This window comes from Dryobates pubescens, chromosome 8 (assembly GCF_014839835.1).
Source record: "Dryobates pubescens isolate bDryPub1 chromosome 8, bDryPub1.pri, whole genome shotgun sequence".
Taxonomy (NCBI): domain Eukaryota; kingdom Metazoa; phylum Chordata; class Aves; order Piciformes; family Picidae; genus Dryobates; species Dryobates pubescens.
The window spans coordinates 16,778,049-17,021,841 of record NC_071619.1 but is presented as its reverse complement, the minus strand read 5'-3'; the positions used below and the strand labels follow the sequence as shown (position 1 = coordinate 17,021,841).

The window sequence follows — 243,793 nt, the reverse complement described above, 5'->3', positions numbered from 1 at the left end:
GTTTTATTAATATTCCCTTCTGCACCTCTGTTCTTGTGCCATTCATCTCATATCTGTGGTTTTGGCTGGATTGCAGCTGCAAAAGTATTGGCTAGTATGTGAATAGCTTAAGTTAGAAAAGTAGTGGATATGTTGGCCCAAACTTTTCCAGGCTGAATGAGTTTGTTTGATCTGTGCTCAGAGCTGCCCAGAGGCTACGCAGCCATGTCAATGTGGCACTGATTTCAGCCAGACCTGTGCTTGTCTCAGTGGAGCTCCCTTGAGTGGCCAAATGTGACATTCACTGGAGCTGACCTGGGTGTGGGTAGCATAGTGTGAATGTGCATCTGCCTGGAAAACACCCTGTAGATTACATTTAGTTTAGCTCATACTTTCCAAAACTCAGTCTTAAGGCTGCTGTATGTACAGACTGGATTAGGGTATATTTCTATCTAAGGTATGTTTCTGTTTGCAGCAAAGCTACAAAGCTGCTTAATTCCTAGGAAAATATGTAAAGGGAAGAGCAAAGCCCCTGACTGCTGTTACCTTTATTGTTGATCTTTCTTTCAATAAATACATTTCCATGGTAAGAGATGAGTCTAATCCTCTGGGACTGTTCTATGACAGAAATATCACAGCATTGAGAGAGGTCCCTGCAGTGCATAGGCAGTCATGGTCCTGTTCTGTTACTTAACCCTACAAAACATTGAAAACTATCACCTCAAAATTTGGTGTTTCTAAATTTGGAAATATCAGGAGTCGTTATCCCAGCTACTGTCCTAGCTTAGCTGGAAGAGAAAGTTAGATTTCCTCCTGAATAATTTTTCAAACATCTGAGTGAAGTGATGTTAACAGAAAAAAAGATGATTTTAACCATTGAGGCTAAAACCCCCTCAGGTTTCAGTCACTGCAAAGCTACGATGGCACTGATTCTCAAGGTCACCATAAAATCCTCAGGGAAAAGCACTTGTATTTCCTGCATAAAAATATTTAAACTCCACCTCCCCTTAAATACCAATTATAAATCCCTTCAGATGTGTTATTAGCAACAAAAACACAAACCAGCCAAACAAACAAAAAAAAACCCCATCTAGACAACTAAGTAGTCTCCCCACCCTGTAGCCTAGATTATTAGACTGCTTTATATTGGCAGTGAGTTTACAGGGCTTGTCTGCATCTTGACCTGAGTAGCTGCCTTGACCATTTTAGTAGAGGCCAAAGTCTTAACATCCACTTCAGCATTCAAATGTATTTATTTTAAGGATACTGCATTTGAGGAAAGACTGCAACTGTTGTCTGTCCTTTGGGTACAGGCTGCACAGAGAGAGTGAGTTTTGTGGTGCTGTATTCCTGTAGTTGCTAGGTAAGCCTTAAATTAAAACAAAAAAAACCCACCCCAAACCAACCAAACAGGGAAGAAAAAAACCCCATACCCATTCTTGCTCTCTCTTTGTGAATATGGTATGGGCAAAGTTTTTGGTTGCTCTTTATCCAAGGAGAACCACACAATGCCTGGCAAGTTTGTGTGTAAACTGAACTGTTATAAGTTGTTTTGGGAGTGTGGCGGATTCTGAGCATGTGGTTCGCTTGCTCTTCACTTCTGCTTTCTTCAGGAAGTGAGTGCAGCAGCTAATCAGGTGGTTCACAGGGAAAAGTTTAAAGAGCTGATGCGTACACCGAGATGTCTACATGGACAGAAGCACTAATACTCATTTCTCTGGCTGTGGTTATTGACTGCAACAGGAGCTGCTGAATCTAGGAGTCCAGGTATGTCAAGAGATTTCCTGTGAAAGCAAAAGGGACAGACAGATACTTGCCATTAAAAAAGTAGACAAAATTCTGACATTTGTTCTGAGATTCAATTGCATTTTGGTCAACCATCTTGCCATGAGACCCTTTTGTGATAACAAATTCTTTTAAATATATAAGCAAAGTTCCTGATCTTGGTGCAAATTGGGATTTTGTAGCACGGGATCATTCTTTGAACTGCTGGTGGAGATAATCTCAGATAAATATAATTGAAAAGTCATTTAAAAATGATGCTTGTTGAACCAGGAAGCTTTTGGTACGAGCATTCTGCCTGTTATTCTGCTAGCTTCATTCAGGCTTTCTTCCCTTTTGTTGTATCAGTATGAAATGGCAGAGCCATACTGCAGGGTGATTTCACATTAGCTTAATTTAGAACAAAAGGGAAAATCCATGATTAAGTTCCACTTCCTCTCTGTTACCTGACACTAATTTCTGAACAACAGTGTGTCAGGTTTATTTGATATCATTTCACTTTATTTTAAAACTTTTATTATTTAGCCTTTGGCTTTTATATCATTTCGACATTTGTAACTTATAACTGAGAATAAGCTGTTAAGTTATGCTGAGGATCAGGACAAATTCCATGATGCAGAAGACAGCCAACATATGAGACCTTTAAAAACTATATATGCTATCCTTAATACAAAAGATATTTCATTGCTGTACCCTGTGATGTAATAATAATTATCTGTCTAGAAGAAGAATTATCTTCCAAGAGGAATAGAAAATTTAAGGTCCAAATGAATCTGTAGATGTGAAAGAAAGCCATTAGGAGAAGGAATATTTAAAGCAGATAGTGCAAATGGAGAAAACAGACTAATACTAGAGGACTGATATTAAGTCTAATATTCTTCCAATAGTCTAGACATCTGGAGTAAATAAGGAAGTAAATGATAATCTTTGTTTAGCTTTCATACACTTCTGGAGAATAAAGATTTCCATGTACACTGAAATGTTTTACCTAGTCTGTTACAATTAGGTCCTCATTAAGGATGTTGTCTGTGTATATCTAGTTTTAATAGTTTCTGTGGAGAGGGGAAGAATTATTTCATTACATAGATTGATAGAGTAAGAACTTTTTGAGTGATCAGCTAAGTTTGCCTTAGCTGTATCACCAGAAAGAAAGGCCTGTTAATTATGAATAGAAAGAGAGAAAATGGGTGAACACATTTGCAAGGCCATTCAGTGAAGTACAGTTCAAACAGTGCTGTTGATGGCTCAGTTACTGACTTTCTGAGGCCAGTGTAAGCTTTTAATTTTATTTTCTCCTCTCCATGCCTCAGTTTCCCCAACTATTTAATGCCTCTGTAAAGGATTTTGGGCTTCTCTGTACAATGACCAAGCTGAGTGCATTGGTTTAGGCTCAATTTCACAGAAAGAGAGATTGGCCGTTGGAATGGGCTGCCCAGGGAGGTGGTGGAGTCACCATCACTGGAAGTGTTTAGGAAGAGACTGGATGGGGCGCTTGCTGCCATGGTTTAGTTGACAAGATAGTGTTGGATGATTGGTTGGACTTAAAGATCTCAAAGGTCTTTTCCAACCTGGTTAATTCTATTCTAATTCTATTCTATATTCAACAGAGTAGCTTCCAAGGGGAGAGATTCCCCTTAGGAAGAGAGTGGTCCCCTTGGAAAAATAGCTCTGAACTATGCTCACTGAAGCTGCTAGAACTATACCCAGACTTTCTTAGCTTCACAGTCACTGCACGGCTTCACAGTGACTCAAGTGGGCTGAAATCCCATACCAGGATTAAGTATAGCATATGACAAATGTAACTCCCACACAGTCATGAGAACAGAGCCTTCCTGTTTACTTTGTGCATAGAGTCATAACACTTTTGCTGCCCAGAGGACTGTCTTGTCTTAATACAGATAATTAAGGAAAACAAACAAAAAAACCCCACAAAATGTTGATGTAGGAAGTTTCAGATTGACATCCTTGGAGACATCAAAATTTCATAGCCCTGCATCTCCCAGTGAAAGATGGAATATGGGCTGTGATAGCATAAGCTGTCCTCTGCTGTGGTGTAAAGGATCAACATTTACATTCAAGCACAGTCTTCTGGGACTATCAGCTTGCTGCAGGTGACATGGTGCACAGTGACAAGATAATTTCACCCTCTTCATCTCTACATTAGGGAGCTGCTGTGTGAGTGTGGAAGTGAAAATGTTTCATCTGGATTGGGATGGGGAGGATTCAAGCAGTAAGCAAGCTGCATAACTGATGGAAGGCAAAGGAAAAGAATCCCAGATTCTAGTATTAGTGTTATCTCATAACTTTTAAACCAGGCTCATAATAGTCTTAAAAAATAAAAGCATATTAAAAAGAATAAAGATTGAAGGTATGTATGTATTGGTAGTGCAGATTTGACTCTGTTTTTTAGTTACATTTGCTTTTTGACATTTTTTTTTACAAGACAGGACAGCAGCAAAAAGGTAGTTTACAGAAGGAACTTTTTTTGTCCTAGAAGTGGAATTACTTTGATGCTTTTCTTTGAGGGGGCTGTATGGCCACACTGTTAATTTATGTTATGCTCTAAGCAGTCAGATGATCTTGTAGACACAAATAAGCTTATGCCTGAATTTGATGGGAACAGGAGAAGCCTGGTTTCCTTTGATGTAAGCATTGTCACTGTGTAAGCTGTGGTAACAGGGTGAGATCACAGAAGGCTATGACAAAGGATGAGAGTTGCTGTGAACTCAAGGCTGTGTCAGTGACCTTCCAGAAGACTATCAATGAAAGTAAGGCTGTAAAGTACATGAGAAGACTTGGGGTTGAGATGACAGTGTCAGGAGAATTCCTCTACCTGTAGCACAAAATTGACCCATTGTAAGTTCAGTTTGATGGAAATGGGGCTGCTAGAAGCCCCTTGCTACTTCATTGAGGCACATACATTTCAGCTTACAGGATCAAACAGGTCATGCTGTAGGGGAAATATCTATCTCTTGTACAGAGCTGTACATCTGCAGTATAGAATGTTGCTGCCTTCTTTGGCCAACACACGTGTGGGGGAACCTCAGGTTTTTTTTCCACACAGCTCCTATTCCAGCCAGTGCTTCAGCCCCAGACTAGGTGGAGAATGCTTATTTCAACTCAATGAAACCTGGCTCTTGGATCATCCTCTTCTGTTGCAGATATGATGATGGTAATAATGACCTGGTTTACAATAGTTGTGGCTGAAGCAGAGTTCCAGCTTAAGGGGCAAAGCTTGGTCTAGAATCCAGATTTCCTTTATGGTTTACTAGTTTATCCTGCCAAAGCCCAGCTGAGTTGTGTAGCACATGCATACATGTTTCCTGGGAGAGTTTGTTCATGTGATTGCAGAGTGCTTTGCCATCATAACTGGAAGAGAGTCAGTGGCTGCCAGCACTTCCATACTGCTAAACTCTCCAGCTCCAAGAGATAAAACTTTCAGTGCCTAGTTTCATGGAACAGTTGACTGGTAAGAGATGATTCAAACTGTAAATGACAGAGTATCTTTAACTTCAAGTCTCGTTTCAGAATGGACAGAGCACCTGACCTCACGGGGCAGCTGGAGGATTCACCTGGCAAAGCAACACAGCAAGAGCAAAGCCCTGATGACAGACACAAAGCAGAAGTGCTGGAACAGCCTGCACACAGCAAGGACAATCTACCCCTGAGCCATAACCTCCAATGGGATACCCTAAGCAGACAGTTTGTAGAGTATGAGCAGATGGCTCCATTTCTCATCCCAGAGGAGCAACAGAGAAAGCTGTTGGACTTTCTTCCCCTCTTCTTAAAGGTTTGCTCTTGCTGTTGACTTTGGTGTAGATGCCATAGATGTAAATTTGGGTTTCTGTTGCTCTATTCACCATATAATGAACATGAAGTAAGCAAGACTTGGTGAGATGAGGTTATACAGAACAATTTTAGATTTGCTGGTCATTAACTAATATGAATAGCAAGAATGCTTTCCATGTGAAGGTCATTTTTTTTTTGGAGTGAGAAAATGAGGGAACTTTTAGAGTGAACTGTCAAAGTGAAGAAGTTGTTGTTACTGAACAAAGGTGATGAAAGCTATAAAATCTAGGCACCTTAGAAATTAAAATTTGGTCAGAAAAGCAGGAAATAGCTTGTTTATCAGGTCACATGAGAAATAAACATAAGTACCAGGGGGTCAAAGTACCAGGAGGCAAGCTGAATATTACTAAGGTATTGGCAATGTTGTGCATATACTTACACATCATGTTTTTCCCTTTTCTGAGCTTCACATGCTTTAGGGCTGACAAAAATTATTTCCTGAATTTCAGTAATGCTTGCAAAGAGGGGCTTCAAATTCCTAAAGGCTATTTTGGCTACAGAATGTATTTGAAATAAGGATGTGATTTTCTCATTAGTTTGACACATCATTTTGTGCTCTAAGTGAGAGATTCTTCACCTTCAATTTTCTTAGATGTATCAGTGGAGCTTTGCAGAGCTTTGCAAAGCTTTGTAGGTGTTTAAACTCTGATGAGTGGCTAGATCACTTTGTCCTTGCATCATTGATTTAGGAGTACACTGTGAAGGATTTGGCCCTTCAACTTTGAGTCATCATGCCCTTCCCCATATGACTTTTATTTCCTTCATGCACCAGCCTTCTGCTTTATGTGAAGGCCATGGGTTGGCTTGGTGAAATCTGTCTCAATTTGAGTTGTATGTGTTATGAAGTTCTTACAGAAACTATCTCACTTCCTCCTGTTTAACAGAGGACTCTGCATAACTCCTTTCCCTTCTTGCAGAATTTTAATCTCTTGTTCTTCCTTTCCTTGTTTGATCCTGTAAATGCCAGTGTATCTCTGTCTTTCTGTCATAGACTGTTTTATCTCTTACTCAGGTGGCTGGAGAGAGAGAGGGCACTAACCAGGAGCTGCCTGGGGTGTGGGGGCTCATTACTCACTGATACTCCTTGATGTAGAAGGAAAAGGTGTAGGAGGAAAATGTTAGCCATCTGCTTGTGATTCAGGCCTAGTCTGGAGTAATTTTAATGTGCCCTCTGTATATTCCCTCTTGGTGCCTCAGAAAGTATCAGAATGTTCTATTACAGGGCTGACTTTTGAGCTAGCATGAAATACAAGGGACAGATGGTTACAGCAGACATAAGGAATTTGTGGTAAATGGAATGTGTGGTAAAATTGAGCATGTAGAAACAGACTTAAGAGGAAGGAAAAAAATCAGATTACATTGATTCCAAATAATCTGAGTTTCTTCTGAAGTCAGATATCCTGGATTAGATGTTTTTCCAGACACAGGTCTTCTGTAGGCTAAAGATTAATACGGTACCAATTAGGTCTGTTCTTAAAGGAGAGCATATTGTAGAAGTTGATGTCTGACCCACAAGAAGATCACCGATAAAAATCAAATCAGAACATTAATGACCTGGTCTGTAATGAGATGGATGAGCTAATTATTTACACAACAGTAGCATAGCTATGAACCTTTGATTGCTGCACTATGCTGATTTTATGAGTCATGTTTTTCTGCCAAAATTGACTAGCATTGAAAGTCAAAAACTTTGTTAATGTATTAAAACCAAGAAAATCTGAACAACCCCAAACAACAAAAAACATGAATACTTGAAGCATCTTTCTTGTTTGCTCATTCTGTGATTTTTGTATATTTATTGACTTGAAAGTAGTTCAATTTCAGGTAAATCCTAGCCAGTATTCAGCTACCTGGGAGCAGTAGTCTTGTATTACCATGGTTTCTTTTTGACAGGTTTGATGCAAATTCTCCATGAGAGCAGCACTTCCAGCCCCATTTCAGTCTAAGTAGCTGAGACTACAATGACTTGCTGAACTGAGAAAATACAATTTTTATTTTTAATTTTTATCCATTTAAAAACTCTTATTTTGTTTATGATTAACTTTGCTTTAGGGGAGACTGTTTTTTGGAGAAGGATATGCATTCAATGTAGAAAATAATGTAAATGAGCTCTAGTAGGTGCATCACATGATTCAAAAGGTAGTTCCAGATTGGCATCTCTATCTGTGGTGTCAGGCTCCTGCCTGTCTGGCAAATACTGTTACAGTGACTGGGGAGGGATTTTTTGCAGGGATATGTTAGCTTTATTTATGTTTATTTTTATGTATTGGTACTTCTCAATCTGCCAAAGACATTCTGCATCAGAAAAACTAAATGGACACTCTTGGATTTCAGACCTGGGAACAGTCTCCTGGAGTAATTGTATTCCCCAACCTTCAGCTGTTAGCCAGTGAGCTTTCCAAGCTTCTGACAAAAGAAATTAAGAGGAACCTCAATGGTAAACCTGCAGGTAATGATCTCATACCATGTCCACTGCATCCACTTCCTCTAGGAATATGCTGTCTTCATCAGTCCTCTGCTTACCGTGAGGGAAATAAAGGGGGACCAAGAAAATGCTAGGTGTAGCAAGCCAGATCTTTTAGTAGGTGTAAGCTAGTGCTGATTTTGGATGACTGCACTGAAGATGTGGCCTTGTATGCTTTGACAATCTTGGTTTTGGAATTTTGATAGTTGGAAATGTAGAATACTGTACCTATGCAGTAAAACAGTAGGCTATACATTATTTTGAGGAGCTTTCCTTAATGATAAACTTCCTGCTAGCCACGCATGGCTTTCCTGGTGGCTGTTGTACATTCTTCACCCTGGTCAGCTGGCAGACTTCATGAGCTGAGTTTGTATTCCAGTGAAGCTTGTCAGTTTCAAACTGCCCAATGTTGAATCATAATCCTTTTATGGGTGTGTTTTTTTTTTCTTTTATTGCCTTCAGTGGACTTCTGTGACTGTAGTTGTGTTAAATTTGTGAGATTTGTTTAAAAAGAATAGAAGCAGCATTTGCATCTTTTATTAAGGAATTAAAGTTTCATGGTTTTGTGTAACAGAGGAAGCTCGCCTGGCTTTGGAGCAACTGCTGCAACAGAAAGGGGAAGCAGAAGATGGCCATTTGCTCCTTAAATCAGTGTATCTGCTTTCACAGACTGACTTGGTAAGAAAATTTGTTGTTTCTTTTGTTTGGTTGGTTTTTTCCTTTTTATTTTGGGGAAGCAAGGTAACCACCCCACCAGTGTGTTATAAATGTAACACCCAAGTCTCACAATTTTTGCATTAGCCCCAATATTTTGTGCTTCAGCATTCCCAGGATATACAGTCAGATAGAGGACACTCCACCAGGAGGGAAGTAAACCCTGTGCTTTCAGATACTCTTTCTGTTTCGATCATCAGGCAGCTGTTTTTCTACTGTTCTGATTTATATTTTCCCATTGTGTGTCACTGCTTTTCAGCCTTTCTTTGTCACTCCAACTTACATATCAAAAAGCTGACTAGTAAGGATCTGCCTGTGAGGTAATGCAGTGATTGTATTTTCCATCCTGATAGCCTCTCACTGAAGCATTTCAAAGCATTGCATAAACTCTACTTGTACAGTCATCCTCAATGAAGACTGGCATCAGCAGTACAGCCTACTGATGAGCATCAGGGATGTGCTTATCCTGGACATTGAGCAGTGAAGTTTGTCTTGTCTTTGTTCAGATACATGAAAATAAAATCTTACTGTCAGTTTCTAGTGGACACAATGTGTGTTATAACGAGCTCTATAGAATTACATATAGTTAGTCTCAGCATGAAGTTCCTTGTGGGGTGTGTGATTTTCACAGATTAAAGACCTTGTTATTTTTTGTAGCACACACACACACAAAATCATATTACAAGTCTTGCTCTTCTGTTTAATTTGTTGCTGATTTTTGCTGTGATGATTATGTGTTCAAGCAGGCACACTGGGACTTCTCTGTAAGTTGTACCTAGCTGCAGGTCAGCTGGAGTGGGAAGTCCTGGCAACATACCCTCAGTATGTTTACTTCTTCCAAGAGGATTTGTACAGCCATGCTATATGATTGTCACACTTGTATGCCCTAGAACACTTGTAATGACAAAGCTTGCTCAAGCAGCTCTTTCATCTGCCATGACTACACTCAGTGTGCAAAAAAAATCAAGGAAACTGTGGTCAGTTTCTGGAGGTGATGATTTCTATTTTCCTTACTCAGAGAACTATATGGAACATCATTGCATCTGGCCTTCCAGCTGCTCTGATGCAGTGCCTCTACCTTTTCTTTACTTTTCCTCTGAATAAAACCAGTGATGATGAAAAGACAAGTGAGGATGACTACCAGACACGGGAAATGCTTGTAAAGGTGAGATGTGCCCTTGACAGTTCATTTGCTCCGAGCATCTGATGTTCACTTAGGCTTTTAGCTGGTTATTGATTCAAACTGCCAACAAAAAGGAGTAAACCTGGACTGACAAGCATCAGGAGCATCATCTGAGGTGATTCTGCTATAGCTCTTATTTTTATGTTATACAAAATGACCTGGCTTTATAAGCGGAAACAAATCAATTAAATATCTTGCTAGTTTTAGTTGTTCATTTCACTGCATGCTTTCTCCTGGCATTGGTATCAAACTATAATCCTCCCCCCTCAATGGATTTTTTCTTCCTCTACCAGATATTTGTAGAGGTGTTTATTGAAGCTGATGTTTGTTTGCTTTTCAGATAATGCTCAATATGTACAGAGAGGAACAAGGTATAGAGGAACTTCTGGCCTCTGATAAGCTTCATGCATTAATTATAGCAACTGCTTCCCTCTGGGACCAGTGTAGCCACTCTTGGAAAGTACCTGCAGGCTGTGTGCTGAGAACAATTTCAAAGGCTCAGACCAAAAACAGCATTGTGTACTTACAAGGTTTGTTGTAGTAATTTGGCTTTTCCGTTCCCCATAGCTGTAGTGACAATGAATTCTCCAGAAGAGTCTCCCTGGGACAGATTTTAATCTCTACACAAACTCATAGCCAGTCAACTGCAAAGCATGAGCTCTAGGCTTTCTAGACAGGAACTTGATTTGGTACTTGATAGCTGTCTGGAAACTGAAGGGTCTTTTCTATGCAAAAATTAAGCCACACTTTACTGTCAATCTTTCTTGCCATGGAGTCACTCTGTATAGGTATTTTCATTTTTTTTTAAATAAAAATTTGGCTTCCTGGGTGACATTGAAAGACTAGTAGTAGGAATAGTAGTTCTAAGAATACTGAACTGTTCAGACACAGCTGTTCTGAAACAGCTGGCCCTCAGATTAGACAAGACACCTAGGCTTCATTGCTCAGAGCAAGGTGTCTGTACCCCACTGCATATGCCTCATTGAGCAAATATGTATGACTGACTTTGTACAAGTAAGTATGTCGGCTTCTGCTAACCTTGAACTCAGACCACTGGATTCACTGCCTATGAATTTTGTTGAGTTGGTGGGTTGGAATGTTATGCTTCTGAGACTGAATCACCTTGTAAGGCTTAAGTGAAGAAATGCATATGCACTTTAAAACCAGAAATGTTCTTCATGTAGCCCCTGAAATGAGTGTGATGTTCATATATTCTCCTGTCTTTTTCTCTCTAGGGGAAGAGTTAACTGACATATATTTTACTGGGAAATAACCCTTTAAACTAGTTGTTCCATTTTTGTTACTAGCTCTGAACTTGTTTGACTGTCAGTTTTAAAATACTTGCCCTTTATTTTCTTTTTCTCCCCTCCCCCCACCCCCCCACCCTTTTATTCCCTACAGCTGTGGACTGCATTAAAATAGCTATTCAGAATCTCTTTAGACTGGCTGATACCCTACCTGCTTGTGATGTGTGTGAAGCTGCTAGTATTGTCTTATGCTTTGTGAAGGATTCTTATCCCATATCATCAGCTTTATTAACAGAGTTTGAAAATAATGATGGCTACCAATTATTGCTAAAAATTTTACTCAGGTAAGTAGGGAGGTTTTTAGGTGGGCTACTACGGGATGGTATAATAGACTGGGGAGGAGTGGGGAGGAAAATGGGTAGCTCCTGTGTGTTCAGTAACCGGTAGTATATGCAAAACGTTTGTGTTGCTAAGGCATGAACATACAACTGACCAAAGTTTTGTTCCTAGATGTGAGGGATTGCAGAAAACTGAAGGAGACCCCTATGTGGATGAGATCTTGGACATGCTGACTTGCCTCACAACCTGTGGAAAAACTGAACTGAAAGTTTCTGGCAATATTGTACACCCACAATTATCACATTTTGATTTTGAATGGAAACAGTCTTCTGGTAGAGTATATATTTGTTTATATAGATCAGTCATGGCAAAATAAAGCTCTGTTCATTATGTACCTTAAGATGGAGAAAGGAGTAGGAGATGGCATCTTCTGATCTGTGTGCTCAATGCTACAGATGCCTGAATGCTACCTACATCAAACTGAACTGATTATGTCAGCTGTAGGGTCTGATACAAGGTGGACAATATAACTCACAGTCACATCCTGCATGTCTGTGAATCCTATTTCCACTCTCAGACACAATTTACCAGTATAGTTATCACAGTATAACTAAGGTTGGAAGAGACCCCAAGGATCATCGAGTCCAACCTGTCTCCACAGACCTCATGACTAGACCACGGCACCAAGTACCAAGTTATGGTACTTGCAGTCTTAAACAGCATAGATGTAAAAATGATCTTACTTGGTTTTATCTCACAGGATTGACAGTGAAAAACCTCCAGGCTTTTCAGGTGCTGCAGACCATTTTCCAGAAGAGTAATGATCAGCACCTGTGTGGAAGAATCTTGGCAGCAATTGGTACCATATGGGCCTGGAACACAGTGAACTTCTTTCTTCTGGAATGGACGCTACAACCTATCAGCCAGTTTACTGACATAATCCATTTCAAACCACACCCAGTTCAAGTCCAGTTCTTCAGACTGGTGGAGTCCATAGTGCTGGACCTGTCCTATGTCCCTCATGAAATTTTGAAGAAAGTTCAGTGTTTGATAAAGGAAAACATAGTGCCATTCTGCACCTTAGCAGCGCTCCAGTGCCTTCTCAGCATGACCCAGAAGGACGTGTTATTCAGTGACATATTCCGTGACTCTGGGCTCTTAGGGCTACTGATGACAATGTTGAGGAAGCAAGCCAAGATCCTGAGGAAGTCAGGTACAGCTTAATGTCAGTGGCAGTAACTGTTGAAGTTAGGAAATGAATGAATCTCTACAGTCAATTTATAAATTTTATAACCTGCATAGTTTCTGCCTGCAAGCCAACTGGCTGAAGTTTATGCTAAGCTGAGTCCTCCCTGAAATCTTAGCTGCTTATCATTCTATTAGCTAGCCTAAACAGTTTTGGGTATTTTTCACCAGTGTGTGATGGATTATTATTCAGTCCACACTTTTAAACAAGGTCTTAATTCAGGGTTCTCTAGAATGCTAGCTTGAGAGTACAGAAAGTTTTGCACAGTATTTAGATCCTCTGTAAAATAACACCGAGTCCTGAGGATTGATGATGGAAATTGGTTGCTTGAATTTTGGCCATATATTACCCACAATTACTACCAACAATTGCCATCTGATATAACTATCGCCTGTTATGAAAACAGGAAGACAATAGTCCTGGTGTAGGAACTGTGGGATAGAGTTGACTTGGGGGACAGACTCACGTATTTAAAAGTTTATAACTGCTATTTCAAAGGAACAAAAATGCATGATCACATTTCCTGTGCTGTATGAATTTGAAAATGCTTTTAAATTTCAGTGCAATTGTTGTTTAGTAAAGGAGGAGTGACTCAAAGTACAAGATATAACTTCTGGACAATTGAATTATTTATACATACATATTCCAAGCAACAGAAGGAATATGAACTGCAAGGACACTTAGATTTGCAGTATTGATGCCAGAGAACTGGAGTTTTGTCCAAGAGTACTTAAATAAAGATTGTCAAGTTAAATACTAAGGTTCTTAAAACTTATCTTCTGGTTATGACCTGGTGCTTAGGGGATTTCTTCAGTCTTTGCATTAATTACACTGTTTTAGATAATTTTTTAATATAAATTTTATAGAATAAGTGATTGGCTATGGAATTTGTAAATTTAAGCATGCAGATGAAGTGGGACAGGTGGGAAGATACTGTGTGAAGTGATCATTACATCCCTCTCTTGGTTTCCATAAATTTAACCAGCAAACTTCAAGACACTTAGGTCTAAAAATAATCTACCTTACACTGTCTGTTCCTGTAAATGTTTTCCTTTGAAAATGCAGGGAGTTTCTGATCTTCAATTTTAGTTTAGGCATTTACATCCTGCATGCTCCTATACTATTTTACTATTTTATTTTTATAGCTCATATTCTGTAATGTTCTTTTATTTGTGTGTCTTCCTACCAAGTATCACTAAACAGGTAACTCTACATCAGATAAGTGGAAACTAGTGTTTCCTATAGTTATGCAGTAGGTCTGGGCTGTAGAGCATAGAACCAGACCTGTGTTTCCCAGTCTCAGACTAGACCCTGATCACTAGACAATGCCATGACTCTACTTTGTTACTCATTTTAATGTTCAAGTAGTCTTTAAGAGAAAGAAAACTATAATTTGCTAAAGAACTGGTTTTCCTTTTTTCTTTTTCTTTCTTCCCCCCCCCACCCTCTTTCTTTTCTTTTTTAATGTATTTTATCTATCTTGTGTAAGTTGCACTGTGTTTTTTGATATATTAACAGCTGGATGCCAGCTGCCTGTCTTGGAAGAAGTCACTGAGAAGGAATTAAATGCTGTGATGTTGAAGATGGTAGCTGCCCTTACAGTGAAGTCTGTAAGGAACACTGGTAAGAACTGACCTGTGACTGCCATTACCTTTGTGATATTTGGTAGTAAGTGCCCAAGATATATCCTAAGGAGTAGTGACAAATTTCCTCACTTTTCTGCTTCTATGAGAAATGGAGGACAAAATTTAGAAATATATGGGTAACAGTGTCAGAGTAGGAAGAAAGGTGGCAAAGATATTCTTAACTTGCATAATGAGCCTTATTCCCATAATCACCCTGCTTACCTCATCCATGTCTATGCTTTTGAAGTGTTTGTATAGAAAACACTAACTTATCTTCTGGAAAACAAGACAGTATTTGTTCATCCATCTTCCATGGTATCTATTAATTGAAGTCTTGATGGGATCAGACACATACTAAGTAACGCTCATACATTTAGTATTGACATGCTTAAGAAGTTTATAATCTTAGGGAATCTTATGGAACACAGTATTACTGAAGGAAAAGCTTCTGAAGACTGAAATTCACTCAGTTCTTGATGATTAAGAGACTGCAGCATCTGTCTTATGAGGAAAGACTGAGTGATCAGGGACTGTTTAGTCTGGAGGAGAGAATGCTGGGAGGGAATCTTACAAATTTCTACAAATAACTGAAGGGTGGCTGTCAGGAGAATGGACCCAGTCTCTTTTCAGTGATACCCAGTCATAGGATGAGGGGTGATGAATGTAAACTCAATCACAGGAAACTCTGTCTCAACATGAGAAAAAACTTTTTACTGTGAGGGTGACAGAGCACTGGAACAGGCTGCCCAGAGAGGTTGTGGAGGCCCCTTCTCTGGAGATGTTCAAAACCCCCTTGGATGTGTTCCTGTGTTACCTGCCCTAAGTGCTCCTGCTTTGCAGGGGGGTAGGACTGGATGATCTCTGCAGGTCCCTTCCAACCCCTAGCATTCTGTGATTCTGAGATACTGTCATAAATTATTAAATAGCCCCCTCATAAACTAAAGAAATGTTGAAGATGAAAACTAATAAGCTGTCTTATTTTTTTTGTTTATTATTGTGATGGGAAGCTGTCATCTCTGATGATTGGAAACTCTGGTTATCCACTCTTGTGCCACTCAGTTTGTGCTACCTTTAGCCTAGCCACCTCTTCTTCTTCCCTTTCCTGCAGTATTTGTAGAAATGTGGCAATTCACATCAACACTAAAAATCCACCTGTGAAAACTACAAATAAAGGGTAGTTTAAGTAACAAACAATAGCCATTTTTGTCCACAGTTGTTCTAAAGGACTATGGAATGGTGCCATATATCAAGATATTCTTGGATGATGAGTGCTACAGAAGTGCAACGCTCAGCATCTTGGAGCAGCTATCAGTCATCAACTATGAAGAATACATGAGCATTATTATTGGGGCTCTCTGTTCTTCTACTCAAGGGGAACTACATCTAAAAATAGATCTGCTGAAGGTAATTTATGTGGAGCCCTACTTGGCTGTTGTTTACTTTGAGAGTGGTTTATGAGAAATTACTCTTGATCTCACCCCTAGCACCGTGGTTTTTCCAAGATGCTAAGTGCAGAAGAAAAAAAAAGCCACAAACTAGTTTTTTATTCTAGTAAATTGGACTCTGATTTTTAGCAATGTGTGCATAGTAAACACCTTCACTTAGTACCAGATTGTGAAGTGTATTGAAGACTTAAATAATAATGCAGGGTACAGTTGTATGAGTGGTTCTGTGTAACATTACAGAGAAAGGAGAAACAAATGTAAACAAAAATGGAGGATATGCAGAAGGAGGATGCATGAAAAGGTGAAGGGGTAAGATTGGAAGAGGCAGGGTAGGCATGAGATGAACAGCTCAGTTCTGGTAAGTTTCCAAGGTTGTCATTTCTTGAATGCACCAGTGTTGTGGAAAAAGAGATGTGACATGATGGAAAAAGGAAGAATCAGGAACATTTAGAGGAAAAATTAGAGCTGTTCTTGACCTCTATTGTGTTTGTAGAGGATCTGATGCAAAATTAATGGAACAGAATCAGTATGCTTCATTTTGATTTAAATCATAGGTAGCAAATTAAGAAGCAGACGTGGTCTAAGCACTGATTTAGTTTCATTCTACTTTCTCCAAGAACTGTGAACCAAATTCACATTTCATCACAATATTGCAGCTGCTTCTGTGATAAAAGAATCATGTTACTTTAAAGAAACCTAAATGTGACAAAATTTATTACTTTGATTTGAAACAGTAAACTTTAACAATATTTGTGGGAAAGTTGAGTCTGATGTCCAAACTCATATGAAAATAAATGCAGCTTCAATGTCTAATTTTGACAAATGATAACTGTATTAAAGCATAATGTAAGCAGATGAATTTATTATCCTACATCCATTGGGACTGTGATTATGTTACATACAAATTCAGATTGATTTGCTAATATATATTTAGCTGTTAAAGCCTAAGCCCAAATGTAATTAGCACTGCTGTATTCCAGCATGGCACACAGACAATTATGAGGAATAACAAATGATGGAATGTGAAATAAATTCTGTTAATGTTAATTGAGTTAGGGGGTTTCCAGCAGACAGCAGTTTTACAGATTCAAGGCAGAGGACTACTAACTCATAGGCGATTAAATTCTAACTGAGTTAGAGCTGGAGAAAATGTTGTTACTGTTGACCTTCTCTGAAATCTGTTAATGCCATCCTGATAACTTCAACTCTATGTTATTAAACTTGCTCCCTGCTCGTGAGACTCTGCCTGGTTTGATATATTATCATGCAAAATTGAATGACAGTAATAGAGTTCCCCCTCACCCTTCTGTTCTGACAACCCTTTATCACAGTCCTAGATCCTATTACAGGGAGATATATTTCCACTGGAAAGCGTTCTTCTTCAGCAGGTTGTGAAATGAAACTCTTTCATTGGCTCTCTGTTGGGAAACATTATAAGTAAAATTAGGCCTTTCCACTGCTAAAAGGCACAACCTTAAATTTGAAAAGTCCCTGGTGCCTGAAAAAGCATCATATTTACAACGTTAATTGTGAAACATCCCCAAAACCTGGGACGGATTACATTCAATTGCAGTAGAATATTTCCTTGCAAGCTTTATTTTTTGTCCCAAATTTTACTTCCGCCACCATGCTCTTTAAATTATTATAACTTTTTTTGTGTAAATGAATGTGTGATATTGTCATGTGACATTCACTTATAACCTGCTTTAAGCCACTTGAAATTAGAGACAACCTAATGACATCATTGCCTTGCAATACCTTTATGACCTCTTTCCTCCAAAGTGTTGTCCAAACTCCAAAAATACCTCTGCTGATAAATGAAATGATTACTACCTTTCTTCATGAGAAGAGCCTGCTGCTTGCAGTGTTCTTTGGGGCATCCTGTGTCATTGTTTTTATAGAAAGTTTCTGCTCAGTCACATGAACAAAAGTCTAGTGTCACTCCTCATGCGTATTCAGAGCTGTCAGAAAACTTGCCTATAGAGACCTGTGTTTTCTTCTCATTTTCTGTATGAAGTTATTTGCAATTGAATCTCTGCTTTCATTCATTTTAGGTGGTGTTGTAAGTTAAGGGAAATCAAGAGTTAATTGGTATAACTACAAAGAAAAGTCCTCCAGAGGCTAGAGAGTCCCAGGGGAATGGGCAGTTCATCCCAGGATATTGTAGTCTGTACTGTATTTCCCTATTTAAGGGAGTGTACAGCCAAATCTCTCTTCTCTCCATCTTGGGACATGCTCCCGCTGTTATCTTTTGTGAGGGAGATGGCCTTCTTCTGGCCTTGGCTGGCACTGAACTTCCAGCTATGCCACTGGGCCAGCTGAAGCCTGCAGTAGACCTGGGTCTTGGGGGGTGGGGTGTGGGGGGTGTGCAGTTTGCCATGCTCTTGGGCCTGCTGAGGCTGAATGGGCTGGGTGATTTTGGAAGGCTCTGGAAGGTTTTGGCCTGGTAAGTCCAAGTGAAGAACTGAGCCTGATTTGTGAATGTATTCCTTTTACATTAATACCTTTTGTATATATTTGTACATTGAATTTCCATTTAAACTTCCAATCCAGTGTGGAGCTTTTTTTTTTTTTCACTCCTTGGGAAGGGACAAAATATCTTTTCTGTCTTTTTACCCTGGGCAGCTTATGGGTTGACACTAGGACACAATGACAGAGTGTGAGAAGACTGATGAAAGTATAGCCAAAGGTCTCAAACTACCTCTGGGCAAACTGACTAGGATATGTAATGATGAAAATCTCATTTCTTTGCTTATTCCCATGATCACCATATCTTGTCTGCCATGGAGTCAGGCTGACACCATGGACAGCTCCATGTTTGACAAATTGGGTGTATGGGGGAAGGGAGGAGAAGTTGCACAGTGGTGACCTTTACTTTGACCAAACATTTTTTTTTTCTTCAAAGACTGAAATTTCAGAAAGAATTTTGGGACAAACTTGGAGTTTTAAAATATTATGAAGTTTCTTTGTCCCTTTGTTAAGTGCTTCTTTTGTCTCCTTTCTTCATAATGTTTCTAGTCACTCTTGAGGATATTGGAGAGCCCCAAGAGCCATTCAGCTTTCAGAACCTGCAGTGGATTTAATGGACTTCTGTCCCTTATCTCAGACATGGAAGGTGCGTTGCAGGACCCTCCTGCTGGGCTGTGGATAGCAGTTGGACAGAACTCCATACTGGAGCTTATTTTCTACACACTTCAGGGTATAACGGCAGCCCTGCACCTGGACCCTGTCAACAGCAATTTCTTCCAGAGAAATGGTCTGTTTGAAAAGATGGCAGAGGATCTTGGGTTACTTGGATGCTTCTGGACACACGGGGAATGGCAAACTCCTGTGAGCCTTGAGAAGACAAGGACATTTGCAGAATTCTTGGATGCAGCTCTCTGCTCTTCAGAACCTTTCCCAATGTGGTTAAAGAACTGCATATGGATTTTGAATTTTCTTGATCGCATGATCAAAGGAACCCTCCATCTGGACAGCTACTTCAAGGAGACAAAGTCAGAGATGGGAGAGGCATCAACAGATGATCAAGAGGGATCCCAAACTCAAGAAGAGAATCTTGTTGCTTTCAAAAGACCAGATAACAAGTTATCTGTCTCTGCCTATAGGCTAAGTGGAAACCCTGAAGAGAAGTAAGTCTTTTACTACAGGAAATATAACAATAAGACTTCTGTCTGTATTTATATTGTAATAAACTGAGGTAATCTGCCTACAACAAACAAGTCCACAACAAACAAGGCCACAGTCCCAATTCCCAGACCTCCAGACAGCAAAAATCACCACTTTTTGAAAGGTTGATGTAAACATTGTGGCATGTATAAAACAGTTTATTGATGGTGGTGATTGTGTGAAGTCCATAGCCTGCAACTCAACTATGTGCATAACAGAGGCTCAGGGAAGCTAAAGGAGAAAGAGCAGATCAGTGGCAATGCTAGGAAAGATATGGCTTTGTGTTCTGCTTCGTCTTTCTCAAGTTACTAGATCTGAAACATAAAGCAAGGCGTCTTAGCTCCTTGTATTGTTTTGCCTTTGAGCTATGAGGCTGTGTGTGTGAATATCAATAGGGGAAAAAGGAGTCACATAATCTGAGATCCGTTCAATTCACAGGGTCTGATTTGGAACAGTTTGACTTTGGTTCTGGGGTGACTTTTGTAAAGACTGAAAAAGGAAGCTAGATTAACTAGGGATAGCTGTAGAGTGCATGCAAGCACAATAGAGGAACATATACAGGCAAGTTGTCAATATTGAGGTCATGTGGCCTTTATCCTTTTCTGGCAGTAAATTTTATGAAAATAAACATAAACTGTCAAGTTCCCAGAGTTTCTGCAAGCCTGATGCAGCTTCCTCTAAGCTGTACTTCATGCTCACACTTCTTCCTGAAGAAGGCTTCAGGAAGTCAGAGGCAATGCACTTGAAGGAGGAACTTGAGTGTAGTCAGTGTAGGTGTCCTGCGATGCTCCTGTGGGAGCCTGTGACTGAGGCACAGGAAGATCATCATTGTAACTGGATAATATTCTAGTACCATATGCTGTCCTGTGGTCAATGATGCTGCAAGCTGCTGAGCCACAGGGGAATGGACCCTTTCATTCTCATCTGAAAAGCATCCATCTGTGTTCCTCACTGTATAGTAATGTTTGAAACACCTTCTGTGAAAGATGAGGTTTCTGTTTTTCCTTTTGCTCCTGGTGATTAGAGTCAGTTTGCTGCAAATTGTGAATCTTTCTTTAGGAAAGAAGCCCATCTTAGTGCCCACCATAGCAGAATGGCTGCTGCAGTTGCTGCTGTTACCACAGACTCACTGTGCTAATGGCTTTTTGGGTTCTTTGCAGTATCTCATTTTGCCCCCAGATCCTCTTATTAGTCTCAATTTTAAGTAGTAGCCTTTCTAGAGTAGATTTGATATTCACTTCATGGTATTGGTGGAGGTAGATGGAATGGAATCGTGGGGCTGACTGGATAGCTGTGTGGCAGGAGTGTGAGAGCTGGGATATTTGCAGGAGTGAGGAGCTGGTACATGGAGGCAACTTTTGTACTAACAAAAGCCAGAGACCCTCTTGGAAAACCACAGAAAAGGCTGGAGATCAGGCTTATTTAATACTCTTAAAGGGGAGTGTGTGTGCAGCACTGTCAGGAAAGCCAAAATGTAGTTCCTTCTGTTATTCCTTCTCAAGAGCCCTGGGGGGGTGTTAAACCCACCAGGCAGCACTCAAAAATAACAAAACACCTCCTTTAAGTGTGGTTTGATGGTGGGTGGAGGGGGGAACACAGGGGAGATGGGAGGAGAGTCTATTTTCAGTATGTGCTTTTTTTCTTGCTTGACATTTCAAAATTCACCGACATTCATGTCAAGTATGGGCAGATGTGTCTAAACGGGAGCCACCACTGCCCTAAGTCTCTGTACCAGATCTGATTTTGATTTGTTACATAGAAATTATTCTTAATAAGCAACTTCTTTGACATTCCTGAATGTGCAGTAAGAATTGTTTGTCACTGTGTGGCACTGTGTCACACATAACTAGCTGCTCTGATATATAAGGTGAGCTTTCGTGGAAGTGTCTAACATGTTCATTACAAACTTTTCACCTTCCTTTAGATACCTTGAAGAACCTTTATACTAGTGCTCACTTCTACCTATACCTTTGGTTTCATACATTCTGTAAAGTATATTGTGGGTTTGTCTGTTGCTTTTTGTTTGTTTTATTCTGGGTTTTCCTTTGTTTTGGTTTTTTTTGGTGGGTTTTGTTTGGTTGGTTGGGGTTTTTTTCAGCCTAATTAGGACTGTTTGGTGTCTGCTTTTCTCACAAGTTATGTTTGGGACAAATGTTTCTGATAGTGCACATCATAACTGTGGTTCAAATGTACACTCAGAAGTGCTCATGATGAGCCTGCAGTGCCTACTTTAGAATTAGGCTTCAGTTTTGAGATGTATCTGACCACTATTAGGCAACATAGAATTATAAGGGTTGAAAGGGGCCTTTGGAGATCATCCAGTCCAACCTCTTTGCTAATATTGTCATGCATGATGACATATGCAGGTCTCTGTGGTACCTATGATGCCTCAGGTCCTTCCCGTGCCTGAATGTACAAAGGTGATACGTGGCACAAGCAAAAAATTGTGGGGAAGCACAGACACTTAAACTTCTTTTATCAGTTTAGGGAACTTCTAGCGTTGGAAGGGAAGGCAGGCATGCTGATTTCATCAAGACTATCTCATCTTTGCTTATTGCTATTATGGTTTGAAAGTTCTGAAGCTATTATCTGACCATAGTTTCAAACAACTTGAAAATTAAAAATTTAACACTAGTTCTGGGCCAATGCATCAGAGAGATTCCTTCAAATTGTCTGTTCTCTGTAGTGCAAGTACCTTCAGAGGCAAAGTTTGTTTGAAGAGGTAGCTGCACATCTCTGAATATGCAAATCCCTGAGATGCAAGCTCATGAGCAGGCTATGTCCTGTCTTCATTATTCTAAAGAGGCTTCCACTTGTTCTAGGTCCTCTTGTTTGTCTAGTTTCAAATGCTGACTCTGGTAACTGCTTGGATGATTTAATGCTTTACTCTGCTGGAACATTGTTGAGCCTCTTTGATTTTCATGATAATTATAGTGATAAGTATTATGTGTCTTTCTCCTGCAGGTGGGAAATGGGAGAGTGTGCCATTGTACATCCAGGTGCTGTCTGTGTTATGGTGAGATTGCTGCCAAAGCTGTACAAAGAGGGACACTGTCAGGTCAGTCTGAACATATCATAGTGTCATCTAAACTGCCACTTTTCTGAGCTTCATTCCCCAAAATTGCTTACTATTTATAGGTGTGCAAGTACTAAAATTTACCTAGAACCCCAGTAGAAGGACCAGCACACATTTTATTGAGTCAACAGACTCAAACTGAAAAAAGCTCTTGGCTATCAGTTTGACTTTAATGTTTCTGTGCCTGTCTGATACAAAGCATGGGACAATCATGGAAGTCCCTTGCAAATAGTTTAAAATATGGACCTAGCAACCAGAACAGTCTGCTTCTTTAGGCCTAATGGTCAATAAATTTTCAATGCATCTTAGAATCAACTTTGCTTTGCCAAACTTTCCATACACATGTCCACTCTGAACTAGTGTATTGTCTCTAGTCTGAAATTCTTGGATACAGTTAATGTACATGCAGAGGACTGGCATAAAGCCAGACTTCATCCAGAGCTACAGAAGGTGAGAGTGCAACTAATTTCTGGCATGTCCCAACTCTGTATAGTGGAATTAAGTAGAAGGGTTAATTGCCTGAGAGACTGTATCAAAAAAACTACCAGTTGTTACTAGGGCTGAGCTCTATGAGAAAGCAAGCTTCTGAGACCCTCAGTAGATGGCAGTGTTCTTAAAAGTATGAAGGACTAGAGCAAAAATTCCAGCAATTTATTTTTTATATGTAAGTGTGTTCATCTTTTTTCCTTTCTCCCTTTTTTTTTTTTTCATTAGTTAAGAAGATATTATTAATGGCAGTGTTTGGTTAGTATTGCTGGTGTGAATAGAATTGCCTCAAGTAAAAAGGGAGCTGTTATGGGGGGTCTTGAGTCAGACTGCCTAAGAGTTAACACACATCCTAAAGAGTTTTTCATCAAATGACCTACAAAAAGGCTAGAGGAAAACCAGAATGTTTCTGACTAATCCTGTTTAAAAGTGCATGAGAGAATGAATGGAACATCCTATCTTGTATCTTGAGCAGCTCACTGATGCTGCCAGATTTTGATACAAAAAAAGGCTGGGCTTTAGTACCTTTAATCATAACAAGTGCCACTGCATGGACCCTTATGCAATGAGATGCTACTTGGAACACAGGAGTAAGGTGAAAGGGGAACCTCAGTGGCTAATGAAGGAGAACTGTTTAGCAGAAGGAACTGATCTTTGAACAGATATATGTGTTCCAAACAGGAACAGTGCAACAGTGTCTGACAGTTGCATGAAGGATGAAAAAAATATTGTGGATGAAGCTGTATTTGCTGCATACTTTCATTCAAAAATGTGAAGAGTCTTCTTGCCTCGAGCTTAAGATTATGTAAATAGTAATTTTTATTTATTTATTTATTTATTTTAAGCAAAGGTGAAGAACAGACAGTAACACATCTCATTCTGCTTGTATTATTGCTGTGATAGGTCTTTTCCTCCCTGACTTTCAGGAGTAATCTGGAAAAATCTTTGGAATCATTTCAGGTCATAAGCAAGATCCTTTGCTTTCACAGAAATGGCAATGAGAAAGCACTGCTTTTATAGAAACGTTAATGGAACTCAATAAAATGAATGTACTTTGCTTCTGACCCTCAGAGATAATATCTATTTCCTGCCAAATTTGCAGCTTCTCAGTGACCTTTGTCAGACATCAGCTGTGATGGGCTGAAGCAATGTTGAGCTTGTCAGCACAGAAAAATAGTAGCAGACAGGAAAAGAGGTGGTGTTGTGCTTCAGCCATTTCTTCTGACTGTCTAGAAGGACAATTAAAAGCTAAGGAGAACAGATTTGTGGGTGTATATTACTGACATTCCTACACACGATCAAATTTAATTTGAATGTCATATGGGCATGAAAATTTGCCTGAAAACCTTAATGCCCTCCCCAATAGACAATCTTTGAGTCACTGAACTGTATGTAGAGGCTATTTCTCATGTTCATGCCTAGTGCGTGCCATTTCCCACCAGACTGCATGTGTTTTGACCAAATACAAATTGAGTTTTTCTTTTGTTGATATGCTGCCTGTTCAATGCTGAAAGATAGCACTTGTCGTGTTTCAAAAACTGAGGCAGGTTAGCATCTAATTAGATATGTGGCTCAGGATGTTCACAGGGGGTTTTCTACCCTAAAAAGAAAGAAGTTTACCCTCGTAAGTAGCTCGTCCTTGCCTGGCATTATGGACCTGTGGCTTTTAAGATTCCAGAGTGTCACACTAGATGTTTCCTATTTTTTATGTCAGATACAGAAATCTCCTAAGTCTGGCAAGTCTGGGTAAAGGAAAGAAAATAACTTCTGAGAAGAGAATCAAAGCATGATTCTGCCCTGTGTCATCATTCTGGCAGGTTTCTTGTGAGCATAGATGACACAAAGCTCTCACATGATTAATTCTTTAAACTATCTGTTTATTTCTTTACTAATATTGGTACTTCCACAGATGGATTTGTCCTTTTTATTTTTATCCATGTCTCTCCTGTGAAACTGCTGTCATATTCACTGTTATAAAATTAAAACATGGTGCATTTATAAGGACTTACCACCTTTTAAAAAGATCTTTATTCAGGTTTTAAGTTTAGTTTAAACTAGTTGTTCTCACTGTAGATGTTAACAGCATAACACTTTCCAAGTATTTGTACTTCTTAAAAGTGTAAATTCTTTCTAAACTGAAAAGGTCATTGAGCTTCAGATATTGATATCAATCATTAGATATGGCCCACAGAAGGTTGTGTGATACTTAATGTTTGCATGCTTTCAGGTTTATATTACTGATATCAGTACTAATGTAACTACTCATATCACAGTGAATTCCTAAATTGCTGCACTGTATTACCTGCAGAAGGAAATTCTTCAGGTATTTGTCTAGAGCTTCATTCCTCTTTGGGCTGGGCAGCCAAGTCTTTTTGGAGAAGGGAAAGGACTCTGGTAGGAAGCAGGACACTAGAAATACCCTGGCAGTGGGTCCTTCATACTGGAGCTGTAACTGATGGTCAACTTTTTCCCCTCAGCGCTTTCCTGCAAGCTTTGCTCCAGCATTATCTCCTGGGAAATTTTTCTTTACTAAGCCTGATTACAGCACTGAATTATTGCTGTATCATTCTTAAAACTAAGGAAATTATGTAATTTTGAAGTTAATCCTACTGCTAAAGGTTCAAAGTTCTTGCTCATCTTCAACATAGCATAATTTTTTTGAAGACAAATAACAATTAACTAAATTCAGCTTTGAAAGTGAATTTAGTTTTGAAACTGGGCTCTTAGGAGCAAAGGATATGGGAACTACTTAAGTAGATTAGGCAAACTGTTAAGTGACATTTTGCCCTTATGACTCTAACTTGAGGCAGAGCTGTGAGCCAAACTACATTCTAACTGCACTTTCAATATCATGATTCATGGTGCAAGTAATACATGTTAGGAAAATCAATCCATGCCTATAGAAACACACAGCCTGGTTCCCTGGTCACCATTAATATTTGCACTAAAATCTCATTTTACTGGAACAAAGATCCATGAAAACAGCACATTTCATTCAAAACAAGGCAATACTGGTATTGACAAAGCTGCTAAGATAATTAAAACAATCAATTTTTTTTTTTTGTATGCCATTATACTTTCATTGGATTTATTTTGGAGTAAACCAGTAGTTTCACTTAGTCAAGACCTATGTCCTCTGTTTTCGTGTGGCTTTATTCATCTAGATACTTTCCTGCATCCAGTCAAAATGGGGTAAAATAGTAATTACAAGATCAGAAAAGTTTTCAGTGAGGTTTTGATACGCTGTAGCAAGAAGTGGCTCACTGAAAAACAGTGTCATTTGGTCTGGTGGGTGATTTCTATTTGTAATGAGACGCACAGTGAAATTTGTGTCACTAGAAATGATAAGTCATTCAGGGAGAAGAAAATATTATCTAAAGAACTTGCCCTTCAGGTAGCAAAAGTAATAGTTGGGTTTACAGAAACACTGTTACATTGGACGTGCTGGTACTGTTGTTGCAAGCAGGGCTTTTGGTTGTTGAACACTTCGAAAACAAATTGCTTGTTGGCATTGGAGTTCTCCTGTATTGGTTGGTTTTGGTTTGGATACAAAAGAATAGAATTCCTCTTTACACATAACAAGCTAGTTTATTCTGAATACAGGGAAATTGCTTCACATTCATGTTATAAAATCAAATACCAGTGTCCTAATCTGCATATCTGCCACCATTGTTGTCCTTTTATTTAAAAGTCTGCATAGGTATTTCCTAAAAGGTCACATGAGAAGGCCAAAGAACTCTTGAAGGCAGGGAACACTTAATTTTTTATACGACTTGTGTTCAAACGTATGATGCACAGTTATTTTTTGTGTGAAATCTACTTAGGTCACTGGGGTAAGCTCCATTCCTACCTGGGAGAAAATTACTCTAAAGAACATTTAAGAGAAATTAAATCCTTCTTTAAGATGATTAATGTGACCGTTTGACGCTGTGCCTTTAAGAAAGGGGCACACTGGCTAAATGTTTGTAAAATATTTTGGTATTCTAAACGAATTTCATTGGTAGGATTGTGGGAGGAGAGATTGGACCCAGGGGAGTTGGGAACTTTCTCTCAGTCTTCCTTCCTTCACTGTCCCTCTCGGCTGGATCTGCTTCTGGGCTTCTTGCCAAAAGATAAGAACTAATTCCCTGTGCATAGGCCTCCGCTTCCTGTACTAACTCCCTTTTCGTCTCTTCTTCTACCTCTTTTGGGGGAGAAGGGAGGTAGGGGGGTGAAGGGGGCACAGGGGGAAGCCCCCTCTGTGGGGGGTCTGGTTTCTGGTTGAGTTCATTTGCTGTATATTCCTGTATATACTGTAAAATACCTGTATTTGTTGTGTTGCATCTAATCTGTTTCCTTGTAAAATATAATCTCATTTCTCCGACTGGGTTTAGCCGTGGTCTCTTTCTCAGTGGGGGAGGGAAAGCAGAGCCTTTCCTTTCAAACCACCACACTCTTTTTATTGGCGCCCAACGTGGGGCGCCAAAAATGTAATGGGTTGGGGCAGATCCCCTCCCCACCACAGGCAGAAATAACGACTCAGACAAACGGATTGCAAAAGTGATGAAAGTTTAAATAGAAAGCAGTGAATGTTACAGAAAACCCAAAGTGCAGTGACAAAGAAAGATCCCATCCCCACCTGAGGGTGCATCCAAAACCCCCAGGGCTCTTTCCTTCCCTCTCTGAGACTTGGTAACTGGGGGAGAGATCTCCCGGCCATGGGCCTGATTGGGCCCAAGGCCACAGGGGGATGGGCAGTCTCAGGCCTGGCCAGCTGAGACTAGCCCAGCAGAGGGAGGGGGAAGAAGGAGCCCTGGGGGTTTTGGATGCACCCTCAGGTGGGGATGGGATCTTTCTTTGTCACTGCGCTTTGGGTTTTCTGTAACATTCACTGCTTTCTATTTAAACTTTCATCACTTTTGCAATCCATTTGCCTGAGTCGTTATTTCTGCCTGTGGTGGGGAGGGGATCTGCCCCAACCCATTACAATTAAGAAGTACAATAATGGTAAAGCTTCATTTGAGGAAAACATGTAGAGAGATATTTAAAATTAAGTAAGTGTTTCATGGTATTGCTAGGTACAGTTTTATTGAATGATGCTTTTAGAATCAAGATTATGCTAATATGACTTTCCATGCTCTTAATGTTAAATATATTCTGAGTTACTGCATGGAGCTCATGACGAATAACCTGCCCTTGGTGGTGGTCCCTTCTTTTGAATGACAAATGATTGCGTTCTTCCTTCACTACCGGAGTGTTGTGTCAGGAAAGCTCAGTTGTGGATGACTGATCATGGATATATGCACAATTTTCAAGTGCATACATTTTTAGAATATCCATACAGTTGCACTTTAGCCTCACACCTGAGAGGCTTCTTTTCTGGACCAGATTTTTCCACCCAGAGATTTAACAAGTGAAAGAAAAACCAAAACCAATCCCCCCACCCCCCGCAAACCAATCAACCAAAAAAACCCACAGAAAAACCAAGCAAACAAACCCCATGATCCATTACCATATACTGTTTTAGTTCCAGCCCACTGACTTCAGTTTTGTATCCATTTCAGCTTTCACAGGAAATCCAGTGTGCTGTGGTTGGCCATATCCAGTCCCTGGTGAAGTCAGAGAAGAGTCGCCAGGTGATGTGTGGAGCTGGCTTGCTGAGCACCATCATAACCTCCTGTCAGGATGCCTTCCTCAATGAGAACCATCCACTGCATCTGCCCCTCACTAGAGTTTTTGAAAAGCTTGCATCACAGGCTATTGAGCCAGATGTATTAAGGTATCAGATTGTATCTAATGGAACAAATTTGGGGTAGTGGTTCAATTATTATTTATTTTTTTCAAGGTTTGTGTAATAATTAGGTACTTCCTGTAGTGCTTTAATTCAGCAAGACGCCTAGCCTTTTGTTTCGAGTCTCAGGTAATACTACTTGCATATTGATCACAGGATATACACTTAAATGATTAACTGAACGTATTTTGAGTAGTCTGCTGCATCATCTCTGCAAGGGTTGTAAAGACATTTATGAATTGTTATTAATTAAATAATGGCAAATCAGCTAAGTTTATTCTCTCCTAGCATTAGTATGGAGAAACTGTTCCCTGAAGAGTAGAACTGGCTTCTTCTTAGCTTGGATCTATGTCAATGATAGATGCAGAAATAGAGTGTTGTCTTGTTTCTCACTCTCTGTTGTTTCTTTGAGGATATTTTCAGGATGTGTTTGCTTCCTTAATGGTAAAAAATGCTCGGCATGAGAGCATATAGTAGAGGTGAGAATGCAGATGAAGTTGGATATGCAGTGGAAGGTTGGCCTTTTTTTACTCAAGAATGGAACATGTTTTCTAAAATAAATAAAAAAGCAGCAACAATTTCAGCAACTTTTTTTTTAAGTAACTTTCAAAAGTGTTGCTGAAGAAAGTAAACCTCTTTTTTTCTTTTTTTGTCTCCATAGGGAGACATTGAAAGGGGAAGTATAAAGTAAAATAAATATTTGTGATAATACAACAGAAAATATCCTTTCTATTTTATTTGGGATGTCTTTAAAATTGGTATCCAGTAAGAATGTGGGTGTCCAGAAGCCTGATCTGTATTTGTATGGTTGCTATGACTCCAAAGTGTCTGGCTTGATTGTTTATCCTTTTCTTGGTTGCCTTTTTTTCCTTTTTTTTTTTTTTTTTTCCCATATTAGGCAGTTTCTTTGGCTGGGAGGTTCTCCACTACTATCTCCCAGGCCTAGAATGAAGAATATTGAGGCTATTTCATGTCAGGGAAGTGATTCAGCTAATGCAGATTGGAATGCAGGTAAGCACACAATGAACACACTGTTGCTATACAGTGCTTGGCTTGTAGACATCTCTGTAATGACAGGAAACTCATATTGGAATAAGTTGCTCCAAGACAGCTACAGTGAAGGTCAACTGTGCTTGTATGTTTTAGACTGGGTATTGCTCAGGTTGGATGGTACTTCACCACCACTGAGAGCTGACCTGACAACCAGCAGAAATCAAATTCTAATATGTGCTCAAGCCAGCTGCTCATATAGGCTAAGACTTTGATGGTTCAGACATGGAAGCAATGTATAAAAATGCTAGTCATACTCCACAAAACAAGAGCCATGTCTGCTGGGTTTGCAGCATGTTTTCCAAGTGATTTATAGCTAGAAATAGGATAAAATGTGACTAAAGATCATAACCATGTACTATGCCTTGCTGATATAGGCCATTTTCCATCCAAGTCCTTTCTTTCTTCTAATATATTGTGCAGGTGGAAGGCCATAATAGTAGTATTTAGTGCTTAAACTGTTCTCGTGCCTATGAGACACTTGATAAAGCATGGCACAAATTTGGGTCTTATGTTTTTGTAGTCATTCTTAGATCTTCTGCCTCACGTTGGTTGTAACTATTCCATTATGTCAGAGATGAATGGTCTTTGTGTCGGAAAAATAGAACCACCAGGTCAGGAACCTGTTCTACTAGAAGTGAAGTTTGGAGTTGCCTGAAGATACGTGGGGTGAAAATACATTGTTATTTCTGCTCACCTTTCCCACCAGTCTCCCATTTTGAAATTCCATCAGTGAAGTATGTCTGTGTATTGTGAGGATTTTTATGGGCTGCTGAGGATGTGTTGTTTTTAGAGCTTGCAGCACTGTTCTTGGCAGTGATTAACTGAATGCAGGCAAAGCCTGTGATTGAAAAAAAAGAATCGCAAACACTGACCTGGTTAAGCACTATGATCTTGTAGGTGCAGAAGAGGACATGGTGGACAATAACACTGATCCTCAAACAGTTGTGCCTGTCAGCAACTCTCCTTGGATGTCTAAAGGATCTGCGTTGGCACTCCAAACTGCAATGAGTCTCATCTCCATGACATCACCTCGAAACTTCCAGCTCTGCAACACTTCCTTGGCTCCATCATTTGTGGAGTTTGACATGTCCATAGAAGGATATGGGTATTGCTGCTGTTGCTTTTCTCTTTAGCCACTCTGCAAATTTCAAGCCCTTATTCTGAACACAGCAGTTGATCTCTCTCTATCTTGGTTAATCCTTGTGCCCTGTTGTTGCCTTCCTAGCAGCAATGTTGCTGATTAGCATAGGCTCTGCCTTGCTACCATGATTCTGCAGTATTAAGTCACTGGTGACCTTCAGGGATGATTTTACATTTCTGCTGAATGGGTGCTTGCTTGCTTGCCTTTTAGGTGTGTATACCTCCCTACCTTGGCCACTGTCATGGGACCCAGTGCAGAGCAATCTGTCTCAGGAGGAATTGGCATGGGTAAGCACTTTGACTCACCTGCAGCTTCCTAAAAGCTCTGACTTTTCATCAGTACTGAAAGCATTCAGCATTTGTAAGAAATGGTAGCATATGAGCTCTGTATTTTAATATACTCCTGTCTCTGTGTCCCCATCCAACTCTGAGCTGTGTAACTCAGGTTGCTCTCAAAAAGCAGTATCTGATACAGCTTAATAGTGTGGTGCATTAGCATTAACATTAGCAACGCAAATTTTAAACAGGCTGCTAAGAAAACGGTTTGAACAAGTAAGAACCACCAGATTTCAGAGTAATCTTCCACAGAATGAATGGAAACTGTCACTTAAAGTGAAATGGGATTCTCCTATAGATCAAAATCTCCGTTGGGTGAACTGAAAAATGACTGTACCTTTTGCTTCCTGAATTTTGTGAACTTTGACAAAACTTGTTTCTGGTTCAGTGTTTCCCAGTTGATGAGCTCCATGGCATGGAGATTTAGTAGTCATTACTCATCAGTCAATTTTAGGTCACTAATAGACATGCACACACTTTATGGTATCGAAGATACAAGGTGAAATCTAGTAGAACTGAAAAGAAATTAAACCTGTTATTCTAAGGATGGTTTTTATGTTTGGGCTACAAATTAAACACCAGTTTGCTAATGTCTGCACAGGGAAACCAACTTCCTTACTGGCTTTGTTTTGTTTTGTCCTGTTTTGTTTTGTTTTGTTTTGTTTTGTTTTCTGCCTACAGGCAACAGAATGTTCCCGCCCTCCAGTGGCCTGACATTTTCCTGCTGGTTTCTGGTTAGCAAGTTTGGTTCAGTGCACAACAGTCACCCACTCCATTTTCTCACAGTTGTGAGGCACATGTCAAGAACAGAGCAAGAATTTGTTTGTTTTTCAGTGAGCTTCTCTCCGCAGGACCATTCTTTGGTTATTTCCACAGAAGAAGTGGAATTCCAGCCACTTGGTAAGGCTCTTCTCAGTGAAGCTGCATTGTTGTGTCCTCTGAGTATCTGGAATCTTTTATTAACAATCTTCCTCTTCTTATAAGTACCCAGGACATCAATAGAGACTTTTTGTATTCAGATTTCTTCTGGCATCCTGTTGATACTGTAATTCTTGGTTGTATTCCTGTTTTAAATTTGCTATAGGCATTGAGAATTATTTTGTATGCCAGTTACACAATTGCATTCTGTTCTGCAGACTGGACGTGAACCAGCTATTTTCTGCCTGTTCTGTGAAGCAGCAGGCATGTTTGGGTATTAGGAGTGTGGATTTTGAGAGTGATCTAGCTTCCTAATCAAAGAGCTAATTTCCTCTCCTCACTTTAGAATGTTTTCCATCATGCCAGTCAATCAAACTTAGTTTGTTATTGACATTTATCCCTTTGTCCTTATTGAGTACAGTAGGTACTTCAAATGTGAATGTCACTGTACATTGTAGAGGGGGCTGGGAAAGGAGTGGGAATAGTACCTGGGATGTTTTCATGCACAATTGATACTGTGTGAATGCTCCAATTCCCTTAGATGATGATAAATATCCCAGCTTGCCTCTTTTCTAAAACCAACAAGTTAATGTACAGAATTTGTCATGAGTCTGCTAGGAATATTTTCTGCGTTAGCTAACTGACTATCCTGAGTTGTCCTCTTAGAGAATATGTTGACATTGCCCTAGGTGCATCTAATTGGTGTTTTATGGGAGTATGGAATCTTGTATAACAGAGGGATCTTGACAGTTGTGCAAGTCTCAGGACCTTCACAGAAGCTTTAAAGATGTTGAACAGAGTAACATCAAAGCACTGCATACGCACGGAGTGCTACATTCTTTGTGTCGTATTTGATAGTAGTATTTCAGAGGCAGGGGAAAGTGAGAGAAACTTTCTGTTGACTGCCCCTGTTTTTGCTGTTACAGATATCATGGAACCTGAGGGAGAGGTCATAAATCCGTCCCCATTTCCAGGGCAAGTCCAATTTGTCTGTGGCAAGCTGCTCCTAACTGGCCAATGGCATCATCTCGCAGTGATAGTTGCTAAGGAAGCAAAGAAGAACTGCATTGTGTCAGCTTATATAAATGGTCAGATGCTTGGCTCTGCAAAGGTAAAGGCTCTTTTTATAGGTCTTGTGCTTTATATTTGCCTTTCATTGCTTTTGGTTTTCATCTTCCTATAGATGTACCATGACTTCTTGATAATAACCTGAGAGACTCAAAGCATGGTGAATTGCATGTATTAGACATGCCACTCTGTGCTGTGCATGACTGGAGTCACGAATCCATACAATCTAGAGTGTATTTGGGCTGCTTTTCAGTAATATGTTAGCAGCTTATACTGATGTTTTCACTGATGTCTCCCTCTCAGCATGCAGGTAACCAGGACAATTTTGAGTGGTGACATGCATCTCTGAGTTAGGGTTGCCTGGTTTGCAGAGTTATGGTGGTGAAAGGAAATTGTACCCTTAGACCAAAATGTTCTACATTGAATAGTGATTTTGAGTAGCTCTGTTTACACCCAGGATTTTCAGAATATGTCACTTAGAAGTACATCACCCTAAGGTACGACCAGAGAATCCTAAACCAAAGGTGATTTGCATTTAGGTTAAGACCTACAAAGATGATGAGTTATGTAGAGACCCACTAGTAATGAAGGAAGACTTGGAAAAGCAGAAAGGTCACAGAGAAATAAGCTTCCATGACTCGACAGCTCTTTTCAGGAATCCCAAGATGGATGGAATTTCCTCAAGTACCTTACATGGACATGTTTCAAGCTGTCCTTTTCATGTTATGCTCATTATTCCACTGGCACACTAAGCATGCAGGAATAGATATATGTTCCTCCAGGTTAGTTCAGTGGGAGATAGCTCTTGAATTAAAATAACACTCTTTTTTCTTATTTAATAGAAATGAAAGAAATATTTCCATTAGAAGAAATTTGTGAATTTCAATGATATCAACTAATAAGTTCATTGCAAATGTTGATGTAGCTAGTAGCTGCCCTAGCATGTCATATTTTGTGATCTGCTTTTTGCATAGGAGTCCTGAAATGGTGAATCCGTCAGGTTGCATGAGATGCCATGAGGAAAAATTTCAAATGCACCTGAAGGGTTCCTAAAATCTACAGGACAAATGAGAATACCCTCCTCCTCCCCCTCATACTCCTGGTTTTGAGTCTAATCTCAAAGTATTTTTGAGAATTGATTTTTGGATTTTGAATGCTACTGGTTGGCAATATTGAAAATGCAGTCTGCTTATGTTGCAGCTCTGGTTGGTAGGTTGTTTTGGTTGTGGGTATTTTGGTTTTTTCTGTTTGGTTTTGTTTGTTTGTTTTAGTTTTGGTTGTTGATTTTTTTTGTTTGTTTGTTTTTGTGTTTGTTTTGGTTTTTTTTTAATAGAATCCTTTTATTATTTGAACTGTGTAACTTTGATCTCTTCCTTCTTGTTCCCATATTTCAAATCAATTTCAACACATGCAATCTCACTTGTGTATTTATACTTACTTTGTAAAAGCAACCTGTTTAATTCCAAATATTCTCTTTCTCATATTTGAGAAAAATGATCTGTCTTGTAAACATCTTTTGGGACCTATATCCATTTCAAGAATGAAGATTTAATTTCATTTGCCTTCCTTCAGATGAGACTGAAAGTCATCAATAAAACTAGGACTTATCATTGCAATTGATTAAAGAATTCACAGCAAATGTGTTTAACATACGGTGAAACAGCTTATAATAAATGAAACAAGCCCTCAGTTGTCCCAGAGCTGGGGTCTCTTACATGATGCAAGACTTTGTCTTTATGTGCACAGTGAAGAAAAGACTGTGTAAGAAATTAGAATTGTGAAGGTTGTTGACAATACCAAGTTATTTTTGGGTGGTGGAGCTGGAGAGCAGGGAGGATGTTGTTGTATTTCATCACACCTAATATTTGTACACTCTAGTACCAACTCCTGCTTCCTATTCTTGACCAGCCTTGTCTTCTACATCTCAGTAGACAGAGATCAGCAAATACTAGGAGCCTCTCATCCTAACAGTAAATTGTTAAAGGCAGGTCTAAGCCCTGAACCACCAAAAATATTCCAACTACTTCTTATGAGAGCTGCCAACATTTAAACAAAACAATAGATTCAATTTAGGAGACTGAATACTTATTTTAATACCAAAATAAATAGTATCATTTCTTAAACTATGCTGATTTCACTGAAGCTAACTGGCGTGCTTAGCACTCTGCAGTCTTCAAAAACTCTTTATTCTCTAGGTGCCTAGTACAAGGTATGTTCTGTGACATGGCTTTCTGTAATGAAAGTCACAGTCTGAGCTATGAAGTTTAGAACAGCAAAAGGAAGTCTTTGCTAACACTTGAAATTATTTTTGCTGTGTTTTTTGATCAAAAAGTAGGCTTGAACTTTCAAAAATGCTCAAGTTTATAATACTTCTGAAAGTCAGGTTTCTAAACAGTGCTTGATAATTGTATTGCACAGCTGACTGAGACTCCATTAAGGGAAAAGGTGGCAGGTAGTACATCACAATGACAAGATATTCAGGTGCCATGAGTATGTTTCATACCTTCAGTGGATTCTTCCTCTGTTCCAGATGCAGTATATCCAGCCCTTACCAGGTAGCTGTATTTCCATGGAACCCTCTTCCTTTATTGATGTCTATGGCTACATAGCTACTCCTCGAGTCTGGAAACAGAAGTCCTCCTTGACCTGGCGCCTTGGACCTACATACTTCTTTGAAGAAGCCATCTCTGTGAAAACTATAGAAATGATTAATAACCTTGGCCCACAGTATTGTAGCAATTTCCAAGCAGTACAGCTTCAAGGTATGTGATAATTCTCATATCCACCACTGTGTGTTTGTCAGGGCAATTCTCTTTTTATTCTTATAATCTACCATTAGTATTCCAGCTGTGCCTAGAGCTACCTCTGAAAGCTGGGAACTCCTCATTACCGAGTAAGATAGCATGAGGATCTTCTAACCTCCTGTAAATTGGGGTGAAGAAGGGTAGTAATCAAGCAGCAGAGAGAGATTGAGCATAAAGAGGAATAATATATCCTTGAGATATGCAAGATTGTAATTTCTGTTGGACACTTATTAAAGCAACATCTTGAGCTGAGACATAATGCATTTGTTATGCACAGAAAAAAACATGGCAGAAAAAGAAGCATAGTCTTTAACTGCAAATACCTGCAGACTTGGAGAGAGAGATAGGGGAGTAAGTTACATTCCATTTAATGAAGAGGCTTTTTAACTAAAGTCTACTGTTAGCTTCAATTATTAACAGGCACACAAAACATTTTAGTTATTGATTACTGTTTTTTCAACAAATAGTGCATTCACCTCTGTGCTGGAGCAGGACATGAAATCATCTCCCATTTCAAATATGCAGAATAATCTCACCATGCTCCAGCCTCAAGCAAAGTGAAAAGCCTGAAAATGCTCCTTTAGAATGCTATCTAGACAAACTAATAATAATAACATATAAAAAAATTCTACAAGTCAAGTATGGGAAGGGATTGGTGAAAGAGAAATTATATCAAAATACAGCTTCAAAATAAAAATATTACTAATAGAAGTCAGGAGAATTTCATGGTTTTGAAGAGCTGAGTCTCTGAGGTGCTTGGTCTTTGCACACTGCTCTTCCCAGCTGGACTTTAATGTTGATCATGTATCATGACCATCTGACTCCACTGATGCTCTGATACAGGGAAATAGTAAAAGTCAGATTCCCATCTAAACTTTGGTTTCCTCGAGTTATTTTTCATCTGCCTCTCCTTTCTTACATGCTGAGAATGCTGAATTCCACCAGAGTTTTACAGACTCTCTCATTTTAGGTGAGGACCAGTACAGTACTACACCTCTGGTGGCAGAAGAGATGATTTCTTTTGGAATCAATGCCATGAGCTCATCTATCACTACAGTTCAAGATATAAAGAGCACCTACAATGAAGTAGATGGCCGGCTGATTGCCAAAGAGGTCACAAATTTCCCTCATTTGTCTTAAACACATATTTCTATAGGTTTCCCAGAACAAGCTTCATGATTTTTTTTCTTAGTGCGTACCTTCAGTGACTTCTCTCCCTACCCCCCTCCCAGTTTCTTTTCCCACTCTTTATTCTACTCATGGCTTTATTTTCAACTCTGGAGAGGAATAGATTGGACAGTGTGAACACAGTGCTAAATTCCTGTCATGAAACAGCAATAGAAGTCATAGTTTTCAGTCTCAGTCTGTGATTTTTTATACCTTCACAATGACCTTTCACATGCTGTTCTAGTATGACAGGCCTACTGCCTTGCCAAAGTAAAGGGGATGCACAGTATTTTAGATGGGTGAATGTTCTAACAATCAAATTTGAAGAAAAAAAAATAATTGTTTTCATAGTCTAAAAGTAATAAAGCAACCCAAAATACTTCCATGTTTTTCCTTAGGATGTGTTTTCTCTGTTTTAGATTGGGATTAACTCTCGGGACAGTTCAACTCCAGTATTCCTAGCTAAGAATATTGCTGGACACCTCTCAGGTTCCTTGCGGACAATTGGGTCAGTTGCTGTGGGACAATATGGTAAATACACTAGGCCTTAACATTTCATATTTTTTAAGTATTGGGCCCCTCTCTGTCCAATAACAGATTTTGTCCATGTAACTTTCTGGTAGAGTAACACTGCAATTTCCTAGGGGTGAGAGTGTTCCAGTCCTCTCCAGCAGCTACCAGCCTGAACTTCATTGGAGGCCCTGCCATTCTCCTGGGTCTCATTGCTATGGCCTGTGATGACCACACCATGTATGCAGCTGTCAAAGTCCTGAACTGCATCCTGAACAGCAGCCCAATGAGTGAAAAATTAATGAGGCACATGAATGGATACCAGGTAGATACTTCTTTTGTTCTTTCCTACTGGTAATAGTCTTTCCCCTGGAGAGCCTTACTCCAAAACCAATGGCAACAAAACAAACACATCCTGGATGTTAATATTTATGTTTGGATCATCTTAAGTTATGACACCTTCAAGAAGAAGATATATAGGATAGTGCTCTAAATCCTGTGGTAACAATTTCTGGTAACCTCTATAATGGTATATCTGCTGATGGGAATGTGAGGGCAGAAGCTGGTGTAGCAGATTTGTTACTGACTCACCTTTTACAAACACACTTGATCCCTCCCACAAGTGATCACTTCTTAGGCAGGTCTGCTTCCTCCCCTTGGCTTGTCTAGTCCAAGATTTCTCTTTATAGATTGCTCAGTGTAGTGCTGGGAATGAATTCCTATGGCTGGATCTTCATTTTATTAGGAATTGTGCATAACTAAGTTCTGTCTGGATTTTGTTGATTAAGTCTGTCTTAAATTCAACTTTCAAACCTTAAAGCTGCACAGACTCTAGAGTTTAGTTGTATTTATGTACTATATATGTTATACTGGGTGAGTTAAGGCTCAAGTGTGAAGTTTCAGTTCAGTGTCCTTCACTTTATGCTGCATTGAGTAAACAGAGTCCTATGGAACAAAGACTCTTCAACAGAGATGATTCCAAATAAGACTTTTAACCTTAGGGCTTCATCAATGATCTATTACAAAGTTTCTGTTTCCCCAGTTTGTGAATTGTTTATAAACTGATCATGATTCATATGAATCAGGAGAAGTGTGACCAGCAGGACAAGGGAGGTGATTCTGTCCTTCTACTATATTCTCATGAGACCCCACCTAGAATACTGCATCCAATTCTGGTGACCCCAGCATAAGAGGGACATGGAACTGCTGGAGCAGGTCCAGAGGAGGGCCACAAAGATGATCAGAGGGCTGGAGCACCTCCCCTGTGTGGACAGGCTGGGAGTGTTGGGGCTGTTCAGGCTGGAGAAAAGAAGGCTACGAGGAGAACTTACAGCAGCCTTCCAATACCTGAAGGGGACCTACAAGAAAGCCATGAAGGAACTTTTTACAAGGGCTTGCAATGACAAGATGAGAGGGAACAGGTTTAAGCTTGACAAGGGTAGATTTAGACTAAATATTAGGGAGAAATTCTTTGCAGTGAGGGTGGTGAGACACTGGAACAGCTTGTCCAGGGACGTCAGGGGTGCCTCCTTCCCTGGAAGTTTTCGAGACCAGGTTGGATGAAGCCTTGTGTCTACTTGTGATAGGGGGTTTGGAATCAGATGATCTTCAAGGTCCCTTCCAATCTAAATCACTCTACGAATCTGTTAATATATTAATCATACTAAGATGTTGCTTGCCCAACCTTCTTGTAGGTGAACACCAGCTTTTACACTGTATATGAGCTGTTCCTTTCAACTTTGTGCTAACTAGTGCTCTCTCCATGTGACTGATCATCATGCTGCAATGTTTTGCTCTTTGCTTGTATGTCTGAACCTTTATTTTGTTTCTTAACAAACTAATAAAAAGGTTTCTTAATGTCTATTTTTGAATGAATGTCTATTCCTCTCAACCTATTAAAAGTGTACTGGCTTTCTGGACATTTTTCTTGCCATATCAGGCATTCATTGAGTAATTATAAACAAACTTACCTGAGAAATTGACAGTGTTTCACACAAACATCTTTGTTTTGGAGAGGTCAATATCAACATTTCTATTAGAACTAACACCATTTCCAAGCAACTAATATTTGATGACTCCACAGAGTAGTCAAACTGCTTTATTTTTTTTTCCCCAGTTGCTAGCCTATCTATTGAAGAAGAAGACACAGCTGTTAAACAACAGGATTTTACAGCTAATATTCTCTCTAGTTGGCACAGCTGAGCTTGGCTTTGAATCTTCAGTGATCAAGAATTATAATGCATTCCAATATATTCTCTGCAACTTTGAGGTAAAACTGTCGATGTTACTTTGTGAGTTTGGCTGCATTAAAGATGGCTTTACAGGTATAAGGTTTGATTTGTTCATAGCACCTCCTGCATCCAATATTTGGGATGGGCTGGAGTGTGATGATTTTCTGCACTGTGGCTCACATGGGGAAGTTACAGCTTCTGAAATGGCAGACTGTCTGTCACCAAGGCTCTCCATTATGCCCTGTTGCAGATTCTGGAGTCTTCCTGCAGACCCTGCAGGGCAAGCTTCTCAGGCTAATTAAGGAGCAGCTCTTCCTCACACTGGCAGCAATTGGCAGCAATTTCTCGGTTCCTGTGAGCTGTCATTGTAGAAACAATTGAGAGTTTATGATGTTATACTTCCTGAACTATACATAAGTCTTTCTCTGCCACAGGTTACTGAACTTTCAGCAAAGCAGTAAAACCTCTGCTCTCCTTTATCTTTCAGCTTTGGAGGAAAGCACCAGAAAATCTTGACCTTGCTCTTTTTTCACATCTTGTGGAGATCTTGCAGTCCTCCAGGTATAGTAACTAGTGTGGGACAAGCTCATTTCTAATATGGAGCTGCAGTTGTGAGGTTGATAAAAGGTCTAATCCTAGTGGAATCAGTGGGCTCTGGGAATGAATGATTCCTATATTGGTTTTTCAAGGCTGGAGTTCGTGATTTGGTCACCTCCTGAGATAACTGTGGGGCCAAAATGAGAAAAACTATCTGGTGACCTGGTTTAGAATAGAATAGAATTAACCAGGTTGGAAAAGACCTTTGAGATCATCAAGTCATGGAACCACTGCTGCACAAATCTAAATGATTGCACTGAGTATGAAATAATAATAATTAGATAATTGAAGTTCTGTTTAAAACCAAAATACAGCAGAGAAAGGTGTTTTATAATGGTCTTAATCAGCTGTACTAGTATTTATTGTATCTGAAGACACACAACATGGTGGAGGAGATGGGTAGAGCAGGATGCTCGGTTCCTCCTTTTTGGTACCAGAAAGCTCTGTGCAGAACTATATGGTGTCCTTTGTTGAGTTTTACAAGAATAACACTTATTACCACCAAATAACTACTAGAAAATTTGATAATGTTGGCATTAACTCATTGCATCAGTTTCTAAAGGAGAGGGAAGATGGGCAGGGTAGAGAACACACAAATAAGTCTTCAGATCTCCATTGTTGACATATATTCAATTTGTCTGATGGCATTTGAGATGTTTCCAGGCAACATTAGAAGCCAAAGGTGCAAATTATTAATGCAAGCTCAGAATCCTTTTAGCTGGAACCCAGCAAATTTGGTTCTTTCCAGTAAAAGCTTTTAATAGCCCCTGTGCTTTTTTACAGAGATGGCTGTCAGAATGCTGTAGTTGCCTACCAGGTGCAAATGGTGCCCAAGCTCATTTTCCTCTTCAATGATCCTGAAATCAGTAATTCCAGGATCATTGTGGCCTGCAAAATTCTCTCCCATCTGTTGCAAGGATACTTTAACAGAAGAGATATTCTCAGGTAACTTTCCAGTCTAAAGCTTTGTCTCAGTTTGCAGATGAGCAAACTGCTAGTACTGAAAAGAACTCTATAGTAGAATTTCCCTCACCTCATCTTTGGTAAGAGCCCCCAGATTTTTGGCAGCTGCAGGGTCTTCAGCAATGAAAACTTTTTCATGCTTTCAAAACAGAATTCAGCCCAATCATTTTTTTCTGTGAAGATGGATTGAGTGGTGACCCTTACAATGATGGCACGAACAGTTCTGCTGGTATGACTGAGACTACTCAAAGTCTGTACTTAATATTTGGTTTCATTAAAGCCTGACCCTAAACTATTGCAATTGCCATAGTATTGCAACTTTGCTTCAGACAACTATGTACCTAATCCTTAGAAACTATTCATTTTGTTCTTGAATTTCAATCAGTTATGTTAGTCAGGAGTTCATGAAGCAAACAGTTTAAATCCTTGTTTGCTTTCCATAGAATGTAAGCATCAGTCCATTTTATAGTCCCAGTTTATATGCCTGTGGCTCCGAACTGAGGAAGGCCCATACAGTGCTGTCTATAACCACCTTATTCCAGGAAAATGCACTGCACAGATGAAAGCTCTGTTTTTAAAGCCCTTTGTCAAAATGTAGAAACAGACTTGCATGTCAAACCTGTGTCCTTTGCAGTCAGCTTTTAGGTCTGTTGAAGAGTATGAGCACCTCAAGTAGTTACCAGGTGTGTGTAGTGGATTTAGTATATAAAATTTGCCATGTGATAGAGGGTGTGAGTGTTTCTTAAACTATTGTGATTTGTTATTCTATGGTAGTTTAGTTGTCAGGCTCATAAGTGCTGAGTAGGGGGATAACAACAGTCCCTGTCCTAGCTCCAGGAGAGCAGAGAGTCTAGCAGACTCTCAGCAGCACTGAGAGCTGATGTGGGTTTCTTTTGGTCCTAGACTTTTGACACATCTAATAGAAATTCCTCTGTGGACCATTCTTGCAGAACAAGTGGTGTTCTGTCCCCTAAGAAAAGCCCTTCTTCTTGCCAGGAGGAGGTTATGCACTTTCACTAAGTGAGTCACGTTAAGCTATCCTTAGAATCAGGTAATGTGTTAAAGGAAACTACAAAGGAAAAAGAGATTGACATTCCTCCTCCCTGAGTTTTCTCTGCTGAGGTTTCTCTTCTTTCCTCTGTGTGCTTAGAAACCAAGTGGTGATAACAGGGGTATCTGAATGCCACAGGCAGTTCAGAATCTTTTGTATGAACAGAGTCCTTAACTCATATTGCTTTCCTCATTGGTGAAAGACTTTTAAAATCAAAAGATAAGAAGAAAAATGTTACCATGATAGAATAGATGTTATTTATATTTGTAGATAGATACTGATTTATTTTGTTCCTAGTTCATGAACTTTTGCATTCCTGTTTCTGCAGTGATTTGAATTTCCAATGGTTGTCACTAACTGCCATTGTTAATGAGCTCTGAGATTTGTATGTAATCTCATAGTAATTAAATTAACACCCATTTTTCTGTTGATCAAAACTGCTTTCTGCTGACCCACACTGCTTTCCTCTTCCTCTGTAAGGATTGCATTATTCCTTGTTTACACTTTGAAACCTTCTTCTGTGGATGAAAATCAGATTTGCCTGGATGCTATGGCTGAGACACCCAATGAAGGTAAGGAGCTACCTTTGGTGTGTATGTTCTTGCAGATAACTAAAGTACTTCCCCAGGGCATGATGTGCTGTAAGCGCAACATACTGCTTCTGCCTCCAGTGGCAGGAAGAGACACAATTCAAATGGCTTCATCTGGAACAGACAGGCTGCACTGAGGTGACTTGAGATTGTGTGGAAGATTTATAGTGCTACGAAGGCCCTATGTGAAGAACATAAAAATGACAGTTCCTGTGTATGCATCCAAGAAGACTCTAACCTATCACAAGGTCCTGCTTCTGCCTGGGCAGTTCCTCTTGTGTCCTCTCATTCTAGCAGTAATTTGGTTACATTGTCTAGAATCTACACAATGTTGAATTTCACAGATATACACAGAGGTGAAGGCCATTAAAATTGAAATTGCCCCAAAACCTAACATAGTCAGCTGTTATGAGGAATAAAATTTCACTTGGCATCCTGGATTTTCTGTGAACACTTTGCCATTCTTACAGTTGTAGCAAATAGTAACATGGAGCTCTACATCTCTTAAAGTATCTGAGTATTCACATTAGCCTTTTGTGTGGGAACTTGCAGTCAGCTGGCTCTTTCAATATCATCTTTCAGTTGAGACTATATTGGTTATTGCATGTTTGAACAATATGTTATATTAAGGAGACATTGACAAGCTCTAGTTTATATAGAGAGAGACATCACAGCTAGGCAGTAAAAGTTAGATTGCCTGTTTACATTTCCCTCTCTAGTTAACTTGAGCTTGCTTCCATTAAATTATTATGCAGTGTGTATTCTGACTGAGGTTTAAGTAACTCTAAAAGAAAGGACTTTGACAGTGTAAGCACTGGTCATTTCTGATGCCAGCAGGAATTCGTGTGTCTAAAATCTGATGTCTGCATCTTTTTAATTTACAAAAGACAGACACAAATACTTCCACTGGGCTAATCTGGTGCAAACAAGGTTGCTCATCAAAGCAATGGAACATGTGTTTTGTCTTTTCATTACTCTTTATTACTTTCTTATATTTGTAGCCTTAAGCCAAACATCTGGAAAGACAATCTGGCTTCGAAACCAATTACTAAAGATGCTGTTAGATGTAATGCACTCAGACAAACTTCATCTGTCCTCTGAGTAAGTAGAAACAATTTAGGAAGGTGTAGGCAAGTGTCTCTGTCTTCTAGATTTCGTCTTTACTGGTGCTTGGCAAGGACTAGATGCACTGACAATGTTTGAGCCTCAATAAAATAGTATGTAAGAGCAGGCTTGGTTCAGAGTTATTCTTTGTCAGTGATTTATCTGGCATTCACTCAGATGTGTGATCAGGTCCCACACCTGACATCCATTTCGAAAAAAGATTAATGTTTTCAGAAAACGTCTCAAATAAGGAACTTGGATATTGCTGTTCCTCCTGCATTGCAAGAATTGAAGAAATCCCAGACAACTGTCTTTGAAAATCAATTCAATCTGCACTCTTTCAACCTGCACTCTTTTATCCTAACTGTGAGCATGCAGTTTCTGTAGTCCTACCTTGTATAACTGAAAGGCGAAGTTCATTGTGTTGGGTGCTGTAACTGTGCATTTTCATTAGTTAACACATTTTGGACTTCAAAATTTCAACCAGAATTCTGAATGTCACAGGTTGAAAGATCTAGTCGGTGATGTAGTTTACCTAACTTATTGATGCACGCTCCCTTAAGGAGCTTCATGTTAATGGATTGTTTTTATCTGAAAGTAACAGAAGGTTGGATTTAGTGGGAAGTAAATGGCTTGGACTGTGTGGATGTCTGTTTTTAAATCTTTTGTAATTTTGTGTTGCAGTAGGCCTTTAATCAGATTTTTTCTAGAGACTCTTGAGCTTCTAAATGACAGAGATCATTTTAAATAAAATATCTTTTCTGTCTTCTGCCATGTCTCCTTTCACATGTTTTCATGTCTTTGTCCTAGTGAACAAGAAGAGATATTTTTGGCGCTGGGACCAGACTGGTTTCTACTGTTCACACAGAGCCATCTGCACTCTAGCACAGTTGTCCTAGGAATCAAGCTACTTCTGTACTTCCTCCACAATCGTTTGCTGTTGAATAAATTCAAGGAGGGGACAGTGGCTGGGCACTGGCTGGAAAATAGCTCCACAGGGTTGAATATTCTAATGGGTATGTGTTGATTTAATGCTGCAAAACAATCCCCTGATCCAACTCAGTGACAAGAGATCACTGAAGTAGGTAAGAGGAGAATGCTCACTGATCTCAGTAGACAAATTGATACTAATTCTAGGGCAAGCTTGCCTTAGTACTTCAATTTTTCTGTGCTGAAGAGTGGAAAGCATTGCTTCTCCCTTGAACAATAGTTGGCATTTCTGACTAGTGTCGCAGGCAGATGGCCCTTATTGTCCTGTGTAAAATCAAAGTAGGTGATAAGCCTGTGAGGGGTTCAGAAGCCTTCCATTTCTCTAAGATTTGTTTGGCTTGCTTTCTGATAACTAGACCAGTAGTTCTGAGAAAGGAATGACAAAAGAATAAGAAATCAGGAAGAATCTTCTGCATAAAAGTTATAGTGGGATAATATGTTAGTCAGAGGAAGTTTTGTAAAATGTTGAAATTGAAGCCTAGCAGAGTACTTACAAATGAGTTGGATAAAGTTCCTTTGATATTAGGCAATTACTCTGAACACTTGCCTTTTCCTTTAAAGATAATTTGAAAACTAATCCTCCAGTGCCTGACAATGGCTCCTTCTTGATTTTTGGATTTTCCGTGCTGCGGAAAAGTCTCACTGATCATGTCCACATCCCTGAGATCTACTTGCTCGTGGCAGAACTCTTTTTAGCAACTCCACAATGTGAACCACCCGAAGAGGCTAAGGTATGTGTAAAATGGTGGAAAAGAAAGAAGTTTCTATTGCTGTACTGCTTTGCTATTTTATGACCTTTCCTGTGAGAAGATCTCAGGCAAGTTAACCTTTCTTGGGTTTTGTGACAGTTAAAATTAGTCATTCCTACTTTAGAAATCAAGCAAGTTGACTTTGGTTTAAGGAAATTTACATTTAGAACAAACTTGTCCATGCAGGTGTTAAATGTTATTTAACTACTGTACTTTAGTAGGTAACTCAGATTAGCCACCCTGTTTGTTTTTATATTGTCAAGATTCATTTTTTTAAATCTCAGAATTAGTGGATTTTGGTACTTTCCTTCAGTGTCCTAAGAAGCCATAAGGCATTTTTGCTCTAGTGGTGTCAAAGATGTTTTTCAGATATTGAAAATATATTTCAGATGAGGACAATCTGTTAGTGTTGTCCTGGGGAAAGACATTCAATAGGAGAGGGAGGAGCTACTGGAGGTGAAGATGTTGTGGGGGTTTTCTGATGTAGAAAGAGCAGGCATTGTTCTTGATGTATCATATATCATCTCTGTCTCTTCTTGAAATCTCTTTCCTCCTGTTGTAGAAAGATCTTGAGTCTATGTTGCAGTGGATCTTACAGCACCACATTACAGAGAATGTCCTCAAAATTGGGTTGTGTACGGAGGCAGCTGCTTTACTGCTAGAGATGGTTAGAGTTACTGTGGACAAGGTAAGTGCTCTGTTGCAAGGACAGTGCAGTGTCAACGGCAGAATAAACTGCCCAAGTGTGAGATGTGAGTGGAAGCCTTTAGCTGTAACCCTTTGGTTTCCTTTGCTGTACCTGACTTCTTTGTGGCTCTGTTGCTTAGGACTATCTGGAGAAAATCAAAGAGGAATGCTGCCTTAACTAGAAGCACATTTGTCTGTGTTCAGCCTATTGCAGATGCAGATGCCTCCTGGAAGATTGCCTATCCAGGGAATGTTATCCAGTTTCTGTGTTTGATCTATCACAGTTATACTCAGGACTCCGTGTGGCACTGCCCTGATTTCTTGAAAACTTTGGCTATAGTTGCTTTCCATTCTGGACCACCCAAGGTATTTATATCTGAGCTAGCACAAGTCCTTCAGATCAGAGATGGGTTGCTAAGAGGGAAAATAATTGAGTTCAAATGCATTGCTGTCTGCTTCCACAGGGAGGCTCTGAAGGCCTTTTGACTCCTGATGGTCCAGCTGTTGCTGAAGGGAAAGGCTGTAGTGATTCTCTCCCACTCCTACCACACCCTGCCAAGAAACAAGCATGGGATTTTGTGCGAATCCTCCTGATGGATAGTCTTCTCAACATCCCAGCAAACAAACAAGGACATCCTTTTGAGCTGCTTCTTGAGGTTTCTCTACTAGTCATCAGGCTTGGCTGCTATTCCTTTAACTGGGAGTGGAAAGACATGGGGTATCCTGATAGTGCCCTAGCCAAAAAAAGAAATACTAATAACAAAGAGGTGTATTCAGGCAGTATTTCCAACAGTCCAGGATAAGGCTGGGATCACAGCTCTTAGAGAGCATCCACTACATCCTGGCAGATCTGGGCAGACTGCTTATTAGAACAGAATTCCTACCTTTTCCCCAAGGAAGAGTTTTTCCTGCCTGCTTTGCATTCCCATGAACTAAGAAAATGCTGTCCCTAGACAATAACAAAGGCATTTTGGGGACAAAATTGAATATTTAAGCTAGACATGAAAAAATTTCTCTTTTCCTTCATAATACCTGCTTGTCATTCGAGCAGCCCTTGAGTTGGAGAACAGAAGATTTTACAATGAGACAATAATTTCTTTTCAGTGCTCAAATAACCCAAGAAAGAACAGTCTCCACTTAGTACAGATTAATACAAGATGTAGCAGCTGAGTCTGGTTGATGAATTTTAACCACTTGAAGCACAGGAAAGAGTCAGAATAGTCTGAAGAAAAGGAAAATGTAAAATTTAGGTTTCATCTCCAAATTGCCAATAGTCTAGGTATCTCATATGTAAGTTCTGGTGCAGAGATAGCTTAGTAATACAAACAACAATGAACAAAAGCTTGACTGCAACTGTTGTGAGTTAAATCACCTTGCAGAGCAGCAGTTCCCTAAAGATTTATATAATGACATCCCAGGGCATGTTACAGTTTGAAATAGAAGGTGGTTCTTCTGAGTATCTGAATCCTGAGCCTGAAAAATGGGCCTGAAATTGCCTGAGGGACAGTTCTTCACCTGTGACAGTATGTTCTGGCACTGTGCAAAACCTTGTGTTCAGTGTGCAGGTAACTGTTGCAGGCTATCAGCTGTGAACTGCATATGTATGTAGGGCTTCCTGTTTTCCCAGTTGGAGTATAAGGTTCTGTTTTCTCATCTGCCATCCAGTAACGGTCCACATACTCGCTCTTAGTGGGGTTTGTATGAGAGGTGCATGTTGCCTTTGCATAAAGTACTCTGCATTTGTATGTTACTTCTCAGTTTACAGCATCTGTTTCATGTGTCCACACCAGAGCCTAAATTGTGCAACAGAGGGGAACAGTTGTCCTTGCTTTTTTGGTGCTGTTCCCCCCCTCCTTTCCTAACACATTTCCTAGGTGTTTAAGGGAAATGTTGGGTATTTTGAATTACCTCAGATAGTACTGAGCATCTCTTGACATTTCTACTTACTTCTTTGAGCTAAATTTTTACTAAATCTGAGTCTTTAACAGGCACAATCTGCAAAGATCCAATGAGATCAAAAGGCTTTGAATAAACACTGAAAGTGAATTGTAGTCTGATTTCCTAGGTGATTTCCTGTTGTTCTAATATATATTATGACCACTATATAGGCTTCTCCAGCAGATGCCACCAGTGAGGATAAAAGACATTTTCAAACAAAAGTTTTGCTGTCTGCTATGGATGTCTTCCATGTTACCAGCCAAAGTGATGGGAAAACAAGACCAAGAGGTGAGTGGTAAGAATCAGATTATTACCTAGTTTGTATATAGCATGTAGATGTAATTGCTAGAAAGATTTGGTAACAGTAGGTAGAAGGACAGTCCAGCTCAGTAGGCTGGACTGTCCATTTACTCCCTCTGTTGGCCAGTTTGCATAAACTGCTGTATTTTTACCATTTTTTTCTACAGAGCCTCCTCACTTTTTTATCTCTTTTGAGAACTGTTTCTGAACCTTCAACAGGGAATACTTAGAAAGAAACCCAAGTTTATCCATGAGTGCTTCTGGAAACAATCCTGTTAAACTTAGTTGTTGCTGCTCTCAATTCTGAGTCATTAGTTGGCCCAGTCCTTTATTATAGTATTTTTTTTAATTGATTCTGTGCCTAGAATGGAGCTGTCATTTCCAGTCTAAGCATTTCTGCTAGACCTAGGGTTTTCTTAAGTAAGTCCCAACTCTGAGACATTATGGCATGAGCCTGTTATTTCATAGCTCTGATAATCTCTTAACTCACATAAATATTAATTAATTTATTTATTGCATTTCAGCTTGTTTTAGAATAATCAATCCTCTTGTGTCTTCTCCAGGCATAAGTGCTCCTCATGGCACTTCAGAATCAACTGCACCTTTATCCATAATGAATATTGCTTATTTTGCTCAGAAGCTGGTTGAGAAGATGAATAGCCAAATGTTTGCTGCTGACCCTAAGCAAATCCTGATCTTCACTGCAAAACAAATTATAGTGGTGAGTCAGTATGTTGCAATGTCCTGCCTCACACTAAGGTTGTGATGCTGTAATTCTCTAGAAGATGGCTGTAATCTATTTGATGATAGTGATTATTCCTGTTCTCTTGCCTAAGCACATAATAGCTCTAAATGACAATCAGAGCCAGGTGGTGTGCCATAAAGAAAGGATAGTTAGATCTTTTGTGCCACTGTCCATTGGTTACGTATGTGTTGCTGAACAGGTATAAATTACTCTCTTCCACAGTTCTGGGGACTTCAGCAGATTTACAGAAAAACTGAATTTTGAATCTAACAGGTAGTTCAGGGAAATTTTGCTGAAATAAGTTTGCAACAGCTTAAACAAAGTGACAGGACTGGATCCCTGGGGAGAGAGTTCTTTGAGCAAGTCAAAATTTCTGATGTTTTTTGTTCTCACAGGTCTTAGAAAGCTCCATTTCTCAAAAGGAAGTTCTCCTCAGTGCCCTGTACAGCTGTCTTAACAGAGCCATCCTCTACTGTCTATCCAGACCACAGCAATTGCTTCCTGAACAGTTTAATGTCCTGAACACTCTCAAAGTCCTGCAGGAAGAGTGGGACGTTATTTTTGCAACTTACAACTCAAATACTAACTTCATCGTCTGCCTAATGTACTGCCTTTGCCAACTGAATTCAGGCAGGTACGACTGGTGGTCTCGTTGTAATGATTGTTTGCATCTCTGTGCTGTTATTTGTTGGACTGGGTGCAGAGGGAGAGTTTTCACAAAACTTTAACTGCTTTTGAGAATTACTAAAAGCTGTGACTGAGCTGGGTTCAGCTAGACAAAGGACTTTGGATGTAATGTATACACTGTATTTCAGCAAGCATTTGCCCCATTGGGCTCAGTGTTCTGGGGTTTTAAAGCACCATTCTGCTTTTAAAAAGGGCAAACCTTCCACTCTGCGTGTTCATTGAACTCACAGAGTAGAGCTACTTAGGGAAAGATGGTTGTTTTCCTGATACACCTAAAATGAAAAACAGCAACAGAAATGTTTTCATGTAATTTTTTATTATTTAATTTGGAGGACAAAAAAGTTACTAATGTGCTTCTTATTCTGAAGATAATGGATTATAGAATAGAATAGAATAGACCAGACCAGGTTGGAAGAGACCTTCAAGATCATTGCGTCCAACCCATCAACCAATCCAACCCACCTAAACAACTAACCCATGGCACCAAGCACCCCATCAAGTCTCTTCCTGAACATCTCCAATGATGATGACTCCACCACCTCCCTGGGCAGCCCATTCCAATGGGCAATCACTCTCTCTGTATAGAACTTCTTCCTAACATCCAGCCTAAACCTCCCCTGGTGCAGCCTGAGACTGTGTCCTCTTGTTCTGGTACTGGCTGCCTGGGAGAAGAGACCAACATCTGCCTGTCTACAACCTCCCTTCAGGTAGTTGTAGAGAGCAATAAAGTCACCCCTGAGTCTCCTCTTCTCCAGGCTAAGCAACCCCAGCTCCCTTTCAGCAAGAAAGTGAAAAGGATAAACTGTTCTTCAGTCAGAAGGCTAGTTTTTTTCTTGAAATACTGTTGAGGAGAGAATTTCCTACCACCTCTGTTGCTCAGAGGCAGGTTAGTATGAGTGTTTGTGGGTGCAACAAGCAAGGCACAGCGGATGGTAATAATGTGGCAATTCATTTTTTATTTTTTTTTAATTTTGAAAAGTCTATTTCATTTCAGAGACACCTAGACAAGCTTGCATGCTGTGTAAGCAGAACCATTACATTTGCACACAGGTTTGATTGCTACTCTTTATTAACCAAAACATCTGTAGGGTATCTGTTTTACTCATCCAGCATTTCCAGCAGACTACTTGCTTTGGCGTAAATGCAGTTAACAAACTCGAGCTGATTTCAGGGAAGCTGGCTCACAAGTCCATCAGTACAATGAGAATCTGGAAATCTTCCTGGGATGTAGGCTAGAATCACATCACAAGCATGCTGGAGGCCATTCTGCAAGACAAGTGCATGGGCTAATTTAGGGAAATACTTATTCTGATGCAGCAGTTATTCTTGCGTGGGTGCATTTAAAATATATAGAAAGCTGTGCATGGATCTTGTGAATCTTTCTGTCATTTTTACTTGGGTCTAAGCTGCAAAGTCCTGGTTGTACTGAAGCTGAGAGTTTTGGCATTGGCTCAGATAGGGTTTGAACATCCATACCCACTCCGTTTATTATTCTTAAAGGTGGTGTATCAGAGTTACTCTTGCTAGTGTAAGCTGGGGAGTTTTGGAAACTCTGTTTTGTGAAAAGAAACAAATTGTCTAGTGCTTTATTCACTATAATGATGCTTATTGTTTCAATTAAAACCTTCTGTGCTGCTTAGATGATCTGAACTGAATCCCTTAATATAGCATCACATCAGAAATTAGTTGCAGTTCCTGAAGCCTTTTCTTGATTGTTTTTTGTCCAGTCAAATAATAACTTCCAGGCCCAAACTGTTGAGATGAGGAAAGGATTGGTTGTATGTATCAAGAACAGAAACATATGAAAAAAAAAAAAATTAAAAAATTACAGAAGTGTTGGTGTTATCCAAAAGCCAAACATAGCAAATTCAGGGAATCAGAATTGTGGTATTTAAAAGAAAATCAGAAATAAAAACTTCACCTATGCATATCCAAGAGATTTGACTTCCCCAGGTAGTAGTACCTATTTACAATGGACAGAACTTAGTAGATAACACTTCTGTGACCTAGTCCAAGTTGCTGGATGTCTTAGCTAAACCTGTTGCTTTATTGTAAGTATTACTGCTGTGCTGAAATTCCTGGTGTCTTTTATCTGCTGACTGGTAAATTATTAGACACACACCCCCCATGCAGTGTTAACTCTTTTTGGCTGTGGTGGTGCTCTCAATAATAATCACATCTACATTTTACTAATATCATGGTGCTAATGTTTCCTGTTCTTTTTGTGTGTGTGTGTTCTGATTGCTTTATAGCCCAGTTAAATTAATTGGTGCAAAGATCTCAGACTAAGTAAGCAGCTCAGGTATAAAGTATGGCAAGACAGTGTTTCCCACATAATGGGAGAAATCTCTAGTAAAGAAATTCAGAGCAAAATGTTGGCAGACAAGAAACTGTGGGGAGGTGCAGTCTGGATGCATGAGTACAGCCCTGAATTCCCTCTAATTGAACTGAATGGTAGATACAAGTGCACTAAGTAGTGCAGGGATAATGCGTGTACAACAGAGTGATACATAGGATCATGATGGCTGGTCCTTGACTTTGAAAACCAGACTGACAGTGGTTTAGTCTCCACTGCCTGCAAATCCTGTAGTACCATGTGATTGGTGCAAGCCCTCAAGTCTAAGGGTATTGATGTACTAAATGAATTGAGTAGAAGTGGATATGTAACAATACTTGCAGCTTTTTCACTACTGGTTTCTTCATGTACCCTCTTTTTTTTTTTTTTTTTTTTTGGTAGTTATCCAGAAGGGTTTGGGGTGGATGCAAAACCAAAGCTGGCTTCGTATCACCAGATTTTCCTTGCACCCAGTGAGGAGGAAAAGGGCAGCATGCCTACTTCAAATGACGGTAATTTGTAGCATATACTGCCAATGGCTTACAGAGCAGAAAAGTGCCTGGCTTAAGCAGTTATCAGAGCAGCTTGTGTTACTTAATTGGTGTTAAAAATTATTTGTGTTTCCATTGTGTCTTTTTTATTCAAAATTCACTCTCCACATCCTCAGAAGTAATGGCTATCAGTCTAAAAACCTCTTTTCTGTGTTGTGGCCAGTATCAGCACCCATACAGAGCTTGTGTCTGTCTGTTGTACAAAGGAAGAAGCATTTTACTCTTTGTAGAGAAACATTGGTTGGATTCAGTGTGTGGACCCCAGACAAACCTTACAGAAGAGTGATACTTTTTTTTTTTTTTTTTCTCTTTTTTTCTATATTCACTTGGCTGTGATGAAACCAAATAAGTTTGATTTGTAGGGAAATACAGCAAAACAGCTCAGCATTTCACACAACAGCATCCTGTTGTGGTGTCAAATTGTTTCACAAGTTGGCTCTCTTCCCCTCATTATCTCCAATGGTGTTTGGCAACATGAAGGAATGTCCTTTATATGTTTCAGCATTCTATGTATGATAAAAAGATCACCAAAATCCTGATGATTTTCCAAGGCAAAAAACAGTTAGAATCACCTTTCACTCTTACTTGTTTCTTTCAAGGAATTAAAATAGATTAGAATGAATGTCTTGATGTTTTCTGTATTAGTCTGTCTGGCTTAGAACCTCTGGAGGCCATAGACAAAATAGAGCAACTTAAGTGACTCCAGCAGTTACTCTAGAGCAGATGTTCCAAATAAAATGTTTGCTTTATTTGCTGCTTTACTTGTTGCACAAAATATGATTCTTCATTCGTAGTTTCTTTTGTTTCCTAGTCCATCAGGAGATTCTGAGAACAGTAGAAGTCATCTGGAAGCAGCTCATTTCTCAGAGGCGTCAGGCTCTGGAGGACACTTACAAGATGGACCTTTCTGTAAAAGGAAGTGACAAAGAAAGGGACATGAAGATAACAGAGATCACCCCTTTATGGGAAGAAATTATGACAAAAGCCTGGCAGCACTTGATAGGTCTCTGTTCTGTTATGGAACATTCATAGCATTCATTGCAGTAAATGTAGTGCTTAATGGAAAGCCTGTGATTCCTTGCTTACACCCTTCCTCTGCATATCACCTTCTAGATGAAGCAGATTTTTTTCTTATGTAGGATTGTGACTGATTTCTGTGTCATGCCCCAGTTCTAGAATCTAGTGATGCTATAGGGCTATAGGTGTACAGCAAGAAAGAGAAATCTCCTTGGAAAATTGTATCCCACAGGAGAATTTAAAAGGGAAGATATTTAGGTGAAGAAGGGCATCCCAATATGTGTAGTGCTGCTGGGATTCAAAGTTCATGTCTGCACAAGGAAAGTGATCTATAGCAGACCTCTGTGAGGCTTTTAAATAAGGATTAGAGAAGTACCTGTTAATTCAGTGGTCCTCTTACAAACAGAAGGATAGTACAGATGGAGTGAGGCATGGACATGTTGTTATGACTTTTGTAAGCAGGATACAAACCCTCTACCTACCCACAGGCTCAGCTTTAAGTTTTACAAGTTCTTTTTGTCTGTTCTGGCCCACAGCATCTGAAAAGAAGCTTCTCCAGAATAAAGCAGGGTCAGGCCTGTCTCAGAGCAAGCACAATTCCTGGAGTGAAAACTTGTCTTCAGGTATTAGATTGATGTCTGGTCGAAACACAAAGGAAGTGACATGCAAATCTGAGGTAACTTTTACTCTTTGTCTTTTCTGGCTCTGTCACCAGTTTGCCTTTGATGAGCCTCTGAAAAGTTTATCTGGACTTGAGAGCTTCTGAGTACTTCTGTTGACATGTTCCACTGTAAACTAGAAACTGATTGCAGTTCTTTTTCATTGCTGCTAGAAAGAATCACTAAGGACTAGTTATTGATCTGAAGAATTTTGGTCAGCAGCCTTAACATATGATGTATTAATGCATACAACTGGGGTCTCTTTGTGCTTACAAGGCTCTGCTTGGGTTAGAGCAAGGTGAGGAGATGCTGGCTTTGCTGCGGCTTTTGGCTTAGATCATATGAATATAGGAATATGATCGGCTCAGTTGGTAGCACATAAGACCCTTAATGGGAAGATTGTGAGTTCAAGTCTGCAGTGGGCAGTAGTGTCCTCCCTACTCTAGTCATGAGGTCTGTGGTGAGAGGTTGGACTCGATGATCTTTGAGGTCTCTTCCAACCTTAGTGATACTGAATATTGAATATACGTAGACCTTGTTCTCCAGGAACTGAATTAATAGAAAAGATCAACTATTACCATAGTGCTACCCTTTAATTTTCTACTCATTATGAAGTATTAAGGACAAATGTTAGTTTAGCCTCAAGATATAAGGAGAGAAGTGCTTATATAAATCAGGGATAAGTTTGGAGGGTATATAGCATTCCTACTGCCAGCAGTGCAGCTGGGCTATCTTTTACATGTGTGAATGCTTTTGCTAACAGAGAGTGCCATTTCTGTGTTTTTGCTGGTCATTTGTTGAGAATACAAATAAAAAGCACTTTAGATCTTACTTGAAGTGTATTAGGGCTACTGTAACCAGCTATGGAGTAGGGCAGGAGTGCATTGCAGATTATTGAGAGCTTTGAAGTAAGCTTGTGCTATTGTACTGATGAACATATTAAGGTCTTTTACTCCTCATTCTGAGGAAACTGAGTCTGTTACAGCATCAGTTTGTGAAGCCTTAATCCTCAAGATGTAGCAGATTTCAGCTTTATTCCCAGTTATAACTGGTTCACTTCCAGGTATGCTGGTAAGGAAGGCTATGATACACAAGTAATCTGCCTGATTACTGAGCTGTAGGTTTTTTCCTCAGCATGCTACAGCATCCTTCTCATTCCTTAAAATCACTTTCCTGCTTACAGAATGAGCAAGTTCTTCCCAGGTACATATGTAGACTGTGATGTCATACTACAAGAGCATCAACTATTTGCCCTGGGGTCTGTTTAATTATTTTTTAAAAATTAATTTTGATTATTACAGTTGATTACACCTCAATGAGCAATGTAATTGATATTTGTAAATGTATCCCAAGGAACATTTTGTTCAACATGCTTTTTGCTGTTGAAGGTTAAAGACTCCGTTATTGGTTTTTCCCTAAATATGCCCACATCATTAGTTCCTCCAGTGAAAAGGTTGCCATCTGGAAAAGGCAGCACGGAGACATTATTCAGGCACAAGTGCATGAAATTGGTGTTTCTGCATCTTCTGTCTCTCTTCTGCGAGGAAGCGGCTTGTAATTAAAGGAGCTGGGTTTGGAGGAAACATTACTCATTTGGTGTTATTCCTTATCATGTCAAGGACTGACAGCTCCACAGCTCTGATAAATTATTCCTCTCAATGAGATACAAAGCTACAGTTCCAAATGTTCTCCTCCACTCTCCCTCTTTCTCCTTGCAGCCTGTCTCTGAATGGGTTGATGCCCTTTTTGAAGAGACAAAATCTAGGAGGAAGAAAAAGAATTCCTTTACTCCTCAACAGCCTTCTTTCTTCCATACACTTCACAAGCTAAGTATAAGGTGGAATTTTCAATACTAAAGGAAGTTAGCATCATAGTATCAGTCAGGGTTGGAAGGGACCACAAGGATCATCTAGTCCCAAGCCCCCTGCCATGGGCAGGGACACCCCACACTAGATCAGGCTGGCCAGAGCCTCGTCCAGCCTGGGCTTAAACACCTCCAAAGACGGTCAACCACCTCCCTGGACAACCCATTCCAGGGCTTCACCACTCTCATGGTGAAGAACTTCCTCCTCATGTCCAGCCTGAATCTCCCCACCTCCAGCTTCATTCCATTCCCCCTAGTCCTATCACTACCTGATATCCTGAGAAGTCCCTCCTCACCCTTCTTGTAGGCCCCCTTCAGACACTGGAAGGCCACAATTAGGTCACCTCAGAGCCTTCTCTTCTCCAGAATGAACAGCCCCAACTCGGTCAGTCTGTCCTCATAGGAGAGGTGTTCCAGCCCTCTGATCATCCTCATGGCCCTTCTCTGGACACGTTCCAGCACATAAAGTTGAGAGCATGTCCCATTAAAAGTAGATGGCATTTGTCCTTCTAACTCTGTATTTTTGACCTTATTTTGGTAGTCACTTTAAAAAGTGTGGCAATAATATTTTGCAGAATTTATAGTGTTTCAGATGCCTTCTGTATTCATCTGTGAAAAATCTTCAGATATTGGCCCCTGTCTTTGGTTCTGTTGGTTATTGACCTATGTCCTACAGCAGTAGGCACATGGTTGAAGCATTCAAATAAAAGGAATAGTAGCTGTATGAACTACATAGGGAGAAAAAAAGCCTTTACATTTCAGTAAAATAAAAAATCCTTACATTTACTGAGAGCTAAACATGGTTGCTCCTAATTGTGCAAAACTAATTACATTTGAGAAAAGTGGAGAAATTCAGACAGGATTTCAAAGCTGTGCCTGGTAGAAAGGAGAAATGCATTGATTATTGAGTTATAAATCTCATTCTTATACTGATTGAAAATAAAGAAGTTAAAGCAGTAGTAGCATTTGGTACTGATTTAAAAACAAAACAAAACAAAACCCCAACTATCACCCTCAAAACTGTCACCTTTTCCCCTGTTGCTATTTACAAGACAGCAAGAGTGCCTTTGAGATCCAATCCTTACTCTGGGAAAAACAGTAAAATTCAAACTATTCACTCCAGAAAAGAATCAGGTCCCATGCTTCTGCTGTACTTTCATTCAGAATCTCCAGCACTAACGAAGCAAATTTCCTACTGTTTAGTGGCAAATGTCAGAGTTAGTAAATACAGCTGTGTTCTCTATTTCTGAATCCACTTTGCTATCTTGTGTTCTGCTGTGGGCTTTGTCTGGAAGGCATGATAATTTGGAAAGGAGAGCATGATCACATTTCTGGTAGTAGAATGATGATGACCTTTTCTGGTCATTGCTATTTTGTGGTTTCTTAGTAGTCTGAATAGCCACGTGGGACCAAGAGCAGTGCTGTACAAAGTCAGATTTATTTATTTTTAATGCTTACAGGTGAAAGAGTTTGGTACTTTTGCCAGGAGGAGGGTTTGTAAGGCTCTGCCAAAGGTTTCTAAATCATTACTTCCCCTGTTTCAGAGTGGGCCTTTTTAAGTTTTGCTCTTCCTCATCCCTTCATCACCCAGTTCCTCTTCTGCCTTGTTTTCCCAGCATAATCTAGGATATGTATTTAATTTTTTAAGTTAGCTATGATCGATTGGTTTTGTCAGCTTCAACAAGTTGCAAGAGCAGCAAGAGACCACTATAACAATCGGTAAACTGTAAATCAGTCAACAGCAATGTCCTCAGGTTCTTCCTGAGGACTGTGTCTGGGAAAGTAGCATACTTCTAACTATAGTAAGACCCACTGCCTCAGGGTTGTTAATATACTTGTTATTCTTTATAAGAAATGCAGAAGCAACTGAGTTTTACAGCAGGCCTAATCATGCTTGTCCTCTCCTGCTTTGGTTCATTAATTACATTTCTCTGTGCCAGAGACCTGTATACCTTGAGATGATGAAATAGAAAAGGACTTTCTAATCCCAGTCTTTAGAATGGAGAGGTTAACAGAGACTTCCTAGCTTGTAATTGCAAAGCCAGAAACCTTAAGGTAGGATTTTGGACAGCAAGCACATCCTTGTGAAGACAACCATGGATCTTTAGCATCTGAATTCCTTCATGCTGGTGGTTTTGCCACTGTGTCCGTTGCAAGAAAATTCCTCCTAGATAAGTGATTGGAAAAAGCAGTCTTTAAACTCTAAGGACTTTTAAACAGTTTGATGAATAGCTTGCTTTCTGCTCCGCTATCCTTAGCATATGCAAGGTCACTGCACAGGTAATGCCAAAAAGAAATAAAAGGCATTTAATAGTGTAGCTCTAAAAACCAGAAAATTCAAGATGCTAGCTTTGGCTTGATTGGGACTGAATAATTCTTCTTTAGTTAACTTTGTAGTAAGAGTCTCTCTCTTGTGCTTTTGTAAGCAACAGGCAGATTGCTAAACCCACACCAAATATGAAAAGGATAACTACATCAATGATATTCCTGTACTCTTGTCAGGGCTCAGAAGACTCAGCCCTAGCACATAAAATCATTGTTAGCTCAAAATGCTGAGTGTCAGTGAACTTTGACTTCTGCAAGAAAGAAGCTTTATCTCCAGTTGATGAACATGAATTTACCGAGACTTGGCCATTATCAGCCAAGACATCAGTGGCAACACTAGCAGATGAACCCAGAGTTAAATAATGGACCAGTGCTTTCAATTACTAGCTACTTCTTTCCTGCATTAATATACCATCTTTCAACAGCTAACTGTAAAGGCTGATAGTGATTAGCCTAGGTTTTCAAACAATAGAGCCACTGCATGAGAGAGATTGTTGAAGAGAAGTGGGGAGGGAGGTATGCAAGGTAGTAAAACAGAGCACGGGGTTGAACAAAAAGAGAGCACTAACTTTAGGGTGAAAACTGACAAGCTCAATTTAGCAGCTCACAGTAGGTGAAACGAGGAAGATAGAAATATTTGAAACATAGTAACAATTGTTGCTTAAGTATTTTTGTACCAATCACTACGATGGCCTTTCATCAGCTTTTGAGGTTAAACCGTAGAACAAGCAAACATGCTTTGAGAAGTGCATCATTTGTGTAACATCTTTATCTTCATAATAGAAGGACAATTAACATCACTAATTATCTAATTAAGTTCATTAACTATCCACCAACAGTGCACCGTGAAGTTGACATTATGTTCTTCTGTCAACAAATGCTTTGATTTCTTAGGAAGTAATTAAAATGTAAATTAGCATGTCATTAAATGCACAAGGGAAGTTTGGAATCAAATATTCATTTCAAAACTGCTCATAGCACACTTTTTTTTTTACTTCAGTGAAAGCAGGCACTTTACTATTAATGATGTATATTAAACAAGTTCCATTATAATATTATTGTCTTGTTTAATAACCGGCTCAAAGCTAAATTAAAGTGTGCTGCAGTAAGCTGGAAAAAGTTTCTTTGAACAAAGAGATTTGTATGTCCTTTTAGCCAGATATCTGACACACCACTCATTCATCATTTTCAGATTGTTTACAAGATCATAATGAAATGATTCAACAGATCAATAAGTTAGATAAGAAATGCACGAAAGTGCAAATGCAGAGCTATCTAATTTTCTGTAATACAAATCACTGGATTTCCTGAAATGTGTGGGAATGATTTCCACATTCATTAAAGATAACTGTGTAACAGAAAAGTTGGAATATGAAGGTTGTATGCTGATGAGTAAAATTATTAGTCTGACTCAGACCCACAGGCCACTCACCCCACAGTCTGTCCCCTAAAATTCCAGGACCAGTTGCTACAGGAGATGTTGTGTGACAGCTCAACGAACAGCAGAAAATCTATCCTAGCAAAGTGGTTCCTTTCTTGATTTACAACAGTTTCATCTTAAAACCTGACATAGAGGAAATAATATCCTTTCTTAATATTTTTGTGGGTAGCTATTCAGTGGGAGTTTTCTATGTTTTTAAACAGAGTGGTATCTTGCAGCAGCGAAACACCTTCCCTTAATATATTTTCTTTTATGTTTCCTGCATATATTTTAAATACATTTTTGCCTTTCAAGTTGGAGATGGTGTCTGGTGCAGGTTAAAACTTGGTGATAAGATTTCAGTAAGTGGAGTTTTATGTTTAAGTCTATTGGCACTGAAATCTCATCTTTCAAGAGCTGCTGGTTGCAGAATTTTGCATTCACATAAAAGATTGTGCCAAATGAGTTGAATGATGTTAATGCGGATGAATGCAGCGTTTTATTTGGGTTTATAGAAAGCCTTGAAACAAGTGCTAGCCAATGAAACAGAAGTAGAAGAGAACAGGAAATCAGGAGAGGTCCTAGAAATCGCTGCAAGATGAACTCAGGTGTTTCTGATGAATGAAGGTTGACAGACCTCTGTTGAGGTCTGCAACCATTTCTTTCTTGTACTCGTCCTTGCTAGCCAAATCTGTATTTCATTCATGATTTCTGCTGCTGAGTAGCCTGTAGGGTTTGGACTGTTCTAAAGGCACTAAAAATCTCCAGAAATTATTTTTTCACATTGAAATATGTGTCATTTTAGGAAAAAATGGCAATTTTAGGGGTCAGGGAAGAGATGTTTCTCAGTATTCTGTACTCTAAGCATACATTGATGTTTATAGAATTCTGTCATCACCTAAAGGATTAGAAGTGCACATTTTTGAAAATAAAAGCCATGACTCAAATGAAGCAGGAAATATCAGTGCATAAGGCTTTCAGATACATGTGCTTTGTTACTATATAATAAATCCCTACATAAGAAAATCAAAATGGTAAGGAAGACCAAGTGAAGGCAAGAAGAAACCTCACTGCTATTCCCCACAATGCCAAAATCTGACCTTCACCTTTCACTAGAAGTTAAAACTAACATTTCTGAAGTATCAGGACAGAAATTGAGCTCTCAAGAGGTTGAGTGGTTGAGTCCAAAGCCACAGAAGTAAGTCTTGGAGACAGGATTAAGGAACAAATGTTTCTCACCTCCCATTGTGCTTTTTATGCTACTAGGAGAAAAGTTATTTATTCTCCCAGGAATTCATCTCTTCAGTGGTATTTGAAGGAGTATGTATGCATGCACACGAACATACATACAGTTGCTATAGAAGTAGAGCTGCATCTGTGCTGCTTGAGTTGACCTAATAAATACAGTGTCAAAGCCTCATCCCGTGTACACCGTACTTTGGGCTTATCCTCCTGAAATCTACCCTTGTCTGGGGTTACATTTATGATGCACTGAAATATGGAGGTTTTTCTCATTAAGTTTGCTATTCCCCAGCCAACTGGCGATGCCAGGAATCCATCCATGATCCTTAGGAGCAGTTGGCACAGTGCATTAGCCTCCTAGTGGGTTGAGGCACAAAGTTTCCATGCGACACTTAACTGCCAGAGCTACATTCTGTTGAAAAGTTTAATGAATTTTGGCAAGGCAACAGTAAAATCCAAACAGCAATAACAATTTTGTGATTCAAAGGAGCCTGTAAACAACACTCAGTGTAGACAGTGCATGCAAAGTACTAGGATAAACTGTTCTTTAATCTGCCAAGGAACAGGTTATCAGCCTTAGCTTAATGCTTGATACCTGTTGACTAATGAAACAGATTTTCCTCTCCTGGAAGGAACCTGCTTGCCTCCTAGTGCATAGCCAATTACTTGAAAGGCAGTCTAGTCACAAGATGAGGGCTCGTTGTTTGCACAGGGGAGAAATGTACCTAGTCTCTGATTCACCATGTTAGATTTAGCAGCAGCAGAAGACTGCTACAGACTTTGGCCATGTATCTGGATGCAATAGGGCATGCTAATTTGGCCCTGTGTCTGAATATAGAGGGCTGGTGAATTGCAGACTTCACCTAGCTCTAGTAATTGGATACTTTTCTGTAAAACTGCCATTTTAACTGTAATCCTGTCCTCTGCCTGTGACTCTGATGAACAAGGGATTGATTTATTCTCTGTGATTTAGCAGAAAAGGACCAGAAGTGTTGGGATTTACTCATGCATATCAGGAGGGGAAGTTCTGATTAGATGTGTGGAAAAAGAAGGAGCGTGAGAACTGAGTACAAGGAGATAGTTTTCACATCTCAAAAGAGTCTGGTTCTATAGGTATGTAAGTCAGGAATTTTTTATTAGAAAGATTATAAGCTTTAGATGATGACTGCAAAAATCAACTGCTTTTGTTAGAGCCTTCTGCCTGACTAAGTCACATCATCAGTGACAGGAGATCCACACCAGTTAGGGCATGTGGTCCAGAGGACAGAGCAGGGACATGGGGCCTGCTGAGAGGAGTAGTGCTGCAACACAGGTGGATGCTATTTAATGTTGAACTGCTGGGAAATACATGCTTAAGTAAAACTGAATTATTTGCTCTTTATAAAATGACCTTTCGTTAACTTTCTGGCTCATAAAAAAATGCAGCTTTCCAGTTTGATTTTAGATGGCAAGAGTTTATCACATGAGTATCACACCTTTTTTCTCATTCTAATGATACTGATTTCTCATTTCCCCCTTTTGCAAGCCATCCCCCACATTTGGGCAAGAGTGTTAAGTGATATACCTATCTATATCTATGTCTGTATATATGTCTGTATCTATCTATAATGAGAGAGAAAAAATCCCAGAACTTAGAAGTCACAATTCAATGTTTTTTTTATTATTTTTTTCACTCAACAGTTTTTAGGTTTTTTTGGGGGTGCAGGGGTTACTTGTTTGCTGTATTACAGTCTGTTCTTCAATTGATTTAGTTGAAAGAAATCATAAAAAATTCTGCTCTCAGAGGTTTTTTTTAATACTGATTTCTCTGTTTGCCAGTATTTTTCTCCTTGTTGGTGGACCATTTTTCCTCAGTGTTAATCATTTCCTTTCCTATTTGTGTGTGGTCTCATTGCAGCAAGAGGACAGAGATTTTGTATTCTTTGCTTTGTTTTATTAACAGGAAAATAGCTTGTAAATTCCATCACATTTCAAGCACTATATATTTGGCTGGGGAATCTGAGGCAGCAAAATGACCTCATTCCACTTAGAATGTGGTTGTGTAAACTTGAAAAAATATAGAAGTCTATTTAAAAAGGACTTAATACTCTGAATTTTAGGCCAGGATGGATCAATATGGCCTTTTTGTCTGCTGTTGCCTAGAGCACAGGTCATATTTCTTGCATTTACACCTGCTTTTCTGCATATGAAACACACGATGTTACACAATATTAACAATTATCAAAGCTGGCGTATTGGTTTTGTTCAAAAATAGATATTGCACTGTGGCACTGTTGTATTTAATCTACTGCATAAAGTATGGTCATTTTAAAGGGTGGTCACCTACAGTTTTTCATGGAAACTCTTTATTAGTCAGACACTTTCTTGCCCTACTGTTCATTCAGCATTACTATGTATTTGTTCTCACTGAGTGCTTAATTAATAACAGCCTGATATATATACTCTGTACTTATTGCATAATCTTGAGAGGTTTTATATTTGTTTGTTGGTTTCTTTCAGTTTGTTGTTTGTGGTTGGGTTTTTTTTCCAATCACAGTGATCTCTAATTTTGTTAACTGTTCATTTTACAACCAGATGGTTTTCCTGTGGGGATGATCATCAGGGACATGTTCGTCTGGTTGAAGATGACTAGCTATAGCTCATTTGGAAGGCAAAGTCATTAGTCTTTAGTTTTCCAGACTTGGCTAGCAAAATTTTTCTTTCTTCGGACACTTCATATATTTCAAAAGCTAGAAGATGGGTCAGAAAATTCAGCAATTATCCTAGCAAGGTGGGCTTTGACTGTAGGGGTCTGATCAGTGACCATGAGTTGAAAAACAGACTATGAGTAACTTGGAAATAAATGCCAGTAGAGTATTGACTAGACTTGAATAGCCTGTGGGTATCAGAAATGGTTGTTAGTACTTGGAGGAATTGCTTTTCTATTTTGAATGACTTTTACCCTATGTCCATATAGAGCTGAGATCTCAGCTCTTCTCCTGTACTAAGCCCAGCTCAACAGCACAGAGATGCTTTCTAGGTCAGCCTTTATGGGAGTTTTATATGAATTATAGAATAGTTTTGTGAGGCCACAACTGTAATTACAGGTTTAATGATGCTTTAAACAAACAAAAATGTAATGACTTTCATCAATGTAAAACAGGAGCTTCCTGCAGGGAAACACCAATAAATGTGACTTCACGGCAGGGGTACAGACCTGGCTGGCAGCCAGCAGTAATCGGCACACCACATAGACCTTGTGTGTTAACTTAATTATAGCACAGTGCAAGCAGCAGCTAGACAGTTTGCTATGAAGCATCACTGCCAACATGGCACAGAGTCCACGCATTTAAAAGTTATCCATCTGATCCATGGTTTAGGTAGTGAACGGCTGGGACTTTCACAGCAATTTAGCCTCATGCTGTGGCTCACAGCAATCTCACCTTTGTCAGGGGAGCTTGGGTGGGCATGAGGAAGTGTGAATGGCACTGAGGACACACTAACCTCTTCTGTATAATCTCCAAACAGCTCCTGCTTTCTCTGCCACCTCCAATCCTCACAAATTTGTCAAAGGAACAGATACTTCTGCTAATCTTTGTGATACAGCTAATGGTCTGCCACTTTCATGTCTTTTATTTCTTTCCCATTTCATGGCTTTGGTGTGAGTTCCAGGGAAGGGTAAGAAATCTTATTTAATCATGTTCAAGTTTGTATCCTTCCTACACATGTGGTTGACACATGGAATAGATATTTATGGTTTATTTGGATACTGGAATTTTTGGAATTCTGTTTCTTTCAGTATTGATTAGGAGCATCATCCTGAGTCAGGTGGCAGTGGACCTCAGGAAAAAAATTAGTTGCTCTTTCAGAAAGCTTTTGATCTGGGAAAATTTAAAGCTGTGTCCAGAAGATTAGACTTTGCATCTTGTAGTTGTAATATGATAGCTAGTATCTTTTCCCAGGAAATGCACTTTCAAACAGGAGAATTTTTACCTGTGACCCAAAGTAAGAAGGGTGTGATACTGAGCTTCTCCCAGGAGCTACTTGTCAGCAGTCACACAAAGAAATATTGACCTAGGGGAGAAATAGATGAAACAACTATCCTTGTGTTTATATAGAAAAGTAGGAGTTACAAGACTTTTAGAACAGTCCCTTGCATGTTGGACAGCTTGTTATATCAGAGTCCTTCCTGGTGCTTCAGGTGTCTTGATGGATAGCTAGGAGAAAGAGGGGGATAAACCTAGCATTTCCAAAGCTGGAAGGTTGGCTTTGAATAAAGCGTAACAGATCCATCTCAGGAATTGCTAGGATAGTGAATATCTTAAGCAGTGTTTTGTTGTAATTTGCTTGATGCTAGATTGGCACTTGAGGGTTTCCATTAAGTTTAATAATATTCCTGCTGATTTCTTTTGTTTTTCAAAAGAGATGCTCAAATAAAGAGCAGCATTTGAAATTCTCTGATCTATGTTATGTATAGGTCTTGGTTATGTGAACCTTCTGACCACAAAACCTGTGGGTTTTAGTGAAATAGGTAAGAAGACAATAGAAGTAATTTCATTTCCCTACTCCCTGAGTTTAAGGATCTCACCACACTGGCCTGTTGTTCATGATCTTAGTCTGTGTAACTCTGAGGTTAGTATAATAGTCTTTGTTTTGTGGTTGGAGAGGTAGGGCACTTGCACTTCTTGCTGAAGGTTGCATAATCTGCTTGCAGAGTGGGGTATGCAACTCAATCTTTTGTCAGCAGTTCATTGGTCTTACACTTGCACAGAAACCCTTAGGTTGAGAATTTCATTTCAGTAACATGGCACATTAAATGTATGACTGTTAATGCATGTTCACTGTTCTGTGAGTCTAGTTCATTCTGGAAGTAAAGGAAAACTGGCCAGGAATTTCTGCCAGACTGTTTTGGATAACGTGTATTTCCAGAAACCAGCACCAGAGGAGCACTGGGATTTGGGGAATGTCTTTGCAGTCTCAAGCTGTGCCAGGGGAAGTTTAGGCTCGAGGTGAGGAGAAAGTTCTTCACTGAGAGAGTTGTTAGCCATTGGAATGGGCTGCCCAGGGAGGTGGTGGAGTCACCGCCCCTGGAGGTGTTCAAGAGGGGATCGGACGTGGCACTTGGTGCCATGATCTAGTAGGCATGAGGTCTGTGGTGACAAGTTGGACTTGATGATCTTTGAGGTCTTTTCCAACCTTGTTGATTCTATGTGTAGTTGGGGAATGCTTGTGCAGAGCAGAGGCAGTTATTATGGTAGTGGCTTTGCACTAGTACAGCTCTACAAGTTTCCAGTTCTACAGCTAGCTCAGATATCTCTGCATCATATTCCCAGTGAACAGTGCATTTATACTCTAAGTCACTTGTTACCAGAGGACTTAGGTTTCAAATCTCAAAATGTTTTCAGAAGCAGTCAATGTCCTGCCTGCAAAAGACAGCGCAGACCATTGCACTTTCTGCTTATGCAGGGAGTAGGTGTATTGCTACAGATCCTTACCTCTGTAAGGGTTTCCACAAGAGATAAAGGTCTTTCATGCTACTTGCAGTACTAACTAAATCACACCCAAAAGGGGAAGTCTTAAATTTTATTTTCTGGTTTCTCACTGCTTATGAGTAGTTCCACCTAATGGCCCTTGTTAAGATCATGAATATGTTTATCTTCCTGGTGCAAGAGCACAACTTTCTCTCAGATGATTGCCTTATAATTGTACTCTCTGCAGAGACATGCAACTTGCAGACAAGCCATATTCCCTAATTGTTTTTGTAAAAAACACAGTACCTTGGTGTAATGTGCTCTGATGTTTCTTCCAGGGATTTGTCTCATGTATGGAACAGTACCGCAGAACTGGGCAGGAGCTGTATGCGTCTTTGTACAAGAACCATGCACAGGTAAAGAACAGAAATACTGTGCAGCAGCTTTCTCTTGTTAAAAAGATGTGCCTGCACCACCCTGACAGATTGGTCTCTTCAGAAGTGAGTTGGGTCACATGCCCAAAGAAGTGCTGAGTTGAAGAGTCAATACTCTGTTCCTGGCATCAAGTCTGATACAACATCACTCACCAATGAGATTCCTCACTTTATCCTCAGGAGCCTTTAAAAATGTTGTTTAAATTCCACTCTTACAGTGGCAGAAATGAAATTGAGGTCATTGACCTTTATTAGCATCCGGTAAAATTTTTCAAGAGGTCCCAAGCTCATACACAGTAAAATCTCACAAGTATGTTTCTGTTTCAGGGCTGATCATCAGAGACCAACATACTTTTTATTCTTTCAATTTCTCACCAATTATCTCCTTTAAATTGGCATTTTAATGCCCCCCAACTGCCTGCACACACCTCCTACATAGCAATAAGAAATCCATGCCATGCTTGGAGAGAGAACAGTACGCTTCTGACTGAGATTTCCAGTGTGTTTTCAGCAAGCATGGGTATTGCCATTTGACACAAACGCTGGCCAGAAAAAAGAGTGAATAAAACCTCTGTGATGACATTCTCCTGTCTCACTGCTTTTGAGTTGGAAATCTACTGAAAGCAGCCATTTTCAAAGATGTTAGCATTTGTGACATGCTTATATTTGTCACTATCTAAGTTTGACTAGTAGCATCTCCCACCACACACTTTCAGTAGTCAGTTGGTCCAGTGTTTGCTGGGTCTGCAGTGCTTCCTCTGAAGTGGTCCCATCTGGTAGGTTGGATAGATCCCTCTGAAACACTGAGGTGGTGCCACTACTATATGAAAGGAGGGAAGCTTGCAAAAGATGGCCAACAGTGATTCTGTCCCACAGATGCTGCAGTGTGGTTACAGCAAAGCGGCCAAGGACTGGATGAAAATTGAAGAGCAACTTTTCTACAGAAAGGGCCCATGGAGGGATGCATCACACTCCTTGGAGCCACGATGGATTCTTGATTGTTATGAAGGGCCTTCACGAATGAGGAAGAGGATTCAACATGCAAATACCCAAGCGGCAACTAGGCAAATGAAGAGTGAGGTAGAAAGCTTTTGCAGGAGGTGCACAATTTCTGTAACAGCTGTTGGTGACTTTATATTCAGTTCTCTCCTCCTGTTCTCATCACCTAACTCATCAATATGCTGTCATGCATACTGAACCCACTGAACATGTCTGGTTTTGAGAGAGAAAGAGAGGCTGTAATGTGTTTAGCAGCAATAGAATGATTATCTCTTTTCTGATATAAGATCTCCCCAGCTAGATGAGAGTATAACCTGACCATAAATTTCTTCTTGTAATATCTCATGGATATAATGCTTCTCAATGTAAGCAGCAGAGTCCAGTTAGAAGGCTTCACTGTCCTGTTACTCTTATGCTCTAAGGCTGCTGGAAATGGTAGATTATCAAATAGGGAATCAGAATGGTTTGAGCTAAGCATTGAATTGCATATTTGGGATATTAAATACTGCCTGTCTCTCTAGTATCTAAATGCCATATCCAACCAACCAGAAGCTGAAGTACTTTAGTGTATCAAGAGGTTCTTACACCTAGGACATTTTTTTGTGAAGCTTGGATTCTGACAGGTTTTTGTAGACTGGGTGGTATGGTTTTCATCCTGTAACTGGTTTAATGCAATGTCTTCTTAGAAAAGACAGTAGTCCTTGTGCTTAGTTGCTGACATTTGGTCTTACATTTAATTGTTCCTTGGGTCCTTTCCAATGAGTTTATTTGAATTTCCAAGGCATTTATTTGCAATCTGGTTTTCTCTGCAGTTCTGAGTTATGTTTGTGTGTATGCATATTGCCACTCTAGTCATACTTACTCTCTTTTCAGCTTCTCCTACCAAACAGAAACGAAACAACTGCCAGTGCTGAAGTAAATACAGGTAATCTTTTAGGGCTAATTTGTTGACACCAGCACTCAAAGGGAGCTGAAGTTAGCACATGGAGTTCTGGATCAGAATCTCATCTAATGAAAAAAAACCCAAACAAACCCCAAACCCAAAACTCTATTGTCAGCACTCTGGGATAAAATATCACTGTAACATCTTGGAAAACACTGATGCAGTTGTTATAGGTGGTATATAAACTTCAGAATTTGTTGCTCTCGTTGCCATCAGAAAGATCTGAAAGCAAAAAAAATAACTTGAAATTAAGTCTTTGGGCATTCTCAGGCACCTGGAAAAGTTTCAACTGCTTAAACTCAGAAAGAAAAGCATAGACTTTACTCCTAATTTTAGTAGACACTGCAATTCTGTCTTTCAAATAGCATTTAAAACCAGGTGATAGATGGCTCTGAGAAACAGTAATCAGCATTGTAAGTTTCCAAGAACAAGGGCAAAATAATGGAGAGTGGAAGGAAATAATCAAAATATTAAGATGTTAAAATGTTTTTCAGTGTTCAAAATAGAACTAGATTTTTTTAAATAATGTCAACATTTTTCATTTTCCAAGGCCAAGTTTTCTGTCATGTGAGACATTAAAAGAAGGACAGGAGGTTTGGGGGACATGGGCAGGGAGGGAAATATGGTACAGAAATGAATCGTTTTTCAGAGGAGGTAGAGGGGGAACCACTGAGGAAAAGATGTAGCTTGGAAATATCAGCCAAGTGTAAGGCTGTGGATTTCAGCTGCCTGTATAGCTGCTCCAAGAGCCTATTCAGTTTGGAGAAGAGAAGACTCTGAGGAGACCTTCACAGTATCACAGTATCACCAAGGTTGGAAGAGACCTCAAAGATCATCGAGTCCAACCTGTCACCACAGACCTCATTACTAGACCATGGCACCAAGTGCCACATCCAATCTCCCCTTGAACACCTCCAGGGACGGTGACTCCACCACCTCCCCGGGGCAGCCCATTCCAATGACGAATTACTCTCTCTGTGAAGAACTTTCTTCTCACCTCGAGCCTAAACTTCCCCTGGTGCAGCTTGAGACTGTGTCCTCTTGTTCTGGTGCTGCTTGCTAGAGAGAAGAGACCAACCCCTTCCTGGCTACAACCATCTTTCAGGCAGTTGCAGAGAGCAATGAGGTCTCCCCTGAGCCTCCTCTTTTCCAGGATAAACAACCCCAGCTCCCTCAGCCTCTCCTCATAGGGCTTGTGCTCAAGGCTGCTCACCAGCCTCGTTGCCCTTCTCTGGACACGTTCAAGTGTCTCAACATCCTTCCTAGACTGAGGGACCCAGAACTGGACACAGTACTCAAGGTGTGGCCTAACCAATGCAGAGTACAGGGGCAAAATGACTTCCCTGCTCCTGCTGGCCACACTATTCCTAAAGCAGGCCAGAATGCCATTGGCCTTCTTGGCCACCTGGGCACACTGCTGGCTCATGTTCAGCCTACTATCAACCAGTACCCCCAAGTCCCTTTCTGCCTGGCTGCTCTCCAGCCATGCTGTCCCCAGCCTGTAGCACTGCATGGGGTTGTTGTGGCCAAAGTGCATCACCCGGCACTTGAATTAAGGAGAAAAAAGAGGGAGCTTCATCTTAGGAAGAAAGGAGAGGTAACCCATGAAATGTTTAAGGATGCTGCTAGGTCATGTAGGGAAAAAAATTAGAGAAGCAAAAGCCCATTTAGATCTTAGACTGGCCACTGTTGTGAAGGACAACAAAAAATGCTTTTATAAATGTATTAATGGCAAAAGAAGGGGCAAGGACAACCTCCACTCCTTAGTGAACATGGAGGGGAATATTGTAACAAAAGATGAGGAAAAGGCAGAGGTACTTAACAGCATCTTTGCCTCAATTTTTAGTAGCAGGATAGGTTGTCTTCAGGACAACTGGCCTCCTGAGCTGGCAGATGGAGTCAGGGAGCAGTATAGTTCCTCTGTCATCCAGGAAGAAGCAGTTAGAGACCTGCTGAGGCACTTGAATCCCCACAAGTCCATGGGACCAGATGGGATCCATCCTAGCGTGCTGAGAGAGCTGGCAGATGAGTCCTTGAGTCCTGTGTCCAGTTCTGGGCCCCTCAGTTTAGGAAAGATGCTGATTTGCTGGAAGATGTCCAGAGAAGGGCAACAAAGTTGGCGAGGGGTTTGGAGCACAAGCCCTATGAGGAGAGGCTGAGGGAGCTGGGGTTGCTTAGCCTGGAGAAAGAGAAGGCTCAGAGGAGACCTTATTGCTGTCTACAATTACCTGAAGGGTGGTTGTAGCCAGGTGGGGGTTGGTCTCTTCTTCCAGGCAACCAGCACCAGAACAAGAGGACACAGTCTCAAGTTGTGCCAGGGCAGGTTTATGCTGGATGTTAGGAAGAAATTCTTCAGAGAAAGAATGATTGGCCATTGGAATGGGCTGCCCAGGGAGGTGGTGGAGTCACCATCCCGGGAAGTGTTTAAAAAGAGGCTGGATGAGGCACCTAGTGCCATGGTTTACTTGATTAGATGGTGTTGGATGGTATGTTGGACTTGATTATGCTGAAGGTCTTTTCCAACCTGGTTAATTCTGTATTCTGTATTCTCATTGTTCTAGACTCCAAACAACATTGAAGTGCTACACAGTTTGCCTCAGTAAGGAGGCTGACCGTGCTTTCTGTAACTGCATACAATTCATGAATGTGCAAAAATTGGAACACAGCTTGGACATGATATTACTGGATTGTTTCTCTTTGGGTTCTTTCAAAATTCTGCTGAGTGCATATGGCTGAAAGTCTACCATTTTCAGTTTTTATTGATTGCCTAATCTTCTGTGACTATAGGTGTTAAATTTGTATTGTGTCTGAGTGCATCTACCTGAAGTAAGCATCCTTCTTTAGCAGTCACAGATTTTACTTATTGCTTGCTTCTTTTTTTTGTTCTTTGGGGGTTTTGGTTGGTTGGTTGGTTTTTTGTTTGTTTGTTTTTCAGATAAATAATGCTATTTCCCAAGGTAGAACAGATTGGGTAAAAGTCTAAATTGCAAACACTTTTGGTATCATCCTTCTGCCACTAAAACTGCAATCTCTTTTATACTGATATAGGAGAGCTGACGTTAAATAGAGCAGAAAGGGAGATGGATGAAAAGAGATTGGATTGTAACCAGCTGACGTTCTTCCCTGCTCTACATGAAAGTTTCCATTCAGAAGATTTCTTGGAACTGTGTGTGGAGAGGCAAATTATATTGCAGGAGTTTGCAGAGAATGAAAAGGTAGGCAAGATGAACTAGAAAATTTTCTCTGGGAGGGTGGTCCTTTTAAAGGGTGAATAGGATATGGAGGCCTTTCAGTTTGGTGTTCAGGTGGATTCGGGCTACAGCAAACATCATCACTGTGCAATGAAGTTTTTGTCATACCTGTGAGACAATATCATCTGCCTAAAACATGGCAAAGTATGAGACTCTGAGAATTCCTGTCCTCCTTCCCCACCTTTCTCTTGCACAGAACACTGCCTGGATGAAATTTATTTATTGCCTCTGGAAGAGTGTACTAGTTTTGTATAGGCTGCTAGTTCAGGGATATTTAAATCTCTTCCTGATGAATACCAGGAAATGTTTTCTTCCTTCACATGCCTTTTTCTTCTTTGATTTCCCATGAATACTGGACAGATTCTTCCATTTAAACCCAGAGAGACTTTTCCTGTTTTCTTTTTAAAGCTTCTATCATGTGTCACCTAACCTGTGCTGTCCTTTTTTCTTGTACTGGACTGGGTGCCATTTCCCCAGATTTCTCCCTAACATAAGGAAAAGGACCATGGCAGGAGAATGTGAGTTGTGGAGCAAATAGTCATGATTGTTATGGGGGATGGTAACTTTGATCTGGTGTTCTGAGTTTAATCCTTTTGCATGAAAGATAGCAACCTGCCCTTTTCTTTCATCACAATCCCCACAAAACTAACACCAAATCAAATCCTTGATGTTGGGTAAACACTGTGCATAGCCATTTCCAACATGACTGTATGAGATTTTGTCATAAGGAGTAGACCTGGACTCATTCTCTGATCTTTTGCAGCATATCTGTTTCATCCAGTGGCATCTTTTCCCCCGATGGCCCAAGAATTAGTATTCCAAAGTGGAAGACAAGGGTCAGACTAGTAGTGTTTAAATTCAGCTGTCCCAGTGCTGTGATAGTTTTACATAGATACAGAAACAATTACTTTTTCTTCGATACCATTGCCAAGTTTTCCTGATGTTTTGTCAGTGGATGGGTCACACTTGTGCTCTCTAACATAATGGCTTCCTCATGCTATTTGAGCTGTTAGTACACTGTCTATACAACATAATTTATTTGCCTGCCTGTCCTCTTTCCCCCTGCCCCCCCCTGCTTCTCCCCAGCTGAAAGAGACTGGTGTGAAAATGTGAGGCATGTTTTCTGTGCACTGATCTCATTTTGAGCCTTCAAGCTGTCTGTCTCTTCTCCGTGTAACTCCACAGGAAGCCATCAGAAATGCCAGGCAGGTTTTTTTCCAGCAGCAGTCACTGTGTTGCTGAGCTGACAGAAGTATTAAAAAAAGCAGTAGGGGGTGGCATTAGCTGTCCTGTGCTCACTTAGTGCGCCGCGGTCCTGCCTGGTAAATGGCTGCCTTGTGAGCTGTTTGCGCTCTAACCAGACAACTGGAACCATCTTACCTACTGCACAGAAAAGTCATTGCCATGTTTTGGCTGCTACTAGATCAATTTCTAAAACACAGGGACAGCCCTTGTCTGGAAAGTGAGTGTTGATTTGTGATGTCACCCAGTGCTATTGTTTTACAGTGACATTTAACAGACACCTTTGTACATATTCACATGTGAGGTGGCTTTTTGCAGAAGCAACAGATCAAATGCAATTGACCTGCTTGGTCAACAGCTGAGGCTCCATTGAGGTTTTAGCTGCATACAGGTGGTTACATTTTGCATGCATCTTTATTACACTGAGACTGTACACACCATAGGCATTGAAAGAGAAGTTCTAAACAATGTGTGTGATCATATACAATATGTGCTGCTGCAGAATTTTGCAAGAGAAATACAAATAGGAACCTATCTGACCTACTTTATAAATTTGCCTACCAAACGCCAGAGCCAACTCTTTAAATAACATTGGCTTACCAGCAGAGACAGGGAGACTGAATTCCTTTATCTGCAACCTGAGCCCTCAACGGCAAGATTTCCTCTCTGTTCTTTAATCACCTAAAGGAGTCCTGCCAGGGTGTTAATATGCTGTTAGCATGCAATTGATGAAGAAAGTGTTAGAAGACTTGGGGAACCATTTTGGTGTGGAAATTCTGGATTTTGGAGGAAAGTAAACCTCTGTTCACCAGCAAGTCATTTGAGATGATAAGAAATTCAAGCAGTTAGGGTAATGAATCTGTAGTTAACAGGGGTGCTTGGCCTAGCAGAAATGTGGGCACAATGCCTTTCCTTGAAGGAGGGGCTGGAAAGAGCACAGGAGATGCCAAGAACAATAATAGAAATTACTAGCATAAATCAGGGGGAGTGGGATCCATGTGTGGGAGAAAAAAGATGATTGAAGAAGAGGCTCAGTTGAAAGAGGGAGCAGCTATGAAGTTCAGCATCTAGGTCTAGGCTGCTCTTCGTCCACTTGGAGCTGGTGTTTGTAGGGGCATGGCAGATATCTCACAGATATGAATAGAATCAAATAATTTCTGTTGGAAATGACTTACAATGATCATCACCCCCACCTGCCTGATCACTTCAGGGCTGTCCAAAAGATAAAGCATCTTATTAAAGGCATTGTCCAAATGACTCTCTAACACTGATTGGCTTAGGGCAGCAGCCATCTCTCTAGGAAGCCTGTTACAGCATTTGACCAGACCACCCTCTCAGTAAGGAAATGCTTCTGTGCATCCAGTCTAAACCTCTTCTCTGAACCTTTTCCATGCATCCTGTCACTGGATACCAGGAGAAGTGATCAGCACCTTCCTCTCCATTTCCCCTTCTCAGGAAGTTACAGAGTGTGAAATGCAAAACACCTCAATGAGAATGTTCACCCCAATGAAAACATCTTCAATTGTGAGGCTGTAGCTGCTCCCTTGACTTCTGCAAAGCTCCTGACTAAACCTCAAGGTCCTAACTGCCACCTCAAGCAAGCACAGCTGATTCCCTGACTTCCTGAGAAGTCATTGGAGCAGTGGGAAGGACATGAACTTGAGTGAACTGACCTAAGGGGAAATGTAAGGCTCATATTAGCTTTTGGCAGCATTTTCTGTTTGAGAGGAGCCTGAAGTAAGACAGAGACGTCTGGGTGTGCAAGAGGTATGAGCATAATCCCAAATGAACTGTCTTCCAGATGCTATCATCAACTAAGGGATGTCAGCCTCTCAGGCTTGTGATGGGCCAGGACAAATGGCAGCTTTCATCACAGAAAGCAAAGACAAAGAACAATCCCATTGCCCACAACCATGTACAAGGCAAAAACCTTCTTCTGCAACCCTCCCTGATGCTCTTTCCTTGCAGCATTTGGGAAGGTGTTAAGACCTGAGAAGAGTATACCAAAGAAACACTACCCAGATGGGGTTTTTGGTTCAGTAGAGTAAGGGAAGGGGAGTGAGCAATTATCAGTAAGACCAGGAATGTGTCCTGTGTCTTCTGAAGCAAAGTTGTGACCACAAGGCTTTCTTTCTAAGGATTGTGATGGTTTTACTTAAGTCTGAGCAGAAGAAATTTAATCCAGTGTTTGCAACAGTTCAGATATGATGGAACTTGAGCCAAGAGCCCCTACCACTAAAAATTAGGTCCAGTGGATTAAGTTTCCTTTGGTCATTGAGCAACTGCAGAGAATGAAACACCCTGTCATGTATTCTTAAGCTGTGATTAATGAGACGCGTGTGGGAAGGTTTCAAAGTAAGATGAGACTTCAGCAACAAGCAAACTAACAATCATTGCGGGAGAGGTCTTGTAAGCTGCAGAGAGAGGTGAACCTGTGTTGCTCTCACATACCATGGTAACACATACCTGTTTCCCTAGCAACATATTGGATTTCATGTACTCCTGATCACTTCACATTCTGTGGCCCTAAATAACATTGACCCTACTTTACTGACAGGTCTTGTCTAGCTGATGTACTGTGGGATTCCTCGATAAACACCAGAAAGAACAAAAAGAGATTATAACTGCAGTTTACTGATGCCTGACAACAGTGCTACCTGAATGCATTGCTTTTGTGTATTGGGTGAAGGTTTTGTAGCCTTTGATGGGCAAGTGATTAGAGACAGCTGTGAGCAAACATGAGAAATGTGCCATGAAAAATACAAAATGTGACAATGGAGATAAGGAAGGGGCTTCAGGAAGTCCCTATGCCACTGGTTGCTGAGAAGGAATATAAAGATCAAGAATCTCTCCATACCTAGCACATTTCTTTTAGTCTTTCCAATGAGCTACTGTTGTTAAGATGCAGGATAGTGATTTAGGTAGACTTGTCATTTAGAATCAACCTGGAATAACCATTCTTTTGTCCTTGCTCTGTAAAGAATGTTATGCTCAGGACATTGTGTGGCATGGGTAAGTGTGTTCTAGTGATATGGTTGTGTGACTTTAATTTCACTGCATTGTATATTTTCCTGGAGGGGCCATGCCAACAGTGCTAGAGTCTACCACTAGGAATAGGTGGCTGACCTACTCCAGTGTTTTTAAAAACTGTGTTAAGATTGTTTTCATCTTGAGGCATGTGATTCCTTTGGAAATCTGGCTCCCAGAGCAGATATGCTTTCATTGCTATTTGCTTCAATGCAACTGTTACATTTACAAACAGCTCTTCTGTAAAACAAGAAAAAGAAAACAAGAAGAAAAAAAACCAAACATACCTTTAGTTTTAATTCCCTCCTACATCTGACTGAACAGAGCAAGCAAGAGATGAAAGGCTTTGGGCAATACCTTAGAAGGCAATTATTCAGTTATTTTATGTCATGTTTGCTTCACTGATTAATGATTCCAGTGGCTGGATTCTGTTCAGACAGAAAAGGAAAGTTTTTATTTAATCTGTGATAATTCCAGGCTGTTTGGTGTTTCAGTGTAAGAGTACAAGACTCTTCTAGTGGGGTTCTCTAGTATACCTCTTAGTCAGATCTTTATTACTCACTTAGAATAAAATGAACCCTGTACTTCAAATGAGAGCAACTGACTCAGCCCAAGGACTCTAGTATTTCTAACAGTGCAGATGTAATTAATTCTGTTGGAGGTAATAACATAAAATTGAAGAAATGGATTTGATCCTGGTGACTGCACTAGAGCTTGAAGTTTAAGGTTTGACAAAAAGAGGTACATTCTATCTCCTCTCTCAACACCAGCTGATGTGTCCTTGTACTCCAGGTTGAACAATCCCAATTCTTTCAGCTTACCTTAATAGGAGAGGTGCTCCAGCCCTTTGATCACCTTTGTGGCCCTCCTCTGAATCCACTCCAGTGGGTCCATATCTCTCTTGTGTGGGGACCCCAGAGCTGTACACAGCACTCCAAGTGAGGTGTCATCAGAGCACAACAGAGTGTGAGAATCATCTGTCTTGATCTGCTAGCCATGCTTCCCTCAATGCAGCCTAGGATACAATTTGCCTCCTGGACTTTGTTGGACAATTTGCCTCCTGGACTTTGTTGGCTCACATCCTGCTTCTCATCCAGCAGTGCACCCAAGTCCTTTTCTGCAGGGCTTCTCTCAATTTCATCAGCCCCCAGCCTGTATTGTTATTGAGGGTTGCCCTGACCGAGGTCCAGGACTTTACTGTTTGCCTTATTGAACCTCATGAGATTCTCCTCAGCCCACCTCTCGAGTCTGCTCCAGTCCCTCTGGATGGCACCCTGTCCTTCAGTCTTATCAACTGCACCACTCAGCTTGGTATCATCTGCAAATGCACTGAGGGTGCACTCAATCTCTCTGTCAATATTATTGATAAAAGCATTGAGCAGCACTGGTCCAGTACAGAACCCTGAGGGACACCACTTACCACCTGTCTCCATCTGGGCATTTGTGGTGGTTTGAAAGGAAAGGCTCTGCTTTCCCTCCCCCACTGAGAAAGAAACCACGGCTAAGCCCAGTCGGAGAAATGAGAGTATATTTTACAAGGAAACAGATTATATGTAACACAACAAATACAGGTATTTTACAATATATACAGGAATATACAGCAAATGAACTCAACCAGAAACCAGACCCCCCACAGAGGGGGCTTCCCCCTGTGCCCCCTTCACCCCCCTACCTCCCTTCTCCCCCAAAGAGGTAGAAGAAGAGATGAGGACAGTTAACAGGGCAGGAAAAGAATAAAGGCCTTGCACAGGGAGTTAGTATCTTATCTTAGTTGGCCAGAATCCCAGAAGCAGATCCAGCCGAGAGGGACAGTGAAGGAAGGAAGACTGAGAGAAAGTTCCCAGCTCCCCCGGGTCCAATCTGACCTCCCACAATCCTTGGCCAATGAAATTCGTTTAGAATACCAAAATATTTTACAAACATTTAGCCAGTGTGCCCCTTTCTTAAAGGCCCAGCGTCAAACGGCCACAATCCACCCCTTCTAAACAATTTCATTGGTCGTTCGCACTGTCCATCCAATCGGAAACAATATTTACAGTTCGTGAGCAAAGTTCATAGTCCGTTCCGGCTACACTCAGATGTAGATGATTCAGAAGTCCAAAAAAGTCAGGAAATAAGAGAATGGAAACCAGCTTGTCTCTCCGCAGACGAAGTGAAGAAAAGGCAAACAGGAACACAGGGACTCTCAGTTGACTCAGGGTTCTCAGGGCTCGTGCACTGTAGATTCCTCAGGGATTCTTCCGTTGGGCGCGTTGTAGCTGTACAACAGTCTGAAATTAAACTCTTTCAGCTAAAGTTAAATTTCTTTGTGGAATACACTGAATTTCACCATTCTCTTGCATTACCCAATAAGTGTGACCCGGACCTTCTGCTGAAACCACCCCTCGGACAGGTTTAGCCTCTCCTGAGGGCGAAAATACCCAAACAGTTTTACCTAACAGATTCTTTTCCCTAACAACAGGAACTCTATCACCTTCTACTCTCCGTAGCAGATCTGAATGTGCCGGTCCAGCTCGGTTCACTGAACCTCTACTATTCACCAGCCAGGTTGCTTGTGCTAAATGTTTCTCCCAGTTTTTCAAAGATCCACCTCCCATGGCTTTGAGAGTGGTCTTCAACAAACCGTTGTAGCGTTCAATCTTCCCTGCAGCTGGTGCATAGTAAGGAATGTGGAAAATCCACTCAATACCGTGCTCTTTTGCCCAGCTCTTTACAAGGTTGTTCTTGAAGTGAGTTCCGTTGTCTGACTCAATCCTCTCTGGAGTTCCGTGTCTCCACAGGATCTGTCTCTCCAGACCGAGAATGGTGTTGCGTGCAGTTGCATGTGGGACTGCGTAAGTTTCCAGCCATCCAGTGTTTGCCTCTACCATAGTAAGCACGTACTGCTTACCAGAACGAGAACGTGGTAGAGTGATGTAGTCAATCTGCCAAGCTTCACCATACCTGTATTTGGACCATCTGTCACCATACCACAAGGGCTTAATTCGCTTTGCCTGCTTAATAGCAGCACAAATGTCACAGTCATGGATGACTTGTGTGATAGCATCCATGGAAATGTCTATGGATCTGTCACGAGCCCATTGGTATGTTGCATCTCTGCCTTGATGCCCTGATGAATCGTGAGCCCACCGAGCTAAGAATATCTCACCTCGGTGTTTCCAGTCGAGATCAAGTTCAGAGTCCTTGTCTACTTGAGAAACTCTTGCAGCTAGATCTGCCTGATGGTTGTGTTGCTGTTCCTCAGTAGCTTTGCTCTTGGGAATGTGAGCATCAATGTGTCTCACTTTCACTGGAATTCTCTCGATTTGATCAGCAATGTCTTGCCACAGGTCGGCTGCCCAGATGGGTTTTCCTTTCCTCTGCCAGCCATTCTTTTTCCAGTTCTTTAGCCAACCCCATAGAGCATTGGCTACCATCCATGAGTCGGTGTAGAGATAAAGCTTTGGCCATCTCTCACGTTCAGCCACGTCGAGAGCTAGCTGGACAGCTTTTACCTCTGCAAACTGACTGGATTCTCCTTCTCCATCCTTCGCCTCTGCAACTCGGCGTGTTGGACTCCACACTGCAGACTTCCACCTTCGCTTGTTCCCGACGAGACGACAGGAACCATCTGTGAACAAAGCATATTTCTTTTCATCATCTGAAAGGTCATTGTAAGGAGGAGCTTCCTCAGCACGAGTTACTCTCTCCTCTGGAGGTTTAGCACTGTTGGTACCTTCAGGCCAACTTGAGATCACCTCCACCAGACCAGGTCTTTCAAGATTTCCCATTCGAGCTCTCTGTGTTATCAGAGCCATCCACTTGGACCAGGTGGAATCTGTAGCATGATGTGGTGTGGAACCCTTGCCTTTGAACATCCAATTCAAAACTGGTAATCTGGGAGCTAAAAGAAGTTGTGATTCAGTTCCAATCACTTCAGAAGCTGCTTTCACTCCTTCATAGGCAGCTAGAATCTCTTTCTCTGTTGGAGTGTAATTAGCCTCTGAACCTCTGTAACCTCGACTCCAGAAACCAAGAGGTCGTCCACGTGTCTCACCTGGAGCTTTTTGCCACAAGCACCAGGTTGGACCATTGTCACCTGCAGCCGTGTACAAAATGTTCTTGATGTCTGGACCATCTCGGACAGGTCCCAGACCCACTGCTTGAACTACTTCTTGCTTTATCTGGTCAAAGGCTGCTTGTTGTTCAGGTCCCCAGTGGAAACTGTTCCTCTTTCGAGTCACATCATACAGAGGTTTCACAATCTGACTGTATCCAGGAATGTGTAGTCTCCAAAATCCCACTATCCCCAAGAAACGTAGAGTTTCTTGCTTGTTGGTGGGATTTGCCATGGTAGAGACTCTGTTTACCACATCCACTGGAATGTGTCTGCGTCCATCCTGCCACTGCACTCCCAGAAACTGGATCTCTGTGGTAGGACCTTTCACCTTGTCTCTCTTGATGGCAAAACCAGCATTCAGAAGAATGTCCATGATTTTGTTACCTTTCTCGAAGACTTCCTCAGCAGTTTTACCCCAGACGATGATATCATCGATGAACTGGATGTGTTCTGGAGCACCACCTTCCTCCAGAGCATCGTGGATTACTGCATGACAGATGCTGGAGCTGTGGATCCAGCCCATTGGCAGTCTGTTGAAAGTGTACTGGATTCCTCTCCAGGTGAAAGCAAACTGAGGCCTGCATTCCTCTGCTATGGGAATAGAGAAGAAGGCATTAGCAATGTCTATGGTAGCATACCATTTGGCCTCTTTGGATTCCAGCTCATACTGGAGTTCCATCATGTCTGGTACTGCTGCACTCATAGGCGGAGTTACTTCATTCAGGGCTCGGTAGTCCACTGTCAGACGCCAGTCTCCATTCGGCTTTCGCACAGGCCACACTGGGCTGTTGAAAGGTGAATGAGTTTTGCTGATGACTTTCTGACTCTCCAACTGACGAATCAGATTCTGAATGGGCAACAAAGAGTCACGGTTGGTTCTGTATTGTCTGTGATGCACAGTCTGAGAAGCAACCGGCAATTTAATGTCCTGAATCTTGTGTTGTCCCACAACTGCAGATTCATCAGAGAGTTCAGGTCTAGCAGACAGCTTCAGCTTTTGTCCATCAATTTCTACAGAAACTACTCCAAAAGCCCATTTGTAACCTTTAGGGTCCTTGAAACGCCCTTCTCTCAGAAAATCAATTCCCAAAATACAAGGTGCATCAGGTCCGGTCACAACTGTATGCTTTTTCCACTGCTTACCAGTTAAACTTATATTAACCTCTACCTTACTTAACTCTTGAGATCCACCAGTGACTCCCAGAATAGTTATAGACTCTGATCCCTGATAATTTGATGGCAATATGGTGCACTGAGCTCCTGTGTCAACCAAGGCCCTGTACTTCCGAAAGTGTGAAGTGCCAGGCCACTGGATGTACACATCCCAATAGATTCTGTTATCTCCATTATCCCTCTCCTCCCCCTGGCGGGAGGCAGGGCACCCCTAATTATGGGGAACATTTCCACAGGTGCAACGAGCACACTGTGCAGTGTTAGAACTGGAGTCACTGTTGGAGCTGTCATTGTTGTCCTGGGGAACTGTGGAAGTAACAGCTACCCTTCTGGTATTGCTACCCTGGGTTCTGCCACTCTGCAGTTCCCTCAGTCTCCTGAAAAGATTAGAAGTTGGTTGGCCATCCCACCTGTTCATGTTCTCACCAAACTGATCACGTAGAGTTATCCAAATGGTCCTACGTGATTGCCTTGGTGGTCTGTTTTGGTTTGGCCTGTTTTGGAATGACCTCCTTGGAGGATGTCTATTCCTCACAGCTGAAACCTGCACCCACCTGGAGGAAGAATTGGAATCATCTCTTTGTGCCAATTGGCATATGGAATCTTTGATTTCATCCTTCAGCTCTCTCATGCAATCCTTTATCTCACTAGACAGAGCTTTAATGGCTGAAACCAAAGAAACACGTGTCATGCTATCATCCAATTGTCTTAGTTGATCAGTGAATTGGCCAACCGTAGGAGGATCTCCACCATAATTTCTTGCCACAATTCTGCTTGCCAGAATGTTTGCATAATTGGAAGGAGCAAGCTTGATAAGCTTTTTAGCAAGACCAGCTGCCACAGGAATATCGTCAGGATTCAGAGTATCATGGTCACCATAGAGTATCTCTCTAATGGCAAACTCTCTCAGACGCTTAATTCCCTCATCTATGGTAGTCCAGGGCTTAGGATTCCATGGAAGATCATCTCGGGAAGGGTATCTCAGGGAAACCGCCATTAAAAGGCGTATCCACAGATTAACCTTACCGAGAATCCTGGCTAGATGTCTATCTATTCCATTATCCTTTGAGAGAGTTCCTAGCTGAGCTGCTGACTTGTCTCCAACTATTAGAGCTGGAGCACCTGTATCATAACACCTAGCAAGCCAAGATAGGATGGGTTCCTTATCTGCTCTGAGGTAATCTTTGCGGACATTGCGAATCTCCTCCCTCGGTGACGAGCATTCGGTGATGTCATCTTGCTCTCCATCTATCACATCTTCCTGAACCTTTTGTCCCCATAATCCTGCTGTCACTCTCCTAAGGACCTCTTTAAGCTGAAAAGCGCCACTGCCAGCTGCTGTCTTAGCTGCATCTCCATCCTGTGATGATCTCAATAACTCAGCTATATCTCTAAGACAAATCTTCTCCTCATCTTCAGCAGGCACTTTCCTAGCAGAGGTTCCCTCACCAGGATCATCCTGTTTAGCAGAGGTTCCCTCACCAGGATCAGTCTCCTGCTCTTCTCCTCCATTAGCTCCTGGATCAGCTTTGGCCTTTCCACCTCTGGTCTTTAAGACTGCTACTTGTTTAACTGGAGCTGTGTTTGAATTTACAGCCATCCTGATAGAAGCTGACAGGTCCTGATCTAAATCAGCCGCCGTGGGGGCCCCTTCCGGTCCTGTCATGGCGGACGGAAATGACCTTGCCTCACTACCGGTCGCCATCTTGGGAATGGGAGCCGCCCCTGGCTGCTTGCCAAAGTCATAGAGTGGAGCATTTAAGGCAGCTTTGCCAATAGGTTTTGCTATTTTTCTAACTGACGCAGCCCCTTCCTCGTCACTCGAGGACTCTGGGGCAGATTTAGAGGAACGCCTACGCTTCCTAGATTTTTGTTTAATCACAAAACATGGTCGAGAAACCTTTTTCTCTATATATAGAGCCCACAGCAGACACACAATAATTATCAGCAACAGCAGGATTACACCTGTCAAATAAATCACCTTAAGATCCCAGCCAGCACTTAAAGTTACTCTTTGACCTCCTGAAGTGTTAAACTCCCTTATCTCGATCGGCAAAGTGGAAGACGTTCTATTGCCGTAATTAGTGAGCCGAAAAAAACCCAAACAGTGTTTATACAGCAGCTGGATCCTATGCATAAACCACAAATAGATTTTACGCATTAAATATTTACCTATCTGGTCTAACATCAACCCGATGCAGTACCGGTAGACCAACATGCCACAGACCGAGAAGAATAAACGTTCTAAAACCCAGAGCACCTTCATTTCGTTTCTCCGGCTGAGACAAGCAATAAATCAACTTAATTACTTAATTGCCCGGCCCCACGTTGGGCGCCAATAAAAAAGTGTGTGGTGGTTTGAAAGGAAAGGCTCTGCTTTCCCTCCCCCACTGAGAAAGAAACCACGGCTAAGCCCAGTCGGAGAAATGAGAGTATATTTTACAAGGAAACAGATTATATGTAACACAACAAATACAGGTATTTTACAATATATACAGGAATATACAGCAAATGAACTCAACCAGAAACCAGACCCCCCACAGAGGGGGCTTCCCCCTGTGCCCCCTTCACCCCCCTACCTCCCTTCTCCCCCAAAGAGGTAGAAGAAGAGATGAGGACAGTTAACAGGGCAGGAAAAGAATAAAGGCCTTGCACAGGGAGTTAGTATCTTATCTTAGTTGGCCAGAATCCCAGAAGCAGATCCAGCCGAGAGGGACAGTGAAGGAAGGAAGACTGAGAGAAAGTTCCCAGCTCCCCCGGGTCCAATCTGACCTCCCACAATCCTTGGCCAATGAAATTCGTTTAGAATACCAAAATATTTTACAAACATTTAGCCAGTGTGCCCCTTTCTTAAAGGCCCAGCGTCAAACGGCCACAGCATTGAGCTGTTGACCACTACCCTTCGTACAAGATTATCCAACCAATTCCTTACCCACTGGACAGTCCACCCATTAAACCCACATCTCTCCTGCTTAGAGAGAAGGATGTTGTGGGGGACTGTGTCAAAAGCTTTACAAAAATCCAGATAGATGACATCTGTTTATGTTCCCTTGTCCACCATAGGGAGAATTAGGGTTTTGTTGTAGTTTTGTTTGAAAGGATTTGGGCAAATGGAAGGGCTTCATCTGGGATTGTGCTGACAGGTTGATGATTAGCTCCTGCCTCCTCCTCTGGGCATGTAGAAGATACTGATTGAAAGTTCTGGTGCAAACTGGGCAAAGCACTGAGTTGACTTTGATCCTCGCAGTTGACTGTGCTAACAAGTAGGCTACTCTTCTGAAGCCGAGTATGTATAGAAAGTTGAATCAAAATACCAAAAAAAAATAAGGAACTTCATGCCTCTAAATGGTAGGAAAGTTCTTCTCAATAAATTACTGCTTGATTTTAAATGAGAACTTTGTTTCACTCAGCCCACATAATTTTCTGGATCACAGAACTTTTCTGGTGTCTACATTGGTCTATTTCCTTTCTACACAATCTCTCAGATGCAGAAACTTTCAGAGGAAAAAAGGACTATTTGACTTCATCAAAAGTGGTCAATTCTCAAGAAAATTTTCTGTGAGCTGGCACGTGCAACTGAAGAACTGCTTTGCTGAAGAATTCCTAATGCTTCTAAATTGAGGGTTAGAAATGTCTCTATTTTAAAGGGCCGAGTAAATTTGATCAGGAGAAAGAAAAAGAAAGTGAGTATTAGGATTCCAAGGAGGATTTTCAAAACATTCAGAATGTTTAATTAAATCTTCAAGATAACTGGAATCATTGATTCACATATTTTGATTTGCCTTCTGTGTAATACAGGAAGGAAAAGTGTCAATGCAGGAAGTTTTATGTTACTGAGATTTCAATCCGTTGTATGCTTATTCAGCTGGCCGTGGTGAGATAGACATAGAGAATGATAGGAGCTTTCCTTGTTCATGACTTTGCACCCTTTTTTTTTTTTTTTCCAAGTATAGATTTCATTAGAATCTAAACAAAAGCATTTGCTTTTTCTCTGTATTCTATATATACAATACATTTGTTATACGCCACTGTTTTGTCTGTATGATGCTGTGTAAGTTGTTCCCTTCCTCTGTGTCAACCCCCTGCTTCTGTGTAAGTACTGCCATCTACAAAGTTTTATAGCAGTAATTCCTGCAATATTTGCAAGAGTTCTGTAGTGATGTTGCTAGATATAGCCACAGACAGATGAAGAAGAAACAGATATCATGGGGGGAAAGGCCATTAGATTCTCCCACTACTAGTACCACAGAAGTATGTAGTCAGTCACAAGGTGATTATTGTGCCTGCATCCCTACAGACCTGCCAGTCAAGATGGCATCTGGTTTGGTACAAACATTTGTCCTTCTGCATCACTGGGTTTTTCACGCTGCTGTCCCTGTCTCTTGAGTTATAAACTCCTGGCTTTATGATGTTTGCTTTCATACTAGGTCACATTCAAGTGCTCTGTGGCAGTTGTGCAGGGACACACAGCATTGGAAGGAGTGCTGCTTTTTGGCAAAGAGCACTTTTACATCTGCGAGTGCTTTGTGTTATCCCCTCTAGAAGAAGTCTACTGTACACATCACTGCTTGTCCAGGTAAGCCATTCTTCCCTCCCCCATACGTTAGATGAATTTCAGTACTGCCACATGGATGCTTAGAATTTGCACAGACTTTGAGGGGACTTCAAGAGAAGTATTAGCAGAGCATAAAGTTTGCCATTCTTTCCATCTGTTCACAGAACCATTCAAGTAACATAGGTGCCTTTTCACAGGCTTTGGAGGTTCAACAAGCACTGACAGCTCTAACAGATGGAGATGGTGGGCAGTCTAACATATACATTGCTGTTTTCCAATTTTTTAAAAGTGTTAATGTTTCTTTCTGATTGGCTCCCATCTTTCATTCACATATGACAGTCATTACAAGAGCCTTTAGCTTCATTGTCTAATAAGGGTGGGTTTTTTTGTTTCTCCAAGATGGAATTTTAAGCAATTTTTGGCACACTGCTATCATCATGATTTATTGAAACTGACTAATATTGAATATTATTCTATTAGTCTTAGCTCTTTGTGCACACAGTGTGCTCATGTGAAAAGCCCAGTAGACGGTGAGTAACAATATTTTCACTCCACGACTGCTCCTCACAAAATTCTTACTAAGTCCAATATCAGTCAATCCAATCGGGTAACTTAAGGATTGATTGAGCTGGGTCTGACAAAAGGTTGTATTTCTAAGGGATTTGCTATGGGCTAGGCTGTAAATAGTGATTGCAGTACATGTTCATAAATCAAGTAGTAATGAATTAATTACTTAATTATTAGTTTCAATTAATTGCTCTTTACAATAGCTGTATGTTTGTATGATGTTTGTCCTTAGCCTAGGCTTTCAGATAGTTCCACCCACATCCTTGCTACTTCTCAGACTTCAGTGTGTGCAAAACATTTCTGTTTGCATGCACTAAAATCATTCCAGACCTACCCTTAGCCTCCACAGGCTCTTTCTTTTATTTTGGGAACTAGAACAAAAATCTGCCTTCAGTAGTTATCTTCATTTTTGATTCATGTATGCCCAAGTTGGTCCTGCTACCTCTAAGTATTTTTATTATTCTTTAAGAAGGACTTGGATATTCATGATGGCTATCCTGATCTCTTGTGTTTCAAAATAATTTTTCTTTTTAAAATATTTATTTTCTCTTTCAGCATCACTGATCCATTCATTTTCAACTTATGTCATAAAGATCGCACTGTGGGAGACCAGATATGTTCCCGTTACTCATATCATGATATAAAAGAGATTCATCTGATGCGCTTTCTTCTGCAGGTAGGAACTAACATCCTCTGTCATTTGAGGGAAAGCTGCAATAGGAGTCATGACATATCACTGATAACTAGTTCCACATTTTTTTACTAAGACTGATGAGTTTTCTTTGCCTAAGACCCAAAATGCTTTTGCTCCCATCATTGCGTCATTAGCCCTTGGTAATAAAAACTCATTCCTTTGTTCACCAGTGTTCAAGCACCCTTACAAGAATGGATGGCTTATTAGCTGTTAGGGTAATGCCATTCTTCAGAGTTTATGTTGATTATTTATTTTTTTTAATAAGTCAATTTCCTAGTTTTGGTGGAAGCTTCCAGTAAGTGCCTGACTTTCAATAATGCTCAGCTCCTACAGACTTCAGCAGTTTTGGATGTCAGTGGATTATGGGTACGTGTGTGTAACATGCTTATCCTGGGTCTCTTGGAATAGCTTTCAAGATGTGTATGTGAATCAGTAAATGAATCATAAGCTGAAGATGAGGATTTGAATCCTCTTTGCCTTTTACTTTACTACCCACCTGGAAGCTACCCATCACCAGTGGCCTGGTACTTTTAATTTTGTCTTGTTTAGATGAGCCTGTGTTGAGAAACACAGAAGAGTTGTTCCTAGAACTCCTTACTCTCCCTCTCTGGAGATATTCAAAAGCCCTCTGGATGCATTCCAATGTGGTCTGGTATAGGTGATCCTGCTCTGGCAGGGGGCTTGGACTAGATGACCTTTTGAGGTCCCTCCCAGCCCCTAACATTCTGTGATTTTGTGATTCTGTGATACAGCAGCAGAGCCTGTACCTGCTCTTGTCATTTGAAAAGAGTTTTGAAGAGGCTGTAACTAGTTGCCTGTTATTTTGAATCCATTTCTGGAAGGTTGAGGTTCAACAAAGAATTAGGAAATGATTCAGAAAATTCAAAAGTTGGAGAAAAAGGGGCTGGTAATTGTCTTGTCATCCATTATTGTCATGTAGTGTAGCAGTCAACCACAACTCATCCCTGTTTCAGTTTGTATTTAATTATGTATGCAAAATTGACAGTTTTAGTAGGTGAGACTTGATTTAGGATATAGCATATCTCAGTGGTTAGGTTACTCTCCAAGCATGTATAACAATGTTAAGTTTTGTTCTTAGTGACTTTACGAAGCTTATTTTCTTATGCCACTGCTGAGCAGCCTGAGCAGCAGAACAATCACCTCTTCTGGTTTGTGAATGGCATCAAAGTTGCCAGTGGAATCTTGCCACCTATCTCATATATTCGTGGGTCTGTCTATGCCTGGATTTTTTTAAATACTTGAAGTGGAAATGTTTTGTGTGACACAGAGTGAAAAATGGATATGAGTAAAAATAATCTTTAAATGGGCCTGGGACAAAGGTGGACTGTTTTGATTAGAGGTGGTTTTGTGTGGGTGGGTTGTTTTGTTTGGTTGGGGGGGGTTTTGTTCTTTTTTTGTGGTTATGGGGTTGTTGAAGATTTTTTGCTTTGTCTCAATTAATGAACTGAAAACTCAAGTATCTGTATCAGGCTCTCAAAATCTTGCCCTGGGACTCAGTGTCACAATCTACTTTGAAAAACTATAGCAGAAGAAAACTGATTCCTTGTGCTTTCCCTATGGGGCAAGTGGATCAGCTGTTAGGCAGCTTACTCTGCCTCAGAAAACTGATCTCCTGTTCATGCACACAGCCCAACTCAGAGCTGTGAAAGCACACAACCCAGTTCTGTAATGAAGACAGTTGAACAAGACTTAGTTTGGAAAGCTGAGCATCAGAGCAAATCCTGTAAGCTGCTTATTGTCACAGCTGCTCTCATATTACCTTTCTACTTTATACTTCAGTTGTGGATCATGTATGGGGCATTTGTCATTGTGGCATAGGTTTGTATTGCACCTGACACATCTGGGTTGAAAGTCATGTCTGGGTTCCCAGAAACTACATGTTATTTATAGTTTTAGCTATCTGACTTTGGGAGAAAAAGGACCACTCACTAAGTAAATGACAGGATCATATGCAAATGCACAACATAACAGTGTGTGGAGACACAGTGGAAAAAAAGTTGGCAAAGTTTTCAACTTTGATTATTTGAAGCTTCAGTGAAAATGTCATAAACTCCTCTTCCTCCTCTACTGTGTCTAGTCAGGAGATAATATTTTGGCTCACTATTGTTGAGCTCACTATTCACCTACAAAGCATTATGGTTGCTTTTTAAAAGAAACTTTTACTTGGCAACCCCTTTTCATATTATCTTTCTCACCTAATTAGAAGCTAATGTTACAAGTACTTGTTGATCACATTGAGATGTCAAGATAAAAAATGCTTCAGAAGCAACAGGAGGAGCTGGGTGATGGTAGCAATATCTGGAGTTAGGTTTTGTTTCAAAGAAGCATTTGAATTCCTAGTCAACCCAGTAGGACCATTCTTGCTGTTGGAGAAATTTGGTATATTAGGCATCTTTTGCTATACTTCATGCTTGGTACAATGGCCTGGGGTTTTTTTAGAGTCTTGAGGAACTGGACAGACCATGATGGGCTTTTTGCAGCACTAGACTTTACTCAGCAACTTTTCACACTCTAAATGATTTATCTTTCCAGGAGATGGCTTTGGAAATATTCTTTAAAAACGGTTACTCCAGATTTCTTGTCTTCCATGACACTGACCGAAATAAGATATTTAAGAGGTAATCACTGTGTCTCAATAACAGATGACATTCCTGGTCTATCACTCCTATTCAACCTGGCTTCAGATATCTGTCTTGTCCTGACCTGGGGTCCTTTTCTTTAACTGCAGCTTCTTGGTCTTTAACAGTTTACACTTAAGCAAAGCTATGAAGTTTTCCTTTTGCTGACCTGTGAATTTTTCAGTGTATTCTATAGCTACAGATTTATCAAGGGAGCCAATGCATATGTTGATTCCTCTAGCATCTAGTAGTATATTGTGTGTCCCTGCATCCCAGAAATTCACAATTAGAACTGTGCTGCTTCTCACAGGACTCGCCTTGCAGTACTGAGTTAATGGAAGTTTCTTCCCTCTTTCTTCCAAAACAAGTGTCAGTACATTCTTTAGGAATAAAATGGTTTTGCCTCTCTGTTTCTTATCTTTTTTAATGGAGCTACTTTTAACAATTGAAATTTTGTTTAAGAGACATTTCTCCCTATGCACTTGTTGTGTTTGATGGAACTTGAATGTGAGACTATGGAATTATTAATTTGCACTTTCTTTACTTGAATTTTTTTCCCCTACTGCAGCTCTGGCTGTTATATTGCATTTGCCATCTTTTACACAGAAAAAATATACTTCAATGTGTAGTACTTCCTGCGGTAAATTCTGTGGTGTGTACTGAGGATTGATTCTGTTAATTTATGAACAGTCATAGCAGTCCCTTCTGAAATCTCCAAACAGTTTCTGATGGAGTATTGCTTTAAAAGTCGATGCAGATTTATGCATTCTTCCTTTCTGCATAGCGTGTCCACTTAGAATCACTAGTTTATGCCCCAGAGCCAGCAGCTTCTTTTAGCCCTTGTCCTGGCTCAGCTCTGACAAATCTCTCTTGGAAGAATTTCGCAGAGACAAGTCATGGTAAGGTTTTGATCCTCAGTTGAAAGTCACCAAACCTATGTATTTCAAGGGTTTAGTATGTCAGATATTGTAAATCTCAGGGAATGCACTTAGGAGTGGCTGAGGTGTGGGCTGATATTCCTTTCTGCTGTTTTTATTAGATAAATGTCATTATCTGGCTTTAATTAATAGCAGTTTAAACCACCTAAAAGTCCATAGCCCTTTATATCAGTTCAAGGTTCTGTAAAGAAACTACTTTCTTTCCAGCCCCTAGCCAGCTCCTTAATATTAAATGTATGCTTTTGCTGTGTTTCTTTGCAAGTTTGTCCTAGGTTAGAGTCTCAGTGGTGTCTGTGGCACCTTCAGGAAGTAAGCTGCTGTCAGGACATCATATATATTATATATGTGGATAAAAAAAATAAATAATTATAATGTGATCTTTCATTTCTCTTCTAGATTTTGCTCTTTCCAACCTGCTTTGAAGTCAAAAGGAATAACAGAAGAGACCCTGAATATAAGGTAGAACACTGGATAACTGTAGACAAGTGCAATTGTGTAAATAAGTTGCACCTTTAAAAAGCATCTAGAAACTTATTTATTTGTCATCTATTTTAAAGATTCAAAGGAATCCCCAGAACTCTGAAAAGCACCCACAGTATGAAGACATGAAGAACATGTTGAGTAGCTGAATATCCAGAGTTGAACAACAATTATTACCTCTCTCATATTATTTTATTGTTAAAATCTACACAGATGTTTGGTGTGGGAAAGAGACAGTCAGTGAGGTGAGGTTAGAGCTAGTCCATAATGATTCTGCATTAGTGGCCTTTCTATTGCATGGCTATACAGAAATAGATATACACATGGGTGTTTTGGTATGTTACAGTAATTGTGCAGCAGAGATTACAGCTTCTTGTCCCCCAGACTGTTGTCCTGCAGGAAAAATGAGTTTTCTCCCAGTGAAAGGTGATTGAAAGCATATACCATGCTAGCCTTGAGTTACCTGCATACCTGTAACTTTTCTCAGTTTGTGTATCTGAGGAACACATCCATAACTGCTTAACTGGTGTGCTCTGAAGTGATTGCCTGAAGGCTGGAATACTGCTGAGACCTGATGGTCAGATTGCCCCTAAGAGGTGTTGTGTGTCAGCTGTACTCTCCTTTTTAATTATCACTCTACCTGTTGTAGATCATTACCTGTCATGTAGTTGATCACTTTCACTCCTGAGTATGAGCCTTCAGCTTGCAAAAATATCAGTGTAGAATGCAAACAGCTTTGACTGGAGCCTAACTTGTGCCGGGGTTGATGGTTGATTCTATGGCGCATGCATGTTCTGTGTGGAGTAACCAAAAACTCACCCTAGGGTCTCTTTAACTTGTGCTTGCTGGGTGCTCAACAAGTGGGAATATCTTGATATAAGATGCATTATGACTGCAAAAACTTTGGACTTAAGGTAGGCTTGTGATTATTGTGAAAAAACACTTGGCTCATGTTTGGTCTCAGAGATTGAAATAGGCTGTATCTCTAGACCTAAAGTAGTCTGTCCTGTATCCCATAAAGTTCTGTGTTCAGTTTTGCTCTGCTGACTGAGAGAGGACTTTCTTCACTCTGAGAGAGTAAGGGGCCTTTGGCATAGCTTTGACTGTGTGATGCTAGAGCATGAACTGAAATAAAATAAATGTAGCACAGTGATACTGCCTAAGTAATGATCACAGAAAAGTTGTGCTTAAAAGGAAAGCTAAAGAAAATTACTCAAGTGGGCATGTTTCCTTTTATCAAGCTCCAGTCTGACAACTGAAGGACTGAGGACTTGATGAGATTACTTTTCCCATGTTTGAATTCTGGACCTGCTTCCATGTTAGAAAAAAATTCAAGAATAGCACACAGGGCTCCTTTCCTATCTAGAAGGCAAAAGCTATCTTCCATAGCATCCCAGCTTTTTCTGCCCCTCCTGAGAGAGGGAGGTAGGCCAGAGTAAGCTCTTTGCCCAGGCACGCTATTAATAATTGCCCAGCTGAAGCACTGAAAGAAGAAATTTCTAGTTTGATGTATCCTGTGATGTTGAAGTAGTACCATTTATGCAAAACACCATATCAATATCTGGAGTAATGTCCAGAAGTTCTGACTTCCAGTCTCTACTGTAGGCATTTAAAAATGATAATGGGCTGTTACTGGATAACTGAGAACTTTGCTCCTGGCACTTTATTCTTCATTTAAATATACTTAAATATTTGCTACAGCCACCACTTCATCTTATGTCATACTTGACTGCTTTTATAATCTGCTCATTTCTTATACCTGTATTTGCAGGCTGTCAGCATGCTGCCCTAGGGATGTGATTTAAGCAAGTGAATGTGTGTGCTCAAGTGCACGTGTGTATGCACATATGTGAGCAGAAAGTTAAAAGCACTGAGAACACTGCACCTGATTTCATCAGTTCACCAGCTGACTCTTGGACTGTGGAACAGGGTGGTTCTTCTCATCTTAGTTACTGCTTAAGTGATAAGCCCAGGACCCTTAAGAAGAGCAATCTTTTTCCCACTCCTTCTCCCTTCTGTTCCTTCCGGGCAAAGAAACGCCTCTCCATCTGCAATGAATGTAGCTAGTGGCGCCAATGATATTGTGCACAGTAGAGATTACTGCATCCAGGTATAACAAAATCCCAGGGAATTTGCTTCTGCAGAGTCAGCAAAAAGTCTCTTTGGTTGCTTATCTCTGAGCATTGCATTTGCACTGCTTAGTAACTCCCGAGCATAACATTGTGTCTGCTGCCTCTGGAAACTGCCTCTTGGAATGAGCTCATGGTTTGTACAATAACAGTGCCTCTCTGCAACTCATTGAGGGGTTGGAGGCAGCCACCAGCAGCAGAAGGTTCCCAGGTCTGTTCCTTTTGCTCCAAATGGTATTTACTGAGACTAGCTTAACTGTGTCTTGCCCCATTAGAATGAACAGAACTAATGTTTGGGGTGCAGTGGTGGCAGTGGAGTTGCCAGAAAGACCTGTCTTTTTGAAGATTTTTTCAGTGGATCCTGCATGCACAAAAGACAAAAACCAAACAAACAAATGAACAAAGAAATAAACAAACAAAACATACTCAAACATGGAGAACATGTTGTAAGAAGAGGAAATAGCCCTTCCTTTCCCAAACACATCCTTTTGCAAATACACATCTATTTTAGTTGGTTTGGAGAAAACTACATAGATATTTAAAGGAAAACAACTGCAGAAAAATTGAGGAGGAAAGAGATCAGCTTTTTATTAGCTTAGGCTGGACTTCATGGGATATGGTCTGTGAATGTATTTCAGAGATCTTTGCCTTTTAATCTCCATTCTTCTTGGTTATCCTTTGCAGGAGAATTGGGTGTAAAAAGCAAAGGGAAACTTAGCTTCCTTGAGGAGCTCTGTGTTTTGTTCGTTAACGTGTTCATCTTGTCCCTCTCATTCTGACACATCTCCAGGCAGGAAGAGCACAGGTCTTTCTCTTGTACTAAGTAAAGTGTCTCTACACGTTTAATGGAGTCATCTTGCACTTCTTCTGTTGAGTCTGGGAAAGGATTTCTTTCTGCATTCAGCTTCTTGAGATTGGGGAGATTTTTCACACTCTTTGGGATGGTGGTCAAGGCATTATCAAAGAGACCTATCTCCTGGAGCTCCTTCAGAGACCCAAGAGTGGTGGGAATACTGTCAAGGCAGTTCAGTCCAAGGTTGAGAATACGCAGATTCTTGAGAAGGCTCAAGTCTTCTGGCAGATTTTTGGTGGTCAACTTGTTGTTGCTTATATTCAGGTATAAAAGCTTCTGGAGGCTACCTATTGCTTCAGGCAGGTCCTCAAGCTGATTACTATGCAAGTCCAGCCAGCGTAGATTTTGGAACTTCTGGATGGTACTTGGAATCTTTTTTAACATGTTTCTGCTCAAATCAAGTTCATCCACGTCAGCCAGTTTCAGAATGCACTTGGGGAAGGTGGTAATGCCCATCTTGCTTAAGTCAAGACGAAGCCCTCCATCCAAAGCTATCCGGATGGAATTTTTGGCTATTTTTAAGGTGATCTTCTTCCCTTTTGGACCTTTTGCTTTGCCCTTGGGCATCTCTCCAATATGAGATAGACAGGCACACCAGACTCTGTGAATACAGCATGGGAACTCTAGTAAAGACTTTGAAAACATAATAATGACCTACTTCTAAATTAACATACAACCATTGGACTCTTCAGAAGTTGGTTTTGGTTTTGATTTTGTTTTTGTTTGGGTGGTTGGTTGGGGGTTTTGTTGGTTTTTTTGGGGGGTATTGTGTTGGGTTTTTTGTTTTGTTTTGTTTTTTGGTGTCAGGAACTATCAAAGTTTTTCCTGAAAGTAGAGTAGGTGAAATTCTAATAATTCACAAAGTCATTTTATTGCATTGTAACACCTATATTGCATTGCAGGGTGAAATTACAAGTGGGAGAAATCTGCTGTCTTTTGTGCCTAGACAATGATTTGAACTCAGCATGTACTGAAACTGAATTAAATGTTGTTATTCACAAGATGTTTGGAGACCTGAGCATATATATACTGTGGGTCTCAATCCAGTCCTTAGGGACTGCACTAGAAGACCCTACCTGACCAACAGGTTGCCTTCTTTACAGGGATGGTGTTGTTGACATGTTGGTTAAACATCTTGTGTAATGGGCCTGAGATTTGGGCTCTGGATTCTATTAGAAGATTAAATATTTAAAGCAAATGATTAAGAGTTTTCTTTTAACCCAAACACAGAAACATAGTGGACTTTGGATTTGTCAGGACTGTTTGTGGTTCATGCATCACTTGCAGGGCAGATTGCAACAGGGGGCGCCTTCTCTGTATAGTTTAGTGACATATTAAAGCAGGCCTTTCTCTTGTGCTTTCAAGGACTCTGGATACTCTAACCCATGCTGTGGGATAGATGGACTCATACTGCAAAGGTGCACTGCCCTCAAAAAAATGTATGTAGGTGCTCTTGTCAGACTTTTGACTTGTACTTATGCTCAGCATGTGCTATGTGCTTTGTTTAATTGAGGCCTGCATGAATAATAGTCCACTGTAGTCTCAGGTTTGAACTCTAATTGAAGGTCATGAAATACAGCTGCTTAATTATGGCTAGTGACAAAGGAAATAGGCTGATTCCCTGGAAATGGATGACAACGTCCCTCTCAGCCAGAGTGCAGTGAAAAGCATGGGTTACAGTTGGCTAATCTCAGCATGGTTTGGGTGCTCTGGCATTTAATTGTGAAGAGTCAAATCACAGCTTTGATGAATGATTGGGACAAAATATGGATTTGTCTACAATACATTTCCCTATTAGAAAGGCTTCATTACAAACCCTTCAGGCTTTTTGGCTACTCATTAATCATGTGCAAATACATGAAGGGGAAGATCAGGCTACAACTAAGACATTTCAGCTACTTTTCAATTACATGCCATAGTCAAAAATAATGCAAAAGCAAAGGGGATCTCTGCCAGTCACAACCCACCCACCCAGGAGCTCTGTAAGGAAGCACATGCTTCCAAAAATCCTAGAATAAGCACAGTGGGGTCATTCTGTCCATCAGGGAATGTTCCAAAATTAAATATTCATTCTTTTATTGTAAAAATATTTAAACACAGTAAATATTTCTGTGTCTGTCACTCACAGATTTCTGTCTCTTATCAATACTTACAGGGGCATAATTACCATTATATCTGAAGGCCTCTTTGTTCTGTTTAACCTCACAATACCCTAGGGGCAGTATCAATGCTATTTGTTCCATAGTGTAGACTGGCAACTGAAGCAAAGTATTCTACAGTGGAAAATTAAGCACTTCTCCCATTTTTCACAGAATCATAGAATGGTCTAGGCTGGAAGAGACCTCAGACACTATTCAATCTAACCCCACTGCCATGGGCAAGGATGCCTCTCAACTAGACCGGGTTACTCAAGGCCACATCCAACTTGTCCTTAAACATCTCCAGGGAGGGGGCATCCACAACCTCTCTGGAGCTTAAAAGATTTGCCCAGCAGAGGGTAGGAAGTTCTGGAGATCAAAACAATAGGTGTTTTAGTCACAATTCACTCATTTTAAGGATTCGATGCAATATTCTTGTTGGCAAATCTGTGAAAATAAAAGTTCAGCTGCATGGGAAATGACAGAGCCCTACTGCTGCATCCTACAGGATGTCCCAAGCCACTTCTTGGTGCACAGAGGGTGACTACTATGCTTCACAAAAAAGATCTGCGGGGCAATTTGGCAGGATGGAAAGAGATGTTCTGCATCCCACAATTAATGTTAACCTGGAGCCTTTTGCATCCAAGTTTCTCATTGTTTGAATTTGATGTTGGATGAGTTGACCAAGACTTGACCAAGACAGCCAATGATTTTTGGTTGTTGAAGCTTTCAGCCAAATAGGCCTCTATAAAAATTAAAGGGACCTTCAAGGAAAAAATGCTTCTTCTTTTCTCTACATTTAAGAGGATAATTTCTTTTAAAACTATTTCAAAACAACCTTAAAACTCTCACAAGAATAACATTTTGTTCAGTTCCTAGCACTATTTTTCTATTACTTTTAGTTTAACATACAAAGGAGAAACATTAATCCAAACCAGTTTCTTCAGAGCACCTGCTAGCTAGCGTAGCTGTCAGGCAATGCTGTGCCAGCCTGGGAGCACTAGAGGGAGCCTGGTGTACAAGGTTGGCTTATCAGGGATAACAGCACTTCAACCAGTTGTGAGGATGGTTTCCTCTCTCTCCCTGGAAGGCAGAGCAGGCTTGCCAAGCCCAGCAAAGCTATGCATGCTCTGCACCTTTCTGGGTGCAAGAAGGCACTGAGGTGACATATTGTAACTCACCCATGGAACAGCTCTGTGGAAACACTTTCACACAAAACTTAAAAACAGCATTTGCATAGCAAATGGTTTTGCATGAAACCAAGCAGTCCCAGACAGGGTATGTTTCTGTTTCACTGCTTACAAACCTGTTACCATTTTTTTTGTTGTTGGATACAAAGTGCTGTGGAAGAGAGATTAATTCACTGACTGTCTTAAATGGATTTCTTGCTAACAAGCAGGTTTAGACTAAATCTTGCCACGAGCAAACAGAAGGAGGTTTTCTTCATTAATTTTCTTATTTTTCTAGATCACTTCAGAGCCACTGTGCTATCACACAGTGCAAGGTCACTTATAAAAACAAACCCATAAAGAATTAAAAAAGAGAAAAAAAAAAAACCCTTAGCAATTCTACCAGACTGCCCCCCTGCATAGGATCTTACCAGTTAGCAGCTAGGAAGACTTAAAAGGTGATGCTGTCACAATGTGCCTGGGTTTTTTTCAGTACTGTGGAATGAGCCTTCATGGTCTGTCACCGTGCTGTTGTCCTCTGTCCACTCTTCTTTCATTAATGAATTAGTCTTTCAGTCTGTAAATAAACTCATGAGTACGGAGTGCAGGGCAATTTCTCTTTCACAGTCCTGCAAATTCTGAATTGTACTTGCTTGTTGGAAAATGGCAGCCCTTCAAGAAACTTGTGCGTGTGAGTGTGCAGGGACAGAGGCAGGGAAGAAAAGTGGCAAAAAAGGCTTCCCAGACTCAGGGTCTTTCTGTTCAATTCTCCTTCCACAGTCTGTAAACTTTTGTTCCTAAGCAACAGGAGTCCTTGGAGATCATTAGCATAATGCTTGGTTCCAACATGCAAGTTCAAGCTGAGGGAAAAGAACTGAATGGCATGCAGTGCTGGGAAATGTTAGATTCCCAATTATGCAGAAAGGAAAAGCATCTGGACCTCATTAAAAGCCGTTTGTCAGCTTCTAACATTGCCTTGACTGTCCATTTTAGTAATTTGACTATTTCATTTTACTTGGCTGTGAGATACTTGTGTGTGCGTGTATGTGTGAAAACTCATAACATTTGTGATACCATCCTTAGCATGTGCCAAACTGGATAGGCAGACACAGGAGAGAAGGCTTGTGCAGAAATGCAGCAGAGAGGATACAAGCTGCAGTTTATATTCATCTGTGTCTATAAAAGTGCAGCTGATACGATTCCATTTTCTAGCACATGAATTTACTGGAATATGAGTGAGGCTACCAAGCTCAAGCTTTTAGCAACTTGTTGCAGTAATTTGGATTTACTAGCTATGGAAGAGAAATAGCTGTGTGCTTTGTGGTAGGCATTGTTCACAGGAGATGCAACATTGAGGTCCCTCTCTTGCTGATCATGGATCCAGGATATTATTGGCATAAAGAAACTGATGTGCTTGCTTGATTCTAGGGTTGGAGGCTGTATTCTGCTCATCTCAATAAATTAATTTAATTTACTTGATGTCTCTCTTCATGACTGGATGCAGCATTTCTGTAGTTGAAATGTTGTCCCCTTGTCTGATTTAAGACTGCGAAAATGCATGGTGCAAACAGTGTTCTGGACATGAGGGAAAATCCTTTCTCACTCCATAGCTCTTTCAAAGATATCCTACTTCAAAGATCCCTTCTTATAACATTATATTTATTTACAAATTTTGCAGAGTGAGACTAAGATGACGTGGGCTGGTACAATCAAACAAGGAGGATGCTGTATTCTAAAGTAATCTAACCTAACACTTTTATGAGTTTGAGAGAAACTGTATTGTTTTCTAGTAAAAGCAGACATTCCTTTTGATATTATCTTTCCTCTCTTAATAGTAGGACTTTGACCTAGGTTGTTGCTTATCAGGAAAAAAATTTTCCTTACAATATTTTTGGTAATTGCAAAGATTCTTAATAAAAGGGATTTTAGGAGAGCCTTGCCACTGTTTTGTAGATATAAGAAGTATGGAAGATGGAAGACAAAAAGAAAATGAAAGCATATTTATGAAGTCTAAGAATCCATTAAGTTTATTGGAATTTTAGTATTAATTTCAGTGGGGGCAAAATCTTATCCTTTGAGATTATCTCATCTGCAATGAATTTCCAAATGGGTTGAAGATCCACCTGTCTCTAGCAAATGGAGAGCACTGACTATCACAGAAGTGAGATCATAGTCTGATGTTAATGGAAGAGGGATTAATAAATCACTTATGTATCGTGTAGCCAAAGGTGGGTCATCGTTAGTACACATCATGCCTAGATTCTGCTGTGGCTAGTGCCCTACAAATGCCTTATAGATTTAGATATAGATAGTTGCATTGGTACTTCACTTCATGTAACCTCACCCCCCCCCCCCCGATGTTTAGTTATATACATTTATAAAGCACTTCTGCTTCTTTTTCAAACCAGCCTTTGATAATTTATTTATTTTTAAATGCACTTACTGTGGTTGGATAGCTGTAGTTGATCTACTTTGAGCTTTTGCTGTGCTGGCTAGAGAGGTGCTGGCTAGAGGAATGCTGATTGATTACCAAGGAGAAGGAATAGGCATGAACTGCCTGTAATGCGATTCATGTTCTGAGCCCCTGCAAGCTGACAAGGGAGAATGCAGAATTCCTGATCTCTGAGGACTTGGCATCCTGCCTGTTCCCCTGAGACCCAGAAGGATGGCTCTTACAGAGGAGTGACTACATTTAGCTTTGCATATTTTTGTGATGTGGTGAACTTATCAACCTCTTTGAGTCACACAGCAGTTTCCAAAGTCAGCAGAGAGGACTGCTTTGACACATGTAGAGTCCTTATTAGCTGTTTAAGGCTTATGACAAGCAGAGCAAAAGTTTCACGAGAGGGTATCTGAACACACTGGCTGGCCCAGCTTAGTTTTGTGTATAGTATTTAATAATGATCCCACTTTAAATGTTGGAGGACTCACAGATTGAGCAGGTTTGTACATTACATAATCCCCTGCTTTCTAATTCAGCCATAAATCCAAAATAAACCTGTGCATTTGTAGTGAGTGAGTCTGCCCCTGTGGAAAGGGAAGAACCTAACTTGATCCCTCTGTGCCAATCACCCTAAACCAACCACGTTTCAAATAATGCCAGAAATTCTGATCCTGTTCAACTCCTTTGAGATTCTCTCTCTGAGTTCCAAATATCTGTCGGAGACCTCACGAAGGCCAGTGGGGCAAGGATCTGTGAAATCTACACATAGTGTGAGAGGGTTGAATAGTAATAGTGCTCATGATAATTGTTTTCTATTTTAGAATTCCTACATTATTGAGCCACATGTCACTGAAACTGGGATACAAAGTGCCATAACTCTCCTGGAGTCAATGGACTTGCTTCTTGTTTACATTATGTAAATTAGAACACCATGCAATCTGTTAATTTTTTTGGACAAAGAGTGAAGATCCTATTTTCCCATGTCAGATATGAGAATCACTGCTTTGTGTTACCTGGTTTCTATAAACAGCCTATCATTATTAGGTTTCATTTGCAGGAGAACTAAACAAAGCTTAGGCATTGTAGACCGTGTGTTGAAATGGGTTTCATGCTTTTTTCATGGAATGGGTTATTACTTAGGCTTGGCAAAATTCTTTCCTCAGATACATTCTCTTCTCTGAAAAGAGTGCCAAAGCAAGGAGTAAACCATGTTGAGTAAACATAGTGTTTTTCCTTTATGTACACTATTAGCTGGTCCAGGAGTGAACAGGCAGTAAAATAACAATCCATAATCATGAGAGGTAATTTAGAAGAATTTACTACTGCAAATTCAAAAAAACTCCTCTAATTTATATGATCATAGACCATTCCAGGCTTTGAAGCCACTTCAAGCCTAGCTTTACGGATTTCTAGTGTGATCCAATACAGAGCATAAAAGTGGAGAAAAACATCTAGTTATTCCTGTTGCAGTTTTGTAATCTGTGGGTGAACTGATTTCCTTACTCTTCAGGAATGTTGTAGTCTTGTTTCTTAGAAAGCACTTTAGGATTAATTCAAAGTTGTGTACTTAAAGGGACAAGCATCTCTTACTTCAGTTTCACCATATCATATTGGTAATCTTGTTTACTTTGTCAGATCAAAAGTTTCTTTAATCCAAAGGCTCTTATCTGCCTTAGCCTGGTCTCTTAAGAAGTGATAAAGGCAAGTTCATAGCCTTCAGATACTGGCACACCTTCTAGTTCAGTGTAGATGAAATGTGACTTTTGCTTGCTCAGAACCTTTGACATGTTCAAGTGAACTTCCCTGTTCAGAATCCTTCTTCAGCTGTTTTGGGTTTTGTTTAAAGTTTCAATGAAAAGTTGCACTTTGAGAACAAAGTAAGTGGAAGAACCATATTTACTCTATTAATTAAAAAATATTTAAATGACAAGCCACATTTTAAGAACTATGTTAATTTCAAAGTACTTTGTGCAAAGATCTTTGCATATCTTTGATATGGAGACCGAGACATTTGTTTTCAAGACAGTATTTTCAGAATGCTTCAGAAAATCTTGAGCCTTTGAGAATAAGGCTTCAGAATAGAAACAGCCTTACTAGCACTTGTCTACAGAACTCTAACTCTACATTCGGATGAAATCTGGAGCACAAACTGATACATTGTGGCTTAGCTCAGAACAGCTGAGAAGATTGCTGTCCCCAGCTGTACATCCATCTCTGCTGCAAGGGCATCTTCTCTGCCTGAGTCAGCTTCTGAATTCTTGCAGCTTATCATGTGGCATCATGCTGTAGTTTGCAGTGGTATTTTAGAATAGAATAGAATAGAATCCATTCTTACCACCACCACCATAATTCCTTCTTTAGTCTCTATTAAATAAAATACTTGAAGTGGCACTTCATTCAGGAGTAGACCAACAAGTAGCTTAGGCACACTCAGCTTGTCACAGGACAGTAACTGACAGTGAGAAATTCATGAGTCCTCTGAATCATAGATGGTCGTTGTTGGAAGGGACCTCCAAAGGTTATCTAGTCCAGCCCCCTGAAGTTAAGCCACTCCTGTTCATAAGACAAAGCCTTCCTTCTTAATGAAAGCAGTAATCAAATTCATATTGTGCAGCACTAACCTTATTTCTGACACTGATTTTGGACTCAAATATGAAACCTCAGCACTCTTCTAGACTTGGTGTTCTCTCATTTCTATGGGATCAGAGCAGGGGGAACAGGGTGCACAGATGTTATTGTATTGACTCTCTTATTGTTCTGAAACAGACTATTTCAATGTTTGTTCCAAACAGGAAACACTCAGGAGGAGAAAAGACAATGCTCCAGAAGTGGCAGGTAAGCTAAATCGTGGCTGCACATGGGTAAGTGAAGAATTTCAAAACCTGTCTGTGTGTTTGCACACAGGTATATGTTTGTGTATGTACTTACAGGCCTGAGCTGTTCTCTTGCTGCTGGATGTGAGATTATTGGCAAGAGGAGCTGGGTATTTGCAGAGGTTTTCCTCCTCCAGTTGTGAAGCATATGGTACTGCTGTCTGGCAGATTGTGATTTTATGCACATTTTTAAACTGAGACCAAAGAGAATCACCTAGTTGAATGACTGCTCAGAGATCATCTCTACATATAAATCAATGCGCCTCTTGTTTTCCCAGATGTTTTGCTGAGCTGTGAGATTCATTTACTTTCCTGTACCTCTGATTCTGATGACCTGAGACACTGGAGAAATCTATACCTTCTTATTTATATGTAGCACTTTGTGCAGCCTTTTCTGCACAGGCAGTTGTCCAGGATTTTCCAATATACAGATTGCATGCATTTGGCTCACTTTTGAATCAGGAAAAAAATGCTCTGTTATGCAAATACAGCATATACTGCATGATTTTAGACAAATGCAAATGGTCTGCCTGAAGAAGAGCTAGAATGAAGACAGATTCTGGTGAATGTATTGTTATGTAAGAGACATTGTGCTGATCTGAAAGGCAATGGATGACTGATTACACTTGGAGGTATGGCTTTCGGGGATGGAATTAGGAGATTCTAAAGCTTATTTCCTTTCCCTGGCAGAAGAGGGAGATCAGCAACTTTGATTACCTGATGTATCTGAACACGCTGGCTGGCCGCAGCTACAATGATTACATGCAATATCCTGTGTTTCCATGGGTCCTTGCTGACTACGTTTCCAAGGTCAGTGCTTGCTGCATCACTCTCTACTTTCTGTGATAGCAATGGCACAAAGGCTTGTTGAAAGATGTTATTGAGGCAGAAGAGTTCAAAATTTGAGATAGTTAAGTTGAACTGTACTGATTCTTTATAGATTAGCTGTACTGATTCTTTATAGATTAGATTCTCTATAGATTAGATTCCTTCTTTATAGACCAGCATGCTCGGGATCATGTTATGCCTTAGAAAGGTGGATGAACATCTGTTGAATGTGTGTTTAGTTAAAGAAAGGCTGCATCAGCTCAGCAGATAGGCAGGAACAGGCTTCTGTGACAAGAGAATTTGGACAGAAAAACCTTGAGATCAATTTGCAACCTCCCAAGTCCCTATTTGTGAAGCTCCTTGTATACTGGCACATACTGCCACCCTCTTTCCAACTCTTATCCCAGTTTGGAAGGGGGGTGTTTTAGTACTGAATCTGTGATTTTCTGTGGGTGAAACTTCCAGCACAGCCTTGTTGCTATCCAGTGTCACTGAGCTAGTCATGATGTCTAAGACTCAGGGATCTGAAAACTTATATCTTTGCTGGTTTTGCTTTTCAGACTCTAAACCTTACTAATCCACATACATTTCGGGACCTGTCAAAGCCCATGGGTGCACAGACGATGGAGAGGAAACGCAAGTTTATCCAGCGCTACAATGAGGTGGAGAAGAGCGAGGGTGAGTGTTTTAGAAGATTAATAGACAGCAGAGGCTTAAGTCCCCTCAGGCCTCCAGGAATGCTGTTAAATCCCTTGGAAAAAGTAATCCAAAGACTTTCCAAAATTGTGGCTAAGGAAAGCACTGGATAAAAAGTGATTGAAGATTCAAAGGAAATTGCTCCACACTTGCCTTGTACTTCTTAGTTCCGTGCTTTTCCCTTCAGTAGAAGAGATGCTACAGCAAAATGCTGCACTGTTAGCTAAGCTCTACACAATAGTCTTGTTTGTCAACCAAGCTACCTGAAGAAGACTGCTGCATTCTGCTTATCTAACAGCTCCTTTAAGTAAAAAAAATAGGATGTTGAACCTATTGACTTCTAGAGATCAAGAACTTTTCTGGTACTGATGGGGAAAGGAATAGTTCAGAAAATTAATAATTTGGAAAGTTAAAGGCCTTATTCTTCAGAAAATGAAACATGGAAGGCTAAAAAAGAGCATGTAGAACTACACAGCACATTCAATGCAAATATGCGAGTTGTGGTTTTGCTCACAGATCTTTGAACGTATCTGTTTTAAAGACCTACTCCCTGTTTAGTTATGTTGGTAACTGGATGGTGATATTTTACACTGCAATCTGATTTGTGTTCGATTTCCAGGAGACCTGTCAGCCCAGTGCCATTACTGTACTCACTATTCATCAGCAATTATAGTGGCATCTTACCTGGTCCGACTGGAGCCATTTACGCAGACCTTCTGTTCTCTGCAGGTAAGGGGACATGATAGCTTCCCTCCTACACCTCATTATGAACTGTGTAACATAGTTATAGTGGTTGTGTAATAAGGGAGATTAATTCTTTTGACAATTTCTGTATACTCTGTGTGGACTCTGGGCTCACTGAAGGCTCCATGCTATGTCTATTGAATTCAGTGAGAATATCTTAATGGGAGCATGATTGATGATTGATGTCTGATGATTTTGATTTTTTTCTGATGAAGAAAGATTATTTAGTTTTGGTCCAGTGATGCATTTTGTGAGGGCTGAGGCAAAACTGGTTGGACTTAATGATCTCAGAGGTCTTTTCCAACAGAAATAACTCTATGATTCTATATAAGCACCTAGAAAATGTTTTATAACCCGTCTGAACACAACCTTCTGACTTTGGGGCAGATGAGTCACTTGTAGTACATATTGTCAGCCCAAATGCCCATACAGTAATGTGGCTACAGGCAAGCACTTGCAGCTGGCTGTGGTGGCATAAAGAGCATACCAGGCCAGATAAGGATGCACAGGCTCTGGTGAGTGGGAAATGATATTGTTCCTTGGATCTACTCCAAGAAGGAGAATTGGAGTGAGACTGCATCTACTGCTCCAGAGGAATACTTTGTTTTAACTTGTTCTAAACTTGCCACTGTTTTATGGTGCCAAAAGCATTCACTGTGGAATTGAATTTCACAAAACAGAACTTTGTGCTAACCTTTCGCACCTTCCTGACTGCCCTCTTCAGCAGGCAGCTGGTGATGCACTAACATAGACATGGGCTGTAGCCAATAATTGCTATCCTTGTTTCTGTTATATCTGTTGTGTTTATAGCAGGGTCTAGCAGCAGGACAGGTCCTTAAAGGCATATGTTTTTAAGGAGCAGTTTGCTGAAATCTACCTATCCTTATGGAGTAATGTGAGGGACAAAACTAGGCCAGTCAAACTGCAGGATGTATGGTGAATACAGAACATGAGTCCTGAGTCCTGCAGATTTCCAAGTGCTTTGCTATTGTACTGCCTTTTTGCTTTTTCTTTCTTCCTTTCTTTCTTTTTTTTTTTTTTTTTTAATGAACTAACACAAATAAAGTGCTGTGCTAATTAAGTAATAAGCCCTATGATATTGGCTGTTATCAGCAGTAGCTGATGGTTTAGTAAACCACCTGAGGCAATAGTTACCATTGCACTCTGTGAGCCATATGTTAGCTGCAGTCATGAATGACTGTGGAACAGTTATTTCTTCCTGTAAACAGAAATAGGCTACTGTATCTCACTGGCACACTTTTCATGTATAACAAGTTCCCAGTCTGAGTAGCTGTTCTGTGGCTGTGTTTATGTGTGATTAGGTGGTAACCAGCATTTTTGTGAAGATAGTTACCTTCATAGGCTGCTGAGATCTGAAGCACTCTAGCTTCTGAACATGCTCCATGATCATTCCTTTGCTCTTACGCTGCTGCATGTTCAGTTGAGATCGGTGTTGCACTTTCCCCAGGTGACTGGACCTATAGTGGATTAGGAACTGCTAACTGTGAGATACAGTCAGGGAAACAGCAGACCTGAGAACTGTACTATCAAGTCAAGAGCAGGTTGGAAAAGGAGTACTCCAAACTTAAGACCTTGTAATTGTGCTGATCTGGGAGCCATGAAAGCTTCTCAGCATCTTAAAAAGTGGAAAAGCCATGCTTGTAACTGCAAACTACCAGTTCAAATGCACATGACAAGGAATAGAAACAATTTAGATGCACCCTTGTAAAAAAATGATGTTGGCATAACATCCTGCTTCTCAAGTTAAAGAACTGATTTGTACCACAGAAAGCGGCAGTGAGAAAGCATTGCCTCTGCTAAAGGAATTGTACAGGAGTTTACAGAACCTTATTATTTTACATTTTACCTAAGTATATTGAGATCTCACCCCAGAAAAAGGTGTGTATGTGCTTTGCATATTGCAATGGAATGGATGAAATACTGGCTCATGAGATAGATGCTGAATGGTGTATTCCACTTCATCTTAATCAAGTCTGCAGGCAATTATTTCTTAGTATTTCTGGGCCTGTGGTAACTCCTTGCACCTTCATAAGCATCTTTTAGAAACACTTTTTGTTTAAAGCTCAACCAAAAATCAGTGATCCTTAGTTTCATAACCATGGGAAGTTCTAACTTCTCTTTAGAAATCGCCTTGACTAGTTGTTTAAAAAGTGTATTTTCCCAATACTCATGATGAGAGTGTAAGGCCTCTGTTGAAAGGAAAGACAAGAGACTTACTCTGTCTGTCTCTATAAAACCCACAAGAGTTTATGTCAACTTGCAATCTAAAGGGATAAAGCAGCTCTCGATTCTCTTTTTTCCCTTTCAGTGCATTTTTTGCATTCATAGGGAGAGAAAAACTCATTAATTCTGATATAAATATATGCAAATAAATTTATTAATATAGGAAATGGGAAAATCAGTTATTGCTTCCTTTATAAATAATACAGGCTTAAGTTTTAAAGATATTACTTTTCCCTAAAATGAATTAGACAGCGAGAGAAAAAATCACATTTTTTCGTGGTGGTAATATCTTTAACCAGATTTGTCGCGCTAACAGTATTTCCTATGTATATATTATTTTTATTTAATACAGGTAATCTTTTTATTACAAATCATATTGTTTCTCAGGAGATTACCATCAGCTCTCATAAAAGCTGCAAAAAAAGATGAAAAAGCATCAATCACCACCAGACACAGCACACTGCGTGCAGATTAAATATACAAAGGCCTTTAATATGCTTCAATGAGATACTTGTTAGCTATTGATTTATTTATATTCTTCCTTCTACTCTGTTTTAATTTCAATTTGAATTTGAGTCCAAGGGTCCCTGCCTAATAATGATCAAGAACAAGATGACCTTGTGCATCAAATTAACTCCAGCTAGGCTTACTCATGTGATTAGCCACTTTTTCACTCAGTCCCTTGAGTGGGTGTGGGAAGGCTTCAGTTGTCAACAGAAGGAAAACAAGGAGGTAAGGCGGAACTATGTTGTCATTTAGAGACCAAAAGCCTGGTTAGAATTCACATCAGTGGAAACAGGGATGCGGTCATTCCATCTGGAATATGTGTTGGGTTTTGATGGGAGTCTATCTCAAAAGAAAAGCAAGAACTTAGGGTCTGTTGTCTCCTGTGTTTTGATATCTTATCCATGAGGATAGTTTTTCCCCAACAAAAGATATGGGAGAAGTTATTTCTTGACTTGTAGTTCCTAGACTTAGTAGAGTTTGTAGATACAAAGGAGTTGCATCATATATGTGCAGGTAGTCATGAGATCAAAAGGGCAGTAGTTCTTACTATCAGAAAGCAATATGGGAACTAAAGCATAGGGTTCATCTAGTCTTTCTTCCCCTCTTTATGCTTTCTCTCCTTCCCTTAAGGAATGAACAGGCTCTGCAGGCTCCTGCCCACTGGGTCTTTCCTGTTTGCCTGGATCTGATGAATGTTATTTCAGTGGTACAGATATACTTTCTTCCCCAAAAATTTTCCTCAGGAGATTTTTATGTATGATTGTTCACAGCTGTTTGGGTCCCAACTGAAGTGAAAACACTGAAGTTGTGTCCAATGCTTGCAAGTCATTTTGGGATGAAAAGAATGAATTGCCTTCAGAAGCATTAATAATGTGTACCCTGGTATTCTCAAGCTGCCCAAGATCATTTCCGCTTTCCTCTGTTACTACAAACTATGCTAAGACTCCAAGCTTTATGGTAATCTCAACCTACATATCTACAAATCAGAACTAAAGCAGTCCCTGATGTAAGATCATAGTAAACAGAGCTGGGACAGCTCTTTAGAAATCACCTAATCAACATGTGATAGGGTGCTTATTGCAGAACCGGCTAAGATTCTGCATCTGCTTTTTATTTAACTGAATAGTCACACTGCAGTCTTTTTGTCTGTCTTCATTTCACAGGGTGGGAGTTTTGATGTTGCAGACAGGATGTTTCATAGTGTCAAGAGCACATGGGAATCGGCATCAAGGGACAACATGAGTGATGTCAGGGAACTCATCCCTGAATTCTTCTACCTGCCAGAGTTCCTAACCAATGCAAATCACTTTGAACTTGGTAAGTTCTGTTCCCCAGCATCCTGCCCAAGGGAAAAAGATCCAGATCCTGTGTTGAGAGGTGAACCCTGGAATTATGTCTAGTAATAAGAGATAATTTTTTTACTAAAATAAGACTACAATACAAGCTCCTAATATCTGAATGCTATCAGAACCACAGAATTTCCAGCTCAGAAGGGGTTGTAGCTCCTGTTAGTTACTGTGCAAAGGAATTACACATTTTGTCAGTCAAAGGTAGATTTTGATATAAGCAGTCTAGTTGTCTGCTTTTGAAAATTTGATCTTCATCATCACATCTGCATGACTATGAACATCATATTAATTTGACTTCTGGAAATGGTTCAATTATTAAATGGTGTTGGTGAAAGGTGGCTTTGGTATCTTTGGTGGCTAACATTACCCAATGTCCTCACTGTCCTCTTGAAAGGATCTGCACAAGTCACATGAATTTGCTACATTCTCCCTGCCCTCAAGCAGCAACACAAGACTTTCTGAATGTACACTGTGGCTAGACCTTTCTGCATCAGTGATCAGAGAGAATCCAGGAAAAAATAATATTCAGAAAAAGACATAGCAGTCCTGATTGACTTCACTTTACAGGAAGGTCACATCATCTGCAATGAAACGCTGCTTTCTGTAGTGGGCTCAGGTTGGTTAACAATTAAGGCAGAGGAGAAATACTTTAAGAATCATCCTGAATCAGTGTGAGAAAAGGCAGCTTAACCTGTGGTACTGAGGTCTAGCTATAATTGCATTTAAGAACTCAGTGAAATGAGACATGTTAAGAAAAGAGCAGAATGAGCAAAAGATGTTAGAAGATTGTTGAAAGATAAGAAAAGATCCCGAGAGGAAACCAAGAAATAGCCTGTCTCAAATAAATATCCAGTGACTTATCTGAATAGAATCAAGAAGAGATACCTAAATAAACACCAGAATCTTGCCAAAAGAGAGCAAATATGCAGGAATATTTTGCTATAGGCAAAGCCATAATTTTTTCACTGCTACCATGTGAGGAAACATGCCGTCCCAGACCTGGGCTTCAACTTAGATTTTAATTCATTCAGTTACTCAACACTGTGCTCTGATACAAGAACACAATGCTCACCTTCTGAAAGGAATCAGATTGCAAAAGAATTGAAAACAAAAGCCCTCTCAGGTGCCTACTTTAGTAAGAATATCTGACAGTTAGGCCCATAGGATCCTGTATAAATGGGAAGCTGTGCCAACAGGTTTGTCTTGTGTGAACTTTGCAGTGTGTGCTGAGGACATGCAACCAGCACCAGAACAAGAGGACGCAGCCTCAAGCTGCACCAGGGGAGGTTTAGGCTGGAGGTTAGGAAGAAGTTCTACACAGAGAGAGTGATTGCCCATTGGAATGGGCTGCCTGAGGAGGTGGTGGAGTCACCATCACTGGAGGTGTTCAGGAGGAGAGTTGATAGGGTGCTTGGTTGCATGGTTTATTGATTAGGTGGGGTTGGATGACAGGTTGGACATGATGATCTTGAAGGTTTCTTTCAACCTGGTCTGGTCTGGTCTGGTCTATTCTATTCTATTCTATTCTATTCTATTCTATTCTATTCTATTCTATTCTATTCTATTCTATTCTAAACTGGGCTGAGGCTGAATCTGATGTGTATTATTACTATATTAGCAACAGTTACTACATCTCAGTTCTTTATTACAGGATCAGAAATCCCAAAAGAAATTGGTTCTGCAGTGCTCTACAGTACTAGAACCTGAAACTGCACATGCAAAAATCACCTCAATTTCCTTTGATGTCAATGTTTAGAGAAGCTGTTCATATTTGCAGTATGTTTGATTCTTGTTTTTAATCCTACCTCTGTAATCCCTGCAGGCTGCATGCAGGATGGAACAGTACTAGGAGATGTGCAGCTTCCTCCTTGGGCAGATGGGGACCCCCATAAATTCATTCTCCTGCACAGACAGGTCAGTGAATATCAAGATTTGTGACAAAATGCTGAATTGAATCCCAATGAAAACAAAACTCTGAAAGCCAGAATCAAAACTAGAATGTTAGACCCAAATGCATCCTGTCTTTGTGGAGTTCATGTGGGTTCTGAAATTTGTATGTATACTTGTCTGCCTGACAATTCACCCTGAATCAAGGCCAACTTTCCAGATGAGGTGAGGTTCATATCTAGGTCTGTGGTGTAGACCCATCTGAGCCTGTAAGTGTATGTGAACATAATATGCCCATGGCATGCCCGTGGCACTTCTATGAATATAGTTCCATGTTGCTAACCCACTGTGTGTTTATTTAAACCAATTCCATCTCAAAGCATCTCTAAGTCATGCCAAGGCTACAACTATTTTTTTTTTTTTGGAGGGTGGGGGGAACCTAATGTTATTTCCTGCCTTTAATGGAGTCAGCCTTGGCAATTTGAAATCAAAACAGCTTTAAAGTCCTGAGACTTACTGCACTTAGTGCTGTCTATTAATAGTTAGAAAGTCTTAACCTTTGTATGATGTCACCTGCTATGCAGTAGTGAGTGGAAAAGCAATTCTGTATGAAGGCAGTTGCACTGAACAGAGACTTTGCAGCAGAATATCCTGGTTCAAGTCTATCTGTTAGAGCTAAAAAGGGAATGGGCTGTACTATGGTGCCCCTGTGTTATCCCGTCCGATTTCCTGTGGCAGAAGGAGTCAATCTGTATTTTTGAGTGCATGCAGACTGGTGCTGTGCACAAGTGTGTTGATTTTATGTGTTAGCTTTGGAGGGACTAAACAAATAGCCTGTGCTTTTCAAGGCATTACACCATCCTGGTTTGTCATGTGTACCTTCAGTTTCTGCCCCAGTGTGGGGTTCTCACCTTTCCTTTTCTATGTAGGTCCTGCCCTTGGGGGTTCAGCTGTCACTGTCTATAATCTTTGTAGGTGACTGTATCCAAACCTGTGAATACAATTTTGATATCTCTAAGTGTCTTTCCTCAGCCAGCCTCTTCAAATTCTAGTTTAAATCTTGCCTTTGACCTCCCTACTGACTGAATATTTTAATACATGAGAAGACTTGAAACTCGGGGTTTATGTTCTGATTTAGAAAGCAAACGCTGTTTCATGTCTGAATTTCCCCTAGAACCTGGCTTACATTTTTTGGTCAGATTTTTTTCCAGCCTGTTAGTTTGAGCAGATGAGAAGAGAATACTTTTGCCAAAGAACTGAGATGCAGAGAGATTAAGTGCCATGTTCAGACTGTTTATGCTCTTGTACATATACACTAATAGGTATTACTGAGTCAGACATCTCTGACATCACCTAGAGAGTGATTTAGGGGCTCAGAGCTCTAGTCAGACTGACAGGTTGTGGAAGGAAAGAGACACCTGAGGTTACAGTGGCTGTAACCACATGATGTATGTACTATAGGAAGAATGTCTTTATCTGAGTGATGTATGCACTGCAGGCTTGCTGCTCAAAGTGTTGTCTTGGCTAAAATGAATATTTGAGAAACTGCCCAATTCCTTCCCTTGCTGGAAAGCAGCTCAGTGCTGCCCACTGAAATTAGGTTTTGGCCGCTGGGGTCAAACGTGCAACAGTTCCATGGTATTGCCCACTGACTCCAATGAAGGCATGGAGGTTCTTCGCTCTATTTTATGCTTCCTCTGTGACCTTCCAAGGGGCTTAGTCTCTGTTCTCCATTTCCCCCAAACACAGAAAAGGCAACACTGCCCTTCCTATATACAGAGGTGCTGCAGACAGAAATCCATGGATGTCTGAAACATGTAATTTTACACTGATGTCTCTTAAAGAAAAATGCAGGGAGAAATGCTTGTTTGCAGTCCTAAGTTCTGAGCTGTGCTCCTCGGTGATTGTGTAAGGGTGAGCACTCCAAAGATGAACAGAGAACATCTGCTTTTACCTTTGCACTTTGGAGTAAGGGTGCAATTTGGAAATTAATCTTTCAGTCATCCCTGCATAGTATGGTTTTGTTCTCATTGTAGCGCTGTATCAGATTGTGTGAATAAGATTTGTGGGGTGTAAAATGAACCCAAAAGCTGCACTCCAGTTGTGTCCTCCAGATGCCAGTGGCATTTAGCCTGTGTGAGCAGCCTAGATCTAGTTTGTAGTAAAGCCCCCACAGTGCATGTAATGTGGATACTGGGCCCTCTCTACCATCTGTTCTGTTCTACAGACCTGCTTCCACAGAGCTGCACTATTTGCTCACATTGACACAACCAATAAAGCCACACAAATTTTACAAATTAATTTAAATCTCATACAGGAGCACTTTAACAAATGAAAGATCACATTTATAACTGATTAGACCTCATATGCAGTCAGTGCAAAACTCTCTCTCCAACCATAACTACTACTAGGTGTTACACAGGAAGGTGCAAGAGATCTTGATGTGGAAATGAAGTTGATTAGCAAGCCTGGAAAAGTTTGCCTTATCTTGAGGTGAAGTGCTAGAAATAGAAGGGTTTCCATCTCCTGTAAGATCATCCACTGGTTGCACTTGTTGCTGACTTCATGGTAATTTTAAAGAGGCTTCACAGTGAGTTTGGTGCACTAAATGGACCCAGGTCAACAGTGTTCTGAGGTGTGGCTATTACTTTAAAGTATATGAATGCAAAGACTTGTTCCTGACATAAAATCTGAGTAACTCTGTGTTTCATGTTTAATAAGTTAGGAATATAGCTTACTAAAGAGATTTATTTGTTTCCTCCTTCAACCACAAGTTCTCCCTCCCTGGTTGTGCTTGTCATAATGTTTAGTGAAATACTGAGAGGCACAGTTGCATCTCTGTTGGTTGCTTTGTTTTGCTCTGGCAGTGATGCCAGGCAAAATTTACAGTTTGTAATTCACGGACTAACTGCTTTTATTAATGAGGATGAGTTCTGAGTCTGTTCATAAATGTATTCCTGTTGTTTGCAGGGGACAGATTGTATGCTGTGCTTGTTCTCTGAGCTGCCCTGTGATCGTTATAGCTGTGGGCAGGGTCATTTAAACCAGCTGCACAGGGCTAAGTGTGTGCTCTGTGAAATGAGCCATTGTTCTGGATCCCATTAGCTTGTCTGTTTCTGCTGTGCTTTGGGTGGGATGGTCTGCTTGGGAGACCTTTAATTGAGCATCAGGGAGTATTGCACAGTCAAATGATTTCAAGATAGGAAAGTATTTTTAATAATATTTAACACTGCTGCTTGAATCATTGGGCAAGGCCATTTGGGAATGCACAAAACTTTGGTGAGGCAGGTGATGGCAGGGGCAGTAGCATTTATTGAAGCCTCATGGGTAACTGGAGGTGGGCAAATGTTCAACTCAAACTTTTTTCCACTGCTGATGAACTTGCTGTCTGAATCTTCCAAGCACAAGTTTTACACTATTATTATATTGAGCTTTCTAGGGGGCCCACACTGGCACGGATGTATTGCCTGGTTGCATCCTCCCAGTTTCCTCCAGCAGCCTTCTCCTTCTGGCCCTGTTAATCCACATGTGTCACTATGGGTGGCAAATCTAATCAAAGTTAAGTGTTTCCTATTTTAAGGCAAAAAAGTTCATATCTCAGGGTGTTTTTTTTCAGGATGAGGAAATGTGGTGCTGCAACTGTCTCCACTTAAGCCCTGAGAGGGTGGTAAAATGTTTGTTGATCAAACCCAGGAAGTCGTGAAGATTCTGTCACACAGCTGACCTGCTGTACCCCAACTCTTCCAATGCAAACCTGCTTCCCTGTCTTGGCTTGCAGCACCCCTTGCCATTTCACTACAAGTTCCACATTCTCTTTACTGGTTCATGGCATGCAGCCTCTCCTGTATCCTCTAGGGTCAACTTAAAGCCCCTCTTCTAGCCATCGCTCTTTCCAATCTATCTTTATATGTATCCTCTCAAACATAAACTCTGCTACTTGATGTGACTCATAATTAAGGCACATTTCTACAAAGAGAAATCCACCTGTGATTTGTCTGTAGCGCAAAGTGGTGGTACCAAATGCTAATAAATGTCTTTTCTCATTTAAACCATCTTACATCACTAGCACTATTGGTGAAGATATGATGGCACAGGCTGCACGTTGAAGGATGTGCCATGATCTGAGAAGTTCTTGCACTTTGGTTTGTGCAACCTGCCTGCGCTGTCTGAGGATATTACTCCTGGTGTTTCTTAAGCATGCTGTACTTTGTCCTTCCTTTTCCTGTGGGGATCTTCTCATGGAGGCACCCACAAAACAGGCAGCAACAGTTACCTAAAAATGTGGGTTTATTGTAACCAAAATCATTCAGTGCTCCTTCCAACACAATTAAATGATAAGTTTAGATGTCCGTAAGGAATATACTACCAAACAACCAATTAAGCTTTAACCTTAAGATTTAAGGTGTGCTCTTTCTTGAAAGAAAGTGTGCATGCTCACTCATGAAGCAGGCTTTTGTTCTTCTGTCAGGGTGGTTGTACCTGCCACAAATTCACTTTTCATCTCTTTGGTTACATTTTGTGAGATGTGCTGAGAATGGTGGTAGTGGAGCAACTGAAAGTGTGAAGATTCGTTTGCAGAGAATTTACAACTCCAGCAGGGACTGAGAAGTGGTAGTGCATTTGTAATAGACTCATTCAACTGAATTAATTCATTTTCTTTTGGTTTCAGGCACTGGAAAGTGACTATGTCAGTGCACACCTCCACCGTTGGATAGATCTGATTTTTGGCTACAAGCAGCATGGCTCAGCTGCAGTGGAGGCAGTTAACACCTATCACCCATACTTCTATGGACACAAGACAGACCTCAACAACATTAAAGATCCTCTGATTAAGAGCACCATTCTGGGTTTTATCAGCAACTTTGGACAGATACCAAAGCAGGTACTACTTTATCATGATAGTAGAGAGCATACTTTATTTTGATTTTGTAGCATTTCAACTGGAAATGAAAAATAGAAACTTAAATGAGAGACATGCTCTGATTTAAATCTGCTGAAAGACAGATGATAGACTGCTCTGGATTGGGTACTACATCAGTATGCCCCCCCCCCACACACATGTGATTCTACTCTGTAATCATGCTGTTCCTGTTGTATACCATAAAACTGTGTCATCAAATTTGGGTTCTTCAGTGTAGTTACGTGAATGACCATTATTCTGAGAATGGGTACAGTCAAAGAAAAGTGTCACAAAGTCTCACCTATGCTCTTCTCTCTTGTCCTGAACTGCTGGGATTAGCTTCCTATCTCTGTGAGGAAGGGATGTAGTTTGATGAAAATGTAATAAAGATAGGATTTTCTTTCATGTATGATAACCCTAGAGTTCATGATTAAGGATTTTAAAAGATATCTCTCTTGCATGATCTAGCAAATAGACATTTATTTTTTAATGCCATTCCTTTGTTCTAGCTCTTCACAAAACCACATCCATCCAGGAATGCCCAGGGGAAAAGTTCATCAGGAATAGACACTGTGCTGTCCCTTCATTCAAGTGGAATTCTTCCTCCTTTTATGACCAGCCTGCAAAATCTGAAGCTCTCACCAGTCACTGTAAAAGGTGCTACTGGGGCTGGGCTTCACTTTCTGAGCTAATAAGTACAGAATTTTTGGGTGGGGTGAATCCAGATTTTCAAGAGCACAAAATCAGTCACCCAGCTTTGTATGAGCTGGTACAACCACAATCCCTCTGCCAATTTGTTATTTGTGTATGTCCATTATGAGTGGGCATTGAAAATGCTCAAGCAAAATCTTGAAGCTTCTGTTACAGAGTTCAGATTGGGGTTTTTTAGGACATCTAAGTCTTTTCTCTGTTCTATAATCTGAATATGTTAAATTCAAACCTAAAGCTCACTGTTTTCCATTTGCATTCTCTTTTTTATATATATTCAAAACCAAAGTAAATACTGTCTTTCTCTACTTCTCAATCTTAAAATCTTTTCTTAATCTTTTTATTAGTCTGCTACAATTCTTATGAAGAAGCCTGGAATTTTTAAGTGTGTCTACTTTTTCATACCATGGTGCAGTTCTTTACACCACACATCTTTGTGGGGACAGTAGGCTCCTGTAACTGTACCACAGAGGCTGTTGGTGACATGTCTGGTGTCCTCTATAGTGCATGGCATGAGGCAGACTGCCAGGAAAAAGGAGCTTAATGGCACTACTGTTAAACCTCCTCCTTTGGAGCACATCACTTTCCCTGTATGTATTTATGTGGTCCATTGGAGATGAGTGTTTCCACCATTTTGGCTGGCATGTCAGCCTTAGAGTGGATTTCTGTCTGTGGGCCTGCTGAGCCCAGTTGCCAGGCTCACCACACAAGCTGTGCAATGAGGAAATTTAACATAAGTGTGCTTTAAAAAACAACACCAGAATTAAATATGTTCTCTCTCTTTTCAGACTATCCCAAGGGAGCTATTGGGCATATTGTTCACACTGAGAAAGGCATTCTAGCTGTTGAAAAAAATAAGATTTTGATTCCTCCTCTTTGGAGCAGAACATTCTGCTGGGGATTTGAAGACTTCACCTGCTGCTTTGGCAACTATGGGTCTGAGAAGGTAAACATGAAAAAAAGTCTAAGCATTCCTGAAATGAATGGTATCTTGTGGTCTTTGGCTACTTTGGGCACTCATTTCAGAGGCTGTTGGGGAGCTGATTTCAGAGGGTGCTGTACAAGACTTTATCACAGGCAATCTTCTTGAGTAATCTCAAGCCAAATGTCTCAAAAGAGCACAAAGTAAATCTAGACTGTTCAAAAATACAGCATTTCCTCTCTAAAATATCTGACTTTTTTCTTTCAGTGACTCTGTGCTCTGTCAAAATGAAGGAAAAACCCCATTTCATAGGTTGTAAGGGCAATACAAGGTCTCTTGGCCACAGATAAGAAATTTCATTGTGCAGAACTTTATACTGGAATTAAGACAGGGCCATCTGTCAATTCCCCTCTGGCTCCTAAGCTTAGCTCAGTGCATTCATTCAAAATAATAATGTTGTTTATTCTAGAAAGTTAATATTCTTACTTCTTTGTGTTAAAAAGCAGTGGTCTATGTCATCACACTGCTTGTTAGGGAACTTGACAGATCCAGTTTCTCCCTCTACTACACAACCACTGATTTTCAGATGTGCTTGGGACAATGTTATGACACACAAATGCATCTGAGTTAGCCTGGGTACCAGAATACAACACTTGCAAGATACTGACTTGGGTATTTGTGCAAGCCACATCATCATGCTTTCACAGACATATCTCATAAGTCAATAGAAGTGAAAAAGCCATGAGATGTATTCTACATTCTACTTCCTGTATAAAATTATTGGGGATTTTCTCCATCGCTTTCTATTAGAAATCAGTTGCTTAGCAACTCATAGCACTGTTGTAGGTACAAATTATCTGTCTCGTCAAAAGTCAGGGTGTCATTGAGCCTAGGGACACTGACCATAGTGAATGTGATTGCACAATCAGAGTGAAAAGCAGTTGGGAGTCCAGCTTGCATTCTCTCTGGGTCAGCAGTGCCTCTGGACATGATCTTGAAAGACCTTTTTGACCTTGTTAGTAGTTACAGGTTTGTTCTGTCTGTGGCATAGGTTTTTTTGTAGATGTGCCATCTAGCTCCAGCAGAATTGTTAGCACCATAGTGTGGTCCTCTTGTGGAAGAGCACCAAGGCAGAATGAAAGCAGGACATTTGTGCTTTAATTGTAGCAACATGTAATAGACCTGACCTTGGTTGCTTCTAACAAGAGCTGTTTGCTCAGAATGGAACTAAATGTGTTGGCTTTTGGCTTTTCCATCCAGGTATGAGGAGGGTTGCAGAGCCTGGCACTAACTCTGGCTGTCACAGCCTGAGCTTTCTTTTTAATCTACATTGAATGTTAGCATTCTGTCACTACATGGTGGCAGAATGAGCTTGCCTGAAGTTATGTAAGAAAAGTGTTGGGAATCAAGTCTTCTAAGACTTCAGACACTGACCTTCATTCAGCCTTTCTGTTTGGTCCCTGGAGGATAGCACAGCTGCATGCTCATGCTGTGCTGTGCACACGGAGACCGATTAACACAAGCTTTTCTTTCCTGGATTTGAAGAAAGGGAGGCTCAGTTCTGAAAATTTAACCTGCCAATAGGTATTAACAAAATGCATTTGACTTGAAGCTGCTTTTTTGTACAGAATGTGACAACATTTGAGTGCATGGCAGACTGGGGAAAGTGCCTCTGTGCTGTGTCCCCTTCAGCAACTACTGTAATCACATCTGGAACAAGCTCAGTTGTGTGTGTCTGGGAAGTTTCTTTCATCAAGGACAAAGTGAAATCTCTAAACTTGAGACAGGTCAGTATTGTAGCTCTTTTGCTATGGAAACTTAATGAAAACCAAAAGATTTGTTGCTTTCACTCAGATCAGTGACAGAGGAAACACCTTTGGGTGAATCAAGAAGGGATTAATGATCAGCAGTATCATGTGCCAGCCTGTTGACTCTACCACTGCCCTGGGCAGACCATTCCAATGTTTGATAACTCAGTGAAGAAGCCTAAACTTCCTCTGGCACAGCTTGTAACCCTTTCCTCTAGCCTTGTTGCTTGCCATCAAGGAGAAGAGACTGGCTCCAACCTCCCTTCAGGTAGTTGTAGAGAGCAATAAGGTGTCTTTTCTGCCTCCTCTTCTTGAGAATGAACACCAGCCCACTGATACTCTCCTCATAGGCCACATGCTCTAGGCTCTCCACAAGCCTCGTTGCCCTTCTCTGGACATGCTCCAGCATCTCAATATCCTTCCTATAGCAAGGGGCCCAGAACTGAACACAACCTGTCTGGTTAAACTTTCAAACCAGGATATGGGCATAGAAGTGGAAAAAAAATAGCAATAAAAGCATAAGCAGTAATCTTCATTAGCATCAAAATGGTACTAGTCATATGGGGTCAGTTTGAATTTCAGGCAACAGTTTGAACAGACTGTCTTTTACCTCCAATGGAATGCCCTTCTCTTTAACAATCTGAAATCAGCTTTGCTGGTGTGTTCCATTGTGATGTTCCATTGTAATACCAGATGTATTACCCAAATTTCACAAAGTGGTATGAGATAATGCAATGACAAATTCTGTATTTTTTTGCTTAGCTTTGCTAGCAGAGGGTTTTTGGTACTGATGGTTCTGGGTTGGTGGGTGGGTTTTTTTGGGGGGGAGGGGGTGTTTAATGCTATCTGGCATAGATGTAAATTTGAAGTATGTTTCTAAATGGCTTCCAGTGAATTACTTGCTGCTTTCATGTAATTCACCATTTCATGGTGGCTGTTTTTTCTGCTGAATAAAAAAAAAACCCAAACCATAGTTGTATCATCTTTCCTGAAAGAGTGAGCTTTGCTTAAGTAAAGCTGATGTGCTATAAAGTGGATGCTATTCACTTACCAGCTGTCTCATGAGACTGACACATTCTGGTTTGGAATGCAGTAAAGTACAGAAGCTATATTTCAGGGGGGGGGGGGGAAAAAAAAGAGAAAAAAAAAAAGTCGCTTTTCCCTTTCTATCTGAGGCTGCTTCCATAGTTTTGTGGAACAGTAAAGATTGAGCATAATAGCCTCAGTATTGATCTGTGCAATTTACCAGTTCCTTCAGTGTTCATGGGCAGAGCAATCCATGCCATCCAGCCCCTAGAATTTCTGAGCCAAATGAAGCACTGGACTGGGGAAGGATCTGAGCAAGCTGTGCTGTCTGTCATGCAGCCCTCTCAGGGAGGTGTTGAGTGGAGTTGTGAAGTGTCTGTCTCCATGTCAGCCAGTTAAGTTAGATAGTCAAACTTGGTTTAAGTTTTCATGTGCTAAGCATTCTTGCAGTGAAGCTGGTCTTTTTTTTGGTCATTTGATGTTTGTGAGTTTGTTCTGGGAACAGGCCTCACAGGTTTTTTCTGCAGATTTGCTGCAGGATGTTTCCCATTCACAGAAAATCTGTCAGCCTTTGTAGAGCAATAACAAGAACATAATAGAGAGATAAAAGCATGCAACTTGTTTTTACATGAATATGCATTGAGACACTGGTGAATTGAAGCTGAAATTATAACTGGGTTTGTTCATGTCCAGCCATCTCTTCCACACTCAGCTTGTATTTAATGCACTTCACTGCTAGGTAGGATCTTTATGGATTAAAAAAAGAAAAAAGTTTTATTATCACTTGTGCAGGAGCTTAGCTTGGTAGTTTGGATGCTGTCACAATGGACATTTTCTTTCATGCTTTGGAGAAAGAAGAGGAAATTTGAAGCCCTGGAACCAGCTCTTTTTACACAGGTCTTGTGGAGTTTGCAAGCACAGACTCTGGGTTATGCTCAGTCTTTTGCAAAGAAACTGTGCAACAGCCAGTCCAAAGCTATTGCTGAGCTTCCTTTTCTATGCCCAGTTGAGAGTGTTTCTGACTTCTGACCACTGCTGTTGGAGACCCATTTCAGGCCAGTATTTTCAGTCAACAGTTCTGGTGAATGGAATAAACCATAAACTGAAATTCATCCCTCACAGTTGCAGGTCACCTTCAGTAGCCTGCTGCAGCTCAGCTTCTTCACCAGTGGATTAATGCTTGAACGATGTTGTCCTAGTAACCTTGGCAAGTGGCAGCACATTAGCCATCAAGAGTTCAGTCTTACAGTCACAGACTGGAAAAGAATATGAGATGTGTTTGCAAAAATCATCTGAGACATACAGCTCTCCTGTTTTCCATGCTGAACTGAGACAGACCCTGAAGATATATTAATTATGTCATACAGAGAAAGTCAGCAGGGAATATGTACTTACTGTTAAAACCAACATTAAAACTGGTGGGTCTGATTTTCACAGTAAGGCAGCTAAAACCTGAGCCCTTGAAAGGCTTTTTAGGAACACTATGAAGGAATTATTTGTTGTTGCCCTACAGACTATACTGTCATCAGCGATTGTGCAGCAGAAATGTATACTGTTGTCACTTGAGAATGTGCATTAACCCATTGTCATCAGTATACTTCAGTCTTTGACTTCTATCTGTGCTATTAAATTGCCCCAAGTATAGTCTTCTTCTATGAAGCTGTTAAAATTCAAGTGAGCACTCCTTTGTCTCTGTAAGCGATAGAACAACAACAAATGTGTAATGATGAAAAAGAAGGGAATTCCTACATGTCTTTAAAGCAAAATTCTCCCCATACTTTTTTTCTTCTTATCTAAAATTGCAAAGTATTACTGCTTGTTCAGGAAAACTGAAAGACTGAGAAAGGTTTCACTAAAATGCATCCTCATACATTTTTTTTTTGCACAATGTTGTTTAAATATTAAGAAATAATAATTTCCAGTCATAAATTATACTTCAAACTGCATAGACTGAAGTGAAAAATAATGTTTTGTTGCTAAGCACAAAGCAGTTTGTAGGATCTGAAATGCCAGGGGCCCTGAGTTATTGTGCAACTTGGGGCAAGTCATATAATCTCTTCAAGCCTCAACTACCTTCAGCTACCAGTTGTGTGCGAGGATGCTTCTATAGGATCCTTTGGTATCTCTCACTCTTACCCTTTCTAGTTCTTCAAAGAATGGTTAGGTTCCTCGTTCTCACTAAACAACAGTAGGACTGTGGTTGCCTGGGGTTGTTTAGCCTGCAGAAGAGGAGGCTCAGGGGAGACCATATTGCTGTCTACAACTACCTGAAGGGAGGTTGTAGCCAGGAGGGGGTTGGTCTCTTCTCCCAGGCAATCAGCACCAGAACAAGAAGACACAGACTCAAGCTGCACCAGGGGAAGTTTAGGGTCGAGATGAAGAGAAAGTTCTTCACTGAGAGAATTGTTAGCCATTGGAATGTGCTGCCCAGGGAGGTGGTGGAGTCACCGTCCCTGGAGGTGTTCAAGAGGGGATTGGACGTGGCACTTGGTGCCATGGTTTAGTAGTCATGAGGTCTTGGGTGAAAGGTTGGACTTGATGATCTTTGAGGTCTTTTCCAAACTTATTGATTCTATGATTCTATGATTAAATCAGCCACCTTTTGCTGTGGATTATTGGTTACTTTTTCCCCATCAGGCTTTGTATGGACACACACACGCAGTGACCTGCCTTGCTGCATCTGTGACCTACAGCATCATTGTGAGTGGATCTGATGACAGAACCTGCATCATCTGGGACCTAAACAAGCTGACATACATAAACCAGCTTCCTGCCCATGGAGCAAAACTCTGTTCTGTTGCCATCAACAATTCAACAGTAAGTTCTTCATTTATCATCTTTCTTCTGATGTATCCATGAACATTTCATGATAATTTAATGGGTGCTCTTCCTAACATAAAAACATCCTGAGAGTCTGATACATTGATTTTATTTATTTATTTATTTATTTTTACAGAGATTGCTAATAGTGTTCTTAATGATGAGAAGCAAGCACTAAAAGCAACATCTTAGACTGAGTAGCTAAGTAGAAGCATCTTTGGATAGGTAGAGAGCAGGATTAAACAACTTCTAGTTTACAGGGCATGAAATATTTACCCTAGAAGCTCCTGGATTTCTCTCACCCACAACCTCATTGCCTCCATTATTTTATTACTTTCTACTGACACTCATCCAGCAACAGCCCTCAGTTAGCCCTCAGTCTGTCACCTCGGCTGACAACTACCTCACATTTTTGCAGTGACAAGTTTGGTATTTGCTTTCCCTTCTACTCTCAGGTGGAGGGGAAGCTCTTCATAGCAGTGGATGTAAGTCTGTTGCAGTCTGGCCAGAATTGTAGGCATGTTGATGGGAAATGTATGTTGTTTGCTAACAAGGTTCTTTCCCCTGGAAAGTGCAGAACAATTTGAAGCAAAATTATGAAGGAAAGATTTCTGCACCACATACTGTTCTGTGAACTAATACTGCAGTTATGTGTTATGTGATTGTTTGGCTTCGTATTTGCTTGAGCATCTACAAGCTCCATTTATAGATATAAATCTAACCAAGTTTGTATCTTGTAGGCTCAAAGTATAAAGGCTGTCTCACAAAAAAGCTTACAAGCTAGGGTGAATCTTGCTGTAACTAGTGATTTCAGTTAATTTTAAGTCCTTGGTCTAGACCTGAAAAACAGTGTAGACCATGAGCAAATGCCTGGACGTTATGTACTCTCATGTAGATAAGATAGCTAAAATTTAATGTTTTTACTGGCAGCTCCATTGCAAATGTGCTATCTTTGGTTTATCTTCAGAATTCTGCCCTGCAGTGCAAAGAGCCCTGGTCCCAAATCAGGCAGGGGTGTAGTACGGTGCTAGTTGATTTAAACCAGACACATGCTCCTAATTTAAGGGCACACTGGCCTTTGCCAGAATCAGATGACTTTGCTGAAGGTGTTCTATTTATCTAGCACTTAGTGTGCATGAAGGGTGGAAAGGTTAGGTGGAATTTCAATTAGTAACTTGATCAAAATGCACATTTGACAAGATAATTTAGAACTGCAGCATTAGCTCTTGATTGTATATGCTTCTTGCCCCTAAGAGATTAGCTATGTATTTTCTTCTTACGTGGAGTCTGTGGTAAGACTGTGCACCTGCATGAAAGGGAGAGTAGAGGAGAGACTGAGTTGCAAAGGATGTTTTCTGCATTGGAAGTTCAGGTCATTGAATGCCGAGCTGGTTATTGGTCAAATGTAAAATGCACTCTAAAAATGCGATGACATTAAGCTCCCTGTGAGGGGCAGAGAAGGATTGTGAAATCACCAAAGGCAGTTGAGTAGCTGAACACCAGGTCCTTGCTTAAGAGAATTTTTATTTGTAACAACTAAGTGTGCTTTATTTCTAAAACTTAAGAACATTTTCTCATTTGGGGTTTTTTTTTAATTTACAAAATGTGGAAAAACAAACACACCAAAACCAAACCAACTTTATTTCTGCATCATCTTGCTAGATCTGAGACAGCTGGGTTTCCACAATGTAAATAATATCAGAGCTACTCATGAGGAGAAACAAAATGTAGTTTTTATTTTCTCTGGTTTGTATCATCTGCCCAGATGAAAAGAAAAAGGAAAAAAAAAAAAAAAGAAGAAGAAAAAGGTCAGAATTCAAGTCAGAGCAACTCTAATTTATAATTAGCACTTAAGTTTTGAGAAGGATGAATGTAGGATTTTGAAACATTGCCTCTTGCTTTGTTACAGGGTGATATTGTCTCTTGTGCTGGATCTTACCTATATCACTGGACTGTCAATGGCCATCTTCTTGCAAGCATTAACACCACCTGCAGCCCTGAATGCTGCATTGTTTGCTGCTGCTTTGCTGAAGTGATGGACTGGGACATACGCAGCATCATCATCACAGGAAGCACAGATGGAGTGGTGAGGGTAGGTGGACGGAAGAGAGGAAAGGGAATCCTGATTTATTGTAGACCAAAGGCAGAATTTTACATCCTAAATGGAGGGACACAACTACTACAACCCTATGCTACTGTCTTAACAGGGCAGCAATGGCAGAAATTGAAAATCAGAATAAAATGTTTGCTTCTTATCAACTTTTATACTCTTGAATGGAAGAGTCTTTGCCATTCAGAAGGTTTTGAAAACATTCTTTTCACTCTGATATGGTTTTTAAAGTACAATTATACTGCCCATCAGAAATATGTTTGAGTCTTTTTTCTGAGAGTTAGTTCACAGCTCAGTTTGTTAGGTCATACTTTCTCAGGAGCAGGAACTGACTGTTGGTTTTACTTCCAGTCTGGTGGGATATCTTCCTGGATTACTGGAATCCTTTTTAGCATGTCAACCTTGCAACCAAACCATCTCCCTGCATACATTTCTCCAGTGTGATGACCTGCAGCACAGTGGTAGAAGGAGAAACGACTGGGAAATCCTGTTCTCATGTTAGAAGTCAAATTTCTACCCCTTCCTGGGAAGCAAGCAGCCACACCTCTCTCTTGTTGCATTGTTATAAGTCATAATTTTTCCATTTTTTTACCTCTTTGCTGGCACAGCTGTGGAAGACCGAATACACCAATACCCCAGACCAAGCTGCTGGACTGAGACCACAGATTGTCACAACACAACTGCCAGGAAACACGGGTATGACCACAGGGTGGGCTGCTGCAGTGTAACTGTGTGCTGCTTGGCTGTGAGGAAGGTGTGTGAGCACAGGAGTGTGAAAGGGAGATGGTGCAGGTAACTGATGCAATGATACTGTAAGCAGCAGTAGTAGTAGTGGGTAGCCACTGCACTGCTTTAGAGACAGACAGAGCTCCTGAGTCACTGGCCTCATGAACATATCCTGCCTGGGTGAAGCCGAATGCTTCCTCATAGAGTCTGTCAGGGGTTCTTCAAAACTTGATAGAATACCTTCCTGCAGAAACCTAGGAAACTGAATCATAGATTCAATAAGGTTGGAAAAGACCTCAGAGATCATCAAGTCCAGCCTGTCACCCAAACCTCATGACCACTAAACCATGGCACCAAGTGCCAATGAACTATCTTGGCTCCAGAAAGCTCATTCCCTTGTCAGCACTGCTGATGGCCTGTACTAAAGTATTGTGGCATGTCAGAATGGGCAGTTCCAGATCTTGCCCTGGGAAACAACAGGGAAGTTTGTTGGGTTTGCCACCTTAAATGAGGTCAGAGGCACTCCAAACAGGCAGGAGGCCAGCAGCAGGCCATAATGCATAGACCTGTTTATTCAAGTTTGTGCCAAGCTGAAGTTGATACCCTGGAGTTCTTTAGAGCTAAGGTTTGTAAGATGATGGGGCTACAGTGCTGAATGGTATTAAAAGCAACTCAAGCTCAGTTCTCTGTTCTAGCAAATACAGGTGTTGAAACCTGCCAGGGAGCTTTAAGGGCACATTCTAAATAGCCAAATAGCACAGCTTGCACATTATATAACAGAAAGAGTTTGTGGGGTTAACGTTCAAACCATTGACTTGCTGTGATCCTCATTACAGACATTCCCTATTATTTCAATTTTAGGCAGAAACTTTGCATAAATATAGAACAATAACTGTAACATCTGCATAAAAAAGGTATTATGCAGTAATTGGGCATTGCCACTGAGATCTTCAGAAGTGCTGTTCATGGAACTTGGCGACTACATTCATTATATCACTGTGTGAAATATTTATACATACAGAGGCATATTGGAAATGCCAAACCAGATGCCCATGCAACCTTTTATCATGCCTCAGATTAGCTAGAGCCAGCTGCTTTTACAGAAGGTGCAAGAACACCAGAGATGCCAGATGTGAGATAGCCCAGCTGTGGTAGCTACCTATTTAGTTTAATTGTGGTCTCTAAATGGAGATTGCTCTAAGTCAAAACAAAAGATTTATCATTCCTCCTAAAATCCTTGAAGTATTCTGCAGTCTTTTCTGCAGATTCTTTTTACACACAGTTTGTTTAAAGAGTTTCCAGAGCTCTTTTCCATACCTTCTGGTGGCAGATACTTGTCCTATTCAATCAAGTAGAATTGCCTAGGCATGTTTTTGAATAAAGTGAGGGTTTAGCTATTTTAAAAGTTTGTATCATAAAAGAGTTTTCCAAACGAGGACTTAGAAGCTGCCCATGGGAGCACTGCAGAATATTCCTGTTTGTGCCTTTTTCAGAGAGGGTCATAGAAGATATGCACTGGTCCCAGGTATCTGTCCCCAGACATCTGGTGATGTGTGGATGCACACACCTGTTCACACATGAGCAGGGGGAGGCATAATAAAGAGTTGAGAGGTGTAATCGAAGCGATGACATGCTCCCTTCAACTATTCAGGTGACATCAGAATGATTTTAAATATTCCCACATCTCATTCTGCACATTAAAGAAAATAAAATGAATACAAAACACAGTTATTAAAAAGACCAAAGTAACAGTGATTGAGTTATGTTGTTAGGGGGTGGGCGTGTACGTATGTGTTTGTATGTGAAATGTTCTTAGCATTTAATTATTGGTTCTGTTATGAGCAGATTTAGATAAGTTGATAATACCAGGGCTTTATGTAATTTCTTTTTACTAGGCAATTATGGGCTGTATTATATCCTGGCAGCAAGGTATTGTGGGGCATCTTATTAAGCATAGAGCCAGTGAAAACTGATGAACAATTTTGCTGAACTAGGCATGCAATTTAGAAAGCAATAATACACAAATCCAATTTAGCACACAATTGATACAGCCGCACGTCAGCACATGTAACTATCATAGCCACAAATTAAATTGGGATGGGCCTATTTTGCAACAGCACAGGCTGAGATTAAATATATTTGTTCTCAACTTAACAACTTGCTGACCGTAAACAATAACAATCCCATCCATGCTCCCTCCAGGTACTTTCTAAATATTTATTTTTAAAACCACACAACAGGTAACAAGTGTGGAAAACATCTTGTTCTCTGTCGGGAACTGAATCCCAGCCTTGCCTTGACTGGAAAACCAAGTAAGACCAGCCCAGCAGTGACAGCACTGGCGGTATCCAGGTAGAGTCCCTCCCTTTCCACTGCTGCCAGCATCCCACAGAGAGGCTTTGCCAGCCACAGGCTCTCTGCTCTAACTCAACAGGGGGTTATATTTTATCCTGGTGTTTGTATTACTGCTGCATTTTTCTGTTTGGGGTGGTGGTGTTGAGTTTTTTGTGGTTGGTTGGAGTTTTTTAGATCTCACTGGAAGTGACAGCCAAATGCAGTCACTCTGGCAGCTGGCCTGGCTAGCACTATTAAGTAAAGGGTGTTGGAATGATTGGTGGTCAGATAGGATACAGCCCAGCAGAAATTAAGTTGGGTTTGGCCAGAAAAGCTGTAGAGATCAGTAGCTGTTATACTGTCTCTACACCATAAGAAAAAAAAACACTATCCTAGGAGTTGAGGGGGATATTATCTCCTTAAACTGTGTACAGAAAGGTTTTGGCTAAAGGACAACTCTGATCAGTTTGCACAGCTACCAGTATTTTCAGTCCACTTCCTTCTAAAAATTTTGGCATTTTGATAGTTGATAAAATGATTTCTATATGCCGCATGCTTGGATTTGGGGCACTTAGTGAGTGTCATGTTTATATGCATTGAAAGTGGGAAAGTTTGAGAGAGAGGGTCAGTTTTGTTAGTGCTGCTGGCACTGCATGCAGCAGAGATTTCAGTTGCTGAAGCCATGACATTATGTGCTAACAAGTCTGAATTCTGAATCTGGCCAGGATATTTTTTGACCTTTAAAGAAGGGCAAGATCTGGCTAGATTGTCCAAAACTGAACTCCACTGAACTCCAGGAATGTTTGGATGCAATTCTAAGTTCAGTCTTCAAATGACAACATTTGCCTACTCCATAACATCATTCTTTAAATTTAACATTTAAGATAACCTACTCCCCTGAATGTTGCATTCTTTGAATAGCCACATACACAGGGAAAATCCTTGATCCTGTTTGTGTCTTTTTCTTAAACATTTTTTCTATTTTCTACTTTCTTTGTTTTTCAAGAAATTCCTGCAAGCTCCTAGTTGGTGATGACTGGGGAAGAGTCTGCTGCTGGTCTGTGGATGGGTAAGAAGAAATAGCCAAAACCTCTTGGTTTTTCAGCCTCATGGATGAAGAGAAAATTACCCTTGAGATCATGAAAGAGAGAACCTGGAAGCCTGTGGCTGGGAACCGATTCTCAAGGGAATTAAAAGACTGCCAAATCTGCTTCAATCTGCTGTCATATCTGATTGAAATTAGAGAATGGACTTCAGAGTTGAGAGACACACTGGCAGACATGCACATAGACAATGAGATTTTGCAGTATTTGTCCTGGGAAAATGTTGTATTTTAAATGATATTTTGCATACTGAATTTGGCATAATACACTGTATTTCACAAATAATAGCTACCAAATAAAAGTGCTTAGATTAGACCAAAGAGCAACGTAGCTTCATAGAATTAACATATTCTAATTTTAATACCATGAAATCAGAAAACACTGAGGCTTCAAACAGGCATTAAGTGAGTTTGTGGCAGTATCTTTGTTCTTATTAACATACAAGTATGTTAGTAAGAAGATGGGGTGCTTGGTGCCATGGTTTAGTTGATTAAATAGTGTTGGACGATAGGTTGGACCAGATCTCAAAGGTCTTTTCCAACCTGGTTAATTCTATTCTTTTATTTTCTTTTTTTTTTTTTTTTTTTTTTTTTTTTTTTTTTTTTGGTATCTCTATTCCTACTCTTCCTCTTTCACTGAACCCACATGAAAATGTTTGCATGCTTTTTCAAAGGCTTTTTGTTTACAAAGTGAAGGTAGGAATCCCCAGGTTGATAGCAGTGCCTTAATCCAGCTGTGTTGTGAACGTGCTATGGTGCCATATTGGTTTCCTAATCCTTCACTTGTCAAGTTTTTCATAATGAGCAAGGCTGGCAAAATGCATGGACTGGGTGAGGATGAAAATCTTCACTCCTAACTTTGTGCTGTTGTTCTCTGCATGGTGGAAGTTGGTATTTGTAGTGTAAGAAGGCTGAGACCATAGCATAATAAAGGTAAGTACCATTTAGGTCCCTAGTAGAGATGGAGAAAGTGTGACGAGTCAAGCTCCTTAACATTATAAGAGAATGAAGGAGCAAAACTGGTAACTCCCTCTCTCTGCCCTGCTCCTTCTTCACCTGGTAAAGAAAGTGAGTATCTTAAGTTATACACAGAAGGGCTGAGTAGTTGCTTAGGCAGAGTATCTTCCTGAACACCTCAGACTAGATCAGGGAAGAGCCAAGAGGAACATGAAGGACATTATGTCCATGAAGGCCCTTGCATTCACGTCACTAAACACACCAGGAGAGTTCCCTGATTTCCACTGCACTGAGACTAAATAGTATTGCAGTAGTAAAGCCCTGTATGCACTGCACTGGACAGACAGAAACTGAGGAATGTGAGGAACTGCTGCATGCCAAAATCTTGATGCCAGAGATTTGCCAGCATCATTATGAAGAATCTAGAGTAGAAGACAGTTTTTACCAGTCTAGAAGACAGTTTTTACCAGTCTTCCTCTAACTATGCCATCAGCTTTCTTCTTCCTGTAAGCCACCACTTTGTTCATGACTCTTTTTGAATTCTGTTGCTGAATGAACAAGAATTCTGTGCCAAAGAAGCTTTTTTTCCTTGCAGAATGCTGAGACATATCCCTACCCCAGCCTACCACACAGCTCAGTCTAGCCTTTGCAGTGAGTGAGGTAATTGCCTGTGGAAAATGCAGTAATTAGAGGCTACCTCAAGATGCAGACATACAGGGAAGGCTGCATTATGTCTACACAGATGACCTGGCTGTTTATCCTTTCTCAATTCCAAGAACATGATGACTCAGGTGCTTTCCTTTCTGTGCTCAGTGAGACATACATTGAAAACAGACCAAAGTAACCCTATGGAACAAAGTCATGCCCATCTCTCCTTTACCTGAGGAATGGAGAAAGGTAATTTGCCACAGAATTCAACCAAATTAAGTACAGTACTTCTTTCCTCTGCATATTCTTTAAAAATAAGCTGTGATTTGCATACATGGGCAGCAAGACTTGGATTCCTGTCAACTGTGAATGCAGCTTTACTGAATCATGATGAAGGTGATTAGGAGCCATGAAAGATGCTTATTACCTGTGTTTTCATTTACCTAAGTAGGCATTTTGATTGCTTGCTAATTGTATCTCCTCCTTTAGCCTGTTCATGCAGCCTGTCTTTGCCAATAGCAGGTAATCCCTTTGCTAAAGCTGGCACTGGCACCTACTTTGCACTCATGGCTTCGATGCTCTAAACACAAGCTTGACTTCATTTGGTATTAGAAGCTTGCTGTCGGCTAGCCATGCATGGATGTGACAGGCCCAGAACCTTGTGCCTAATGTCAGTTCTCTTCAAGAGAATGATGAGCTGCATCAGCTATTGTTTTGGATCACATATAAAAAAATCCAGGGATGTGCCTGTGTGAATGGAAGTCAGGAGCTTAATTAATGTCTTCCTGAGTCAAGCTTGTTCTAATGTTCAGAGTGAAAAATCTGCCATGGACCAATTTGCTGTGCAATAGTGCTTGCTTGAGAAAATCCTGGTTTCTTCCCTAGCTCTAGAGGATTTTTCCCCAGTCATAAGTCATGGAAAGAATTGTATCTTGTGAGCACCAAAAGCACCACTCACTGCAGTGCAACCTGTGCACTGCAGAGTCTTTGTATCCTCATAAAGAATTTGATCAAACTTTTTTTCAAAAATCCATGCAAACTAATCTAACTCCTGCTACTTCCCAAGTCCTCTTCATACAGGGATCTTGAAGATTACTGTGAAAGGGTATTGGTAAGATCATCTTATTCATGATTGCCTACAGCTGTCACACAGGAAGTTATCTGAGAGCCATATGAGCTAAAATAATTTGCAGGAATATGCTGTCTTCTGCATGAAAATGCAGCCTATCATGCTTGCCACTCATCCTTTGAGAGGGACATCCCAAGCAAGTTGAAAAAGATGCCTAGAAAAGCTCTGGAGCTGATCCCAGCTCTCATCTCCTCCTACTTGATACAAAGCACTTCTGAGCCAGGTAGCTAGAGCCATGTGCTTGCATATGGCCACACACATCACTTAGGGATCAGTCCAGGTGTTGCATTACAGGTGTTGCTCTTCAGATGTGTGCACAGCAAGCACTGTCATTGAAGTCGGGAACAGGTCTGATAGAGGAATGCAAACATTCCCTAAGCAAAAAGCCTTACAGCCAAGTCATCTGAGCTCTCCCCAAGTGTTGGGAGGCTTCTGGAAATTTGCTGCATGAAGATTTTAAAAGGGAACCCATTTGGATGGAAAGGTGAAGTCCTGATTTACTCCAAAGCCTCTGGCTGCCTGACAGGTTGGCTTCTGCCTATAAACAGGCATTTCTTGACATTGGTTGTGTAAGGGCTCGGTTGCCACATTGCTGGGTGTAGCAGCCTGTTGTGTTCATGCTGGGTGTCTGTTCGAAGCTCCAGGCAGCTCCTGGCTCTTCAGAGCCCAATTACGAGCTGGATATATACTCTGTATTTGGGCTGTATATTTACAGGCCCTGTGGCAGTGCTGGGACTGTGATGAGTGGGAGGAGGGCCTCTAGAAATCTACTCAAGCAGGTCTAATTGTACCAAATAGAACAGCTCAGTGGAGTGGAAAATAGTCCTTATATATCTACCCAAAGAAGATAATGACCTTTTAAATAACAGAAGCAATTTTATTTCAATACTCCAATTACTCTGAACTCTCAAATGTCAAAGTGCTGAGCACTTTCAAAATAACTTAATTTAGACAATTATAGCACTTAGACACTGCTAGTTTCTTATCTAACCTAATTATGGGTTGTACAGGAAATTGCAAAGCATCCCAATTAATGTTATTTTTTATAGTGATACATAGGAGTGCCCTTTGCCATTTGCCGTCGTCATGTGCACAGTGATTTGCTAATTTTGGCTTTTGAGTTAGTTCCCTGGCAGAACAGAGCTCTTCTATCCTCTGCTTGCTCTTTGAGCGCAAGCAAGGAGGAATCTGAGGTAGCAGAGAGCATAGCTATGTTTGCCTGAGAGGTCTAAAGGACAAGTCCTCCACTGAGAGCAGAATCCATTGCAAGGTAGACCGTTTAAGGCATAGAGGTGCCAGATAGAAGAGTAATGACTGGCTGTCAATCTTGATAATCCTGTCTGAAAGAGTACTTGGATCAGGATTCTCTGCTTGTCTCCCACAGGACTAGTGCAGGGGAATTGAATTTGTAAAGCTGCTGGATTCCTGATAAATCCCTTCACAAACAATGCTGAGCAGTTTGCCTCATAGTTCTTATGCACAGTAGGCAGAATCAGAGGAAGAGTTAAGTGGTATAGCACCACTGAGCAGTATCTAGTCACTTATTGTTTGCTTTTACAGTAAGGGAAAGACACACGTTTGAAACTGGTAACTGTTGCCCATCCCTATGTGGGTTTTGCCCTGTATATTTTACATGAGTGGTTCTGTGCTTTGCCCCAGCTTGGTGTCCAGAGAGATGTTACCAGTGAGTGAAGTTCCTGCAGGCCTCCTCCAAAAGGATTGACTTATTTCTCAAAGAAAGATGTGAGGCTGTGGGTAGCTGTATGTTGTAGCTGCTGTGGACTGTGTCCAAGACCACACCAGCCCAAAGGTGATCTTATCTCACACAGCTCTATGTACAGAGACCTACTGTACCAGGATTTTACTATGGTTTACCAACTCAAATTTAATCCAAGACTGTTCAACTCAACAGCTTGAATGCAAGAGGGCCAGAAGGAACAGGCATGTAGGGGATAAGAAGTCCCTTTCCCCTAAGTTTCCCTCTGGCCAGGATTAGAACCTAAATAAACTTGTCTGGGGACACTGCACATGGCCTTCTGCTTCCCTGGTGTGAGATGCAGGAGAGTCTTAGGTTCTGCACAGAAGTGAGCAGTGCAACTGCGCTGTCTAATTGTGTTATGTACTAAAATGAAAACCTGAAAAAGCCTCACCTAGAGGCATGAAAAGGGCAACCAGAACATTTCTGACTAGGGTGGTCAAAGACTAAGAAGCCTCTTGTTAGGATTGCAAACAACACAGCAGTACTGGTGAAAAACAAGAAAGACTTAGCAAAATATGGTGCCACGGAAGGCAGGATTCTTGTCCTACCTATCCCTATGCAGTCAGCAGAGTGCATTGCTTCAGTATTTAGCCTCTGAATGGAAATGCTGGAATACGAAACTACTGTGAACATTGCTGAAAGATCTGGGGCAGAGAAAAGGGTTATTTGATACCACTTTTTGGAGCTACGGTGTGTTTTGTGCAGGTATTTCAGCAGGCATTTTCCTCTGTGGGATGTGCTTAGATTGGGACCTGGGAAGCCAGATTAGAATCCAACTTTAAAATTCCTCAAATTCTGGAGCTGTTTGCTCTGGAATAATTTGTTCATCTTTTGCAGAGAAACAGTGTTGGGAATAATTTGTTCTTTACAAGAGGGAAGCTTGACAGAATTGCGGTTGTTAATTCTCTTTTCAGCCTTCTCTCAGAGAATCACAGAATGGTAGGGGTTAGAAGGGACCTCTGGATATGATTTAGTCCAACTTCCCTGCTAACACAGGTATGCTTAGATCAGGTTGCATAGGAACACAACCAGGTGGGTTTTTGCAAGTCTCCAGGGAGTCAAATGTGAAGAAGGTTGTTAAGAGGAAAAGGAGATGTTTTGTATGTCTACTGGGGAAAAGGCAAGATGATACAGCAGATGTGCAGGAAGCATTTCAAATTATTATGGTGGTGGAAATGGATAGTGAGGAGAGTGTGGACCTTCAACACTGTAAATTTCGAAGAGGAGGTCCAACCAACCACTCCAGGTTAAGTCAGGCTCTGTTGGCCCAACCTGGAAATCAATGGATAGACTAGCTGACATCTCAAAATCTGTTTTATCTCCATCTTTTTCCTTTTTTTGTTCCCCTGAGAGAAAAAATAGAAACTACAAATCTTCTAGTGACATGGAGTCTTTCAATCTACCTTGCCTCCCAACCAAGATGGTAAAACAGTCAGGCAAGGAGTCAAACAAAGCACACTAAATGAGTGTATTTCAGATGAGTGCAGAAAACTCAGAGGAGCAATTGTTATGCCACGTAATTTAGGAATTATGTTTTACCTTGGCAGGTTAGACTGAAACCAAAAAGGATCTTTGCATCTTGATATCACTCAACAGAGGTATTTTAGAGGAGCCCTCAAAAAGCAGGATTTGACCTATAAATCAAACATCAAATGAGACCTCATCTGGTCTGAGGCCCACTATGCCAGCAGAACCTGGCCACACCCTGGCTAAGGACACAAGTTTATTAAGCTTCTTAATGACGAGCACCCCGCAATTATGTTACAGTTGTTCTAAAACAAATAATTTGCTTGCAATTACAGAGATAATGACATTCTGACCACACCTACCAATTAGAAAGTTGTAATATAGAGTAATAAAACACCTTTTCCTGGGGCTGCACAATCAACCCCCACACAGCCTGCAACACTAATATGATTTACTCCTGTTTGCTGATGGAGGATTCTAGTAATAAAATTTAATGTGGAGGAACAAGGTGCATTTAACCAAAGTTGTAAACATTTCTAATTCTATTTAAAGCTATAGGGTGCTGTACGTTGACATTTAGTAATCTGTTACTAAATTAGTGTGAAGCTAATAGACCTGTATTTGTTAAAATCTCAGCAGTAGGCTATGTTTTACAATGACAACAGAAGGAGTAACCAAAATACTGTGACTCAGCAGACTACGCTGGTGCTTAATAAAGTATTCAGAGTCTTCATGGAAGCTCCTGTCATATAAGAACAGCAGACCACGTTCCGTTCTGCTGCTGTTCAGCTGAAGCCAGAGAGAGTTAGGCCAGAGATTAATTCAGCCTTACAGTTCCTGTTAGAAGGAACTCAGTTCATCTTACTCTGCATTTCTCCCACTAAAGCACATTATACACAGAAATTTTCTTCTCTGTAGTCTTTTAAATAAATTGCTTTGCTACTTGAAAGACATATAATTAATTGCAAGGTAAAGGATGATGATTTTCTTTCTCCAATGATACGACCTGACATTACTACCTTTGGGGTGGACTTTGAATAAGAGAAGGAATAGGAAATGTCTGCTCAGGAAGATGTGTGCTCCAAGTTCTAGTTCTGGCCCCTTTCTTTCAGCCGGTCTGCTGTCTTTCACGATTTTGCTGTCACCTTAAGTTGGTCACAAATGGAAAACGTTGCAAAATCATGGAATTTTCTGCAGAATGAAAAATTAAATTCCCACTTGTTGGGGTTCACTAAATGCTGAGTACAAGATAAGCACTTGGTTTTGAATCATTCTCTAGCAAGCAATAAATCCTACACAGACAACAAGAAAGGCAATTTATTTAGCTCAATTATTGTTCTGGGGGATTAGATGTTAAACAAGAATATACAGAATGTTAACACAAAGAATGGTATTCATTAGAATATTGGGCAAAAATATACAGTAGAGACTTTTTTTGAACAATAGGTACAATGGACAGTTGTATGTAAGAGGAATGTTTATATACCAAACTTCAGAAAATTTTCACAAATAAATAGTTAACCTATTAACCAGTTAGGGTTTTAGTTTTAATTCCAAAGGAATCATTAATGAATTCTGTCCTTTCCTAAAGCCTTCACATAGAGCTCTCTGCATAACAGATGTCCTCTCCGAACAGTCACTCAAACTAGGACTGTTCCACAACTGATCCCTGATTATTTGATCACTCCTTAGTACCAATTCATGTTTAGTCAGGAAGTTGATTGCTGTGGTCTATTAAAGTCCATGACCTGATCGGAGAACAATGAAAGAGACCAGGCCCTTTTTGTCAGCCACTAAATGAAAAGGTAAAACAAACATTTTTGTGACAGCTCACAGATCCAGACATTAAAAATGAGATTAATCATTAGCAAACCTATTGAAAAAAGCTGGTCTTAGTTTGGAAATAACTATTTTAATGAGGGACTAGAGTGGAATTAGTACTGTACATGATGGCCAGCCTGACAAAGCTCTTCTTAAATTCTATTTTTATACAAGAGACTTTTATCTAAGATGGAAGCAGGTGACTGCATTTTACATTTAGACATCTTGGCTATGCAGTAGCAGATTTTGTATGCTGGCTAATCCCTACCTCAGTTCAAAACTGTTAAAAAATAGTTTATACAGACTTGCTTATTCTGGTGAAACCCTCCAAAAGGCAGTGACGTTCTCTTCCTCTTTGTCACAAGTCCCCATCCCTGCATCATCACCCCTGGCTTCCTCTCCTGCACTCCTATGCTATAACAGGAATAAGGATGTATTCCTGTGATGGTTCCCAGCTGTGCTCTTGAGACCTGCTGTATCACTAAAAGGGCCCGAGCTGCAAAGGAGCTTGGATCACTTTAGCCAAGGTTTCAAAACTGAAAGCTTGCAAGTGCCACTCCAGAATCCACACTAAATACTGCTGAATGTTGAGAGGCTCCCTCCCAGACCAGGAGAACCTGGCACATGCCAAGCATCAGATTTCCATGGCCTGATGGTGTGCTAAAGAGCTCACACTTTTATGTGTCTTTCAACTCTGCTGTTAGTCAGGAGCTGAAAAATATTTGGTATTCAGCTCTTACTGAGCTTTTGCGGCACTTGGGCATTGGAGATACAGGAACTTGAAAACATCAGTCCAGCTATCCTTCATGACTGAAATACCTGGGATGCCACAGAATGGCCCATTTTCCATGAATGTGCATCAAAGGACATCTAAGAATCCCTTCTTGGTTATCAAGAGGTGAAGAGATTCCTTTCTCTGTCTCATGCGCCATGGTGTTTCCAAATAAATAATTCTAAAGCAAGTGAGCAGGACCCACAGAGTTGCTCCATAATAAAAGAAGAGCTGTGTGTTGGGTTTTTTGTTTCCCCCTCTAGATCAGCAACTCAGTAATGCAGACCACAGGAGGAGACTTCTTCAGGTTTGGAAGCACCAGACTAAATCAAGGCCAAAAACATTGTCCTGGTTCTGTCAAAGTCTCTTACTCACTATCAAGTCTTCCTTACTCCTTGGCAGAATTGAAAGAGGATCAAATCCTGGAAAATGTTCCTAAGCTATAAATATTCTTTGTTAAATCATTGGGGGTTTAGCTACAAATGTTTCCTTTTGATTATTTTGAAATGTTTGACTTTAAGCACTTAAGAACTTTACCAGAAGTAACATAATTTTTTTTTTGTTTTAAGACAATGCCATTTAGAAAAAGAATTTGAAAATACAGGAACCAAACCATTTACAGAAAAAGTAAATTTAGCTTTTCCTTTGCTGTTGGAAAAAAAGAGTCTTGGCTTTACTGAATGAATACTTTTCTGATTGGAAAAACAGCATTAAATTGACAAATGTCCTGGTCAGTGGTCTTTGTCTTCAGAAGCAGGCTGATGTGCATCAATCTTGCCACTATTCCTTCTGAGGCTTGCCAGGATGTTGATATTTGCAGCTGGAATCATCATATAATGTTTAGTACTGAAAATACCCCAGGTAGAACTCCAGTCCATTTAAAACAGGGGAGTGGACACTCTGAAGGGTATCTCTGAGGTGTCACTTGCAGACCAGGTGCTTATCTTCAATTGCTTTCAACCACATTTTGTTTAAAAGTCTCATAGAAAAATAGAAGTCCAGGAATGGAGATTAAAAAAAAAAAAAAAAAACAAAAAATAAGGACATTTGTATGATTTTTATAAATAAACAGCACAGTAGGAATTAAATAGAACACAGACAAAGGACATTTATACAGGGATGAACTATTACAGCTTGTTCTCCTCAAATAGTATCTGTGCATAGACTGTCGTACTGGGAGTGCCTTTGGCTTCCTGAATGGGCTTCATAAGTTCAAGTTCAGCATATGTTAAATTCTCCTCTGTGATTTTTGGCTAGGAAACAGAACGAACAAATTAAAGTTATAACGTTGTTACCACGCAGTGTAAATATTCTACAGAATGGGCTATATTTCTTCTCTCACACAGACTAATTCTGCTGTGCTGCTAATCAGTTTAGTCTGCACTAGGGCTAGTTCATAGAAGATTAAATAAAACTAATATTAGCAATAAGAAACATTTTAAAAAGTAGGGTTTTCAGGTTCATTTCCAGTTTCTCAAACACTGACCATTTTAATTTGATACATCAAATATTACAAATTCAAATGATGTTACTTATTGCAGAGTTCACAATTTGAAATATGTATGCCAAATTTGCTTTCCAGATGTAAACCTTGGACCAGTTACATCTCTAATCACAGCCACTCACAGTGCCTCTCATTATGTTTCTTAGCAGAACCAAAAAAACAACATGTTAAAAATACACAGAAGTCAGCAAAAATTGATATAATTGAGTTACTGTAACTCCAATGGGATTTCACCACTTCTGCCATGCTACAGATGAGCTCATAGTTTAGAACTAAGGCCATACCACCAAAGCTGTATGATATATGATCATAGAATCATAGAATAGATTCACAGAATGGTCCAGGCTGGAAGAGACCTCCAAAGGCCATCTAGTCCAACCTCCCTGAGGGACATCCCCAACTAGACCAGGCTAGATCATACATATATGATGTATTGCAGTAGTTGACTTTTAGACTTAAACCCATAAACCTTAGCTTGGAGAGACTTTCTCAAGAAAATGTACTAAATAAATTTCAAAAGGGCTGCCTACTGCTATTGGGGACTACATCCAGACTCAGAGTGGTGGCTTAAACAAGGAAAATCTTATCTTGTCTTGGCTCATCAGTTGGGAGAGGGTTGTTCATATTAAATTCACCTCAGAAAATGCACCAACAGACAGAAGAGTTGCTGTGGAATTTTACATGAGGTCCTAACACTTGAAATGGATTTCAGTTGATCTGTAGAAGATTAAAGCCTGTGCTCCCTAAGAAGGGTGAAGTGCTAAGGCCCAGTGCAAATGAAGAACTGGAAAACTTGTTCTTTTATCTTCTTGGGTACTACCTGAATATAACTGGTGTTCTCAAGTTTAAGCCTAAAAAGGACAATTAAAACAAAACTAAAACCATTTCAGCCATGCGAAGTTTTGCACTCACAAGACTATACCTTATAGAAAAGGTTGCATATCTGAGACACAGAAAGCCTTTGACAGTTGTAAATTGAAAACTGACTCACAAGTTCATAAGCCAAGGTTTTCCATGCAGTAGTTAAATTTTATAATGAAGAATCAGACAGTATTTTCCAGTGCCAAGTGTTTCCTTTATGCTTTATTTGCTGCTATTTATTTCTTTCTGATTTAATAGAAATTATTCCTGTTTCCTTGAAATGTGTTTGAATAATTATTATATTGTCTTCTGGCTAAAAAGATAAACATTTAATATCCTGTCTGAAATCAGTCCTGTGCTTCCCTGCTTCCTGTCTTCTGCACCACTCCAGAATACTCTCATTTGTCTTGACAGTTGCTCACACTCTGCATTTCAGATTGTTTCCCTCTGGGTGGATCAGTTTACACTTTTCCAACACTAATTTATTCTTATTTTCACTCTGCAGATCTGATCCTGAAATACTTTGTGCAGCTGCTGCTGCAAGTGGTGTCATTGAAGTCAGTTGATCTGTGTACATGAGTGAAGGCCATCTGCAGGGCTAACCATTTGCAGGACTATACACTTTGCATTTGATTATTCATGTGATCTTCCCTCTTTCTCTCTCCTGCACGAGTAGTCTTTTTTAATCTCATCTTTTGGTCCTCATTCACTATCAAATGCTCCACTGTTGACTACACAGAAAATTTCCTGCTTTCACTGAATTCTCTGGTGTAAAAGGACTTCTTTCCTGAGGATCTCAGCATGATCTTGTACGTAACAAATAAAATCACACGCTTATTTTCTTTGCTCATGTATCAGGATTGAACAGAACCACAAAGTTTGAAAAGATGTCTGCCCTGTCCTGGCTTTGGTTTGAAGACTTAGAAAAAAACTCTTGGTCAACCACTCTGTTCCTTACATTTTATAGCCCTCTCTTCTTTCTAACCCTGAGAGTATTAGCCTCAATTTCTAGGTATTTAAGTTGGGTTTGCCTTTTATAATATGATAAAGATTTATGATATGATAAAGATTTGAAAACTGTATGCGTCCACCTATTCAGTGCAGAGGCTAAATACAGGAGGTAAGTTGAGGATGGATATCACGCTAACACCACCAAATGTTGAAGGTTTTATTCTAGGTGTATGATAGCACATCTAGCCTCTGTCTGAAAGTACTGGAGCTCTGGTGCCAGCTTCAGTGGATGTCACCTCAGAACCCTCAACACAGACAGATACACTGCATGTGAAAAGCCTCCTAAAAATGGAATCTGATAAAACTTTGCAAACAAGCTGCTGGTCACTGCTGTAGTAAAACTCTGCATTTTCTAAGGCTGACCCAGTGCATTTTTTTGGAGTGGAAATATTTACATTGTTCTGTAGAAATCAGCTGCTCAGGGCAAAGTAAATCTGTATGTTTTCCCCTTTGCTGTTTAATTGCATTTCATGTTGTTTCCACTTAAGAGAATGCCGTATGTCCTACAATAGCCACCCCAATGCCCAGCTCATGTAAATTTTAGAACTAAGATTTATGAAATCATATTGTCCAGATGTTTTATTATATTATCACAAAATTGCATTGTTTTCCAGTGTAGATTATCTCTTTATTCTTACTTTATTCTATTATGTTTGGATATGAAAAATAACACTGGATTCCCCCAAACAAGTCATTGGGCAGTAGTGGCTGATGTGTTGCTTTCATACATTTTTATGATGTTCTTATAGTAAACATAATTTAATAAAGCCAAAACACACTAAATAAATAATTGCATCTGGAAAAGCAATAAAACCAAATAAAATTAGTACTTTCATAAGTGGGAAAGGTACTTCAATTACTGCTACAAGCAACAGCAAACCATAAAATGTGTAGCATAATTTCCCTTATGCATATTTCTAGTATGTAATAATTTGATTGAAAATATGAGGAAACACACAGGAGGTTCAAAATTGTGAAGGGTATACAGTTTTCAGCAAAGGATGTGTAATAACAGTGCATGGAAGCCAACGCTACTTTAAAGTACCTATGGTAGCCAGAGTTTTAATCCATACACTCTCCTCTACTTCATTTATCAAGCACATGTTTAATTTAATTGTGCTGGTTTGTTTGTCCAAAACTTTTTTCCTTTTTTTTTTTTTTTTTTTTTTTTGAACAGGCAAGACAAGAAAACTAATTCTACAGTTTCATCTCTCATTTGGATTGGATAGCATTTTGGCAGTGTAAATCTGGAATCCTGCCACCACCTCATTTTTGGAACAATAGCGTGACTTTAGTAACTGTTATTATAGGTGGGACGGACAGTAGGGCAGAAGAGGAAGAGACAATGGATGACTGGCCATTCACTTCTTTCTTTCCATCCTGGCTCTTCACTTAGGAGGTTATTGGGATTCCTAGGGATACAACTCCCTTTCCTGAAAAATCACAGCAATGTTCTAAAATAACATTGAAAGGATTTCTTCAAATAGAATTCGTTTCCAATGTGATAGTTCTAGATACACTCTTTATCTTGTATGTCTGTTTTCTCCTCTTACCATCACACACTTTGCAAAAATGCAAATTAAGAAAAGTCATCACTTTCCAGTGCACCTTCAGCCAAATCCACAGTGATTACTTTTCCAGGCTTCTTCCAGCTTAAATTTTAGTTTATTCTAGTCATAGGGCTTCCCATGGGCAAACATTCAAAAAGAGTTCACTTATAGGAGCATGGCTCTTAATAAACAATCTGCAAAGTCTATCATGTGCACATTTAAAAGAAACTAATGTGTGTGTATCCATAGTTTTGTTTTTATTGGGTTTCTCCAGTATATAAATATGGTAGGAATTACCTAGCAATCATGTCTTCTTACTGAAAATACCTTGATTTTTATGTCATAATTACCAGGAATGTCAGTTTTGCTCACCCTGGGCTTAGCTGATTTGTTCCTCATCAGACTCATAGTTGTTTGCTGTGAGCACTATCAGACTGAAAGTTCTTGAATTTTTAACTAAGATCACTTCTATCCAACTTGTAATTAGGTAGGAATAAGATAAGCAAATAATATCCTGATAAATTTAACTTGTCTAAAAAAACAACTGATGCAGACTTGCACTTACAGCTTGCTGCAGTCTCACAGTTCCATGGCCACTCTGGTTGACATTAAAATTAAATGAATGTCAATTTCTGAAGGGGGGGAAATCCCTGATTCTAATTTACTATCAAAATAATAAGAAAATTATTTACTTCCCAGTTCATGACAGTCTTAAATATTTTAGTGACAATTGCTGCAGATATTTGCCTTGGAATATGATCACATGTGATGTGAGTTTTTGTCTGGGATGTGATATAGGATGACTTTAAGATAGGACCAGAGGAAGAAAATAATGTTTATACACCAAACTGAACTTTCACCTCTGTTTTTTTCTGGATTTAACAAGCATATTTCCCAAGTTTCAGTGAGAGCTGAGTAATATTTTTAGTAACCCCTATGTCCTGCAGCAACAATTGAAAATGAACCCCCACCCTCACTGGCACACCTGTGCTTGTGGGTGAATGAACTAGGTCAGGAAGGATAAAACCCTGCCTGTTATGCATATGTTTGCTGGTTTGATTGCCAGTACATGGCAAATTGTAACCTACGGATGGGCCACAATGTGCTATTGAGTGCACACTGTGGTGCCAGGGAGATGCTGCAAGAAATGCCACTGGGAAAGGCAGAGTCAAGAGGTGGTGAGCTTTGATTTGGTCTCTAAGAATTGCAGTTCTCTCCAGGTTACTCCCTAGCACAAAGTGAGCAGCCCTGCCCTAGTGCAATGAAATGCCTCTTTCTTAGCAAGCACGTGCTGGAACTACTACTTTTTCTCTCACTTTCTGTGCAAAGACCAAACTTGAATCTTCGGGCTTTTCTCTTTCATACTTGATAAACATCCTTCTTTGTAGTCACATGCAGTAATGAGCTCTACAGGAAAAATGTGGATCGTGTCCAGATGGCATAGCTCAGGAACATCCTGTGTCACTGCCTGAGCATACTCAGTCAGAAAGTTTCTACATAGGGCTCTCCAGGCTGACTGGATGGGCTTTAGCCACAAGGGCAGACTGCTGTTCCTCTCTTATGAATGCCCAGTCAGGAGGAAACTGTATACTGCATGCTACCAAAGGAAAAGGGGCTAGCCCATCTTCTCCTTATCACAAGCTTTTGCTTGTTTGAGGTCTTTTGTGTGATTTATTTTGGTTTTGGGGGGTTTTTAAAGCTGTGGGATGAGATGGCCTATGGCTGCCAGCGTGGCCATCACTGAGGGGTCAGTTAGGGAGCTTAAGGCAAGAGTGTGCTGAAATGAAGATTCAGCATGTTTAGTGGACATGCTGCAATTCCCTTGTCTGGGCCACCAGCACAAGGGGAGACAGTGCACACTAGCAGTGGGGCTAGGCATGATTTTGCAAAGTTAATGGTGAGAAAACTCAATGTAGCTTTAGAGATAGAAGGACCACCCTTTGGCAGTCTTATTTGTAATATACACAGGAAGGCCATTCTCTCTCTAGAATGTGTGGCCTTTCTTGTGCTGCGATCAGTACTGCTCCTCAGGGCCATAGGTACAGTATATGCTAAAACCCTATTAACTTCAGTGGAATGGCTCCCTTATTAAGGCAGTAACTTCATCAGGAGTGGGCAGGATTTTTATGTCTTTTCTCTTTAGAGCTTCAGGTGTTCATCAATGTAAGCATCTTGATTGCAGGCAGAAAGCCAGACAGATTCCCCTGGAAGAAAGGAGCTTCAAAAATTACTTCTGCAGACCATCATAAAACCTGAAGCTAGATCTGCAAGATGAGTTATCTGTTATCCCCTAGAAATGCAACTGCTGGCCAGTAAGAATGCTGAAATATCAAGGGAGACTGTCTTCTCAGTGCCAAAGCTGAAAAATAGGACACTGAAAAAGTCACTGAAAAATTTGGGGAGCAGGAAGAATGACTAATAGTGTCACTGTCAGTGAACTGGAAAAAAAAACAACAACCACCAAACTTTTGGACTGGTTCTTTCTATTAAAAAGCTTATTTTTTTACTCCCTAGAGTGAAAAAACAAAACAAAACAAACAAACAAAGAACAAATCAACCACAAACAAACTTATCAGACTCCCTGGGAACAATATCTACAATAATTTGTGAAGCCTGTTTCAGCATTGCATCTAAGTTTTGCTATTGAATGCCACAGAAGTTTTTTTATAACAGTGTGAGAGATGAAGATGATTTAGCAAGTCCTGTTGAATGACTTTATTTTAAAGAAACAACATCCCACAACTACAGGGCAGTTAGTGACTCTATGGGGTGAGCCAGGTCCTAGATCTCTGTTAACAGACTGTCCTGTCAATAAAGCATTTTACACTCTCAAAGCTATTGCTAGATTCTAAACCTACATTGCTGAAAATCAGGCTGATTTCTTCTTATCCTGAAAGAGGGCCCCAAGAAGTATTTGAAGGATTTCAGTTCTCTGATGGCACTTCCATTCCTCCAAATACATCATCACACAAAAACCATCTTCTGTGGGATTTTGTAAACACACAAAGCTCAGCACAACTGCAGCAAGAGATTTTATGTGTTTATACAAACTGTCAATTTTGGAGGTGAAGATAGCAACCTGTGCTCTGAATGGGAAAGCAGGCATAACTCAGCAGTTCTGCATATGTTGTATTCTCAGTGCCAATCTAAAAGTGTAAGTAATATTCATGTTCCTATGGACATCTTGCATCCTAAGGAAAGACTAAAAAAAAATAAAAAATAAAAGGATTATTCATCTTGCAGAGAAAGAAATTACTTGGACTGGATGGAAATATTTGAGAATTGCCTGGAGTCAAGGAAAAAAATGTTCCCAGTCATACATACAACGTTACTTGAAGTCTGTGGAGATCAATAATGCCTTAAGAAATTGGCAACTTAAATCATCAGTCATCATTATATGTTGTGGAAGAAATAACTCTTCTAACAGAGGGTGGCAGAGCTTTTAATTTAAAATCATCCAGGAAAGAAAGAAAAGCTGATTGTTCTCAGAGCCAGAATCCACTAATTACTGAACAGATGCATTTCCCTTCCTTTTTTTTTCTCTCAATGAAAGGACCAATGGAGCTTATAGGTTAAGACTACTAAGGAATCCTACTAGTTATGCCAAAAAAAACCCTGACTGGCCTAGCTTTCCTAGCTAGCTTGATGCATATGGTATTTGGTTTGAATGATATAGCACTTAACAGTAAGATGAAAAGAAGACAGGTTAAAAAACGCAAACAAATTGACCATCAACTAAATCTTGCAATGTGTAAATTTGCTCCCAGGTTGCTGTGAAGTTAAAACTGCAGGTCAGCAGGTTGGAACACAGCTTAGCACAAGCCCTATGAGGAGAGGCTGAGGGAGCTGGGGTTGCTTAGCCTGGAAAAGAGGAGGCTCAGGGGAGACCTTATTGCTCTCTGCAACTACCTGAAGGGAGGTTGTAACCAGGCAACCAGCACCAGAATGAGAGGACACAGTCTCAAACTGTGCCAGAGTTCTTCACAGAAAAGAGTGATTGGTCATTGGAATGGGCTACCCAGGGAGGTGGTGGAGTCACCATCACTGGAGGTGTTTAAGAAGAGACTGGATGAGGCACTTGGTGCCATGGTTTAGTTGATTAGGTGGTGTTGGGTGATAGGTTGGACTTGATGATCTTGAAGGTCTTTTCCAACCTGGTTAATTCTCTTTTCTTTTTCTTTTCTTTTTTCTTTTCTTTTCTTTTCTTTTCTTTTTTCTTTTCTTTTCTTTTCTTTTCTTTTCTTTTCTTTTCTTTTCTTTTCTTTTCTTTTCTTTTCTTTTCTTTTCTTTTCTTTTCTTTTCTTTTCTTTTCTTTTCTTTTCTTTTTTCTTTTCTTTTCTTTTCTTTTCTTTTCTTTTCTTTTTTCTTTTCTTTTCTTTTCTTTTTTTCTTTTTTCTTTTCTTTTCTTTTTTCTTTTCTCTTTTCTTTTCTTTTCTTTTCTTTTCTTTTCTTCTCTTTTCTTTTCTTTTCTTTTCTCTTTTCTTTTCTTTTCTTTTCTTTTCTCTTTTGTTTTCTTTTCTTTTCTTTTCAGGCACAAATTTCAGGGCAACAAAAAACCCAAAGCAGTTCTTTACATTTCACAGCTCTGATGTGGCAATAAGACTGCAGATAATACACTCACTCATATAGACCCCTTTTCCAAATGGACTCCATGGTGACTGGTTCTGATAGACAGTGGGTCTGGTAGGTTTGTGGTACAGTTGAAAATGCCCTCCTGAAACCTAAAAGTCCAAAAGGATCTTGGAAGTGAAGGCAACTTAATCTTCTGGGCAGCTTTAAGAGCACCCATCTCATTGTTTGATTAAGGAGTGCACACTGATGTAGAACACTAAGCTATATGTGTAATGTTGAAAGCTTGATTTTGCTGAGTACATTCAGATGATGAGACCAATTCTCAGCCTTCTCTGTTCCACAGGTGTTAAACCTATGTCAAGTTCTTGCTCCAAACAGCACTCTTCTGCTTTGTGGACATGGCAGGAGCAGGGAAGCTGTCCTTTGAATACTTGCAAATTGTAGACCTTTCAGGCATGTTAATCATTACCAAGTAAGCAGTTTCAGTGCAGGGACTGTCCTGGCCTATACTGGCTGGCACTCAGCACATTGTCAGCACTTAGCCTATAATGATAAATACAGATGGGATTTTCAAGGCTGCAGAAAGAAACCTGAGCTTCTCACTTCTGTTACACCTGTAAAAGCCTGGGAATACAGCTCTCTGAGCTGGGTTTGCCAATCTCAGCATAAAATATGCAAGTGGTGCCTGAAAAAGGCAGGTAGATAAAAGGGGTGCCAAAGAGTATGCTTTCACTCAAAGGTAACAAAATTCCTTCCAGAAATTTCCCTCAGCTTTAGATAACCATAAGCTTTTCCTGTTTCTCAAGCAGCTTTTTCATCATCATCATCATCATCATCATCAAGAAAATCTCAGAAATCTTGTGATGTTGAGCCACTGATGATCCAACCTATGTTTAGATAAGCAATGCTGTCTACACTGTATGAGCTTAAGTTCTGTTGTGGGGAGCACAAGAAGCCAGGTACATTCTAGTGGTTACTCAGCATAGGAGCAACAGAAGACAGCTCTTAATGCAATCATGTGCTTTAGGTATATGATGTGTTTGAGGAATCTAAATCCAAGGGGATCAGTTGCAATATAGGATATATCTACCTGATTTCAAAGTGAGATGATGGCTTAGCAGAGGTCACATATGTCAAGGGCAGAAGCATAAAGGTTGCATATAGCCTGTCTTATCTGTGCAAGTATTCTTTTCCCTAAAATTTGTTGTGAAAATGGTGAAGTCAACAAGCATTTTGCATAAGTAAAGACTGAAGGATCTGGTCTAACCCGAAGTCATGTCCTTTCCATTGGTTCTTGTGAATCACACAGGAAATCCTAAGCTTGGTGGCACAAACCTTCATGAAAAGAAATGGAAACCTTTTCATTTAGATGATGTGCTACAGCTGACACTCTTGGGCCATGACAATTAATCTCTAGGAGGCAATGAAAAGCTTACCAGAACATTTGGTTGAGGAAGTATAAGATTTATCTCTAACAACTCAAAGGGCTAAGTACTTAAGGCTATAGCAGAACAGCCCTTAGAGAGCAGAATTTGTGGGGCCCTAGAATGTTCTTCTTCCTAATGACTCTCCGTGCTTCTTGCATGCTATAAAAATCATCCCTTTTTGTATTTCAGCATCTCTATTTCCTTTGATCTGTACACATTTCTCATTGATGCTAATAGAGAATGACACTGATGGGGAATATTTTTGCAACAAGGGGAGCATAGAATTGTTATTCTGGCTAAAGCAATATGACTTAGGCAGAGTTTTTAAAAGGCTTTACTCAAGGCTGTGCAATTGAACATGATATTAGGCTTTCTCTCTCTTTTCTTTTTTTCTTTGAAATTTTCATTGAGATTATGCCCATATTTTATCCAGGTTATTGTATTCTTGTAAAATGATACTGCAACCCACTCTAGCACGTTAACAACAAAAGAAATTCTCTAGCTTATTATAAACATCTTTCAAGAAACCAGAAGCACATGTCCTCTGGAAATAATTTTGCTGGTATTTAGGTTATTACAAAAAATTTCCCCAAACACTGAAATTATTTTGCAGTGTTCCCTTATGCTCCAACTTGTTTGCTTAGCATTTCTAGAAGATTCTCCTGGTGCCCTGGTGTGGTACCTTCCTTGACTCGCACAAGGAAGCTGTGGAAGTCCAGAAACTCAGCAACCTGAGTCTGCCTTTGCACCAAAGATTACCTAACAACTATGTGCCACCAGTGGAAAAAAAACTTTTGCAGACAACAGATGTACAACATTTGCATCTGTAAATTGTGTGTATATACATATATGTGTGTGTGTGTGTGTATTATCCTGCAGAGATTTAGCAGGATGATGATACTATATTTCTGCCCCAAAACACTCAAAAATTTAAAAACTGATAAATTTTTGAGAATTAAAAATATGATGAAAGTTTAGGGTGGAGGTGAAGAGAAAGTTCTTCACTGAGAGGGTCATTCGCTGTTGGAATGGGCTGCCCGGGGAGGTGGTGGAGTCACTGTCCCTGGAGGTGTTCAAGATGGGATTGGACGTGGCACTTGGTGCCATGGTTTAGTAGTCATGAGGTCTGTGGTGACAGGTTGGACTTGATGATCTTTGAGGTCTCTTCCAACCTTGGTGATTCTGTGTGATTCTGTGTGAAGTCAATAGATGTTTCTGTCAGATGAATCTGTGCTTTCTCTGTAATTATTAACATTTTGTGTATTTGTTGAAACTTCTTTCGCTTCAATTCTTTTAATTTCCTCACTGAAACAATCATTTAAAAGCAGAAAAACTGAGTGCTTTTTCTTCACCTTTTTCTGAGAATGCTAAAGGTTTAACCAACTGTGTTGTAAAGGGAAGCAAGAGGAACAGAAATGGAAAAAACCCCGAAACAAACAGCTCTGGAGAATGAACTGCCCAGCTTCTGAATGTGCCTTAAAGACTGACCTGGGTTTAGTTCACTTTGCTCTTTATTTCACTTTATTGCTAGGCAAGTTTTGGTCTCAACCCTTTGGATAATATTTGTTGGATAACTTTTCAACTTAAAATTAACTCACAACTGTAGATTGTGTGTTTTAGGCAGGCTGTGATATCTAGGTGCACTCTGAGGTGAAATATGAAAAGGCAAAGAGCAACACATGGAAACAGCTGCCAGACTTGAGTTCAACAGCAAGGCATCAGACCTGAGTGTGCTGGCTGCATGCAGTATATGGATCCTCAGTCACAATAGGGAAGACAAAGCTGGTTTCATTGTTTGAAAAGGCTTTATTCCTGCTCACCTCCAGAGAGTTTGAACCTTGGCTGCGGTTGCATAGCAGGAAGGGAAGAGTCAACAGCTATTTGTGGCCCATATTCTTGGATTTTTTTCAGGAAGAAAAAGTGTCTGGAAATAGATTTACCTTAAGTTCAGCATGTGTTGATGTGCTTTATTGACCTGAAGGAAGAGTCTGAATGCTTTAACTGATGAGAGCTTTTACTGGGAGAGCTGAAAACTCACCAATGTATGCTACAGCTGCATGCCTGGCTGAGGGGATTAATACAGTACACATGCAGCAAAGGGTGGCTGTCAACCCCTGATGCCAAGTGCTCTCATCTGTGTTTTTGTCCTATTAGCATATCATTGGTGTGACACAGTTACCTACATGGATATAAAGCATTTTCATGGACTTCTAAAACTCTGCCTCTTCTACTGAAACCTGACCTGTATGAGCAGAACCCGACAGGACCTCAAAATGAGATTTGAGCTCCCTACTACTTGAGCAGCAGTATCACCTAAGATTTTAACTGACCTGTTCTGAAATCATCTGGCATAATGCCAAGGTAGCCTGTCTTGTACCCTGACCAGGCTTAAAAAAGCAGAGGTTATTTACAGACAGTTGGTAGGAAGGCTCCAAATTCTAACCCTCATCTGAAAATGAGACCATCACAGAGGCTTTTAGGTGATTCTCCTGGCCTAATTTTAGGTACACAGCCACACATAAATTGGAGAATTAGTCACTCTGGGCTAATTCAGGTATTCCTGACTTACGCCACTGTAGGGCAGAATCAGGCTTCCCATTCCTGACATGAAAAGTCTCAAAAGCAGTGTGACCAGTACAGCTGTGACTCTGTCAGCAACTGGTATTTCTTCTAGCTGCCAGAAGCATGTGAGAATCAACAGCAGGTTCCATTTAAGAACGGCTTAGATTTGTAGACATGACAACTGCTATAAAGCTGGAAAACATAAACCAGTGTAACCTAATGCTGCAAATGAGAAGGGCCATGATAATTCAACACTTGAGAAAGTCTTTCTGAAAAAAACTAAAATACTTATATGATTTTTATGCCAGTTTACATTTTCTAAACCTAGAGTTCTGGCAACATTACAGCAACTGTATTGAGAGAGAAGAATATAGATAAAACAATGTCATAGAAAAATCACTTACCAGGGTCAATTTTCTTTGAGGTTTCAAGAGCTTGGGCTTAGGAAAATTACTGGCTATTGGAACTATGGAAATAAATATTAAGGAATCATTTTATATTATCATCATTCATTGTCATTTCTAGTCTATGCATTAGCAATTTATAAAATACAGATTAGAGCTATGTACCAGAGTTTAACTGGTACAGAGTTTAACTGTATTTCAGATAACTTACTTTACAATGAAGCATTAGGCTGATAAATTAGAAAAAATCATAAGATTAAAGAATCTGATGTGCAAAATGTTGTTTGTTTACAGAAGCCAGAGCATATATACCCTTTTACAACTGATGATCTGTGATCTAACCCAAAGTAAACCTTGTGGTCCTTCCCCCTCCTCTGTCCCAGTGGCTCAGCGCTGGCAATAGCACTCAGGAAGTATGCCCAAGTATTTGTGAGCTTTCACCCCAGAGGAACTTTCAAATCCTCTTTGAAAGTGAGGTCCCCAAGAGGTTGATCTTTCTCTGCTCAACTTCTTTGACTTTTCATGTGCACCTGCAATTTTAAAAGGGCAATGTGCCGGCTCTTTCACTCTGTCCCCAAAATGTAATTTCATTTTGCCTAACTTCAATCTTCTTTTTGAGCAAGATGAATATTGCTACATAGATTCAAAGTTCACAAAATTCTGTGATTCTGTGAACTCTGATTAGTGAAAGCTGAAACCTCTTGCTTGGACAAGCTAAAGTTTCAGTGATATGAGCCTGGTTCCAGCGGCAGACAAAAGCCATTTCTCCCCTTCCCCACAGGAGTCATCTGACAGAGTCAGTGTCAGAGGGCAGAAGTCCTGATAGCCCACACTCTGCTGTCCCTCCATGGTTGTACTTGGGATGTGAAATACCTCTGTATCTCTATTTCCATACCTTTTGCTGGGATGGCTGGTGGCTGCTCCAACTTTTCTCTCTCTTTCTTTTTCTTTACCTTCTTGGGCTGCAGAGGGGACATGCTTGTCACACTGGTAACTGTCTCCCCAGAGCTAGAAAGCAGAGGCCCATACATGACATATGTGAGGGAAAAGTCAAGGCAGTGGTGGGAAAGACAGTTTGTCCCAGTGAATTCATGCAAACACATCACCTTCCACTTGTAAGAGTCCCTGCCCAACAACTGGGATTTTGACCTGAGGATATACTGAAAAAGCTCATACAAGGGCTGGAAATGCTCTGGGTTGGCTGGGAAGCTCAGGAGTCTGATCTGTCCTGATGCAAATAATGCTGTGTCAGATTTAAGCAAGATTCATTTCATGTATGAACCCACTGCTGCACCCAGGATGAGCTTGTATCTGTCTGTCCTTGAGAGACGGAGGCACAGACAGGTTAGGTGACTTGCATAAACACACACAAAGAGCACACAGCAAAGCAAAAATCTTTGATGCAGTTTCTGGGCTAAGACTGGCTGAGAAGCCAGGAGGCCAGGAGGGCATGCAGCATGTCTTCAGACATCTCACAAACCCACATTTGAGAAAGCTGCCTTCTTTAAAAAGGCCAGTTAGCTTGGTGCATATGAAATTGAGAAACCGTTTCCCAGTCTCTAACCTCAGGCGTTCTCCAGCACATCTGTGAAAGAGCACTGGGAGGGAAGAGTACAAGCTATACTGTTAACAGACTCCTGTCCAAGAAAGCTTCTTTGTGTGGATTATTACAGTTTAACATCCTCCAAGACTAGTTTTTTTTACCCTTAGCATCTACCAAATATGAGGCTGTAAATCCTGCTTTGACTATTTAATGCTTACATATGCAGTCAGGTTGCAGTGATTGTCGCTGTATGAGCTCAGCTGCAGTAACAGACTGTGCAGGTGCTCCTAGCTTACAAATGATATGAAATTAAATTGTTCTGACTGAAAGAATGAAAGAAATCCTAACTTAAGCCTGGGGTAGGAGGAGAGAGTATAGCAGTCACTTATGATGACTGTGGTGGTGGAGGTGACTTGGTAAACAGTCGTTGCTCAGATGCATTTGCCTGTGGACTCATCCTGGGAAAGATTAGTGGTTGTGGGGACCTTTCTGTTGTGTGCCAGTGAGTTACACCACACAATGTGATCCAGACAGGGTCTCCATAGTCATAACACTGACAACACTGATTTCACTTAATTTTAAATCATTTCTCCCAAGTTGCTGTTCCTTTCCAGGTTCTTTTGCATAATGAAATAGTTGCCTTATATTAATAGAATAAAATATTCAAGCTAGGCCAAAGTCTTAATGAAAGTTAAGATGTCTCAGCTATTGCCCACACAAGAATAACAAAATAGCAGACATTATCATTTTACATGGCTGCAAATCCAAATGATTGTCACTACCACTGGTAAAATCACTCTGGATTTACACTTACATAGGTTAAAAAAGACTGGCTTGCAGATTTTCCTGACCTCTATTCCATGTACTTGGTCCAAAACATAGGTTTGTTGCCAAACCTTTTTTAAAGCATTTAAAAGGTATTTTCATGATTTATAAATAAATCACATCAATTATGTAAAGCAAAGGTTGTATTAAAGTAACTTAAAAGCCTGCTTGCAATAGTGTGAACCTATCCCACAACAACCATTTGTTTCTACATTAAAATCAAAACATGAAATGTTTTAAAACCAGCAGGAAATGAAACTGTCCTGCCTGGCTCCACTGCCCAAATACAGCAAACTGCAAAGAACAAACAGCAAAAAGAGGATGGGAAGGACTTTTTGTTTGTTTGTTTCTGGTTTTAACCCAAGGTCATTAAGACAGATATGTAGCTTAAAAATACTATTATTCAGATACAGCTGCTTTAAGCACAATGTATGAAAAGGCTTAGTGTCAGTACATTGCATTCATTCTTACTCCTGCTTTGCCACTAAAAAAATGAAGCTACAGAGAAAAGCATTTGTGGCTTATGCTTTTTCTTTAAACACCAGGGCCATACAGGGTTAACTAGTTCTGGGAGACACAATAACTGTACTTGCTGTCTTAGAACTGAGCTCCTCAAACCAAACAAGGAGACTCAGAAAAGATTCATTTGGCTTTGGAACACAGCCTCTTTGTGAGCTTGTCTTGTCATATGCCTAAAAGGAAAGTTAGGATTTTATCTTCAGCTCCTCCTCCAACCTCCTGGCTTCAGTTTCAACAGTGTCACATTGTGCATTTCTTCAAGGATGTAATGAGTTTTTAGTGAGAAGAATACATGAGTTTGGGCAAAAACTTATAGAAGTTGTCTAATAATCATGGCACCAGGACAACAGTTTCCCTGAAGGTCATGGCTGTCCTAAAAGCTGGCAAACTGTTGCAATTTTGCCTTTACTATTGTTAAAGTCAAAGACGTGGGACTTTTCCTGTTATCATCTAAGTCAGCTATTTCCTTTCATGCACGGTCTGCAGGGGATTCCCTGCACAAAAACTAACTTGAGTGGACTGGGAGCTGCTTGGATGTTTTCCAAATAGGGGAGCTTTGTGAAAAGGTTCCAGGGTCACTGGGTGCTCATATCTGGTTTGATCTGGCAGAATTTATTCCTGTGATGTTAGTTAGATTGACACCATGGAACCAAGGTGCTGAGATGAACAACTCTCTGAGGTGAACATTTCTTTCATTTCAAATTATTTGCCTCCAAAGGAGCAGTCACTGAGACACTGCGGACTTCAAGCCAAAACAAATATAAAAGACAGGGAGAAAAAAAAGTCCCATTTTCAAAGCCACATTTCCTGGAGGTTTCTGGATCTGAAACCTGACAAAGTTATTTAGTACCATGGACAATAATAAGAAGGAGGATATTTAAAGAAAACCCCAGAAAATGGAATTAGATGGTTGGAAAACCCAAAATAACTGTACTCTTTTTTTAGACATCTATTTTTAAAACATGGGAAATAAATGGGTTTTGGTTAACTCTTCTTTTTATTTTTTCCTTAATTTGTTGCTGGTTAAGTAGCAAAGCAAAACCAAATATTTACTTTGTTGTACTTAGGAAGTCTGGATTTAATTTTCTTTTCTACCAAAGCCATTTCATGAGACCTGGGGCAAATCACTCAGGCCCTTTGTGTTTCACATTCCAATTAAGTAAAAACATCATTATGATGTCAAGACATGAAATATTTGAAGATGCTTAGGTATTACCACAGTGGGAGTATAGATTATTTCTCAGACTCTGGACTATTAATGCAATTTTGAAACTGAGTTTCTGCTCCGAGTTTGAAATATCACTAAGGGAATTGGAGTTAGGCCTCTGAATCATGGATGAAGTTTGCACAGCATAGTCATTTTGACTGGCAGGAATCTCATGCAAATTAGTTCATCAGTTTGGCCTGATGCACATTAAGACACTGGGGTTTGGTTCCAAATGTGCTAAAATAACTTGTAAGACAAGGAATGTGCAGGTGAAGGGAAATGAGTTTAAAGGAATTAACTGTTTATGTTCTGAGCAAAAGGAAAATAAATGTACCAAGTGTGGAATATAATAAAAAGTGATGACACTGGTAACACTTTCACAGCTATTTAATTTTAAAGCCCTGAATTCAATGTACTTTAGACATGCATTTGTGGGATCAGGGCTTTCCTTAGCATATCTCGTCACACCAAAGTACATCAAAACCATATAATTATCCATATGGAGTCATGTGTTTCATTTGCTTCCATTTTACAGTGAAGAAATCATGCTGACTTGTTTTCTCCCTGCTAGTCAGCCTCCTAAGTTTAGTGCTTGCAGTAGTATCATTACTATATTTCCTATTTCCAGAGAGGCAGATTCTGTACTATAAATCTTTTCAACTCCCTGACATGCTCCATTTTTTTGAGTCATCTTTTCAGTCAGGTCTCATTTTTCTCCTTTTTGTTTTCTACCACTTTGCTTTGATTTCCTCACTCTCCCCCTTCTTTTTCTGTTTCGTAATTCCAGCTTTATCCCACAGTCAATAAAGAAGGGGAAAAAGAAAACATCCAGAGAAAAATGAAAACTGCTGAGTTGTCTCTGTAAATGTTTGGTGTGGTGCAATGGTTTGTCAGGGTCACAGAATAAAGATCTTCCCATGAATAACATGGAAGTTTGTTTGTACTGGCTTCTCTTGAACTCTCTGTTGCTTTGTTGTGACTTCACTTATATCCAAGCATTGGTTAGATTGAATAGAGTGGGAATCCCGTGAGAATGCACTAATAATTACACTATTTGAGGATCTAGAGTATGCTATACTTGGAATTGAATCTCATAGTATCTAAGAAGATACTATGAGAAATAGTATCTATGATACTGAATTTAAAGCAGAAGGCTAGAAACATGTGTTTTATCTCACTGAAAATGGAAACAGCTCTTCTTCTGTGTTGTTACAAGGCATCCCTCTAATAATTTTCATTTGTAAAATACTCCTGTCATCCTTTTTATACTACAGTTCCAGCACAATTTATATCTCAAGAAAATCATACAGTGTAAATCAGTTTAATAGCACCACACAATCAGAAACTTTTGGCAGTCAGTGGTATTTAAGGGGACAATGAATGATCACCACAGCAGAAGCTCCATCACTTTGGAGTCTTCAGGTGGGAACAGACTGTAGGTCTATGCTTTTGAACCTCACGTCCTGTTCCTGGGTACAGGAATCACTGAGTGACATTGTGATTTATTCTAGGTACATGGAGGACTTAAGTCATTACCATCTGGTGAAGTGTTGGGAAAATCTAGAAAGTCACACAGGATGAAAGTAGGTTTCTCCAGAAAGCAAGTCAGAGCCTCAAGGAGAGGCTTGCCACTGAAGGATCTGCAGGATCTACATCTAGACAGCCCAGGTAGATCTCCCTCATCATGCACAGCAGATCTTGGCTTGGAGGCATGTTTGTGAGTCATGGACCCAGGAGTCTTTATCATCCCATAGACATTTTGGAAAACATTACTTATTTCCTTCACCACAGATAGCAAAACAAAAACAGAGCTGGAGCCTTGGATTATAGTAAAGAGACGTGTAATCTCCTACCTGTTCTGGGGGCATTTCACCAGGTAATGCTTCACTGTTGAAGGAAAAAAAAAACAAGGCAAATGTGGCTTCAAACTAACACAGTTCATGAGTTATAAATGAGCACTGCAGAGAGAGCTGTGCTGCTGAGACTGTGGAGTTGCCAATTTGTTATGCTTTGTTATGAGCAGTCTGACTCAAAGATGTAGACAGGCTTGGGAGAGGGGAATGTATCAAACTACACCCAAAATCTGCTGTGGAAGTGCTGGGCAACACACATTCCAGTGGTCAGCCCAGCCAAAAGACAGCTTGCTAAGGAAAAGCACAGCAAGCCAGTAATTTTACTTTGAAGACTTGTGGCGTCTCTTTGTTTCCAGAAGCCTGAAATAAACCATTCACTCACAGGAGCCACTGCTGTTCATAATGTGAGCCACATTGTGGCCTCAGGCATAAAGGGATTGCCTCCTGGGATCACACTGGAGGTGCAGTCCAGCCACTGCCCTGATAGCCATGTGTGTGAGCTGTGTAAGGTCTTCTGCCTGATATTATTTTGAATCAGTAGTCCTAAGCAAGGGCAGCTTTACTTCCCTCCTCACTCACTCATCTTTTAGGAGCCAGGGCTATTAAGATGCTCTTTTGTGGCTTAGTGACTTCTGCACTCTGCTCAAGATGTGCCACGTGCTGAGTGCAGGGACATGCAGGTCTACCTACTGCCATCTTATTTCTCAGAGGGCAAAGACAGTGTATCCCTGGGCCATGATGTGAAGTTGAAGACAACACAGACACTCTGCTCTTTAAATGGCCATGACAAAAAAAGCAGTGCTCATACACAATTACATCCCTCTTTGCAGGAAAGTTCTCTTATTTACTCTTATCCAAATTCTCCCATTCTACAAAAGCTGCACAGGTCATAGGGGAGTACATTTCCATCCTAAGGAAAGGGGACTTGACAGCACAAGAAACTGGGGCTAGCACAGGAGGCATGACTAAGCCTGCCAAAGCAGTGCTTCTGTCTATCAGGTCTTTTTCAATATACAGTACAGTAGGCCTGGTCCTTTGGGAGTAAAGGGATGCTCATGCACACTGCTTAGATGCTTTTGAGCATCTCTAGGTATGGATTATTTTGGTTTCCCCTACAGTAAGTACTCCAAGCCTTTGAAACAGGGATTGGGAAGAACAAGCACTCCTGTAACAAATGAGCATAGGCTTTTACCAAAAACACAAAGAGGTTGCCAGCTGCAACCTCTGCTTCCCACAGCATCCCATGGCTGCCCTGTGCATGGGCCCCAGCTACAGTGCAAATCCAATCAAACTGAGAGAGCAACTTTGATGAGCAACTGGGTTCAGTTATTACCCTTTTCATGTCACAGCCCTCAAGTGAGCCAGGATCTGATCAGATTTTGCAGACAGACACTCCAGGGGGGTTATCTCCAGCTTCATCTACTTAAAATCTACTTTTATTGCAAGTAGTTGCTTTTTGTCCCATGTTGGACTGTTCTTGTAGAGAGCTGGGCAGAGATTTCCCTCCCTCTTATCCCTGTGTTTACTTAGGTGTCTGCCTCCACTGCCTATATGCAGTGTTGATGGCAGGACAGGGCATGCAGGGCAGCTTAGGTTATCCTCCTTGTGGCATTAGGGCTGAGGAACTAGGGGAGGAGGTTGCAATGGTGGGAGAATGGAGGGAGCTGTTGGTCTCTCTGTGGTAGGTAGGGAGACTGGAGAGGTCCAGGGAAAAGCTCTGACAGAAATTTGCCCAAGTTGAGGTGAGATAGTTTTGAATGATTTGGACCCCTGACCTTGTTTCACTTTGAAGAGCAGAGCCACACTTGCAGGGTCTCTGAAGATTACATGATGACCACCTTGCTGAAGGTGAAAGAAGGTTGTACTTAGAGCTTGTCTGGACGTTTGGGGTGATGCTGAGGGAGGATTGTTTTGCTGTCCTTGTCTCTTTTCCCCAAGGCAGGATGGGCTTCATGATTTCACTGCAGGTTCATTTTTGTATGAATACTAATATCTGCCTAGTTCAGCCCAGGATGGAGGTACAGAGTGCCAGGGATGGAGAGGAGGTAAGATAATGCTTTTTTAGAAGAGATGCTTTATTCTAACAGTCTGAAGGACAAAGAACTACTGTTGGCTGACACACTTGGTATCTTGCGGTCAGACCCTAATCCCTGGAAGATATCTTTGGGCAGGGTAGAGGTATTTTTGAGAGAGAAGGGGGCTCTTTATACCTCATGTACCTCCCAAGGAGCTGCTGTTGCTTGGGGCAGAGGTTAAAGGCTGAGCTTGCTGCCACAGCTGAGGCTGAAGAAAGAAACAGTAGTATGGTGCTGGTGGAGATTGCGTCTGTCCCTGCCACTTCTTCCACTGTTGCTTCAGAAACTTTGATTCCCTGATACTTGGCTGGATTCTGACACAACTAATGTGACTATGGAAAATACTCTGAGCAGGTGGTCCTAGCAAAAAAAAAACTTGCCTGTAAAATCTTGTAACTGTATACTGAGTGCCTGGCTGTTAGGCATTATTCTGTTATATTTCCATTGAATCTGTGTGTTTACTGGATAATGTTCAAAATCTAAAAAAAGATATTTCCTGAAGCCTGTAATTATTCAGGCTAGTGAAGAAAGGATTTAGCAGCTCAGAAGAAATCACTTCTTCTCTGTCATCTATGCTTATTCTATACTGCATTCTGTATTATTTCTATATTTCACTGGTGTTGGTTCAGTGTAGAAACCTCTCCTCCAAGCTGCTTGTATGTTTACACCAGCATAAATCAACAAAAACAGAAGTAAAATCTAGCCTAATGTTTGCTCAAAAAATCCAGGATACATCAAAATGTGTAGTGTTTGTAGCTTCAGGGTGATTCACCATGACCGACATACTTAAGTGTGGGTACTCACTTGGCACAAAACCTTATTCATCACTTAACTGGGTAAGAAGAATAACATTGATCTTGCTCCTTCCTCTTGGCAGGCAGAGTTGTTGGGCTCAGTAAGAATCACAGTCACTCTACTGAGCGGATTGCTGGGAAGATAGAACCACTGCCTGAAATGTGTTTGTGGTCAGGCAAGAACTTTTCTATACATCTATATTTGGTTTATATATCTTCTCCTTTGTGTATCTGAGTCACTCATTCCTTCATGGTGGTATGTGTATAATGCTGAAGAGGCAGTAAAGTCACAATCTTCTCCTGCCATTAACAGAACAAATCACGAACCAAACTCTTTTGAAAGCTTCTGTTTAGAGATGTGCTTATGTTCTCCTCTAACACAGTGGCTGCAAAGCATGCTGGTATCTCAGCCTCACAGATTGTATACACCTGCAAATAAACTACTTGCCCACTAAAATGAAAGTCAAGTCTGCACTGACTACTCCACAGATCTGAAATAGCAGCATTTATTGTAGCAGGGCTGCTTTCATGCAGATGCAGCCTCTTTGAGAAACTCCCTCTGAAAAAGAGAACAATGGAACAGTAACCTTTGATCTTGAAATATTATAATGAAAAGGTAGATCTGAATGATTAAAATGATGGCTTAGTTCCAGAGAATTATGCAAATGAGAAAGTGCTAATAACAACCCCCATGTTCTGAAGACTATCAACAGCTAGTTAGGGAGAGGAAAACAGAAGAGAGTAAGACTGCTTTGAAACCCCTCTAAACACCTGTGTAAATGTCTAGCTACATCTGATCAGAATGTCATTTCATGATACAGCACTTTGTTTGCTTTGAAAGAAGTTCCCACGAACTTCAATTTGTTTATGCAAAGCTAAAAGATTTTGAACAGTCCAAAGCAAATTTAAAGTGAAATAGTTATTCAAAGAGAGCAAAATGGGTTTGTTCTAATTCTGCAGGCAGAAATATTTTTTCTAACAATAATTTATATATCTTTTTTTTTTCTAATGAAGGATTTTCCTGCTTTTTCTGCTTTGCTCTTCTTCCCCCCCCCCCTTTTCAGTAAGCACCTTGAAGTCAGCAAGAATAATGTTTCACTCACCCGTGGATCTCCTCTTGTTGTGAAGTGACTGACAGAGAATGACAAGTGTAAAAAGCAGGACACTGATGATTCCTATTGAACACACAAACACTGCATACACATACAAATCTGAAAACCAAGTACAGATGACAGTCAGTGTTGCAGCTGTATGCTTCACGCTTACAGGACAGAAAAATAAAGTTACATCTACAAGCTCTAAATAGACCCCAGCCAAAAAAAAAAAATAGAGTATAGAGTAGTAATTCAGAAGTAATTTAGTAATTTAACCTTCTTGAAACTTTCACATGCTACCCTGCCCAGTGTAAAATTAGTTTGAAGTCTCCATAAATGAAAGTAAGTGTAATTACACCTATGAGGATTGAGTGGGTCTTCTTTTGAGAGGGAAGGGTTGGTTAAGGGCTTCTTCTTCCCCTCATCTCCCCCCCCTTTATTTTTCTGTTGTAGCTACCTACAAACAAAAGGACTTCAGTTGGATTATTTCTCAGCTCAAACATCTGTACTTGGGGTTTTTTGTTTTGTTTCTAAAAGGAAAGCCAACCAAGCAAACCAAACCAAACCAAACCAAAACAAAACAAAACAAAAAATACCAAGGTGATGAGGAGAGTGCTGAGTGACTAAAGAAGAAGGAAAAAAGTCTCACTGCTGATTGCTTCTTCTTGGTGGCAACACTGGCTTCAAATTTCTGTGTGGTTTGGTCAGTTGGTTGGGTTTCAGGTTTAGGTTTGGGTTTCTGTTTTGTTTTGGGTTTTTCTGTTATTGTTGTTGAGTTTTTTTATTTGGTTGTTTGGTTTGGGTTTGGGTTTTGGTTGGTTGGTTGGTTTATTTGTTTGGCTGTTGGTGGGGTTTTTTTCTTTTTCAGTCTACAGCCTCAATGTCCATTTATGGCTTTCATTAAGGTGCCACAACACATTCCCAGTAGAGCTGACAGGAGTTGCACCATACCAGATCAAGATGGAATATTTTGTTCAGAAGAAGAAATCTTTAATAACTTCGGCTTTTACAAGAACTCTGAATAGAATACTTTAAGGATGCTCTGCTCTTTAATGTGCTAAAATGTCCCTAAGGAGGTATATTGGCGTCTGTCCTGCTTCAGAGAGAGGAAACTAAGCCTCAGAGGTCAACATTTCTTGTAGGAAAGAGTGTTGCTGGAACTAGACCCCTGACCTGCAGTTCTGCTTTGTAACTCTGACACAGTACAATATAGTTTGTAAGGTGTGGTGTAAAAAGCAAGGCTACTACCAGAATCAAGGCCATCCTGCAGGCAAGTACTTCTGCCCTAGCAGACAGTAAAGCTGTTGCAAATGCAGTACTGGTGCTTCATTGGTACTCTGAGCTGGGGCAGGAGGAGGAGGGAGTCTCAGCTGTGAGCAAATTCTGGATTTGAGCCTTCTGGAACAGCTGTCCACTAATTTACACAGAAAATACTGTTTACCTGGAAACTCAAGGGAGCTTTAAGCTGCTCTACCAGTGCAGAGCGTGTTCAGTTTCTAAAGCTAGTAGGAGTGTAGAGTGCTTGGTACCTCTTCAGACATATTTGGTACCTCTTCAGACATATTTGGTGCCTCTTCAGACAGGTTTCTAAGGCCAGGCTGGATGTGGCTCTGAGCAACCTGATCTAGTGTGAGGTGTCCCTGCCCATGGCAGGGGGGTTTGAACTAGATGATCCTTGAGGTCCTTTCCAATCTTAACAATTCTATGATTCCATGATTAGGAAAAATTTCTTTACTGCAAGAGTGGTCAGGCTTTGGAACAGGCTGCCCAGGGAGCTGGTGGAGTAACCATCCCTGAAAGTGTTCAAACAATGTGTGGACGTGGCCTTTTGGGACATGGGATAGTGGGCATGGTGGTGTTGGGTTGTCAGTTGGACTTGACAATCTTAGAGTTCTTTTCCAACCTTAATGATTCTATGATTCTGATTGCATGTTTAGCCAGGCATAGGCTATTTTCTCACTGACTCTAACAAATATATCACAAACTGAAACTGGAGCACCCCATTCTCTTTCTTCCAGCAACTCTCATACTCTAAGGTTTCTCAGGCAAGATTTGTGTCTGCACAGGAACTAGCAAAACTGGTTCTGATTGGGATACTTTACTCATCCTACAGCACTGAACAAAACTGACAGCTTGTATAGCACCAGTAGCAGTTAGATGTATCTTTACCTTCAAAAAACTTCCAAGCTTCATGGTTTTTCTTAAAAATGGGATCATCAGAAGATCTTGATGAAATCACTGGGGGAAAAAAAGAAAAAAAAACACAACAAAGAAGACATGGCAAGAACTGAAAATGTGCAGCACAAAATACTGAGACCTCTTGAAGTAAATATAATTCTGCCCTAAACTTCTTGATTCATCTCACAGGATGATTACCTTCCAATGAAACTCTTCAGTTATAAAACACATTATGAGACTGTCTTCCAGGAAATCTCATCTGGCTTGGCACCCCCTATGAATGCTGTGTGGCTTGAGACTCCTTCCTTGTCACCTTATTCTAGGAAGATGCAATGTGTGGCACTTCAACCAAAAGTTAAATACAGCAAAGAACAGCAAGAGAATAGAAATACACTTTAGAAGAGCCTTAGAATAGGGTGGCCATGGGTTTGCAAGGTCTGTAATGGTTTTGTCGGGATGGTCTGAATATCGCAGGGAAAATATTGCTATTAAGGTAGATGGTTTTATTTCAACACTGTATTATGTTACTCAGAGTCGAAGTTTGTGTTTCTGTCCTAAAACAGGCTACAACTGAGAGAGAAGATGAACAACTTCTGCTCAAGAGAATGGGAATTTATTTTACCTTGTAGCCATAAATATTAAGGATTTTTAACACTGTGGTCTACTTATACATCTTAGAGGCTAAGGGAAGAAAAAAACAAACATCAAAAAAAACCACAATAGAATTAGAAGAGCAATAGCTTTCCTGAAGGACACAGCTCTGACAATTGACTTGGAGCCAGCCACATCAGACACAGTGTTTTTTTAAAAACAGTGAAGTCATTCTAGCAGTGCTTGGGAGTGAAGTAATCTCAGCCAACATAGTAACTTTTCCCCAGCTTCAAGACTGACTCTGTAGGCCTCTGATTTTGCCCAGGTTACCTTCCTTCCAAAGCTCTTGTGGATGTCCCTTGGCAGGTTGTACTGCCCTGAGAATTCCTGTAACAGTGCTCAAAGCACACATTGAGACCCCAAGTGAGAGCATTGCTCATGAGCTATTTTTCTTATTATTCCTCTTAAAACTTGGCTTCTGTTTTAAAGAGACAAGGATACAATACCTGCCTAGCTACCCAACACTGGAACAACTGCTAAGCATGAAGCAAGCCAGTGCCTGAAGTCTGTAGGGCTAAATCATGCATGCAGTAAAGTTTTATTTCATATCCCTGTGTGGTTACAAGACAAACCACTGTGTCTTGGCTCCAGCCACTCAACATGGGCTCAGTGCTTGTAAAACTTAATACCCTCTAGAGAGTAAGATGGCTGAGTTCAGATGTTGGGCTCTAGTGTTTTTATTCCTCCTTGTTTATAAACAAGATTGAAAAAATCCAACAGAAATAAAACAAGAAACTGCTATTTCTTCTGCAAAGCTGATGAATTCTGCATTCCATACCCAAATGGCTCCCCTCTCCATGATAACCTCTGTATTGACCTCTTCCTGTGGTATGTCTAGGAACCCCAGTTATTGACCACAGTGTGGATGGTCACTGGGCACTTGACAACACAAGAACAGTAATTACTCTTTTTGTTCTTAGAGATTTTTAGAGGAAGTTCATACTGCCAATTTCATACTATTTGTGTAACTTCAATATCTTTAGGACCATTAAAATCAGACTATGGATTCAAAAGGGTGCAGACTAGCTGACAGCATGATCGTGTAGGTCTTTGTTTCTTTAGGATATAAAGTTACAGGTTACAGATGCCATTTGGTTGTGGGATTACATTTCTGATCCATGGTAGCGATTGCTCTGGTGATTTCTATTCAGGAGTCTAATGGTGAAGTCTTATTTTAAGTCTCAATGCTGTGGTCTTCTGTGCAAACAAAGTATGGCTGGTGCACAAAGCTGGGGTGTGGGTGTTGGAGGAATGGACATTTCCCTGTCAGAGACAGCTAAGGGGTTGGAGTTCCCATTTGAAATTGGGTCCTGCTCTCTCATAATTTGTATTTCTGACTATCTGCAATCAGGAAGCACAGGAAATCCTATATGAATGTCTGGGAGCTTTCCAGATGTGCCTTCCATGTATAATAAGACCAAATAGTTGAGACTAGGATTTTCTTGCTGTTGTTTAAAATCAATCCATGGTCTTTGATACTAATCCAAGCAAAACTTTGGCTTTGGATTATTAGTCTTTCACCATTGATAGTAATTATCAGCTAGATCATATTATACTATGTTAATGCCATGATTTCTCAAGGCAAGTTTAACTATTGCTGATCAATGTGAAGCTGCTCTTTCTTTCTTGTTATGTTGTGGTTTTTGCATTTTTTGCTCTCATACTTCTGACAGATCTAAACAAAAGCTTGTGATACCTGAGAGATGTCCACAAAAAATCATACACTCAAAAAGAGCCTTTTTCACCTTCACATTTCTCCTTCTGATGTGTTTATAATCCAAAAGTAATACATAAACCTGAATGACACCAGTGAAGATGGTGTTGAGGGGATGTGCTTTGCATTAAGACTACAAAAACATGTCCAAACCCATTTTGAAAAGACCTATAGTCAGTGGAGTTCCCTCACTTTAAACCTGGTTTCAGAAGAGAGCTAGGGCCATTTTTGCCAAAAGGTGAGGTAGATAACTGGGATTAGGATTTGACAGAATCACAGAATGTTAGGGTTTAGAAGGGACCTCAAAATATCATCAAATCCAACTCCCATGCCAGGATAGGTCACACAGAAAATGCTAGGACACTTCCTATCTACAGGAATAACCTCTTGGGTCTAAACACAAGGATAAATTTAGCATGAACAGGAATATTATTGAACTACTCCATGAAGCAGTTTCCTCCAAGTTTTTCTGTGATTGCTGGATAAGCTTCTTGAATTTCCAGGCCTCTGGACCACCCTTGATTTTTGTCATTATCTTTAGAGTTGGCCCCATGGGAAATCAACTTTTCTGTTTATAAAGCCACAACCAGAGGATTAGTTTGCCAGCTAGTACTAACAGCAGAACTGTTGAGCTCAACCACTCCTTCAAAGCAGTCTGCTCTCTAAATCCAGTTTCACCCATCTCTGAAAGTGTGGATATGGTGGCTGTGTTAGCCTTGAGCTGAACCACCCCAAAGAGAAGGCTTCCTTCTGTCTTGGTTCAAAACTCTCTCATTACTGGTCATTTCTTTATCTGAAATGCAATACCAGATGGCTGGTCACTGCTTTTTTAGCTCTGCTTCCTGCCTACAAGTGATATAAACAAAAGCACAAACGTGATAGTAGAAATGCTACTTACCAACTGTTGTTAAACTAGAACTAAAAGCAAAAAAACACTAATTGAGAGGCAAAACATTGATCTAAAATACAATGTTTCTTTTTCTAGCTGACCCACTGCACAGACTTCAGAAAATAAGTAAATTTCTCTCTGTTTCTCTTAGTATTGGAACAATGACGGCATCTGTTTATTCCCACTAGCAAAGTTGTAGAGTCCTGTAGCTGAATGTAAGAGAGTTTTAAAAAGTAAAAGAAACAGATTATCTTCAACAAATTTACCAATCTTCTCACTTCCAACATGTTATTGCAGGCTGAATATTGTTTAAATTGCAATGTGTAAGTAAAGACATTGAGTATTAGATTTTCTTCTCATATCCACAAATAACACTTTAAGATAACCTCACACTTTAAAATAACCTAACTTCAAATGTCTTATGGATTAACTTGTAAGAAAAAAAAGAGGTCATGGGACAAGAAAAATGACAGAATTGAAGTCAGTAGTCTCTCACCCCTTATTTCAGTAGCTGCTGTGCCATTTGACCATGCTGTCCACTTATTCCTGTGTTTGCCAATTTCCTGGACTTTGCATATATAATGTCCTTGATCTCCTTGCTGGAGGCTTAGAATAAGAAATTTGTACATAGTTCCATGTTTCTCTTTAAGAAGATGAAGTCTTTGCTTGTGGAAATGATGGGTATAATTCCCATAATACTGGACAGATCCAAACTTTGTCATTTTGATCATCAGGTACTCCTGGGCTGGTGATGCAGCGAAGACCCACCGCACAGCCAGCAAATTGTCTGTCTTTCTCTTTTGAGAAATGTGGCAGTAAAGGGTGGCATTATCTCCCTCAAAGTATTGCACTGTTGGTCCTGGAGAGACTGTCACATTTAAAGCCTCACAAACATCTGCAAAGGAAAGAAAGATGTTGAGAACCCTCCATATTGACACAATAGCACCATAATCTGTCCCAGTAGGCAAGTCCACAGCAGGTAAACTGATAGCATTCAGTGTGCAGCAACCTAATGAGGTTTTAGAACCTGATGTCTTCAGTCTCTCTGTGAATGTTAGATTGTACAAAGCCCTTCTTCAGTTTGTGTGCTCTAGTATTCTTGCTGTTACTAATTAATAAGACAGGGCTGAAGTCATAGGCTCAGTGTCACAGTGTCCAAAAGCCAAGAATGTCTTTCAGAAAGCTATTCCATGATCTGCTCTCCTAACCACTTGCATTCTTCTTATGATATTCAGGTCAAATTGTTTGGCCAGTTTATGCCTTTATTCCTGTTCCAACTTTAAGTGCAAATATTATTTTCCTCTTTCTCTTGAGTTAAAGAAGCCAAACTCTGTTTCCTTATTCACCTTAGTAGCCCTTCTCTGCACTGATTCCAGTTTAAATTTGCGGTTTGGTGGTAATTATTTTGTTGGGGTTTTTTTTAATGTAAGTGACTGGAATTACAGACAGTGTCTGGAAAGAAGCTCTCCAATGCCCTGTGAAATATTCACAGTACTCCACAGATCTGACTGGGGTGTATTTTGCCTGGTATATCCCAGAATTATGTTATCCCTTTTTCATGATATTTTCATATGTGATTATACAGCCATTTATAATTAAATAGCATTCTTGGGTACTTTGCCTTCTTTTGTCATTTGTGGTTCAGCTCCTAGTGTATCAAAGAAACTCTTACTAATCCTGTCTTTAATAAGTTCTATTCCATTTTTGCTATTTGGTCCTCAGATTTTCCTACATGTTATTCCAATCTCATGCAGTCACATTATTTCAACCTTCATGCTTCTTTTTACTTCTTTTAGACACCATTTGTGCAAACCTTACATTATCCTGTTCTTTAGATGATCACTGAAAGACTGCTGTCTTATGCTCATAACCAACTCCTTACTTTATAGTTCCTCATTGCCTCTGTTTTAAGTAATATTCCCCTTGTCATAATCAAACGGCCTTCTTAAGCCTGGGTTAAATCTGTCAGTTTACGCCTTCTAACTACAAATTTAAATTAATCTGACATTATTTGCATAACAAAATCTGACATGAGGCTATATTGGGACGAACTATTATTCCACTGTTCCATTCATTTCTAACTTTTTTCTGTTCTTCAGCACAAACCTTGCTTAAACCAGTTGTTTGTCTGCTTTATTTCTCACCATGACTAGCACAGATGAAGGCTGAAAGAAATTCATAGCAGTTAGAGGAAATTTTTTCCTTCCTGATCTAACTGATTTATGATGAACTAATTTTCTGAGCCATGGGAATCGACACTCATTTTATTCCCTCCCTAATGTACATTAAGAACGTTCTTATTAGTCATATCAGAGACTGATCGATTTTTGACCAATGGTATATTGTGGCAATGTGTTCCCTAAATGACTTGTAATGTGTTATCTACTGGTCTGATTGCATCCACTAGACAGAGAACCATATTTCACCAGTGAGCAAACACTGCCTGCAATGCAAGAAATGTCCTCCAAAAGGCTAATATTGAGCTTTCTCTTCGGTGAATATACTGCACTCAAATACTAATGAGAACTGCGACTCTGGGAGAAAGATTTATTTCATTTCTGGACACTTTTCTAATACATAGCTAGGAATATTTTAACAAAGAGGATGAGCATTTTGGCAGAGACTCGTGTCTGACATCAGCTTCTGAAATGCAAACATACATTAACTTCAAAATAATCAAGTAAAGTATTTCCATACTATTTCTGAAGGAGTACTGGAGGCAGAGGCAATGGTTTTATGGCCCCAGTGGAGTTGTGGAGTGGTGAATTGTGTCACCTACCCTAAAGTAAATCCACTAAATAAAGAAGTTTCAATGCAGCTGTTTGAGAAGAACTCTCTGAAAATTCATACTGTAATACCTATTCTGGGTCATTTCAATAGAAAGCTCTAATAAATTGTGTATTTTTCCCAAGTAGACATTATTGTTTTCTTTATGGGGGAAAAAAATATATAAAGAATGAAGGCTTTTAGAATTTGAGCTGAATGTGGCCTAGATTATTGACATTGTTGTGCATGCACGATGTTTCTGTGTGCAATTTATGTAGAGATCATTTTGGATTGCAGAAATCACACAAGTAGAACAGGATGCTGAAATTTAAAATTAAGGCTGAATACCACCAGAAGTTTTTAAGGCATAAAGCTCCGGTTACTTCAGAACCTTTGCAGACAAATGTGAAGATAAGATGGCTGCCTCTGCCGCTGAGATAAGATGAAATTTGAAAGTTGTGCTACTCAGTAGATAGGAATAAGTTTAACAATTTCAACACTCTTTGAGTTTCTCATTATTCTTCGGGTTATAAATGTTTTAACAAATCTTTTATTCAAATGTGGTTTGTGTAAATGGCACAACTTTTTTCTACTGAAATTATGAACATGTCATGAAAACTCTAAAGAAAAACAATTATGTCATTTTCCTGACATCTGAACTTCTTGCTTGAAAAAGCTGGCTAGGATTAAATGTGAAACAGAGTCCCAAAATGAAAGGCAAAAGAATTGTTGCTTAATACAAAACTAGGCAGAACATAGTGCCAAAAAGTACATAAGTGAAAATACAGAGGAATACAGATATGGTGATGATGGAAGCCTCCGCAAGAAGATAAAGACACATTGTACATGAAGTTCTGATCTCTTTCTAGCTGTTTACACTCATACAAACATTGCTATTTTATACCTAAGGCTTCTACCTTTCCTCTGAGGACATGCCTATTAACAAGGAAATATCAAATTTTGTGTCTTTCATGTTGTCTCACCAGCAGAAACCCATCTCCTTATCTTCCTTCTGTGGCTCCCATTGGGGTGGCTGTACAAGTGCAGCAGTGGAGAGAGTTTGGGAAATTTCCTGACACTTTTACTGCAATCTGATCTAATACTATGTGGAACATAAACCAGAAAAACATCTCCACGTGACCCTATCCTCTCACTGCCATTAGAGCAGGAACAGTGGTGGCTTTTGGAGAAAAGAGGTATTTACTTTCTTTTTATGTGGAAAGGAAAAGCCTCATTTGGGGCTCCCAAACACTAGTGGAAATGTTCCTCCTGTCTTTAACAGGCACTGGATCAGCCCCAACATGATGTTTACTGTTACAATGAGCTCCTTGCCAAGACAGGAGACTCCTCAAAAATTTCAGAGTAGGCTTATGTGCCAACAGAGCACTGAATTTCTAGACTTCAGATTGCTGCTTCAAGTATGGAATCACTCTTTCTCTTCTCCTGCCTTCCCAGTACAGCATGATGTAGCCACTCAATTGGAGCTCATCCTAAGAGTTTTCATCTTGTTTCCACTTAGAAAGAGAAACTGCTTCTAGAAAGGCGAGAGAGTGAGTCAAAGACCTGAGGATTCTCTTGCAGCATGATGTATCATAAAACATGTCTTTCCTATTTGCAACTAGCTCACTTAATTGGCCCTATCCTTATGTTTTATCTGTTTGTTTCTTTGGTACCCTTCACCTGCATGTCTTGCTTGTTGGGAGTCAAGGTAGGTTACTGCAGACTAAAATCTGTTTTGAAAAATTCTATTCTGAAAATAGTCCATTTCTGCTCACACCAGTTCAGTTCCAAACATGAGCCAGGTTTGGACTTCGTTGTCTGCTCTACGAGATAGCAAAACACTTTCACAGCCCTGTCAAAAGTAACAAATTATACTTTTAGCAGCCAGAAATCTGTCTATGACAGGACTGTCCCCTCTGTCTGTGCTGGAACAATAGCAAAGGACCCACAGTGACTGTTGGACCGTTACATTTGATGAGCAGTTTCAGGGCGGCCATAGAGATGCTCCTATGCAGTGCTGCTTGTAGACATAGGCCCCTTTTCTTTCTTTGTGGAGACTGACATGCAGAATCTACAACCGGCCCTTCAGGACTGAGAGGACATTTTTCCTCAGCCCCTGATGATAGCCTGCCATCAGGGTAGTTACCTTCTGATCTCAGATTTGCATGACCAGAAGTATATGGGATGGCCTTTACCCGTGTTGTAGTTTGTTCTGTGAAACAATGATACTGTCATAGCCTGCTTTATTTTGACTTCTCTACAATTAAAAAGTTAGAAGAGCAGATGAGTCAGGAAGAAGAAAATTTCTTTGTTTAAATGAAAATGATTAGGAGTTGGCTAGCAAAATCACCAAAAGCAACCAGCTGTTGCAGGTCCAGCTGAACAGACCTGTCTGCAAGTTTCACAAGTCAGAGGTTCCTTCTTGGAGAAAGCTTCTGCAGTGACTAAAGATGGACTTGAACTGAACTTTTGCATCCACCATCTCCTGCTCTTTTGAAGTGAAGATTCAGATTCAACGTTTTTATTAACCTTGAATGAGGAGGGCTTCCTCACCTCTCTAATACGCACTGCACCTTGGAGTTCAGAGCTGGACTTACAGCAGCTTTAGGACATAACGTTGGCCAGTGCACCTTTGATTTTGGAAGCACAAAGGTCTTGAACAAAGGAGAGTTTTACAAGCAACATATGGGTTCCGTTTCCACTGGATGCCTATGGGATCTAGGCACCCGTGGAAAAAAATCCTCCCCTATCTTCCTTTGCCTCAGCTTTGCCTGTAGTTTCTACGGTGCAAGTCAACATTGTCCCGCCTGACACAGAAGGCAGAGGACACGTTCCCGTAACTTCTGCATGGGAAGGGTTTTCTTTTTTAAAAGCACAGTTGCGGATCAGGTCGCTGGTAGAAGCGCGGCTGCCGGGAACGCAGATAAGCGGCGGCAGAGCGGGGTGAGGGACCGGGACGGGGGACGGCGCTGCAGGACCCGGCCCCCTGCAGTGGAGCGGGGCGGTGGGGACCTGCCTGGCTTCCCTGGGTCGCAACACCTCTCTCTAAGAGCTCTTTCCCGGTGCCCGAGTCCCGGTAGCTGTCGCAGCTTGCGACTGCTATCCTACCCCTTTCCCGGTGCCGACGGCGGGGCCAAGGGGCAGATCTAGCTCCACAGCGCGAAGGGGCGGGCATCACCCCAAGGCGGAGCCCGGGCTCCCGCGGGCAACCCAGAGGAGTTTGCCGGGGCCGGGGTCTGGCCGTTGCTCGCTCACGATGCCGCTTACCTGGGGCCGGGGCTGTGGCCAGCAGGGCGGCCAGCGCCGTGGCCAAGAGGCGCATGGCCCGCGGGGCGCCGAGTCCTGTCCCTTCCCTCTCTGCCGAGCTGGCTCCCTTCTCTCCTCCCCGGCCTCTCCCCTCCTCCCGTCTCCTTTTGCCTTTCATCTCCTCCCCTTTCTCCTCCTTTTTCTTCAGTTTTCTTCCTTCCCTCCCGACTTCTGTGCTCTTCCCACTATCCTGCCCCCCTACTCAGCTCTCCTCCTCTTTTTCTCGCTTTCTTTCCCTTTTCCCCACCGAGCTCACTCCTGTGGCGTTAATTACGGCTGCTTCATTTGCAGTCTCTGAAATTCCCCTTATGCGTTCCCCACCCTCCTTTCAGAGCACAGAAAGCCTCTTTGGGAGCAGGTGAGACACTGGGAGCTCCGGCTTGTGGGTGAGAAAGGCTCTGTTATGCATCTTCTCTGCTATCCTGGAGGTGTTTGCAATTTTACGGGCTATTATGGGCATCCCCCTCATCCCACCCTAAGTGGAATAGGATTACCATTTCCAGGCATTTATGGTTAACATCTGATTCCCCTTTCATGGGCTGCGTTTCTGGCAGCCTGGGACAAGGAGGTCTGGCAGGAAGGAGTTGGCTCACCAACAGGCATGGGGATGGATGCTGGAAGATGTTTGGACACCTGTGTGAGGACATTACACACAGTGCTCTGGTGTTAGGAGTTTCGCCCTCTGCTGTGACAGCACAACTACTGACCTCTGACATACACCCTCTCCCAGAAAAGGTCTTCATTAATTGATAACAGCAGCTTAAGGTGCATCATTGCAAGGCTACTGTGCTCATTTTGTCCAATATTGCTGTATTTCTAGGCCAGAAAAGACATGGAAAGTGACACCTGGCAGTCTACTCCTGCCATTCTCCTTTGCACCTTTTAAAAATGTTTCACATTTGAAAGCCCACAAATCTCCAGAGATGTGCTTAATTATTCTACCAGTAGGCATGATGGGTTGTAGCTGATTTTAGTATTCATGTTGCATAAAGTACTGATAATACTGATAATACACTGGCATTCCTGCTTCCCTGGATAGGGCAATTAGTGCCAATTTAGCTACTCCACCCCTCTCCCATAGTCACTTAGGCAGGACAATACATGTCTGCTTTTAAGCATTACAGAAGATTTAGCCTGTGCTTCATACGATGTTTATGAGACTGAACACCTTAATGTGTAATTAGTTTTCTTCAGGGACAGACTTTTGTGTCGGTACAGCAAACACTTCTCACAAGAGAATGACAGGTCTGGATCATGCACAGAACAATAAGCAGGCCTGAGGAAATGGAATTGTTAAAAGTTGTATTGCCTGGAGAGCTAATTAAGATTTGTAGATTTGAGTCTCATCCTTTAACATAGCAAAGGGAAATCCTATCAAAGTGATAATTTAAAAAAACACCCAGACAAATTCACACACACAAAAACCTATACCAGCAATTATTTAATCTGCTGGTCCTTGTGGAAACTCCATCTCGGGAAGTCCTTGGACTGCTGATTTAGAGGGAAGCCAGGGATGACTGATTTTGCATACTCTTTTCCAAAGCTTCTGCTGCTTGCCATTATTTGAGAAAAGATACTAGGATAGATGGACACTTTAGACCTTCTCATATAATTCTGCTAGTCTCAGTACTGCCTCACTACAATGTCTCTCATTAATTCCTTCAGTCTACTGATCTTTTAAGGTGTGTGTGAAGTAATGATGTAAAGATAACAATAAGGACAGCCTAGCCCTCCAGAGCTACAAGATGTAGTATGGGTACTAGTATCAATTATTGTCACTGATTATTAACCATCCCAGTTATGGATGGCACTAAGTTCCTTTAATTGCATCAAGAACTCTAATGAGCATTGGGACAGAGCTAGATTGATCAGTTGGTAAGAATGATTCTTAAGATGCATTTCCTGTGATAGAAGCTAGATAGAAGAAGAGTCAGAGGCACATCTGGGCTTCCCCAGCTTCATGTGCCTGACAGGTTACTGCAAACATATTCTTTCTGTTTTCCAGCTTGTGGTCTCTGTACCTTTTTCAGTTCCATTTGTGTTGTGGGTTCCCTCTTGTGTAGAACTACTTGGTTCATTCCCCTCCCCCCACACCAAGGTTCTTCCATAATGTAAGAACGTGAAAAGTGCTTCTTCTTTTACATTTCAGAATGTACTTCTAAAAGTGGATTAGGCTGAAAGTCTTTTATACTTGTCATTGCATAAATTAACTCTGCACTTTTAGCTTTTTTTACCTAAGGAGCACTTTTCATTGCACAGCTGGGAACAGGACCTATAAAGTTCTATGCGTAAGTCTCTCTTTTGCTACAAACGTGTACCACCAGCAGCATTTGTTAGGCAACCCAGCACCTAACATAATAAGTCTACATTTTCCCAATCTCTTGGGTTATAGTCATAAGCCAGACAGCACTAGTCAGGCTAGTGAGCCGTAAGGAAAAATAGACTGCTGACCTCCCATCTTCTCAGATTTGCTGTTGACTTGCTGGATGATTTTATGCAAGTAGGTTCCAACTTCTGGGCTGCAGCTGGGTGATCTGTAACCTTCCTTTGTTCTTGATTTGGAAGGATTTGCTAATAGAACTGGGACAACCCGCATGAAAGGTTGCAACTATGTGTTTTGCATTATTTCACTGTTAACATCATTCAACACTTCAACCCATTTATAGCAGCAGAGATGTTTCTGCTTTTGTAAAATGTTTATACCACCTCATTGATGCCTCTTACCTGATACCATCTCAGTGTACCCTGAGGGCGAGTGAACATGTAGTACAATTCCCTTTTTCACCCACAGGCGAGGCACACATCTGTGTAAGCCAGCACACATCCCATAGCTTATCTGTAAGTGTGCTGACGCACACAAGTGGAGCCTCTGACACGCAGGATATGGCTTTCTCAACTTTGGCAGCACCTACGTGGCCTCATTTCCTGCCAGAACGGGTCTGCTCTGTTGAGAAAAGTGCTACTCAGCACTTCAGTGCAGCTGACACAGCTCAGAATGCCTGCTCATGCAGAGCTTGGAGCCTCTGGCTCCCTGGGGGCAGTGTAATTGAAACCATCAGACTCCCTCATTCTGGGTGAAACTTGCTATGTAGATCCCCTTTACCTCTCTGCACAGGCACATCTATAACAAAAGGTAACCACAGCCTCTTGGCTTTCCCTGTCACGTCCTCCCTCCTTAGTTTCTATTCTTAACCTGCCTTCCTCTATTGAAGGGTCATTCTAGCACCCCCAAATCTCTCTCCAAAAACTTCTGCAGGATTCCTGAAGGCAGAATTGTAGCTTGCCCTTACAGCAGCATTGAAGAGAAGAGAAGAGAAGAGAAGAGAAGAGAAGAGAAGAGAAGAGAAGAGAAGAGAAGAGAAGAGAAGAGAAGAGAAGAGAAGAGAAGAGAAGAGAAGAGAAGAGAAGAGAAGAGAAGAGAAGAGAAGAGAAGAGAAGAGAAGAGAAGAGAAGAGAAGAGAAGAGAAGAGAAGAGAAGAGAATTAACCAGGTTGGAAAGACTTCAAGATCATCAAGACCAACCTATCACCCAACACCATCTAATCAACTAAACCATGGCAACAAGTGCCTCATCTAGTCTCCTCTTAAAACACTTCCAGTGATGGTGACTCCACCACCTCCCTGGGCAGCACATTCCAATGGCCAATCACTCTTCCTGTGAAGAACTTCTTCCTAACATCCAGCCTAAACCTCCCCTGGTGCAGCTTGACACCATGTCCTCTTCTCTTGATGGCGGCCTGGGAGAAGAGACCAACCCCCACCTGGCTACAGCCTCCCTTCACGTAGCTGTAGACAGCAATAAGGTCTCCTCTGAGCCTCCTCCTCTCCAGGCTAAGCAGGGGGATACAGTTGCATCCACTGCAACTCACACAGGGCTGCTTTGGCTGTGCTCTAGCACTGGAAAAAAATCTCTCTGTAAAGCTGCAACTCTCACTCTGTGTAGATGAACTGGTGTGGGTGGATTGCCTGCTTCCATACGTGATTACATTTTTAAGGAGAATTTTACTTGCTCTGAGTGATGTATGGGAGTTTGCTACCCACCTGCAGCAATAAACTATCTCTCTAAACTTTTCTTTACCTGGACAGATCAAGGCAGCTACAGCTATTATCCTCCCACACCTCATCATGCAAAGATACTACCTGCCTGTCAGAACCTTATCATGGAGACATGAGTCATGGGCAGGTCTTCTTCAGAATCCAGCAGCTGGTGGCTTCCATTGCCCAAGGAATCCTAATTACAAATGAATGTTCAGTGATGAGAGATGGATAAAATCCAAACTGATTCAGTGTTGCCAAGCATGGAGGGAGTTTGGATCTGTATCCAAACTTTCCCATCCCTTTATTGGGCCAAATTAACTTTGAAATGTAACAGTCTAGAGCTTCTGAACAAAATGGTTTAGGATTAAAAACTATACCCTTGTATATTTTCCATGACTGTTTAGTGGACTAATGTGCAGGAAATACTATTTTGTGGATCCAGCTCTATGCCACTGGGAAAGACACTACATAAGAGCTTCCAAAATGCAAGCAGCAGGCTGTTTAAGTCTCTGAATGTCATGTTTACACTGTATTTGGGGCTAGTTTACTTGTTGATGTCAATGTCTGACCAGTTGGCAAGTTGCTAGATAGGGTGATGCTGTTACTGAGATGTTTTGTTCCCCACACTGTAAGGTGTCCTCCCTCCATTCTCTTTTGCTTTTCCTTTCAGGGCTATGAATGATACTGATGTACCTGGGTGCAGACATACTTTCCTGGATAGGTAAAATCCTTGCTATTGATGCTGTAATATGTTTTCCCATTTTCACTTTCTTCACATAAGAGCACAAATGAAAGCAAGTTCAGGAAACTTGCCTTTCTTTTTTTTTTTTAACTACTTTTATGATCATGTTTGGGGCTGCATGAAAGTAGAGGAGGTTTGTATGTTTTTCTTAGGTTTGTATGTTTTTCTTAGCTCTTGCTTTGTTTGATGATTCCAATTTGCAGAGCACTGCTAATCCTGAAAAAAAAAAAATGGGATTTGTGGATGTTTTGCAACAATGTTTAGAGCTTCAGTCATGTGTACTCTCTGCATCCTTTGGTGTGTTATTAAATCTTACTGTGCATTGTCATGCAAAAGATAGCCTCAGCTTCATGCAGTGGTACATAGCAGTGTCATTTGAGGACCATTAAAAGTCCATTGCAGTTTCGGTTCTGTTCTCCAAAGATATTAAAATGTCGCTTTTATCTGTCCTTATTTCTGGCAGTAGGTGAGCACATGTCATGCTAAGATGGATTTCAAAGCCTTTTCAGTGCATTAATATGTTCTGGCTATGCATCCTCATTAGGCACCGATCCCAGATAAAACATTACTGACAGTACTTTGCTCTGAGCTACCCATCATGAGCCTGCTGATCCCACTCTACCCAGCTCAGAGGTCATTGAGTCCAGAACCAGATAGTTGGTGAGAGTTGCCCTGACAATGCACCATGCTGTTCTGTTTTGGCTTGCTTGCCTCCCCAGATAAGTTTTGTGGCCAGGCTTGGGAAGCACAGGCCTCTCCAGAAGACTGGTTTATCTGTGAAGTCACATGAAATTTGGTCTATGCTTTCCATGCAGCCTGTTGTATCCACAATTTGTCTCTGGATCTTCAATCTGAGAGATGTCCCACTGCTTCTTTGTCAACAGGGTCTATAAGAATGACTCTGCTGGGAAACAGCAATGATCCATCTTGCTCAATGCCCTGTTTCTGACTGTGGCTGTTAGCAAATACTTAAAGAAGTGTATTATTATGGACAGGGCAAACAGACAGTGCTGTGTTCCCAGGAGACTTTTCCAGCTTTGTATGGTTTGTAATACTTGTTGTCTCAGCAAGACATTGTGTTTCTGACCCTTACTGATAGGACCAAACCATACTATGTGCTCCTTTGTCACTTTGTCCTGGGCTGAAGAGACAGAAATTTGCCAGCCTATCCCTCCTCCCTGGTCAGGGTGGCTCTGTGGCTTCCATGGTAATGAATGGGGCCCTGATAGGAATAAAGTTTGGTGGCTACAGAGGGAAAACTTCTTAGGGTGAACCTGATCATGAAAGAATCACTGAACCCACACTGGAATGCTCAAACAGCCACTGCTGTCAACTGACACTACGTGGTTTATAAAAAGTCATACTGCAAAAGCAGATACAGTTTACTTGTCTAGCATTTGTCTGGTTATGTTTGGAGCTTTAAAAGTTTCTTCAACAAATTTTACCAATTAGCAAATTTAGTCTGGATGCACCTTAAGAAAGGCTTCTACATACATTCCTTGGGCCTACCTGCTTTTGCTCAGTCCAGAAATATTATAAGAAATACACCCTTTGCTTCACCTGGTATTTCTGATCTGCCCTTACGCAGCCCCATGGATTGAGGAGAAAGATGGAGGTAGTGTCTGAGCAGAGAAATGAATGGTTGTGGAAAGCAGGGTTTGGATAAAGGTGAATTAAGGTGAAGGTGTGGATGAGATATGAACCAAAACTGCTCAAAAAAAACAGACGGATGTTGGTCTCTTCTCCCAGGCAGCCAGTACCAGAACAAGAGGACACAGTCTCAGGCTGCGCCAGGGGAGGTTCAGGCTGGATGTTAGGAAAAAGTTCTATACAGAGAGAGTGATTGCCCATTGGAATGGGCTGCCTGGGGAGGTGGTGGTCACCATCATTGGAGGTTTTCAGGAGGAGACTTGATGGGGTGCTTGGTGCCACAGGTTAGTTGTTTAGGTGGTGTTGGATTGGTTGATGGGTTTGACATGATGATCTTGAAGGTCTCTGCCAACCTGGTTTATTCTATGTATTCTATGTGTTCTAATTATTGCTCCTAACGGATATCACATGTTCTATTCCTATGCATTAGTTATCCCTACCTACAGAGCTTTCTCCAGAAAGACTTTTTGGAAAACTGACTCTGCAGCTTATACTAATTCCGTTATCTAACAAGTGGAACCAAATTACTATCTGCACGTCACAACTCACCTTTGGAAAGAGCTGAGGTTCACAGGTTGAAATCAACTCCACACTTGAAAAACATATGCACCAACTGGAAAGACCCCAGAGGAAAGCCCAGCAGGGAAAATCACAGCTCTGGAAAACATGGCCTGTGAGGAAAGACTGAAAAGCTAGGCGTGCTCAATGAGACCTAGGAAACATAATAGATCTCCAGATATCATAAGACTCTTGCAGAGAGAAGGAATAAACAACCATCCATATCCACTGTCAGTAGAATGAGAAACTGTGGATCTAAATTTCAGGAAGCAATACTAAATATTAGAAAATTAGGTTAGTTAAGGGTTGTAATATGAAGATGAGGGGCCCTCATTATGAGACGTTCAGTTGAACCTGCTGATGAGTATTCAGTACCATGCTGCCATCATGCCAGTTTTAAAATGAGAGTGCTGGCTGGAGCAAAGTAGCACAAGGCTTGAAATTCAGCCTGTAACACGAGAGGCTTCCTGTTTCCTGGTGCTGCTTCTGGCTTCTGGTTTGAGGTGTTGGGTTTTCACTGGGCTGGTTGTGGGGCTGGGAGGTCTTTTTATCACCAGCTTCTGCTTTTCTGCAAAATAGCTAAGGTAGTTGTGCCTTGTATTATTTACATTAAACTCTCCTTATCTCAACCCAGGCTTTTCTGTGTTACTTTCCCTCCTGATCTGGTGGTGGGGAGGGCAGGCAGGGGGACTTGCTTGCTAGAGCTGTCTGCGTTAAACCAGGACAATAGATGAGACAAATATTTGTCAGAAATGGCCTGCATATACCTAGTCAGCTTTTCAGAAAGATGTTGAACTAAGTGAGATCTGGAAAACTCTTCTACCCTTGTTTTCTTTGATACTATTTTATGCTGTGTGTTACCTACTTTGGTAGAAGTACTAAATTCTTGAACATACCACAGAAAAGACACTCAAGCTTTTCACTTCTCAAGGAATAAAAACATGTTGTCTCTGGCCTATTTTGTCCTACTTAGACATAGACAGCATTTTGCCCCCTTATCTCCATTTTCTACCACATCCCCCAAGATTTTCCTATATTTCTGCTTTTCTTAAGTTCTGATGATAAAGCCTGTGTCTCTGTGTTTTGCATTTTCCAAAACATTCCAGGCTGGGAACAAAGTACCCACGCATGCACCCACAGCGCAGAGTTTGTTGTCAGAAAAGCAGGGAATCCTTCCCTAACCTCAGGAATGTCCCTGGAAGATGTCCTTGCCTTTTACTTTGTTGTCAGGAATGGTGCCACTACACTTTGGCAGCTGCTAACTTTAAACCAGATCTTTAAATTTAAAAACAGAAGTAAGAATCCACTGTTTCTCAAGGATTTTTTTCAGTAAAGATATTTCCCAGAGATAACTTAATCAGTAAACTCCAGACAAATTTTGTATGCTATATAGAGTAGAGTAGTGGTTGAACTTTGAGTTTCAGGAGAAGTTGTGGATAAATGGTTATGTTTCCTGCTGAGCAGTGAAATAATGAACAAATATCCAGCAGGTCCATGAACTGCTTCAAAAGTTACCTCACTTGTGTTTCTTAGATGATCTCTTTGAAAACTTTTTGGCACACCCTTGAGTAAACAAAATATTTGACTTTCATGTCCTTCAGACATTGAGTATTTAAAGATAGATTTTCTTTCATATTGTAGGTGAGGACACATAGGATCTGTCTTGAAGTGAAAGATAGGCTGATACCCTAGCAAGCAAAATGCATCTCCTTCACCCAGCTGTCAGGTGTTGAACATTGTGGTGTTCATCTTCTTTCCTCTGCAGGTACAAAATAAGGAGCAGAAGAAATGCTTTGTCTGTTCTTTTTTTTTAAGTACAGAAGCTCAGGTGCCATTTGTGAAAGGATACTCTGCAAAGGCTGTAAGAGACACCACATCTTGCATACCATACATACCATATGCTTGGATGCATCCTTTAACCAGACAGACATTTTTCTCAGCAGTGTTGTGGCCACATGGATTGCTATATTACAAAATCAGCTTGTATTTCATTAGTCTGAAAAATTACCTTGCATAAGCGCTCACATTCACACAACTTAGTCAAAAAGAAAAAAAAAGTCTGGTTTCTTTGGGGTTTTTTCCTGCATGCCTCTCTCCTTATGTAAGATGGCAATAGACAAAGTTCCTCATTTATTTCCTAAAGCAGGGAGAAGACAACTGCTTCACCAGTGGGCCTTAGAAAGGTACCAAATTATTTCCACTGTCTGATGGAAGAGTGGAAGTCCTAACCCATTAAAATTTGCTGTTTTCATGTGGTGAAGTAGCAGCCGGATCCCTTTTGGCTGTGTCTGATCTGATTTGCTGGCTCCATGACTACATGGAACAATAGTCTGTGCAGGGCAGCAGGGACGTGGGCAGAATTAGAAGTGAAAATCCTCTGTGCAAGTACCAAAAGGGTTTTCCCTCTGCACTTTCTAAATGACAGAAAACCTGTATGAATGATTCTCTGTAACTTGGGCAAGACAGCTTAGAATTCAGGATTACCCCCTGGAAACACAACAAATTATTTTTCTCACCTATGAAGGTATTAAAATTTTATTTTGTAGATTTTATGTCAGATGTTGGCAAAGCTCCCTGCTCTTGGTTTTATTTTGGGGCTTTTTTTCACATGCATGACTATTATTTGCTTAGTTTGAAGAAAGAAAAAACAGCTCAAGCATAAACCACTTCTGCAATGGTTAAAGTCTGTCAAAAGCTATTAATAGTAGGAGTGGAGGGGTTTTATGAGGATTGCTGATGGAGAGTGGCAATAAGCAGTGGCTGAGTGCAGTGGCAGAGGCATTACAGCAATGCCAACATTAAAATGTGACATTTTTTAAAAGTCAGATTTTTAAAACTGTGGGGAAATTGCCGGCAAAGGTCACAACAGCAATGCTGAGAGCAGCAGAGCTGACACAGGTCAACTTATACCAACAGGCCAAGCATCTATGGCTTCACGCTAAATCTAAGTAGTTGCAGCTGGTTGAGGGCTTTTCCTGCAGCTTTGTGATGTATTAGAGAGCAGCTAGGAAATAAGGGTATCATTTACTGATTTACCACCATGGTGATTTGTGACATGGTCCTTGGCAATACTTTGTCCACTTTTTTTGTTGAGGGGGCGGGGATCTGGCAGGAGAATATGGAAAAGGGTAGAGGTGTGGGAATGTCAAGAAGGTGAAATTTGTGACCAATGCATCACTTTTAGGTGAGGCACCTCAGGTTCTCCAAAACAATCTTCACTTGGCCAAGGAAAGGATTACTCCATAGATATAGTCAATAGCTCTCTGTTTCATTTTATGGATCTGTGGGATCTGTGGGTCATATATAAAAAATCAGTGCTGTTCCTTGGAGCAGCAATTTGATCAAAATGCATGGTGTCCACAGAAGATGTTGAGAAAAAGCTTTCCAGATGAGAGGGTTATTGCTAAAAGTTGTACACTGAGCACTCCACACTTGGAATTGACTTCACCAGGTTAATGGAGGGCCTTAAAGGTTTGTGTGCCTGGGTGGCTATGGAGAGACAAAAAGGAAAGGGGGAGGACTCAGCTTCTTCTGAATCTAGGTAATCTCTAAAATTAACTAGGACAGGTGGGAGGAAGCACTTCAGCTCTGCCTGAATGGCACATAAAATATATTAGTACCTTGTTGAATGTCTGCTGATGATTCTGCACTTGAAGTCTGTTTTTTTCATTTGGGTTTTTGTTTTTTGGAGTTTTTTTATACAGACTTCTCTCTGACTGTCAATGCAGAGGCAGTAAACAATTTGACTAAAAAGAAAAGCTAGCCATGCAGTAAATTACCACAGTGCTAAATGACCATAATACAAGCCATGGCATATGCAAGTACTTTTCAAAAAGGACATTTGTATTTGGACATTACTCTGAAGGAAAAAAACAAAGATTGTAGTGAAAAAAAGGAAGCAGTATACTGTCTTTTAAAAGTAATAGCACACAATGCAGGCTCCAAAATATTCCATAATTGTTTGTGGTATAGCCTCAGGGTAAGGAAATATTATCATTAAAAAGAAGTAATTTGAGTGAAGCTGAAGATCAGATGATAATGTTCCACTTAGGGGTTGCAAATGCATATTATCAAAACACAGGTTTCCCATAATACACAGAGACTTTCTGCTTCTTTTGATCTGTTAGCATGTAGCAAATCTCCTTTCCTTTTCTGACACCGAACTCATGAAAGTAAACAAAATCAAAACCATGCTTAAAGCACTGACTCACAGAAAACGTTATGCATATATGTATGTCAGAGGCATACGTTATATTAGTCATTATAATTAAAATAATACCCACATCTGTTTTACCACAAGATGTGAGTAATGTGCTACTAATTGCTAACATCTGTAGTTCTTTCTAGCTGTGATATTTTCATTTTTAAATGCCTCACATTCTATGGATTAATAAAATGTGCAAAAGCACATTTAAACATTAAAGTTTAACATTATAATGTCCTGTGCTGTACTTTGATTTTGCTTGTATCAGCATTTGTTGTCAGTGTCTTCCTGGCTTTCCATGCATTGTCTGGTTGCCCCTTACATCAGCTAGAACAGATGTTCAACAACTGAACGGATATGTCTTTCCTACCTTCCTGCAGAAATGAGCCTAAGCTTGCCTCCTTAGGGCAAAGATAGCTTTCCTGGGGGCATTGTCTTGAAGCAATTACATCCTTTTGGTGCCCTTTAAGAGCTTGTTTATTTCCTGAAAGGCGTCTCTAAAGCCTTTAGTTGTTTTGGTCACTCCTCTGATGAGTGTTCTGTGTTGATCAGACTTACCATATAAAAATCAGCAATAAGATTTCCCTTCCCCAGCAAAACTTAGAAAATGTCCTGTGCTTCCAGTTTATTAAATGTCCACGCATCTAATTTTTACAGTTCTTAAAGAGGCTTTGCCTTTGACTCATTTTATCCTCAGTGTAATGCTAATACAACTGTTTCTGGCCTTTACATTGAGACAAAGCTAGTCAGCATCCTACAGCTGGTAGCCAAATCATGGTTTGTAGCCATGCTGTCCAGACTTCCTCAGGAGCAGCAGTGTTGTTGTTATGATGTTGAACTTGCCAGGCCTTGCTTGCCATCAGGTCAAGAATTATGGCTCTTGCATAGTTTTAAACTCGGGGCATAGTTTTGGCTTGCGCACCATATCATGTGTTGTTGTTTTGAATGGGTGAATCCTGTCTTAATTTCTTTACTTACAGTGGTTTTTGTATTCCATCATGGCCATGGTATCAGAGCAGCCTGCATTCTGTAAGCTTCAGTCTAGTCTGGGTGACTTCCTTTGCTTGGCAGTTTCTAGATGTTTTGCCAGAGTTTATTTCTAGGTCTTCCATGAGCCCATCTCTGACTTCCATGCATGTTTGTCTTCACACCAGTGAAGAACTGACCTCCTATCAGGAATTTAAGAAGTCACTTCCCATCCTCCTCAACTCCCTTTCTCCCTCCTCCAGAAAAATATTCATCTTTCAAGTCTTAGATCTGTTACAAACTCCTTTTACACTTCCCATTTCCCTTGCATTAACAAATCTCATTCTATTTTTGCATGGAATGCAATCCTCCTTAAGATTCTGCAATCCATTTTCTCTGTGAGCCTTTTGGCTGTCTTATTTGAAAACTATTAAAAACCTCAAGTGCTTGAGATCCAGCTTTTATCAGAAAGAAATTCACTTTCTGCCCAATACCCATCTGATAGCATTCTTTTCCTTTTTTTTGTAGCTGTAGAAACTGTGCATGTCTTCTCTAAGAGGTTTTCGCTGGTAGGGGGTTTACCCATTCTATTCTATTCTATTCTATTCTATTCTATTCTATTCTATTCTATTCTATTCTATTCTATTCTATTCTTTCATGCAGAATAGTTTGGTTCTCTCCCAATATTGTACTTTTTCCTGAGATAGCGCCAAGTCTGGGAGTCTGACAGACTATAAATGTGATTTCTCAACATGTCAGCATTGCTCTGCATGAGCCTCTATCAAACAGAATGTTTCCTTTTCCATGTCGCACACTAGCACTTTTTAAAGGCACAGCTCCACACATGCTGTGAAGACTCGTTATTTTTCCCCAGGACATTTACCTTTCCACTTTTATTTTCTATGCTCTCCAAAGGACACTGAGGAGGAGAAAAATTAAAAGAGCTCAATGCACCCTGCAGCCCAGCAGAGTGTTGGTGGACACTATGCAGAACTAAAAGGGACAGAGGGAATCTGTCCCAGTAGTTTTTTAAGCTTCACTTCTGTCACTAGTGACATCTTTGAGAGCTCATAAAATAGTTTTCAGATATGAGTCTGGTCACTAGTAATGCTCATGAGTGTGAGCATAGGAGTAGTATTGCATAATGCAGTGGGAAGTTTATCTGGGCAAAATTCCCACTGAGGTCAGCTGAGCTTTCTCCAGAGCAACCATTGCCTAATAAATCCCTTAATAATAATTATTATTATTGAGTTTGGAGTTGTAGTTAAATATAGGACTATTTTCAATTAAAAAACACAAGTTGTGCTTTCCTCCTGTCTGCACAGTTCTTTCTGCAGCAATTATATTGCTATTCCCAGTCTTTGTTGGTGTGTAGCTGAGTGCAGGATCATGCCTCCTGTAATCACTTCAAATTACTTATTAATAAGCCTTGGGTTTATACAGTTTATTTCAACTATGAATTTATGGCTTTAAACTAGTGAACTGCATCTAAGGAGTCCCAGAGTATCTTAAGCATAAAATAAAATTAAGGATGGTTCTTATTTTCCCTAAATGAAGGTGTGATGGCAGAGTGGTTACAGCATCTGTTTTTTTGCCAGAGTTAAAAGCTTCATTGTCATGCTGTCAATGAGTATTTTCAAAACAGCTAGAAAATCAGATCTTTCTGCTTTGAGGCTTTTCTTGGTCAACTCAGCTGTAAAAGGGTGCCAGTCATTCCAGCTGAAGTTAGAAAGGCAGCTTCCTGTGATAAAAACCTTTCTGTTTGCATAAATGTGGTTTACCACAAAACTGGCATGTATTGGCTGTGCCAGTCTGATGGGCTGAACTAGCTTATCTTAAATTGTGTCTGTTTTCCTACTTCTGCTGGGAGATGTATATTTCAAGTGTAAGCAGATATGTCTTGTGAGCAGCAAAACTAATGAAGCCTCCTTCCCAACAGAATTGTCTTATGTGCTTGTCTGACATTAGCTAAACAAGGCTATGGCTATTATCAAATGTCAAGTAATCTGTAAAGAGACATCTAGAGAATGCCCCAGCCTTGGGGAAAGCTTCAGATGGGGTTTTGTGTCTTCATTGGCACTCTAGAGAGGGCTAATAAGGTCTTTTTCTAGCTACTAGTCATGAAACATACTGGAATCTAACTGTTAGAGAGGCTTCTGTCCTTTTGTCAGTTTCCCCATAGAAACTGGCCAATCTGTTCAAGGGTTGGAGAACATTGCCTGACCTGAGCTCCAAAATTCTCTGAAAGTAAAGATTCCTCAAACACTAGCACTTTATGGTGGAGCCATGTTGTCAAACATAATATCTGAAAAGATATACCATGTGCAGGTTACAACCAGGTACACCAGGAAATACCCTGAGTTTGGTTGTTCCAGTGTCCATTTCTGATGCTTTGAATCCAGGCTGCAGCCAGCAGTGTGTAGGGATTAGTTTGCTTAAAGTGTCTCTTCACTTCCAGTGTAGGCAGTCTGTGTTAACCTGCCATGGTTAAGTACTTAACTGTGCTTTAAAACTGCATCTATTTCTATTCTTGTGTCTTTTAACATCCACACAACTCAATTGCTTTGATTTTCTCTTGTTTATACACACAGAGCATCAAAGAGGGTGATTTCTACTCTTAGTATAAAGCTACATTAACTTCCTTAATGCCATTACATTAGCATCAACTGACAGTGTCTGAAAGGACTAAAAGACATCGTCTCAAATGAAACAGAGAAGAAATTATCATCTGGCAGTCCACAGTCAGGTAGTACTGTGTTAAGTCCATGTTATAATTTTGAGTAGAAATGTATGTAGCATATACAATATCTGCATATTTATTCTTTAATACTTCTTTTTCTCACTTAATTCTTAGAGTTCATACCCAAGTCAGAGAAAATTTTCTGTTCTTTAGAGTCCTAAAGCACTTAGGGATTTTAAGAAGAATTTCTGTGGAGCCTTGTGCACTTTCTATCAGTCACTTCCATGTGGGAATGAAGCCATTTATGTATACAGTTCCTGACTCTGGGGCAATTAAAATCTCAGCCATAATGTTATATTAGCACAGAGTTTGGTGTGCCTAATGACATATTAAATCTTCCTAAATTATAGCTAAATTACAAAAAGGACTAATTTACCAAAAACAGTTAATAAATGTTTAGAAAAGGAAACTAATTGAATTATCCCTTGTTTGTCAGAGACAGATAATCTCCTTGTGAGAAATCTCATTTTTTCTGAAGCATGATTAATTGGCCTGACGAGTCAGAGATTATGACAAATTATGCAGGAGGAGATAATAAATAAGTCAGTAGGAAGGCTTAGGAGCAGAGAACTAGCAGCTGTTAATTGGTTTGAGGCTTGATACCACTTCTGTACTCACCCTGACCCTTGTGTGGTTTCCTTGCCCCTGCTGTAGACAAGTCACATAGCAGTCACAGCCAGCCTTCGCTCCTTTCTCCCACATGCTCTAAGCCTCAACCCAGTTCAGATCATAGCATCATCACCCAAGAAGGACACCTGGAAAACCACATGCTTCTAAGCCAGTGAGCAATTTCTAGTTACTGAATAATCAAGGACATGAGATAATATTTTAATTTTTCTTTAGTCATGGTGGGAAAGCATTTATGGCTTACACAGAAGGTCCAGTCACTGCTTCATCTTGTTCCCATTAAACTCTGGAGAAATTAAAATCTCTTGTAGCTGTAATTAACTCTGAATGCAGTGTGTATAAGCCATTCAGCACGGTGTGCCTAAGGGACTCTACTTCACAAGTCTGCTCACCTTTAGGAGAAGGCTTCTGCATATTCAGACACCGCTCAGTAGTCTGCTGCTTCAGTTCAAGCTTCAACAATGAGCAAAGAACCAAGGACAGGACACGTTCTGCTGCATTAAGCTGCAGGCTGCTCCATCTGGGCACAGACTGGGGATGAGGTCAGTGCTGGAGTGCCAAATAAGGACTTTTGCTCTTCCTGCCATGCGTAATCTGATCTAAGTGTCTTTCAGTCTTATTCAGAAAAGCACAGGACAAGGATGTCCAAATCTGATCATAATGTTTGAACTCTGTGTACAACGTTGCCTGCTTTCATCATCTTGTTTGAAAAGCCTGGCAAATGATAAAACTGAATGAAAAGTTTATTGGTTTTGTTGATGATCACATGGGTTTGATAATAATTTTCCCTTTGCACTCTCATGTATGTGTAGATCATGCTGTCTAACAAGCACTAGATTTGAGTTATTGTCTCATTAACATTATTTGGAAAATGTTATGAATTAGATCTAAATTATTTATTGATGTGCTGTATTGGTATCTGGATGATAGTATTCAGAGAAAACAACTGTAGGAACCATTTTTGTGCTGGGGATGAGGGACTAAGGCAGTGACCTTGTTGGGTAAATATAAGGGAGGACTCAATGTAGTGAAGCAAATAGGAACAGAGATGAAGAAACTCATTGCTATTGGCACTGCATAGTTGGACATACGTGATATTTACATCTAAATGCCAATGCATACTTTTTGTTCATACCTCAAGCTCACCTCTGCCAGTATAGTGGAAGTCATTTGCAGGAGTTTCCAGCAATATGTGGTAGACTTCTCCTGTGCTACATGTTGGAGTAGTTTTGAGAGGAGATGCAGGACTGGACTTTTGCTTTTTGTAAGTCAGGAACTTCTTGAACATGGTGTGTGTCAAAGGGGAGGATCTGCCTCTCCTGTAGCAAGCAGGTAAGGGCCTTATTTTTACTGTGCTTATGTTTGAAACACTGAGAATTCACAAATAAGCACACTCAAAATAATCCTGATAGTTTAGAAGCTTTGAGGTTTTTAATTAGGACTATTGATCTCCCAGTTTCTGAGCCCTTATTATGGGGCAGAGGTCAGAGCTCCTAACTGTTCTCTGCAAACTTAAGTGCAAGATCCATTTCAAATTAAAGTGGGGGTTGCCACAGCCACATGATTTGAAGACTTGGTGTCTTAAGCAGAGTATCAGATAGTGCAAAACTTCAAGTTAAGCAATGATTGTTGGCAGCTTTCTGCTTTTTCTGTTGTTCCTGACTCTGCTAAAGCAGTCATTTGATGCAATTGTAAGTTCACATATCCTGTCTTTTCCTGTGCAATCACTTTTCCTCTCTTCCCAGCATCAGTTAGTTCTCTCTTTTATTTAGTTATCCTTTGGAACATCAATTTGCTTATCTGAACAAGCAATTTCCCCAGCATTCCCAGCCAAGTCACTGCAGACCTGACAGTGTCCCCAGTACCATATCAAACACAGCTAGCCAGCTTCTCATACTTGGCCCCTTTGAGGTACCTTGGAGCCTCTCCATCTCTACTTTGGGCACTGTGTCCCTTTGGCAGGAAGGAGCAGAAGGGTCTAGCAAGGGCAGTCCCAAAGGAAACAGCCAGGTAGCCTTTGAGACCTGAGTTCAGGGGCCCTCTTTCAGGACAGAAAGATGCCAGTATCCTCACAAGGAGGGGACTGTGTTGTAATGGCAAGATCCCAGAGCTGTCAGAGATACCCAGTGTGTGAGGGGCAGATGCACCAACCAGCCTGCCCAGCCTTCATGGTTGCTTTGCCAGTTGCTGTTAGAACTGTTTATCCTGTGAACACACAGCAGTCTTTTCTTCTAAGTATGTTTTGTGTTTTGTATGCATTCCAAGGTGGCAGCTCTTTTGGAGGCATCTCTGTAGGAGCCCTTGTGCGCTCACCACAGGTTTCTGCTGCTTCCCTGGTGTCACTCTAATGAGTTTAAATATCAAGCAGCTTGAAACATACAGGGGTCGTTCCCAAAAGGGGTGAATAGTCTGTGTTTTATATTCATTGGAGCATTTCAGCCAGTTTTAATCACAACAGAGTATGTCTGCATCTGGTCCCAGCCCTGTGAATCCTCCCTCAGTACTGTGGAGTAATTGAAGAATATGATTAAAGGCAATTATTTTAATTGCCCATTGACTCAGAAAGATTTCTGATAGCACTGAGTAGAGCCTGATCTGTTCAGTAAAAAGCCTTGTGGATTGTCTGCATCAGGACAAACCACCAGCAGCAGCGGTGTGATGGATACAAATGAAACATCGCTAACCTCCTGTGAAAACTGCATGGACTACAGGGGGGGCAGCACGCTTTTTAGCTGAATGCAGAAGACAGAAAATGTGAACTGTGCCAGTTTGCCTGTGAAGCACTGGGGCTTATTATTAGTCCACAGAGTGTTCAACCCCATTGTAATGCCACTGACTTTTTGAGGCTCCTGTTTGATGCAGTTCTGAGTGAAAGGATAGGATTCTACAGCATAAAGCCTGACATACAAGAATCTAGGCCATATATATTCAGTAAGTGGAAATACTTAACACCAAACCACTTCAAAAATGGCATTTTTTTGTTGGAGGCATCAGTAAAGAAAAGTGATTGTCTAATAATTAGATCATCCACACTGAACTTGGAAAGTATGTTCCCTACTGTGCTAATCCTGCATTGGCTTTTGTTGCAGCATGCCTCGTGTCTCATTTCTCTTCTCTGTAAAAAGTGGGCACACCTTCTTAGGAGTATGTGAACTGCTGATGTAGTGACAGGGATGGCAAAGGCCTTTGTGATCTATTTTTTAATGTATAAATATACATCTATGGAATCAACTACTTCTGACTGTGGAAAGAAAGTACATCAGACGATAGTAAATTCAACAGGACCATGTTTGGCTTAGTGATGCTAAGCAGAAGTTTGCTGTAGGGTCTTCTGGGAAAGGATTGGTACATGACATATTCTTAGACTTCAGCTAGATATTTGGTTTTAGCCATTATGGCAAAGAGACTATTGGAGAAGACAGACTTAGACCTAGGCTGGCTATTCCAATATTCCCTGTGTGTAGCTAGTGTGATTTTCAGAAGTCTGAAGCCTCCACAGGTCATACTTGTTTCTTCTGCAATTACAGGCATTCCATATTTCAGACCTTGTCTCTCCCATTATACAGCATCACAGTTCTCTGTCATTTGTTTCACACTTCTCTTTGTAGGTGAGGATAAAAGTCTGTCTTTATCAGGTTTGCTAGGTAGGTGCTTTCCTTTGCTTATGTTTGCTATCCTTTCTGCATGGAAGAAAGTGAATCAAACTAATCCACACACCGCTCAGAGCAGATTTGTATCAGTGAGGTCTGATGTACAGGGCTCCCCCCACAGGCACTGCTTTTCTACCAGTGCAGCTCTGCTGAATTCAGTGGATTTTTGTCTGATTTAATACTGTTAAGCAAGTGCTGCACTAACCTGTGTGGATCGTCCAGTTAGTCCCAATTTACACTGACAGCAGGATTTGACCTGAATGATCCCACTGTTTCTGTGGCATATGTATTGGAACTAAAGCCAAGGGTGCATCGTTATCTCTTTAAAAATGCATGCTGTGTATGCACCTCTTAGCTCACTTCTTGTTTCTACAACTGCCTCCTCTTCTGAATAAGTCTATTCAAAGCATCATTATGTTGCTGTGCATCTGCTGTGAGGAGACTGCATGTCCAGCATGATGTAACTGGGGCATGTGTCCAAACCCCGACCCTGAAGTCTTTCCTGCTGCTCTCTATTCAGGAGAATGGCAATGATCTCAAGGAAAGCTTGAAGTGCTCAGCATGGGCAGGTGTAATCTGTGCTGAACAGGCAAATAGGGGAGTGCAGATACCTATTGTGCTGGTTATGGACTGCCTGGGCTGCATCTTTTATCAAGAATTAGTGGAGCTAACAGTGTCTTTAGTTTTTTAACTGAATGCCTCCAAAATGCTCTTCTTTCCTTCACTAATTATTTCCAAGCAGCACTGTGCAGTTTGACCCAAATTCAGGAGCTGCTGATGCTGCAAGCACTGCTGGTAAAGTCGGTTGTAGGAATGGGCAAATCCAGCAGCTTCTTGGGGTGGCAAAAAAGTTGCGGCAGTTTGATTTGTCTGCAGAGAGCCATGCTGGCTGCTGCAGTTATGGAATGGGAGGGTTAGGCTTGATGGAGCACTAGTTGCTGCTGCCATAGAAGCCCAGTGTATCCATAGCAGTTACTACATGTGCTTTCAGTGGCAGCAGAATCAGCATCTTGGTCCCCAGATGTCTGTCTCAGCACTGCCCATCTTTTTCTCATACCTAGGGAGCCACAACACACACCAAAAGGTTTCAGAAACTCAGAATCTGTTCCCCAGCCCAGTGTGTGTGCCTGATCAAGATTACTAACTTTAATTCTCCAGGCCTTTCTCCTCCACTGCTTGTAACTCACCATTGTTTTGTTTATTTTCATCTTTATTTCCCATAGTGTACTGAAATGATGCAGAAATAACATTTGTTCACACAAATAAGAGAAGATAATAGCTTCTCTCCATGACCACATGCTCTCTTCTGTTCCAAGTCTTAATTAAAATGGTGCTAAAGGAAGCAAATCAATTAACAGATACCTTACAAGATGGTTTGTTCACTTCCACATGTACTTGCATACAATTACTTATAAATATCACCTTACTGCTGTAGTTTATTTGTTAGCAAATGCTGCTAATGAATTAGGATCATAGAATCATGGAATCATCAAGGTTGGAAAAGACCTCAAAGATCATCAAATCAAACCTGTCACCCAAGACCTCATGACTAATAGACCACAGTGCCAAGTGCCACATCTAATCCCCTCTTGAACACCTCCAGGGATGGTGACTCTACCACCTCCCTGGGCAGCCCATTCCAATGGTTAACTCCTCTCTCAGTGAAGAACTTTCTTCTCACCTCAAGCCTAAACTTCCCCTGGCACAGCTTGAGACTGTGTCCTCTTGTTCTGGTGCTGGTTGCCTGGAAGAAAAGACCAACCCCATTCTGGCTACAACCACCTTTCAGGTAGTTGTAGACAGCAATAAGGTCTTCCCTGAGCCTCCTCTTCTCCAGGCTAAACAATCCCAGCTCCCTCAACCTCTCCTCGTAGGGCTTGTGCTCGAGGCCTCTCCCCAGCCTCATTGCAGTGTTACTGAACCAGGTAACAGAAACCTAGAAATCCAGGGAAATTATTCCAATATTTTGGTTTTCTCACAAAATAAACCTTACATTTTGTTGTTCAAAATGTGCAGAGAGATACCAGGCAGTTTCCTTTGCACTTTGGAAAATTACCTGCTTAGCTGAGGTAATAGTCACACATTCAAATTCTTTCAGTTGCAAGTAGTACAGTAGTTCATTCTTCGTAGAAATAGCATTCTGACACTTCTGCTCTTATGCTCTGACAGTGTGTTGGCTCTAAGTCCCTGACTCAGCACACCAGCTCTGCCTTTAATTTGCAGGGATAATTGGAATTCTTGACAGTCTGAAAGTTGATTATTAGATGGGAGGCCCTGGATTCCATGATTTTTTTGAGTGATATTTCTTAATAATGCAAAGAATTTCTCAACTAAGCTTCAGTCTAGCATTTGCCTTTTTTTTTTTTAATATAGTTGAATAACTTCTGCTATATTACAGTAATGAAGAACTGGAAACAACTTAATTTATTATGATCTGCCCCATTGTATAACTAAGAGCAGACACTGGCTTAAAAGTTAACTTCAAGAGTGCATGTTAGCTGAGAGATTAAAAAAAAAATCCATACATATAAAGACTGGAGCCTGAGCTAAAAGTTTAGGCAGTTTGTGGTCTTTGGATCTGTCTAGTGGTTATTTGCAAGATGCAATGAACAGTGTAACGTCCTGCTTGGGGTCATCCCTTAATGCTGGGATATAACAGCTATGCCTGTGAAATAGTGTGGTATTACTTCATGTTGTGCATGCCATCTGCCCTCAAGACTTTTAAGTCCTGCTGGGTTTCCTGAGAGGAGCTGTAGGAATGGCAGAGGATGCCCAGCATGGCATTGCTGCTAGCCAAGTGCCCCCAGAGCCCCCACGGCTGGCATTTGCTGCCTTGTCTTCACAAACTGAAAGAAAAGCCTGGCTTGAAATACAAAAATCTTCTGGCGTTTCTTGCACCCTGTGATGACATTATCTGTTATAATAAAGCATTCTTGAAAGAAGCAGATTTAAATAGATAGAACAGAATCTATAGCATTATTTTCTCAACTGAGACTAAAGCCACAGGCTCACAGCTTTGGTAGAAGGTGGGATGGGTTTACAAAGTCACCTTGGTTTAAATAAGTTAAACTATTCTAAATGCTCTGAGACAAAGCTCTGTATATTTCTTATTGTCACTCCCACTGTAAGAAGCTTTTAATTGAAGCCAGGCAAAGCAATTTTGAGAAGTAAAATTCAGCAGAATGTATAAGGCTAGAACAAGAATGAAGGCTCTGGGAGACTGAAATTATGCACAAATTCTGATTGAACTTGGTGCATTGCAGAATGTTGGCATCAAATGTTTTGTTTCAGATGTCCCAAAACTCTTTGTTTGTTTCATATGCAAAGCTGTTTTAATTTCAGTGTTTTTGCAAGAAACCATGAAAAACATTATTTCAGAGAGGAATATTTCTCTTTAAATTACTTTAGTTCATTTTAACTGGCTGAAATTGCCATCAAGAGTTAAAAAGGTACATCATTCCTAAAACTGAAAAAAAAAAGAAGATGTCACTTTTGTGTGAAGGAAAGGTTTTTGCATTGACACAAAACATGTATTTCCTGGAAAACCTGAGAAGCCTAGTTTTATTTCAGATGCAAATTAATGATTTTTAAAGTTACTCCAGTCATCATTTACCTGACTTGAAATGCAGGCATGACCATGAGTTCTGCCGCTGAAATGTATTCCTACCTTTTGGATTACCCTGTATTTAATTGATTTTAGAAATCAATTGTGTACTTATTGCAGTCTGAACAGGATCTATTAATGAACAGAGCTCATCTCTTTTATTTTTCTCATACATTTCCTTCATACACAGGCTGTTGGGGAATGCAGGCTTTTTGTGTGCAGGTGATTGAAGTTAGCGTGCACTACAAACTCTTCCTGTAATCCATCAATCAGTCTTTCAATTAAAGAACAAAGAAAGGAATTTGTATTAGCAAGATTCCTGTTGTGCACAAGAGACCTCTATTGATCCTCAGACCAGGCAGCTGTCGATTGCAAAAGGATTATTGATCATTTGTACTTTGTTCTCATAGTGCATGGATGTCATCTCTGAAAAGAAAGAAACATCATAGGTTAAATAGCTTTCTGGCTTTGGTTTTACCTGGGAGGATCCATAGCATCGTTGTAAAAACTAAGCTTGGAGATACTTAGATAAAAATTACAGAAATTCTAGAAAATTATTAAGAGAACTGCTGGAATTACAGTCATGCTATTCCTCCCACTTAACTTTTCTCAGATGTTCCTTTTTTATCTTTGGAGGTACCTGTGTTTCCTAAGTGAATGAACAGAGCAAATGTATGATTCTGGCTGTTGCGGTGGCTTCCAGATGCCCTCTGCACTGACATGTGAGGACTTGCCACTAGTTGCAAGGCAGGTAGGAATCTATTAGATGCAAGCAACACATTTTAGGAGAGTATCCCACTATAAGAACAGCTCACCATGTTGCAGTCTCTGAATTATTATACTTTGGGCTGCTTCCCAATACTGCCTTTGCCACATGAGTGGGGAGCAGCTGAGCAGCTCTTGGATCCATACTGTGCCTGCATCTTTCCAAGAGCTTACAATTTGCGGTATCTCCTAATGTGGGGGCAGCTGCATTGCAGCTGCATAGGGCAGACATCCTTGCAGTATTCCTGGGCCTCATGTTAGTGTTCCATGTATACAACTGCGAAGGTGGAAGACAAGGCAGTTAAACTCCTTGCCATAGGCTATGCAGAGTGTGTAGCAGGTCTGGGCTGTCAGTAGGAAGGTGGGGTAATCCTACAGCCTACTGCGGGATCTTTCCCTTTGCTTTGGTGGATGTCTGTTACAACTTCGGTCGGTCTGCCTGCCTAGCACTGTCACTCCACCTCCCTGCTCCACCAGACTCCACCCCTTTCCTTAAAACATACTTGTTTTGGCTAGATCCCATGTTTGACCTGGAAAGTATAAAGAATGCAAATCAATTGTGACTTTCAGAGCACTGATCGAAGACGAGCATTCAAAGAAGCAATACACGAGAAGTTCGGGAAATGCAGTGAACTTCTCTTCCTCTCTCCTCACTGCTCTTAAATCTTTTATTCAGTTTTACTCCACCTAGCGTCAGCGCTTGGAAATAAGATCTTGCCTCGCAGTCCTCTACACTAGCTCTCATGATTCCACTGGGAAATGGCATTCATTGTAATCCCTTTCCTTCAGTATTACTTACACATTTTCTGGTGAACTTATCAGAGGACCTGATATGGGCTGCACTTAGGAACCTGACAGAATTTCTTCACACAAAATAATACAGATTAAAGCATATCAACTAAGATACACAAATGTCTACCTGTTGGGAACTGTAGCCCCCTCCCTGAAGGTGTTCAAGGCCAGGCTGGATGGAACCTTGAGGAACCAGGTCTAGTTGAGAGGCATTCCTGCTCATTGCAGAGAGATTGGAGTAGATGATCTCTAGGGTCTCTGCCAATCTAAACCGTTCTATGATTAAAAAACAACATTTCTCCCTTTTTTCTATGACAACAGCATAATGTAGAACAAGGCCAGTGCAAAGTAATCTGAGCTGAGAAGTCATTAAAAAAAGACTCCTAGGAGTCCACCTGAGATTATTTATTCCTTTTTCATACTTGTAGTGTGAACTTTGTCCAGAAATTCAATGGCTATAGGAAAATCTATGCGCTGGAATATGCAGGCACCCTGATTTGCTGCTGTTGTTTTCAAGCTAAGACCTGAAATGCCTCCTCTTGTATCAGGAGGCCTTGTTGTGTTTTGGGTTTAAGCTGTCCTTTAGCTATGATATCAGTTTTCATTCCCAGCTAATCCCATGTTGTCACCTCTCTGACAAGCATTAGTCAACATAAAGCTACTCTGGATGGCAGACAGGTGCTGCCTGGGAGCAGGAGGCTTTCTGCTCACTGGCATCTAATATGTGAGTTACCCTGTATGTCTGTTGACAGGAGTGAAGAGGGTACTCTTCCAGAAACATTTCTGATTTTATCTTTTTCTTTCTTTCCTTCTCCAGTCTAGACTTATAGCAGCTCCAAGAAAGGCTAGAGTTACTCATTTATTGCTGGAATCTGTGACACCAGCAAGTTTGCCAGCAGAGACCACGATGGCTGTGGAAGGAATTGCCTCTGACAGGTGTCTGAATAATACCGGGAAAACATTCTCCTGACTCAGCAGGTTTGGGACCAACTCTTACAATCAAATGATTTAGAGCTATTCAAGGCTAGCCTCAAACAGTTGTGCAGAGGGGTGGGAAGGAGTAGGGATTCCTCCCTGTTTGGCAGCTGTGAAAAGGTCAACCCCAAATGCAACCCCCAGATCTGAAGGGAACACAGGCATCCTGGGCCAGATGCTCTCATGAGGAATGTGGAGAGTGGCCAGGGAGGAGTAAAAAATAGCCAGAAGTGTGGCTCTGCCTGTCAGGCTGGTAACTGACATCAGTGATGTATGCTGTATCCTGGAAACGGGTTTAATGAATTAATCTCAAACAGTCTGGGCCATACGTATGTGTGTGCCTGTGTGTGTGTATAAAAAAACCAAACAACTAACTCTGTTTCAGTGTGCATATGTGTCTGTAGATGAAGCATTCCCTCCATTCTGGAATGGTGCTAAGAGGAACTGAGAGCCTGAAAATGCCTACAGAGTGTCTTAGTTTTGCTTTATAGAGCTTGGTGTCCCTGGCACAGTGCAAATCTCAGTGTCCTTAGTTTTGAAGTGTGTGATATAAAGATTAATTTATGGAAGGGGAGAAAGGGTAACTTGAGTCAAAGTAATTTGTCCAAAGTTGTTCAGAGGAACACATTCAGCTAGACAGGACAGTAACAGAACAAGGTATAACATCCCCAAGGTATGGGGTGGAGTTGGGGCACACTTTGTATTGTATGAGCACCACTGATTTTAGTCTTCCACAAGGGAAGAAACAGTCACCTGCAGGCTCTAGATGAGGGGTGAAGAAAACCCAGTAGGCCCTGGGTAAGACAGCTAGAATGGAGATGAGAGAATAGATGGACTAGGAGGCAAGAGAGGTCTAGTATTTCCACTGGCTATAGTGACAGTCACAGGCAGGTGAAAATTGAATAGATTTCACCTTTTTGGTATGTCCTTCAGTGCTTTTTCTTCTCTGCTTTCCCATATCCCTCTGCCCAGCCCTTGCTCTTGCCAGACCAGACAAAATTGTCTTTTTATGGCAGGAAAGCCATTGCTCCATTCAAAAAAGACAAAACTTAGTTGAATGGGGAAACTGGTGAGCAAGGGCAGATACAATAGAGTGTGGGGTTTGGGGACCATACAAAGTGATTGTTGTGAGAAGGAGGCCCATCTGCACTGCAGTGTGAGCTGCCTTCTCCTGCTGGTCGCCTTTCTGGCAGCTCTAGTTTCTGACAGCTGAAGCTCTTGGTTTTTACATTTGCTGTTGAACAGTATCCTGTAGCATTCAGTCTGTTCCAGACACTGCTCTGCTAAGGCAGAAACATGAGACATCTGAGGAAGGGTTGCCCATCAAGTGCAGTGGGTTTGAATGGCTTCTGATAACTCTTCCATTTCATAAGTCAGTAGTTGTTTGAGGTTTGGGATTTTTTTGTGTTGTTTATTGCAAGGCTAGTGAGTTGAGTTTGCAATTTTAATCAGTAGCCATTTGAGTGAATGGGGGAGAGTCATCTATTAAATTTAAAGGAGAAAGTACTTTTTGCACATTGGCATTCTTCATTGTTACGTGCCCAAATGCCAGACTGGGAAGAGATGGAGTAGCTGGGACTTTACATGAAAGGCTAAGCCAACTCATCTTTTCAGGCCATTCTATACCAAGACTTTCTCTTCTGGTAAGATTGGTAACATTCCAGTGCTTTTCTCAATGTATCAGTGACTGTGCTTAAGAAACTAGTTTCCTATGCCTGTATTTCTACTTACATCTCATGTGTTGGAAGAGGTGAATCTGAAAGAGAAGAGACAGCTGGAAGCTGCTGAGGGAGCATGGTTAAGCAACAGGAAACTTGGAAGATGGAGACTATAATATTGCAGGTAAGGATGGGATGCTACAGCACCCATTTCCCAAGGGCATATGACAGACAGGCTTATGCCTAGGAAAATGTGTATTTCTTCATATCCATCTACAGTTGGCAACGTTTGTTAGTACTTTCTACTTATAGATGATTCAGTGGTCAAATCTTTTGTGTAATAAGTAATTTATTTCATATTTCATCTGCCTCAGCAAAGGTGTCCACATAAATCCTGTTAACTTTTTAATGGGGTGAATGAAATATGGGAAATGATAACCCTTTCAGTATAGAAATTCTTCCTAATATTCAATCTAAACCTCCCATGGTGCAACTTAAGGCCATTTCCTCTTGTCTTATCACTAGTTACATGGGGCAAGAGACCAACCTCTGCCTCATACAACCTTCTTTCAGGTAGTTGTAGAGAGCAATAAAGTCTTCCCTGAGCCTCCTTTTCTCTAGACTAAACAACCCCAGTTCTCCCAGTCGCTCCTCATAAGACATTCTTCAGACCTTTCACCAGATTTGTTGCCCTTCTTTGGACATGCTGTAGTACCTCAATGTCCTTCTTGAAGCGAGGGGTCCAAAACTGAACACCCGGGCTGCAGGCTGAATGTATAGTGTGACATGAAGAGTTGATGCAGCATTTGAATCTCTACAATTCATTCCAGTGCCCAGTGTCCTATTCAAGTCATGGTTTAGATCTTGATTGCTTTTCCTGGTGCACCAGTCTTCCAGTGACATGTTCAGACAAGGCCAAAGTCTCATTTCTTTCAATGTGTTTTTACTCATGGATTTTTAATTTGTCAATTTTGGGCCCATTTTCTGTATAACTCCTACTTGTGGCTTTCTCTAGTACCCTAGCATCAAAGCTAGGTTGTGTGCTCAAACTCCAGTGATTAGACAGGTTATAGCTTTCATTTGAAACTGATAGTATCAGTGACAGGACTCATGCTTAGTATAGTAGCTTCAGGTTTGGTAAATGACACATTGTGCATTCACAGTATTACAGAATAGTTTGGAGTATAGAGATGAGAATGTCCTCTCCAAAACAGGAGATTTTTCTTTCTATCCAACCTTAAACCTGTTTGAAGGAAATGAATTTGTTAGATCAGATTCCATTCTCTGCCTCTGCCTGTCAGTGCAACTGGCCGCAGACCTGAACATGACAAAATGCTAGTCAAATGGTTCTTGGCTCTAATGTTTAGACTGAGACAGTTCTGCTCATTGGAAGAAAATGCAGCTCGACATTAAAACTTGCATATGACTGCCCAAATCTAGTCTGTGCCATGACATCCATCTCTGATATTTATACCAAGTGGTTGATTTCACAACAACAATTTCATGTTAAGCAATGAGGAGACTGGAGATGTTCAACTTGCAATTATATTCCAACCCCTCCTTTATTCAGCTAAATACTCTGATTCTCAGAGCTACCTTGTGTTTCCTAAGCATAGCCTATAAAAGGAAAGAGAAGTCAGTCCCTTAGAAGAAGTCAGGTGGAAAAATATGATTAAATATCTAGGTGCTGCTTTGGGTAGCAGGAGAAAATCATTGATACACTTGACACTTGGCCAGTGCAGCTCCCAAGCTCCTCCATCAAACATCAGAATGACTTGTGTATTGTATTTAAAGCTTGATCCCCTGCTGAGTGTTTTGCATGGGGGTCTGCAGGGAGTGGTATGGGGAGGTTTGGTGTGAATGGCATGTTTTGGTTTGTTCTTCTGCTCAGCATATGTTGAGGCACCAAATTCCTTTTTGTTGTTAGAGCAGGTTCAAAATGTATACCTTCTTTTTAGGAAACATTTTCTGTCTCTTCATCCTTCTTGTCTCTGTATGTCTCTTTCTTTGTCTTCTGTCAAAATAAATCTGGCTGCCATGCACTGTAGTTAACTCAAAATACCGCTAGCATTAAATGTCCTCAGACATTTTTATTAATACATTAAACTTGCATGGAATTTTTAGGCATTATAATTTACTAAGCTTACACCAAAATGGCATTTGAAACTGACATGAGCTATTAATTAAAAAAATAAAAAAATTAAAAAGAGGACATTAAATAATTGTCAGTTGACATTTAAATTACTGTTTTGTTAGCTGACAGAAAGTTGCTTGAAGCTTCTTTACCTTCTCACATGCTAGTAAATATCCCATGCAGTTTAAGGGCATCCTATTATGAATTGGCTGTGTAAATCTTAATGTTATATACCTGATTAAATAAAGTGGTAAATGCTGTTAGTTACATAGAATAGAATAGAATACATAGAATAAACCAGGTTGGAAGAGACCTTCAAGATCATCGCGTCCAACCCATCAACCAATCCAACACCGCCCAAACAACTAACCCACGGCACCAAGCACCCCATCAAGTCTTCTCCTAAAAGCCTCCAGTGATGGTGACTCCACCACCTCCCCAGGCAGCCCATTCCAATGGGCAATCACTCTTTCTGTATAGAACTTTTTTCTAACATCCAGCCTGAACCTCCCCTGGCGCAGCCTGAGACTGTGTCCTCTTGTTCTGGTACTGCTTGCCTGGGAGAAGAGACCAACATCGGTCTGTCTACAACCTCCCTTCAGGTAGTTGTAGAGAGTAATAAGGTCACCCCTGAGTCTCCTCTTCTCCAGGCTAAGCAACCCCAGCTCCCTCAGCCTCTCCTCGTAGGGCTTATGTTCCAAACCCCTCACCAACTTTGTTGCTCTTCTCTGGACTCGTTCCAGCAAGTCAACATCCTTCCTAAACTGAGCTGTCAGTGTGATGTGGGTGTAGAAACACTTCTGGTTTAACTACTTTGGGAAAGTGCCAAGGGGATGCGTTGGAATGATTACCGATTTTAGAGGAAAACTGTTCTTGCGGTGTGTTGGTTAGGTTCAGCAGCAGCTGATCAGGTTTTCAGCATAAAAGAAGATTATCTGCATCAAGACCTACAAGTGCACAGGGCTCAGCAACTCCATTGACTATGATGGTTCTGAGTAACACCCACTCAGAGTGTGTCCTAGCTAGGGAGGAAAATTATTGAGTGACTTGAGGCACTTGTCGGAATAACGATGTGAAATTTAAAACAAAATTTGGCTGAAGATTAATTCAGTGAGTGCTCTTTCAGGTGGATTAAGGTTTTTTTTTCCTGAACAAAATAATAATCATTACTGGTCAAGCAGAAAATGAAGTGTCTGCAGAATGTATGCCAGTACTCCTCTCTGATCTTGAAGGGGTGGTGTCTTGGTTACCACTGAGGGGCTCAGGCTGACTGTTTGCTGAGGGATTCGGGCTGGCTGTATGATTGATGGGAGGAAATCTAGAACAAGGTAATCTCAGATAAACTTTGCTTTGATTTTCTAGGACTAGTCACACACCTCATAATAAACAGCAAGAGATGGCAGAAAAGCTCAATGTGGAGCAGTTAATTTCATCCAGGTAGTAAACATTACTGTGTTCAGTGTGTCTTTGTCTTTGTCCCTCCACTTTTATTCCATTGTTTTCTTGACTGTGGTCTTTGGCTTTTCTGGTTTCAGTTTAACTTTTTCTCAGGGCCTTCCCATTCTTTGCTCAGTCTATTCTGTCATTGATACATCAGAAAGTTTACTGGGTATTCTATTTTTGTCTGGCTGTACATGAGTTCTAATGTAATGTTAGGTTAATACACAGAAATTGTCAGTGTCTTTTAAGAGACTAGTGCATTACTAGCATAGAAACATTTTGACAGTTAGCTGTGTTAGGCTAGGGAAATGTTTCCCTGGGAAAACAACAAATGCTTCACAGCTGGGGCTCTTTTCTGTTGGGCAGACAAAACACTGAAGTACTTGCTGCAAGGGGTGTTCTCACTTTGATCTTCAATTGAGTGTTTACATATGCTGTGCTGTCTTTATGAGGAGCAACTGTGATGGGGACAGCCATCTATACAGCTCTCTGAGAGAGGCCAAAGCCATTTCTTAGGTCTCTGAGTACAGCCATGTCCTTCAGTTCAGGAGAATGCTGGCTAATTGACATTTGGGGTGTTTTTTTTAGTCACTTAAAAAAAGTCTCAAAGTGACACAAAATATGTCCACATCTGTAGATTACCATGAGCCAATAGACAATTTGCAGTTCAGAGTTTCTAGGCCAGTGGTATCCCTATTGCCTGTCCTTGGAGGACATGAAGGGTGGCTATTGCCTATGTGGTCTAGCACTGCCTCTTCTGCCTGTGAACCTGTCAGGTGCACAAAACTTTAAGTGGTCTTTAAATGGGCAGGAAGGGGAAGGGCAAAAGCACTGCATGACCGTGACCTGTAAAAGCCTGGAGTTAAGGGAGTTCTCAGAACTGAGATCCAGACACAGTACTGGGAAATCTTTGAAAATATTTTCCCCACATTTACATGTGTTTCCCTTTCTTTCTTTTTCCTTTTTTTTTTCCCTTTTCTTTTCTTATTTTATTTTTTTTAATCTAAAGAGCTGGTGAATATATGACATCACACTAAAAACTTTGTTTCAGAAACAGATCTGGAAAACTTACAGAATTATATAAAAAAATAAACTCAAACCCAAACCAACTTAAACACTTTTGAAGGCAGACCTCTGGCTATTATCCCTTTCTTTAATGAGTTTGAGTTTTTTAATGAGTTTGTTATTATAAGACATAGTACAAAAATAACAAAAAATAAAAGCTTAATCAGAAGTGTCTGAAGGATTTTCTTCTTTAAAATGTTGTAATTTCTTTCCTATTTCTGAGACATCAAAACCCTGTTACAAGGAATTTCCTTTTTCCCACATGTATCATGCTCCTTTAGAGGTTTGCATGTGTGTAATGTGTTATTCTTCAAACCAGTTGTGGGGAATTGTCATGCATGAAGACAGAGAAGTTAAATATTAGTTTGGTATCACACCACCTCAGAAAAGTGTATGCGTTAATGACTCTTACCTTCTATCCATTTTGCCATCTGACTCTAAAGAGAAAAGAGGAAAATGTGGTTAGTTCAGAAACCAGAAACCAAGTGGTGACAGGCCTGTTCAGAAGTTGTGAGGATGCAACTGTGACAACATAGAGCAGGCAAATGCCCAGCCACCCGCTATGAGGAAAAACTCATTGACACTAGCAATGTCATGCAACCTTCCTGAAGCCTTTCTTGATTTTTCCACCTGGAATATCTCATGTCAATTTTCTCAGAGCTCTAGATTTGCTAATATTTTGACTATACTGAGTTTGTAGCATGTCTCCAGAGTGTCACGTGAAATAGATTCGAGGGCAGGTTCTTGATGAGAATGAGAGCGAAGCAGTTTCCCTTTAAGCCTGCTATGCAGTGCCACTAAAGAAAGCATCAGTCATTTGTCTTTCATGAAGCAGCATTATATTGTCATTTATATCCTCATGGGGAGTCTGTTTGCAAAGTTATCCTTTAATAGACCAATATTTACTGCAAATAGGATGGAATCAGGTCATGACTGAGAGGCTGAGCTCACTATAGCAGAGTTCAATCTGCTTCACTCCAAGCTTAATAGTTAAGACCACTCTGCTCCCCTCTTTACTAAGCAAGAGTCTGTTGACTAGTGTACTGAAATTAATTCTATTTTTCTTCTAAAATTAAAGAGCAGAGTTGGTTATAGTGAAACATGAATCTGCAGTTCTAGAGACTCCAGCACTTCAGATACTTGTTAAACAGTTCTTTAAAGGAAAACCAGAACTGTGTTACATACACAGTTCCTAAAACTGAATTTCAGACCTGCTGTATCAGAACATACAGATGTCTAGATCTGTGGATAAGAAAGCAGAAGTATTTTTTCTTACCTCCAGAGACATTTTCAATCATTTGGGTTTTGATCATGCATATTATTACTGCTATAAAACCAATTGCTAGAAACACTCCCAGAGTAACTCCTATAATAACATATGTGAAATCTGCAAAAATTGAGAACGAGTCAGTGAGTATACAGCAGTGTACACCAATAAGCAATAAATGCAGTCTTAGTGTTTCAGACGTGACTCCAAGTTTCCAAAGTTTAAATGCATCCCTAATAAAAAGAGTCTGCTGTGGCAACTCCTGCAGCTCTGTGAATCTGTGGCTCAATGCCCATTTACAATAGTAAACAACTTTAGCCTTTGGTGTGTGCAGATCTCAGCTGAGTTTTAGAGTTACGCCTCTACTTTTCCCCCTAAAGTGATATTGCCCATTGCCACTCCCTTGCTACTCTGGATCCTACCAAAATCTTCTTTGTGCTTCCCATAGCTGTGCAGGCAGCATTTCATCTCCACCTCCCAGTCCTCAGCTACCTGCCCTGTTTGACAGTTCTTTCTCTATAAGTCATTGCTGGGAGGAAGCAGCAGAATCTTTTAAGAGTAAACTATGAGCCACAGTGTGATTTTTGCATCACTGTCTGTACATAAGGGTCCATCTTCATCTATCAGGCAGGAACTCACCTATTTCTTCCTCTGAGTTTCCAGAAGCATAGACCTTTGATCTCCAAAAATCTAAAATGGAAACATTTTAGCCTGTTAGGACATCAGGGAGAATGTTTTGTATTCAAGGCAAACACCATATCTGGGTATTTCCAAGGAAATGGTTGATTCTGGTAAAGCTTAAGAAAAAATCTGAGGCTTCCTGGAGTAGTGTTATCAGTCAAATTAATGAGGAAGGTGGCCACCACATAACAAGGAACGTGGCCACCACATGCCAGTTTTTGGACAGAATAGAAAAGACAATTTTGAATTTTTTACGTTGTCTTAGCACTGCTTCCATTCCACTGCAAACCTGAGAGCTGTATGCAAGTGAAGTTTCTATAAATCAAGAAAAAGATTGCAGATGCAATAAAGCTAATAAGACATGCTAAGAAGAGAGGATATGGCACATTCCAGCACCCATCTCCAGAAAATATGAGTCACAGCTCTGCCTGTAGTTCCAGTCTTCAAAATGTGATTTACTGCTGGAAGAGAAGCCTTTTCCTCTTGGAAACAAACTTTATGGCCTGGAAGCAGCCTTTTCAGAGACTCCCATGCCAAGTTCCCTGCTCAGCAAAAGGACACCCTGACCGATCCCTTTTCCCTAAAACCACTGAGCTATGCTGTCTGAAGACTGAAGTGTGCAGACCCTCAAAGTGAAGATGCTTTGAAGAAAACAATTCCGCATATTTTTTGAAAGAAACAGATTCAAAATCTCTTTTTTTTTTTTTTTTTTTTTTTAAGTGAAGACAGGGAGAGAAGTCACATTTAGTTTTAATGTTGCTTGCTTATTACAGGAAATTGATAAAAATGTATATACGGGTGGTTTTTTTAAGTGATGGTCATGCAAGAATTTGCCACTAAAGTCTTCTCAAGTGGCCCCAAATGGCATAACTCATGTGTGGCTACATGGGATGCCTGGAGCATGATAATGCTTCAAAGGCAGAGATGACTCCTGCATTTTAAAACAGTGGGCTGTGAAAATTTTGTCTTGTGTACATACTTCAGTCATGGAGTCCTCTCCTACAGCCATTGGTTTTTGGCAGTCCAGTGCCTGGATGACTGTGATACTGTGATACTGTGATACATATGGGAGCTGCTAGGAAGAAAGTTGTTTTGACCATAACATTGTTTCTTCATAGACATTCCCCACTGTAGTGGGAAATTGTGTAGGAGTGTTGACTGACACAAATTCAAGGGGGGTTTTAATGTCTTAAAAGCACCCATTTTTCCTATTGGTAAGGTGTCCAACATTTTAAGTCCCAGCTTGCTTCTCTCTCTCCACTTGTGGAGAGATTTCTCCATTTGTGGAGAAATACTTATGCCTTAGGTTTTTGGGCACTCTGCTTTGAATTCTTACCCAGTAAAATGAATGCTAGAAATAGGATATCTTTTGACCTCAAAGCATCATCCTCTCATTCCAAAACCAGCCATTTTGATATCTTTACAGAAATCCATCTTGGGTCTGCTTTTCAGACTGCTGAAACTCTCTTTCGGCCCAAGTGTGAGTTCTGGGGCTCATGCAATTGTATCAGAAGAATCAGATATATTGGGTAGCTCACAATAGAGTTGGGTTTATTTCCTGGTTTTAATTGCATTTCTAATCCCAACTTTTCATGAATTGCAAATCAAGCTTCAAAAATCTGGAGATGAGCTTTAAAAAACAATCCTGAGGTTTTAAGCAAATGCATTTTGGAAACTACAGTTCTGAGCTGAAAGTCAGGGGTTTGAGGTTTTTGTTTGGTTGGTTTGGAAGCTTACTTTATAGTAGCAGAACTGTTCTCTCACCAAACTCCCCCTGACACTCAGAGATGGAAATTGGGAGAGGTGGGTAATCCAGCTGCGGATACAATGGTCTCTTCTCCCAGGCAACCAGCACCAGAACAAGGGGACACAGTCTCAAGCTGCGCCAGGGGAGGTTTAGACTTGAGGTGAGGAGAAAGTTCTTCACTGAGTGAGTCGTTCATCATTGGAATGGGCTGCCCAGGGAGGTGGTGGAGTCACTGTCCCTGGAGGTGTTCAAGAGGAGATTGGACGTGGCACTTGGTGCCATGGTCTTGTCATGAGGTCTGTGGTGACAGGTTGGACTCGATGATCCTCGAGGTCTCTTCCAACCTTAGTGATACTGTGATACTGTGACACAATCACAAAAGCTGCCTATAATTCAATGACCAAAATCAAAGCTACGAAGAACAAGGATTAAAAAATATAATAATAATAAAAAAGGCGCTTATTTAAAAGCATAGCTCCTGAATTTCTGGATGAAAAGTCAGTCTCTTTGCTCTCATCTGTGAATTTATTCATTATATGTTAAAAACAAAACAACAAAAAACCCAAAAACCAACCAAACAAAAAAACTTTCTTCCATCTCCTTAATTATTCTTTGTGCTGATGGGAAGAATGTTTCACATTCAAATATAATGAAAGGGATATTCTGTTACTCTTATTATTCTAATGATCATAATACATGGACCTTAATGTATGCTTTCTAATGGAGTTAAACCACTGACTGATTATGTGTTTTATGGCAGAAATAATATTTTGCATGGAAGATTTTATGTATGTCAGTTTCATACATTGAGATGAAACTTAGTTTCCTTTTAAAAAGAGAGGGAGGGAAATGTCTGGCAACCCAGAGGACTAGAGAGAACATTTTCAATTCATACTTTAATATGGTTTTAATTAAGGCTTAATATCATTTACTGGCTGATGCTTAAATACTGTTTGCTTTTGAGGACTGTGTTCAATAGCCAGCTTCTGCTTGTTTCCGTTTCTTCTTGGGTGGAAAGAAGTGGATTGACTAAGTCAAATACACAAGCCTTGCTGTTTGACCCAGATCCCATCTTCAATTTAGATCCTTTGGAGTATACAGAAACCTCCCAGTACAGAGGGATTAGAAATGATGACTCACATCCTGCAGCACTCCAGTCCCAGTGATCGCTTTCTAACTGGATTTAGACTAGCTCCTATGCCTTGAGCAAGCCCTCTGGACTTGCAGAATATCTGCATCTTGGTTGAAGAGCCTTGCAAATTAATTTCACACCTATGCTTGAGGGACTCGTGAATCAGTTTTCAAAGTGTCTTGAAGCAACCTACAGTGCTTTCTCACCTCTCTTGTGGCCTGTCTCAGGCATAACATGCAACTCATGCTGCAACAGGGATCTGTTCCCAGAGCACTGCCAGCACCTGAGGGCTGGTGAGAGGCACAGGCTGTGTCTCCAAATGATGAGGTAAAGTTTTCATGCGTGTCTAATTGACAGTGAATCCAGATATGAGACTACAGACTAGACTGGCCTTATACTGGAAGTGGGGGGATGGAGAAAGTGTGAGTGGGAATCTGCTGCAGCAGCCTTCCTGAGGAGCCAGGCTTGATTAGGTTTGCCAGAGTCAGGTGCACAGCTGAGGAAGCTCTTTCTTCCAGCTGCCCACTGCAGCCGTCTGTCAGTATGGTTACATCCCTAAAGGTGCATCTGCTGAGCAGCTGATGGACCCACAGGGGCTGAGTCCCTGTTCTGTGACTTCAGTGAATACTTGGACAGGCTTAGCTCTGCTTAGACCTGCTGTGCATGGAGATGAGCTAAGTAAAAAAATAACTTCTGAGCTTCTCTGAGGGATGACCTGTTCTCTCTGTGCCCTCTGCTACATAAGTGTGCTCACCCACAGGTCAGCATAATGAGGAAAGTGGTGGAGAATGCCATTTGGGCAAAAGATCAGGGAGCAGGAATAGCTCACTTTCCCCACTTTATGAGATATTCACAGTATCACCAAGGTTGGTGGAAACCTTGGGGAAGTGGGGAAAGTGAGCTATTCCTATTGTGAACAAGTCCCACCCTAACATACATTGATGAGCAGGAACACGTGGCTTGTCTTTCTAAGTGCACAGAACTTGCCTTAGTCCCTTTGTTTCTGTTGTCTTGTCCTTCCATTTGACTTTCTTCTCTCTTCCCCATCTCAGGTTTCTCCTTCTCATTGCAGCAGATAGTTATAGTATCCAGAGGTTTCAGTACCATTCATCTTTCGAGCAGCAAATGGGAAAGCAAGCAAGTATCTGGGAAACCCAGGTGTAGGGTGGGTAAAAGGGATGGCTCACAGCAGATGCCTGAGCTATCACAACAAAGATGTTACAGGCAATGATCTTAATGGAAACCATTATTTTAAAAAAAGTCTAAAAAGGAAAAAAAAAGGGGGGTATGTTGACTGGTATTTAGTGTAGCAAAATTCCCACCTGTGTGTAAATTTCATAAGATAGGCACCCTCAGCATCCAGGCAAATGGAGTCCTTCCTCAGTACTCACATTAGAGGTTAAATCCTTCTTTGTAGCAACAGATGAGGACAAGAGTTACTTCTACATGAAGACAGCAGTCTTTTGAGCCCTACTCCTTGCCAGGCACCCCCTCATCCAAGGTCTATAAATTTACCTTATTATGAAGTGCCTTCGCTGTAGAGCATTTCTTGCTGCTCTAGAGTCTGCATCTCTTTGCTGTAAACAAGTGCTACTATATTAATGGAACCTGTGCTATTTGATTCTTGAGCAATAACTAGTCAGTAACTAGAGAGCAGTCCTTCCTGATTTCACATTGCTGATTGGTTACCCATGTCCTGTGTGATGGACAGTCTCCTTCCATTTGTACTCCTAGAATTGTTTATAGAAAGGCACAGAGGGCCTGAAGAGCCAAAAATTAAAAGGATAGTAAGAGTGACACATTCCTGTATATACCCTGAGGAATACAAGAAGATAGAGCACTGCTGTAGATGTGTGGATAGTTTTGCTTGCAGAAGCTGAGACAGGAGTGGATAATCAGTGGATGCAAGCTAGAATAGCTGGTCTGCGTGCTTCAAGTTGATCAAACTGCCCTTATGTGATTTGTCAAGGGTTGATGATGATTTTGTATGAATTCCTGCATGAAGAGTAGTGTAGGAGGTGCTTGTTAGGTAAAGATGAGGCTTTTGCCACCAGAGGGTGCCTGCCTCCTTACCTAATATCTTGGAGACCATGTTAACCCATGTAAACGTCTGTCTTTGTAACTAATGCCAGCTGCATCCTTCCCATTAGTCTGCATTAGTCCCAATATGAATAAGACACCTGCTGACATTTCTTATCCACGAACTCCACTCTTTTCCTGCACAAAGTGGAGGTGAGTAACTATGAAGTAAGAGGCAAGTTGTGACTAAGCCCTGATTTGGGCTGGCAGGAAGCATTAGAAGCGTCATGCATTAGGAACCTTAAAGTCCCGTAAGTGGAGAGTAACACAGAAGTGGATGGAAGATAGCATGCATGCAGACCGACTGGTGTTTGGTTGGGTATTTTTATACTCTGCTGAAGTACTCTTTTCTCTACAGTGCCTAGCAGGATGCTCAGCAGCTCTGCCATCTCATCTGCCAAGAAGCAGGTATTTAACTTCATGTTAACTTCATGAACAGCACACAGCTGACCCCTTAGCACTCAGTCTAGGAAAAGTTAGCTAGAAAACTTAGAAAAACACTCCATTGTCTCAATAAATATTTTTTCTCCAAGCAACTGAATTCTCAACAAAGTTTTAAGCGACATACATGCAACTGATTGGAAAATAAATAACCCACTAAGCTCAGGGCAGCGGGGGGAAAGCTCTCAAAAATGATGGAAAAGAAATCTGGTAGATCACTTACGTAAGAGAAGAAGAAATACCATTAGGACTGATATCCATCTTGTTACTAAGGTCATTCTGAAGTTTTGACAACAGAGAGGTTTCACCCAAATTTTCTGAGTGTAGTTCTCCTGCAGTGTCTTTTAAAGAAAATAAAAAAATCAATAAATAGAAGAAGCCAAAACTGGTCATGTGACTGTTGGGAAACTACAGTCACATCCTGAGTTGTAAGATTTGCAAAGAGAAGTTCCCTTATTTGGGTTACAGCTCTACTCATAAACTTGTTGTTTGGAGAAGGTGGATAGCCAGCAGTCACAGCCTAGTTGAGCTGTTTTGCTCTGCAAGGGACCTTTAAGTGCTGACATTAATCTTTACAAAACTGAAAAAGCCCTACCACAGTGAATTTTTCTCTGCTGAAATCTTCTAAATCCATGGAGATATAAATGGATCTTCTGTCTTAGAAACAGACCCTTCTAAGGCAATCTTTTTCAGTATTGCTAGCAATTTGGTTTTTGGGTCAACATGAAAGCCATTGTAGCATTTTGAGGAACGCTTGGCTGAATGCTTCCCTTTCATCATCAGCTTTTTTTTAAGGAGCACAGTGCAAAAGTAGGGTTCTTTCCATTCTTCAGGAATATTCATCTTTTTCAACAGGTTAACCTATTCCAAAATGGGATGACAGAAAAACACACAAGTAAATATCATTTTTTTTGTTAAAATGAATCAATTCCTCCCAACTCATATCAAGTCTGTCCTTCAGAAGGAGGAGGCACAAAAACATAGACCTAGGGTTTTTTTCAGCACAGGTCTCTGGAAGGTCTCCTTATTGCTTTTACCTCTTTGCTCTTGATGTACCTTTTGGCTTTAGATTAGTCCTTTGCTGTCGGGTGACTTCATCTCATGCAGATGCTTATATACTCCAATCAAAATAATCTGAAACAAATCTTGAGTGAGGAGTTTTATAGAGAGAAAACTCTTGCATATTTCTTTTTCCTGCTGTTGGTGAGGGAATGTCTGAGCACTCTTGTCTCAGCAGAATGTCACATCTTAAGCCTGTATGAAACATCTGTCTTGATGAGTAAATTGCAGTTGCAAAGCCCTTGCAGAAGGCTATTTTAAATGGAACTGTTATAGTCCATAAAGTGACTGCATGTGTTTGGCCATGTTGATGAAAAGATGACTACAAATGAGCAAGATATCCACAAGTGTTTAGTTGCTCTTACAAGTTGTGAATGAAAATTTGTGTTTATGACTTCCAGGTGTTTGTGGACTGATAAGAAAAGCAGAGTGTTAACCAACAAATAAGACTCCTGAGGCATTAAAAATATAAATAAAGATGACCTGTGTGGCCTTAATTTCTGGTCTGTTTTGGTGTGTGAAGTACACTCTTTGGGATCAGAGTTGAAAACACCAAAACTATGCAAATGAAAATCTCTATGCCAGCTGGACAAGATCCTTGTAAGAAGCCTCCAAGATTTTTTTTGTGTTTCATGTGTTTCATCTGCAAATGAGCCCATGCTCTAAGACTCCTGAGAACTTCTTATAGAACTAATAGCATGAATGTCAACTCTCAGTTCTATTTTTATCTGTTGTTGTTGTTGTTTTGTTTGTTTGCTTGCTTGCTTCCTCTGACCCAAGTCAGTGGTCTCAGGGCACTCATATTTCAGAAAAGCATCTAAACATCTGAGTATTTGACTGTACCTGCTAAAGCTTCTTGGTTTATTTAGTTGCTACTTCTCTACAAAATGCTTCAGATAGCTCAGCTAACTGACTTCACACTACTGACTACATATACTTCACTATTCTCATTCACAGCATACCTCCAGTGAGGAAAAGCACTGATGAGAGTAAGCCAGGCTTAATAAAATCCTGCTTTGTAGTAGGTTTATTCTGATTCTTGACCAAACTAGGAAATGCAGTTTCACGCACAGTCATCATTATCAACCTTCCCTCTATTATCCACTTTCCACCATCCAGTTACTGGGCAGGATATATATGTTTAATTAATTCTGCTTTTTTACCTTCGACCTGTAAATAGTGAGAGTAATGTCAGATTTATATGTTATATGAATAACAAGGATTTCTCAGGAGACCCTATCCTGGTGAAAGAGGCTAACTGTAATTTTCAGCTGTGAGTAATTGTATATAATATAATCCTAAATGATTTTTCTTCTGTAATTTCATTAGAGTTTAGAAATTTAATTAGATTTTGAATCACTCTGAAATAAAGTAGCAAAACACCCAGAGACTAAGAGCATTGGTTATTTTGTCCTCTGAGGCCAGATTTCTTGGTCTCAAATTGGCATGTGTTCATTAGGAGGAAGTTTGCAGAAGTTCTTGATATATTATTGTCTTTCAGAATGGACTCTGAATAGGTCTTTGGAGAGCATTAGAAGAGCAGACAATTATTATACAGACTCTTCTTGAGGTTTAAGATCATCTGCCTTGCATATACTTAATAAAAATATGCCTCTAAAGTTGTTTAAGAAACTGTGGAGATAGGAAAGATGCTCCTCCAGTGCCTCAGTGCTCTTCCTGGTTTATTAGCAACTCCAGTACCTGTGTATGATGATACAGAGAGGAGTTGTTTGCTTTACTTTAATGACTAGGTAGGTTTATAGTTGTTTTTATTGTTACACATATGAACTGTCATGGTGGCTGTAATGAGAGGCACATTGGAATGCTGCTCCTTCTCTTCCATCTGAGGTTCAAAACAAATCTGTCCTTCCAGCAAACTTTGATTCTCTGTGGAATTTGACCCCTCTGCAAAAACATGGAATCAAACTGCACTAAACAGGACAAAGTAAAGTAGAGTGTGGCACCTTATGATTGCATGAGGTGCCAGGGTAGTTGTGGTGGGTACAAAAAGGGGACCCCCTTAAAAAGATTCTGAGGGACTAGATATGCACGTGCTTGTTCCTTTTGTTGTTTGCTTTAACTTGTATAACATAGTTGCATTTCTGGACATGCCTACATTTATACTTCTTAACTAAAAGAAAAGGAATTTGGGCATTTAGGAGCGCATTCTCCAAAGCCTTTACCCACATAGCAATGCCTCTTTTCTTGTAGGGGTTAGTAGCTTAACTGTCCTAGTTGCAGGACTGTCTGCATGGGTTTTTGAGAGTGGTGGGACTTGTTTGTTTCTTTGTTTTACCTTAAAGGGCAAAGTATGAAACAAAATGAGGAGTTAAGTAGAAAAAAAAAATTCATCTTATCTTCAGCCATGCAGCAATATAAGGAATTGTAACAGATCCACAGACAACATTAGCTAAAGTATCTAACAAAAATGAGCAAGGAGAGAGAGAGAGGAAATGTTTTGAAATTAAGATTTTTGGCAGGACAAATTAGATAAATAAATTAAAAGGGCTGTTTAAATTATGGTAATCCAGCCTATTTGGAAAGAAAGAATAAACTCCAGTGCAATGGGACACACGTCAGGCCCAAATTGAGTAGTCAAAAGAAAACCTCCAGGATAGCCGAGATATTCTATTACTGACTGGCCTGTGTAACCATAGTTAACACCCTCTGAGCTGGCCACTGGAGGCTGACATGGAATTAATCCATGATCTGCTCTGAATCTGATCCAAGGGGTCATTTTCTTTGTTTCATTAACAGCCCTTGAAGAAAGATTGTCATCACATGCATCCAGTCCTCAGACTCAAATGTGTACATTCAGAGTGTGGCCAAGCAAGTCTTGTGGTCTGATTGAAACAGATTCTTGGAAAAAGATTGGAAGCTTCTGTTCACTTGACTTGATGGATATTGATGGAGATTAGGCAACCTGGGGGTAGTGTGGTGTGCATGGACATGCTGCCTTCCATTAACGTGTCACATCATATCATAGAACAGATTGAAGAAAACGTGTTCAGGCTGGTTACTGACAAAAATCAAGGTGCTTTTGCTGAGGGCATCTGGAACAAATGGAAACTATGCTTGAAAACTCCCAGCTGCTCTTACTTTGCTATTTTCTTCATCTCCTCCTCTGTCAAGACTTTGAGCTGCTGAGACAACTGGGAGGGATTCCACATCTCAGCAAGCAGTAGAATCACAGATGTCGGGTACGTTAACAAAGGGAAACATGCCTGCACCAGTTATTTAACGCCTTCCTTCTCTGACATTAAGGAACACTGTGGAAAACCATTCAATGTTTTCAGTCTTGATTGTCTCTCCCCACACTCTGTCTTTGCTTCATTTTGAAGGAAATGGGGTTTTTAAATTTAGAGGTGCTTTTTTGAAATGTGTTTTCTTGGTTTCTTTCTAGCATCTTCCTTGTGTGGCTCACTGTTAAGTTCCTACAGGCTGGAATTCCAGGCAGCATGCAGAAAACATCATCAGTGGCAACGTTTTTTGCCATTTCCCTGTGCTTTAGACCAAAGGATTTAATTCCTGTCTGGTTTCAGCCAGAAATTTTATAGGAGAGCTATCAGTCCCCAGCTAGTGCATTTGGGCCTGCAGGTACATTCTTAGGATAACCTTTGCTGACCATTAAACATTGTCCCCAGCCACACATGTATTTCTAAACCACAGCTCAGTCAAACAGTTTTACAGAAACTTGTCATCTTCTCTTAGACAACCACACTCTGATCTATATCCTGTTTTATACAATGTTTATGAAATGTGGAGACAAATTGCCCAGTTTATTTTGGTTAAAGAGACTCTTCCAGGCTTCTCATAAAAATCACCAGCTGGTCTATCAGTTAGCTGATAGGAGTTTAGAAGTAGGAGGGATGTGTTCGTGCTTGAGATGACTGGGAAGTGTTTTAGTTAGCTAAGGAAATAGGAAAGAGGTCAGGATCCTGCCGTAGAAATAGTAGTCCATGAGTCACTGGGAATGGTGAGTGTGGGAACACAGGGAGCAAAAGTTTTAAAAGTCCAAAGAGCTGAGGTGACCAAGAATCAGGCCTGTGTTCCTCCAAAAGCAAGGTAGCAGATAATTGCCAACAGAGCTAGAGGTTCTGTTTAGTTTTGTGGCTTTGTTTTTAAAAACCAGAATCAGGTCACATTTCAGTAGCAACTTGAGAACAACTGATCTGACTTTTTTTTTACCCCCACCCAAAAGGGATTATTTTTCCACTCTGGTATCTTTCAGAGGGCTAGCAGGTGGAAATTTTCTTTTTAAATTGTGAGAACTTCACCAACTGGAAAAGGCCTTAGCCCTCTCTCAAATTTAGTTGAAATTGTTCAGATACTTTTGAGAAGGCTGAGGAACACAGACAGTGTGATCACATAAACTTTGTTGCTGAAGGGAAACAAGCCATAGAGAACCTGTGATTCCCTTTCACCTACACTGTCTCTTGGAAATATCCTGCAATATTTTTGTCTTGGTTGTCTAAAGAGCATTTACACTGCCATATGGATAGCTCATTGGGGTTTTTTTGACTGTGTGTCTTTCTCCATTGCAAGGATGGATTTCTTGTGTTGAGTAGAAAATAGCTATTACACTATGGAAAGTTCAGTAGTCTAATTCTGCTGCTGATGCCTGAACACATCTGTTACAAAGTCAGAGAACCAAATCTGGATTTTAATTTATTTATGCATTTAAAACCAACCCCAGAACACAGGCCTAGGTAACACTCCCAAATAACATTCAAATAACCGTGTTCTAATCAGACAAGCTTCTGGGAAATGGTATTTTGTGCTACCATGTGAATATTCAGATATGACATGTTAATTCAACCTGTTGCATATTTCCATGATAGTACAGACTTCACTAAAGGTACAAAGTCCTCCCTGTCTCATCTCAACCTACCTTAAAGAACACATCCTTAACTTACCTGAAATGGATAATAAATGGGGCAAAATGAAGAAGGCAATTGTTCAATATATCTATTTCCATTATTCAGTGGGACTGACAGACCTTATTTATTACCTAGTCTCTGTGTCAAACACAGAACAAATTTACATCAGTCCTAGCAAATCTGCTCATATGTATCAGCAGGCCTTTTACCACTCTGTCCAACTCCATCAGAAAGCTGGGTTTGACTAGGGAAGGAGGTGTCTGTTTTCCTTGCCTGGCTTTGGTCAGCTCTAGGCAAGAGTTAAGAATCTGCTCAAGGACAGAAGGGACCCTCTTCACAGAGAATGTGGATTTCAATGCATTCAGCATCCTGTGGGAAAGTCTCACTACACTACATTTCTCTCATTGCTCAATTTTGCCTAATTGAGCTACTGGAGGAGGAGATTTAGTAAGCCACAGTGGAGATACTGTTGCATGTGGAAAGGTGCTAGAGAACTCGAGAGGCTCTGGGAGGAAGAAGCAATCCCACAGAGGTGACTGGGGGAGAGTTTGGCTCTCCGAACAACAAATTTAGGACTTGGTGGCTCTAAATGAAGGCTCCAGTACTCACTGGATTATATTGTCTGCTCCTCTGATTATCAAGCTCTTTGTTGCTGGAAGGCTCTGTGTTGATAAAGTTCCTTTACTGAGGCAGTACTGATGGAATTTTTCCTATGTAGGCTTTCATACGGCATGAACAAAACATCCCAGGCAGCCTGGCTTTGTCGTTGTTACACATTCTGATATGCTCAGCTGTGTCTTAAAATACCTTTGAAGAGTATGATGATAACTTAGAAGTTCCTAGCAGCCTCTGAAAATGGCTGGGTGTTTACTCTTTGAGGGTGGCATGTGTGGTGGTGGAGCAAAATGCAGTGCCCAGGAAAATTCAGAAGAGAAAGAAAGGGTAAAGTACATGCAGGTCCTATTCATACATCTCTTGTCTATCTGTACTCTATGTAAGCATGTTGGGTTTTGTTAAAGTGAAGCCACTGTGAATAATTTATGTCAGTAACTTGGGGTAAACACTTCCAAAGGCATTGTGGTTACAGGGGGGGGGGGTGGGGGGGGGGGGTGGGAAAACCTCCAAACTCCAAACACCAGACTCTGAAAATCTGAAGCTCTAGTTATACTTTAGTGAAAGTTAAACTGTCAGAACTATTGAAATAATTGCAAAGGCACAAAGTTTTCTCAGCCCTCTTCGGACAGAATATAATTCTAATGCAAACTTGTGTTTGTTTTATGCAGATGATGTTAAGAAAAAGGACTTAGAAAGTCAAATGCTAGCAAAGTAATGGCACTGTAGCCAAAACACGGTGCTTTGTTGTTGTTTTTCTAAGACATGTGTTTATGTTAAAGTACTTATCTAATTTAAAGCAGGGGATGAAATGAGCAAGACAGGACACGTGGTGTGGTCAGTTTCTGTTTTTTAGCTTTCCTTTCCTCGATGTGTTTGCCTTGTGTTTGTGCAGTGTCTTCAGCTCTTTGGGATATTAAGTGTTTTTAGAGGCACTGTGGGTTTTGTTGCCTTTTTTTTTAAGGGGAATAATAACAAGATGGCAAAATTGCCCACCTCTAATGCTTCTTTTTAATGGATCAATAAGACTTTGAAGGGAAGAAATGAAGGGAGGTGGTTGAGAGGATAAGTTGGAAGGGTTGACAGATTGCTTCCAGTTGTGTTAGTGGAGGTGATCTGATGCTTTGCTCTTGTCTGCATGTGTGTGTTGTCCTGTTTTAATTATGCTGGTGTCAGGAAAATGAAATCGGTCCTTTGAGTCCTACATAGGACAGGTTGTGCTTTTGGAGGTGGTGGGAGAACTGGGAGACATAATTTAACCATTTTTACTAATACAGCCACAGAGACCGTTTCTTTCCATGCAACAGCTGCAGTCTAGGGAGGCATTTGAATGAACAGCCTCATTGTTTTACAGAAGAAGGGCAGGACACACCAGGATTTACTCTCTCTCTTCTCCCCACATTGGTCCAGGAGAATCTACACTTGTTTTGAGATTCTGTTATTGTAAGCAAAACTTGAATGTGCATAAAAAGCAGAGCCACTTGAACAAACTATCCAATTCTGCCTCAAAGTATGTGCCACTTATTTTCTTTCTAATGTGAGCTGATGTAGACTTAACTGCATCATGTTTTGGTGCTAATATTTGCCCTTACACTAGGCATAAATATGCTGGGACTTCTCTTGAGATAAAGCAGATATTGCATCTTTAATTGAATATAATAGGCATAAACAAGCCAATTGCCCTGCTTTGGGATTAGAATTATGTGATTTTTCTCCTTTTACGTTTAGCAAACCCTGAAAAGCATTAGAAGTCATTAGGCAATCTTCATAAACACCAAGTTAAAAATCAAATAACCATTCATCATTCATTTCCATGCAGATTCCTCCAAATACATGATCTGCCTGCAGAGACCATCATTTTGCTCTTGTGCAAGGTGCTGTGGAAAGCTGGAAGCTTTCAGCCCCTGACAGGGGCTTCTCAGAAATTTCAGTTCCTGTTCTGGCATGCCAAGCAGAATGAGTGGAGAGACGTTTATTGACAAACAAGGAAGAAAGGCACCAAAATCCAAATTGAGATGCCTAAAATGAGAGACTTAAATATGTTTCTAGTTATCTCCCTGCTTTCTTTAAGAACTGATATATAGATTTAGATATGTTAACGTTTGTTTTAGCTACTTCAACAGCATCTGCATTACATTAGAGATTCTAACCTGTGTTGTCTTTCTGACTGGTCAGGCCTGAGGTCTTTCCTGTAGAGGGAGTGTTAATGATGGCAATTAGCAGGAACAGCATCTCAGTGTGTAGTCACTTTGCTAGCAAAATCATCACTATGTGTGACTGAGTGACAGCCAAGGCATCCAACTTTGACTGCGTTACTAACATCTGCCCACATCACAACACAAACTAATCTTATGGGAAGGATTTGAAACAAGACTGCCTTTCCCTCTAAGTCCCTGAGACACCCAGATTCAGGTAGATGCCATTCCTCTGCATTGTCTGTTTCTGTTGATCTTGCAGTCTCCTGCTCCCCTGCTTCCCCTCATACAAAGTACCTTGTGAACTAGATTTATTTGAAAGTGTCCATAAAAGCTTTATGTAGTGGATGGCAAATGCGATGCAGCCACTGGTCATAGCTCATGTGGTGCTAATGTGTTGCTCTGTGGAAATCAAGCCCTTGGCCACAAGTTTCTTCTTTCCCACTTGTTTGTCACTATCCAGGGTTGCTGAAAGATGTTGATGTCTGGGGTGGAAGGAGCAAAACCAGCATGTGAAGTATTCAAAAGCTGACTGTGAACTATGTGAATTTGTACTATGCAAGCTGCACCAGAAAAGGGAATGTAAGGTTACTGCAGTCACTCAAGCCTGGACAGATATTTGTCATTCCAAAACTATGCTGTTGAGAACTTTGAGGGAGCATATCAGGGAAGGGGAAATAGAAAGTGGAATGCAGATTCTCAGGATTGCAGTCTATTAAGAGGCAGAAGTGCCATCATCACAAACTTGCCTATTTCCCCCCTACAGAAAAGGTGGAAACAGTACAGGTAACATTAGCTCAGGTGTCTTGGTGTGAATTTTGCAGGGTTTGTATAAATCTAGTCCAGTGTACGTTCATGCATCTAAATCTATTTGGGGCCTCCTGTGTTCAAGGGCAGTATTAAGTACACTTTTGCCTCATTTGGGCTCTTACTCCGTGTGGGATTGCTGTAACCTGAGCCTGCTTGTGGACACCAAGTCTGTTCATGGGCTCAGCAAAGCAAGAGTTTGTGGGGTGAGGAAGAGGTCACTTCTCTGCAGGTGTTGGCCAAAAAAAGTCAAAGTTGTCCCTCTTTAGTGATAAGTATCCTTAAATGCCACCATCCTCTCCTGGGATGACAGGGTGAGAGGTGTTCACATAGGTGCCACTCGTCCAGGCATTGGGGATGTTTATGCTTGTAGCACACACTTCCAGGCCTGTCAGCCTTTCTGTAAAGCATTTCAGCTTGTTTTGTTGGAAACTTCTAAACAGATGGGAAACATCATCTCTCCAGTGCCTGAGTGGAAGTCTGTGCTTCCTGTGGCTGCTGGCACCAACTGGGGGTGTGCAACAAGTTTGGCAATATTGCAAGGTGTGCAATATTCATTGTCCAACAGCCTCTCTGTGCCTCCCACCATGAAATGCCGCAGCAAAGGCATTTCTGAGGGAATTCACTGGCACAGATTCAGCAGACTGATAACTGGATGTCATATTTGAGAATTAATTTTGCATCTCCAGTGATTTCTTTTTACTTTTACATCATTTTTTCATGTTTTTCTTCTCTTTGGCTGTCTAGGGAGGTCCATGCTTTGGCAACACCTGCCTGGAAATGCAGGCTGTGCTGGAGCTGATGTCTTGCTGACTTGTCTGGATACAGTCTCATCCCTTTGGGATCTTCAGTATTAATTGACCATTTTCTTTGGTTCTGAGCTCTTTCCCTGCCAACCCTTTCAGCTGTACTGTCTTGTAGCAGTGAATGCCGTAGAGGATTTTGTTCAAAATGCATTTCCCTGATGCCCAAAGATGGAGAAAATTAATAAAACCTGACTCACCATCTCCTATAGTGGTGGGAGATTTCTCCCTTTAGAATGAGAAGGTCTCCAGTGATGTCCGTGTTCAAATGATCTGACACTGTAAGGGAGGGAGGCAAGGACTCATTTCCTATCGCATTTCTTTGGCATTCAGTTATCTAAATAAAAAAGGAAAATTCTCATCTAAGCTACATGTGTATAGCTTAGCATGTCACTAGTTTAGTATCTTATTATGTTTTCTCTGTGACTAAAGGATTTTTACATTTCTCATGTCATCAACAAGACTCTAGTCTGACAACCTCAATAAAATTACAAGGTGTCTTCTTCTATGAGGACCTTCTTTTATGTTCAGCATTAAGAGTTCATTCTTTCATCCTTGTAACCTTTTTTGGAGTGAAATGCAAGCATTGTTGCCAGTAATTAGCATGGTAATTGGGGCTGCAGTATTTACTTGAGGCTGCAAGGATACAAGACTTAAGGAGGCCAAATCTGGTCATTGTTCGCTCCTGAGACAAATGCCCAAGGAAGAGGTTGATACAGTTGTGTGTCACTGGGCTTCTGTGTAGAGCTATGACAAGATTTTTGTTGTGATTAGGATGTAGGATGCCACAGGAAAGAAAAAGACCGTATCAGAGGTGAGAAGGGTTAAATATCTATAGGAGGATGCTGATGTTCATAGAGACTGTGTACTGCCATGGCCTGGATAGGCAAGGAGGGACTGAAGATATACAAGTAGATACATTTTGCAAAGCAGCTTATGGGGCTCTTCAGATAAGTGCATTTCAGGTCAATTTTCAAGTGAGAAGTCAGAAAAAGGTGTACCATTGCAGGAGGCAAGGCTGGAGCTGAAGGCTACAGTAGAGAGCACAGTAATGTTAGTCTGAGCAGGAAAACCCAGAAAAAGGGTTTGGCTCATTCTGTAGAGCCACAAAGCTTACACAGTGTTTTCCAAAGAAGGCCTGTAACAGTCAGGTACCTCTTGCAGTTGCAGCCCATGAACTGAGCATCCATATCCCCTTGGCTCTTCAGACTGTTCTCTGTCCATCCAGTGAACTCTGCCTATCCCTCTTGGTGTGATAAAAGAAACTGCTAAAACTGAAGGCTGCCGAGTGCTGTGCTGCCTCTATTCAAATCTCTGATGATCTCCTCCTTGTAGCTGTAGGTTTAATTAGTTTTCATTGCAATATTAATGATCCAAACAAACCATTTTAACTTTCCTGTTGCACAGCTGGAATCTTCTTATTTCGCATTCTACTCTATGAGAGAATCACACCGACTTCCTTTCCCCTCCCCCATTTGTCCCATTAATATGCATTAAAATCACAATCTCATTGGCATAGAGTTTCAGACCTGCTATAAAACTCTAATAATTTCTAAAAATGGCAAGGTTGAACTAATGGCAGAGCCTCATCCAAATAACACAAAGATAGATTTCTCCCAGAGTTTGATGGCCGTGATGATTTTTCTTTAATTTTTTTTTTCAGACTTTCAGCATTTACAAATATTTGCTCATTCCTCTGAGCACACATGCACTCTCTCATGAACTCTGTGGTATGACAGCAAAAAATGTCTAAATTGTTAGTTTTCAGAAAAATGCCTTCCTTCTCTTTTTTCTTTCCTTAGGAGAAGGGTAGGCTCTACCCTTCTCATCATAGAACTGAAGACTGCACATCTTGTCCAGTTCTGGGGCCCTCAATTTAAGAAGGACATTGAGACTCTTGAACGTGTCCAGAGAAGGGCAACAAGGCTGCTGAGAGGCCTCGAGCACAAGCCCTACGAGGAGAGGCTGAGGGAGTCAGGATTGTTTAGCCGGCAGAAGAGAAGGCTCAGGGGAGACCTTACTGCTCTCTACAACTACCTGAAGGGAGGTTGTAGCCAGGAGGGGCTTGGTCTCTTCTCCCAGGCAACCAGCACCAGAACAAGAGGACAGTCTCAAGCTGCATCAGGGGAAGTTTAGGCTCAAGGTGAGGAGAAAGTTCTTCACTGAGAGAGTTGTTAGCCATTGGAATGGGCTGCCCAGGGAGGTGGTGGAGTCACCATCCCTGGAGGTGTCCAAGAGGGGATTGGACATGGCACTTGGTGCCATGGTCTAGTAGTCATGAGGTCTTGGGTGACAGGTTGGACTTGATGATCTTTGAGGTCTTTTCCAACCTTATTGATTCTATGATTCTATAATCTCAGAGTCTTCTACTACAATGGTATAGGTGCATCTCACAATTCCCTTTTAAATCTCCAATAATGAAGACAGAGCTTCTGGACTTATTGTGATACATGTAGACAGAAATCATGGGAATATTGGAGTAGCAAGGAAGTTCCAGGGTCTCTTGCACAATCACATCCTCAGAGCTGGTCTCTTGCTAACATTAGATCTGGTTAATTTTGGCTTTGTCTTGTCCAGAAATGAATATTTTCTAGGAGCCTGAGGAGCTGTGCTCTGCAGATAAGGTGGTAGCAGCTGGATGGAAGAGTTTGCAGTCAAGATATAAACTCTGAAAGTGCCAAGGGAATTTAGAGCCACTTGCAAAAGAGTAATTTTCTTTGGGACTTACTCTCCTAAGTGCTCACTGTGTTTTTGAAAATAGGAGCTCGAGCATGAAGACAAAGGGCTGAGGCCTTATTGCTCGTTTTGACATTGCCTGCAGGATCTAAGTTCAAGAGAGCAGTAAGTCTGCAGAGTTTTAAGCAGTATAACTTTGGGCTCAGACTGAGGTCTGAATTCCTACAGAATTCTTATCACTACTTACTTATTATCTTCTCTGGTCTGCCAACAGAATGATGTGTGGTTTCTCCCTAACCCAGTTCCATCAGAAACTGGCAAGTCCATCAGAGTTGGTGAATCCAAAGGGAGCAGTAAGACTGGAGTGGGTAGATGGAGCAGTAAGGTTAAGTCAGAAAACTGCTGGGTACTAACCTCCTGACTGGCTTGACAGCAACCAGCACAGCATGTGTAATTGCAGCTTCCGTGACCTGCTTTGCTCTTTCTTCAGTCAGCCCTTTAGTCAAAATAGTGCTGTCAAACTAGAATCGAAGCAAGTATACCAAGGGAAGGATCTGGTTTTACAAAATTGCTTTCTAAATTGATTCAGATTGGTGCTCAAACTGTGTGCATGGCTTCTTTCAGTGACAGAAGAAGGATTTTTACCTCTTTCTATTCCTAGTAGCTCTACAGAGCTGAATCACCTGATCAGGGAACAGGGTCATGTCTCTCCATAGCTGGGCATTTCCACTAAAATTGAGCCAGCTTTTGATAACAAAATTGTAATTGTCAGTGATGTTTCAATTAAGAGCCCTGAGTGAGTTTTTGCTCCCAGGCTAAATCACATGGCACTTAAACTAATATTATTTTTCCTCTTATCAGAGCACACATTTCATTGCTGGTGGGACTGACAGCATCTTTTAAACACACCAGGTTTCAGGATGCTTCATATTATTTCTATTTAAACTTTTTATTCTGCAGCTGTGAACATGAACTTATGTGCTTTTGAGGGACTAAGTTCTGACTGCCTTATGCAGAAACCACAGCATTGCACTGCTCTCTTTTTAAATGAAGGAATAATTTCTTGTACTCAACGAAACATAATGACTGATAGGTTTTAGGGATACAATGGTATGTCTGAATTAAACACTGAGTCTTTTGACTTCCAGTAGAAACATCAGAGCCAGCAACATTGCCTTAGGTGCAGGCACACTGAAAGAGAAAAACTTAGGTGCCTACCTGCGATTTCAGCAAGAGCATCTCCAAAGACGGAGGGTACTGCAGGAGAATTTATAGTTGTTTATGAATAATTCATAATTATATTAAAGGTGTAGGGTTGGCTGGGCAGGCTGCTTCTTCTGGATCTGAAATCTTGTCTCAAAATCTTTAGCCATTTGGCTTGTGATTGAAAGCTGTGTGGCTCATTGCAGGGAAAGACTTGAAGCTGCCTATTGTTCCAAGAGCTAATGGAGACATTAAAAATGTAGCAGCTTACTGAGGAGAAAGCAAGATGGGCGGGGAACAAGTGTTACTAGCATATGCCATAACTGATTGTAAGTGGTCTCCATGTATTCATGAATGATGGCTGACCTCTACCCTGCTAGGGCACATATGTGCACGTCCATCATGGCAACACTCTCTGAACTTACTCCATCAGAGGCTCTTGGGAACATAACCCCTGTATCTGTCACCAAATATAGCTCTGCTGGTCTGCAGTATAAGGCAGTGGGGAGAGCTGCTGGACTGAGCCTTTTGGTAACTGTGCTGCAGTGATATCCATTGAGATCTCTATGCCTGGTTGGTGACCACCTTCACTTAGAAGCAAATGCCTGCATTTTGTTAAAGAAAAACGTTCCTCTGAATGCCTTCTCACTTTTAAAAGCTCTTCAGTGCCAGGTCAGCAGAGCAAGTGAAACCTGCAAGTGGCAGTGCTTACTGCAGTTGCACTGTATGAATGTATGCAGCCATACATGTGGACAAAGAGGCATGTTCCAAGCAGGGGGATGGGAATAATTCCTGGAGCTACCTCTGACTTAGCACTAGAGCTTTGACCTGAGCCAAATCACTAACTAGGAATCGTTTCAAATTTAGTTCCAGTGAAAATAAGACCAGTAACCCCTCTGCCTCAGTGTTCTTTTTTGCAATCCCTCTGTAAAACAAGACTGAATAATAGCTCACAAGGGCAGGCTCATGCTCTTGTGTTTAAAGTACGTCAGGATCCTTGGAGAACAGTCTCTTATTAGAGGAATAATGGATACAAATAATAATAACAATTGTGTTATCGCTGTGAAATTGCAAAGATTTGCTCAACTTCACTTGGCTACAACTTTGTTTGTCCTGTAGATTACAACAAAGAACAAATCATCCTCTTTAAGTGTTTTTGAACGTGGAGGGAGAAAATGACATATTGCTATCTTTCAAACTAAAATTAAAACTTTAACTCTAAGGTGTGTGTAATAAAATGCCACTTTAATTCTCTAGTGTGCCATGCAGGCTTCTTCTGGTAATTCATTCTCTTTTCTTTTTGTGCTTCATGTAATATTCTGAAGTTATTAATGTGGCAATATATTTGACCACAAAAAACTGCCTTCTGGCATTAAGACTGAATTAACTCACCAAATGGAAGGCACTTTTGACTTCAAGGCAAACAGATCATGCTTGGGATAAAATTATTAGCAAACATGACAGGTATGGAAAAACTTCTAGTGGAAGGTTTTCCCGGGTGTCTTGCCACAGTGTGTGGGCTTAGGTCTCAGGAGCCTCTGGGAACTCAGCTCACAGTAGTGTGCCTCTGTGGTACAGACATCTGTGAACACCACTGTCTGAATTGCTGCAGCCCCTGGGAAACAGCTGCTTAGTGCAGCTGATTCACCCTGAACAGCACTGCCACTGCTGTGAGGGTGAATCCTGCCTTCCACTGCCAGAGTGAGGGTTCTCAGTGACAGGCTGAGGTTCCTGTAATACACTCTCCAGTGCATCACTCACTACTGAAATTCTCTTGCATTTCAGCCTTTAAATTATTTGAATGCAACCTGTCATAGCTGGGTAAACTGAAACCCAGCAGCAGCAAATGGAAAAGCTCCTGGCCCAGACAGGAGCAGTTCCATGGTCCTAGACAGCTGAAGCACCTCCTGTCCCAGACAGGAGCAGTTCCATGGTCCTAGACAGCTGAAGCACCTCCTGTCCCAGACAGGAGCAGCTCTATGCTCCCAGACAGGAGCTGCTCCTTTCTGGGACCATGAAACTGCTCCTGTCCGGGACCATCAAACTAGCTGCTCCTGTCTAGAACAGAATTATCCCAGACAGGAGCAGCACCATGAAGGAAGAAAGGAGTAGCTACTGTGCATGCCAGACCTCGAGAGAGGTTCTCCTAGCCCTCTACTCTGCCCTGCTGAGGCTGCATCTGGAATATTGTGTCCAATTCTGCCACCTTCAGTTCAAGAAGGACATCAAGAATCTCTTGAAAGAGACCAACACAGAGCCATTAGGGTCATGAGAGTGGATCATCCTCCTTATGAGGAAAGGCTGAGGGAGCTGGGTCTCTTCAGCTTGGAGAAGAGGAGACTGAGGGGTGACCTCATTAATGGTTTAAAATATGTAAAGTGTGTGTCAGGAGGATGGAGCCAGGCTCTTCTCAGTGATGTCCCGTGATAGGACAAGAGGCAATGGGTGAAAGCTGGAGTATAGGACATACCATGTGAACATAAGGGAAAACTTTTTCACTGTGAGGGTGACAGAACACTGGAAAAAGTTGCCCATAGAGGTTGTGGAGTCGTCTTCTTTGGAGACATTGAAAATCTGCCTGTGTGTGTTACTGTGTGACTTACTGTAGGTGAGCCTGCTCTGAGAGGGGGGCTAGACTAGATGATCTTGGAGGTCCCTTCCAACCCCTAAAATTCTGTGATTCTGTGACTAAGATGTGGAGCTAGAAATGTCTGATTTCATCTTGCACCTATGATACAAGTCATCAAAGGCTAGCAGAGTGCTGCACCTTGTAGTAATTGTATCATCAAGCCCTGAAATCAGAAATGCCAGCCTAGGTTGGAGATACCTGCAAATCATTTTCCCCACCAAACTCATTCCATTATCCCCGTGCTTGGGTATTTTGTAGGATGCATCAGTGCTGCCATCTAAACTCAATGCAAATTAATGGGCACAAGTTCAGTGCTCCCTGTCTGTGAGGCTTTAGCAATGAGTGCAAAATTCATTGGATAAAGAGACATTTTTTTGTTAGTGGTAGCTGCTAGGATTAATATCAGACATGGGGAATGGGAGTAGTTAAGGAGATAGTGAACAAGCTAAATCAAGCAGTGTATTCCACACATAGTGTCAGGACCTACTGAGGCTTCAGATCTGCTGTGGATGCAGCACAAACTCATGGGGTAGCATGGAGATGCTGTCTTGGCAAAGAGCTAAAAGGAGCAGGGTTTTCCAAGATGCTTTGCAGAAGTGTATTGCTGTGATGGCTTTAATGGCTCTCTCTGTGTGAGCTGGTGGGCTACTCATACCTCCAAAGTGTCTGCTTCACACTCAGCTGTTAGAAAGGCAAACAAAATACTGGGAAAGGGGTCAAGAATATTGTATTACTGTGCAAATCTGTTATGAATACTGGCCGTGGTAATTGTCCTCACTTCAAAAAGGTCATTAGGAGTAGATTAGATAAGATAGAGAATAGAGGTCCAGAGAAGTGTGTAAGAACAATTTCCATAAGAAATGATTAAATAGTAGATTTTTTCAGCCTAGATAATTGGTAGGAATGCTAGGGTTTTTCACTTTTTTTTTTACCATTTCCACAATGTGGGAACTACAGGCTGCACAATGGATACCAGTGGAAAAATAATCCTGGCCACAGTCAGACAGAGGATATTTTTTTCTGATGTTCTTGCAAGACACTGAATAATAGGATTTGTGTGAGGGGAAGGAGTGTATGATGATCATCCGGCACAAAGAGAAGTCAAACAAGCTCCCAAAGGACCTCCCTGAATCTTTGTCTTTGAATAATCTGCTGAGGCACATCCAGACAGATGTCAGATTGCTATGAAGAATCATAGAAGGCTGAATCACGATACCTGCATCCATCTGGATTTGGTGGCCTGTCCTATTGCGTGGACAGTGCGGTCTCTAGAGTGCTACAAAAATCTGATTCTTTGATAAAGGTTGCATCAACAGTTTCTATCCTGGCATTTTTACTAGGCAGCAGATGTCTAGCTCTAAGTGGTCAAGAATTCTTGTCTTTTGTAGTATGAATCAAAGGTCTTTTAACTAATAGCATTTCTCAAAAGCTAATTGCTACTGGCCAAGTAGTACCCACTACCCACTTCTCATGGCTACTGATTTTCCACTCTCTTCTCATGTCTCACTGGTCAGATATCACACCTGAGCTTCCTGACACTTGGCACAAGCTAAAGAGAGGTCAGTTAGTGTTGTCTTTGCCAGTGGCTAGGCAGAGGCAGGTTGCATTGGCCTAGGTCTCTGCTGGACTTCTGTAGAATAATGAGGTACAGTTAAGGCAGATTTTTCATTTAGTGAATGAAAACTTGAACTGTGATTACTCTCCCTTCTCACTGCTTCCAGACAGAAAGCTGCTGAAATAGGGCCAAGCCACTGCCACCATCTCCTCTGCCCTTGTAACTCAGCACACTGAGGGCATGCTCTTTTTCCAGGGCTGTCAAATGAACAGTGAAAGAAGCAGCTTAAAGGCTCATTTTACTGGAAAGCAACAACTGTCTTTTTACTCATAGGCAGTGTTTGCTTGTCGCTCCTGTCAGCAGCATGGGCTCCACCCTACAGTCCTTTAGGCACCTGATTATGTAGGAAGGGGAGCTGTGCTGTCATGCTGCAACAGCCGTGGCTCTAATGGGCCATGCAGTGAGGGAAGAAGGGTTAGATGTCCATCCTGAGGCTATCATTGCCAGCAGTGCTCTGCACACCTCACTCATGCAGGGCACACTGCTGCAGCCTTGCCATTTCACAGTCCTCCTCCCAGCCAGTGTGGGGAAAGGAGGACATCAGCGCAGGCAGATTTCCTCTATGAAGATGACTGGGTACGTATCTCTTCAGTTCATCTTTTTGGGTGAAGTGCTCTTTCCTGACTGATTTTGAAACTAAATACAACACACTTTGCTTACGAGAGTTTGCTGCAGGCGAGAGGTACCTCCCTGTTTCAATCAAATTTGCCAGCAGTTTCAGTGTCCACCTTCTCTCTTTCTTTTTTATAGCCTAGCTCTAAAGTCTTGTTGCTTTGCAGTAGTCAAGAATGACACTCATGTCTGAAAGCAAAAGCTTACACAAATGGCAGCCCAAGGAGGATGGTGCTTGCCCAGCACTGAGAGCACAGCACGACTGCTCACAGAGCTTGCCAGGCAGTGACAGCTTTCTCTGGTTTGCTTAGGAACGTTGGAATGAAGGGACTCAGAAAAGAATGTTTATGTCATTTAGGTGCCTTTGATCTGATCACATAAAATCTTAATCTACTCACATTTCCTATTGGAAAATTCTCAAAGACTCAACAGAAATAGCACCAGAACAACAATATTTAGATGAAAACAAATTACTTTGGTTCTTAGTTGTTCCTAGTTTTCCCTTTATTTTTTTCCTTAGTTTTTAGGGCTTTCCCAGCATCCCCATTCCCTTTATAACTCCTTTTGTGCAAATTTTGTATTTCCTTGCTTTGAAGATCTCAGTCGTTACTGGCTTTCATTCACCTTTCTGAGGGTCAGAGTTCTGCCACCTCTCCTGAGCTGTTCCAACACTCAGTACCTAGAGTAAGCCAGTCAGGAAAGCTTCCTGTGTCCCTTTCTTCCTGTGGGAAGAAAGGCATTTCAAACCTACCTAAGGTGTCTGCTAACCTCCACTGTTGAGAAAAGGAGGCTAGATGGCCAATTTCAACTTGTAAAAGGCCAGCACTGGGTGTGATGGATTCCACCTACTGGAACTCATTTCCTTGCTCATACAGGATACTTTGCACTAAAACTTTTCTTTCTCTCACATCACTGACTGTGAACCATTCATGCATTCAAATGCTGGAAAAAGTATTCTTGAGTATTCCTGTCCTGTGAGGGCAAATGGTTGCATTTCTGTCCCTCTCGATAATAATATCTTCTATTTATAGAGCTTCAAAGTTTCCCAAAGAACCACCTTTGGGATGTAACATACCAACTGTGAGTGCATAGCAACCCTAGACAACAACTTAAGACAGATGAATGTATCCAGTTGAAGCTGAAGATTGGATTTCATTTGGCAGAAGATAATTGCAAAAGTTATTAATTATTATTGTTGTTCTTTATACGGCTCTAGACTCAAGAGCAATAGGCACTTTTTAAATACTACCAGTAGTTAGATAAAAGCACAAAAGCATTATGATCATGCCATAGTAATTTGCAGAAGGCAGAATGTGCTAATAAAAATCCTCCCTTGGAGGTTTTCCCATCTAGGACTCAGCATAAGCTGATGAATAATAGTCCATAATGCTAGAAGAGGAGAGAGATGAATTCTCTTCCTGACTTTTCTATAGGTTCCCAGTGTCACCTTGAGCATATAGTTTAGTTGCTCTGAGTCTAACAATATCTCTATGCAGCGTGTTGTAGATATTGAACTAAAGATGAGATCTGGAAATCATTCCGGTAGGAAGTGATATGAATCTCTGTGTGGTTTGCAGCATGATTTTATTCAATTTGACAGTTGTTGTGGTTTCTTGTGCCCTATATCATGTGCAAACACTTCTGTTGAAATCACTGAGATATTTCTATGGGTTATATTATGGATTTACTTAGAGCCTTGATTCTGTAAACATGTTTACTTTTGTTCTCAAGAGAAAGGCCCCTGATCTCCGTGGGAAGATAATTAATCACATGCATGTTTGCAGGATTACAGTTTTCACCAGTAATAATGTTATTGTTTGTCTTTTGTTTCTCTTTTTGCTTACAATGCCTTTGTAAAGTTCAAAGGAAGTCAGTTGTGGCATTTTCAAATGGCAGTATTCATCTCTCAATTCCTGTTATATTTTTCTTCAAATATTTGACAGCATACACTTTCTTATGAGTTTTGCAAAGTGCCAACCTCTAAAAAGTGCCTGAAGTCAGTAGTTTGTATGATCACAAACCACATGCCCCTTCCTTAATGAACTAAGGTTAAAGAAGAATTCGTTTGCTTTTGTCATTTTAGTAATGCAGGCCACTTTAGTACATATGGCACAGTCCCAGGAATCACTTTACTGCTCAGAACAGTCTCTGATTACTTGGGACTCATCTGTTTCATCCTCATTAAGGTGTTGTGACATAGTGTTTAGGCTTGAGGGATTTTTACTGTGTTCTCTGCTGCTGTCTGCTTACCTACTCTATGTATCACACAGACCCTATTCTCCAAGTTCAGCTATAGCAAAAGGATGAAGATCCATCCCTAGTTATCCAGTCTACCCAATTCACTAGGCAGATTGTGCCAAGAACCTTTCAAACAGGTTCTAGTCTGTGTTGACCAGCCCAGGTGTACTGCAGGGGAGGCTGCCAGTGATTGCTGCAGCGAATCTACACCACTAAGCTCTGTTTCTGATTGCCACATTTCGGTTTTCTCGCTTTTTCTGCAGCAGTTGTTTTCTGTTTCTCATTTGGCTCCTTTCTTCTCAGTCATTATTTAGCACTGTTCTGCAGAGAAGCATATTTGCTATCTTTCAGGCCAGGCTTTTAGCTGTTCTTGGCCTTTCTGTGTTTGCATGAATTCCTCCTGCTAACAGTGATAATCTTACTGCATCACCATCTGTCAGCTTGTTAATCTTCCATTTCTGACATTCAGCAAAACCTTGAACAATTGCACATTGGCTTTTTCTGAAAGACTAGGCATAAACTTCTGGTTCTCTCTGTGGTGCTTCCTGTCTTATTGAATACCAATTTTAGATTACTTACTCTTCTTAAATGTGACTTTAAATCCTGTCATTTTAGAAATGCAGAATTATAATTCCTTGGATTACTGAAATGGGGGAAAGTCAAAAAGCTGTATTACTTTTTGCAGTTAACTGGTGCACTCTGATCTGCTGGTGGACTGGAAATAGGTTAAGCAATTGTGTTTGCTGTGACTTGCATACCAGTAGTGTCCAAGTTTCTTCCAAGATATGCAAAACTGAAATATTTTTCAGAATCTTTCATGGTTTCCAGGGGTCCTTTTCAGGGAAGGTTTTTGAGCTAGGAATAGAGGTGGTTTCCCTGTTTCATTCACATCTGGGCTGAAACCTCTCTCCTATGCCAACCTCTCCTTCCCCTTGCTGCCCATTACAAAACCATGCAGGCAGACATTTTGCAGCCCCATATTTTCTGAACATGTTTTGCTGTGCTGTGTGTTTTTAAGATAATGCAGATAGGTTTTGAAACTTCAGTGACTGCTGAGGAATAAAATTCTCAAAGGTTTTTTTTCTGCTTTGCTTCGCTGTTTCCTTCTCTTGGCCCCCAGCAAGCATATTCTGCAAACCACAAAATGAAAACCCATGTAATTCAGGCAAACTCATTAGCCTATAACAGGTTTTAATATTTTAGCTTTCCTTTCTTAACTCCTTCTCACACACAGCTAAGCACACATCTGAACCACAATTACCTCTACAGTACCAGCTCTACTGCAGCATAACACAATTCCTCTCATAAAACATTAGTAATCCTCAATATGTGGGAAGAGTCAGCCCTGCAAATGCTGCCCTAAAACCCATCTCTTGCTTGGAAAGGATCCAGGCACAGGACAGGGCCAGTGTTACTTTGGAAACTTCCATGGAAATTCATTCAATGTGCAAAATGCAAAATACTGCATGAAATCTGGATGGGGTGGACAGGGCTGGAATAAAACTCATACTGGTTAGTTCACCTTGTCTGTGATGGGGTGATACAGTGCAAAGGACTCTGATAGCAGCCATGTGACACCTCGGGGTTGACTAGACTTCAAGCTGCTTGGTCTCTCATATGATTCCCTAAAAATAGCACCTTATGTTTCCCATCATTGCTGTCCAGCTATTTTAATTAGCCTGTGGTCTCGAGGTTTTGCTTTGTGATTTGTAAATAGGAAATATTTATGCCAGGCCGGCAACTCCACATTCCTCCAACCTCTTTTCTTTAATTAGATGTATTGTAGCTATGTTTATAAACTAACTAATGCATTTGTCCCAATATAGCTGAATGACACTGGCTTCTACAAAATGTTTTTAAAGAGAATTAATTTTTAGATCAGTCAGACTGTTTACAGACATTTTTCCCCTCATCTGACCTATCGCAAGTGTACTCCTTTCTTAGCCTTTAGTTGAAAGACTGATTCATTGCACGTTCTGGAACAAGCCAATTCTCTCCTTCAAATTGCAATGTGCTATCAGTTCCTACTGAAGTCACAAACCACTCCCTATGGCTTGGAAGGAGAAGATTTCCAAAGTAACTCGATGCTCAGTGGGCAGATAGGTACCTTACATGGTTTATTAACTATTTTAGACAGTGCTGTCTCTTTGAAAAATTGTCCCAGGTAGAATAGTGCTTTGCAGGATGAAACCATTACTGGCAGAATGATTTAGCCATTGTCTGGTGTTTAGCATTTCCTGAAGTAAGTTTCTCTTTTTCCACATTTGTCTTCCACTCTTGGCAGAGTGTTTAATACTTAAGCAGTTATACCAAACAATCCCTTGGGGATTCTGCAGTTATTATCAATGTATGTGAGACAGCTGTCTTAGTGACAAAAGCAAGACTGCTGCTGACTGAAGAGTTTGTTTGATTTGGGAGAATTAAGTAAAATATGGTTGTCAGCAATCCTTGCCAAACCTGACACTGAGACTATGTATTTAGAGTCCTTCTAGCCTACTTCCTGTCCCTGAAATCCATTAGAGGGCTGCTGAGCCCTAGTCTGGTGCCACAGCCAGACACCTCCTGCAGTTTTAGGATGAGTGTTTGAGGCTGGAATCCAGAACAGCCACCTCTGAGTCAGCTGAGTCTGAGTGGTACTGATGGGACAGCAGCAAGGAGAGCAGATCAGATGGTAGAAGTTCTTCTATATTTGAATTTTAGGACACATTCAGAGAGCTAAAAGGACACACAAAAAGTTGGAACCACCAGCCCACTAATACAAATGCAATCAAAGCTCTAATGTAGCAAAGTTTGTTAGTTTCATGAGAAATATTATTTCAGAGAAGAATTGTAGCATTCTGTTGGCAAATAGTATCTTTTACTACTTTCTGAGGGCAGGATGAGAATAGTTTTGATATTGGATTATATTAAACACCATACTATAAAATTCTAAAGTATTAAATCAAGGAAATCTTTCTTTTTGCTTGAACCACACTGAAATTTCTTCCAGAGAAACTCTCTTTTGCAGAGAGTTTTCACTTTGGCAGGCTTCATTCAAAGCTGCGATATAGACAAATAGAGCCTCCATGGTCTTTCTCCTTGTCAGAGCTCTAGGGATCTCTGAAGTTGAGGCTGATAAACTCCAGCTAGTGGCAAGGTTTAAGCCCTAAGGACCAGCCCACAAGAGGCTGTGGATGTGTTCTGCACCTATCTTGTTGCACAAATTCAGCACAAGGAATGGATAATCATCCTTTCCAGCAAGGTGGAGAAATGGCCTCAAGGGAAGAGGCTGTAGGGCTGACACTGGTGCTTAGTTCTGTGGACCCTTCTGACTTCACCTACATCTGATCATCTGGGTTTGTCAGGAAAGAATGTGGTTCAAACCTGGATTTATACTGAGGCTGGACCCAGTATAAATCAGAGAGGAATATGACAGAGATCTGCTTGTCATTTCCCCTGATACCAGGTGCAGCACAGCCTGTGCTGGCTGACAGGAGGTGCTGAGCAAATAAATAGAAACTTTCTTGTTCCCCTTTGGGTAAAAATATAACAATGCTGTGACATCGCCCTCCTTTGGGTCGCTCAGGTCTCTGCTGCCTCCTGGAGTCAGGGAAGAAGGGTAGGTCTGACCAGGGCTTTTCAGCCCAGTTGTAGGAGGAAGCAGCAATACTTTCATGTTTAGCAGAAAGTATATAGATGCTTAGGGAAGTCTAGTGCTTCCTAGAGGGGCAAGAAAAAACTGGAGACCTCAACTCATTTTCAGACATTCTCTCTCCTCCAACAATAGAATAGAATAGAATAGAATAGAATAGAATAGAATAGAATAGAATAGAATAGAATAGAATAGAATAGAATAGAATAGAATAGAATAGAATAGAATAGAATAAACCAGGTTGGAAGAGACCTTCAAGATCATCGTGTCCAACCTGTTATCCAACACCACCTAATCAACTAAACCATGGTACCAAGCATTCTGTCAAGCCTCGCCCTGAACACCCCCAGCAATGGCGACCCCACCACCTCCTCTGGCAGCCCATTCCAATGGGCAATCACTCTCTCTGTGTAAAACTTCCTCCTAACCTCCAGCCTAAACCTCCACTGACACAGCCTGAGACTGTGTCTGGTACTGGTTGCCTGGGAGAAGAGACCAACCTCTGCCTGACTACAACCCCCCTTCAGGTAGTTCAAGGTGTGAAATGCAAAGATTGCAAGAGGAAGAACAAATGCAACACCACCACCCCAGAAAGCCCAAGTTTGTGTTCACATCAGCTTGAGTATGGAAGGAAAGGAATTGCTGACATGCTGCAAGAATGGGATAGAACTGGCTGCCATCACCCCATCCAGATAGGTCTCATGGAGGTGAAGCCCTCTGGAAAACAAGCTGGAGGGGCTTGGGCTGACCCAGGGGTGCAGGTGAATCAGCATCTGGTTCACACCATAATTCTTGATCATCTCTATATTGCTGCTGCACTGCTGGGCACACCCAGAAGCAGACACAGAGATGGTATCAATACCCCACAGAAATGCAGGCCTTGCAAGACTTTGGGCAGTGTACAGTAATATATACCTGTAAGCATGGGGTTCAGCATGCAGAGCAGAGAAAGGTGTTGTCCTTAGTTCACTGCGTTTGTGTGGCTAATATGACCCTGGTGCAGCTCTGTCCAGGCAATACTCTGCACTTATTTATCCAGTGCTCAGAGATCAAGTTATTGCACTTAGCATGATAACAGTCAACAAATCATTCACTCTGTGGCTGCCAGGTAAGAACTAAACCTGTGATGCTCTGCTGGACAAAAAGTGCTGTAAACAAACAACTGGAACCTCAATATAGTTATATTGTTCTCATGGGTCATTAAATAGACCCCTTGCTCATTAATGCCAAGAGAATTACCAACCATTTACTTTCTACAACCAAAGCAGTTTCATGCTTACATTTTCCCAGTCTAGAGTGGCATGTTCTCATTTCTGTTTAGAATCAGTTCCACCTTTTGGTTTCCACATACCTGGGGCTTTTTGAGTGTTATCAGTCAATTGGCCTCTCAGGCTCACCATATTGCTTCTCTGGGATTTACAGCTAAAGTAACAAAGGGGTGTGTATGTGTGTAATCTCTCTCAGTAGGGCAGAACTCCATTTATTTCCCTGGGGAAAGTGTTAAAGAAAGGGATACAAGTCAGAAAAGGCTGAAAACTACTGCTGTTGCGTAAGGTTCTCATGTCTGTGTTCTCAGCTTTGCCAAGCATTCAAAGTTTCAAATGTGTGTGTGTGAAAGATGGAGTTCATTAAACATGCATACATTAATTTTCCATTGACATGTTTGTGCAAAGTGCGTAGTTCTTTCATATAAATTCAGAATTTCAGTCCAAACCGCTGTCTGCAAAAGTTAGTGTGATCTATTATTGCTCTGTCTTTCCTGAAAGAAAGCAGCAGGAATTTTTGCTTTTTAAATTTCCTGGGAGCAGGATAGCAACATCTTAGTGCCACTGGGTTGTGTTTGCTGTGTGTTATTCAGTAATTTCCCCCAGAAGTGGTTTTATTTTAATGACAGGCCATCTGATCCCAGAGTCTCATCTGAGCGCTGAATTTGCACATATATGTATTTGTTATCATTATATCTGAATAAGCATAATGCCTGTCCCAAGATTTGAGTCCTTTCAAAGCTGGAGTCTGTAAAGCACATTCATCATGATGAATAGCATTAACCCCAGCTGCTTCCTTGTGAGAGGCCTGTTTTGGATATTCCAAGCAATCAGCCACCCTTCATGCACTAGCAGTTAAAATTTCCATAAAGGTCTTTCTAGTCACAGTTCAGCCTCTAAGCAGTTCAGAAGTTCATGGGCTTACAGAAAGCAGGGCTATACCTGCCTCTCTTCATAGACAGCATGGTTGGGTTTATTTTTAGCACAAGTATTCCAGAAATACATTCCTCTCCTCTTTAGCAATGTGTGAGAGAGACAGAGACACATATACAGACCATTTTGCCAACATTAGTGGCAGTAGGTGCCTAAAAACTACTTTTCCATTGTTTGTTCTCATCCCAAAGGGGTTTTGTCAGTGGTTTTTTTAGGTGGTTTGGTTTTTCCAGTGTGCACCAGTTCTCTCTGTCTCATTTTGTAGATGCCATGACCCATGATGCAGCAAATCTTTGTGTAAAAGTTCTCTCATGCATGCAGGACATAAGTAGGTGTTGGAAATGTGTTGTTTGGGGCCAGATCTTAGCGGAAGTGCCCCGATGTTTGGCAAGACCAGCATTCATTTGGAATGAATTAGGTAAGTGCTTGAGCATCAAAAGCCCAGACCAGAAGTTTAGGGGAGTGGGCTTTGCAAAATCTTCCTGCTGGGATCTGATATACCTCTCCCAAACAGGGAATTAAAAGCTGAAAGTTGCTTTGGAGAAGGCAGATTATTGTCTCTCCTGGAGATGGACTGGTAAGCTTAGGTGCTCTTGGATCACAGAGAGGATTAGCTCATCCCTAGCCTCCTGGTGCTTGGAAATTCTCAGGCAACATACACCACATGGTTGTTGCCTTGCTCATGCTGCAGCTATATAATTAGCAGCTCTTTTTAAAATGCAAATGAGCACTGGGCTCATGGGGAGCCCTGCTTTGCCATGGAAGCAGGAGTTGGACTGTAATTGTAGGAGATTCTGCTCTTCATTTTGCTGCAGGCTGTGGCTCAAGTCCAGCATGATGCTGAACCCCCAGAGAGCCCCATGACTTGAGCAAGCAGCTCTGTGCACTCAGCACGGCACAGGATGCAATCCGTTGTTTATATCTGCAATACAAAAACTTAGCTTGTTGACTCCATGGCATATTTCCCCAACTACTCAACATTCTATTGCAGTTCACCAAATGAAACCCAATGCTGGCACATGCCTCCCAGGAGGGTGGCTGGTCTTGTTTGCTTTGGAACAGTGCAGTGGGGTCCTCACTCAAAGAGCATGATATACATCTGTGCAATCTTGATGATGAAATGAGTTATTTATGAAAAAGCACCAGCAGGACAGTAATGTGTTACTCATATGCACTCTTCTTGCACAGTATTTTTAATGGTGACCTTAATAAGCATTTTGACTCCCACTTGTAGAAACAAAAATGCAGTGCTTTAAGGTTTGAATCAGTGGCAGGAGCAAGCCAGCACAGCGTTACTTTCTGTATTAGTTATCTCTGAAGCATTACCAATGGCAAATCTGAATGTAAAAATAGCTGATGACTGTTTGTTTCATCTGTCTGTTACTTGACACCGCATGGTTATTCCAATACGTATGTTTGCCTCTTCCCCACTATGATCTCTGTTTGGTTTCCCCTTGCCTGATAACTATTTAAATACCTTTTACTAACTTTGGATTCCTTGCTCACTTCTTCACCTGGCTGGGCAGGTCTGTGAAGGCTCAAGGGTTAGCTCCTCCACTTTTATTGTTTTATTTATTTTCCAGTGATCATTTCTATTAAGATAACCATGTTCAGAAGGAGCGTCTGAAACACATAAATAAATGGGAAGTGCTAATAGTAAGCAGGCTGCTGTGAAATGTGCTGGGGCTTTGACTTAAGGAAAGAAAGCGTAGCACTGCACTGTCCCTGATCAGGAAGCTGGAGCACAGAAGGTAAGGGGGAAGCATATGTGTCTTTTTAAAGGATGGAACTGGTGAAGAATGACATGAATGAGGGCATGTGAATGTGTGTGCACTGAGGGATCTGTTGTGTAATTGATCGGATAAGAGAAATCAAACAGCATTTGTATCTCTTTTGTTTTTTCCCCCCAGTGATTAGAGGTGGAAATTGCTTTCATGTTGTCCAGAATTTTTCTGCTCTGAAAAATGCAGGATTGTCTCTGAATGCCTGTTCTCATACATATAGATTTGTGTGCAGTGGTTACTGTTTATGGCATATAATCATTTGGTAAAGGGGGTATGATCTTTTTTAAAGACCACTAAATTGCTATGAAGCTCCATTAAATTGTCTTCCACATTGTGCTGTAAGCAACTTTGAGCAGATATGCATTGATTTTATTTTTCAGATTATGTTCTGCCTATAGATAAGATGCACTTTAAAACTTCAGATTTTTGTACAGGAGTTTGAAGGGCTTTTATTTTATTTATTATTTTTTTTAATAAACAGAGAGAGAGTAATTAAAATATTTTATAGAAAGTGATTAGTATGCTACAGAGCCTGAAAAAAAGTAAAGCAATTAAAATACCTAGGCAGTGGTAAGAGGCCACTATAAATGACTGTCACTGTGACTTCTATCCAATTTTAATCAGTGGAAAAATTCTTGAACAGCATAAGCTTTTCCAAGTCCAGTTGCTGCAGAACTTCTTAATCTGCCATTCCAAGGAACTGCATTTTATTAGGCCAGTTGCAGAACTCATCAGCAAAATAAGAATAGAAAAAAAAATTAAAATTGAGCTTGAGAACCAAATTTCTTATGCTTTTATAAGTGGTCTGTGAAAGACAATCCAATTAAATCTGAATAGAGTAAGTTTTCCAGCAGACGGCCAAAGAAACCAGTTCGCTTCACACAGACTTTGTACAGTATCAGCTAGAAGGTTCCTCATTAGTCCTCTGCCATTGCTAAGAGGGAGATGAGGAGAGGGAAAAGTAAGAAGAGATAAGAACAAGAAATAAGTTTACTGGACAGGATCAAAGTCTATGGCTCCTTTCCTTCACTTCTTCAAGGAACTGACTATGTAAAATGCAAATGGGCTCCATTAAATGCTTAAAGGATAAGGCCTGTGGAAAATACTAGCAAATGAAAGATTCTCAGTATTCTGGAAACTCAAAACAACTTAATGTCTCTATCCTTCCACACTTGTCACCAGGAGGGTATTTTCATCTATATTCACAACTTAGTTAATAAAACAGTTGTAACAAATACGCAGCCGTGAACTTGAAGACCACAGCTGGGCAGACATATGCAGGTATAATTGCATCCCTGCAGCATCAACCAAAAGCACAA

At 40.7% G+C, this 243,793-nt stretch overlaps 3 protein-coding genes across 3 annotated transcripts; 1 reads left to right on the top strand and 2 right to left on the bottom strand.

Annotated features, from left to right (window-relative positions):
- Positions 1-5,290: 5,290 nt before the first annotated feature.
- Positions 5,291-131,020, top strand: WDFY4 (WDFY family member 4). Its single transcript, XM_054163688.1, has 61 exons — positions 5,291-5,551; positions 7,945-8,059; positions 8,649-8,752; positions 9,807-9,953; positions 10,312-10,501; positions 11,373-11,562; positions 11,729-11,889; positions 12,318-12,770; positions 14,322-14,426; positions 15,642-15,832; positions 18,892-19,502; positions 22,504-22,597; positions 28,645-28,859; positions 29,770-29,882; positions 30,822-31,029; positions 31,276-31,352; positions 32,082-32,300; positions 33,245-33,429; positions 35,917-36,148; positions 37,161-37,303; positions 37,777-37,888; positions 38,002-38,192; positions 39,984-40,136; positions 40,586-40,659; positions 41,479-41,640; positions 43,190-43,281; positions 44,301-44,400; positions 45,214-45,419; positions 45,955-46,124; positions 46,705-46,830; positions 47,034-47,195; positions 47,294-47,485; positions 48,938-49,055; positions 49,631-49,788; positions 50,208-50,446; positions 53,237-53,346; positions 54,197-54,388; positions 54,939-55,078; positions 67,701-67,778; positions 68,673-68,876; positions 69,669-69,720; positions 72,787-72,953; positions 86,958-87,106; positions 88,208-88,328; positions 90,900-90,985; positions 92,320-92,382; positions 103,928-103,970; positions 104,699-104,818; positions 105,397-105,514; positions 106,152-106,261; positions 110,191-110,344; positions 112,199-112,290; positions 116,933-117,145; positions 117,673-117,820; positions 118,660-118,817; positions 120,422-120,580; positions 124,265-124,444; positions 126,357-126,539; positions 127,166-127,253; positions 129,524-129,635; positions 130,624-131,020. The coding sequence occupies exons 1-61, from the start codon at positions 5,291-5,293 to the stop codon at positions 130,688-130,690; spliced, it is 9,576 nt and encodes a 3,191-aa protein (XP_054019663.1). The 3' UTR covers positions 130,691-131,020.
- LRRC18 (leucine rich repeat containing 18) lies at positions 95,167-99,161 on the bottom strand. Its single transcript, XM_009897711.2, has 2 exons — positions 99,124-99,161; positions 95,167-95,986 (listed from the first exon to the last, which is right to left on the bottom strand). The coding sequence occupies exon 2, from the start codon at positions 95,950-95,952 to the stop codon at positions 95,167-95,169; it is 786 nt and encodes a 261-aa protein (XP_009896013.2). The 5' UTR covers positions 95,953-95,986; positions 99,124-99,161.
- A 9,281-nt stretch (positions 131,021-140,301) lies between the features above and the next one.
- VSTM4 (V-set and transmembrane domain containing 4) lies at positions 140,302-174,662 on the bottom strand. Its single transcript, XM_009897712.2, has 8 exons — positions 174,539-174,662; positions 169,002-169,400; positions 165,243-165,311; positions 163,083-163,190; positions 159,111-159,144; positions 154,059-154,171; positions 153,164-153,225; positions 140,302-140,525 (listed from the first exon to the last, which is right to left on the bottom strand). Exons 1-8 carry the CDS (start codon positions 174,591-174,593, stop codon positions 140,400-140,402), a joined length of 966 nt encoding a protein of 321 aa, XP_009896014.1. The 5' UTR covers positions 174,594-174,662; the 3' UTR covers positions 140,302-140,399.
- Between the last annotated feature and the right edge of the window lie 69,131 nt (positions 174,663-243,793).

What these genes read in the sequence shown, in the direction of transcription:
- WDFY4 (XM_054163688.1), top strand. Translation starts at nt 5,291, where the DNA reads ATGGACAGAGCACCTGACCTCACGGGGCAGCTGGAGGATTCACCTGGC. An exon ending in CACGGGAAATGCTTGTAAAG is followed by an intron (nt 9,954 to 10,311) that starts GTGAGATGTGCC and finishes TTTGCTTTTCAG; the next exon opens with ATAATGCTCAATATGTACAG. An exon ending in CAGCATTGTGTACTTACAAG is followed by an intron (nt 10,502 to 11,372) that starts GTTTGTTGTAGT and finishes TATTCCCTACAG; the next exon opens with CTGTGGACTGCATTAAAATA.
- LRRC18 (XM_009897711.2), bottom strand. Translation starts at nt 95,952, where the DNA reads ATGCCCAAGGGCAAAGCAAAAGGTCCAAAAGGGAAGAAGATCACCTTA.
- VSTM4 (XM_009897712.2), bottom strand. Translation starts at nt 174,593, where the DNA reads ATGCGCCTCTTGGCCACGGCGCTGGCCGCCCTGCTGGCCACAGCCCCG. An exon ending in CAACAAGAGGAGATCCACGG is followed by an intron (nt 159,145 to 163,082) that starts GTGAGTGAAACA and finishes TTCCTTCAACAG; the next exon opens with TGAAGCATTACCTGGTGAAA. An exon ending in GTGAAATGCCCCCAGAACAG is followed by an intron (nt 154,172 to 159,110) that starts GTAGGAGATTAC and finishes TCTGCTTTCTAG; the next exon opens with CTCTGGGGAGACAGTTACCA.